Source organism: Vulpes lagopus, chromosome 4 (genome assembly GCF_018345385.1).
Source record: "Vulpes lagopus strain Blue_001 chromosome 4, ASM1834538v1, whole genome shotgun sequence".
Classification (NCBI taxonomy): Eukaryota; Metazoa; Chordata; class Mammalia; order Carnivora; family Canidae; genus Vulpes; species Vulpes lagopus.
This window is the reverse complement of record NC_054827.1, coordinates 135,960,217-136,248,574: the sequence shown is the minus strand read 5'-3', so window position 1 is coordinate 136,248,574 and position 288,358 is coordinate 135,960,217. Positions and strand designations below refer to the sequence as shown.

General features: G+C 36.6%; 1 protein-coding gene and 2 pseudogenes across 5 annotated transcripts; 2 read left to right on the top strand and 1 right to left on the bottom strand.

The window, feature by feature from the left end:
- The first annotated feature begins 14,424 nt into the window (after window positions 1-14,424).
- Window positions 14,425-15,042, top strand: LOC121488948 (annotated as a pseudogene).
- Window positions 15,043-68,700: 53,658 nt separating this feature from the next.
- Window positions 68,701-258,262, bottom strand: ARAP2 (ArfGAP with RhoGAP domain, ankyrin repeat and PH domain 2). Of its 5 annotated transcripts, none has more exons than XM_041753307.1 (33): window positions 258,187-258,262; window positions 242,824-243,890; window positions 233,520-233,578; window positions 232,355-232,431; window positions 231,237-231,328; window positions 228,810-229,163; window positions 211,948-212,017; window positions 207,614-207,734; window positions 199,134-199,312; window positions 187,458-187,573; window positions 184,436-184,635; window positions 181,266-181,351; window positions 179,967-180,149; window positions 175,480-175,654; window positions 174,880-175,014; window positions 162,480-162,624; window positions 160,116-160,218; window positions 159,254-159,452; window positions 159,003-159,066; window positions 140,553-140,716; window positions 135,733-135,945; window positions 132,026-132,131; window positions 127,825-127,972; window positions 126,081-126,149; window positions 123,485-123,559; window positions 119,984-120,101; window positions 111,407-111,535; window positions 98,530-98,669; window positions 89,735-89,817; window positions 88,455-88,490; window positions 85,981-86,044; window positions 78,286-78,420; window positions 68,701-70,871 (listed from the first exon to the last, which is right to left on the bottom strand). In XM_041753307.1, exons 2-33 carry the CDS (start codon window positions 243,729-243,731, stop codon window positions 70,488-70,490), a joined length of 5,130 nt encoding a protein of 1,709 aa, XP_041609241.1. In that variant the 5' UTR covers window positions 243,732-243,890; window positions 258,187-258,262; the 3' UTR covers window positions 68,701-70,487. The 5 variants fall into 5 exon arrangements, with proteins under 5 accessions (XP_041609241.1, XP_041609240.1, XP_041609243.1 ...); XM_041753306.1 differs by lacking the exon at window positions 258,187-258,262 and adding an exon at window positions 257,888-258,089; XM_041753309.1 differs by lacking the exon at window positions 258,187-258,262 and adding an exon at window positions 257,888-258,089 and having other exon boundaries at window positions 231,237-231,325.
- On the top strand, window positions 142,330-143,463 carry LOC121489439 (annotated as a pseudogene).
- Window positions 258,263-288,358: the final 30,096 nt, after the last annotated feature.

Genomic DNA, 288,358 nt, shown 5'->3' with positions numbered 1-288,358 from the left:
TTGCAGGAAAAAAAAAGAAAATTTGAAATACAGAAGATAACCACTCACCACAGCTCAATATTACTTTGTGACTGACAATGAAATAATGTAAAGGTTTTTATAAACTCAGAAAATAATTACCAAAAAAAAGATAACTATATTTATACATATAATGGAGAAATTTTGTTTTGAATGTCAATGATTTTTTTTTTTGCCTAAGAATTTCTTAAATAATGGAACAAATGGTGTCCAGATATATTATCAACAAACTTTCAGAATACAATTTTACTATATGCACCATGTTTTTCTTGAGAGTTCAAATAGTTCGTATTGCAAAACAAAGCCTCCCAAATTTCTGGAAGAAATACATACCCAGGAATGATATTATTGGAAATTTTAAAGTAAAATATAAAACTCAAAAAAATGGTTCTCAATATATTAAGTAGTTGGTGGTCAAAGCTATGAATAAATAAATCAAATCAACTTGAAATTCAGAGATAATGGACTGTGCATGACAAATTAACATTCTTTAATTCAGAAAAAGAATTCTGAACATTTTTTCTAAGAATCGTCCAATGCCTGGTGAATCCCCAGCTGTTAGACACCTTAGAAATTGGCAAAAGGACAATTTATGAGTCACATTTCAGTCATATTGAATAATTCTTAATGGCCTGGAAGAGCTAATGCTATTGACAGGGGTGTCAGACACTACACAAGAGGTACTACGAACTCCCACTGCCTCCTTTGTTGTGGCAGCTTTCTGTAGCCCTGTTCCTGGGCTCTAAGCGCAGTGGGTGCTCAATAAACATTGTTTATGGGCTGCCATTACATCTGCTGTGAATGAAGCATCCAAGGATCCTCTGGCAGCAAGAGCAAATGGTGAGGACATCAACTGGGCATCACGGGACTAGAAGCGTTAAAGCTCTCAGCAGGTTCTAGCTCTGACTCCACAAGCCTGGAGTTGGTTTGGAAGAGATATCATGAGGAGTGGCAATCTAGAGCATATCCTGACTCTTTCTTGGGTGCAGAGTATAAGTGGTATTTAGGATGAGTTACGGATGAGGCTTCACCAGGGTGCCTCCTGGGACAGATGCTGTAGCCAGAAGGCACTTTCTGGAGCTGAGAATTTATCTGCTCAATGCTGACTATTGCTTACACTAGAAATTGAAATTGTCTTTGTCAGATGTCCCAGCAGGGAAAGCAATGGTGACTGGAAGTCAGTTTTTATTCTCTAATTCTATAAATCTCTATAATGCTGTCATAGCAATTTTCCAGAAGACAGGTCAGATCATGTCACAACAGTGCTTAAACACTTTAATTACCTTCCATTACTTTCAACATCACATTTAGGGTCTTTAGCATGGCACACTAATCCTCCAAGCTGGCCCTTACCTACTTCTTTTAAATTTCTTGTCTGATCCAGATTTCCTTGGATAATAATATATTACCCATTAAGCATGTACAATTTGCTAGGTGCTCTGTATGGACTTTGCATACATAAACTCACTCAATTCTCAAAATAACCCCATAAGTACTACATTATCATTACAACTTTTTAAAGATACAGAAATTAAGACACAAAGAGGTGAGGTGATTTGCTCAAGGTGCAGAGAGTGGAGAGGAGATTTTAATGCAAATCCATGCTCCTGGCCACCATGCTACTTCCCATAGATGCCCATATGATTGCAAACTTCCTTACCTTTACATTTGCTCTCCACTCATCTTGAATGGCTTTCTGGACTGCTGATGGGGCTTAGCCTTCAAGACTCAGCTAAATAATTCCTTTCCTTATAAAATAATCACTGATACTTCAAAAAAAAAAACAGTTGCCCACTCTCTCTTTTTAATTAACACTAGATTTGGGAAAGAAAGAAAAAGAAAGAGAAAGAAAAGAAAGAAAGAAAGAAAGAAAGGAAAGAAAGAAAGAAAGAAAGAAAGAAAGAAAGAAAGAGTAAATAAATAAATAAATAAATAAATAAATAAATAAATACAAACTAGCCACTAACAATAGCTACCACCACCATCACAACAACAGCAGTAACAATTACCACGTATCTATCACTTACTATGGCACTTATTATGCACTTATCATTGCCCTATACCAACTTCCATCCCTACCATAGACTCCATAATAGCATGGTATAGCCAAGCAAAGTGACTTGCCCTAGAACAGGGACATAATGGATGACAGAGCCAGGATCCAAATCCAGATCTGCCTATGCCAAATATGGGACCCCTAATGAAGGAGTTGAGAATTTCAAGATGGCCATAGCAGGGCACTAAACCAAGTTGGTCTCTTTTAAGCATGAATACCTGTGTGAATGGACTGGGTGCCTACCCATTAAGTCATCCGTGGCAGGAGCCTCTGGAAACACCACTAATTAATGACACGTCAAATTACTGTATGTTACTGGCTCTAGGACTGAGGTACACAAATGAATATGCTAATCTTGAACTATTCTTACATTTCCAGAAAATTTCACTGGTTTATGATGTACTTATTATTTTTAAGATGAGACTGGATTTTACCTGTTAATGTCTCATTTGTAATTTTACATCTGCATGCCTACATGCTATTATTATCAATATGGATATTAAACTTAATATGCTTCATTAAAAGAATTTTTAAAATGTCTCCCTCTGGAAAACATAAGTAACCTTATGATTATGATTATCTAGATTCCATAAAGTAAGAATTCCTCATGAAAGCATCTAGATGTGGTGCTATTTTGAGTAATGTTTCTTTAAAAAGTGTTCTTTCTTTCATGGGAATAGCTTGGTTTAACTATTTTATTTCTAAATAGATGAATTAGCAAATTTTCTAGTAAAATTTAGTAAATTCTATTTCTATTGTATGTTTTCCCTTCATCTAGGTTTTCAAATATATTTGTATGGATCCATTTAAGCATCTCATAGTTTTTCAAGAATTGCTTCTGTTTCAGTGGCTATGATACTTTACCATTTATCAATTTGTAAATTTGTACTTTCTCCTTTTCTCTTTGTATTAGGTTACCTAGTGTTTTTGTCTATTTTATTTTTCTCTTTCCAGATAATTAGTCCATTGACTTACTTATTCAATTTTTTTCCTGTTTTATCTGTCACTAACCTTGTTCTTATATTTTTTATCTTAAGTTTTTGCATCTACTTTTCTTTTTTCACACTAGCTTTTAAGTTGGGGTGTATTTAATCCTTTATTTTTTCTCCTTGATTTTTTTCATTTTTATTTTTTAAAAGTTTTACAGTTTTGAATTCTATTTTATCTTTCCCACTATAGATGCATAATAGAGACTTTCCCCCAGATGAAGGAACTATTTATTTCTTGTTATTAATTCTAGTTTCATTGTATTATGACCAAAGGACATTATTTGCAACATTTATACTTTAAGGAGCTAATAAGGCATTGTTATTTAATATATGATCAATTGTAAAAAAGTTAAATGAGTGCTTTAATATGATATTATTATCTCATTATTATGGTATAAATATTTTGTATTATAAACATGTAAGGTTTCTCTTTTTTGGCTTTTTAAGTTTGTAATTCTAGTTAGTTAACATATGGTATTATATTAATTTCAAGTGTACAATATAGTGATTCATCAATTCTGTACATTATCTGGTGATTATCTGGTACTCATCATGACAAGTGCTCTCCTTAATCCCCATTACCTGTTTCATCCATGCCCCTATCCACCTCACTTCTGGTAATTATTAATAGTTTGTTCTCTATAATTAAGAGTCTATTTCATGATTTCTCTCTTTCTCTTTCCCTTTATTTTGTTTCTTAAATTCTACATATGGATGAAAACATATGGCATTTGTCTTTCTCTGACTGACTTATTTCGCTCAAATTATACTCTCTAACTCCATCCATGTTGTTGCAAATGGCAAGCTTTCATTTTTTATGGCCAAATAATATTCCATTACATATATATATATATATATAAATTATATATATATAAATCTCACATCTTTATTCATCAATCAAGAGCATTCGGGCTGCTTCTATTTCTTAGCTATTGTAAATAATTTTTAATGAAGTGCTTTTTTATTCTTTGTGTAAATGCTCAGTAGTATGATTGCAGAATCATAGAGTACTTTTTTTAACTTTTTGAGGAAACTCCATACTGTTTTCCAGTGGTTTCATCAGTTTGCATTCCCACTAACAGTACATGAGTGTTACTTTTTTCCACATCCTCTCCAACAAATGTTTTGTTTCTTGTGTTGTTGTTTTAGCCTTTCTGACAGGTGTGAGGTGATATTAAGCATGTAAAGTTTTGCATATAAACACATGCCAACACATATCAATAAAATCTTCTTTAAAAGTTACTTTGATCTACTATATCCTTACTTATTTTTGTTTGCTTGTTCTAATTTGAACTAAATATAATGTTGTAGAGGTCAAAGTCTTTCTTTCTTTTTTTTTTTTTGAGGTCAAAGTCTTTCATGTGTTTCTGTTTATTTGTCTTTGCACCACCTGCAGCTTCTACTTTACGTAATTGCTGTGTTATTTGCTGCATGTCGTTATTTTATATCATCCTACATTTTGCTCTGTAATATTTTGAGATGTTCATCATCTAATGCTTTTTTGGGCTGAATTCCCCATCATCTTGTATTAGGATTAAACCTCTGGTTTCTAGTTAGCTTCACTTTGTTATATATTTGTCCTGTATATATTTGCTCATCCCTCTATTTTTTGTCTTGTTGAACAACTTTATCTTTCTATGTTGATTTTTGGTTAGTAAGACAATGTAAAAGGCTCTGACCTTTAGTAGATGAATTAAAGATGTTTTGTTGATATAGTTGAGATATTTGTTCTCAACTAGGTATAGTGTTTTATATATACTTTCACTTTCTGAATGTCTTTTTATTTTCGCTTTTTCAGTTTCTTCCATTATTTATGAAAGTTTGAGGTCTTCTCCCTGAGATTACCTTTTAAATAACATCCTAAATAATGTCCTTAGTCTACTGTCCCTTACTTAGATCTCTACTGTTTGATTTACCAGCTTATAATGATATCCACTGAGTTCACCTATTATTTGTGGCCAGTGCTGAATCTATTCTAATTCCTTCTTAATCTTCCCTTTCTTCCTTTTATAGTACTATTACTTTTTAATGTCAAGGCAAACAACAATTCTATTCTTTTACCTTTTGCTTTCTTAGATATACAATTAAATATATTCAATGGTCCCTCAAAAATTTTCTTTGCCAAAAATTTCATAATCCACTCCTGGTTGTATGACACTCAATTTTTTTGTGTATTATTTAAAAAAGGCTTTTTGAATACAATATTCCCTGAGTTTTGGTGTATTCAAATCTGTGTTTCTGTAACCATAATACTTGAAAAAACACTTAGCTAGACATACAATTCTTGGATCACCTATTTCTTTCTTTGATATTTTTTTAGCTATTGTAGTGTTTTCTTTATTTGTATGTTACTGTCAAAAATTATAAGGTCAAAATGATTTTTCTATGTAAGTGACTTTTGTATTTCATTGATGTTCTATGGAAATTTGTTATATTTAAAATCAAATACTTTTACTACAATATGTCTTAGAGATGACAAATCTAAATCAATTTTTCCAGATACACCAGGTGTCCTTTTATATGTCACTGAAAGTCTTTTATTTACATGGAGTTTTCTCGGAGAATAGTTTTAAATATGAAGTCTGTTGCATTGTTTTGTTTTTCTTCTGCATAGAATTCAAGTATGCATATGTCAGATGTTCCCTTTCTTCATTAAAAATCACTATTCTCTCTGAACCTTTTTAGCTATTTCTTTTAGGTTTTGTTTTCTTCTTTTTTGTTGCCATAAGTAGATTCATATCTTGCCTAAAGTCCTTTATTATATTTTCAGTTGAATCTGGACTACTTTGACTTCAAATTTAGTCTTAATTGCTAAGATTATTTTGTCCTTTCCTTAAGTTTTTTCTTCTGTCCAGTACAGTCTTATTTGTCATTTCTCACTTTGTCACTTCCCAGGTTTTTTTTTTTTTTAATCTATTCCTATTCTCCAACTATGTCTCCCCTCCCCCAACACACTCTAGATGAGGGCCCTACATTGAACCTTTCATGGGATCTCTGTGCCTGATATTACTGCCTTTCTCTCTGTAAACCTCATCCCCAGTTGCAGTCACCCACCCTCTGTCTCTGACTCAGATCCTAAACTGATGATTTCAACCTGGATCCCAATTCCACTTGAGAAACAAGGGATTTCATGAGTCCTTTTCTTCCCAATACCAACGGAGTAAATAAAAAATGGGAAATTGAACTGGACAATCCCAAGTTCTGCTATTGGCCAGGGGTTAGATGGGATCCAAATATACACAGAGAGGCCAAAAGGCAGGTAAGGAGCTCAGCTTTCTGGGATCTGTCTCCTGTGTCACACCATTTTCCCAAAATTTTTGGTGTCCAGGGGGTCATTAACCACAGGGGAAACTTGTAGAGAAAGGAATCAATCAGTAGAGTGAAATTCTATCAGTATTCTTGGGTTGTGTGAGCAGAGTATCATTATTTAAAGTTCCTGGGCCTCAATTTGCTTTTTGTGAGCTGATGCTTCTTAACCTCAGCACCCACTTTTTGGATGATGTGAAAACATAGTATATGAGGTAAACTATTTTAGATCTGTGTGTCCTTTAGACCTGTTTCTCTCCATTTCCTGAGCCAAGTTTATAGAAAGTTATTTTACTTCTATGTTGTGCAGATCCCAATTTCACAAATATTTCTCATGGACAAACTTTATCATTCACATACACATGTACAACCTTATTTGCACTCTTCTAACAATGACTAAAATAACTAGTAGTGCAGGCCCTTTGACAATATTGCTTACCCATAGAGAATATAAGCTTTGTGAGATCTGAGTTGGCAGATAGATCACTGAAGGGTCCCCGTTATCATTAGCTGGGGTAGAAATAAACACTTGTAGCTGAGGGTAGGGTTGGTTAGGAACCACTACTTTTGTGTTAAATCCCAGACAGAGGTCACAGCTGAGCCCCACAGACGTGGAGGATCCAACCCAACTGCCACTGACAAGCGTGGGTGTAGGCACATCTGACCAGGCCACCACCACAAGGGCTCGGAGGCCCTCCCTCCACCCCTGGAGCAATGCCTCTGTCTAGTAAACCTCTGTAAGGAGATTTGGTCTGAACAGCAAAAGCAATATAAGTGGGGTACCCCTTAGAATGCTCTTGCTATTGTCATGGGAAAGATCCTTAATGAAAGATCTATTTTGATACCAGAGTGAAGAAAACTCAGCTAGTTCCACTGCTTTATAGAGGCTGGGGTTTTGGCACTTCCTGTTTAACCAGCTCTCAGTGAAGTTAAAAAAAATCAGGAGTCAGGAATGTGCATTTACAAAAATGAGGCAATCTTTTATTTAGTTGAGGGTATGGGGCCCAGAATCCTTTGAACTCCTGTGCTAGTTGAATCCAATCACATGCTCTCCCAGTTATCCAAACATTAGTTTGGGTACAACAGAAGGGATTTGGCAGATGGGATCAATGTCCCAGTCCTTGAATTAATCAAAAAGGCTGCTGTCCAGGATTAGTCTGACTCAATCATATGTAAGATTTGTCACCTGCCTGAATTTCCAGGGGAGGAACCAGGACTCAGAGAGAAGATAGGATGTGTTCCAGGATCACAGATCAAGTAGGGATGCTAAGACACAGTACTTATATTAAAAACCAGGGTCTTGATGCCCAGTGCCCACTGTGGATGGTGGCCAGTTCCTAGATATCAGGGCCAGTTTCTGCCCCTGGGGCCTCTAAGTCCCCTCTACTCTGATATATTCACTGCCAGGAAATGTGACAATCACTTCTCTGTTTCCTACTCTCCTATCTTAGCCTCTCCATTAGTCTTTCCTCTCAGTTTGGCCAAGAGTGTCATAAATGGACCCAACATGCCATTCTCTCTACTCCAGACTCATGTTTCCAAAAGCTTTGATCTTCTCCCTAAAAAATTTATTTTGCTACTAAAGAGCAGGTAGTGACTCCCTATTAGCTACAGATATAACTGCACTAGTTCCAGGGCTCAGCAGAAACTCCTCTTGGATCCCACTCATACCCATGAATCCTGACTTCTCTACTTCAAACCTCTTTTCTTTTGATAGCTATTTCTCCCCAGGAACACTGGTGTCATTACATACCCACAGAAACTTTAATCAGAAAGGAAGACAGAACATAAAGACTCCTAACTCTGGGAAGCAAACTGGGGGTGGTGGAAGGGGAGGAGGGCGGGGGGTGGGGGTGAATAGGTGACGGGCACTGAGGGGAGCACTTGACGGGATGAGCACTGGGTGTTATTCTGTATGTTGGCAAATTGAACACCAATAAAAAATAAATTTATTATTAAAAAATAATAAAATAATAAAAAAGAAACCTTAATCACTCTTACAAACAGTCCTCTCCATTCCTTCCAGATGCCCTTTTATTCCAAAATGTTGTTTGTATGCATTTTATTAAGTTATATTTCATGTTGGTAATGAAAAAAAAATCTTTAAAATTGGTGATTTTCTATCAGCTTACAAGTTTCCTTTCATATCCTTGAAAATAGAAGCAGAAGCAGCTCTAAATCACTGCAAAATGCATGTCCCTTTATGAGATAATACTGATCCTTGAAGAGGAAAGTCAGGGGCCAAAGGGAAAGGCATCCTGTTTCCTCCTTGTTTATGGAAAGGTGCCTCTTGAAATTTGATCAATTGAACTCTCTCTCTCTCTATTTCTCTCTCTCTCTCTGATTGTCTTTAGCCTGGGAAGGTGGTTTCTCTTATGGTGTGAATCACTGTATGTGTTTGTTTCCTTGGCCTTGTCTCCTCTGGAGTCTCAGCTTTACATGACACCATTTAGGTAGAAATTGCCATAGTTTCTTGGGGTTCCTGGGTAGCTCTGTTAGTTAAGCCTGTGACTTGGTTTCAGCCCAGGTTATGATCTCAGGTAAGACTGAGCCCCAAGTGGGGCTCCAGGTTCAGCATGGATTCTGCTTGGGATTCTCTCCTGCCCCTCCCTCTATTTGCACACATGTATGCACACATGCATGCACTCTTGCTCCCTCTCAAATAAATAAACCTTTAAGAAAAAAATTCTCCCCTTTCTCAGCCTTATTTCATAATACTTAGTTGTCTTTATTTTTCCTTTTGTCACTTAGAAAGCTAAAAGACTCCATTTCTATCTTGGAAAATAAAATACTTCTTAATCACTTCCTTGGCACATCAGAAGCTACCACCAGCCCTCAGAGTCACCCATACTTTTGACCTGTGACTTCCCTTCACACAGGAACAACTAGTATCACTTTATGCTTTCATTAACTTCAAATACTTTTCCTCCCAAGAGCCTATTCTGTTGCCTTTATCATTTCAAAATTTGTCCAAGAAATTTCATAGATGAATGTTTTACAAAGACACAATAAAAGTTTCTCCTAGGGGTGCCTGGCTGGTTCAGTGGGATGAGCATGCTACTCTTGATCTTGGAGTCCTGAGTTTGAGCCCCACACTGGGGGTAGAGATCACTTAAAAATAAATAACAAGCAAACTTAAAAGAAAAAGTTTCTCCTAAATTAGGTTTTCCCCTAAGGTTTAAAACTTAATACCCAATTTCCTCATCTTTAGAAACACAATTAGCCCTAAAATTGTGTGAAATTATTTCCTTTAAATCCACATGCCCACAGGAATAAGTGTCAAATCTCAGGAAGTCTTTCCTAGACTCACCTGCCTCAGGCCCCAGAGATTCTCTGAGAACTATCAACCTTTTGTCAGGAAGCAAAAGAAAGTCTCCTGCCCATCAGATCCTTTTTAAGACGAATTTCTCCACCTTGATGGTACATTAGAACCACTGAAAACCTTCAGATCTACTGATGCTTAGGTCCCAAACTTCATCACAAGTGAGAATGTCTGAAAAACTATACTCTTCCGGATGGTCATCTTCAGGCAGTTCTAATCAGCCTGGGTGTGACTCACAGTTATTAAAGTCGCCACCCACCTGGTGACTAGTGAGGTAGATACGGACAGAGGAGGCCCCATGCAGCTCATGGCAAAGCACACACTATTCCTCTAAGGCAGCAGATCTCAACCAAGGCTCATGTTAGAATCACCAAGGTAGTTTTTCAAAACACAAATGCCTGGCACCCAGCCCAAAATAACTAAATCTGAATCACTAGAGGTGGCTTTTGAAACACCTTCCAGCTGATCCCATTGTAGAATCAGGGCTGGGAAGCTCTTTTATAGCTGAATTCACTTGTAGGCAGGATCCACGATTTTGCTGAGTTTATAAACTAGTGGGAGAGATTCACTTCACTAGAAGTTATAATGTCAGCCTGTAGAAAGTATTAGTCAAGGGTGAGGACAGAATAACAAGGAAACATCTCTGAGGGATATCGCTGGCTGGGAAGGCTTCTATGAATGTGGTGACTCCCAGAGGAATACCCAGCTTGATGAGAGCGCTAATGGTGGATGGAAGAGGAGCAGTCATATCTGTTACCTTAAATAGTGACTAGACCTCCCATCCTCTTCAAAGACTGCCAGAAACAGAGAAGGGTAAGGACATTTCAACATTCTGGGACCTCCTGACACTCCTGAACTCCAGCAGGGCAGAGAAAGCACCAGCTCTCTGCAGGCCCTTTTGGCTGCAGAGAAAATTCAAGAATGAAAATGGAGGTGAGTTGAGAGGGAGCCTGTTTCCTGGATGTTTGTGGGGAGATAGTTGGGTTATCTTCATTTTATTTCATAAACATTTTCATAGCCATTAAAGTTTGTGCCCTGCAACCTTCTCTATTCTTTACAAATATGAACTATTTTCACCTTCATAGCAAGCCTGATGGAAGGTGTTATTGCTTATTACTATATTTACTTTGCAGAGAAGGAAACTGAGGCATGGCATGGTAATTACCTTGAACAGGGATCCACAGGTGTCATTTCAGAGCTGGGAATAGAAACCTGGCACTGTGGTACTTTAATGGCACTCCTATGCCACTTCTCAGCTGTTTGGTGGTCTGTCCCTTCCCCGATTCTGGATGTTAAGGGAATTTTATGTTTCCTTTAGTATTTTATCTTAGTTATTGTAATTTTCAACTCTGAAAGTTACACTTAGGTTGTGTCTTCCTATTATCTCCCTATGCTCCTATTTCCTTTTATGTTTAGCCACAGAGAGTCCTTTCTCATGCCTGTTTTAAAGTCCTATACCAGTTCAATAATCATCTTGGGGGCAGGGAGAGGACTGTGAGTGTCTACTGGTGATTTCCTTGCTGGTGGTAAAATTGTATTCCCGTTTCATTGCACACCTGGTAACTCTAGGTAAGAGACCAGCATTGTGCATTTTAAATTGTTGAGTGCTGAGTATTTTGTGTTCCTTTAAATAAAGTTGGGCTTTGTTCTTTGATATAATTACTTGGAATATTGATGCTTTGGAGGATTGTTTTGAATATGTGTTATTGGGACTGGAACAGGCCTTGGTCTGTGTATATAATTTGGCCCCACTGCTGAGGCAATTCCCTCAGAGAGCGAGCTCTATTTCAATCCCCTTGCACTTAGGATCTTTGCACTCTGGCTGCTTGGGACACAGATTCTTCCTGGCCTTGAGTGACACCAGAGAATTATTTATATTCTGAATATTTAAATATCTGCTTCAAGGTGTTTTTGTCTGTATGATGGCTGATTTTGAAGATAAATTTTCACCTGAAATAATGTCTCCTCTTACAAATTGTTGTTTCCTTTGTATGGATGTTATCTGCCATTTTCTGTTTATTTTAAAATATCCTATTTTCCTGGTGTATAACCCCTCCTCCAATCAGTAAGTTACCACAGATGAATAAAACTTCACTTTATACCAAGATAAGGCTTTATTGTACTAAAAAGGATAGTAATAAATCCAAATCCCTCACTTCTCCTATAATTTGGGGACAGAAGATTTTTTTTTTCTTTCAAGAGAAATACTCAAAATTTTGAAAATTTGCCCAAGGTCAGTAATTGTACCAAGTTTCTTAACTAATATGTTAATTGAGCTGTCATATTTGGTAAATAGAAAGGAATGTGGCCTACATTAAAGATAACGGATTCTTAGCCTATCTTCATAAATGTAAAACCAAGATTTTATAGGGTTAATTAGTATTTTTTCCTTAAAAGTTAAAAACTATTCTGACAGTTGTTAAAACAGTACAGGATATTTTATTTAAGACAGTAGGGAAATAGAATTCCAAATAAAACAGGTAAAAGTAGGAGGTGAGGATATTAAGGAGGGGATGAGGAACTTGACCATATATTAAGGATGGCTAATTCTCACTAAACTGACTTAGCAGGATTCTTGATAAAGGCAAACCAAAGTCAAGTCTTCCTTAAGAAAAGAGCTCAAAGGAGCCTAAATATGGTTTGGTTAAGAAGACAAACAAGTAGAAAGATATGGATTATAAGAATTGTTAAAATGTCCATATTACCCAAAGCCATTTATATATTCAGTGCAATCTCTATCAAAATTCCAACACTTTTCATAGAAATAGGAAAACAATCCTAAAATTTGTATGGAACCACAAGAGACCTCAAATAGCCAAAGTAATATTGAGAAAGAAGATAAAAGCTGGAGGCATAACATCTCCTGATTTCAAAGTATGCTACAAAGCTGTGGTAATTAAAACAGTATGGTACTGGTATACAAATGGACTCATAGACCAGAGGAACAGAACTGAGAGCCCAGATATAAACCCTTGTATATATGGTTAACTTATCTTTGGCAAGGGAGTCAGGAATACTTAATGAGGAAAGGATAGTCTTTTCAATAAATGATGTTGGGAAAACTGGATAATCACATGCAGAACAATAAAATGGACCGCTAACTTACGTCACTTGCAAAAATTCACTCAAAATGGATTGAAGATTTAAAATTGAAAAACTGCAACTATAAATCTTCTAGAAGACCTAGTGAAAAGCTGTTAGGCCTTGGTGTTGCTAATGATTGTTTATTATGATTCCAAAAGCAAAAATAAATAAGCGGGATTACATCAAACTAAAAAGCTTCTGCACAGCAAAGGAAATCATCTACAAAATGTAAAGGCAACCTACGAAGTTCCAAATCATGTATCTTATAAGGGATTAATATCCAAAATACATAAAGAAGTCCTCCAATTTTAAAAAAGAAATCCAATTAAAAATGGGCAGAGAAATTCAATACACATTTTTCAAAAGACCTGCAAACAGGCAACAGGTACGTGAAAAGGTGCAACATTACTAATCATCAGAGAAATGCAAATCAAAACCACATGGAGATATAACCTCACATCTGTTAGAATTGGATTATCAAAGAGACAAGAGAGAACAAGTGTTGGCAAGAATGTGGAGAAAATGGGCAGCCCGGTGGCTCAGTGGTTTAGCGTCGCCTTCAGCCCAGGACGTGATCCTGAAGACCCAGGATCGAGCCCCACGTCGGGCTCCCTGCATGGAGCCTGCTTCTCCCTCTGCCTGTGTCTCTGCCTCTCTCTCTCTCTCTCTGTGTCTCCCATGAATAAATAAATAAAATCTTTTTAAATTTTTTTTAAAAAAGAATGTGGAGAAAAGAAAACCCTTGTGCACTCTTTGTCATAATATAAATTGGTTCAGTCATGATAGACAACAGTATGGAGTTTCCTCAAAATATTTGAAAATAGAAATTCCATGTTTTAGCAAACCTACTTCTCAATACATATTCAAAGGAAGTGAAAACAGGTTCTTAAAGAGAGATCTGTCCTCCTATGTTCATTGCAGTATTATTCACAGTAGCCAAGATATGGAAATAACCTGAGTATCCATCAACAGATGAATGGATAAAGATGTGGGGAATATGTGTATGTGTGTATATGTGTATATTTATATAAATACACATACACATATACATAAAACATTCCATTGGGGCAGCCTGGGTGGCTCAGTGGTTTAGCGCCTGCCTTCAATCCAGGGCCTGATCCTGGAGATTTGGGATCGAGTCCCATGTCAGGCTCCCCGCATGGAGCCTGCTTCTCCCTCTGCCTGTGACTCTGCTTCTCTGTGTGTGTGTGTTTCTCATGAATAAATAAATAAAATCTTAAAGCATTCCATTGTATATACACCCACATACATACAATGGAGCGTTATTCAGCCATGACAAAAAGGAAATCCCATCATTTGTAACAACATGTTGAAACTTGAGGGCATGATGCTAAGTTAAATGTCAGAGAAAGACCAATACAATGTGATGTAACTTACACATTGAATACAAAAAGACCGGGATCCCTGGGTGGCGCAGCGGTTTGGCGCCTGCCTTTGGCCCAGGGCGCGATCCTGGAGACCCGGGATCGAATCCCACGCCGGGCTCCCGGTGCATGGAGCCTGCTTCTCCCTCTGCCTGTGTCTCTGCCTCTCTCTCTCTCTCTCTCTGTATGACTATCATAAATAAATTAAAAAAAAAAAAAAAAGAATACAAAAAGACCAAATCCCTCTTGCCCAGTGCCACCAACATGGTGTTCAAGCATGTTGTGGAGGTTGGCCAGGTGGCCTACATCTCCTTTGGCCTTCATGCGGCAAAGCTGGTTAAGACTCTAGATGTTATTAATCACAACACACCTTTGGGTGATGGACCTTGCACTCAGGTAAGGAGACAGGCTTTGCCTTTCAAATGCATGTGGCTCACTGACCTCATCTTCAAGTGCCCACAAAGTGCCAGCCAGAAGTGTATCTAACAAATCTGGTAGAAGGCAGGTATCAGGACAAAATAGGTGGCCATAAGATGGGCCGAGAAGATTGAAGCCAGAGAAAGGAAAGCCAAGATGACAGCTTTGATCAATATAAAGTTACTGAAGGCCAAGAAAATGAGGAACAGAATAATCAAACTTGAAGTTAGGAAACTACAGAAAGCAACTATCCTGGAAGCTTCTACCAAAAAAAACACCCACTGCTAAGGGTTCTGTAAAGCTTTGAGCAAAAAAGATAGCCACTGCCGCAAGAAGACCCCAGCCCAGGAGACTCCTGCCCTGAAAGCTGCAGGCCAGAGAGCAGTGCCTCCCAAGGCTCAGAAGGGTCACAGAGATCCAGCCCAGAAATCACCTGCTCCGAAGGCATCTGGCAAGAAAGCTTAAAAGCATAAGAGGCTATTATAAATAAGTAATAAATATTCTTTTTGACACACATTCTCACACACACACTCAAAAGCCAAACCCATAGAAACAGTAAGAGTGGGGGTTACTAGGGGCTGGTAGGTAGGGAAAAATGTGTGATGTTAGTCAGATGGTATAAACCTCCAGTTATAAAATGAGTGAGTTCTGGGGATCTGAAGTACAGCATGATGATTAGAGTTAATAGTACTATATTATGTACTTGAAAGTTGCTAAGGGCATAGATCACAAATATGTGACAAAAAAAGTAGAAATAGTAATTGACATGATGGAGGTGTTAGCTAATGCTATGATGATAGTCATTGCCTAATCTATGTGTATAAAATCAACATGTTGCATACTTTAAAGTTATACAATATTATATGTCAATCATATCTGAAAGCTTGAAAAATAATGTTTGATCGTGGTAGCCTGTCAAGACCATCACAAATTAATTTCTACTCTTCAAGACCATGTTACTTTTTCAGTCACAGTAGTCAAACAAATTGCAGAAAGAAGATGCCATAGGTAAGTGAGATCTTAATGAAGACATATTAAAAGCAAAAATAGAGTTATAATAATCAAGATGGAAAATTGAACTAAAGGTTTAGAGAGTATAAGAATCAATTTATCATTAAGAGGGTTTAATTTCTCTTAAAATTATCATGAAATTATAACATTAGCATTGCTATTTGTCGACATTTTCTTACGTCAGATTTTCATTTTTCTGTGAAAAGTTAATTTCAAAGAGCACATAATTAGCATTCTACTTTAATAAATTCAAATCTAGGTGGTTAGGACTTTTTTTTTTTTAATGAATCTGTAGAAAGATATTACTTAGTTCCACCAGAAACTTGTGCTTTTACAGATTAACAAAGGGAATAAGACTACTTCAAATATGAAAAGTTATAGCCATGTATTTGCTTAGAAGGAGAATATAGGCGCAAAGTATTTAAGTGACTAAAAGAAAAAATCTTTATATTTATACTTTTCCCCCATGAATTTGTACATTTCACTGAAGTTGACCAAAATGTTGGCAAATAGTTTCTAGCAGTTTCCTCTTATGTTTGAAATTCCTTTTTATCTCTTATTACATCTAGTTTTAAAAATTATTATATATCTTTTATTTTTCCTAGCTATACCACCAAAAGTGTGCCTTTTTGATATATATTCATAAGTTTTTTTTATGATTTGTTATTCATCCATATGGTATTTATCTTGTCGTTTGTTTACACTCCTATTTTTAGTATTTATTTCTTGTAATCTCTTTGGATTTATTTTGTTTTTCAAGCTCAGATGGATATTACACATTAGTTTGCATCCTTGTCTCTTTTTCTACATATATATCTGTAAAATAACTTTCTTTAATATATATTTTTCTGGGCAGCCCGGGTGGCTCGGCGGTTTAGCACCATCTTCAGCCCAGGGCCTGATCCTAGAGACCTGGGATCAAGACCCACATCAGGCTCCCTGCATGGAGCCTGCTTCTCCCTCTGCCTGTGTCTCTGCCTCTCTCTCTCTCTCTCTCTCTGCCTCTCTCTTTCTCTCTCATGAATGAATAAGTAAAATCTTGAAATATATATAATATATATATATATATTATATATATTTCTGAAAATATTTAGGGCTATAAATTTCCATTGAAGCATCCCTTTGGTTTAAACCTATGTCTTGATACATAGGTATTATTATTATTATTATTATTACCCTTTAGTTCTAAGTGTTTTTAAATTTCTATTATGATTTTTTCTTTAAACTATGAATTATTTAACAATGTATATTTGAATTTTTAACTCTTAAATGATTTTTCTTAGCTATCTTTAAAAGTAAGTGTGTTTCTTTTTCTTTCATTCTTTTTTTTTTTTTTTTTTTTTTTTTTAGGGGTTAGAGATGAGAGGCGGAAGGAGAGAGAAAGCATTCTAAGCAGGCTCCACACTCAGGACAAAGCCTGTTTGCAGGGAACAATCTCACAACCCTGAGATCATGACCTGAGCTGAAATCAAGAATCAGATGCTTAATGGACTAAGCCACCCAGGTGCCCCCCAAAAAAGCAATTTTTTTTAATTTTTTTATTTTAATTTTTATTTTTAAGCATATTTTTAAATTGTACTATCAAAAAATATGACATGTGATACCTTCACTTTCTAATATGTTGAGGCTAACTTTCAGACTAATGTATGATCCATTTTTAAGTGATCCATGTGTGCATAAGAAAATCTATTTGTTAGCTTTGACATGTGGAATTTAATATGCTTGTACCAAGTAAGACGTATTCTTACACAGAGGTGGAAGTCAAGTGCAGGCTTATACCCCAACAAAAATAATTAGTTACTATTATTTAAAATAGTGTTTTTGTTTTTTGAACTATTGGATTATTATAAACATATAGAAATGTACAGCTGGGTGGGTGGGTGGCTCAATCAGTTAAGCGTCTGCCTTCAGCTCAGATCATGATCCCAGAGTCCTGGTATTGAGCTCTGTATTGGGCTCCCTTCTCTGTGTGGAATCTACTTCTTCCTCTCCCTCTGACTGCTGCTCCCCCTGCCTGTGCTCTCTCTCATTTTCTCTGTCGTGAGACACACAGAGAGGCAGAGACCCAAGCAGAGGGAGAAGCAGGCTCCATGCAAGGAGCCCAAAGTAAGACTCAAACCCGGGAATCCAGGATCACGCCTTGAACCAAAGGCAGACGCTCAACCGCTGAGCCACCCAGGCCTCCCAAAAAATAAATGAAATCTTAAATGTGTGCTTATCATATATGAACAGTTCAAATGTTGAACATTCCTTTAGTACCCAGTTTGAGAAACAAAATCAGTCACCTCTGTTTCTCTTAAACCCCCTTCCAGTCATCAACCCCCACCAAGTATAATCAGTCTCCTGAATTTTAATAGCATAAATAAGCACGATCTATATTTTTTATTGTTTGAATAATATTCTCTAGTACATATTTTGTAAAGCTGTTGTCACTTGACAACAAATAACAAATAACATTATTTGCAAGATTCACACATATTATTGCTTATAATTGTGGAATGTTCCTTCTCATTAATGTATGTTATATCATTGCTTGAATACATTTATCAGTTCTATGATGGATAATAGTATATTTCCAGGTTTTAGCTATTACAGTGATGCTATGAAGGTTCTAATACATCCTTTGCATTTTTGTTGAATACATACCTAGGAGTAAAATTGTTGGGTCCATTTTCCAAAGTACTTGTGGTTATTTACACTTCAACCAGAGTCTATGCAAGTTCTTATTTTTCCATATCTTTACCAATATTTGGTATCATTTACTCCAGGATACTAATGATGTACTGGCTTGTCCTATTGTTTTACCTATCATGTTTGTATTGGAGTCCAGTGTTTTTTTGTTTGTTTGTTTGTTTGTTGTTTTGTTTTGATGGAGTGAGGGTGTGGTATGAGACAGGTGTTAAGATGTTTTCCCATATGGCTCTCCAATTGAACCATTTATTGAAGAGACAGTCCTATTATGTAATATCACTTTTATCACAAATAGAGTGACAAGTCTGTATAAGTCTATTTCTAGAATGTCTATTTCTATTTCCGGAATGTTATTCTTGTTACAAAACCACACTGTCTTAATTACTATTGCTTTAGAATAAGTTTCACTATCTCATAAAGTTTTAATCTTTAACCTAGCTCTAAAATTGCAGCTATTTCTTTTTCTTGTATGTTTCCACGAAAAATTGTAGAATCAACTTGTCAACACACACACACACACACACACACACACACTCACACACACAAAACATACCTTGGGGATACTGAGATTTATATTGGCATTGGAGTGAGTCTACAGATTATTTTGAGGAGAACAGCCATGCTTACTAGTTTGAATATTCCAATCTATGAACATAGCATATTCCTCCATTTATTTGGACTGTCATTAACCTGCCTCAGTAGCATAGTTGTCAGTGTAGAGGTTTTGCATAATTTTCTATAGATTTATTCCTATACATATATATATATATATATATATATATATATATATATATATATATATATATATATATGTTGGCTTTTGATGTTGCGATGGTGGCTTACTTGGATTTACTCCATTATTCAAAATAAAAAAATATTTTTAGTCACTGTGTCATGAAGGAAAGCCAACGATTAATATAATTCTGTGAAAATAAGTTTTAAAATGTCACCTTATAAATAAAACTAATCTCCCACATACCATACTATATAAATATTTCAGTGGTTTAGAATCAAGACTTTCAACTATATCTTTAAAAGCAGAAAATTTCAGAAAATGAGGTCTTATTTTATTTTTTTAATATTTTATTTATTTATTTGACACAGAGAGATCATCATCAGGGGAAGCAGCTGGCAGAGGGAGAGGGAAAAGCAGGCTCCCCACCTGGCAGGGACCCCAATGTGTGCTTGATCCCAGAGCCCTGGGATCATGACCTGAGCTGATGGCAGACACTTACCTGACTGAGTCACCCAGGTGCCCCAGAAAATGAGATTTTAAGGATTTTTTTAAAAATTTATTTATTCATGGACACAAAGAGAGGCATAACATGGGCAGAGGGAGAGGCAGGCTCCTTGCAAGGAGCCTGAAGTGGGACTGGATTCCAGAACCCTGGATCACAATCTGAGCCAAAGGCAGATGCTCAAGCTTGAGCTACCCAGGTGCCTGATAATGAGACTTTAAAGTAATCAGGACATCCCTGTCTTGTTCCTGATCTTAGGGGAAAGGCTCCCAGGGCTTCCCCATTGAGAATATTTGCTGTGGGCTTTTCATAGATGGCTTTTAAGATGGTGAGGAATGTTCCGTCTATCCCTACACTCTGAAGAGTTTTGATCAGGAATGGATGCTGTATTTTGTCAAATGCTTTCACTGCATCTAATGAGAGGATCATATGGTTCTTGGTTTTTCTCTTGCTGATATGATCGATCACATTGATTGTTTTACGAGTGTTGAACCAGCCTTGTGTCCCGGGGATAAATCCTACTTGGTCATGGTGAATAACTTTCTTAATGTACTGTTGGATCCTATTGGCTAGTATCTTGTTGAGAATTTTTGCATCCATGTTCATCAGGGATATTGGTCTGTAATTCTCCTTTTTGGTGGGGTCTTTGTCTGGTTTTGGAATTAAGGTGATTCTGGCCTCATAGAACGAATTTGGAAGTACTCCATCTCTTTCTATCTTTCCAAAAAGCTTTAGTAGAATAGGTATGGTTTCTTTTTTTTTTGTTTGTTTTAATTTTATTTATTTATGATAGGCACACAGTGAGAGAGAGAGAAGCAGAGACATAGGCAGAGGGAGAAGCAGGCTCCATGCACCGGGAGCCCGATGTGGGATTCGATCCCGGGTCTCCAGGATCGCGCCCCGGGCCAAAGACAGGCGCCAAACCGCTGCGCCACCCAGGGATCCCGGTATGGTTTCTTCTTTAAACGTTTGATAGAATTCCCCAGAGAAACCATCTGGCCCTGGACTTTTGTGTCTTGGGAGGTTTTTGATGACTGCTTCAATTTCCTCCCTGGTTATTGGCCTGTTCAGGTTTTCTATTTCTTCCTGCTCCAGTTATGGTAGTTTGTGGCTTTCCAGAAATGCATCCATTTCTTCTAGATTGCCTAATTTATTGGCGTACAATGTTGATAATATGTTTTTAAAATCATTTGTATTTCCTTGGTGTTGGTAGTGATCTCTCCTTTCTCATTCATGATTTTATTAATTTGAGTCTTCTCTCTCTTCTTTTTAATAAGGCTGGCTAATGGTTTATCTATCTTATTAATTCTTTCAAAGAACCGACTCCTGGTTTTGTTGATCTGTTCCACAGTTCTTCTGGTCTCAATTTCATTGAGTTCTGCTCGAATCTTTATTAACTCTCCTCTTCTACTGGGTGTAGGATCTATTTGCTGTTTTTTCTCTAGCTCCTTTATGTGTAAGGTGAGCTTTTGTATTTGAGTTATTTCCAGTTTTTGAATGGGTGCTTGTATTGCGATGTATTTCCCCCTCAGGACTGCTTTTGCGGCATCCCAAAGATTTTGAACAGTTGTATCTTCATTCTCATTAGTTTCCATGAATCTTTTTAATTCTTCCTTAATTTCCTGGTTGACCCTTTCATCTTTTAGTAGGATGGTCCTTAACCTCCACGTGTTTGAGGTCCTTCCAAACTTCTTGTTGTGATTTAGTTCTAATTTCAAGGCATTACCGTCTGAGAATATGCAGGGGACGGTCCCAATCTTGGTATCAGTTCAGGCCCGATTTGTGACCCAGTATGTGGTCTATTCTGGAGAAAGTTCCATGTGCACTTGAAAAGAATGTGTATTCAGTTGAGTTTGGATGTAAAGTTCTGTAGATATCTGTGAAATCCATCTGGTACAGTGTATCATTTAAAGCTCTCGTTTCTTTGGAGATGTTGTGCTTAGAGGACTTATCGAGTATAGAGAGCTAGATTGAAGTCACCAAGTATAAGTGTATTATTATCTAAGTATTTCTTCACTTTGATTATTGATTGACTGATATATTTGGCAGCTCCCACATTCGGGGCATATATATTGAGGATTGTTAAGTCCTCTTGTTGGAAGATCCTTTAAGTATGATATAGTGTCCCTCTTCATCTCTCACTATAGTCTTCGGGGTAAATTTTAGTTTATCTGATATAAGGATGGCTACCCCTGCTTTCCTTTGAGGACCATTTGAATGGTAAATGGTTCTCCAACGTTTTATTTTCAGGCTGTAGGTGTCCTTCTGTCTAAAATGAGTCTCTTGTAGACAGGAAATAGATGGGTCCTGCTTTTTTATCCAGTCTGAAACCCTGCACCTTTTGACGGGGTCATTAAGCCCGTTCACGTTCAGAGTTACTATTGAAATATATGAGTTTAGTGTCATCATGATATCTATTCAGTCCTTGTTTCTGTGGATTGTTCCACTGAACTTCTTCTTAAAGGGGAATTTTAAGAGTCCCCCTTAAAATTTCTTGCAGAGCTGGTTTGGAGGTCACATATTCTTTCAGTTCCTGCCTTTCTTGGAAGCTCTTTATCTCTCCTTCCATTTTGAATGAGAGCCTTGCTGGATAAAGTATTCTTGGTTGCATGTTCTTCTCATTTAGGACCCTGAATATATCCTGCCAGCCCTTTCTGGCCTGCAAGGTCTCTGTGGAGAGGTCTGCTGTTACCCTAATATTCCTCCCCATAAAAGTAGGGATTTCATGTCTCTTGCTGCTTTAAGGATCTTCTCTTTATCTTTGGAATTTGCAAGCTTAACTACTAGATGTCAGGTGTTGAAAGGTTTTTATTGATTTTAGGGGGGGCGGGGATCTCTCTATTTCCTGGATCTGAATGCCTGTTTCCCTTCCCAGATTAGGAAAGTTTTCAGCTATGATTCGTTCAAATACATATTCTGGTCCTCTGGCCCTTTCAGCATCCTCAGGAACCCCAATTAAACGTAGTTTTTTCTTCCTCAGGCTGTCACTTATTTCCCTTAATCTATCCTCATGATCTTTAATTATTTGTCTCTTTTTTCCTCAGTTTCCCTCTTTGCCATCAACTGGTCTTCTATGTCACTCACTCGTTCCTCCACCTAGTTAACCCTCATCGTTAGGACTTCTAATTTGGATTGCATCTCATTCAATTGATTTTTAATTTCTGCCTGATTAGGGATCCCTGGGTGGCGCAGCAGTTTGGCACCTGCCTTTGGCCCAGGGCGTGATCCTGGAGACCCGGGATTGAATCCCATGTCGGGCTCCCGGTGCATGGAGCCTGCTTCTCCCTCTGCCTGTGTCTCTGCCTCTCTCTCTATCTCTCTGTGACTATCATAAATAAATAAAAATTAAAAAATAATAATAATAATTTCTGCCTGATTAGATCTAAATTCTGCAGTCATGAAGTCTCTTGAGTCCTTTATGCTTTTTTTCTAGAGCCACCAGTAGCTGTATAATAGTGCTTCTGATTTGGCTTTCTGACATTGAGTTGTAATCCAGATTTTGTAACTCTGTGGGAGAGAGGACTGTTTCTGATTCTTTCTTTTGAGGTGAGGTTTTCCTTCTAGTCATTTTGCTCAGTGCAGAGTGGCCAAAAACAAGATGTATTGGGAAAAGGAGAAAAAGAGAGAGAAAGAAGGAAAGAAAAGAGAAAAAGAAAAAAGAAAAAAGAAAGAAAGAGAATAAAAAGAGAAAGAAAAAGAAAGGGGAAAAAAGGGTGGGGGAAGCAAACAGAAATCAAAAAGAAAAGAAAAAAAATACAGGGGAGTATCTTCTGATTCTGTATACTTTAAGTCCCTTGACTTCCCCTGGAACTGGTCCCTCTAGGTGGTCTTCTGGGGGAGGGGCCTGCTGTGCTGATTTTCAGGTGTTAGCCCTTGGGGGAGCTGCTGTGCCCCTGCCTGGTGCAGGGCTCAGTGGGGGTTGTTGACCCCGTTAGGCCGCAGGAGGAACACCCCAGTGGCGGCGGCAGCTCTGGAGCCCTGGAGTCAGCCCCTGCAGTAACTCCGGGACTCTCTGTCTGCAGGGCCTGGAGGCTCCAGGTAGGGCCGCGATCTGCTCAGCTCAGGTCAGGAGCGTCCTTGCTCTCCTGGGCCCTCCCGGCCTCTGCCTGTCCCTGGGGGAGGCCGGATCCTGGGCTGTGTCCCAGCCCCTGTGCTCCGGGGCCTGCGCTGTTGGATTCGCGCTCCCGCCCCGCAGACCCCTCCGCGGAGCCGCTGCCCGAGCCCCTCCGAGCTGCTCCGGGAGCCGCACTAAGATCAGGAACAAGACAGGGATGTCCACTCTCACCACTGCTGTTCAACATAGTACTGGAAGTCCTCTCCTCACCAATCAGACAACAAAAAGACATTAAAGACATTCAAATTGGTAAAGAAGAAGTCCAACTCTCCCTCTTCGCGGATGACATGATACTCTACATAGAAAACCCAAAAGCCTCCACCCCCAGATTGCTAGAATTCATACAGCAATTTGGGAGCGTGGCAGGATACAAAGTCAATGCCCAGAAGTCAGTGGCATTTCTATACACTAACAATGAGACTGAAGAAAGAGAAATTAAGGAGTCAATCCCATTTACAATTGCACCCAAAAGCATAAGATACCTAGGAATAAACCTAATCAAAGAGGTAAAGGATCTCTACCCTAAAAACTATAGAACACTTCTGAAAGAAATTGAGGAAGACACAAAGAGATGGAAAACTATTCCATGCTCATGGATTGGCAGAATTAATATTGTGAAAATGTCAATGTTACCCAGGGCAATTTACACGTTTAATGCAATCCCTATCAAAATGCCATGGACTTTCTTCAGAGAGTTAGAACAAATTATTTTAAGATTTGTGTGGAATCAGAAAAGACCCCGAATAGCCAGGGGAATTTTAAAAATTAAACCATATGTGGGGGCATCACAATGCCAGAATTCAGGTTGTACTACAAAGCTGTGATCATCGAGACAGTGTGGTACTGGTACAAAAACAGACACATAGATCAATGGAACAGAATAGAGAACCCAGAAGTGGACCCGGAACTTTATGGTCAACTAATATTCAATAGAGGAAAGACTATCCTTTGGAAGAAAGTCTCTTCAATAAATGGTGCTGGGAAAATTGGACATCCACATGCAGAAGAATGAAACTAGACCACTCTCTTGCACCATACACAAAGATAAACTCAAAATGGATGAAAGATCTAAATGTGAGACAAGATTCCATCAAAATCCTAGAGGAGAACACAGGCAACACCCTTTTTGATCTCAGCCACAGTAACTTCTTGCAAGATACATCCACAAAGGCAAAAGAAACAAAAGCAAAAATGAACTATTGGGACTTCATCAAGATAAGAAGCTTTTGCACAGCAAAGGATACAGTCAACAAAACTAAAAGACAACCTACAGAATGGGAGAAGAAATTTGCAAATGATGTATCAGATAAAGGGCTAGTTTCCAAGATCTATAAAGAACTTACTAAACTCAACACCAAAGAAACAAACCATCCAATCATGAAATGGGCAAAAGACATGAAGAGAAATCTCAGAGAGGAAGACATAGACATGGCCAACATGCACATGAGAAAATGCTCTGCATCACTTGCCATCAGGGAAATACAAATCAAAACCACAATGAGATACCACCTCACACCAGTGAGAATGGGGAAAATTAACAAGGCAAGAAACCACAAATGTTGGAGAGGATGCAGAGAAAAGGGAACCCTCTTGCACTGTTTGTGGGAATGTGAACTGGTGCAGCCACTCTGGAAAACTGTGTGGAGGTTCCTCAAAGAGTTAAAAATAGACCTGCCCTACGACCCAGCAATTGCACTGTTGGGGATTTACCCCAAAGATTCAGATGCAATGAAACGCCGGGACACCTGCACCCCGATGTTTCTAGCAGCAATGTCCACAATAGCCAAACTGTGGAAGGAGCCTCATTGTCCATCGAAAGATGAATGGATAAAGAAGATGTGGTCTATGTATACAATGGAATATTACTCAGCCATTAGAAACGACAAATACCCACCATTTGCTTCAACATGGATGGAACTGGAGGGTATTATGCTGAGTGAAGTAAGTCAATAGGAGAAGGACAAACATTATATGTTCTCATTTATTTGGGAATATAAATTATAGTGAAAGGGAATATAAGGGAAAGGTGAAGAAATGTATGGGAAATATCAGAAATGGAGACAGAACATAAAGACTCCTAACTCTGGGAAACTAACTAGGGGTGGTGGAAGGGGAGGAGGGCAGGGGGTGGGGGTGAATGGGTGATGGGCACTGAGGAGGGCACTTGACGGGATGAGCACTGGGTGTTATTCTGTATGTGGCAAATTGAACACCAATAAAAAATAAATTTATTATAAAAAATAATAAAGTAATGAGGAAAAGTCACTCTTCCACACTTCTTTTTTTAGTAGTTTGCAACTAGTGGATTTCTTTTTTGTTTTTTAAGATTTTATTTATTTATTCATGAGACACAGAGAGAGAGAGAGAGAGAGAGGCAGAGACACAGGCAGAGGGAGAAGCAGGCTCCATGCAGGGAGCCTGACATGGGACTGGATCCCAGGTCTCCAGGATCACACCCTGGGCTGAAGGTGGCACTAACCCACTGAGCCACCAGGGCTGCCCTTCTTCTAGACTTCTGTTCTTCAATATCCTTCTCAAATTGCTATTGTACAGCTTCCATTAGAATAGCTTCAAAATCAGAGAATTCATTTTCTCTTGAGTCCACTCCTTCAGATATTAAAGACTCCTTATAGTGACCCCAAAAATCTCTCTCCATGTAGTTTGCACCCTTTGGTTCTTATTTTAATCCAGAATCAATACAGAACCAGTCTCTATCTTCTTCCATAGATAATTCTTGAGATCATCGGAGCAGTGTCTGTGTCCTTATGCTTCTCCCCGTCCGTTCTCTGGGCTAAGTGTTTTCCTTCATTCAATAAAACATGATTTTCACCTTGATGATTAGCCTTCTCTGAATATACCCCAAGACTTTCATGTACTTTTCACACTTCTCAGTGTGCTGCCCATTATTTAGTTGTGATCTCAAAAAAAGTAGACCAGGGATATCTTTTCATTTTGAATTAGGTGCCCTACTACTATCAACACACTGAAGTTGTGGTGTCATCAGAGAAGCTGCCTGGCAGGACATTCAGAGGCCTTCCAAACGGATATTTACATTGATTTCATCAATGTCATACCTTGGTTTTGCCTAACTTTGGTAGAAGTAGGGACTTCTGCTCTGGGGATGTAATCATACCAACCTTGAAAGGGAAGATTTTCCATCCATGTCATGTATTGTAGCTGGTCTTCTCTCCCTGAAAGAAAAACACTTCCTGCCAAATAAAATTATAATCATAATATTGATTTGTGTGCATAAAATTAGGGCAAGGGGCATTATTAGTTCCAAGTGTAATATTTTTAGAGGGCTGATAGTAAGAAATATCACTCATCAGAATAGAGAGACCCCTCCCACTGAAACCACGCAGGGTGAATCTTTTATCAATGTATTCTCTCTCCATCCCAGGGCTGAGTGGAAGGACTATTGACATTGATTGCTGAATGGTCTTACTTTTCTATATTTTATGCTAATACCTGTTTCTAATAAATCTTTTTAGAATCCTTAGCATCTTTTGCCTTGCTCTATTCTGAAGGCCAAAGGTGACTTTGAATCTCTCTTATCATTTTAGGTGGATGTTATAACGTAATTCTTAGAGACTGTCCTTATTTCTGTTTTCCAAATTCCAAGAAAGCTCCTCACTATCACCCACATGAATTTATTCAACCAAGTAACTAGTCACAAAAATGATGGTCATGTAGCCATATGCATATGTAAGACCTTCTCTGGACCTTTTCCATCTGGTCCCTCTGTGCCATCTATTGGGAGCTACAGTGGATTCTGGATGGTTTGACCACGGGAGTGATGTGATTAACATTTCCCCTTCAGATATCCATCATCCTGGAGTATCTGAGAGGGCCAGTGATATCTCTGATTAGACGTCCCTGTCTGCACAGCTTTATAGTGAAGGAAAGAGATCCGTTCTCTCCAGTGTCCCATTGTTTCCTATTCTAAGGCATCTTCAATTACAGTTAAAAGCACTTGGTTCTCTCAAGACTATGAAGAATCGGGCACTAATAGAGGTATAAAAGCAGTTTTAAAGTCCTCATGTTTACCATAAATATCCAAAGAGAAATTCTTTTGAATATCTTTACATCTGTGTAAGATAATATTGTCTATTTCTGGAGTTCCTCCAGACTCTCTAGAGACCTTAACAATATGCCTTGACCCTACATATTGGCTAAAATGTAACTTTGGTGACTCAGGCAACAGTTCTCTATATTTTAATGTCCTTACAGAATTCCTCAACAGAGCTATATACGTAAATGCTAAAGGGGTAATCTATTTTATACAGCCACTTTGAAGATATGAATACAAATTGGGGAGGAAGGTGAAGATGAGAAGCAATGCTGTAAGGAAAATGTGTATCTCTGTAAAAGTTAATTGTGATGATAATTACTTTCTGCTTTGGAAGCACATAGATGATGTTGGCTCTTACAATGGAATTTGTTCAAAGAAATAAAATAGATTGGGCTATTCAACAGTGACTGGATTGTTCATTATGTTAAGAATGAAAAGCAATCTTGTAAAATGTCATCTTTTGCATTTATTTTAATTTTCCAAGAACATTTATGCCAACTAAATGTAAAATTTCCCCAATATCACTCCTACCTCATTAAAGGGGAAAAATAATATGGCTAAATGCCTTTGACAAGTAGTCATATTATTTAAATAATTATCACTGTCTTTGTCACCAGAGATACAGACAAGGAAAAATCAGGTGAAGGCATAAAAGGGAGATTCAAGATAGTTGTCAATAATGGGAAGCTAAGGAGGAAGAAGTTCAGTGACAAATTCACCTTCTGGGGCAAACAGCAGTTACCTGCAAAGCTCTGCCTCTCCTGGAAGTATTGTGTTCCTTATATCCCTTTGTCACACATGTACTCCCTTTAACAAAGATTCAGAAAAGGGACTAAAACAGTGCAAAAGAATAAGCCATTTTCTGTTTTGGAGACACCAACCCACAAAAGTGCAAATTTCTGTTTCTAGTCATCTGCTTCCAGTATAGACTGAGCACAAATGTGCGGTCATGCCTGTGTTGTTGGATTGTTTCTGCTGAAGTCTTCCCTCCCAAATTGGGACCCTGTGGGTCTGTCTGTGCAATATTGGCCTGTACAACCTTCAGTGACTTCTGTTTGTGAACACTGATTGGTTTGAACTTTTAGAAGTAGTCCCTGGCTTGAATGCTGAGCCTGAAAATCCTTCTTATATTTCCAGGAGGGCTTCATACTCATACTTTTTTCATTGAAATATAATTGGCATAACATTATATTAATTATAGGGTATATAATGTAATGATTGGATATTTGAACATATTACAAAATGGTAACCTCAGTTAAGTCCAGTTAATGTCCATCAACATACATAGTTATAATTTTTTTCTTGTGATGAGAATTTTCAAGATCTACTCTCCTATTGCATATTCAAATATGCAATACATTATTAACAATAGTCACCCTGTTGTACATTACATCCCCATAACTTATCATGAAACTGGAAATATGGGGTCACCTGAGTGGCTCAATGGTTGAGTGTCTGACTTCGGCTCAGGTCATGATCCCAGGGTCATGGGATCAAATCCCACATCAAACTGCCGTCAGGGAGACTGCTTCTTCCTCTGCCTAGGTCTCTGCCTCTCTCTCTCTCTCTCTCTCTGTCTGATGAATAAGAAATAAATAAAATCTTTTAAAACAAAATCTTTTGATTTCCTTTACCCTTTTTTGCCTACTCCTCACCTCAGACAACCACCAGTCTGTTCTCTATATCTAGGATCTTCAGTTTTTTGTTTTTTGTTTTTGTTTTGTAGTAGAGTTGAGACACAAATCCATACATTATGCTATGCTCACCTGAAGTGTAGCTACCATCTACCACCACACATGCTATTATAATACTATTGGCTATATTCCCTATGCTGTACCTTTTATTCTTATGACTTATTTATTCCATAACTGGAAGCCTGTATCTCCCACTCCCCCTCACTCATTTTGTCCATTCCCCACTAACCTTCCTCTCTGGCAAACATCAGTTTCTTATCTATATTTGTGATCTGTTACAGCTTTGTTAGATCATATGTTTTGTTTTTTGATTCCAAAGAGAAACAAAATCATATGGTATTTTATGACTTGCATAATACCCTCTAGGTTCATCCATGCTGTTACAAATGCCAAGATATCCTTTTTTCTAGCTGAGTAATATTCCATTTTATATACATACACCACAACCTCTTTATTCATCCATCATCGGACACTTGGATTGCTTGCATCTCTTGCACATAAACTGCTGCTATAAACATAGTAGTGTACATGACTTTTCAAAATAGTATTTTTATTTATTGGGGGGTGATGCACAGTAGTAGAATTACTGAATCAAATGGTAGTTCTATTATTTTGAGAGGAAACTTCATACTGTTTTCCACAGAGGCTGTACCAATTGTCATCCCCACCAAAAGTGTATGAGGTGTTCTTTTTCTTCACTTCTTACCAACACTTATTTCTTATATTTTTTATTTTAGCCATTCTGACAGGTATAAGATGATAGCAAATGGTTTTGATTTGCATTTCCCTAATGATTGGTGATGTTGAGCATCTATTTCATGTGTCTGTTGGACATCCATATGTCTTCTTTGGAAAATATCTATTCAAGCCCTCTGCCCACTTTTTATTTTTTATTTTTTTTAATTTTTTTTTTTATTTATGATAGTCATACAGAGAGAAAGAGAGAGAGGCAGAGACACAGGCAGAGGGAGAAGCAGGCTCCATGCACCGGGAGCCTGATGTGGAATTCGATCCCGGGTCTCCAGGATCGCGCCCTGGGCCAAAGGCAGGCGCCAAACCGCTGCGCCACCCAGGGATCCCTCTGCCCACTTTTTAATTGGGTTATTTATTAGTACTGAGTTGCTTAAGCTCCTTATATATTTTAGATATTAATCTCTTACAGATATATCATTTGTGGATATCTTCTCCCATTCATTGGATTGCCTTTTTGATTTATCAATGGTATCCTTTGCTGTGCAAAAGTTTCTTATTTTGGTATAGTCCCAATCATTTATTTTGCTTTTGTTTTGCAGCCTCAAACCTAGCTAGAAAAACTATGGCAGATCTCAGATTTGTGTCAGCTTTCTTCTAGGAATTTCATGTGATTTGGGGCCTCACATTTATGTCTTTAATCCATTTTGAGTTTATTTTTGTGTATGGTGTTAGAAAGTGGTCCAGTTTCATTCTTTTGCATGTAGCTGTCCAGTTTTCCTAGCACCATTTATTGAGGAGACTGTCTTTTCCTCTTTGTACATTATACTCTTGTCTCCTTTGTTGTATATTCATCGACCATATAAGCATAGATTTATTTCTGGGCTTTATTCTTCTCCATTGATATGCATGTCTATTTTTGTGCCAGCATGAACTATTTTGATTATTAGAGTTTTGTAGTATATCTTGAAATCTTGGACTGTGTTACCATCAGCTTTGTTCTTTTCCAGGATTTCATTGGCTATTCAAGCTCTTTTGGGGTTCCATTACAAATTTTAGGAATATTTATTCTAGTTCTATAAAAAATGCTGCTTTTTTTAATGCTGTTGGTATTTTGATAGGAATTGCATTTAATCTGTAGATTGCTTTGGATAGTATGAACATTTGAACAATATTCTTCTAATCCATGAGCATGGAAAATCTCTCTATTTGTGTTGTCTTTATGTTATCAGTGTTTTATAGTTTTCAGAGTACAGATCTTGCACCTCCTTGATTAAGTTTTTTCTAGGTATTTTTCCTTTTTTGTGCAATTGTAAGTGGAACTGTTCTCTTAAATTTTCTTTTTTACTATTTCATTATTAGCGTATTGAAATGCAGCCGATTTCTGGGTATCTTGTATCTTGAAACTTTACTCAATTTATTTATTATTTACAAGAATTTTTTGATGGAGTCTTCAGGGTTTCCTATGTATAGTATCATGTCTTCTGGAAACAGTGAGAGTTTGCCTTCTTCCTTACCAATTTAGATGCCTTTTATTTCTTGTCTGATTGCCACAGCTAGAACTTCTGGTACTATGTTGAATAAAGTGGTAAGAGTAGACATCTTTGTTTTATTCCTGACCTTTAAGGAAAAGTTCTCAGTTTTTCACCATTGAGTATGATGTTAGCTGTGGGTCTCTTATATATGGCCTTTTATTATGTTGAGGTATGTTCCTTTTAAGTACACCTTATAGAGATGATTTATCATGAACAAATATTGAATTTTACCAATTTTTTTCTGTATTTATTGAGATAATCATATGATTCTTGTTTTGTTGATGTGGTATGATATTGATTGATTTGCAAATATTGACTATCATTAAATCCCCACAATAAATCCCACTTGACTGTGATGAAAGCTCCTTTTAATGTAATGTTGAATGTGCTTTGCCAATATTTTGCTGAGGAATTTTGCATCTTATTCATCAAGGATATTATCTGTAGTTCTTATTTTTTTTTAGTATTTTTGTCTGGTTTTGGTATCAGGGTAATGCTGGCTAGTCAAATATACCAGTCAAAGATAATGTTTCCTTATTGATACTCTCCCTAGACAATTTATCCATTCGTGTAAGTGGGGTGTTAATATCCCCTACTATTACTATATTGGTCAATTTCTCACTTTATGTCTGTTAACATTTTATTTATGTGTAAAGTGTGCCAATGATGGGTGCAATGTTACTTACAATTGTTGTATCCTTCTGTTGAATTGAGCCCTTAAGCACTATGTAATGTCCTTCTTTGTCTCTTATTAAAGTCTTTGTTTATTTTGAGTGATCTAAGTAATGCTATTCTGGCTTTTTTTTTTTCTTCTATTTACATGGAAAGTCTTTTTCCATCTTTTTACTTTCAGCCTGTATGTGTCTTTAGGACTGAAGTAAGTCTCTTGAAGGGATCATATAAATAGCTCTTGCTTGTTATTTTACCCACTCCACTACCCTATATCTTTTGATTGGAACATTTAGACCATTTACATCTAAAGTGATTATTGATGGGTATGTACTTATTGCCATTTGTTCATTGTTTTGTGGGTGTTGTTCTTTTGGTTTGTTTCAAGCTGGGGTGTTCTGGGGGCTCTCCAAACAGAGAGTCAGCTGAAGCTAAAGTGGTTGCCTGACAGAGTGTCTCAGGGTCTTCAGCACCAGGATTGCCCTGGTGGGTGGCTGGAGCTGAGGTGTGGGGTATGGATTGGGGGAGGTCTCAGGGTACACCATGCAGAGGTTGCCCAGGTGGAGTGGCTAAAGGTGAAGCAGACTTGAGTTAGGAAGTCCTGGAACATTCTGTGATGAAGGTAACCTAGCAAGTTGTCTGAAGTGGAGCATCCAAAGTTGTATGGACCTGGAGTGTATTCTAGGATGCTTTGCATTTATCACTTTGGCATGATGACTGGAGCTGTAATGAGTGCTGACCTGGGGTGTCCTGGGGTGTGCCACTCTGGGGCTACCTTGATGGAGTGGCTGGGGCTGAGGTAGGCTAGGTTGGGGCTTACTGAGGTGCTAGACCAACTAATATGTACAGACTCTGCTGCCATACACACTATTAAGGTAGAAAGAGAACATAAACTGTAGCTCTTGCCCGCCCCTCTGACCGGAAGAGAGTTTCAGCAGCTCCCCACTGATTGGCAAGGTTCTAGGGCTGATTTCTCTATATTCTACCCACCGTTTTAAAGCACTGATTTTTTTTTTTTCCTGTGTCCCAGAGTATCTAAAGCTGATATGGGCTAGGAGCCTGGGGCTTGCTGGGACAGCATGTCAGCTATGGCATCCAGACCCTGCTCTAATCTATGCTATCAGGGTGGAGGAGAGTGTAAACTGAGGTGCTTACCAGCCCCTCTGACCCAAAGAGAGTTCCAGAGCTCTCCCACCATTTGATGGAATTCTAAGCCTGGGCCCATTATAATTAGTTACAGTTAAAACAAAAATATTTTTATTTATTTGAGAGAGAGAGAGAGAGAGAGAGAAAGAGCATATTGAGTGGTGAGGGGTGGGTGGATAGAGTGAGAGGGAGAAGAAGACTCCTTACTGAGCAAGGAGCCTAATGCAGGGCTTGATCGTAACCTAAGTCAAAGACAGACACTTAACCAATCAAGACACCTAGGTGCCCTTTTAGCTGCTCTTTTAAACCACAGCTTTTTTTCCCATGTCTCAGGGCAGACAAATCTGCTTACTGTCCCTCCAACTGCCATCACCTCAGCAATGAGGATGTGAGTTCCCTTTGTTACTGTGTCTCTGTCTCTCTTGCTATTTTCTATGTGGACTAATTTTTGTTGTATAGAAGCTGTATAGCAGGAACAGCTTTATAAATAGATGTAGATTTGGTATGTCCATGGAAGAGATGAGTTCAGGGTCTTTCTATGTTGGCATCTTGGACCAGAACCTTGTTGGGTGGTTTGGTTTTTGTTTACTTTCCTCTCTCTGACTTATTTTCACGTAACATAATGCCCTCAAGGTCCATCCATGCTGTTGCAAATGGCAAGAATTAATTTTTATGACTGAATATTTTATTTATAATGTATACCACATACTTCTCCATTCAGCCATTGATGGACAGTTAGGTTGTTTCTATGTCTTGGCTTGTGTAAATAATGCTGCAATGAACAAGAGGAGGCATAAATCTTTTTAAATTACTGTTTTCGTTTATCAAATAAATACCCAGAAGCAGAAATGCTGGATCATATGCTAATTCTAGTTTCAATATTCTAGGAACTTCCATGTTTCCACAGTGGCTATACCATTCTGACCAACTGTGCACAGCATTCTCTTTTCTTCACATTTCTTACCACCACTTGTTATCTCTTGTGGTTTTGATAATATAGATACTAACAGATAGGAAGTTATACTCCATTATGGTTTTGATTTGCATTTCCCTGATAATTAACTATGTGGACCATCTTTTCATGTGCTTGTTGGTCATCTGTATGTATTCTTTGGCAAAATTTCTACTCAAGTCCTCTGCCCATCTTTTTAATTAGTTTTTGTCTTTGTTTCTTCCTATTGAGTTATATGAATTATTTATATATTGGTCCTAACCCTTCATAAGATAAGTGATTTGCAGATATTTTTTTCCCATTCAGTAGGCTGCCTTTTCATTCTGTTGATGTTTGCTGTCTACTAATTTTTTTTTAGTTAAATATAGTCCTACTTGTTTATTTTTGGTTTTGTTGACTTTGCTTTCAGTGTCAAATTAAAAAAAAAAATCATCACCATTACTGATATCAAGGAGCTTACCACTTATGTTTTTTTCTAGGAATTTTATGGTTTAAGCTCTTATGTTTAAGACTTTAATCCATTTTGAGTTAATTTTTGTATAAAATGGATCCAATTTCATTCTTTTGGATGCAGCTGTTAGGTTTTCCCAACGCCATTTATTGAAGAGCCTATTATTTTCCCAGCATATATTTTTGGCTCTTTTGTAATAAACTCACACAAATATGATCAATTAATTTATTTCTGGGCTCTCATTTTTTTTTCCAGTGATGTATGTGTCTGTTTTTATGCCAATGACATAATGTATTTTTTACTATTGCTTTGCAATATATTTTGAAATCAGAAAGCATGATGCCTCCAGCTTTGTTTATTCTTAAGATTATTTCAGCCCTTTGCAGTCTTTGTGATCCCAGACAAATTTTAGGATTTTGTTTTTCTGTGAAAAATACCAGTAGAATTTTGAGAGGAACTGCGTTGAATCTGTAGAGGGCTTTGGTAGTAGGGAAATCTAAAAAAAAAAAAAAAAAAAAAAAAAAAAAAAAAAAAAAAAAAAAAGATTAATTCTCCCAATCCCCATGAGCATGGAGTATGTTTTAATTCATTTGTTTCATCTTCAATTTCTTTCATCAATATCTTCTAATTTTTTGTTATAGATCTTTTACCTTCTTGGTTAAATTTATTTCTAGAGACTTTATTATTCTTAATATAAATAACACAACAGATTTGTACATTTTGATTTGTGGCTCCTAAAATTTTACCGAATTTATTAGTTCTAACAGTTGTTTTTTTTTTTTTTTTTTTGAGTTCTAACAGTTCTTTAGTGGAGTATTTAGAGTTTCCTATGTATAATACTATATCAATGATGAATAATGAGTTTTAACTTTTCCTCTCCAATGTGGATGTCTTTTATTTCTTTTTCTTGCCTATTTACTCTGGCTAGGACTTCTAGTACTATGCTGAGTAAAAGGCAAGAGGAGGTATCTTTGTCCTGTTCTTTGATCTAATGAAAACCTTTCAGCTTTCACCACTGAATGTGATGTTAGTTGTGTGCCTGTCATAGTTGGCTTTATGTTTAGGTGTGTTCCTTCTAAACTAATTTTGTTGAAATTTTTTATCAGAAATCAATATTGAATTTTGTTACATGCTTTATCTATTGAGATGATTGCAGATTTTTATTCTTTTAGTAAACTTGGTGTGTGATATTGATTGATTTATAGATGTTGAACCATCCTTGCATCCCTGGAATAAATCCCATTTGATCCTGGTGTAGAATTCTTTTAATGTATTGTTAAAATTGGTTTACTAATATTTTTGAGGATTCTTGCTTATATGTTTTTTGGGGATACTGGCCCATGGCTTTCTTGTAATATCTTAGTGTGGTTTTGCTCTCAGGATAATACTGACCTTTTTTTTTTAAGACTTTATTTATTTATTTATTCATGAGAGACACAGAGAGAGAGGCAAAGACATAGGGAGAGGGAGAAGCAGGTTCTATGCAGGAAGCCCAATGCAAGACTCAATCCCAGTACTCCAGGATCATGTGCTGAACCAAAGGCAGACACTTAACCACTGAGCCACCCGGACATCCCTAATACTTACTGGCCTTTTAAAATGAGTTAGGAAATGTTCCTTTCTTGTTGTTTCATTTTTTTGTTTTTTGTTTTTTTCTTTGGAAGAAAGAGACTCAGAGAGGGGGCAAGGGGAGAGGGAGAGAGAGAGAAAATCCTAGGCAGATATCATAATGAGTTGGAGCCTGACACAGAGCTTGATCTCAAGACCCTGAGATTATTACCTGAGCTGAAATCAAGAGTCAGATGTTTAGCCAACTGAGCCACCCAGATGCCCCAGGATTAATATTCTTTTTTGAATATTTAGAAAAATTCACCAAAGAAGCAGTCTGATCCTGGATTTCTGTTTGTTGGAAGGTTTTTGATTACTGATTCAATCTCACTGCTAGTAATTGGTCTATCCAAATTTTTTATTTCATCATCAGTCTTGATAGGCTAGAGATTTCTTGGAATTTATCCATTTATTCTAAATTATCAAATTTACCGGCATATAATTATGCATATTGGTCTCTTATCATTCTTTTTATTTCTGTAATATCATTTTCAATGTCTCCCCTTTCACGATTTTGTGGGGTTTTTTTCTTTTTTTTGTTTATTATATTTAAAGATTTATCAATCTAGTTTACTTCTTGTCATTTATTTCTTGTTTCAAACCACTATTGTTGGGAAAGGTGCTTGATATGTTTTCAGTCTTCTTTAAATTATTAAGACTTGTCTTGAGTCATAACCTATGATCTATCTGGAGAATACTCTGTGAGCACTTGAGGAGAACATGTATTCTGTTTACTTTGAATGGAATATTCTGCTTATATCTTTTAAGTTCATCTGGTTTAATTTGTCATTTAAAGCCGATATTTCCTTATTGATTTTCTATCTCGATGATATATCCATTGAATGTAAGCAGAATATTAAAGTCCCCTACTATTATTATATTGTGATCTCTCCCTTTAGATCGTTAATATTTGTCTTAGAGTTGATCATTGAACAACATGGTGGTTAGGGGCACTGGCTCTGCATGCAGTGAAAAATTTATATGTAACTTTTAGTTCCCCAAAATCTTAACTACAAATAGCCTACTGTTGACTGGAAGCCTTACTGATAACATAAATAGTCTATCAACACTCATTTTGTATATTATACCTATTATATAGTGCATTTTACAATAAAGTCAGCTAGAATAAAGAAGAAATTAAGAAAATCATGAGAAAGAGAAAATACATTTATAGCACTGTACTGTATTTGTCAGGGGAAAAAAATTCACATATTAGTGGACCTGTGCAGTTCAAAGCCATGTTCAAGGGTCAACTGTATATTTAATCACACTTTTGCTGGATGCATAACTCTTCACAAACATTATATCTTCTTGTTGGAGTGACCCACTTATCACTACCTAATGCCCTTTTCATCTCCTTTTACCTATGTATTAAAGATTATTTTGTCTGATATAAGGATAGCTACTCCAGCTTTCTTTTTGTTTCCATTTACATGAGGGAGAAGCAGGCTCCATGCACCAGGAGCCCGACGTGGGATTTAAGCCCGGGTCTTCAGGATCGCGCCCTGGGTCAAAGGCAGGCGCCAAACCACTGCGCCACCCAGGGATCCCATGCGCCACCCAGGGATCCCCCATTTACATGAGATATCTTTTTCCACTCTTCACTTTTAGTCTATATATGTCTTTAGGTCTAAAGTGAGCCTGTTGTAGGCAGCATACTGATGGTTCTTAAGGTTTTTTTTTTTTTTTTTTTTTTTTTTTTTTTTTTTTTTTTTTAGCCATTCAGCTACTCTGCCCTTTGATTAGATAATTTAGTCCATTTATATTTAAAGTAGTTATTCATGGGTATGTACTTATTGCCATTTTGTTCATTGTTTTCTGACTGTTTTGTAGGCCTTTTGTGTTCCTTTTTCCTCTTGCTGACATTTATGGTTTGATGACTTTTTAAATTAATATACTTAGATTTCTTTGTCTTCTGTGTATCTACTACAGGTTACCATGAGGCTTACATATAACAGCTTATATTTATAGCAGTCTATTTTAATTGATAACAATTTAAATTTGAACATTCTAAAGCTCTACATTTTGTTCTCCACCCTCAACATTTTATTTTTGGTGTCCCACTTTATATCTTTTTATATTTTGTATCACTTAAATAATTATTGTAATTATGGTTATGTTTCTTCCTTTTGTATTTGAACCTTTATATTAGGTTTATAAGTGAGTAGTCCATTAAATTCATACTTATCTTTACCAGTGAGATTTATGCTTTCCAATGCTTCTTGTTACTAATTAATGCCATTTTTTTATTTTAGCTTAAAGAAGTTCCTTCAACATTCTTCTAAAGCTGGTTTAATGGTGATAAATTCATTTAGCTTTAGCTTATTTGGAAAGTTCATTATCTCTCCTTCAATTCTGAAATATAATTTTGTTAGGTAATTTTTTTTGGTTGGAAGTTGCTTTGTTTTGTTTTGTTTCAGTACTTTAAATGTATTATGTCACTCTCTTGCAGCCTGCAAAGTTTCTGCTGAAAAACCTGCTGATGGCATTTTAAAGCACTCTTTAAAAAGCACTCTTTGTACATAACAAGTTGTTTTTCTAGAATATTCTCTCATTTTCTTTAACTCTTTTGAGTTAATCTTAGTTGGAACTCTGAGCTCTCTATATCTGGATGTCTGTGTCTTTCCCCAAGTTAGAGTGGTTTTCAGCCATTGTTTCTTCAAATAAGTTTTCTGCCCCACCCCCCCTTCTTCTTTTTTTTCCTTTTGGGATTCCTGTAATGTGAATATTAGTACATTTGATATTGTCCTATATATCCCTTAAGCTATTTTCACTTCTTTTTTCCTTCTTTTTTTTTTTTCTTTTTGCTACTGTGATTTGGTGAGTTCCACTGCCCTGTCTTAAATTTGCTGTTTCTTTTTTCTGCCTCATCTACTCTACCGTTGAAAGCCTCTTGTTTAAGCCTCATAGCTTAGTTGCTATGTTCTTTGGCTCAGGGACTTCTATATGGTCCTATATTACATTTTCTATCCTTTTTTTGAGGTTCTCACTGTATTTACCCATTCCTAGTTCTGAGAACATCTTTATGGCCATTACTTCAAAATCTTTATCAGACGAGGTATCTCCATTTCATTAAATTTTTTTTTTTTAGAGTTTTCTCTTACACTTTTGTTTGTAACATAGTGCTATGTTTCTTCATTTTGCTTGACTCTATGCTAGTTATTTTAATTTAGTTGACACACAATATTACATTAGTTTCAGGTGTACAAATTAGTGATTTGATGAGTTTATACATTATGCAATAATCACAAGTGTAGCCACCATCTGTCCCATTACATTGCTATTACAATATCATTGACAGTATTCCTTATGTTGTGCCTTTTATTTTTGTGCCTTATTATTCCACAACTGGAATCCTCTATCTCCCGTTCACCCATTTTGCCCACTGCTTTGTCCCTCTCCTCTCTGTCAATCATCAGTTTGTTCTCTGTACTTGTGGGTCTGATTTTGCGTTTTGTTTGTTCTTTTTTTCTTTTTAGATTTCACTTATGAGTGGAATTATAATATTTGTCTTCCTTGGTCTGATTTATTTCACTTAGCATTTTACCATCTATGTTCAGCCATAATGTTGCAAATGGCAAGATCTCATCTTTTTTATACTTGCATAATATTCTTGTGTGTGTCTGTGTGTGTGTATTTCATTTTCCCTATCCATTTGCCTGTTGAAGGACACTTAGATTGCTTCCATTTCTTGGCTATTGCAATTAATGTTTCAATAAATATAAGGGTGAATGTATCTTTTTAAATTAGTGTTTTTATTGTCTTTGAGTAAATGCCCAATAATAGAAATATTGGATCATATACTATAAAATTTTGAGGAACTTCCATACTGTTTTGCACAGTGGCTATACGAGTTTACGTTTCCACCAACAGAGGAATGTGCACAAAATATTTTTTTTCTCCACAGTCTCACCAACACTTGTTATTTCATGAATTTTGGATACCAGCCATTCAACTGTTGTAAGGTATTATCTCTTGTGGTTTTGATTGGCATTTCCCTGATGATTAGTAATGTTGATCTTTTCATGTGACTGTTGTCTTCTTTGAAAAGAAGACATGTTCTGCATGTCTTCTTTGAAAAATAGCTATTCAGGTCCTCTGCCCATTTTTAAATCAAATTATTAATTTTTTGGTCTTAAGTTGTATGTGTTGTTCATATATTTTGGATATTTGGCCCTTATCAGAATTATCATTTGAAAGTATCTTCATTCATTCCACAGGTTGCCTTGTTTTATTGATGTTTTCCTTAGCTGTACAAAAGCTTTTTATTTTAATGTAGTTTCAATAATTCATTTCTGGGGATCCCTGGGTGGCGCAGCGGTTTAGTGCCTGCCTTTGACCCAGGGCAGGATCCTGGAGACCCGGGATCGAGTCCCATGTTGGGCTCCCGGTGCATGGAGCCTGTTTCTCCCTCTGCCTATGTCTCTGCCTCTCTCTCTCTCTCTCTCTCTCTCTCTCTGTGTGTGTGTGTGTGTGACTATCATAAATAAATTTTAAAAAATAAAAAAATTAAAAAAATTCATTTCTGCTTTTGTATCCTGTGCCTTAAGAGATTTATCTAGAAAAAAATGTTGTTACAACTGATGTCAGAGAAATTATTGTCTGTTCTCTGTTGTAGGATTTTTATGCTCTCTGGTCTCATATATAGCTCTTTAATCCATTTTGAGTCTATTTCTGTGTATGATGTTAAAAGTTAGTCCAGTTTCATTCTTTTGCATGTTGCTGTCCAATTTTCCCAGCACCATTTATTGAAGCCACTGTCTTTTCCCTGTTGTATATTCTTGACTTCTTTGTTATAGATTAATTAGCCACATAATTGTGGGTATATTTCTGGGTTCTCCATCTTGTTCCATTAATCTCTGTGTCTATTTTTGTGCCATTGCCACACTGCTTTGATTACTATAGATTTGTAGTATATTTTGAAATCTGATGTCTTCAGTTTTGTTCTCTTTTCTTAGGATTGCTTTGGATATTCAGGATCTATTTTTCCATATAAATTTTAGTATTGTTTTTAGTTCTACAAATGCTATTGGTATTGAATCTGTAGGTTGCTTGAGTAGTATGGACATTTAATATTCTTCCAATCCGTGAGTATGACCTATCTTTCTATTTGTGTTCTCTTCAATTTCTTTCATTAGTGTTTCATAATTTTTAGAATATAGGTCTTTCACTTCCTTGGTTAAGTTTATTCCTAGGTATTTTATTTATTTTGGTAGAATTATAATTTTTTTAAAAAATTTCTCTTTCTGCTACTTTGTTTTGGTATATAGAAATGCTAGTGATTTCCAAGTAATAATTTTGCATCCTGCCACTTTACTGAATTTGATTATTACTTCTATTAGTTTTTTGGTGGTCTTTAGGGCTTTCTATGCAACTATCATGTTGTCTGCAATTAGTGACTATTTAACTTCTTTACCTAAACAGATGCATCTTACTTCCTTTTTTTCTGCTTGCTATGGCCAGGACTTACAATATGTTATTGAATAAAAGTGGTGAGAGTGGACATTCTTATCTTCTTCCTGAACTTAGGGGGAAAGCTCTGTTTTTCACCATTGAATCTGATATTAGTTATGGGTTTTTCATGAATAGCCTTTATTATGTTATTATGTTTCACCTACCCCCACTCTGTTGAGAGATTTTACCATGAATGGATGTTGAATATTGTCAAATGTTATTCTGCATCTATTGAGATGATCATGTAATGTTTATTCTTCATTTTGTTGATGTGGTGTATGACATTGACTGGTTTGCAAATATTAAACCATTGTGTGTATGTGCGTGTGTGTGAGACAGAGAAAGAGAGACAGAGAGACAGAGAGACAGAGAGATTTATTTCTAGTTTTATACCATTGTGATTGGAAAAGATACATGGTATAATTTCAATTTTCTCAAATTTATTGAGGCTTATTTTATGGACTAATACGTGATCTACCCTGGAGAATTTTCTATGTGCATTTGAAAATAATGTACATTCTGTTTTTTGAAAATGGAATGATCTGTAATATATTTGCTATGTTCATCTAGTTCAATGTGCCATTCAAATACATTATTTTCTTATTGATTTTTTTGTTTGGATAATCTGTCTGATGATATAAATGGGGTGTGAAAGTCTCCTATTATTGTATTGCCATCAAATTCTCTCTTCGTGTCCATTAATATTTGCTTTGTGTATTTAAGCACTCCAGTGTCAGGTCCATATATCTTTACAACTGTTATATCTTCTTGTTGGATTGATATCTTTATTATTATGTGATGTCTTTTTTTGTCTCTTGTTTTAAAGTCTGTTTTATCTGATAAAAGTACTGCTACCTTGGCTTTTTTTCCCACTTCTATTTGCTTGCTGAAAGTTTCCCCTTCTTTTCACTTTCAGTCTGTATGGGTCTTTAGGTCTCAGAAGAGTCTCTTACAGGCAGCATAAAGATAGGTCTTGTTGGTGGTGGCTTTTTTAATCCTTTCTGCAACCCTATGTCTTTTTATTGGAACATTTAGGCCTTTTATTTTATTTTATTTTACTTTATTTTATTTATTTTAGAGAGAGCACATGGGAGGAAGGGGCAGGGGCAGAGGGAGAGAGAGAGAGACTTAGGCAGGCTTCATGCCCAGGGTGGAGCCAACCACATGGCTCAATCTCATGACCCTGATATCATGATCTGAGCTGAAATCAAGACCCAGACACTTAACTGATTGAGCTACCCAAGTGCCCCAAGTCTATTTGTATTTAAAGTAATTCTTAATAGAGATGTGCTTATTACCCTTTATTTATTTTTATTTTTTGCTTTTTTTGTTGTTGTTGTTCTTCTATGTTCTTTTTTCTTCTCTTACTCTGTTTATGATTAGTGAGTTTCTATAGTGTTAAGTTTAGCTATCTTTTTCTTTATTCTTTGTTTATCTATAAAAGGTTTGGGGTTTGGGGTGACCATAAGGTCCATGTATGACACACCTAAGAAAATAACACATCTATATTACTTTGATGGTCATTTAGGTTCAAACACATTTAAAAAGAAAAAAAAATAATTTTACTTCATTCTCCATCCTCCATATTCTTATTCCTAATTTTCTTATGCCTAATTATGGCCATATTTTCCCTTTAACATTTCTTGTTAAATGTGGTGATAAATTGGTGATTAAATTCCCCTAACTTATTTGTCTGAGAAACTCTTTAACTCTCCTTCACATCTGAATGATAACCTTCCCAGTTAGAGTATAATTGGTTGTAGATGCCTTTTTGTCAGCATTTTGAACATATCATTTCACCCTCTTCTGGCCTGCAAAGTTTCAGCTGAAAACTCATCTCATAGCTTTATAGGCTTTCTTCATATGAAATGTTTTATTTTTCTTTTGCTAACTTTAAGATTCTCTCTTTATCTTTAAACTTTGATAGTTTAATTATGAAATGCCTTTCTATGCACCTCTTTGGGGTTCATCTTATTTAGAACTCTCTGTGATTCTTGGACTTAGATGTCTATTTCCTTCTCTATATTAGGGAAGTTTTCTATTATTATTTCTTCAAATAAGTTTTCTACACCTTTCTCTCTCTTCTTTTTCTTCTTCTGGGACTTCTGTGATGCAAATGTTTATTCACTTGGTGTTGTCCAAGAGATCTTGTAATCTATCCTCATTTTTAAAATTATCTTCTCTTTTGGCTGTTCAGCTTGTGTGTTGTCCATTGCCGTGTTTTCCAGATTCCTGATGAATTGTTCTGCATCCTCTAATCTGCTGTTAATTCCTTCTGAGGTTTTTTTTTTATTTCAGTTATTGTATTCTTCAAATCTTATTGGTTCTTTTTAATATTTTCTATCCTTTTATTGACAGTCACACTGAAATCTTCCACTCTTTTATCCAGCTCAGTGAGTATCTTTATGATAATTATTTTATTTTTTTTTTTGGTCAGGCATATTGTTTATTTCTGTTTCATGTAGTTCTTTTTCTGTTTTTTTTTTTCTTTTTCCTTCTTTTGAAGCATATTCTTCTGTCTTTCCATTTTTCTTGATTTTCTGTGTTTGTTTCTATGGATTAGATGGAACAATTACTTTTCCTAAACTTGAAGCAACTGTCTTCTGTATGTTGTTCCTTATGTAGACTGTGTGTGCTTTGTGACTTTTGCTGGCTGGCTGGAGGTGTGGCTGTTTTTGCTGGATATTTTCTTAAACCATGTCTTTTTACGAAAATAAGAAAATAATAATAAAAAAATTATAAAAGAATAAAAAGAAAAAGAAGGGGGAAAAAGAAGAAACCCAAAAGAACAAAAATTAAGACAAAGTACAAAAACAAAAGATAAATAAAAATAAAATTCAAAAATTAACCCTCCCTCCAAAAAAAAAAAAAATTAAAAATCCTGTGGCTTATTTTCTGTGCCCCAGAATCACTGAGGTTAGTGTGGGTTTGTGGTCCCTGGGCTCAACGAGGTGCCAAGCTCTCTGTGATGATCTGCCCTACCTGGTATGGCATCCAGCCCCTGCTCTGGTCTTTTAAGGTAGAGTAGCAAAGAGCATTCCCACATGCCCTTGACTTTTTTTTTATGTTTATGGCAGTAATTTCTGCAACCAATGTGGGGATCAAACTTATGATCTTTATATCAATAATTACTTGCCCTTCAGACTAAGCCACTCAGGCACCCTTCTGTTAAATCTCAGCTTTTTTTCTATGTCCCAACATAACCAGGACTTGTATGGGCTTTCAGACCTTGGACTCACTGAGGATGCCAGGTTGCTGTGATGATCAGAACTCCCCACTTTGGTGTCCAGACTCTGCTTCAATCTAGGCTGTTAAGATGTGGTAAGAATGTAAATTATGTTGTTCTCCAGTCCCTCTGTCTAGAGAGCAATCCTGTAGTTCCACTGTATCTTGGTAGAGTGCTATTGTTTTTATATGCTAGTTGCTCTTTTAAGCTGTGGCCTTTTTTCTGGTCCCAACGACAGTGGGACCTGTTCTAGCCCCTCAGTACTATCCCTCCCCACTGCCATTTGCAGTGTGGGGTTTGGGGGTTCCCTTTGTTACCCTGTAACCATCTCTCTTGTAGTTCTCTTGCCAACCTCTCTATCTTTGGTTGTTCAGTAGCTGTTCATCAGCCCTCAGTTCTTCTTCAGGAGTAATTATTCTATTACTAGGTCTAATTTAGTGTGTTTTGTGGAGGAGGTGAGTTCAGGGTCTTCTAATATTGCTAATTGGACTGGAACACTCTTCGTGTGTTGGTATTTATTTATTTATTTATTTATTTATTTATTTATTTATGAGCAAGAGAGAGAGAGCACATGAGTGGAGGGGAGGGGCAAAGGGAGTGGGAGAAGCAGGCTCCCCACTGAACTGGAAGCTCAGTGTAGGGCTTGATCCCAGGACCTTGAGATCATGACCTGAGCTGAAGGCAGACACTTAACTGACTGAGTCACCCAGGCACCTCTGTGTGTTGGTTTCTATGTATTAGATAAAGCAACCATCTCTTTCAGTCTTGAATGAGGGGCCTGATGTAGATGAACCTTATTGTTCAACCGTGCTCTAGCTCTTCGTTGTTCTCCCCAAATTTTGTGATTGTCCAAGCAGACTATTTTATTTTTAATGGCTCCTTGTAGTTGAGGATATGCCATGAACTGTCAGTGTCCCAAAGGGAAGGATCTCCATCACCACCTAGGGTCAGAGTCATTGGAATCCAGATCCTCAGGCAAAAGTTTTTAAAGAATGTAAATAGGGACACCTGGATGACTCAGGGGTTGAGCATCTGCTTTTGGCTTAGGTCATGATCCCAGGGTCCTGGGATTGAGTTCCACATCAGGTTTCTCGCAGGGAGCCAGCTTCTCCCTCTGCCTATGTCTCTGCCTCTCTCTCCATGTCTCTCACGAATAAATAAATAAAATCTTAAAAAAAAAAAGAATGTGAATATTTACAGTCCTATGGGGCCACAAGCATAAGCCCTACTGGTCACCAGAGGCAGGTGATCTGGAGGTGTCCGTTGGATAGCAGTCATAGAACTGGAGGCACTAGATAAGAGTATAAGCCCATTTCTGGGAGACATCCATGAACAGAGGAGAAGGAGTGTGCAAAGATTGTGTCTACTGGCCTCTGTTCCCTGAGAATACCTCCGTAGACCCCCTTGCCATAAGTCAAACCAGAAATATGGCCCTCAAGCCAAGGCTCCTTGACAAACAAATAAGCTTCTTTCACAGGAAGACTGGGAGTATGTTTCAGTCTGCTGTCCTTGCAGTGCCCTGGGAAACAGCAGCCTGGCAAGAACACTCTCTCCAATTGTTACAGTCTCATATGACACACAAACACAAGCCTCCTGGCTACCAGATCTAGTTGATCAAAGGGCATACTTCAGGTAATAGGCACAAAAACTGGGACACCAGATATAAAATCTGGGGCATCAGATGTGTGTAAAAGCTCCCTCCCAAGCAATACTGATGTTCTGGAGCATGGCCAGGGAAGAGCTTGAAGATAATGCATGCCCTCTAAGGTCTGTTGAAAGAATTGAAATCAGGCTTTTGATGTGTGTATCACTAGAAGCTGCCCCTTCGGCTTCAGCTATGATGATAAGTTAATAGGCCACTTTCAGAGAAAGATTGAGCTCCTGGGTCTGTTGCGTCTTACTGTGCAAAAGAGATCAGGGGATACATCCCCTGGGCAGCAGCCATAAAAACTCATATACTAGACATGTGTAAAAGATCCCCTCTGGGAAATGCTGGCCCTCTGGAATTGGCAGAAGGAGAGCACAAAGATGATGCCCACTAGCTGCAACAAGGCAGACAGAGACCTCATATATGGCACCCATAGAAAAGAAAAAAAAAAAAAGAAACCTACTGGCTAGAATGAGGCCAAAGGAGGCAAAAAGGGGGGCCAGTAGTTCCCTAAATGTGTGCTAAATTAGATGCCTGACATCAAGCCAGTGCTTTAAACTAGAAAATGGGCTTTATTAACAAACTCAGGCACTTCTCATCAGCTGCTTCTGTGCCGGTCCCTAAGGCAAAAAGTGAATCCAAGAGGGTGAGCCCTTTACGAGCCATTTCTCAGGTTGTGTGAGCCTATGGGTTTCATGAATGTGAACCTACCTCATTGGTTTTCAGAGCTAGAGATGGCTCACATTTCAGGTGGAAGTCTGACAAGTTGGGGTACCCAGTGTGGAGTTCAAACCCTTTACTCCTCAGGGAGAAGCTCTGGGTTTTGAATTCCCTCCTGATTATGGGTCAACCAAGCCTGGGATGCTGTTTAGGGCAAGCCTCTTCTACCTACTTTGATGTGAACTTTTACTTGTTCACCTGATGCTGAGAGGTTGTTCAGACAGTTTTTAGGTTTTTCTTTTTTTCAGAGAAAGATATTCCATAGGTAGTTGTAGATTCAGCATGTCAGTGGGAGCTCGTGAGTGCAGGATCCTCCTGTGTTGCCATTTTGAGCCAGAACCCTCTGAACCCTCTTCTCCATACTCATCCTTAATTTCCACATCTTGTGTCCATTCTTTGCCCTATTTCCCTTAAAACAAGTTCCTTTTACAACGTGAGTTCTATGTTTGAGGCCTTTGGAATGAAATTATTCTGAGTCTCCCAAATACTCCTGACTCAGCAAGTCTCTGTGATAAAGGGGATTAGTATGCCTTGAGAAAGGTGCCTTATGTAATGGCAAGAAGACCATGTAGCAGATAAGGATAAAGCTGCTGTGAGGACAAGCTTTATACCCTAAAACATAGTAACTCAGGAAAAGTTTGTATAGGAAACAAACTAGGCTACTAAAAGATGAATAGCAACAAAGAAAACAGTGAATTGTAAAGGAAGAAAGTAACAGACTTTCTCAGTTCAGAGAAAATTGTGTAAGAATGATATTTCAGCAGAAGATGTAAATTTATATGTAAAGGGATTTGTTAGGAGAAGGCAGATAGGGCAAAATGTACAAATGTGCTCCTATGACCACCCTCAAAGAATTATTTTTTCATTAAAATTAATGAGCAACTTTAGCATTGGTAAATTGAATCATATTATCTACGTAAAATAGATTTAATACTATTTACTTTGCTAATCTTTTTAGTGACAGGTCAAGATGGGTGACCATCAGAGTCAGAGGAGATTAGTGAACAGAAGAATATATTGTATTGTATAAATTTGTCCACATAGATGCAATATCCATACCCTTCCCATATCCATGCAAAGATACTGAGCAAGATCTTGGGATATTCCAAAGGAAGAACCTAGTACTAGGTAGTTTATATTTTTCCAACACGTAGCATATGAAAATAGAAGATTTGCAGGGCTCTTTTACACGTACATTAATTATATAAAATTAGAGGCACTAAGAGTGGGCCATTAAGTGTTGGTTAGACAATGATATTATGAGTTCTGGCAGCATCAGTAATAGGGAGCTAAGTTTACTTCCAAAGGGAGGAGAGATCATTAAAATTTTAATTTGTTTCTCAACCGTTCAATTATAACATGCCTAATGTGCCAGACATGAACCTTTAGGGACCTGACACAATTATGGGACTGTTCCAATGTGCCTTGCTCTTTTGCATTTATTTTCTCAAAAGATTATATATTTGTAAGTGTTTTAGATCATTCTTGACTCTCCAATACCTCATAATGTCTCTCTTCTGCTCCTTCACTCTTTGTATTCCCTAGACAGATCACTTCAAATAAAACGAGAACTGTTTATCTTGCTGGGGACGGGGAGGAGAAAAAGCTCTTAAGTATGCCTTTTAAATATGGTTTAGTAGATATCTCCTTTGTGAATATCATGCTAATGGCTCCCTCTCATCCAGAGTTCATTGGCCATTCATTTATTTAATAATGAATGCATTATCTTCAGTGCATCCCTCTTCCTAAAATATTTTTATGGACTGTCATGTGCCAACATCTTCTCTTTCTGATTTTGCAGTCTTGTCATACTCATAATTAAAACCCATTAAGGGACAGAGAGCCCCTGACATCCAAGTGTTGGGTCTCTGCATTCAATAAAATATTTTACTTACTTATTTATTATTTATTTATTATTTATTATTTATTTATTTATATTTTTATTTATATATGTTTTTATTGGAGTTCGATTTGCCAACATACAGTATAACATTCAATAAAATAATCACAAATGTTATCAACAAATTCTTGACAATATGAAAAAAAAATAAAAGGAACTTTGGAGAATTCCATTTTTCTTTCTATATCTCACTTACATCTTTTATTTTTATCTTTTTAAATTTTTACTTATTTATGATAGTCACAGAGAGAGAGAGAGAGAAGCAGAGGGAGAAGCAGGCTCCATGCACCGGAAGCCCGACGTGGGATTCGATCCCGAATCTCCAGGATCACGCCCTGGGCCAAAGGCAAGCACTAAACCGCTGTGCCACCCAGGGATCCCCTCACTTATGTATTTTAACCAGAGTCTTTTGCCAAAAATAGCCTTGCCTGTATTTTAGCTATAGGAACTTTATTTCAGATAACATTCTCAGAAGGCTAATAAGGCAACTGTATTTGGACTTTGGAGTTACAGGTAACAGAAATCATTTTTTAAATTTATAATAAGAACATATATACATGTCCCAGAACCTTAAAGCATGTAATTCAAAGAGGAAAATAAACTGTCTGAGATACAAATGTATAGTAATTAGTAAATGCATGGTATTTAAGGCCCGGATAGTAGAAAAAATATCTCAGGAAATAAATACCAATATGGAAGAAAAGAAGTCAAAAGACTAAGCCCACCAATACTTTGAGGTTTCTGTGTGTGCTTATATAGAATGTGGTGTCCCCTATACCAAATGAGGAAGGATTTGAAAAGGGAGTGATGAACTGTGTCAAAGGCTGATTAAGTGAGTTATCGGAAGTTTGAGAAACAAGTTATTCAGCAAAGATGGAGGTCATTCATCATCTTGACTAGAAATAGGTTTGGGTTTGTTTTTTTGGTTTTGTTTTGTTTTGTCTTGTCTTGTCAGAAGGTAGAGGGAAGGATTGATGGGGGAGAAAAGCCTGATCAGAGAGAGTTCAAGAGAGAGTGGGAGTAAACAGGACCCTGTAAAGTGGGTCTTTTAAGGTGGTTTGCTATTGGGAAATTGTGAGATAGCAGGAGGAGTACATGGTATAAAGGCAGAGTTTTTCTTTTTCCTCCTTTAAAAAAAAATTAAAATGGAAGCTCTCATAGGATGTTTGTATGCTGGTGACAATAATGCAGAGACAGAAAACTTAGGCATCAAGGAAGAGGAAGACCATTGTCAGAGCCATTTACAAACAAGGAAATTGAGATGGAACATGGCAAAATTTGCCCTGGTTCTACTGCTAGCAAGTGAGAGACCTGGAATAAAATCTCTGTTGCCCCACTCCAAAGAGTCTTCTCTTCAGTTCTACTCTGTGCTGTCTCTTCCTGAGTAGAGGAGAGGAATCATTAATCTGCTCACTGTGAACTGAGTGTATGTCCCTAAATATGTTCATTCTAGCAGCCTAAAGGTAAGAGAATTTCTAATATTCCCTGCTCTAGGTTACCATATAAATCCTAGTGAGTACAGAATTCCTATGTGGACATTAGAAATCATTCTCATGCAGAACACAGAAGGAATCTCTTTTGAAATTTTGTGGAAAAAATATAGACCATAATTGCCAAAGGTAGACCACAGACCTGGCCCACAGGCATGTAAAAACAAGAACAAACACATTCATCTACCACAATAATCATAACAGGGAAACCGAGAAGGTTGTTTATTTCTCTTCTTTCCGGACTGAAGCATAACTAATTAATTTAGATCAGCAAAAATCCAAAAACAGTTAACAGTCAGGCACATAGTTAATGATCTTATTAGGTCAGGAAGATGACTTCACTAACAGAAATATGTGAACAAAAGATATTCTGATATGAATAATTACTAACTACAAACAATTTTTTCACTCTTCACTGAACAGTCAAGGTCATTTAGGAGCTCCCCTCTCTGGGGATCCTGTCCAAGCTGGCAGCAACTTTGAGTTCCATATGACTTCAGAGGTCAGTGCTAGGAATCCACTTAAACAGTCCGGTATGAACTACAGTATAATACAATGAGCATAACTGCTAACTCTTCCACACTGCAAAACTCATTTTTTCTTTAAAAAATTCACCATACTGTATGTGATATATGACTGAAAGACCAAGTGAGCATGTCCTGGTCAGTCCATATACTCAATATGGTTTTTAATAAAAATCAGATAGTTTTATTTACTTTTATGACACTTTCAGTGAATCTAGCCATTTTCTCGACCACTACCCTAGTGCTTTCTATTAGAACAATGCATTCTGGTGGCTCAGTTGGTTGAGGCTTCAACTCTTGATTTTTGGCTCATGGTCTCAGGGTCCTGGGACTGAGCCCTCTATGGGGCTCCATGCTCAGCACACAGTTTGCTTGTCCCTCTCCCTCTGCTCTTGCCCTACCCTCTCTAATAAATGAATAAATGAAATTTTTAAAAAAATTAAATGTTGAACATCCAAATCGAGCCATTAAACTCTTAAATGGAAATAACAAACAATAAAATCTGACATTTATTAGGAAAAATATACATTTTAGTAATGCAATTTGAATATGAATATAAAAATAAAATTGCCAGGAAACAGAAACATTAATAGCTTTTAATTTGAACACATTGGAAAGGAAGTTGGAATGAAAGCAGCAAGTTATTGAACTTATTCATAAAGAGCAAACACTAATTTATTCTAACTTGTTAGTGTTAATATAGTCTGCAGCAGTGGACAAATCAATGTTAATTGAGTTCTAAAAGGAACACATGCAGGAAACAGCTTTCACTATTATGAACTGTGGGTACATATGAAAAGGCAGCTTTGAAATTAAATACAATTTAATTAAGTCCTGAATACTTTTATTAACATCAGAAATGCTAGACAGAGTGAATAAATTATATACACCCTTAATGCTGCATTCTTTTCTTTCCAACACTTTATTATGCAAACATTTGAACATGCAGCAAAGTTGGAAAAACTTTAGTCAACAACCTAAAATCTACCACCTAGATTCCACCATTAACATTTTACTATACTTCTCATTCATACTATCTACCCTTCTCTCTATTCATCCATGAATTCATCTTACTTTCTATTCATTTAAAGTAAATTGCAAACTGTCAACAACTTCCTCAAATATAGGAGCTTGCAGATCTTTAATAAAATTTGTGTAAACTAAAGTGTACATATTTTCAGTGCATATTCTCTGAGTTTTGATAAATACATACTTGTGTAGTTCAAACTTCTATCATTATACAGAGCATAACAATCTATCCACTCCACATTCACCTCCTTATCATCCCACTCAATTTCCATTTCCACCCAAGACAATTATTGTCATATTGCGACTTATAAGAAATATGTATTTGGTTTATCCTTTTATAATAAACCATAATCTAGAGAGTAAAATGTCTTTCTGAATTCTGAGCCACTCTAGCAAGTTAATTGAACTCAAGAAAGAGGGTTGTTGGAACCTCCAACTTACACCCCATAGGTCAAAAGCCCATGGGACAACCTGGCCCTGCTACAACTGGTGTCTGAAAGATGGAGAACAGTCTTGCGGTATTGAAACTTTAACCTGTGGAATCTGATATTATCTCAAAGTAGTTAATGTTGGAATTGAGTTGAATTGTGGGATACCCAGCTGGTACTGGAGCATTGTTTGGTGGTGTGAGGGAACCACCCTGCCCCCAATGCATACATTGAAAATTAATGCTTAAAACCCGGTTAACTACTCCTGAGATTTTCTACTACAATGCTGCACATTTCTAAAAGTGATCAACTAAAAAGAAATTATCATCTATTCAACTATTGGGCTTCTGTTTTCCAAAGACATTGACAATACTTTCTCTCACTGAAAGAATAATGTTTTAAATTATATTTGTGAAATATTTAATGCATCTTTCAAATAGTTGAGTAAAAACTGGAGTTTTAATGTAAATATTTAAAGGGAGGCTATGTGTACTTGAAGATTGGAGCAGTAGGCACCTTCCATCGAATCTCAGAGAGATAGTTATCTTCATTATGATGACGCATGCTCACATTTCCTGTTCTTCACCTACTTCTCTCACAAATTTAGATCTTGTTTTGAAATTCCTGGCTAGCTCAATATCAGCCATACAGTACATACATAATAAATATTTGCTAAGCAGTTTAAACAACAGAAAGATTGAGGAGGGAACTAATATTTACTAAAGGTTTAGAAATGTGACTAGCAGAATGCTACATATTTTTAAAAAACGGTCTTCATTTTCTTTAAAGCAATCCTCCAAGTTAGGTATACTTTGCTAATGCCCTGTGCCTGATAAATCACAATATATCACAATAACCTAACTAAATGGATCACTATAACTGTTGAACTGTGCAGGCTATAATTTACTCCAGGGTTTTAAACCCCCAAGAACATCAGAGCAGCAACTGGATTACTCCAAGTGCAGCAAGCTTAACACTAACTTTTTTATATCCACAAATTTTGCTGGACCAGAAAAGAGTAGCTTTAGGAACTTCTTATGAATATGTAAACCGTTGACATTTGATTATCAGTTATTGCTCCATTCTAAAAACTATAAAAATTAGTAGTTTTATTTCAGGGTCAGAATTTTTCTTACTATAATTGGTAAGTTAAAAATGCTACAGAATTTCTGATAAACAAGATACATAAGTTTCTAGTGTTCCATGCTAAAAGCAATTCATTTTTCATCTACTTCAGAAGTGCAATGGGAATTTATAAGGATATGCATCTTCAAGACCAAGCTGGAAAATGAATTTTAATCAGAATTAAGGGAGACCAGATCTGGACAATGCAATATAAAATGATGTTTTTATAGAACCAATGTAAGAACCTTTCTCAATTTTCTATTTAAAATACCATTCACAAAGAGAGAGAAAAAGCAAATAAAAAGGGCAAAATGAACAAATGAGTAAAAAAGATAACACTAAACAAAAAAATACTACACCATTACTACAAACTGCCAGAGAAACACTTATCAAAATCTGGGAAAAAAATTTCACTGCCTGTAAGGCTGATTTCTGTTCCTATCCTTGCAGTCATCCAAGAAATATTTATTAAGCACCTTGTCCTGTGGCATAATAGAAAATCCCCTAAGGGCCTATCGTCTACTTACAGTACATTTTATAATGCATGCTGATTACAAATGAGGCCAGGAATTTGTTTTGCAGTAATAATTTACAATGTGTATTTCCAGAAATTTATTATTCAAGTTTAATGACTAAATGATTGGCAGATTATATCTTTAAAAATAGGCAACAACTCATGGTGTTGATTTTGTCAGTTGAATAACCAACTTAGAGATAATTTAAATGTTTCTAGTATTTGAATTGTATTGGTTGTATAAGAGCACATCGACAATATTTAAAAAGTGATTCAATCTGTCTATAGATGTGAGTACAACAACTATCACTAAATTAAGTCTCTTATTCTACTAAAATCCTATAAATAAGCCTCAATTACAGTAATTTTATAAGATGATTAAAAATCTTAGATAAGATTTGATTTATCTGTAATGAGTGTATGGAATTCTTTGCAAAGTGCACACACTCTTCTTCATGAGATGTCTTCCACGATGGCTGCACTGTTTTGCATTCCCACCAACAGTGGACAAAACTTCCCTTTCTACATGTCCTCCCCAACATTTTAGTCCTCTCTCTCTTTTTTTTTTTTTTGTCATCTTTTGGATCCAGCCATTCCGATAGGTAAAAGGTGATATCTCATTGTACTTTTGATTTTCATTTTCCTGATGATTAGTGATGTTCAGGATCTCTTCATGTGTCTTCCTGGTAACTGTAGATCTTCTTTGGAAAAATGTCTCTTCAGGTCTCTGCCCATTTTGTAATTGGATCATTTGTTTCTTTGGTATTAAGTTGCAGGAGGTTTTGTTTTGTTATGTTTTGCATTTTGGATATTAACTTCTTATTGGACATATAATTTGTGAACATCTTTTCCCATTCAGTAGGCTGCCTTCTCATTCTATCAGTTTCCTTAACTGTGCAAAAGCGTTTTATTTTGGTGTAGTCCCAATAGTTATTTGGGGACTTTGTTTCCCTTCCCTTAGGAGACACATCTAGAAAAATGCTAAAGCTAACCTCAAAGAAATTGCTATGTTTTCTTCTAGGAGTTGAATGGTTTCAGGTCTTACATTTAGGTCTTTGATGCATTTAATTTTAGTGTATGGTATACGGAAGTCATCCAGTTTCATTCTTTGCATGTAGATGCCCAGTTTTCCCAGCACCATTAGAGGAAACTGCCCTTTCCTCATTGTGTACTCTTGCCTTCTGTGTAATAGATTAATTGACCATGCATGTTTATAAACTGTTTCAATTATAGCTTTGTAGTATACTCTGATATCTGGGATTGTGATACCTTCAGCTTTGTTCTTCTCTCTCAAGATTGCTTTGGATATTCAAACTTTTTTGTAGTTCCTTATAAATTTTAGTATTATTTGTTCCAGTTCTATGAAAACTGCTATCGCTATTGTAATAGAAATTGTATTGAATCTGTAGATTGCTTTTGTGTAGTATGGATATTTTTTGAGCATGGTGTATTTTTCCATTTGTGTCATCCTCATTTTCTTTATCAATGTTTTGTAGTTTTCAGAACACAGGGCTTCCACCTCCTTGGTTTTATTTATTCCTAGGTATTTTATCCCTTTGGTGCAATTATAAATGGTGGTGTTTTCTTAGTTTCTTTTTCTGCAACTTTATTGTTTCTGTATAGAAATGCAACAGATTTCTATGTTACTTTATATCCTGCCACATTACTGAGTTCGTTTATCAATTGTAATCATTTTTTGGAAGACTTTTATTTTTTTTATTTTTTATTTTTATTTTTATTTTTAATTTTGTCTGATTGCTGTGGCTAGTATTTCTAGCACTATATTGGATAAAAGTGATAAGAGTGGACATCTTTGTTCTAATCTTAGGGGAAAAGCTCTTAGTTTTTCACCATTGAGTATCATGGTAGGTGTGGATTTCTTATATATGGTCTTTATTATGTTGAGATAGGTTCCCTCTAAACGTACTTTGTTAAGAGTTTTTATTATGAATGGATTTGTATTTTGTTAAATGATTTTTCTGCATTTATTGAGATGGCCCTATGGTTTTTATTCTTTCTCTTGTGAAAGTGATGGACCACATTATTTGCAAATATTGAACCACTGTGGCATCTCTGGAATGAATCCCACTTGATCATAATGAATTATTTTTTAGTGTACTGTTGAATGTAGTTTGCTGAATATTTTGTTGAGAATTTTGCATCTATGTTCATCAAATATATTGGCTTGCAGTATTCTTTTTTTGTGTATGTGTGGTGTTTTTGTTTGGTTTTGGTATTGGAGATATGCTGGCTTTGTAAACTGAATTTGGAAATTTTCCTCCTCTTCTATTTTTTGGAATAGTTTAAGAAGAATAGTTATCAGGTTTTCCTTAAACATTTATTAGAATTCACCTGTGAAGCCATCTGGTCCTAGACTTCCATTGGGAGTTTTTTGGTTACCTATTTAATTTCACTGCTGTAATCAGTCTGTTCCAGTTTTCTATTTCTTCCTCATTCAGTTTTGGGAAGCTATATGTTTTTAGGAATTTATCCATTTCTTCTACATTGTCCATTTTTTGATATGTAATTTTTCCTGATCTCTTATAATTTTCTGTATTTCTAGAATATCATTATTTAATTTTGAGTCCTTTCTTTTTTATTGATGAAACGTTAAAGGTCGTTTTGTCTCTTTTTCATTTATTTCTGCTCTACTACTTATTACTTTCTTTTTTCTAGTAGTTTTGAGCTTTGTTCTTTTTCTAGCTCATTTAAGTTGTTTTAGATTTTTTTATTTCTTTTTTTTTTTTTTTTAGATTTTTTTATTTCTTGAGGTAGGCCTATATCACTATAAACTTTTCTCTTAGAACTAGTTTTGCCATGTCCCCAAAATTTTCTACTGTTTCTGAATGTTTTTTGTTTGTTTTGTGTTTTAGTTTTCAATTTCTTCATTGAACCATTGATTGATTAGTGCTATGTTTAAATTCCTTGTGTCTGTGTTTTTTCTAGTTTTTTTTTCCATGTAATTGATTTCTAGTTTCATACCATTGTAGTCAGAAAAGATGCTTGATATAATTTCAATTTTCTTAAATTTATTGATATCTGTTTTGTGGCCTAATGTGATCTGTCCTGGAGAATGGTCCATGTACATGTGAAAATAATAGTTACTCTGCTATTTTTAGGTGGAATGTTTGTATATATCTGTTAGGAGTTTCATCTGGTCCAAACCACCATTTCCTTGTTACTTTTTCTCCCTGGATTATCTATTTATTTATGTAAATGGAATTTTAAAGTCCCTTTCTATTACTGTATTACTGTAAATTGCTCCCTACCTGTCTATTAATATTTGCTTTATGCATTTAGGTGCTCTTATTTTCAGTATATATATGTATATACATATATATGCATATATATATGTACAAATATATCCTCTTGTTGAATTGATCCTTTTTATCAGTATGTAGTGCCCTTCTTTGTCTCTTGCCACTGTCTTTATTTTATGTTTTCAAATTTTTTGGGCAGACCCGGTGGCTCAGTGGTGTAGCGCCGCCTTCAGCCCAGGGTTTGATCCTGGAGACCCAGGATGGAGTCCCATGTCAGGCTCCCAGCATGGAACCTGCTTCTCTCTCTCTCTCTCTGTATCTCTAGTAAATAAATTAAAAATCTTAAAAAAAAATTTTTTTTTAATTCTGTAGTTAACATATAGTGTAACATTGGTTTCAGGAGTAGAATTTAGTGATTCTTCACTTACGTGTAATACCCGGTGCTCCACACAAGTGCCCTTCATAATACTCATCACCTGTTTATTTTAAAGTCTAGTATATCTGATAAGAGTATTGCTACCTGGGGCATCTGGGTGGCTGAGTGGTTGAGCATCTGCCTTCGGCTCAGGGTGTGATCCTGGAGTACTGGGGTTGAGTCCTGCATTGGGCTTCTTGCATGCAGCCTGCTTCTCCTCCCTCTGCCTATGTGTCTCCTCTCTTTCTCTTTGTTTCTCATGAATAAATAAAAAAAATAAGTATTGCTACCTTAGCTTTTCTCCCCCAACTTCCATTTGCATTGTATATAATTTTCTATCTCTTCACTTTTAGTCATATGTGTCTTTAGGTCTGAAGTGAGTCTCTTGTAGGCAGGGTTTGTTTTTTTAATCTATCAGTCACATTATATCTTTTGATTGGAGCATTTAGTCCATTTACATTTAAAGTAATTGTTTTTTAAATTAATTTATTTGAGAGAGAGAGAACATATGAACTTGAGCCAAGGGAGGAACAAAGGGAGAAGGAAAGAGAATCCCCAAGCAGATTCCCTGCTGAGCCAGAACCTCATGCTAGGCTCAAGTGAGGATCCCAAGATCATGACCTGAGCCAAAATCAAGAGCCAGATGCTCAATCACTGAGCCACCCAGGTTCCCCTAAAGTAATTCTTGGTAAGTATGTACTTACTGCCATTTTGGGTTTTCCGATTGTTTTGTAGATCTTCTCTATTCCTTCTTCTCTTGATCTCTTTGTAGTTTGATGGCTTGCATTAGTGTTATGCTTAGGTTCCTTTTTAGTTATTGTGCATATATTATAGGTTTTTTTATTTGTGGCTACCACTCGGTTCATATACATCTTATGTGTATAACAGTCTATACTAGGTTGATGGTTGTTTAAGTTCAAACACATTCAAAAGCACAAAATTTTTACTCCCTCTTCCACGTCTGATACATATGGTGTCATATTTTACAACTTTTCATTTTGAGTATCCTTTCGCTAATTTTTGTAGATATTTATTTTACCACTGTTGTGATTTAACCTCCATACTGGTTTTATAAATGATTACTCAACTACCTTTACTATATGTTTGCTTTTACCTATGAAATTTTTTCCTTTCATAATTTTCTTCTACTTGTCACCTTTTCTTTTCACTTAAAAAATTTCCTTTAATATTCCTTGAAATGCTGCTTTTGTGGTGATGAACTGCTTTAACTTTTGTTTGTCTAGGGAACACTTTATATCTCCTATTCTAGATGAAAACCTTGCTGGGTAAAGTATTCTTGTTTGAAGGGTTTTGTTTTGTTTGTTTTTGTTTTTGTTTTTCCTTTCAGGATCCTGAATGTATCATACTACTCTCTTCAAGCCTGCAACATTTCTGCTGAAAATATTGGCTGATAGCCTTATGAGATTTCCCTTCAATGTAACTTTTCTTTTCTTTCCTTGCTTTTAAAATTTTCTATCACTACTTTTTGCCATTTTAATTATTAAATGTCTTGCTGTGGACCTCCTCGGGTTAATCTTGTTAGGGGCTATCTGGGCCCAGATGTTTATTTCCTTCTCCTAATTAATGAAGTTTTCAGCTATTTCTTCAAAAAAGTTTTATGTCTCCTTCTCTCTTTCCTTCTGAGGTCCCTATAATGCAAATGGTATTATGCTTAATGGTATCACAGAGTTCCCTTAACCTATTCTTATTTAGTATTTTTTTTTTCTGTTCATCTTTGTTGCTTTATATCACTCCGTAATCCAGGTCACTGATCTGTTCTTCTGTATCTAATCTGCTGTTGACTCCCTCGATTTTCTTACTTTACTTATTGTATTCTTCATCTCTGACTGGTTCCTTTTTATACTTTCTATCTCTTTTTTGAAGTTCTTACTGTGTTCATCCATTCTTTTCTCACGTCCAGTAAGTATCTTCATTACCATTACTCTAACTTCTTTACCAGGCATATTGCTCATCTCCTTTTCATTTAGCTCTTTTACTGTGATTTTGCCTTGTTTTTTGGGATGTATTCATCTGTTTCATTTTGTCTAACTCTCTGTGTTTCTGTTAATTAGGTAGGTCAGCTATGTTTTCTGGTCTTGAAAGTAGTGGCCTTGTGAAGAGGACCTGTGGTGTCCTGAAGAGCAATCTTCCCTGATCACCACAACCAGGCACTCCAGAGGTGCCCCCTGTCTGGGCTGCAAACACCCTCCTGTTGTAGCTGATCCATGATTTTCCAGCCAGCTGCAATGACTGGCTTTGCCTCCTGTGGATGCACTGGGCAGTGTTTTCTACTTGCAGTACTGGGAGGCCTGTTTGTAGCAGTGGTAGTTCATTGGTGGGCTGGGCAGCAGTCGGCTTGGCTGTCTGCAGTTAACCTCTCTGCCACAGCTGTAGGCACACTGAATAGCAGGTCTCACTCTTTGCACAGCCAACTAAGAAACTAGGCTGCCCGAACTGTGGGTATGGGGGTGTATGAGCTAATCTACCCCTGATCCCCAGGGTAGGAATCTTTTCAGAGCGGTGCTGGTCCTGCTGGGACTTGCCTGCTGGGTATGGCTGGGCAGGAGTTGCTTTGGAGGGATGTCTGTCAGGGCAGATGGGTTAGATGCGGTGGTTGGCAGGGAAAAATTAGGGCAGGACACCTGGTGCTAGCAAGGCAGACAAAGGGTGTTACTTCTGGCTCTCACAAGCATCTAGCTTTATCTAGGCTGGGGGAGGGAAGAGAAAATACCACCTGCCAGTATTTTTGTTCCTGGCAAAATCTCCTGCAGATCCTTGTCCCTCCAGCACATGTTCTAAGATTAGGCAATCTATCGCCTTCACATATACCTCGGGGTTTTTCAAACTGCTGCTGCTTTGCTGTCTTGAGCCAAGTTATTTAGTATGCTCACTTTTTAAGGGCAGGAACTTAGTTTCTTACTGCCCTCTTTCCCAATGTTAAGCCCTGCTGATTTTTCAAGCTCCTGGGATTAAGCTCTGCTGGTTTTCAAAGCCAGCCCTCATGGGGATTCGTCTTTGCAGTACAGTTCCCTAATGCCACGGAGACCTGGTGTAGGGTCTGATCCTCTCACTTCCCCATGTTTGTGACGTCCCTCCCATTCCCATTCACATCTCCACCCTTTCTAGCCTTTTCCATGTAGCCTTCTATCTATGATTCGCTGTGGAATGTCTGTTCTGAGTCTTCAGGTTATTTTCAGCTAGTCACACAGAGGTAGCTGTTATTTTGGTGTGCCCACAGGATGAGATGAGCTCAGGATCTTCCAACTTTGCCATCTTCCCCAAACTTGAGATGCTTTTTTTTAAAAAAATAAAATATTCCATCAATTTATTGCCTTGAAATTAAAGGTTGTTTCAAATATAATTTTAATGAAAACTCCATCTGAATATAATACTGTATCTGAAATTTTTACATAGTTATTCTGTATAATTATCTTTTTAATTTTTAGGTTTTAAATTTTAATTCCAGTATAGTTAACATACAGTGTTGTATTAGTTTCTGGTGTATAATATAGTGATTCAACAATTCTATAGGTTACTGAGTGCTCCTCATGATAAGTGCACCCTTTAATCCCCATCACCTACTTTACCGACTTCCCCCACCCACCTCCCCTCTGGTAGCCATCAGTTTGTTCTCTATAGTTAAGAGTCTGTTTCTTGGTTTATCTCCCCAGCCCCCAACTATTCATTTGTTTTGTGTTTTAAATTCCACGAGTGAAATCATGATATTTGTCTTTCTCTGAATTATTTTGCTTAGCGTTATACTCCTAGCTCCATCCATGGAATGGCAGATGGCAGGATTTCATTCCTTTTTATGGATGAATCCTATTCCATTGTATATATAGAACATCCATTTATCTATCAGTGGACATGTGGACTGCCTCTCTAATTTGGCTTTTGTAAATAATACTGCAATAAATATAGGGGTGCATTTATAGTGTTTGTATTTTGGGGGTAAATACTTGGTAGTGCAAATTATGGATTGTAGGGTAATTCTATTTTTAATATTTTGGGGAACCTCCATACTGTTTTCTTTTTTTTTTTTTTAATTTTTATTTATTTATGACATACTGTTTTCTAGAGTAATTGCACCAGTTTGCAATCCTACCAACAGTGCACAGGGATTTTTTTTTTTCTTCACATCCTTGCCAACACTTGTTGTTTCTTGTGTGTGTGTGTGTTTTGAGATTTTATTTATTTATTCACGAGAGACACAAAGAGAGAAGCAGAGACATAGGCAGAGGGAGAGGCAGGCTCCCTCCGGGGAGCCTGATGTGGGACTCGATCCCAGGATTCCGGGATCTGAGCCAAAGGCAGATGCTCAACCGCTGAGCCACCCAAGTGCCCGTTTCTTGTGTTTTTGATTTTAGACTTTCTGATAGGTTTGAGGTGATGTCTCATTGTGGTTTTGATTTGCGTTTCCCAGACAATGAGTGATGTTGAGCATGTTTTCATGCATCGGTTGGCTTTCTATATGTCTTCTTTGGAGAAATGTCTGTTCATGTCTTCTGCCCATTTTTTCAATGGGGTTATTTGTGTGTTTTGTGTGGTGAGTTACATTAATTCTTTATATATTTTGAACATTAACCTTTTAATGGATATATCATTTGCAAATATCTTCTCCCATTCAGTAGGTTGTCTTTTAGTTTTGTTGTTTCCTTTGCTGTGAAGAAACTTTTTGAGATAGTCTCAATAGTTCATTTTTGCTTTTGTTTCCCTTGCTGGAGGAGACATACCTAGAAAAATGTTATGGCCAATGTCAAGAGAAATTACAGCCTGTGCTCTCTTCAAGGACTTTCATAGCTTCAGGTTTTCAAGTATTTAATACATTTTGAGTTTATTTTTGGAATGGTGTAAGAAAATGGTCGTTTCATTCTTTTGCATGTAGATGTCCATTTTTCCTAGTTCCATTTGTTGAAAAGACTATATTTTTCTCATTGCATATTCTTGCCTCTTTTGTTGAAGATTAATCAACCATATAATTGTGGGTTTTCTTCTGGGCTTTCTATCCTGTTGTATTGATCTATGTTTTTGTGCCAGTACCATATTGTTTTGATTACTATAGATTTATAGTATAACTTGAACTCTAGAATTGTAATATCTCCAGTTTTTTTTTTTCAAGATTGTTTTGGCTGTTCAGCATCTTTTGTAGTTTCATACACATATTAAGATTATTCTAGTTTGAAAAAATGCTGTTGGTATTTTAACAGGGATTGCATTCAGTGTGTAGATTACTATGGGTAGTGTGGACATTTTAATAAGGTTTATTCTTTAAATCTATGAACATGAAATATCTTTCCATTTGTGTTGTCTTTAATTAATATTTTATAGTTTTCACGTACAGGTCTTTGGTTAAGTTTATTGCTAGGTATTTTATATTTTTGGTGCAATTGTAAATGGGATTACTTTCTTAATTTCTCTGTTGGTTTATCAATAGAAATGCAACAAATTTCTGTACATTAATTTTGTATCCTGCTACCTTACTGAATTCATTTTTTAGTTGTAATACTTTTTTGGTGGAATCTTTAGGGTTTTTATATATAGTATCTCATGTCACCTGAAGATAGTGATAGTTTTACTTCCTTACCAATTTAATTCCTAAGGATGCTTTTAATTCCTTTTCCGATCACTGTGGCTCAGTTCCCTCTAACCCTACTTTGTTGAAGGGTTTTATTGTGAATGAATATTGTTCTTTGTCAAATGCTTTTTTTTAAAAAAATCTATTGATCATATGGTTTTCATCCTTTGTTTTGTTGATGTATCATGTTTACTGATTTGTGAATACAGAACCACCCTTGTATCCTCGAAATAAACCCCACTTGATCATGGTAAATGGGTTAATGTATTTTTGGGTGCAGTTTGCTGTTTTGCTGAGGGTTTTTGCAACTATGTTCATCAGGGACATTGGCCTGTAGTTCTTCTTTTTTGTAGTATCTTTATCTGGTTTTGGCACCAGAAGGGGGATGCCTTTTTTCTTTTTCATGCCAGGCAGTGAAAAAAAAAAATTGCAGTTCTACATAATACTATTTTTCCTGTTTCAGCAGAGAAAACTGATCTTGACCCAATTAGGGACTGAGATGAATTGAGGTTGTGAGGCAGTTTTCACAATGTTCTATTAAGATTCCAATTCATACATGCTCTAACCATATGGATCTCCAAGGTTTCTGACTAGAGCTTGTATATTCACAAGGGAACCTCTTCATGATAGTAAATAAACTTGAATGTTTGCCTTCTTAGTACTGTAAGCCTACCAAAAAGTTCACTCTGCTATTGAAGCCTTCCTGCTGAACTTAGTAGCCTACTACTGCCCTATGTGGCACCATTATTCAGCAAATTGCCTTAAGCGGAAAGCCAGCTATAGTTAGTTTCCATGGTTCCCTTATTCCTAGGATTTTTGTCCCTTGAGTCTCCATTTTTGCCTCCTTAGCTACACAAGGGTTCTAAAGCTCTGATTTATCTCACTGCAAAAAGCATCTTGATCAAAGACCAGATTATTTTCAACTTATTACCCTTTGTATAGATTCCCTGAATACCCTCAGGAAAACAGCAGCTGTACAATATCCACTCACATCTTGAATGGTCCTACTTCCTCAGAATGTAGCCACAGTTTTTCCTATTCGTTTCAGTAATAGCCTTTACAGATTTTTTTTTAATCCATTATTCCTAGATTTTGGTGGGACCACTTTCCTTCATCAAACTATTTCCTAATACTGTGACTTCATTTATTTAATATATATTTCAGTAGTGACCATAGGCTATGTATAGGCACTGTTCTAGCTGCTGGGAATATAGTGGTAACCTAAGATTTTACACTGACAGATTCTATTGGAAGTAATTAGACCATTAAAATGTATACTAGTAAGTATATAAACTGTTAGGTGGTGATAAGTCTTATGATTGAAGATAAAGGGGATAGAAAGTGATGATGACATTTTATATGGGATAACAGAGGTCTGTTGAGCCATTTGATGGTGACCTACATGAAGGTTGCAGTGAGATATATGTGTGTCTGGACAGGGAATTAGTTTATGCAAAGCTAAAGCATCTTCAAGTCCGTTGATTCTGAGGAACAAGTATGCTTGTAGCAAAGTGAGGGAGGTGAAGATTGGTGAGATGATGTAAGCAATAGTTGGTACATTGAAACCAATTATTCCAGGGCTTGTATTTATAGATACTTCCCATTTAACAGAAATAGAAAGCTATTCAAGGGTTGTTAGGAGAGTCTATTTTATATTTAAGAAGATTAATTTGGCTTTTTCTTATATTTAAAAATATTAATTTGTAAAAAAAAAAATATTAATTTGTGATTTGTTCCACATAGTACAAGTAAGACAAGTTGAATCTTTTGTAATCATTCAGGTGAGAAAGGACAGCGGTCTGGGAAATCTAATGTGGAGTTTATAAGTGTGGACTTTTGAGCTAGACTGTTTGCATTCAAATGCCAACTCTGCTGATCATTACCTGAATAATCTGCTTCATCTTTCTGTATCCGAATCCTAGAAAGAGCAGAAGAGGGTGGAATGGAAAAGATGAGGAAAAGATAAAGAGCTTTAGATATATTTGAGATGACAGCTGGACACTCAAGTAGAAATGTAAATTACAGTCTGGAGCTCAATGGTAAGTCCAGATTGAAACTATTTAGTTAGAATACATACTGTATTTGAAGCTATGAAATTGAGATCTTCTAGTTCAGTTATATAGAGTTGAGTATCCAGTAGGCGACCCAAGACTGACTAGTGAAGGAGAAAACCATATGATAGAAAGATCTGGAGACCAATGCTAGAATGTATTACACAAAGGTAAGGTAATCAACTGTGTGATTATGCTACAAATGATGATGGGTGGTCAGGTACAACAACGGAGAAGGGACCATTTGAATTAGCAATGTGGTTGTTCTGATCTTGCAGGAGTAGTTACGGTAAATAGCAGGAAACATAAAGATGGAGAATTCAGAGACAAAACAGGAGGGAATATGGGGCTCAGTCAGTTAAACATCTACTTTTAGCTCAGGTCAAGATCCCAGGATCCTGGGATCTGGGATTGAGCCCCGGATTAGGCTCCTTGTTCAGTGGAGAGTCTTCTCCCTCTGCCTCCCCTCCTTCCTGTGCTCTTTCTCTCCCAAATAAAGAAATCTTTAAAAAGAAAAAAAGAAAAGGAAGAAACAAGGAGAGGATTTTAAAAAGGTGGCAAATGAGACAATTTGCTATAGGGCAAGGAAGATGAGATCCCCTCCAATGAGATGCAAATGCCACTTTTATTTGATGAAGGTTAGTGTTGATCCACTCTTAGGCAGTGAGATTACAGTTTGGGTTGACTGAAGTGACTTTGTGTCTCTAGTCTAGTGAAAACTGTTACTGAACTCAAGATCTCTTTGGGCTGTTCGTTGGAAGGATTCACAGTATTCTCTATCGGGTGTGTAAAGGGTCAGTATCTTCACTCTGCTGAAATAGTGTTCTTGAGGTCATAGAACTTGAATCTTTATAGGCAGACACAAACTAAAATTCTGCTGGGCAAATTTTCATTTATATTATTTCAGCATTCAAGTTATCTGGCTAGCGGACTTCCAAGTAGTTACATCTCAACATGCTTTATCCTCCATTAATCTTTATGGTAGCTATAATATTACACTGTATTGATTACACTGATGTAATGTTACCTTCCACTATGTGGAGTAACCAGAGGGTAAGAACCAATACGTACAAATACTAGGGAGTATTCTGTTTGGTATCTGTATTAACACAAAAGTGTGCTAGGGTTTTCATTAAGGGTAGAGCTTAAACAATAGGACTTTTTTATAGGATTGGAGGCTATAAGTCTAAGATCAAGGTATTAGTTTTGTCTGAGGCCTCTCTCCTTGGCTTACAGAGAGCCATTTTCTTGCTATGTCCTCACATGGCCTTTCCTCTGTGCACATATAGCCCCAATGTTTCTTCACGTGTCCAAATTTCCTGTTTTTGTTTCTTTTTTAAGGACACCAGTCAGATTTGATTAGGTCTGACACTAATAACTTCATTTTAACTTGATCACCTCTTTAAAAACCCCTTTCCAAATAGTCCATATTCTAGGGTGCTAGGGACTAGGTCTCCAACATCTGGGGATTGGAAGAACACAATTCAGCCCACAACCTATGGTAATCTATTGTATCAGTGCATATTTTAAAAATGATGGGAAAAAAAACTGATAGAGACAATTTGAAAATGGGTAAGAAGTCTCAGGACTTGAATCAAAGGAGAGCTAGAAAAACTAATACATTAATAAGCAACATTTATTAAAACTCTAAGAGATAGATGTGTGTGTTTATGTATATATACACAAACACATATATAAATATATATATAAAATTAGTCATCACAAGATGTCTATAAGATAGGTGTTATTCCCACTTCTCAGATGAGGACATTTAGATTCTGAACATGAATCCATAATTCATAAAAGGTCTTAAGTCTATAGAGCTATGTTACTAAGTTTACATTCATATGGTAGCCATGGCAGAGAAGGCAGGAATGTACATTATAACCTAGCACATTTGCAATAAAAAATTTTTCAAAATAATAACTGATAAAAAAACAAATTTTAGTAACCTAATATTCATTTCTGTGCTTTGCATTTCCAGATGATTAAACATGATTGTACACATGAAAGACAATTGTTCACATTATAAACAGAATTCTTTTGTTGAGAGAATGATAATTATGAAAGTCTCGGTGCAAATTTTGATAAGATGGTAAAAGTTTTCATCATCTCTTTCCCACAATGATTTTCAAAAGTTTGAGATAACATGAAAATATGTGAATACTACAGTTGCTTCAAATAAATTCGATACATTTTCAAAAATACTTCCTTTTGCAATAGTTTGTGTATTTTAGAATTATAAATTGCCATCTGAATAATGCATATTGACAGCTATTATAGTTATATACACAAGTCATATTTTGCTTCAATTACTTTTGCTTAGTTTTGAATTTTCAGTGCCAGTTTGATAAATCATCAAGTAATGATTTGTTTAGAAGTCAAATACTTAAAAACCATGTCTAGTAATTAACTTTAGGGCTACAGAAATGAAAGAGTACCATCCATATGTTTGTGTCCTATCTCCATATATATTCATCATTTAAAATAGAGTAATATTCATGGTGACCTGTTTGGACAGTATGATATAGCTTTTCTTTGAAGTATATATTCAAATGTTTAAAAAGGGAGAAGAAATGGGTAGGAAATATCAGAAAGGGAGACAGAACATGGAAGACTCCTAACTCTGGGAAACGAACTAGGGGTGGCAGAAGGGAAGGAGGGCGCGGGGTGGAGGTGACTGGGTGGTGGGCACTGATGGGGGCACTTGACGGGATGAGCACTGGGTGTTATTTTGTATGTTGGCAAATTAAACACCAATAAAAAATAAATTTATTATTAAAAAATTTTAAAAAAAGTCTTCTCAAAAAAATAAAAAAATAAAAAGGAAAAAAGGAAAGAAGATTCGATTTCAGAAGTTAAAGATTACTTTGAAATAACAATCACATTCAAATGGACTTGTAAGACAATTTATTCAAAGTATGAGACGTCATCATTAGCCCTTATTTTACTCATGAAAAAGAATGGGGAACAACTACCAGATTTTAAGCTCCAATTTCAAAAATATTCAGACAACGCAGGTAAAAAAAAAAAAAAAAAACCTCCAGATACTTTTCCGGTGTCAAACATTGTCATTGCCTACTTACTTCATAAATATTATCACTTATTAGGAATAATAGCTTAAGATTTTTTTCCTAAATACCATAATTTTTGCTTCAAATGAAGGGTCCTCAGCAGTGCTACTTGTTTTATAAACTGACCTGCAGTTTCTTTAAATCCAAATCGATTGGAATTTTTTTTTAAAGAATAAATATCACACACCCATGGTAGTAAACTATAGTATCACCACCAAATATAAGTAATCGGTATTTTACAATGAAGAAATTTAGAGCATTTGAGGGTACATTACTATACTATGATGGACTGACCAAAGTATGGGCCTTTGCATAACAGATCTTGAAGAAGAAACCTGAAAACTGGGGGAAAATAAGTGGTTGAAATAGAGCTTAGCTATGTAATTTTAATCAAAACTCATTAGACCTAATAAAATTCTTTAATCAATGAAAAGCGCTGTCCCTAACATGAACCGTAATTAGATAGTATTTGTCGGAGGAAAATCACTAGCTCAGTGGCTGACTTTGATGTGGAAGCAGTTAAGAGAGGACTTTGTTATTATTTATTAAGCACAGGGAGGAGTCTACTTCTTTTTAAATAAAGAGACTCGATTAAATGTGAACTGGTAGCCACCAACCATGGGATAAACTATCCTCCACCCTAAAATGGCCATATGTTGTACATTTCCAGTTAATTCTGACCTTGCAGAGAAACACATTACCACCTGACTTAAAATAAGAAATGGAATACAAAATAAGAATATAACAAAAGCATCAAACAAAACAATAACAAAACCCTGGGACAGTGAGTTTGTACGAAAACAAAACGTCTATAGTGACAGTGCAAACGGCGTCATGGTCATGCCAGGTCCCGTGCATACACGGTCTTCAATGCAGCGGACGCTCCTTGTCGGCAGCCACCTGTGTAGTGAGTGTGTTCTGTGGCCCGCTCAGAGCACGGCCAGTGAGCGTGGCCTGTGCCGTCACTGGCGTTTGGTGGTTGAATGTTGTCTTGGGAAACAGTCACTAGGCTTTTCTCTTAACAAGCGGTTCCTTATTAATAAGAGTCCTCCTCGTTCACTACGGATCAGGACTTCACTGACCCCCTTCGTTTCCTTGCCCCTTTTGAAAACCCCCAATGTTTGATAGGCAGCCACTAAAATGATCCTTCTCCTTTCCACTTCCCTTTCTTTTCCGTAAGATGGACCCTATGTAAACCTAAAGACGTATGGTAACTGAATATACAAGGTTTCTCAAAGTGCAAAACGTGTTACATACAGGTTCGGAGGCTTCATTTAAACAAAGCATTTTATACAGTACAGTACAGTTTGAGATTTCTGCTCATAAATTACACCATTCAACAGGCAACTGCTGTGAAAGTCTGGCTGAGTCAAAGTGACCCAATGCCTTCTTAAACATGGCCAACACGTGGAACTGTACAAGCTTTGTTCAGACCTAAAAAAAAGTGTCATCTTCTACTTATCACATTATGTACACAGATATTTTTAAAATGCTATTTAAATGCTTATGTATAGCCAGACAAATCCCACAAACCATGAATTTTACTGTTTGGTTTCTGGTTTGCACATACATACTGTACACAATATATTTTTTTTTAATTGCAAAACTAATTAATCTCCTTCGGCAAGATCTGCTCACCCTGTGAGTCTTTCGGGAAGGTTCTCGTCCGCTGCAGCACCACGCTGAGTTCTTCAATCACCCTCGATGGTAACTTACTATCAGAGTCCAAAGCAGCCCTGCCATTCCTGTCCTCCGTCTTCCTCAATGTCTTGAGGCCTTTATGGCTTTTCTGTGGCCCGGGAAGGACCTCTGCCTCTGTGTCCTCCAGACAGTTGAAACTCCGGTGTTTTCTGGTTCGAGTTCGAAGTTTCTCGTCCTTGTGCTCCAGGCAGTGGGCCACCATGGAGGCTCTCTCCTTGATGCTGCTATCCCCCAACTCCTGATCCCGCTTTTCACTGAGCTGCAGTCTTTCCAGTTCTGCCCTCGCACTCTGAAAACAAAACACAACATCTCACAGGAATGCAAGATTTGCTACAATTTAAGTTTAAAAGGCCCAAATGCCACCTAAACGTTGATGCTTCTTATGTTTGTGCTTATTTCTAGGATTCGGGTTCTAACTTCGACATAACTGGTGTGTTGGGATTGACCAACCAAGAGATCCATATGGGCACCTTAGAGCTACAAAATCAACGGAGAGGCAGATTGTGGAAATCCCTTGTAATATGCATTTAATGTACAGCTTCAAAGAAGTCTCTCGGGTTAGTTTTTCAGCTTGACTCTCATTCCAAACTCGCCTCTTCCAATTCATTTCTGCTTGAATGTGTCATGTTCATGTATCTGTAATTCCTACAGCATCATGCCTATGGCCATGTGATTTGGGGACAGGCCCTATACTTGTACTACAGCCCCCTCCTTGAGACTAACAGTACATATTAGTATGTTAAAAATGCTGAGAAGTTCTATGGCAGAGAGATCTGTTTAACTTCTTTTTGTTTTCTCCCACACACTGCCTTTTAGAATCCCACAGATACATTTCTGAAAACACTGAAATATATACATAAATAGTTATGTATTAAATCCACTTTTGTACCCAGCGATTAGAGTGCACTTTAATTCACTGAGCTATAAAGGTGTGCTTTCCTAACTAGGGTTCAGAAAATCTTGTGACTGGGCAATTTCTGGCATACAGAGCATCAGACTATCAAAGGGTACAACAATTAAATCAAGTGTAAAATACAAGAACAAACAACAGAGAATCGAAAGCATAGAGCAGTATGGAGCCACACAGAAAGGATGCCCAACGAACTGGACGAGGGTGAAGGTGGAGCAGAGAGAGAAGTTATTTTTCTTTTCACAAAAAGCCTTAAAGAAACGTCTTCAAATTTTCCCCAGTAAAAACTGCAAAGCCTACAAGGCAAAAATCTGAAGAAGAATTTAAGAGTATTGGAAGAAGAGGTAATGAAAATGGTAATATAAGTATGAAGCTGAGTAGCATAAACAGAAAAGATCTTCAATATAATAATGTTTGAAAGACAACACCCCAGCTTGCTCTATTTTTCTCTACGGCAGTTACTTAATGTGATTATCTGAATGCCCTGCTAGAAAGACTCCACGCGAGCAGGGTTTTTGTTTGATTTGTTCACTGAAGTGTGAACCTAGTACACAGCCTACTTAGGAAATGACCATTTATTTATTAAATAGTAAATAAAGAAAGGTTTAAAATTTTTCAAATGTATAACACTGTTCTATTTCCCTAACTTCCATCAAATTCAGATGTGGAACTGAAACATACAAATTCAGGCTGAATACAAGTATTTTCACAAATGTATTTTATACATTTCATAACTTGGAATTTTCTGATAGAAATATCTTAGGCCAATACATTTCTTCTACCCTAAAAACTGATGAAATATTTAGTATCTAGCTTAATTCCAAATTTTCATTTGAATATGTTAAAATACTGAGAAATTGGTGATGCTTGTGTAACAATGTGAATGTCATTATTGTATATACACTTAAAAATGGTTACGATGAATAGTTTTATGTTACATTTATTTCACCACAACAAAATAACTCCTGCCTTGTAAACAAATGAAAAATTATTGAGAATGATGGCATAGAGATGACCAGCATGGAGATGTGACTGGGAGTTTATAAATATTAAACACATTATGTTTTACTGGGCATTTCTTACCTAGGGAAAATTAAGGAGCAATAGAGACTTAAAAAAAAAATTATAGTAGACACACAAAATTACATTAGTTTCATGCATACAACATAGTGATCTGATGAGTCTGTGTTATGCTATGCTTACCACAAGGGTAGCTACCCCTGTCATCCTACAGTGCTATTAGAGTATCATTTGACTACTCTATTCTCATAACCTATTTATTCCATAACTGGAAACCTGTATACCTCTCACTCCTTTTCACCCATTTTTGCCCATTCCCTCACTCCTTTTCACCCATTTTTGCCCATTCCCAACCCTCCTCCCATCTGGCATCCTTTCCCATGTTTCGTTTTTAGATTTCACATGTAAGTGAAATCACATGGTATCTTTCTCTGACTGGTCTCATTTAGTGTAGTATCTTAAACCTTTTAAAACTATGTTCTCCCATTCAGCAAGTTGCCTTATGTTGGTTTCCTTTGCTGTGCAAAAGCTTTTTACTTTGGTATAGTTCTAAGTAATTCATTTTTGCTTCATTCATGTTGTTGCAAATGGCAAGATTTTATTCTTTTTTAGGGCTGAGTAATATTCCATTCTATACATATATGCCACTTCTTCATCCATGTGACTACCTATGGACATTTGGGATGCTTCTGTTGCTTTTGTAAATAATGCTACAATAAACATAGGGGTACATGTATCTTTTTGAATTAATGTTTTTCTCTTTTTTTGTTTTTGTTTTGTTTTTCATTTTCTTAGGGTAAATACACAGTAATGGAATTACTGGATAGTATGGTATTTCTATCTTTGAGTAACTGCCATACTGTTTTCCGTAGTGGTTATACCAATTTACATTCCCACCAATAGGGAAATGTGAATGAGGGCTTTTTTTTTTTTTTTTTTTTTGCCTCCACAGCCTCACTGACACTTGTTATTTCCTGTCTGTTGGATACCAGCTTTCTGACTGGCATAAAGTGATACATCATTGTGGGATGGTTGGTTTTTTTTTTTTTTCATTGTGGTTTTGATTGGCATTTCCCTGATGATTAGTGATGTTGAACATCTTTTCATGTCTCTGTTAGCCATCTGTATGTCTTCTTTGGAAAAATGTCTATTCAGGTCCTCTGCCCATTTTAATCATATTATTTGTTATTCTGGTGTTGAGTTGTAAAAGTTCTATATGTATTTTGGATATTAACCCCTTATTGGAGATACCTTTTACAACTATGTTCTCCCATTCAGCAAGTTGCCTTATGTTGGTTTCCTTTGCTGTGCAAAAGCTTTTTACTTTGGTATAGTTCTAAGTAATTCATTTTTGCTTTTGTTTCCCTTGCTCAAGGAGATGTTTCAAAAATATGTTGCTAAGGTCAATGCCAAAAAGATTACTGTTTTATTTAGGAGCTTTATGGCTCAGGTATCACATTTAAAGTCTGTAATCCATTTTAAGTTTACTTTTGTATATGGTGTAAGAAAATGGTCCCATTTCATTTTTCTGTATGTAGCTGTCCAGTTTGCCTGACATGACTTATTGAAGAGATGTCTTTTTGCTGTTGGATATTCTTTTCTGCTTTGTCAAAGATTAGTTGGCCATATAGCTATGGATCCATTTCTGGGTTTTCTATTCTGTTCCACTGATTATGTCTATTTCCCATTGATCTATGTCTATTTTTATGCCAGTACCAAGCTGTTTTGATATTATACCTTTGCGGTAGACCTTGAAACCTGGGATTGTGATACCTTCAGCTTTGTTCTTCTTTCTCAAATTGCCTTGGCTATTCAGAATCTTTCTGTGGTTCCACACAAATTTTAGAATTATTCTAGATCTGTGGCAATGTTATTGGCATTTTGATAGGGATTGTATTAAATCTGCAGATTGCCTTTGGTACTAGGGGCATTTTAACACTATTTGTTCTTCCAAACCATGAGCATGGAAAATCTTTCCATTTGTTTGTGTCGTCTTCAATTTCTTTCATCAATGTTTTATAGTTTTCACAGTAGAGGTCTTTCACTTCTTTAAGTTTTATTCCCAGGTTATTATATTCTTGCAATTGCAAATGCAACTGTTTTCTTAATTTCTTTCTGATATTCTGTTTAGTGTACAGAAGCAGAACGTATTTCTGCATATTAATTTTGTATCCTGCAACTTCACTGAATTCGTTTATCACTTCTAATAGTTTTTTAGTGGAGTCTTTAGGGTCCATAGTAACAGTTCTCATTATCTCTCAACCATTAGCAGATAGACTTTGGATTTTCGTAGATATAGAATTTAGGGGCCAAATATTCACACAGGTAATGCTGAGATTTCAAGTAAACTTTAATGTTAGGCTAAGAGATTCAATCTTGTATGAAGGTGGAGAGGTGGTGGGAATGACCTGCTAAGAGTAGAGAGGATGGGACAGTGTCTGGGTGGCTCACTCAGTTAAGCATCTGACTCTTGATTTTGGCTCATGTAATGATTTCAGGATTTCAGGGTCATGAGATCGAGCCCCAGATTGGGCTCTGTGCTCAACAGGGAGTCTGTCTGCTGTTTTTCTCCCTCTTACCTGCTCACTCACTATCTCTGAAATAAATAAATAAAATCTTTAAAAAGAAAAAAGTTGAGAGGATGGGAGAGAGTGAGGTTTTGAGTACACAACATGGTGTTCTGGGAGTGCTTTTCATGTTCTGGGGAAAGGAGAACATAGTTATGTGCTACACTGTCCTTAAAAGTTAAGGCATTAATAATTTAGAAAGAAGGATAGATAAGGTATGAAATTACAGGAGCGAGACGTAACATGGTCCAGATGATGCCAGTGGGTGTCAGAGTATGTTTAGAGAAAAGTAGTTGTTTGACTGGAAGTGGCAGTGCGAAAAGTAGTCTTTCTCTCTGCAGAGAGTAGTTCCTATATCACAGCCAGAACATGGTGCAGGAACATGTTCTCAGGGCAAACCACTCACATGGCTTTAGTCTGTGCCCACATCCATTTTTCCATGATATCCAGATGTGGGCCACTGGTTATGGAGGCCTCACAATACCAGAACGTACAATGACCAACATGTGGATTATAGCAGAAATGCACTACTAAACTCACTATATTAGTTGATAATCTCTGTGTTGTATATAATCCTATCAAACTACTGCTTTAAGTATATTATCAACAGTAAATAAACATGATTATTTGCACCATAAAGTATATTTTAAGACAAAAATAGAAATGCAAAGAAATGACCATATGCCCAATGTCACATAGTGGAAATTTGGAATGGGATGCCAACATTGGCCTCTCTGGAAGTAATGTGCCTCTTTATGTGTTCCAGGATGGCGAGAAAAATGTGTAATGAGTAAGAGTCTAGGTCACCATTTTGTGCTGGAACTGTATCATTCCTCTTTGCTCATTATTTTTGTTTGGAAATAAATGATCACAAATTGTTTTCCAAGTTCCTTATTAGTATGGTATCATTGAATTATCACAATAGCCCTATAAGGTAGAGCCTTTTATTATCCTTCCATGCTTACAGATAAAAAGGCTGAGCGCAATGAAGTTAGGAGGTACCCAAATCAGAGATAGGATCTAGCATGTGCATTCTTGAGCACTATGTTTGCCTCTTCATGTGTGATTTCCTTTGACAACAACTTACTTTCTCTGGCTTATTCAGCTAGCTTACTACTAATTCACTTAATTAATCTTAGAAGTCACTTTTTCCAGGAAGATTTCCTGCCTGAATGAGGTATCCTCATACAACTTTCAATAGAACCTCATGAAATGGGAAGTCATCATATGGCTAAAGCACCAAATTTACCAATCTCCTGACACCTTGTATGAAAAACAATTATTGAGTATATCCATTGATGTGACTAAACATTTTTCTTATGAATATATCCTACTTTGCAATATATTTATTCAAAGATTTATTTAATTAAAGAGTGAGGGAGAGACAGAGGGAGACAGAACCCAAGCAGACTCCTCCCTGAGCAGAGAGACGAATCTCATGACCCTGGGATTATGACTTGAGCAGAAATCAAGAGTTGGATGATAAACCAACTGCATCACAAGCCCCCTGCCCCCACTTAACAATATTTTTAGCCATTTTTCCTTTTTAAAACAAGGATCAAAAGTGATTAGTCATTTTATTAATATATTTTCTTAAATATTTACATGAATCTAATCCTATAACAAATATTTTAATGGTTCATATGAAATTTTTAATTTCTGTTTTAATGCTTTTTAACTTTCCAATGTTTTTCCAACATTGGAGCATTTAAAATTTTTCTTTGCCAAATTTGATGAATCACCGTGTTTATAAAATTTACAAAAAAGTTAATTTAGCTAAACTACTCATAGATTTTCTAGCAATTTAATATTTTATGAAATTTTTTTAAGAACCTATAACAAGTTCTTTGCAGTTTGGAGGTTATCCGTTTTCTGATCTTAAGTATGCTAAAACAGAAAAAAAAAATTCTCTGAAATTCTGGATTTGATATCAGCTAACAAACTATTATACTATATATTTAGTTATCATCCTATCTATACTGGATTCCAGTTAATGTATTTTGATTTGGTCCTAATAATTTATCCTTTGCTTTGCTCCATAACTGATCCTAAGGCAACATGAGAAAAAGCTGGGGTCCCAGCAGAGCACATCTACTCCTACGTTTGCTTCATTTGTTCAAACTCTGTTTCCTAATCAGGGTTTTTTGGAAATATGACTCTTAGAATTTTAAGATTCTAGATTAGTCGAGGAATCCATTGTTGCACAGACTTTTTTTTTTTTTTTAAACCAAGGATACCTACAAGTGCAGGAGGACCAAATAGGCAACAAAGGAAACAACCATTATTTTCACAGTTTGTATCTTTTAGTGAAGAGGAATATTATACTGGAATAAATGTTCAAAGGAATATATACATGGAAAAAATATTTTTAAAATCTGACCACTAAATTAAAATAGCTTTAGTCTTTTAAAATAAGTTATTTCTGTTTGGAAAGAAAGAGATTCAAACAGTTCACTCCCAAACCCCGAGGAAATAGTACTTTTTAATGCTTTTCTCTTTTTTCTTTGAGGGGGCTCAATTAAGGCCCTGAAACACACATTAATCCCAAAGTATCTAATGAGTTTTGATGAGAACAGCTTTTCTCCTTTCCTGAACAGACTGAACTTCAAGTCAAGACTGATGCTCTGTATGGTCTCCCCTCCCTGCAAGGTGAGAAGGAAAACAAATAGCCACTTTCCTGAAAAATGCCAGGTCTTCTTTATTGATGCTCAGGGGTCATCTTGCAGTTCCTTAAATTAACTGCGACACCCCATCAGTTCCCAAACCACTGGAATTTGATTGTGTTACTAGAAAGTCTAGTTACCATGGCTCCAGACATAATCGGCCCTGGGCTCATTCTAAGGGTGTTAGAAGTGAACTCGTAAGACTAATTTGAGACTGTGATTTTTACCAGGCAGACTTCTGTATACACATTTAAAACTATCTGACTACGTGAGGGGTAAGAAAATAAGTGGTATTATGCATACTGAATTGGACGGTCAGTGACATTACTAAAATTCTATAAGAAAAATTAAAATATAAAACTTAAAGGAGGAGCACAGAGTTCTTCATAATATTTTCTTGCTGGATGTGATTTTTTTACTATGCTTTCCAAAGACTACTGTTGTGCTTTTGAAGCCGAAGAAGTAATTAATGTACTTAATCATATTAAGACATAAGAAAATAAATGCTATCATTAATATAAAACAAATAAAATCCTGACCTACCTCAATATTTCTCCGGGCTAGGGTTGCACTTCTCTCATGCTGGATGGGAATTAGAGGCAAACCTCCAATTTTGGGATTTTTGGTTATAGAACGTTTTCGTTCCTTTCCAGCTGGTGGCCATATATCATTTTCATGCTGTGGAAACACAATTTCTTGTTGTTGGTGTGTTTTATTATGTGGCATATCATGTTATAGAGTCACTTGGCTCCTTTTCCATATATCCAAATCAAATGATCTGTTTTCCATGAGAATGCCATTTGTAATTATGATGTTGACTCTGGCAGCAGCATTGCTTGAGGATATAAGACTCTTAAATGAACAGAGCTTTGAGGTCTCAGTTCAATTTCTAAGTTTCAAATACATGGCTTCTGTATTACTTATCAAATCAAAAGGAGCAAAATATTTGAGGAAACTGGCAAATCTCTTTGTGGGAGAAAAATAATACACTTGTCTGTATTTCTAGGCCCTGTAATCAAAGTCACAATGCATTCATTTTCTACCTCCACCAAAGACAACTTTAATGTAAAAATAATTTGACCTCCTAGACCTCAAATCAACCTAAGGCATGGCTATCAGAAAAATTAGATTCATTTTATGACCTTTCGAAAAATGTTACTTTTTCATCTAATTGTATTCCAAAGAAATTATCTTGCACACAGTCATTTATACTGAAAATCATTGCATAACAGACTATGGCACATTTGTTCTCAAATTATTGACTACATATTCTGGTCAACTGGATAATAGATATGACTGGAGAAAAATTAATTTTGCAATGGGGAGACATTTTTACAGGTAAAAGTACAAGCCCTTGAATGATAAATCCTTCAGATATGCATATAAAAGAAAAATCTTTAAAGAATTTTCTACTCCTCAGGGTAGATTAACTTTTCAGAAGTTGGCAAAACCAAATTGATTTTCAGACAACCATCTATGAAAGAAATATAGAATACCAATTATAAAGTGATAAGCTTTACAGATGTTCTGATGCAATGAGAACTTTTTGGTAAATTATATAGCTAAATGCCTATTCTTATGACAACACATTCCTGTCTTACATTACAATTAGTATTTTAATGTGTTTTATGGCAAATAATTCATTTCAGCTAATATTTACTGTGTACGCATATATAATGGTGAGATTATATTGAGGGACATACTGCCAGACTTTGTGCTTATCAGTGTGCATAATCTTGTTTAATGTATATCATATAAATATATACAATTTTACTTAATATTTATATCTGTATATAAATACAATCTCATTTAATCTTCAGTCCTACAGCGTAGATCTTTGGGTGTATATGCATTAGATGTGCCTTTGAATTTAAGTGAAGCATTTATTTTGGTTCAGCAATCTATAATGGTAGATTGTTAAATATTTCAGAGAGAAAGTTATAAGCTTCATAATGCTTTGTTTATGTCACAGCCCCAAACTTGGTAAAAATAATTTTGATATTATATAATTGGGATGTTCTCAACATGTAAAGCTAATAGAAAACTGGCTAGCAAGGAATTCATTACCCTATGGATTATGCTTACACTTGTACTTACTGATGTATAATACATGTGCCAAATGATATTCAGAGAAATCTAAGAGCAAACAGTCTCAAAAAAGTATGTCTTTTTCTGACATGATGTACGATGTTGTGTATATCTGCTAATGAGTTCTTCCCAGATTGTGATCCAAGAGGTATTTTTCCAGCATACCAACATAGTATCTAGTAATACACTCTGATATTTATGGTTATTAAAAGTGACCTGAAGAGTTCTACTGTATGGATCATATAGCTGAGGATCACACCCCAAAATCTTCAGTTCTATCTCTCACTTTCTATTTTTCTCACGCATCCAGCTTTGAGACATAATTGACAAAATTATAGGAAACTGAAAGTATACCATGTGATGATTTGATCTATGTATAAGCTGTGAAAGGATTCTCCCCCAACAAGTTAAGACATCTACCATCTCATTCATTTTGGTGAGCACGGGGAAGTGCAACTCTTAGCAAATTTCAGTGATAGCAGTATTATCAACTATCTCAACAATGACTATGTTTTACATGAGATCCTGAAACCTTCATCTTATAGCTGAAAGTTTGTACCCTTTTACCAACCTCTCCCTATTTCCCCTACCCACCCAGCAACCACTTTTCTACTCTCTACTTCTAGGAATTCAACTTTTATTTTTAGATTGCGCATATAAACCATACTTGCAGCCTATCTGTGTGGCTTATTTCATTCAGCATAATGCCTTCCAAGTTCATCCACGTTGTCAAAAATGACAAGACTTCTTTCTTATTTAAAGGTGAATAATATTTGTGTGTGTACATGCACACACACACATTTTATCTATTCATCCTTGGACTTAGGTCATTTGATATGACCTGAGGTCATTTACATACCTTTGCAATTGTGAATAATGCTACAAAGAACATGAGTCTGCCTCTTACTCTTTGTGACCTTGACCTCTTACTTTTCTGGCTAACAATTTAGTTTCGTTCACTTCTTTAGACTCTTTGAGACTTCCCATTTATTCTCTTCCATCATTCTACTTTCCACATCTTGCCTCACTTCCTTCTCAGCCCATCTTAGACTTCATAGTCAGTAAGTATAAATATTTTCAAGTCTTCTCCTCTTTCTCCTTTCATCATACTTGCTTGGAAAAGCCCTCAATCTAGCTAAACTCAATTTTACTTACTCTGAGTGCCTACAAATTGATGAAGAAAGAAAAAAAGACAGTCACCCTATAGATTCATCTCCTTTAAATCTGAACTTAAAGTTCAAGTAAGCACTCAGCATTAAGTTGAAGTTCAACTATATATATATATAGGGCAACTAGCTAAAGATGATTTCTCATTTGTTCTCCACCCCTACCATTCCAATAGCTCTCCCTAGCTCACTGATGATGAGCTCACTGATTTAATTTTAAAAATTACTATTAATCACTGAAGAATTTCATTTTTCCCACCATGAAATATACCACTCTCCCTGCATCTTATAGCCATAGAAGTGAGGCTTCTCTTGCCAGTATTTACTGTTAATTTTTTCCAGTCATAAGTGCTCAGTGGGCTACAATATACAGTCAATAATAATGTGTGGCACTCTGTTGTGCAATGACTTTTTTCAGCAATGATGACCAAATGTGCACTTGTTCACACTGCATCATGTCTGCTCAAGGCTTCTTCTGGTTTAATAATTACTTTCCGCTGGTTTAATACTTTCCTCAATAAAATAGATAAAAATGGAGAGGGAGGCAAACTATAAGAAATTCTTAACTATAGGGGCATCTAGGCAGCTCAGTGTTGACTATCTACCTTCGGCTCAGATCGTGATCTGGGGCTCCCAGATCAAGTTCTGCATCAGGCTCACCACAGGGAGCCTGCTTCTCCCTCCGCCTATATCTCTACCTCTCTGCATCTCTCATGAATAAATAAAATCTTTAAAGGAAAAAACCCTCTTACCTATAGAAAACCAGTTGAAAGTTGATGGATGGTGGAGGTGGGGGTGGGGGTGGATAAAACAGGCGATGGGCATTAAGCCGGGCACTTGTGATGAGCATTGGGTGTTGTATGTAAGTGATGAATCACTACATTCTCCTGAAACCAAGGCTATACTATATGTTAACTAACTAAATAAAAAGTTGTGGGATGCCTGGGTGGCTCATCTGCCTTTGGCTGAGGATGTGATCTTGCATTCCCAGGATCGAGTCTCACATTGGGCTCCTTGCACTGAGCCTGCTTTTCCTCTCTCTGCCTGTGTCTCTGCCTCTCCTCTTGTGTCTCTCATAAATAAATAAAATCTTAAAAAAAAAAAAAAAAAAAAAACTTGGAAGAAAAAAAAAAAAAGCCCAGTTCCAATAATCCCACACCAAAAATCACTTTCCTCTGTCATGTTTTTCCAATAACTGAATTTTCTCCATTAGTATATGTGCAAAGTATATGCCCTCCTATCTTAAAGACATATGAATTGAAACCCCAAAACCTACCCTGACCTCCTCTTTCAAAAAATCTTTTTTTTTTATTATTTTTTATTTATTTACTTATGATAGTCACAGAGAGAGAGAGAGGCAGAGACACAGGCAGAGGGAGAAGCAGGCTCACGCACCGGGAGCCCGACGTGGGATTCGATCCCGGGTCTCCAGGATCGCGCCCTGGGCCAAAGGCAGGCGCCAAACCGCTGCGCCACCCAGGGATCCCCTGACCTCCTCTTTCTAGTCACACAGCCTCCTTTATGTGCATAGCAAATTCCTTGCCTGGATTTTCTATACTGGTCATCTGTTTTTCCTCCCTCTCAACCCTTTTTATTTCATTTCCTGTTTTTCTTTTTTTCTATCTCTTCTCCTTGACTTTTACAGTTTGAAATGCCCCAGGGCTTATTCTTCTGTCCTTTTTTCTTTGTCTCCCTACATCATATACTCCTTTCGTTTTATTCTGATATCTCCCCCAAATCCAGGGCTTTCAATGCAAACTGAATGCTGACTTCCCCCAAATTGACACTTCATCCCCAAATCTTCACCTTAGTTTTTTAAAGTTTATTTTTATTTATTTATTTAAATAATCTCTATACCTAACATGGGGCTTGAACTCACAACTCTGTGATCAAAAGTCACATGTCATATTCCCCAAATGAATGAGAACATACACTGTTTGTCCTTCTCCGATTGACCTATATGAATAATAGTGAAAGGGAATATAAAGGAAGGGAAAAGAAATGTTGGGAAATATCAGGAAGGGAGACAGAACATAAAGACTCCTAACTCGGGGAAACGAACTAGGGGTGGTGGAAGGGGAGGAGGGCGGGTGTTGGAGGGGAATGGGTGACGGGCACTGAGGTGGACACTTGACGGGATGAGCACTGGGTGTTTTTCTGTATGTTGGTAAATTAAACACCAATAAAAGTTAAAAAAAAATAAAATAAAATAAAATTGAAAAAAAAAAAAAAAAAAAGTCACATGTCCTTCCAAATGAGCCAGCCAGGAACCCTTTGGATGTATAGATCAAAAACTCAGTCAATCTGCTATTCAACATACTTATTTATATGTCTAATGGCATCTCCAATTTCATATGGCCAAAAGAGAGCTCTCAGTTTTCTTCGCATCTCTGATCTTATCACTTCTATTTGCCAGCTGCCAAGGCTAAAAAAACCCTATGTCTCTTACTTGACTTTTACCCCTTCTCTCAAACTGCTGTAGCCAATCAATTTGTAAGTTTTATTGGCTCCATTTTCAACTGTTCTTGAATCTTAATATCTCACTCTGTCCACTTTACCACCTTGGTTGGAGCTGCCATCTTCCACACAGTTGTTCTTTTTGCCTCAATCTTGGATCTCCAACAGCATGCCCTCAACAAACTAAATTATTATTTCTTCAGTTAATATAAAAGAGGTAAAATCCTTCTTTTGTTTCCCAAACTTCTAAACTGGAAGTGTATTATCTGCCTACTGCCTTCTTGATCTTTTCTATCTTTCCACACACAGCCCTTCATGATGTTCATGGAACAAAGATTAAGACACATCCCAGGACCTTGTACTTGCTGGGCCCTAATGATTTGTTCCCTAAGTTCAGTCAGGTCTCAGCATACCTGACAGCTTTTCAGAAGGCATTTTCCTGAGAACCTTTCCTAATTACTGTTCTTCCTCATTCACACTCACTTTTTCTCTTATTTTTTTTTAAGATTTATTTATTTATTCATGAGAGATACACAGAGAGGCAGAGACATAGGCAGAGGGAGAAGCAGGCTCCATGCAGGGAGCCCGATGCAGGACTCAATCCTGGGATTCTGGGGTCACACCTGGGCCGAAGGTAGACGCTCAACTGCTGAGCCACCCAGGCGTCCCTTTTTCTTACTTTATTATTTTATTAAACTAACATCTATTTGAAATTTTGTCAAATTATTTACGTTCTCTCTCCCCTTTCTTATATTAGAAATACTGAGCATGTACTTTGTAAATGGCACTGGGTTCTCTGGTGCAGGTATACACATAGGTCTTGTAGACAAGACTGAGGGAGCCCTTCTTTTCATGGAGCTTACATTTCAGTAGGAGAAGCAGGCATAAAAAATCTAATTACACAATGCTTTCTAATTAGAAATACAACTGAAGTACAGAATGTTAAGGGTTCCTGGAGCTTGAAGACCTGACTGGTCTGAAGATCAAGGAGAATTTCTCTGAGAATGTGACACATTAGTGGAAATCTAGAGGACTTCTGAATCAGGGGTGAAGCTGGGTTTGGATATTCGAAAAGTATTCTGCATACCCTAAAGAAGCCTAGTAAGGAGCACTTACTGTGTGTGTGTCAACAGGTATATAAGAGCATTTGCCAGTTTCCTGTCTGTCTCCCTATGGAGATGAGCCATTACATCCTTAAATCCAAGAAGACCTTTGTGTTTATCTTAATCCAAAGAAGTGGAATGAGTAGATGAAAAGTAATTGGGCTGAATCTCTAGGGCCAGGACGATGACGGATAGGTGAGACAGGGAGAAGAAATAAGTTGGCCATGAGAGCAACCTCTGCTTTCTGGCTATTTCTATTTAGACCCTGATTTTCAACCACAGAGTCTAGTGACTTCAATTTTAAAAACAAAACAAATCAGTGTAGTTGTACCACAGACACTATGATTTTGGCTCTATAGTTTCAATTTAACTGAAACATTTCAAATCTAGTTTGCTTTCTTTTTAAGGACTTAAATATCTAAATTTCTGAAGTCACAATTAAGAGGAAAAGTCTCTTAAAAAGTTAAGCCTTTCTGCTTATGTGTTTTCAGGTAGTAGCAGGCACATCAGGCTGAGAAGAGCAGTGTTTATTAACCACTGGAAAGGTTAATAAATTAAATGAACAGAGAAAATGGTTTTCAAAACAAGTAAGGGCCAGATTTAGGGGTGAATTAACTTCCCACTTATAAGAAAAACAGGGAAGTACGTCCTCAGTAATAAAGAGTGGCAACTTAATCGTTACCAGTGAATTTCAATGCTCTTGTGGGAAGCATTGCTGGGAATTCAGCCAGACAAGGTGTGTGTGTGGGGGAACAATCCTGTTAATGAGACTCTTTAACCCTTCCCCCAAAGACAACAGTCTTCCTATAGGGAGGAGATGAAATACACATAGGGAATTGAGTATAGGCATTAGCTTCTGTCCCCCCTGGGTTTAAACCACTAACTAAATGCATGGTGCTGGGCAAGTGTCAGAATCTTTGTTACCATTATTCCCTCATCTATGAGCAACATCATGCATGGTCTGTTGTTGCAAAGAATATGAGTTAACTCTTCTGAAGAATCCAGCACACAATGAGTAGTAAAGGAATGTAGGTTCCTGTCCTTGTTTTTGGAAAGGCTAGGGTGGGGGAAGTGTGGGAGTAGGCGGCCATAGGGAGAACAGGAAGGGAAACAGTACACTTTTCTAAATGAAGATGAATGTGGGACTCTAGTAAAACAAGCTCCTCTTTCTTATACTATCATCTTGAAGCAGTACACCGCTCGTAAGGTAAAGAGTTGCTGGAGTGCCAAGAAAGGAGCCTCAAAAAAGAGAGTGAACTCTCTTTCAAAGAGTGATGGATAAATTCGGATTCTCATATATTTAAAAAATATATAAACTGGAAAATAAAAGAACACATATAAAACTCTTATTAAAGATGATTTGTAAATCACACATTTTCTGTAAGTGGTTATACTTTGCTAGAGAGCTGAAACAGAGATCATACCTGGGCAATGAAGACATTGGCCATCCACTCCATCTGAGTTTGTAGACTATCACAACAAATGTGCCTGTAAAACAAGGTTTATAAAATACATAATTCAAAAATACAGAACTGTTCTCCAGTGTATTTGTTGGGTTATTAAGTGATCACAAACTTCTTTGAATATTTCCTGATTCATGACTTAATGCAAACAAAACAGGAGTTATTTCAGTATAAGTTGCTTCAGGTTTCTGTTAAATGTACAAGATCAAAATAATAGTAATATATGATAGTTTAAACACAATATAGCTACAGGTTTTGGTAACTGCTAAAAAAGGACCAGCAATATTTTTGTATAGGCAGAAAGGCCATGGTCATTTACTTTTTTCAGGTACATGGTGTTAAACATCTTTTTCCCCAGAAACTCTGAGCCTAAGAAGAAAAACATGTGCACATTTTCTTAAGAGTAGGCTTAGACAGTCTCCATCATTAGGATTATAAACATTAATACCCACAAGACTTGTGAAAAATGAACTAAATGAAAAACTACTACCTCATGTTCAATAACACGGATTCAGTAACCTTTTATCGAAAACCTACATAAAACAGAGATCTTGCCTTCAAGGTTCACATAGTCTATTAGAGGAGCTAGGCATGTAAACAAATAAATTATAACACAGTGAGAAAAAGAGAAAGTAAAGTTGAACACAAATATAGAAAGAGCACACTTGGGGATGCACTAAAGGAGTCTTATAAAAGGAAAATTCTGTAAGTGATGTTAAAATGACATGGCCACTTCAAGATAATTTTATATATATAAATATTATGCTAATATTTATATATAATATATATATTATATAATACAATATTATATATTGATATATATTATTCCTCTTTGAAAAATAATTTGTAAAAGTACTAAAATGAAATTTGTAAAACATTTTTGCTTCATTCATTAGATTCTCATAAAGACTACCTTTCTTTTTTTTTTTTTTTTTTTTTTTTTTTTTTTTTTTTTTTTAATTTTATTTATTTATGATAGTCATACAGAGAGAGAGAGAGAGAGGCAGAGACACAGGCAGAGGGAGAAGCAGGCTCCATGCACCGGGAGCCCGATGTGGGACTCGATCCCGGGTCTCCAGGATCGCGCCCTGGGCCAAAGGCAGGCGCCAAACCGCTGCGCCACCCAGGGATCCCAAGACTACCTTTCTATTACCATGTCCAAAAAAATCCTCTCTATAATTATGTACTTGTGTGCAAAATACTACCGATGCCAAGAAAAAATAAGTAATGATTAGAGATAAAAGTTATCTGATAAGACTTTTGGGGCATCTGAGCTATAGTTTGAAAGAAGAATGATATTGAGTCTATCACATCAGCAGGAAGAGGATGGCTGCAGCACAGAGTATGGAAGAAGATTCAGTAAAGGGATTACATACATTAGACATGTAGAGATGAAGGAGCAAGGAATCTATGGTGAATTAAAGACAGATTACTATTTTATCATTAGGTTGAAAAAGGGGGGAGGGGGAACTCATGGGACATAAAGCTGATGATGGAGCCTCATATTTAAAGTGCCCTGCATGCTGTGCCAACAATCTTCTATTTTATCCCGTAGAAGAGCTTTAATGCAGGAAAGAAACACAATGCATTTTAGAAAGCCCCTTTGGTGGCTTGGTAGAGAATATTCTAGATAACAAAAGTAAAATTAGAGGCATGAAGAGCACTTAGGATGACTGGAATATTCCACACAGATGAATGAACACATGGCCTCATCAGACAGACAATTAAGAGGCAGATCTAGTATGGTTTAGTGGTTGGTTAGACAGAGCTAGGGTGGGAGAAGGGGACACAGTACAATATCGAGGGAGACTGGCTAAATCTTGTGACATTAATGGGAAAAACTTACATATTTGGAAAGAAAATGTTTGAGGCCAAGATTTTTTTTTATACCAAGTTTTTTTATACCAAGATTTTTTTAAAAATTTTTATTTATTTATGATAGTCACACACACACACACAGAGAGAGAGAGGCAGAGACACAGGCAGAGGGAGAAGCAGGCTCCATGCACCGGGAGCCCGACATGGGATTCGATACCGGGTCTCCAGGATCGCGCCCTGGGCCAAAGACAGGTGCCAAACCGCTGCGCCACCCAGGGATCCCCCAATATTTTTTTTTAATACTGCGTTTTGGTTATTTATTCTTTATATAAAACTGAATTCTGTCTATCCCATAAAAGCTGAGATTCCACACTCACATAACTAAGGAGAAATCAGACATAGTTTCTCTTAAGAAGCACTAGCAACTAGGATTCATGGGATTGAAATGGACATAAACCTTGAAGCAAATTTTTCTTCTTCTCAAAGTATTAAAGAAAAAAAAATTAGCTTCACTTAGGTGAAACATTTCCTGTTGGTAGATATATCTGCCAATAACATTATTTGTTTACTGAGGTTATCAATATATCAAATCCAAAAATGACCAGCTATTAACTTACCAGTGATGTTTTTCAGAATACGCTGTCAATCCCCAACTAAATCACATGGGAAAAAAAACACAGACATATACATATTTTAAAAAAAGGAACTGTTTAAGACTGAAAACAGGATTAGGTATTAAATTGTGATTATCACACAGAACAGATACCCACAAGTAATGAGTCAATGGTTATGACTCATCTAGGGTTGAATGATAAATGAGGGGTTCAGCTACAAATTTAAATATGCTCAAGGGACAGAGGGAAGGGGTCTTATGATGTCATGGGAAAGTGTGGGAAATCTCTCAGAAGATACTCTTGGCTGAGAAAGGATAGATATCTGGGAAAATGACCAAAACAAGATATATACCTTGTTACTGATATTGTGGGAAATAAAGAATGTGTCAACAGCAACACAGGTATATGTGTTGAGTTTACAAATTGTGCGTATAGGGAAAGTGATAAAATTTTCAGTAACAGAAACCCAGAGTATGTTCATTAAAATGTTTTGTAAGTATTCATGCAAATATTAATTGCAAATATTAATTAGCTAATCAAGTTAATTTGTGATAAGAAAGTATGGCATAAACTACCTGCTGGCAAGATTCAAATATTGAAGAGGAAGGCAATGTATAAGAGGAGTCCACTTCCTCCCCGTTATGTTGCAGGTTTACTACCGAATTTGGCAAAATGAAAAGGGCAAATTACACAGCCAGGCATCAAGAGGCTGTTTTCCAGTGTGTAGAATTGCCTAGAACATTCCTTATGTTCCCAGGTTGTGAGACCGATCAAGGAATGGGATGCAGAGAAAAATCCATGCATTTTTTTCAGTAGACAGGGCCTTATGGGGATTTCTTGCTTTACACAGCAGAGACCAAGAAGTTTGATTTTAGTAGAAGTTTGACATCATGCGTTTTTAATCTGCCTACACAAGTTCTTGCAATCTTCAACAGGTCCCCTGCCATGTCTGTGGCAGCTTAAAGATTCTGTCTATAGCTTAATTTATGGGAAACGAACTAGGGGTGGTGGAAGGGGAGGAGGGCGGGTGTTGGAGGGGAATGGGTGACGGGCACTGAGGTGGACACTTGACGGGATGAGCACTGGGTGTTTTTCTGTATGTTGGTAAATTAAACACCAATAAAAGTTAATTTAAAAAAAAAAAAAAAAAGAAAGGTCTAACCTAAAAAAAAAAAATAAAAAAAATAAAAAGCTTGATTAATGCCTCTGACCTCCAAATCCTTAAATAGACACATATTCCTAAAACTTTTACTTTTTCAAAACCTTCCCCTTTCAAACTTTACCTTGTTGGAGGCTTCATTTTCTTTTTCACTCCAAGATAAAACTTCATTGAAGCAAGAGAAAACATTTTGTCATATTTACTACTCTGTAAGGAAAGAAAATAATTTGTAATTAAATAGACTTCATAAATATCTTTATATTTCTCTTAAGTAATAATGACTGGACTTGGAATTGTTTATTTCTTCAATGTTTTATGGATGTTATACCAAGTTTTCAGCACATGAAGATTGTTCTGATTACAATGTTATACATTTAAGTATAAAATTTTGGATATACATGCATACTTATGTATGTGTGTATATGTATACATAAACACAATATTTTTTTATCCAAGACACCTAGGACCAGATATATATCAGAATTGATAATTTTTCATTTTTTTCATAATTTAAAAATAGAATCATATACAATATCATGTAATTCCACCAGCGTTGTCTGAGGCAGCACCCTGTATTCATATAACTAAGGAAACTACTTTCATGTTAATGGTTTTGCTACCAAATGTATTATGATTTTCTGTACTTTTTGGATTTTAGAATGATGGAAAACATACTATGAACCTTTATGAGTACATATTGATCTCAAGTATTCATATTAATATCATTTTTCACAAATAATTCATAAAAGTAGACTATTAAAAATTTACATCTGCTCTGGACCCATTATCTATTCTCCATACACATCCTAACATATTTATCTGTAACTAATATGTGTTTAAAATACTGGAACATAGGTCATGAGGCAAAACCTGAATCATTATACTCTAATTTCACAACTTTCATCAAACCCCACATTTTGTTATTTATCCTTGGATAAACTGAAATAATTTTATAAAGATAATAGCCTTCGAAATGATTATTACATGATTTCTCTCCTAAAAATTCTGAAGGAAATATATATTTCAAAGTGTTAGGAATATAGCATTTATTATTAAGAGCAAGGGGTTTGGGATCATGGAAACCTAAGTGCAAATCTGGCTTGCTACTTAGTTTGTGACTTCACATTACTTTTCTCTGCTCTTCTTGTTATTAAACACGGATAATAAAAATACTGAGTACCTCAGAGGGTTATTATTATATATGTGCTGCCGAAGCGAGCACTCAGAGGGTTATTATTAGGTAAGGGGGCATCTGGGCACTTCAGTTTGTTAAGCATCTGAATTCGGCTCCCAGGTCATGATCACAGGGTCCTTGGATCACGCCCCACGTCAGGCTCACTGATTAACTGGGAGTCTGTATGTCACTCCACCCCTCTACCCTGCTCATTCTCTCTCTCAAAAAAAATAAGTAAATAAATAAAATCTTAAAAAAAAAAAAAGACTGAGTAAGGAAAGGGATACTAATAGGATTATTCTACAGATTAAATGAGAAAAATGTCTATAAAGCATTTAGTCCAGTAATCAGCATGTAGTAAGTGTCCAATAAATTACAACTGTTATTAGGAACTTAAAACACATTGCTTCAGAGACGCAGTAATACAGACACGTTGTTAGAATCCTAGGACAGGATGCAAAAGCTCACTTAGCAAATACTGGCTGAAATTCAGTACTAAGTACATTTAGCTGAAATTAGTACCAGTTCTATATGAGTTAAACTATGACTCTGAAGTCTTTTTTTCATGAAAGCAGTTGTATTTAAAAAGTAAAGGATGGAAATACGTTTATAAAATTAAAAATTGCCTTTCACAGAGAAAAAAGGTTAAGAGAATACAGAGAAAATAAAAAGGTAAAAGTAAGGAAGTAGATGATCAAGAATAATGCTTGTGTGACCAGTGCTCTATGGCATTGATGAAGCCTGGAGTGTACACGGGGAATTTACTCCTGGTCACTATGATCAATGTTTGCTATTATCATCAGGGTAGATAATTTAAAATAGTTTGGATATTTTTTCTCTTATGGCTATATTTCTAGAAATGGAATCACTGGACTAAAGGCTAGGAATGTGTTTCAGATTTTGGGGGGTATCTAGATGGCTTGGTTAGTTGAGCACTGACTCTTGATTTTGGCTCAGGTTCTGATCTTGGGGTCATGGGATCGAGCCCTGCCTTGGGCTCCATCCTCAGCATGGTGTCTGCTTGTTCCATGCCCTCTGCCCCTCCCCCTCACTCACACTCTCATTCCCTCTCAAATAAATAAAAGCATAAAAAATAAATAAGATTTTGGCAAACTGATAGTGTGCATTTACTTACAATTAAACATACACTCATGTATTCATTAGTAATTTTCACTTTTGACTTGGTCAACAATTTGTCTTGTTTGAATTAGTTTTATCTATATCAAGTAACAAACTGCCTTGTCCTTTTAAATGAAATATTCTACACAAATTGCTGTTTGCCTTAATTTTGCTGTTTACTTTTATTATTTTTATGAAGTCATACTGATCTTTTCTTTTGAACTTTATCTCTTAAACTTTAAAGGATTCTCACATAGCTGACAAATACCGAATTGTGTGGCCATGTAATTTGAAGGGTTGCACTTTCTAGAGTTTTACTTCTGTCAATCTGGAGTATATATTTTATTTACAGTAAAGATGAGAATTTAAATTGAAATTTTTAACAATTATTCCAGCCCTAGTTAATAAACAAACTCTTCTTTAGTCATGCATTTATAATGGCATATTTACCAAAAGTAAATCTTAATATACAATTAGGTCTTTTACCTTACTTAAGGGTAGCACAGCTATCTCTGTTCATTTTCATGCCAGGATCATATTATCTTGGCTATTTCAGCTTTATTGTATAGCATGACAGTTGGATGCAAAATACTATGCAATTATTATTTTTTTTAAGAGAGAAAAAGAGAGCACAAGCAGGGGGAGCAGCAGAGGGAGAGGGAGAAGCAGGGTCCCTGCTGACTAGGGAGTCCAATGTAGGACTCAATCCGAGGATCCAGGGATCATGACCCAAGCTAAAGGCAGATGCTTCACTGACTGGGCTACCCAGGAGCCCCTATTTTATTTTTTATGCCCCAAAATGTTTGCACATATTCTTATCTGTTTACACTTGGAGGCACATCATTTTTGCCAAATTCTAAAAATAATTCCTTTGGGATTTTGAAAAGAAATACATCAGACCTATAAATAAATATTAGTAGACGACATAAATTTTATTTCTCTCAGTGAAGTTCTGTAGTTTCCTTCATAAAGCCTCTACTTCTAATGTTAAGGTCATTTTCTGGTAGTTTATGTTTTGTCTTTTATCCCAACTGAGGACTGGTTTGGGGGTACTGTTTTTGTAGTGTGCTACTTTACTGAATGTTAATTAGCACTGAAGTCTACTATATAGAAGAGCAAGCTAGCTTTGTAAGGCAGGACATATTCCACGTAGGAGAGACTCAAAGCAAGGAGAACTTAGGAACGTGTACAGGTGTGGAGCCTCCTGGCCACACCTGTGAGATACTACATGAGACAGCAGCTGAGGTGAATGTCCATCTGCGTAGTTGAGACTGCTATTCCCTTGGACTCAGTCCCGAGTGAGGCAGCCAGGTAAGGTGAGAGGCAGGAGTTCCAGCAGTGTGGGTTAGATGGGATTTGCACGGTTCAGAATGAGAGAAGCACTGCTGAAGTGGGTAGTCTTCAATCTTAACAGGACCTCAGTAAGTCCGGGACTGCCTACGTCGTCAAGTGCTTTTGGCAGTGGATTGTCTGAAGTCCTACAACAGATTCTCAAGCCACTCCTGACATGCAAGCTCATGACTTTATACCATATCCTGTCCAAAAAGAATGCTAATGACAGAATTTGAGAGGAAATCCACAACAGTGGAAAGCAAGCTTTTTTTAGTTTGTCTTTAAATTGAATATGCATGAAGTGGAACTCTAAGGATACTAATGGAAAGTTCTATAAAAAGAAACCTCATTTGGCAAGATAACTTTACTGTTGGTTTATTACAATTCTCTCCTTTGGTATGTATATTTTCTGGAGAATTGCTTCGAAAAGTTCAAAATACTGGACTGTTTGGGAAGTCTCTAACATGTTACTTCAGGCACTATAATTTAAAATAAAGTTTTTCAACTTAGCCAATTAAATTAGCGTGCTTAAAAAATTATTCTTGCTACTAAAAGGAGTTTGCTTATTAGTGCATGCAACTAATGACCCCTCCCTTACTCACTTGGTTTTTTCACATCATTAACAGTATAATGGTAATATTCTTTGAAACTTCTCACCTTTTATGTAAATCAAGTCTGAAAACATTTTAATTAACATTTTCTGTGCAGGGAAAACTCAAAACAAAATATATCTTCCCCTGTGTATTACCCTAATTTGTTGTTAATGAGCATTCATAAATTATCTCTAATTAACACACAGTCTTTTTAAATACACTTTTCAATTTATAATTTCCACTTCCTTCTCAGCAAATCATTTTCTAAGTATAGACAAATATACATATATTAATGGTAACTGTCAAAACCAGAGGCAAATGTTTATTCAAATAAGTTAGGAGATTTTCACTATTGCTTATTTACTGTAAGATAATTGGAAATGTTAACATTACCAATGATTCGACCATCAATATTAAAAGGGACAGAGCAGCAACATGAAAAAATAACCAGCCACATAAAGTCATATGTTGAAAATAATGGTGGTTTAAGGAAAACCATAAGTCGAGACTCCTCTGCTTGCCTAAATGTGCAAATTAAAGTATCAGTTGCATTAATTTATTCTGACAGATGTGCAAATACAGCTTTTAAGCACAATAATTATAACCCCATCCTCTGAAGTCACTGTTACAAAAACAAAATTTGTCCTTAAAGAGCACTGTCTTTTTGACAAATAGTGTATCTCACTTATATGTGGAATTTTTAAAAAAGTCGAAATCAAAGCAGAAAATAGAATGGTTGTTGTCAGGGATGGGGGAAATAGATGCTGGTCAAAGGGTTTAAAATTTCAGTTATGCAGAATACATCTCCTGGAGATCTAATGCACACCATGGTGACTACTATTAATACTGTACAACATACTTGAAATTTGCTAAGAGAGTACATCTTAAATGTTGTCACCACACACCAACACACACACACAGCCAACAGATAACTATGTGAGGTAATGGATATGTTCATTAGCTTGATTGCAATAATCATTTCACAATGTGTACATGCATCAAAATATCACCCTGTACAATGTAAATACATACAATTTTTTGTCAATTATATCTCAGGCTGGGAAAAAGAAGTATTTCAAACTCCAAAAAAAGAAAAAAAAAGACAACCACTCTTTTAGACAAACTCATATACACACTGTCACTATATGAATTATCTTAGATTAAACAGGATGTTGCTTTCAAAAAGATATAAATTCTTAAAACATGTTCTGTTAAAGGGTATGAGATTCTTTATCTCACAAAATCAATCTGTCTGAAAAAAAATCACTTGTCTACGAACAAGCTCCTTGTGGCAGATTTTTAAATTTATATCAGCTTGGGGGAAAACACTATAAGAAACTGAATTTACATGGATTATAATATTTGGTATTGCTTAAAGGAAAAAGACTTAACCACCATGTTAAAATAATGCAAAATTATTATTTGTTTAGTAAGTCCCTGATTGGAGCCTTTGGAGTCCGACACTTGGGAATGAACACTCTGTTGCTTACTGGTTATGGGATATTGGGCAAGTAATGTAACATCTTGGTAAGTTCCATTTCTCCATCGGTAAAGTTGGAGAATTGTATAATACTAATTTCATATAGTTATGATAAAGGTAAAACGAGATAATACAAGTGAAATGTATAGAACTCTACTTTTTATAGAGCAACCAGCTGAATCTTGAATGCTAATTGCTGCCAATGACTCCACTGCCTTTACTATGAGTAACCACTAGTTTCTAGTGACCTTCTGTTGCTACACGATACAAGTGTTGGTTCCTTAATGGGACTAAAAAGTTCAGGTTCATGTTTAAATATGCTAAGCACATATCCAACTACAAAATTGGCCCTTAACCAACATATTATGTATATAGAAGGGCAAGGAAAGAAAGTCAGTCTAAAGAAGACTGAAGAAAACCAAAGAAAATTTAATCAGATTCGGTTCTAGATGGCTAGGATAATCAGCTGTGAAGTCCTGAATTTACTTCATGTACACAAATCTCAAGTTCATGAACCTTAAAATCTGATGTGTTCAGTTCACACAATCCCTAATTCTTCTGTGCCTTACTTCTGCAAACTCCACTCTTCCTCCACTAGAAAAACGGAAGAATGATAACAAATAATAACCATTTGATACCTATACAGACTCCCTGCTGGGTCTTTCAGATGGAATAATAAGATAGGAGTTCCAGTACAGTATTTAATACAGCTCTGAATTGATGAGGGCTGCAGAATCAGTGCTGTTTTGTTAGCCCCCCTGCCTGGACAGTCCACTGTCCTAATCAAAAGAGGAATGCTGCTCAGATTTATTTATGCCCACGTGGAGGCCTCACTGCTGGAGGAACATATAGGGAAAGCGGTCAAAGCATGTGGGGAGCTCAACAGAAGCCATAACAAAATGAGACCACAGAGCTTTGGAAAGCTGCCTAGGAATCCTTTCTTCATAACATATTCACAGATGTTACACGTCTGGTTTGTCTTTATACATCTCGACAACACATCACAGTGAAGCACCACACACTTAAAGTATGCAAGCAATGTTTACCCCAGTGAGTCTTGTAATTCAATATAAAAAACGAACTAGGGGTGGTGGAAGGGGAGGAGGGTGGGGGGTGGGGGGTAATGGGTGACAGGCACTGAGGGGGACACTTGACGGGATGAGAACTGGGTGTTTTTCTGTATGTTGGTAAATTGAACACCAATAAAAATTAATTTATTAAAAAAAAAGGTGCCTTTAGATCCTGCTGTCATTCTTCATTTAAAATAATTATGTAGATGTTATTTGAATCTCAAGGAAGTGGAGATGTTACTGCATACACTCCTGTAATCACCACCCAAAACTGGATAGAGATATTTCTATCATCTACTGACTCCATCATCCTGCTGCTGCAGCAATCTTTCTCTACACACCAGGCAGACACTTCCAGACTTCTTTCATCATAAATGGTTTTGCCTGTTCTTAGACTTCTAATATACGAACTCATATGGTACAATTTTGTATCACTATTTTTGCTCAATAAGGGCTCAAAGACTCATCCATGTTGTTACATTCATCAGTATTCATTTTTGCTGCTGAGTAGTATTCTATTGTATGAATATATCATTCTTTTATTGATGTTGAATCATCTGGAATGTTTCCAGGTTTTAGCTTGTATGAGTAAAGCTGCATATGAACATTCTGGAACAAGTGCTTTGCGGACATAATACCTAGGAATCAAGATGATGGATCATGGGGTAGATATATGAATAACTTCATTTTTAAAAACTACCAAGCAGTTCTACACAGTTAATCAACATCCTTAGTCATATAAGGAGGCATAAAATAGTATTGTGTGGTTTCAATTTGCATGCCCCTGGTGACTATTACATTGAGTGCTTTTAGTTCAATGGTTATATTAGCCATTCTTCCACCTTCTTTCATGTAGTGTCTATTCAATACTGCATCCCGATTTTCATTGTATTGTCTTTTTAGTGTTAATTTATTCTTCATATTCTAGATATGCATTCTTTCTCAGATATATGTACTATGAATATATTTTTCTCTGTCTGGGACTTGCCTATGAATATTCTTTATGAAGTCTTGATGAGCATGCTATTACCAATATATAATACTATACTATTACTATATAGTGTTTCACACTATATATATAATATTACATATGTAATGTTTCATGGTTTAAAAGAACATATATTCTTAACAGCATTAAAATAAACTGGTATGCAGGATTCATACTATCATCACCATATTACAGATTCAGAAATTGAGGTTGAGAGCTTAAGTTATTTATTCATACAACCCACTTAGTGGATTAGAGGTTTTCTGATATTAATCAACATTCTTATGGTTCCAAAATTTATCTATTCCCTTTCTCATCTCTATTTTCCTTCTCCATTCCACAACTCCTTAACAAAAGCTTTTGAAAATTCAAACTTATAGGGATACATCAGTAAAAGGCTTTTGCCTTTTTATCCTACATTCTATTAACTTCCATTAGCTAAACTCAAGCCACTTTTGCCTCAGGGCATGACATTCCCTCTCTCTTTTTTAAATTTAAATTCAATTAGCCAACATATAGTATATCACTAGTTTCAGAGGCAGACTTCAGTAATTCATCGGTTGCAAATAACACCTGGTCCTCATCACATCACATGAACTCCTGAATGCCCATCACCCAGTTACCTCATTCCTCCACCCCCTCAGTTTGTTTCCCAGAGTTAAGATCCTCTCATGGTTTGTCTCCCTCTCTGATATCTTCCCATTCAGTTTTCCCTCCCTCCCTCTGAGATCTTGAGTTTCCTCTATTCCACTAATGAGTGAAACCATATGATAATTGTCTTTCTCTGTTTGACTTATTTCAATCAGCATAGTACCCTCCAGTTCCATCCACATCAATGTAAATGGTAAGATTTCATCCTTTTTGATGGCTCTTAATTTTATTGATAAAGATGCTGATTTACATGCTAGCTTATGTAACACATATTAGCTTTTTCTTTAAGGACTCCTTTGGACTAAAAAATGAGAAGTGCCACATGAAGTTCTTTACTCTGTCACTTGGTGTATTCATGTTCCATCCAGAGGCTGCAAGAAATCACGAGCTTACTGTGTGTTCTATTTACTCCCAGGGCCTGACTGCCAAAAAGATACTGACAGAGGTATAAATGACACTGCTAATACCCACACAAACATGCACACATATTCAAATACTAAATACACAACTACCTTTGAATCCTTGTAGAGAAAGAGATACCCATCTCGTAAAACGAAATACCGATCTTGAAACTTATTTCCAGACAGTATTTTAGATGGTTCTTCTTTAATCTTTAAGACTCCTTCTTTGATACTTTCCAGGGTTCTCCTCTCTGTAATGTACAACATTTTGTAAGTGAGATACATTTTCATTTATTTGGAACAGAATATAAAACATTTCTATATTTTCAGTTTTGATAATGCATAATAACTTGTTTCTTACCAGTAAGAAGCCTATGGTTAATTTCTGGGAACACCATGTGTCAAGATATTCATATCTACTTGTAATATAGGCCTATCCATGCTATCTACCCGGCTGATGGCTAATAAGCACTTGAAATGTGGTTTATCTCAACTGAGATCGGCCCTTAGTATAAAATATATGCCATATTTCAAAGACGTAGTACCAAAAATAAGGTAAAAATATCGTAACTTTGTAATACTGACTACATGATTAAATTATAATATTTTAAATAGAGTTTAAATAAACTATTTTAGTAAAATTAATTTCACGTGTTTATATCTTCTAATGTGGCTACTAGATAATTTAAAATTACATATTCAGCTTGCATTATATTTCTTTGGAACAGCTCTCGAAAAAAACAATACAAATACAGAGGGAAAAAATTCTCTCCCAGAATTCTGATTGAGGAATTCAGGAATTCTCAGAGCACTAAAGAAAATCCTATACATATGAACTAAGTAAGGGTTAAAAATGCAAAACTGCTAAGGTAGAGCACTTATTAACAACTCTACTTTATGTGCAATACTGCCATGCCCCATACTTAGAAACCACCCAACCAATTTTACAAAAATACTTCTTGGTAAGAACACCAAATTTGTACTTGTATAAATTTATCAAGTATAAATTCATCAATACATGTCCAGTCTAAAACTTTCTTCCCAAATTTTAAACAATTTCAATTGCCTACTTGAGAACTGAACAGTGGGGGTGGGGGGAGAACCTTAAGCCAAATAGCTATGACACGGTCATTATGGTGTCAACATCCGTTCTTCCTGGAAAATACTGTGGGCCTCCTACTAGATAATGACCACAAAAAGATGTAAGGTGGGACACTGTATCAGACCAGGATCCTTAGCAATTTTTTGCTAGCCAGTTGATACAATTTTTAAACGTTTATGCATTGTTTCTGAAATTTACAAAATAACCTGAATGGTTTTAGAAAGAACTCTCCGTCTTAAATCTAACATTTCTTTGGTTTGAGGAAAACCTGTACTTACACAACAAATAACACACAGTTTCACAATTATTACTAGCATAAGAAGACAAAAGTTTAAAAAATAGAAACAAAAAAAAACAAAAAAAAATAGAAACAGTTCTTTGTAGTTATAACTCAAATATGAGCATGGTATGAATACCTGGAAGCAAAAACCCCCAAGAGTAATTAAGTCCCTGATGCTAACCACAGACATACAAACAAGTGTAATTAACAAACCCCAATAGTTTTCAAGATACATATACTGGCCACAGACATTATTTTAATCACACATACTAAAAGAAGTTCTTTTTTGGTATTTGGTGACTTTGATATCTGAAAACATTGCCATAATGTCTCTTCTTATATACTTACTAGATATTCACTACCATAGAAAAATATTTCAAATGATATTTTACAACTAAATAACTTATTTTTAAATTAAAAATAATCTTTTCAATGAAGAGTAAGGTGTATTTTAATAGGGTCAAGAAAAAAGTAAACATAAAACTATTCAGTGAAATTCATATTACACCAAATCATTCATTTCTTCATAAAGTATTTAGGGTATAGTGTGCACTTGATTCTAGTAATATACAATCTTGGAGGCAATGAGTTAAATATGGGCTGATAAACAATGTTGTATCTTCTGATAGAAGTGAGCAATTCAAAAAATATTCAGTAGCTTAGTGATTCAGCTGATTTAGAATAGGGAAGTGGAGAAAGGTATTTACAATATGGTTGGTTTAGAGACAGGTAAATCATTTTTTAAAAGTTTAAATTATAATCAAGTTGTGAGATACAGATATTGTATATTGCTTAAGCCAAACAAATTCTATTCAAGCCTTCTAATCGTACTTTTTCACTTAGATTTTTGCCCTAAATAAACCTTTCAAATGTTACCAAAAATCATATGTCCAGTGCCCAAGTAAACCATCTATTTGTAGGTTGTAAGAGAAAATAGGCTTAGGGAAAAAAAATACTGTTGCTGTGTTTGGGTTCATACTTGTTAAAATTTATCATTTTAATCATTATTTAATTGAGTATATTAGCTACATCTTGCAGCATTCATTATTATGGAACTGGAGAGAAGTTCTGAGAGAAATATATGTGAAGAAGGAGGGAAGAATGGAAAGAACTTTGAAATGAAGCTCTATAACTATCAAGGGCTTTAAAGACTTTTGAAAAGCTCTCACAACTAAACTGCTCTCAAAATGTTAAAACATGTGCAATGATTACCCACCACTTAAAGGACAAAATGAAGCTACATACTTTGGGGGACATCATGCGTAACTCAGCATGTAACAAAAACAAGGTTATGAATTAAATGGCTTCCAACAATTCACTTTTCCAGTACTGATCGGTCCCTCAACTGTGGGGTACTTCACTCTTAATATTTTCACTCCCTCCCCTTCATCTCAGGCAGAAAGCTTACTAAGGTCCTCTGTTCCAGAGGAACTTGGTTCAGTAAAAGTTCATGCCAGCTGTGTCCTCTGTATCTGCTATCCAGACCCTATTCAGGTTTGAATTCAACTCTAACTTGTCAGAATATAAGCTTTATGCTCTGCATGTCTCTTCTGAGCAGTTCAAATTTCTGCTCTTTGCAGTGGGATTTCGGCTTCATAACTCTTGAGACTCAGGCCAGAACTGCTGTCTCCCTGCTATGCTTTGGGCTTCTCAATTCCAAGAGATCTTGGTCTTTTCATAGTCCGTCCCAGCACAGTGATCTTTCTAGATGTTTTTTTTCTTTTTTTTTTTTTTTAAGATCTAAACTTCAGAACACTAGTGTTTCTAATGCCATATGTAGTCCTCCTGGTTCCACCCTTTGCTATAGTCATTCAATATACATCGAATCCCTCTGATCTAATAAAAAAGATGGATTTCACATGTGGCAGGGTCCATGCTATCAATCCTTGGCATCTTGTAAGTTAATAAGCATGGAATACTTCTAGGTACTCAGAATGTTAAAAAAAGAAAAAAAGGAAAGAAAGACATAGCACACACTCTGTAAATGTGCTTTTAATTGAAAAAGAAACCAGCTATAGCACATCATTAATGTACTATAAGAAGCCGTTGAGTAACTCGGGAAAATCATCTAATTTTTTTGCAAATGTAACAAATCTGAAGACTTCATGCATTCTCCAAAGCAATTATTTCCTTCAAAGAACGATTCTGGGATGTACCCTAATGGGTACAATTTTCTTTACTACCTTTGTGTTTCATTCCAATAAAACTCCAGCATACTGTCTCTAGAAAAAACATAAATCCCTCTCCCCTTCTTGTTGAATGCTAGGACAAGGAAGGTTACAACTGGAGTTAAGGCATCTTTCAAGTTAACAGTGGAACAGCAAGAAAAAAAAAAAAAAACTATTCTTAGTTGTGCTATAATTTTGTTATTAACTAGAAAAGCCCTTAAAAGTCACACAAATGAAACAAAACAGAATGGCCAAATTTATTTAAACAGAACAGACTATATTACTGGGATAAATTAAAACAACAAAAAACAGTTTTTCCCAAATCATCTGAAAACCTCGAGTTCTTATTCAAAAAGAACAATTCCTAACTAGTGGTCCATAACCCTAATAAGAACTTATCTACAGAGGAGGTGGAAGCATCCTGGGAAGGAGAGGCTGAGACAGAGAGAGGGGGAGAGAGAAACATAAATCCAGGAATGGTACTTCTAAAATATATTCTCCTCCTTTATCCTTCATGTGCAGTCAGTCAGCAGCAATTCAGCCATTATTCTTTGAGAATTTCTCTTTGGGGTTCAATTCTATTTCATTCCTGACGTTACCACTCTAACACCTGACTTTTCTACCCACTACTTGGGGATTCCAGGATTCCATAACTCCATGCCCTCTTTTCTAATGGCTCCAGAAAATGATCCAGATTCATGTCATGCAAACGCCGTTTTAACACCCTAATCCTCTCCTCACAACTCCCGTTCGAAGCCTTACTTTTCCACTATTTTAAGACTTACTTTGGAACCATTAAAAGTCTAAACTCCTTTTCCTGACATTTAAAGGGCTAAATAAGCTGAATTTCTCCCACCCATCTCTATAAAATATTAATTAAAATATATTTATGATTCAGTTGATCATAGATACTGTTTGGAAAACCAATCTTCCTCTTCATGGCATGACTCAAGTTGATCACTTGAATAAATGAGAGAAATTCCCTTCTCCTTGCTTCTGTACAAATTCTATCCCACTTCTGCACCCCACTTACCCAACAGAAATTTTTCTAACTATTCTAGTTCATACTTGTTATTATGTCTCTAAACTTTTTGATCTAATTTAGTTCCTGAATGCATGAACCATAGTTGCTTAATAGTTTAGCTTTTAAGTAACATGATAATGTCATATTTGCTTTTTAAAACAATTTGTGTTTTCCTCCCCAAACTATGTGATAGCTGACACAGCCTAATGACTAAAACAGTTTAGACCAGGTTTAAATGAGAACCACGTCCTTCACTCAATCTCAGGCAGTATTCTCTGAATCTCAGTTTCTTCAACTGCAAAATGGGGATACATACAATCTTCACATGGATGTGGTTTCTGAAGTGCTTAGAACAGTGCCTGGCACAGAGCAAGTAGTACTTAACTGCTTGTTTAATGAACAGATTACAGACATCATTTTTTCTCTGTACTACGGAGTCTGTGGTAAGCAAAATCAGAAAGAACGGTACTTCCAAAGTCCTGATGATTTACAGACTGAGTTTCTCAGAATTTAAAGAACTAACAATCTTACTTATCCTTGATTTCAATATGGGAGGTGGGTTAGAACAGCATATATGGGCTGGATTTGGACACATGTTGATTCAAATGCCTGCTCTGTCACTTATAAGCAGGTCACCTTGAGGGAGTTACATAATATATCTCCATATCCTAATTTCTCCATCTGTAGAAGACCTAGTTAAGTACTAGTAGACTATCTAGGAAGAATAAATGAGATGGTGAATGCAAATAATTCAACTCATCATCTGGCATAGAGTAAATGCAATAATAACTACAATGTATTGTTTTTATATTTCTTATTATATGTTCTGAACAAGACAAGGGAATTTTAAAATGCTCTATTTTTCATGATCTGTATGTGCCCCCCCCCCTTTTTTTTTGGCTGGTAAAGTTTATTTCTTCAGGGTTGTAACATTCTCTGAAAACACTCCTTGTTCCATCTCTGCCTGTGAACAGTAAAGATTACAAATGGGCAGTTTCCAGGAGACGTCTTGAAAACACATCACGGCCAAGTGATATTTGGCAATATTTGTTGCCTAACAGCTAAAAATTTCTTACAAATTGAAAATTAGACACATTTGCCTTTGACATTAATTATATAGATGATGTGTATTTTTTTTCTTGAGTATAGTTGACATACAATGTTACATTAGTTTCAGGTGTACAACTTAATGATTTGCCAAATTTATGCTATGTCCACCACAAGTATAGCTACTATCTGTCCCATTTCAGCACTATTATGATAGCATTAACTGTATTTCCTATGCTATGCCTTTTATTTTTAAAGACTTATTTTAGAGATTGAGAGACAGAGAGACAGAGAAACAGAAAGAGCACATAAGTAGGAGGGGCAGGAGGAGAGGGAGAGAGAATCCCCAAGCAGACCCTGTGCCCAGGACAGAGCCCAACACAGGACTCAATCTCAGAACCCTGAGATCACAACCTGAGCTGAAACCAAGAAAGATCCTTAACTGACTCCATCACCAGGTGACCCCCCCCCACCCCCGTGCCTTTTAGTCCTATGACTATTCACTCCCTAACGGGAAGCCTGCACTTCCCACTCCCTTCTACCATTTTGCTCACCTTTCCCATCCCATCCCCTTCCCTCTAGCAATGACCAGTTCTCTTTATTTATAGGTCTGATTATGCTATTTATTCACTTTTTTTGTGAAGGACCTAGAGGGTATTATTCTAAGAGAAGTCATACCGAGAAAGACAACCATGTGAGACAGAGATCATGTGTATTCTTAATAATTTGAAGGAAGCAGAATTTCAGATATGTTGTACTCACTGGATGACATTCAAAGTGTATTTTAGTAAAATTTAGTTCTACAACTGAGTAGAAACAAAACTGGTAATAGCTGCTGGAAAGTAATCTATTTCTTAGGAAAAGCCAACTATGTCCCCTGGCTCATCCCCAGTCTATTTTCCTTTATGCTACTTGTACTGAAGAAGCAATGCTTAATAGAACTAGTAGCCTGCTGACATTCATCTACAATTAGTGTCTCCATAAATAATAAAATTATAATTGCTATTGAAGGATTGACTAGAAAAGTATCAGAAATTCCATGCTATTTTACTGACAACGCAGCAAATTATGGAAAGTAGAAACTACTTTTCTATTTTGTTTTTACTGTTACCTGAATTATAATAAACTTTAAGAAATAAAATTTATAGTAAATGATATAGTTCTTTTATATTAAATAATGTGTTTTTAGTATACTCTTAATAAACACATAGGTGACACTTTAGACTTTACAAAGTGTTGATATATTTTATCTCACGTGGTTCTTATGCAACTTTTTTTTAAGGTTTTTTTTTTTTTTTTTTTTTTTTTTTTTTTTTTTTTAAGTAATCTCTACACCCAGTGTGAAGCTCGAACTTATAACCCTGATTCACTGATTGAGCCAGCGAGGCATCCCTCATACAACTTTCTGTAGAAGGAAAGACAGGTAATATGATCTCATTTTGTAAATGAGAAAACTGTGACTCACAAAAGCTTTGTGACAAGGTTAGAAAGCAAATGTCCTGTATAATTACAATTCAGATCTCTTAACATGTAACATATAATTCTGTTTTCTATACTGAGACACTTCTAAGTAATGGTCATTATTATCATGATCACCACCCTCCATCATTACCACAATAATAATAAATGTGTGGGCACCTTTCTTGGCCTCATGCACCATTTTACATTGTTAAACACACTTTTCCTAAAACTTACTCCTTTGATGATGCCATGACATTGCTCTGTCCTTGTTTTCTGGCAACTTTTCTGATTGTTCCTTCATACATAGGGCCTCTCTCGATACATCTGTGCTGGTAAATTTTATGCTCACAGTTCTCTCATGTTTTTCCTTCAACGCTACCACTGCAGGATGTTCTATTCTCTAAAGACTAAAACCATGCTCCATATAATGTGTTCGGTAGCAATGGGTACTTAGATCCCTTCCAGACATATAACCACAGACACCTGACAACTAAAACCCAAGACATCCAGAACTAAATTCAGTGACCCCACCTTTCTATCATCCCAACCAGCAACCTGTTCTAGTCTCCCTATCCTAATCTATCACACAGCATTCAAAACAAGAAACCTAGGACCATAAACCACTTTCTCAATAATAACACAGTGCTAATTTCCTCTGGAAAGCATTCCCTAACTACCCAGGTAAGAGCTGAGTTTGCCCCGCTGGGGAACTGTCAGTACCTGTCCACTAACAAGTGTTTTATTCATTTATATTTTTAAATATTTACTAACTGTATACTTTTAGTGAGTAAAAGAATAAGACATAGTCTTGTTACAGAGGACAACCCATATAAGAATTACTAAACAAGAAATGATATTCCAATATCCAGTGTTGGAAGAGAGGTCAACAATCAACTAACTGAACCACTTTTCTGTGCTTGAAAACTCTTCATAAACTTCTTGGCCTATAGCAGTCATGGTCTGCATGGTGTGTTCGTAGCCTTATAATTTAAATAGATTTCATACGTTTAGATTTTCTGTTCCTTGTGAGGGAAAGATAATGCTTAACAATCCTTTAAATTTTCCACAGTAGATGCCTGGTAGATTCCTAATAGAAACTCAGCAGTTGGTTTTCTCACTACAGAATTATAATATTAAAAATAGTCAGAACATTCATTCTTCATAGTGAGTATCAAAGACTTATCGATTTCCAAAAGGATACTTCCTTTTGACATGGACAAGGCTTACCTTCAACGTTTATACACATTTGGATTCAAAAAGATTTGATGGGGAGTGGACAGTAAATTATTTCAGCTAGACTATGATTTATGGACTCACATTATTTTCTTTTATTTTCCTAAGTCAGTTGATAGTGGATGGTTCAGCTTTCCAGGTCTGTATTTGCCAGAAGCAGTTGCATTTTGAACTATCCTATTCTAATGCAAATTTAATTCCAAAGCATCTGTCATATGCAGCAATCTAAATTTAGAAACCCAAAGGGATACACATTTGAGTTACATCTTATATCTTTTTAAAAGTGTTTCTTCCCCATTGAGATCATTAAAACTTGATTCCAATGTATTACATTCTATTGGGGTAATTTTAAAGATCTTTAATGCTTAAAATAAGACTTTAGCAACATAAAATTATTTATTCTGGAGCCTTACAGAAGGTATTCATTTATGGTTTACTCATGATAGAGATACTGAAGCTTAACTCAATACAAGACATAATGATAACAAAAGACAGTCTAATGAGATTAGCTATGACAAAATCTAAATGGCAATTTAAATGAAGTTTTATTCTCCCTATCGTAATGTCTCAGTCATAATCCATGGGGTAGAAAAGAAATTTGAGGACTATTATCTTTCATTTCAAGTTAGTTAACTCCTCATTACAATAATGGCAATGGCATAAGATGCTTCTAAGAAATAAAATGCTGTTTTTGAAGAACACAGAATTGATTTCTAACTAGAGGCAGCACAAAATTTATTTATGCTCATATACTTTTATAAAAGTAAAGTATGCTACCTCATTACCTTAAATCAATGAGCAGAAATTAAGTGTTAGATGATTCTAAAATCCACTCCTACTTCTGATGTCGACATTTTAAATTGTTCAGATAAAGTAAAAAACTAAGGAAATGAAAACTTCTAAACTACCCTAAGCCCTTAAACTTATTTGATAAAATTCCTGATTTAGCAAATAGGCGCCAAAATGTAATATCAAACAAAAATATATGCTTGTAATTTGTTACATAAATCAGAAAAACTAACATACACTTAATAAAATCCAAGTCGTGTATATGTATAAACACACACACATATATTTGTATGTGTAGATATGGGAATAGAGATAGGGATAGGTGGGCAGATGGTAAGACCTGTGGCAACTAGACATCAAGTATGGAAAGAGTGCAAAGGATGTGGTAGGGCTACTTTATATCTTAACAAAATGTTAAAACATTAGCTATTTGTTACTAAGAAAAAAATGTGGTCCCAACCAACTACCCTTGTTTCAAATTCTGCTAATTTCCACTTGATCCCCAGATTAGAAAAAGAAAATCTTAAGAAAAAGAAATCCGTCATACTACTCCTTTTCTGCTGTGCAGAACAATGTATTTCTGAGATGATTCCAGTTTTTCTGCTAACAAATTGACAGAGAAATCACATTTGATTTACTTTCATTACTTTCCTTTTAGATCTCAATTTTAAGGAGCAGTGGGTGTAATAAACAGAGCAATAATTCTGGAGTAGGTGGTCATTGTGATTGATTTAGGAGACATTTGCCAAGACAGAGATAAAGTAGACTGAATATCTAACCGACCTAAAATTTATCACAAAATATACCCCATAAGAAGTATTTATAAACTCCGGGTTACTGCAAGATACAATGATAGGAAAAAAATCATGACTTAAGAAATTGATTTAAAAAATAAACAACAGGCCAGAGTTGCTTTAAAATGGCAATCCTAAATTCACACAGATGCAGAACAAACCATAATGAAAGAGATTATTTTGCTTTGACAATCTGAATATAAATCAAGCTCTAATTAAAAACATTTATAAAAATTTTATTGGGTAGAAGACAAAAAAAAGTTTTTGAAATATTTACTGAATAGGTACTCCTATTTTTGACCAAAAATACATAACTACTAATATAAAATGGTCCAGTAGATCTATTTGCTGATGTGTTCCTCTAAAACCTGACTCTTCTTTTTCATGCAAAGAGAAATAATTTCCTGGTAGAATGAACTACAGATATTATAATAACAAGTTGGATACTGGTTTGGCAAACGGGTAGGGATAGTGCAGGGGATAGGCATGCATTTTATGGCTCTCCCTCCATTAGAGGAATGAACAAGATGTGAGAGTAACACAAAAGTTTGCTGCCATTTTACCCTAGAGAATGTTTTATCCAAATCCCTCAACCTATCGTTTGAGCCTGCTTTCCACTGCTTGAGTTCTCCAGTTTTCTTGCAGATGTTTTGTCTACGCCTTACAGAATCCTGATGCTTTCACACCAGAGAGACACACTCATAACCCCATAAACAGGACACACAGGAACATGTGAGGCATCATTACAACACCGAATCTCTGACCCAGTTGTAAAAGGAGCCAATGCAGTTTGCTCTACTCTACCATTTTTGGGGTCCTTAAACAACTTAAAGATTCTACTTAGATGTGAATGCTCTCAACCAGCTCATTGTACACAATGTATAAGGTATTATGCCTAGGTATGGGTTCAACTATTTTGCATCATGGTAAATTTTAGGAGGAACACTAAAAAAAGGAAAAGGAGAATTCATACCAGGAAAACAAAAATGTACCTGAAAAGATGACTTAGTAAAAGAAAAGAAACCATGAGAACCTATTATATATACTTCATAATGTTGACAGGACTTGGTTCATAAGCTCAATACTTTTTCTTCATCTCAGTGTCAACATGAAAGAATAAGATAATTTAAGAGCTAGGAGAGATTTCATAGATTATCTAAATGGTAGATTCTCAACATGGGCACCCACTGGCATTTTGAGCGAAATAATTCTTTGTGAAGAGCTCTCCTGTGTTTTGTAGGATGATTAGCAGCATCTCCAGTCACTATTCACTAAATACCAGAAACACCACTCCATCTAGTTGGGAGTCAGAAATGTCTGCAGACATTTCCAAATGTCCCTTGGAGAACAAAAGTGCACCAACCTGAGAACCACTGCTCTACAACATCATGTCCCATTTGTATGACTAGAGAAAATTTCTGTTGCAATCCTTAAGAGGTATAGGCATGTTGTCAAACACATATGCAGACATAATAAAGGAATTTAAAACAAGATAATGGTTCCTAAAAGGCTAAATTTCTTCAGCAAGAACAATAATGCTTGTTCTGTTTATTTAGATGCCTAGAAGACCAGAGTGACACAGAAGTTGTTATATTGCTCACCTTTTGAAAAAAAATGCTTTCAGGTAATTATAAGATAAAGGATAGATATATAAAATATAAGGGACACGTGATGGACTGAATGTTTGTGTCCCCCCAAATTCATATGTTGAAACCCTACCTCCTGGTATGATGATAGCAAGAAGTGGGACCTTTAGGAAGGTAATTAGGGTTAGATGAGGCCAGTGGGTGGAGCCCTCATGTAGGACTAGTGTCCTAGTAAGAGTCACAAGAGAGCTTGCTTCCTTTCTTTGCTCTCCACCCTGTAAGGATACAAGAAGAAAGGAAGTCTGCAACCTGAAGAAGGCTCTCACCAGAACTTGACCATGCTGGCATCTTCATCACAGAATTCCAATCTCCAGACCATGAGAAATAAATTTCTTTTGTTTATAAGCCAGCCAGACTATAGTAGTTATAGCCACCAGAACAGATTAGGACATTATCATGAAATCAGAAATTTATCAGATTGGCTATGGTACAATTAAGAGCTTATTGCTCTATGGCTATTAGCTGGAGAGCGTGAAATCCTTCTAAGCAGGTTTACAGCATTTAAGAGCTGTACATACAGATAAAATTAGAAGACAGACCAATCTGTTCTCAAATCCAATATTTAGTAACTGTATGATCTGGGGCAAATTACTTCATTTCTCTGCACTTCTCTTTCCCCATTTGGAAATTTCAAATGACAATATAATCACTGGGAAGTTTAAAAAAGACTTTAATTGAGCTTTGCTAGGTATAGACCTCAGTTAATGCTATGTGATTAATAAATAGTAACAGTTATTATTAATATAAGTTGTAAAAGTTGTAAGTTTTATCTTATAAAACTTAAATCCTTTGCTTTCAGAGTTGGTTTATATAGAGTCCTGGCTCAAAATCTTTTTTCCAATTTGTCAGTTAGTGACAACAGAAGAATCAGTTTTGAGATAAATGGTCTCTGAACCCTTGTGAGGCTGGCATGTTTTCCTTGTGCTAGCTAACTTCTTTAACATTACATGTGTACACGTTTTCTCCCATCTGGGTGGCAAGTATCCTTATTGGAAGTATGCCATGTTGTACTTATTTTTTTTCTAATATCACCCCAAAATAAGTGGAAATAATAACAAGCACTCAGTGTCAGAGCGTGTATAACTTGCACCTCTTAATGCCCAGAGAATTCAGGAAGAAGAATCATTATCTACCTAAAAATTAGAAAAGTACATTAAGTATTACAAAAAGTTCCTTTTAAAAATAAACCATTCATTCCAAAAACCTCAACTTGGGACTGTCAAATTAGCCACTATTAGCTAAGTGCTATTCTCCAAAATCTGAATCTGACACTTGGTACTCCTGTCTATATATTTTTCTTCTTATTCTACAATACTGTATCAAGTAGGTTCTGTATTTAGCTTCCCATTTTTTTACGTTATCAAATAATACTTATGCCATAATAATGAGCCTTTTGTCACTTGAATTTTCAATTGTGGTTGCAACATGAAATAACAACACCTACCATTATAGTGTTTAATTGTGTCAATGGTTAAGAATCTCTTCACCACAAGATATGCAGAGCCAGGTTCAGCTAATGAACTCCACCGAAGAACCTGTTCCAACACATTTTCTGTATAGTGAAGGGGGCGTTCTGCAAAAAAATAAAACCAAATCAAACTGAAAAAAAATTATCACAGTTTTTATAAATTTAAAAAACCCTTTAAAAAAGATCTGTGTGCAATAAAAAAATATAACCATATCTTATGTTATACCATAATAATTCTTAGACTACCTAAAAGAGACCCTAACACCTAGAACACATTAAGAATATGATGAAATTTAGCTTATAAATGAATGTGTTCATGGACATTTGTTATTCAGCTATTAAAAAAAAAACTTCAGAGGTGCTATCCTTTAGATAAAAATCTCAGAAATAATGCTATCCTTTTGTAAAAGAAACCAGTTCCTTATTCTATCTTCTTTTTAATTCATGTAACATTGTGGTTTGCTTATGGAAAGCTATTTGCATAGGCAAGTACTTAATTGCAAAAGGACTAGCAAAGTTAATTTTGTTCAGTAGTAATAACCTTTGTTTATCCCAACATGATTATCATGTTATAATTTTTTATCAATACCAGTGAACAATTTATAGCTGATAATATCATAGTCAATTAATAGAAATTATAAAATGTGCCTTCAACAGAGAATGGATCAAAACAGTCATAAAATACTTCCAAGTCATTTATGTCTGTTAGTGAAAATATCAATCAGAAATGTTATGTGGTTATTAAATGTTATATAATATCATACATTAACTGTTGATATAATAGTCCAAAAGCAAGAAGTTAATGACATCTTACAGACTTCTTCTTAATAAGTACTCATCTGTATGTTTTATTTTAGGTGATCATATTTTTAAATGTATTACAAATTTTTAGCATAGAGTTAAAAAAAATCTGGTTTTTACAATTACAATCAAAGCTTCATAGTTTTTTCCTTATCAAAATATGACAATCAGTTAATAAAATATTACAACAGAAACATGCTCAGAAAGAAGGAAATTCAAACCTTTTCACAGCACCCTGAAAATGGCATAATTGAAATAGCAAGAACATCAGCTTTAACATAAAGATGCTGATGTTGGTCTCTCAAGATCATAGCCATATATAAGTCAGTTCAACTCTTTCGTCTCTTCCTAAATACAAAGAGCACCGCATTCTGGTTTTTCATTTTCAGTTGAAGTAAGAATGTTATTGACAAACAGGAAAGAGCATGTCAAGAGCATCATACTCATTTGCTAACCACGATATTTTCATTGGTGGTAAAATCAAAAGTAAAATGACCAAATATATCACATCCTCAATACGGGTCTTCCCTGCTATGACCACAGCATTCCAGAATATCAATAATCTCAAGTCCACAGAAGAAGAAAACAATTTTTTTTTCTGCTTCCAGTGTAAAGAATCAGATTTCTGCTAACTGTTCAGTATAATGAAATGCAGTTCTGCATTCTGTGCTTATTGGAGCAAGCCTACTCACTATGACAATGGCAATTACAAGAAAAAAAAAAAAACACACACAAACAACAACAAAAAAAAACTCAAGCAACTAGGCCATACATCTTAAAGACAAATCTATTTACAAATACACTTCTTCCACACAGCAGACAGCTACATACATAACAGACATTCAATAAATAAATACTCAAGGAGTGAAGTATCTTGTCAATTTCTACAGATAATATTTGCAAATGAATCAGCAAAGTTTTTTTTTTTTTTAAAGATTTTGTTTATTTGTTCATGAGAGACAGAGACACAGGTGGAGGGAGAAGCAGGCTCCATGGACAGAACTCAATGTGGGACTCGATCCCGGGTCTCCAGGATCACACCCTGAGCCAAAGGCAGGCACTTAACGCTGAGCCACCCAGGCATCCCTAGACAAAATTCTTTGTAAACCAGACAAAATCTTCTGTGCTTTTTATCAATTCCATTTTTCTTGAAGTAATTTTCTAAAACATTTGACAAAAATCATAATTTCCCATAAGTTGCCAAAGTTATAAATTCAATTGTTGACTACTCCATAAATAGTTGTCTTCTATTAATGGAGGTTATACTTAGAATTAACAATTTTTTTGAAAGACTTTATTCATTCATTCATGAGAATACAGAGAGAAGAGAGAGAGAGAGAGGCAGAGACACAGGCAGAGGGAGAAGCAGGCTCCACGCAGGGAGCCCGACATGGGACTTGATCCCAGGTCTCCAGGATCAGGCCCTGGGCGGAAGGTGGTGCTAAAGCGCTGAGCCACCCAGGCTGTCCTAACTGTATTTTTTTTTTTTTTTAATGAAAATAACTAGTAATAGCATGAGTACTCTTCACATTTGACATTATCTAATTCTTGGTTCTACTACTTGCAATCTTCCGGACACCACTGACACCATTAACAGTTGCTATTTCTGGAATAACAATGTATGAGACATTATACATATATCTGATACTTTGCATCCATTGTCACTTTTAATCTACACAGCACTCTTCATTAGGTATCATTCATATTACATGCATAAAACCCAAGAATCAGAGTCGACATCCCTAAAGTCAAACCCTACCTTGTTCAAGGGAAGAACAAAGATTTGAACCTCAAATCTATCTGACTTCCAAGCCCAATGTTTTTAAACGCCACACTTAAGTTTTATTTGGGGTAACTAAGTAAATCCCCAAAATGATTTTCTGACATGAAATTCGGGGGAAAAAAAAGCACCAACTTGCTAAGATTTTTTTTGAGGGCCAAAACAGGTAACAAAAGTGAAAAAACAGTGTCAGTTCGTACTTCTCCCTTAATTTGCTTATCTTTGGTGAGAAGATGGTAGAAAGAACCAAGAAAGTTTCAACATCCTGCACTTAAGGAAATGGACAAGTCCACAATTGGTTTGGAAGTGAGAATTGTATTCCTAACTGGAACACAGTATCTGGATTGAAACAAAATCTCCCTCTTCTTTATTACAAGAAGATTTGTATGAAAAAGAGGGTCACTACAAGTAGATACTACAGTGATAGTTCTAAAGTGTTCTTAGCTATAGTGAAGTCACAGTATAACTGGGACTGTAGATATAGAAGTAAATATAGATTTGCAAAAAAAATTTGTCAAGTATGTTTTTCTCATCAGTATCATAGTATGAAATACTTCAGAAGAATGAAAATCCTGACGGATCCAAGTTTCTTCATTTAAAGCAAGAGCTGAAACATGAGATGAAAACATAGGCATTATTAGACTATCAAATGCCACATTTATAAAATGGCATTAAAATCCACCTTAAGAGATAATAAGGCAGGAAAAATTGAGACATCAAACATTGCTGGAATATAAATTCCTACAAATAAACAAGTTTTTATTTATAGTTCCATTTGCAACCATCTGTCATGATAGATTATATGGTATGCACGTCATCTGGCATTAGGGCATTACTAGAAATAAATAACTCAGTTGCATACTGTGTCTAGTACAAAAATTGCTGAAAATTCACTGCAGTTATTTGAGAAGAAAAGGTAAAGAAGGTGGTTATTTAGCTAGGTAAATCACATTATCAATATCTTAAAATCAGGTTCACAGAATAAACCTGGCCTCCCTTGTTAAAGAGAGAGCTATCCATTTTCCACTCCAAATAATAGCTATTGTCCTTAAATTTCTGGCAATAATGACACAGGACTTCCTGAAACGATGATTCCCTCAATAGTTAAATTCTTAGTGCCAAACTAAGAGCTATGCAATTTTTTCTCTGTCTCGTCCACACAATCAGAGAGTCCTATCTACAATCAGAGGGTGAAAGTACTTTCTGTGTCATCAGGAGAGGGGCTAGAAAGAATCTTGATTAAAAATGTACACATCGGGATCCCTGGGTGGCGCAGCGGTTTAGCGCCTGTCTTTGGCCCAGGGCGCGATCCTGGAGACCCGAGATCAAGTTCCACGTCGGGCTCCCGGTGCATGGAGCCTGCTTCTCCCTCTGCCTATGTCTCTGCCTCTCTCTCTCTCTCTCTGTGACTATCATAAATAAATAAAAATTTAAAGAAATGTACACATCTTCCATATCACAGTAACTATGAGGAAGAAACAAGAAAACGCTGTTATGATATTGCTTCAGAAAAAGTAACTGCTTCACAAACTTGAACCTCTCAGTGAAGAAGCCTACTTAAATGAGTGCCTCCACACACACCCCCCCCCCCCCCACCCGCAGTGGTTATTAGTTTATTTTCTTTTCCAGCATGTGAATGCCCTGAGGATACAGGACTAATCTGCAAAAGACAGTTTTGGTTTTAAGATGAAGTATTAAAATAAAAGCATACTTGAGAAGGTTAGCTCTGGAGAAAGGTGATACCCTCTTCTTGGATGGGTTTCAGCATGTCTTAATGACTGGCAAGCAGTAGGTTAAGGATGCTTGGTATCTTTCAAAGAATCAGACAAAAAATGACTTTTTTTCTATCTAGTACAAATTTCAAAGGTCTTACCAGATATTCACTTAGGGGGAAAACTAATTCATAAATTATCTAAGCCTAGAATCTATCTAACTCAGCTTTATATATAAATTCTCAAAATATAGGTTTTACTAAGACACATTTTTCCATCAATCTGACTACCATATAAGCAAAATAAGATCACTCTTTGTCTGTTGGAACCTAATCCCCAATGTGATGGTATTAGTAGACAGGGCCTTTTGGAGGTCATGAGGACAGAACCCTCATGAATGGGATTTTGTAAAATAAGAGAGACCCCAAAGAGCTCCCTCCACCATGTGAGCGAGCAAAGACAGCCCTCTATGAAGCTGGAAGCAGGCCATCACCAGACACTGAATCTGCTGTCACCTTGATTTTGTGAAATTTCCTAACCTTCAGAACTATACTGTGAAAAATAATTTCTACTATTTATAAGCCCCCATCTACAGATTGGTTATAGTGGTCGGAATGGACTAAGACACCATTTCACCAATGACAATAATGATGTTAATGATACATGAGTCACAAATCAACATGTGTCTGCATTAATAGTTGTCACATCTATGGTAATTCCATTTATAGGTTTACAAATCTATTTTAATTATCCTGAACCACATAGGAGTATCTGAGCATTTATATAATACATATTTTCCTCTTATTTTTATATAATTAGGGAAGCATATTAATTTCTTAAAAAAGTATAATAGCTTATCTCAAAGAGTAAAGGGAACATTACAAAATATTTATTATAAAAAGGGGCAATGGATATGATAAGGTAGAAACTTATTGCTTTAAAGTTTACTCACAGTTAAAATCCAGCACTTCTGGTTCACTTATTTACCTATTTACCTATTGATTTATTTTTGGTTACTTTGTTACTGGGGGATTTATACTCACATTTGAAAAAGCAGCAATTCCTTGCTGACATTCTTCATATCAACTACAATCTTTTTTTTTTTTTATTTTTTATCAACTACAATCTTGTGACTACCAACGCCTTCACTTTTATCTTCTTTTTATATTTCACTTTATCTTCCCTGCATGTTACTAGAAATAAAGCTTTTAACATTTCAGAAGGTCAGGTGGAGTGCACAGGTTCCCATCTGCTTCAGAAGCCAGCAAAATCATAGGCCCCTCTGATACTTTCTTAGCACTGTTCCCTTAGCAGCAGTAAAAATGATCTTAGTTTCCTCTTCTGGAGAATTCTACTTAAAAAGTTGACCAAATATTAAAACCATGCCAAATCTGAATTCTTAACTCCATCAAATGTATTTTCTTGGTGTACATGGGGTGTTCCTTTGGTTATATATTTAGATAGTCACGAATTGAAACAACTTGAGGTCTCCTACGTCTTTTTATATTTTCATCAAGATAACTTTTAATTGGAGAGAAGGAACAACAAGTAAAAACTCAATAGTCTTACCATTTGTGATGAACTGATTGTCATATGCAAATTGATACTCATTTTCAGAGGAAGCAAGAGAGATCTCATTTCCCAAGAAAAGTCTAAGAATGATGTTTCCAGATACACTGCAATCTCTCTTCTAGCTATATATTATACTTCCTTCCTATCCTCCTTCATTCTGCTTGCTCCTTCAGTCAGGAGCACCAATGCCCAAAGGCACAGAGCTCCAATGATGTGACACAGGGAAATGCATTGACTCAATTCCTGAGAGATTAAGGGCAGTAGGGAGAGGCTGGCTACCCCCAAATCCATGATTCATGATTTTGCTGAGGATATCCTAATAAAAACAACAGAAACAGAAGCATTTAGGAAACAATCAGCTATCTAAGAACTAACCAGGGCCTTGAGATCTATCTCCTAGTGATTCCTAATTTGTAAGCAGGAGTCACTTTGCATGTACCTTTCACATTTTGATACAGCTAATCACAGTCCAAGTCACTCAAGTCCAGAATGCATCTATTTTTTGTTCCACCTTAGTTAACAAGATATTTGTAGGAAATGTTCCACACCAATGCACTATATTAGAGATAGTGACAGATATAAAGGTCTAAAAAAATATGGTAAATGTCCTGAAAAACATATGGTCTAGGACAGAATCAGATGTATATACATTACTATTCTACTAGTCTGATAGTATGCAGTATTATAGATCAATAAACAAATAATCAGAAAAAGCTCAGTGAAAACTATGTTTATCTAAACATCAACATGGAAGAAGGGTTATTTGAATTGGGGAAAACTATGTTTATCTAAACATCAACATGGAAGAAGGGTTATTTGAATTGGATCTTGAAGGATGGGCAATTAGAAAATAACGAAAGGATTTTAAACCCTTAAAGGGTGGAACAATATGATCTTATTTGTGATTCAGAAAGATACTTTTGGCAGTAATATTGACAGTTATCTTTTACTCACAATTATGATGAATCTAGTAACCTACCCCCTTTCCTTAAAATGAAACAACAACAAAAATCAAAAGACTATACCACCCATATACCTATAGTAATGCAAAACTGTGCTTCACCAGTAGACTTTAATTGCATGGCAGCTATGTACAAGGCACTATGCCAGACACTAAAGACAAAAGAAAGAAAGCCCCTCTTTCCTTCTAAGGAGTTCTCATCAAGAGACAAACATAAACCCACATGATAGGCACTATAAGAAAAGATAAGACAAAGTGCAATGGAACCTTTAGTATGGGTTTTAAAGGAGGTCAACAGGCAGGCCAGATGGGGGAGAGTAAAGGTACAGTGGAAAAACCCCAGCTCCTCCAGGTTGGGCAAGCACAGAGGAGGAGGGGAGTGTCTATAAAGAACATGTAAAGTGAGAAAAGAAAAGATAGCAAAGGAGATGTAGTCAGCAGAAATCTACCACGTAGGGGATAGACAGAAGAAGTAGTGACAAATAAGATAAAACAGTGAGAGGGCCAGGAGGAGAAACCACACAGCATCGAAAACACTGAAGACCTTCAAGGGAAAGGGAAAGGGAAGGTCATTAACAATAAAGGCTACAGAGAGGACAAAAAACAAAAAACAAAAAACAAAACAAAACAAAAAACCTGAAGCAAAGAAGGTGAGTTTCTAAGCTCATCTGAGCTTAGAAGTAGTGGGCCACAGTGCTCATCTGCTGGAGCACTTCCTGTACATGTGGATGACTGAATATGGGGAGACACAGTGTGAACCAACACTAAAACATGGGAGCCACTGACTCCTCACAATGAATAGTATAAAATTACTTTTTAATACAAATTAGAGTTTTAAAGAACCATGTTTTCATGCTTGATATGAAAACATCAAGATGAACTAACAAAAAGACAAAGTATCTGACATCCCCATTTCCTTCTAACACTGACTGCAACACTCCTGATAATACACGATGGGGTATTCTGACGTTGAATTTCAATTTCTATCTTGAGCTTGCAGGTGGCAAGACTACTTTTGGCGGTTTGACAAGTATATTTGAAAGGGTCCCAAGACCTTAGGAGGTATCAGCTAGACAGATGGTCAAGGTACAAAGATATTCTGCATCTTTTTTTTTTTTTTTTTCCTACAGGTCTTTAACCACCAAATGGTGTCATTAGAATGTAAAGCTTATTCAGCATTTGACTACTGGGGTAGTCAAGGTGTTTTCAAAGCTCCCTTTATCCTTCCACGTCTGAGATAAAAGATGACAAAATATCTGATTCACTCCACTAAAGACAGATGAAAGGGGAAAACCCAAAAAAGAAGCTTCCACTAGGCTTAACACAAATTGTCTTTTAAAATAACAAATCATCTTTTAAATGAACATTCTTTGTTTTTGTTAAAAGGGTAACATATCGGAATGAGGTGGGTGGCCATTTAGAATATTATTACAAACCAAACTGCTTGTCCTTATAAACAAAGGCCTATTTCGTAAAGCAGCAACATAGCACCTAATGCTTTGCACTATATTTTTATAGTCAATTAAATAATCTAACTATTGAGTAAAATCATAGGAGGGCAACCTCAAGGGGCAATAACATACTAACACACGCACCGAGGTAGAAGGGAATTCAAAATGAGTTATTAATCTTTAAAAAAACATAAAATATCTGAAATGACTCGTCACAAAAATAGTACTTCTTCACACTGTAAGGAAGTTAAGAATCTTAGCATGAAAATCACTTACCTAGCTCTTCATTTTCAATGACTTCAAATGTGGCCCAGATATCGCCTTTCGTAGGAATTATATTTTTTATTGCTAATATATCATTAGTTAATTCCTCTGCTTCCATCACTGGAGATATCTACGAGAGATGTAAAGTTTCTTCAGAAGGAATATCAGACACAGAAGTCAACTAATGACAGAGCCAGTAGAGCTCTCACCCCATCTACCAACTTACAATGCTCCAAGTTTCTTACTTAGTATGCTTACCTAGTTTCTCTAAGCACATAGAAAACACAGCCTGTTCAGATCTTCTCCATAAAATATTTTAATATGATTGCAAAAAAAAAAGATATTATAATATAGACATCAGGAAGAATTTTTTTTTTCTTGCTTAGTGATCAATTAGCTCACTCAAGGAGGGAAGACTATACCTGGTCATATGCAGAAAGACCTTTACCAGACAATGAATCCAGGTGTATTCCAGGACTAACAATTCTCATTCATCAGTTCAATAATCAAGAGTTCAAAGTGGTTTGGTTTGTTCAGTCTGAGCCCTGAATTACACACAATCGACTGCTGTCTACTATGCCAAAAAGCCCCAGGGTTTCAGTGGTCTGTGGTGTGCCCTGCCTGCCAAGTGACAGATGGTGGGCTACCAAAGCATGCTGGAGCCAGGACTGCAGGGCAGAGGGCAGAGTGTGCAGTGCCAGCCTTGGGGCCAGCTCCACAAGAGTCCCACAGCCTCAGGCCATGGCATAAGCAACACCATCTTCTTCAGGGAGTTTTGGGATTTTTGACTTGTTTCTTCTTGCTTCTGTTTCTGCCAATCTTAAATGCATACTGGACAAAAGCAAGCTGGCTTTTCTCAGTATGAATTTAGTTATAATGTTAAACAAACAGAAAATGTTTTAAACATTAGGATATTGCAACTGCAACCTAGTTTGTATAATTTCAGTAAAGTATGTTATCTCTTTAAAAGTTTCTTCAAAAAAGAATGTGCTCATTACCATTTCTCCTGTCCATTCTTGACCACAAGCATATTACACACATATAAAAAACAAAACACTTTTTGTTACAGTTAACTCCTACAATCTATCTCCTGGACTTTGCGGAATGTATAGTGGAATATATTAATGATACAATAAAGTACACTGGTTTCTATTTTTAAAAGTCCAATGAAATATAATCTTAAGAAGAATTTTAAAAACCCTCTATCTGGGAAAATCAGAAAACTTTAAGTAATAGAAACATTAGATGAATCATTTCAATGATGTTGCTCATCTGAATAGCTTTAACATTTTTTTTAAATTATTTATTTATTCATGAGAGACACAGAGAGAAAGAGGCAGAGACAGAGGCAGAGGGAGAAGCAGGCTCCATGCAAGGAGCCTGATGTGGGACTTGATCCCAGGACTCCAGGATCATGCCCTGGGCCAAAGGCAGGCACTAAACTGCTGAGCCACCCAGGGATCCCTCACATTTTTTTTTTTAAGAAGCATAACCCTTTCTTTCTTTCTTTTTTAAAAATATTTTATTTATTTATTTATTTATTTATTTATTTATTTATTTATTTATTTGAGAGGGGGGGGGGCAGAGATACAGGCAGAGGAAGAAGCAGGCTCCCTGTGGGGAACCTGATGTGGGACTCCATCAAAGGACCCAGGGATCATGACCTAAGCCAAAGGCAGATGCTCAACCACTGAGCCACCCAGGTGTCCCGAAGCATAACCCTTTCTTAAAATAATAAATTACGGAGAAACCAAACTGTGAAAGAGTCAGCAGGGAGTGACTCAGGTTGACACAGGAATGGAGAAACAGAATTCCATTCCTTGTCCCAGAAGACTCCCAAGGGCAAAAAAAATCCTAGAACTACTAGAACTACAAAAAGCATGCTTTGGGAATTATTACTCTACGGAATATACAAATCAGTATGATGACCATGAGGTTAGAAATGGGATGACCCCGGTTTGTGTTGACCTTAAATACTTTTAATTCCCAGTTTGTTTTCATGTAAACTTGAGACATTACTTGCTTCACCTCCCCCCTGGGGCTGAGATAATGACCAACTGAAATAAATATAACTGAAGAGTTTTCTAAAGTCTTAAGCATGAAGCAAATGTTAATGATTATTTTTATACAGTTTTCGTTGTTTTTAAAGAGAATTTGGGAGTTGTTATAGGTGAAACTAGACAGTCCTTTATGGGCTTACACTTAAAATAAGTAAGAAATTTGTTCAATTGTAATAGCTTGTGTTATGGTCTTTTAAGTAGGACAAAGTTAAAATGAGCTATTAGAGAGTTTGTGTGTAGAGGGAGTTAGGTCATGTGCTCTGAATACCTCTTCTAGTTACTGATGAACCTGTGCTGACTGTATGTACTACTTCCTTGTGTCCCCTATTACCAACATACCACCATCAGCTTAAGAAATTTGATGTGAAAAAAAAAAAAAAAGAAAAAGAAATTTGATGTGGTCAAGGTTCCTGCCCTCTTAGGGACAAAACTTATGATTACAGTAGTTCACTCTATGTTCTCAGTGAGTTAATGACCAGTGCTACACAGACTTAATATGTAATCAATTAAAAAATACAGATTAAAAATTACAATATATTTAACAAAACTAAAGTCCAGAAATACATAAAACTTTGTTTAAATCTTAGACTTTAGACGGCAGAATGTTTTCCTCATCCCAAGAATGTAGTCTTAACTAAGCAGGAATCTGAATTATCACTGTTACTCTCCCTCAGGCAGACTAAGTACAGGATATGACCGCATAAGAAGGATACTTTAATTCAGGAAAAAAAAAAAAAAAGTATCATATTCCTAAAACAGAGAAGAATTGTCCAATATTCAAGTAAATTGAAAGACAGGAAGTCTAAAACACAAGAGTGGAAAGCATGCTTTGGGAATTATTACTCTAAGGAATAGACAAATCAGTATGATGACCATGAGGTTAGAAATGGGATGACCCCAGTATGTGTTGGCCTTAATACTTTTAATTCCCAGTTTTTCATGTAAACTTGAGACATTACTTGCTTCACCTACCCCCTGAGGCTGAGGTAATGACCAACTGAAATAAATAATAAAATAAATAATAAAAATAATACAGGACTAGTGGTATTAATTATTTATTAAACACTTATGTGCCAAGCAACTTACTGTTTTGCAATGCAGTATTTTAGTGAAGACTCGCATCAATGATACAATGTAAATACTCTAATTTTTCCTCATTTTACAGGTGAAACAATTTCAACTCAGAGTAAGAGGAACAAAATTTGAGATCAGGCTATTTTCTAGAACCTACAGAAAGTCCTAGCCATAACCTAGAGCATCTAAGATGTTCTCTTTCCAAATGACTATAACTTGGAATTTCTGGAGGATATTGGAATAAAAAGTCAACCCTATCAATCAGTCCTTTGAACTGGACAGATAAAATACAAAAAAATAATGGAAAATTCAAGATACCTAATTACTGCATCCTAATACTTGCAATTTCCAAAAGTTTACATCCATCTTGAGGACTCACCCGAATTATAATACTGCAGTCAGGTTCCTTCCTTTCTACATAGACTTCAATTAATAAATCTCCAGCCTGGGAAACCTAGAAAGGGGCAGATGTGAAAACAGCAAATGTAAGTATGAGACTTAAGACAGAAAATCCTAGTCCTATTGCTAAATATTTCAAAGTAGTTGAATGAGCCTGTCAATAGCATGATACCCATTATCCAGATGTGGTTGACAAGGAATCTACACAAATGATATAATTACAGTGCAATTTTTTTCATCTCTTTCAACTCTTTTCAAGAGTTTAATATCCTAAAATACTCATTATTCTTAGTAAAATAATGCATCTGGCTACAGTGAGAATATGCTGACTTCAACAACAGAAATTATAAGAGCCATCGCTATGTATATTAATAGGATAGGCAAAATGAAGGGTGAAAATGATCCATATGTAATTGCCCTCTAATCTACAGTGTGGGTATCATATCAATAATTAAAAGGGGAAATAGGTGTTGCTAAATTTTCAAAGAGGTATGTGAAAAATTGAAACTTGAGGATAAATTAGGTTGGAGCTATATTAAAACTAAAAATAGAGAAAGTGTATTTAGCCAAAAAAAAAAAAAAAAGTGAAGTGACAGAATAAAGTAGATGAAGAAGATAAATTTTTATTTTAATTATCTTCAGCCAACCATTTACCGTTCTAATATTTGGGTCACTATGATAACCCAGGAGACATTTAGTGAAGAAGAGAAAATCCAGAAAACAAAAACCATAAACTATCACTATGTAGATCAACAGCATAATGTGGAAAAGATTAACGAAGAATCAAATCTATGAAAAAATTTGGGATAGCTTTTTTTCAGAAATTGCCTCAAGTTATGTAACCACTTAGAAATAATATCTCCCAACTAAAAAAAAAAAATGATCATATTGGAGAAACAATCATTCTGAAATTAAATTTGCCTAAAAATAAAACCTGATGAACAAATTAGTGAGGAAAACATTAAAAATGTACTTTGAGGAAGTGTTCTTAATTATTCTGGCTCTACAGACTTAGAATAGCTTATTTCTAATTTTTCTTCCTCATTTTCGATATGCTACACAAAAATTCAAGGGAAGAAAAGATACAGTTGACATTTCTACTTTTCACTGTGTTTGCATAAACAGCTCTCCAGGAAGGACACATTTTAAAAATTAAAAACGCAAACACAAAGGACTCATAGAAGCCAAAACAAGAATAGCTACGAAATTCAAACAGGGAGAAGACATGGAGGCTGTCAAAAAAATACACCATAGCAGAGTTTTGAATGCATTAGAGAAAAACACAAGCAAAAGAACAGGTTTCTCCGAAGTCCTCTACTTTTCTTGTCCAATTACTCTATTTTATAGACAATTCTTTTCTTCTATTTACTGACTTGTACTTAATTAAAAAGCAGCCAAGACTCATTTCATTGTTGTAGTATGAATACAAAAGATGAAAATGCAGGAGGACACTCATACTTCATCTAATAACAACATAGGTAATGCTGCCAAAGATTATCCTTTGGGCTCACACAACACTTTATTTCATGACTGAAACTCCCCAAAAAGCAGTAATTCAAGAGAACTGGTAAGTCAGATATTTTTTAGTGTTACAGTTAACTCCTCTGGAGGCTGCATTACTTACTTAAGGTCAAAATAGAGGAGAAGCTTTCTTAGGTAAGTAGGATATCACGGTACTAGTACTCAGGGATCTCGGGCACTAGAATGGAAGCCTTTACTCCCTGGCTTCATATGGAATGGTGCCTCCAATGACTTCTCTGATATCAGGAATAAGGTAAATTTAGAGTGTGACTAATAAGTTAGCATTTACCTCATTCCCTGTGTATATCTATAAAAAGAATATATTTGACCCATTGATATTATTTACATTGGTGTCCTGAATCCACAATTCCTAGTGATTAGAAGATTAAATATGAATTTTAAGAATATCCAGTGAATGTTCATCAAACAAGGCAAGGTACACTAGAAAACTGCAGGGCAACCTGAACACACAAATTTAATATATATAATGTGACTCAGGAAAGCAAAAGAAGATTTAGAAAATAGTCAATTTAAGACATAAATCAGCGTATGTGACAAAGATGACATTAGAAACATTCCACTAATATAATCATTTGAGAGCATGCAGAGCAAAAGCATAAAGGAAATAATTTATATTTTCAAAATCATAATGGAAAGAATCATTATAGAGCTGAATTTTCAATTTACTCTGGTATTTCTTTGGCTTTAAATGCTTCCTTTGAAATCCACTGGCATTTTTAATAGCGCATTTGTAACTAAAAATTGATTTTATAAAGGGCACTGATATGATTAATAATGATTTTTCCCTCTGTATTTTGAAAAATTTACATTAACATACTTTGGCATTTTGCATATAAGCAACATGCTGCAGAATTACACAACTATTTTATCTACGTTCTTTTTCCCCCATTACTTTTATTTTGCTTCAAACAGGAACTTGAAAATAAATACAAGAAACATCTTTACTTACAATAGAGGTTTTTTGGTTTTTTTGTTGTTTTAATTTAATTTTTTTTTGTTTTTAATTCTTTAGAGATCTAACTATTTCTACTCACTTGAGTGTCTTTCCACTTGGTAATAAAGCTATTTTCTATGTCCATTTGTTTGACTTGGTCTTCTTTAACCTGTTTAAAATATAATTTGGGACATTCTAATAAAATACAAGGAGTGATGGTACTCGTCCTCACATAACTCTTCAGGAATTTAAAGACCAACAATTTAAAAATAAATGAGAATGGCCATCTTAATCAGCACAGGCCCATATAGTAGGGCAGAAATAAAGTCAACATGACAGAGCTTCATAAAATTCAGAGCATTTTCTGATGATATTACTTCAAGCTGTGGATTCCATCAATGGAAGCTGTATCACTAAGCAACTTAATAAGCAAAGGGGCTGACAAATGATTCGCTACAATATTTATGTAAGTTGAGAGACAGGACTCATGCCTCAAACTGAAATCCTCATTAAGTGCATATGAAATATCCACCACGTAAGGTTAGAGTTAGCAAAACTACAAAGATAACCATTAATTTTTTTTATTCAGGTAACAGTACAAAAAATAGAAAATAAAGAGAGCATGTAAAGCCACATGTTATTTTTGTTCCTAATTCTTTCATTTCTCAGCATCAGAATTATTGCAAAGAAGCTGCTGTTGATCAAAAACAGTGGACACATATAGAAAGAAAAAAGAGATCAAAGAGCAAAGAGAATCCAACAATTTTGGTGTCCATTCCTATATAAAATAAGATACAAAATGCTTGTTTTTATTTTCCTAAAATAGTTTTTTTCCCTTTAGGAATATTGTGATCACTTACTAAAAGAAGGTAAGCCTACATATAATAACCTATTACAGGGCAGCCCGGGTGGCTCAGAGGTTGAGCACCTGCCTTCAGCCCAGGGCGTGATCCTGGAGACCCAGGATCAAGTCCCACGTCGGGCTCCCTGCATGCAGCCTGCTTCTCCCTCTGCCTGTGTCTCTGCCTCTCTCTCTCTCTCTCTCTCTCTCATGAATGAATAAATAAGATCTTTAAAAAATAATAACCTATCACACTAGCCCACTTGATTTCAACTAACATAGCCACAACCCTGGAAAACAAGAAGTCTTATACAACACCATTTAACAGAGGGCCCCAAAGTTAGTACTCTGACAGTGGTAATTAAGATGCCAGTGGTAATCAAATGATGAAACTGGAGCTTTGATCCAGATCCCTTAAATTCTCCCCCACCCCCATATTCAAACCCTGGGCTTATTTCCTCTATTTTTACTTCTTTCAACTAAGAAATCATCCTCATTCTGACAGTTTTCTGATGAAACACGAATATATTGACTTCATAAAATAGCAAACTGAAAGTCAAAAAATTAAAACTGTTAACTTAGTAAAAAACCACAGGATATTATATCAGGATTTTATTCACTTCTAATTCAGACACTATAAAAAGAAAACACTAAAATGCATTCAATTGCAGAATTTATCAGCCTGGTATTTATTACTAAATTTGTGAAAGTCTAGATACACTTAATGCATACATATACTGACAAGGGAAAAAAGCCACAGAATCACCGTAAGTAGAAATATTCTGTACAAAAGACACCACCACATGGCTTTAAAAACAGCCAAAATTAAATGAATGGCTATAGCTTAAAAGGCTAGTTGAACCTAACATATTAAAGATCATATAACTATCCCTTATTTTTAGACATTCATAAAAACTTGATTATAAACATCCTAATATATATATATATTTTTCAACAGTAACATCAAAACTATTTTAACAAGGGCAGGATATAAAATATTTACCTCAAATATCTCAACATAATTGTTAATTAAGTCCTCGATTACATTCACTTCTTCACTAGTTTGTCCCTTAGTTTGAAACAAACAGGATGAAAAGACCAAGGCCAAATTATGTGCATTCATATGATTGATTTCTGAGCACTTCTGAACCCTGTTAGAGAAAAGCAAAACTCATTACAACACACGTTTATATGAAAATTTCACAGAACTTTAGTCACAATACCCATTTGTCATTACTTAGCACACACATACTGAAGGTCTCTAACATAACCAGTATGGTGGTGATTTAAAGAAAAATGCACAGTTCTTTCTTCCAAGTAGTTTACAGTCTAGCTAAGAGCATAAGAAAAAAATAAAAGAAGATATGACTACAGGTTATAAAGCAGTGCCAAGTGATTGGAGGGACTCACCATGTCCAAATAGTCACAGATAATGGTGCAATCTGAGGCTAAGGATTAAGATACGCTTGCACAATGGTGGAAAATGACTAACGGGACTGAACCATAAATGAAAGAGGGGATAAGGGGCAGTAGGTAAGTCGGAAACAAGGCAAGAGAGGTGAACTGGGAGGCGTATAGGAGAGAGCTCCAAATTCAAGATTCAAGGAAGAGCTGAGTTTTCCAGGAAGGGATAAATCAGGTGAGAAAATATTTGGCAGCATGTGTTTGTATAGTTATTCAAAATTGAATATTATCTTTCAAAAAGCAAACAACTTAAAAATACAAGTATACTTTTCTTGGATATAACTAAGAATGACTTTTTACAATGAACAGACACGACCAGAAGAGTTGACTCTCCCCATGAGTAGGCTACAATATTTGTGTCTTATGAAGATCACTTAAAAGGACAACTGACCTTTGAATAACAACACAGTCTGAACTCTGTGGGTCCACTTACATGCGGATTCTTTTCCATAAATACAGTATAGTACAATAAATGTGTTTTCCTTCTGATTTTCTTAATAACATTTTCTTTTATGTAGCTTACTTTACTGTAAGAATACAGTATATAATAATACATATATCATACACAATACGTGTTAATTGGCTGTACATGTTACTGGTTAGGCTTCTGGTCAACAGTAGGCTGTTAGTAGTTAACTTTGAGGGAGTCAAAAGTTATAGATGGGTTTTCAACTGTGTGAGGGAGCAGTGCCCCTAAATCCTGCTTTGTTCAAGGGTCAATTCACACATGTTAAGTGCAAAGTCATTTAAAAAATACTAATAAGATACCCCAAGATATTGGGGTGAAGATTGGCTTCACCCCAATAAAAGGGAATTTACATAGTTACAAATGCACAGATGACACCTATAAGTGACACACATGGATGTATCTGTTGATGCTACTTGCCACTGACTACATATAATAGGACCCTGCTTAATTGCATAATTAGATTTATAAAAGTTAAAATACATACTAAAAAAGGAGACCAAATGTACCAAAGGAATAAAACAAGACTAAGTTAGGTACACCTGTCTATAAAAAGCAGAGATTCTAGTAGTTACAAAAAAGAGTAAAAGGTGATGTAACAAACTCACAATAAAATACCAAATTGCCTAGCAGAGACAGAACAAGTGCAATCATCATATGTGATTTATAAGATGCAAAAGGAATTGCAGGTTAATAGAGGAGGGTGTAATAATTGTGGGCATCCCTCTCAAAACCACTCCTGTACTTTTATCACACTAAATTATAAATATCTAGAAAATTTATCTGCAAGTCTGCCTGTGTTACTAGAAACGAAGCATCTCCCCATCAGGGACTCTTGCTTTAATCACACTGGAGTGTGTAATAAATATCTGGTGAATGGAATTAAGTAAATGTTAGTCATGGAGGAAGCGATCTGTTATCTGAGGCAGGGATGGAATTAAATGCTAAATCAACCTGACCTTATCCAAATCGACCTCTCAAACTTCTGACAACTCTATCAAACGTCCCCACCTTTTGTGAGACTTCCTTCCGCGATAGCATCCTCCTTTGCTACTCTTCATCTCTCTTCTCTTCCATTTCTGCAGCTGCCTTAATTTCTGGCATAAAGTCCACACTACACAGTTTTTTTCCTTCCCTTCCTTTATTTCTATGCCGCACACCCGATCATTCCCAAGGATTCCTACTCAGCCCACTGAGTCCGTTCTCACGCAGGCCTTCTCATTAGAAGCCCAAGGAAACGGTTTCCTGATTACTTTCTCTGCATCTATTCTAATCTCTTTTCAATCAATCCCATTCATGGGTTATTGTCCCAAAACAAATCTGATCACTCTTTATGGCTTAAAGGAATAAAATCTAAATGTTTTTACATGACCATCTGAGCCTTTCACAACCACCTGCCAGCCAACTACAAACTAGCTCATCCCCTAGCACACCTGTTTCCTAGAAAATACCCTCTACTCATTTCTCGTTACTTATGTTTCTTTCACATCCTCCTCTTACACCCCTTTAGATGTGAAGCATCCCCTATATGTCAACACACGACAAATCACTCAATCTTTCCTCCTATGATAAATTTTTTTATATTAAAAGCTGTCCCAATGTTGCTGTGTTTCCTAAAAAAATATAAAATGTCCTGCAGCACTCCTGTGCATTCACTCGGACATCCAGATGCTCAGGTTGGGAATGGTGGTCTTAAGACTTTTCGTCTTCCTGTATGTTTTTTTTTTTTTAAGATTTTATTTATTTATTCACGAGAGACACAAGGAGAGAGGCAGAGGCAGGCAGAGGGAGAAGCAGGTCCCGCCGGAGAGCCTGATGCGGGACTCGATCACAGGACCTGGGATCACAACCTGAGCCAAAGAAGCTCAACCACTGAGTTACCCAGGTGCCCAGGGGATTTCATTTTAAAACCATTTTCTTCACCCATCCTTCCATCCACTTACTCTCTGTCAACTACCAGTTGTTCTCTGTATTTAAGAATCTGGCTTTTTTTTCTTTTTTTTTTGGGGGGGGGGTCTTTCTCCTTGCCTCCCTTCTTTGTTCATTTCTTTCTTCAATTCCATATACACGTGAAATCATATGGTATTTGTCTTTTTCAGTCTGAATTGTTTCACTTACTATAACATCCTCTAAGTCTATTCATATTGCAAATGATGAAAACCTCAATTTTTTTATGGCCGAGTAGTATTTCATTGTGTTTATTTGCTAACTTCTTTATCCACTCATCTATTGATGGACACTAAATGTTGCTTCTATGACTCAGCTATTGTAAATAATACTTCAATAAACATAGGGGTGCATATTTTTTTGAATTAGTGCTTTTACTTTCTTCAAGTAAATACCCAGTAGTGGAATTACTAGACTATATGGTAGTTCTATTTTTAATGTTTTAAGGAACATCCATACTGTTTCTACAGCAGCTACACTATCATATCCCCATCAACAGTGCATGAGGGATCCCTCCTCTCCATATCCTTGCCAACACTTATTATTTTCTGTCTTTTTGATACTAGCCATTCTGACTAGTGTAAGGTGATATCTCATGGTAGCTTTAACTTGCATTTTTCTGATGATAAGTAATGTTGGCCATCCGTATATCTTTGCAGAAATATCTATTCAGGTCCTCTGCCTATTTTTAATCAGATTATTTGTTTTTCTGTCATTGATTTGTAGAAGTTCTTTATATACTTTGAATATTAACTCCTTATCAGATATATCATTTGCAAATACCTTCCCCCAAACAGTAGGCTGCCTGGTTTTGTTGATGGTTTCCTTCGCTGTACAAAAGCATTATATTTTGTGTAGTCCCAATAGTTTAATTTTGCTTTTGTTTCCCTTGCCCAAGAAGACATCTAGAAACATGTTTCTAAGGCAAATGTCAAAGAAATTACTATGTCTTATTCTAGGATTTTTATTGATTCAGGTCTCACATTTATATTTTTTGGAGTATAACTCACCTCATTAAGTTTATTCCTAAATATTTTATTATTTTTGGTGCGATTATGTATGGAATTATTTTCTTAATTTCTCTTTCTGCTACTTTATTATTAGTCTCTAGAAATGCAACAGATTTCTGTATTTTTGTTTTGTATCCTATGACCTTACTGAATACATTTATCAATTCTAGTAGCTTTTTGGTAGATTGATCCATTTTTAAGATATGATGGGAAATTCTCAGTCACAGAAAGTTAGCTATACTACTTTAAATTTAAGTAATAATGACTTATCTAATACCATGTTTGAAATGTCTAAGAAAGTTCATGAAACCACCCACCTGTACAGGTGTTCAATTACAGCTGCCAATGTTGCTCGGTTGACCCCTGGAAGAGTACGTATAAATGCTCCATACTTTTTAATTCTTTCCTTGTCTTCCTGAGTATCTAGAGGTTAAAAACGAAACAAAACAAAACAAAACAATTTTAGGCCTAAACTAATAGTCTGGATTACATATTTGCATTTTAACAGTATTTTAAAACAATATTCATTACTGTATTTCACTAAGTGATCTAATCAAGTTTCAACAGAATAAACATTTGAACTTCTTTAATTCTGGAAAAGCATTTACATCAATATTACATGGTTATAAGCTGTAATTCTAATACTTTCTAATTAAAAACAAAGCACTTTCAAAACCCAGGTTTGCATTTCATTTTCCACTTTATGAACTACTGAACTTCAACTAATAGGAATATATTCAATTTATAACTAAAATTGCAGTGAAAATTGAGAGATAAACCAAAATTACTTTAACTTTGGCTACAGAAAGATTTCACTGTTATTTGAAAATGACATTTCTGATTTTTTTTTCTTGTGAAATCATAAAAGTCTTACCAAAACGATGAACCATCCCAAAGCTATGAATTGCATTACTCCACAGATCCATGTACAAGGCCTTTTACCAACCCTGGCACCTCCAACTCCTTGGGAAAGGGAAGGGGGCAATGGAAGGAGTCATGTGTAGGCCCTGATAACTCTGACACAGACTGAGAGGAGGCTGGACCCTCTGTCTCTGTCACTAACAGAACTTGAGTTAGTTATAGAGAGGAAGATGAGAAGGAATTATACTCCCCTCTCCAAACCGTGGAAGTCAAATATATGGAGAAAATAGACTCAGGAACCCCGAAAGTTCCAGACTCTAGAAAATGTGTAATTAGGGTCTGATCTGACCTGCTAAGTCACAGGGGAAATAAAAGGCCATTCTTCAAATAAATAACTTGTGCTGATTTTGTATCTTAAGGGAATTGCACTTATATATTCCTTTGCAATTCCCAACTACCTTTGGAAACAAGATTTTTTTATTTTCTGCTTAGCCCTACCTATTCTATTCACAGAAAACCAGCAGCACATTAATGATTCTTTAAAAGTACACGGTCACTTATAAAGGGCATTAGGATCCCTGGGGAGGTAGAAACTCTGTGGTACATGTTTGAAGTATACTCCTATTTAAAACTGTAACTGATAGCTCTTTTATACTGATTAAGCCCGCTGATAAGGTCTATAAAAGTAAACATGACCATATAGACTTAAATGTGCTAGCAGGTGACTTTCTAAAAAAGGGGAAAATACCCAAATTATATTCAAAGGACTATAATGGAACTGAATGAAGAATTATCAATACAGTACAATCAATACAATCCAAACACTCTCTTCTCATCCAGTTTCTAACTATACTGGTATGTATTTATTTATTTATTTACTTTTTAAGATTTTATTTATTTATTCATGGGAGACACAGAGAAAGAGGCAGAGACACAGGCAGAGGGAGAAGCAGACTCCATTCAGGGAGCCTGACATGGGACTCGATCCTGGGTCTCCAGGATCATGCCCTGGGCTGAAGGCGGCGCTAAACCGCTGAGGCACCCGGGCTGCCCTAGTGGTATTTATTTAATAAAATATAGTTAGTACTACCACACTTATAACAAGAATTCATGTTAATGCAGTATATTTTCACAAATCTAATAAGGGTAAAATAGATATTTTCAAAGCAAAGCTTAAGTAATTTGAAAGTAAAACTTAAGATAGATTTCAGGTCATATAGAAAATACAATGAACTGTTCAGCTAGCCACAGACTTCAGACAATTTATTGGTGTTCTTAGGAAAAGAGACCATAGATCATATTAATAGGTGGTATGACACCATAAGGCATTCTTTGCCTCAATGCACAGGACCCAAGAGATCTCTCCTAATATGAGGTCATCCAGAAAGTTCCAGGTTATTCTTGTCAGATCCAATACAGAGCACTTCTGATAAGTCAGGGTGAGCTATGCTGGATCTAAAAGCAAACAATTTTAAGACTATCTGACCTAGTATCCAAAACCTTCTCCAAGTAAATTCTCAAAAAATTCACACACAAGTAAAAAGTGAACACGTTCCTCTTTGATACACACTATCTACCAACTACCTCCTCCTGGTAGATTGACAACATGAAAGACATCTTGTCACAGAACCTGATAATTGAACAAAAGTATATTTGCCTCAAATTTTTGATAACTGGTTTTAAAATAAAGACAAATTGGAAGCCTTTATAGAGATGCTATAAATAATTTCATAGTTATAAATTATGATAAAATCTTGAGACAAAAATAAGGGGGGCAAGGTAATTGGGCTTAAAGAGATATATTATCTGATTCCATATTTTATATCCCATATAATTATGCAATCAACTTTCTTTTTGATTAGAGGTGAACCTATTGATTTGAGAAATACCAGGAAGCAAATAAAGGGCTTCTGGATTGGCAAACTGTGAAAAGCTTTATTTTAATAACAATCCCATTCCCCTCTTACTGACACTGATATGGGTCATTCTTGGGATAGTTTTTCACCTGTGGATGTTTTATGACATAATTTCTACATTAAACTCTTAAAATATCATATTTACATTGAGATTAAATAAATACTTTAATTGAAAAAGCCTATTTCTCAACAGAGAAACATCATATAGTTAAATTCAAAGGTGAATTTTGCAAAAAATCATGATATATATTAAACATACAAGTGAGAAATGTATTAGTAAATTATAGTAAAACGTTAAAATTTTTAATTAAAAAATTCAGACTGAAAATCATTTTGAAAGTACTATAGATACATGAGAAATGTTTGTGGTTCATTAATAGGGATTATATATAAATTATAGGTGTGGGACAAATAATACAGAATAATAAAAATGAAAATAGTCCTATTAGAAAGATTAAAAGTATTGTTTAGGGATGCCTGGGTGGCTCAACAGTTGAATATCAGCCTTTGGCCCAGGGCATGATCCTGGAGTCCCAGGATCAAATTCCACATCGGGCTCCCTGCATTGAGTCTGTTTCTCTCTCTATGTCTCTGCCTCTCTCTCTCTGTGTCTCTCATGAATAAATAAAATCTAAAAAACAAAAACAAAAACAAAAATAAAAGTATGTTTAAAAGGCTTCATTTTTGTAATGCTTTTGTAAAAGGAGTTATTTTGAATTAATAGATGTAAATTGAAGTTTTACTGAATCAACCCAGTATTTTAATAAACTACCTCTCGAGGATCATTTTACACTGTAGCAAAGTTGCTTTATTTTTTTAATTAATGAAGGGAAAATGAAGAAGGAAAGAGTTTTAAAAATGTTGTTATGTACTCCTATATTGGTAGAATAAATGATAGAGGCAAAGAGCCAATGGGGAAATGGTATAAAACCAACCCTATTTTACATCTTTCATTTTAATCTTAAAGAGAAGTTAATAGCATACATGGACTTGACTGAAACACTTCCAAAGTTAAAGCAAACACTAAGAAATCTGAAAACTAAGAATTAGTTTAACACACTATTTAGCAATCATTACCATACATTTCTTTTGAGGTAGATATAAACAACTATTGATATATTTGCACAATTTCTGTTCTAAGCCATTATGTACATTATTCCTTTCAATATTCAGATTATCAAAGATTGTAAAAAATAATTATCAAATTAGAAGGCAAGCATTTATTATCTTTGGTATCATATGATTACCTAAAGCAGAGATCCAATATGGATAGAGCTCCTTAGTAAGAAGTGCATCGTCAATGTCAGAGAGGAAATTTTTCAACACCCCTGTCACATCTTCAAGCTGATGCTTTCCAGCTCTCAATTTAAAGCTTCTTGCATCCTTTTTGAAACTCTCCAGGAGTTCACTTATGTGCAAAGGATCACCATTCTTTTGATAGATATATTTGCACCCTAAACCTTTGTTAAGAAAAAGTTAAACAAAAAAAGTCAAAAATTGAAATCCATTTTAATATCTTAGAAAAATTTTGTGTTGGGATATTGAACAAGACAAAATCATTAACCAAGAGTTGATATTAACATCATAAGGAAAAGGCTCCCTCACCCACTAATTTTAGCATTTAAAATGCAAACCTGATAAACAAACTATTTCAACCTCAGCTGTTAGCAAGCCCCTGGTCAGCCCTTCCCCCAGTTTTTCATGGTACCACAGGTCCCCTATCTTCACTCTGTCTCCCAGAATTCAAGCTTGTCTCCAGTTTTACCAATAAAAGTGAAGATCTCTGGTATAATTTTTTTTAATGCTCTTGCACTCATATTTGTATATTAATTTCCATTCCACATTTTCATCTTCAAGATGAAGAGCTGAGTCCTCTCCTTTTTTTTTTTTTTTGGAAGGATCAGGAGGAGAGAGAATCTCAAGATCTCAAGCAGGCTACACCCCGAGCACAGAGCCCAACATGAGGCTTGATCTTTCGACCCTGAGATCATGAGCTGAGCTGAAATCAAGAGTTATATGCTTAACCAACTGAGCCACCCAGGTGCCCCAAGGGTCATCTCCTTTTCAAACTTACTGATTCATCAAGTGCCCCATATAAACTACCAGGAAGAGGAGGAGTGGTTAATAAGAGGAAGAGGAATAAAGAGTAGTGATGGGAATAATGATGATATAAACAACAAAAAAATAATGTTATCTTGCCCCCACCCTCTCCCAAGTCTCTGGTCTCTCCTCCTTCCAAAACCCATTGAGTTTCCTGTACTTATGCTTCCTACCATCTCACGCTCTTGTTCATCCTTGAGTCACAATCTTGCTTCTGTGTCCAATCCTACTTTATTGGGACTATCTTCATCAAATATACCAATGACATCCTATTTTCTAGGTGCTTTTCTGTTTTTACTCAGTGAGTAAACACTGAATAAAACGCTACAGTGTTTGACACTCCAAATAAATCCCCGCTGAAATTATTTTAATTCCATGGCTTCCATAACATCACAATATCACAATCCCCATATCTTTCCTCCCACCTTCTCTAGATGACTCTTCCAGTTCTCTATTTATACTGCCATCTAGTATTTACTAATGATTCCAGAAATCCATCCTCAAGTCTCAACTCTTCCTGACTCTCCCACAAAATTCTCTGGGTGACTGCATCCTATTTTATCACTTCTACTACTACATACATCTAGGTTTTCATTTCTAAGATTTCAAACATACACACATACACTTTAATATATAGATACTTTATAACATACATGCAACACACACACACGTACACTATTGTCATGGAAAAATCAAAATAATCTGAGAAATTAAATCTCCTGCCCCATTCACTATTTTACCTGCCAATCCCAATATGTTATTTATCTTGTTCCTGTATCTTATCACATAGCAGTGCCTTCTCCTCAGTCCTTTATAAGTCAGAACTTTTCTTTCTCGCAATGTTAAAATAAAACACATATCACATATATTTTTCATCATAACCTTGCTCTCAAAACCGTCCCCTTCTTTCCATCCCATATACTGTTATTTTTTACACTCAATTCCTCACTACATTTTCACAACACCCTGACCCTTCTCTTGTGTAGCTCTACAGCTGGCTTCCACATTGATAACAGCTTGTTCTGAGATACACGTCTGCTGGTGTTACCAACATGCTTAAAAATCTGCATACTACCTTCCCACAGCCTCAAGGGCAAGTCTGAGTGTATATTACAATGTTTCAGGCTCTACACAAATAAGCTTAACCCTCTTGCCTCTTATCGCCATTCTTCTTTCATTAGGTTCTGACCACATTTAACTACACAAAGTTCCCTCAACAGACAACTTCCCTCATGACTCTATACATGGGCACACCCTGTTCCTCCTCCTAGAATTTCTATTCCCTTCTTCTCCTAACTAGCTCCTGTTTTGTCTTAATCATGGTAGGCACTATATCTTACCCATGAAAATCTCTATGACCACCCTTACTCTGGGTGAAATTCACCCTGTACCAATTTCTAAACCTCTCTACCATAGAATTTTGTACACTTGAGATGTAACTGCTCAGGGGTTTGTCTCTGACTCAAAAATCTGTAAAAATCCAGAAAGCAAAGATTATGTCTTATTCTCTGTATACAGTTAAGTGCATGGTGACTAGAACTTAGTAAAAGCTCAATAAATTAATGTGAGAATAAGCAACTATAAGCAACTTCTATAAAAACAAACAAAAAAAAAAACTAAGTTTTTGAGATATTATGTTTAGTTGTGTGAATTACTAATGGCTAACTCAAGTTAACTGCATGTGAACATAATTTCTCCCCAAAACTAACTACTATAATTCATTCAAAAAATTAAAACTCTAAAAATTTGTGAACTCAGTCAAGTTCAAACCTTGACACTGTGAGCATAAAAAATGGCCTTCAGATTTTAATACAAACGTCATGAAGTTCAAAATAATTGCAACTGTTTAAGCTCTGAGTCAACCACTTGCATTCTGTTCATCACTAGGCATTTTCTTTCTTTCTTTTTCTTTTTTTATGATTTTATTTATTTAAGAGAAAAGGAGATAGCACAAGCAGGGAGGAGGCGCAGAGGGAGAGGGAGAAGCAGACTCTTCACTGAGCAAGGAGCCCCACTAGGGGCTTGATCCCAGGAACCCAGGATCAGGACCTGAGCGGAAGGCAAACACTTAAGCCACTGAGCCACCCAAGCACCCTCACTAGGCATTTTGTAAGTGCATATGATATCTTCCCTTCTATACATCCTGGTAACATTGAGGTTTTCCCCATGTTCTGCTCATTAAAAACAAAACAAAACAAAACATAAAAAGTCTTTCATTGGCTTTATTACTTTAATATGCAAGTTAATGTACCTTGTGCCAGAGTTACAAAGTAGTTTTAATGTATGAAATTTGGTTGAAAATAATCTAATGCTTAATGATTTTAAATTCAAAGAAACACCACAAAGAAAATTCTGATTTCCCCAGAGAAACATTAAATTGGATACACTAGAGCTAATAAAGTTATTTTAATCATTTCTCAGCTTAAGAAAGACCCTATGCCATTATGAAACTAACATGATGTGAAAATTCCCAATGAGGTTACACTCTTGCTAAAACATAATATGTGTGTAATTCATTTATATACCTATGAAATTCAAGTGTGCTAATACTGAATGACTAATAAATGAAGATGATAACCTCCCTCCTCCTCCATTTTCAAATAAACAAATGATTACCATTGATAAGGATAATAGACCTATTATCACAGGTAGGAACTTCATAGAGTAATAGCCACATAATGTGATAACATACATATTTACAGTAGGTATATAATTCAAACATAGTAAATCTCAGTATCTATGATAACTGTACTTGGAATACATATGAAATAAGCAAAATATTTAAAATGGTACTCTCCCCAGAAGAAAATAAATTAATATACACATATTATAAATTTAATTTCTAAAAATTATTTTCTTCATAGCCTTTGTTATTTCTGATATTTTGCTCATATGAGTTTACTGTCAGTTCTCATACTGAATCCCATGATTCACAGCTTTGTCTTTAACTTTTTACTCCCACTGCTGTATTTCCAGTACTAAGATCAATAGCTGGCACACAACAGACAATAAATAAGTAACAAACTAATAACACATGTTTTACTGCAGCTCTCTCACTGATTACACCTTCTTTTCAAATTAAAAACACCCAAGGACACTTCTAATATTGAGAGAAGAAAAATTAAAGTTAATTGCCTTCCAAAATATAAGATCGATCATTTTACTTTCCCACATCTGTAATCTAAATCAATGGCACTTATCTACAGATTAACAGGTAGAAAACATTCTTATATTAAAAATATAGTTAACAAATTTCTATCTTTTATAGTATTAAGGAAATATATAACAGAAGGGATTTGAGGATTTAAAGGAATTTGAAAATAAACATGAAGCATCAAAGCATACTTCATTTACTTTTCAGGTATATCTAAAATATTATCATAGCATATCAAATTAAAATGAAGCTAGACCATGTGTCAACCAGTTGTTTTTTACTTGCAAGCTATTCATAAAAATGCCTGTTTAAATTATGTCAAACTACCACAATAACCATGATTCTTCATGCAAACAATGTGAACAATAGCATGTTGAATGAAATAAGTGCACACATATTTTGAATATATAGCACCAAAAAAATAAATTCTTTTACATATTGTTCACCACTTCTAAAGACATGCTTATTAGGCAACCATTTGCATTCCCCTAGATGTACTATATGGGCTTGTAACCTCTGAAAAATATAGTCTTCGACCTATTTTTAGTATGCATTTTACAAAATATTCTTTCAATATGGCATTTAAATTTTTATGCATGTAAAAGAAGAAAAAAATAGTAAAAGTACATTATGTGATTTAAATTTTATTGGGAGAAGGAATGACATTTGGCTAAACAGTGGCTACATTTGTATTTTTCATTGATGTACTTACAAATATAAAGAGCTCTAATGCAGTCCAATAGAGGTACCACTTAAAAACTCTAAGAATGATACTATGAGTTCTGGGGGTTGAATAAAAACTCTGATACTTACCATACTGTGTAACAAATGCTATACAGCTGTTCACAATAATGGGAACGTCATTTTTGCTGAGCTGCTGATCCTGTAATGCATTACCATCTGTACCTGCTGCTTTTTCAATTGCAGTATGCCAGACTGTGAAATCCAACTTGGTATGCCCATGGATGTATAATGTTCTGTAAAGTTTAAAAGCATTTCAAATTATAATTTGGGTTTTTTAATTCTTGCTTCTAGACAGATGATCCTTACATCCATATAAATATGATCTTGTCTCAAACATGAGAAGAAAAACCCTCCATCTACCACTAGCTTCCATTCAATCTCTCTTTTGCCTGTGCAGTCACGTCTCTCCAGGAAGTACAGGAAGTTCTCTGAATTCATGCTCTCACCTCCCTTCATTTCCTGACCCCCTTCGATTTTGTTTCTGAATAACTGAACTGAAACTACTCTGGCCAGCATCATGGGTGACTGGATTTTGTGGCTACATTTTTCAAGATTTTAGAACTCAATGATTTCATTCCTTAAGGAAAAAAAAATACATTTTGGCTTTTGTAATACAATTCTTTCTGGCTTTTCCTCCTACCTTTCTGGTCGTTCAATTTCTATACAAGCTCACTTCCTTTTCTGAACTTCAGTGCACTCCTATGAACTCCAAGGATTCTGCAGAGACATGTCACTCAGGCCAGTGATTTCATCCCTCTCTTGGAGGTGGTAACTCCCAAATCCCTACCTCCAGTTACAAATTTGTCTCACAGATCAGATCTCCATATGACTGAAAAGCAAAAGCATAAAGCAGCCAAGAGACTGGAAAATGTAATCATCTCCCAAATTCAAATTTTCACTCTTACTTACTTCCTTTGTGACCTTGGACAAGTTATGAACTTTTTGGGGGCCTCAGTTTCATCAGTGGCAAAATGAGGGTAATAATAGTACCTATGTCAACACTCAGTGAATGTAATATTAATAATTAAGTAGTAAGTCATAATACTAATTAATTTGGGAACACCCTCATCTTAACGTGCCACAATTATCTCAAAACTTTCTCCATTCTCATACCAACTGGTACTAAAATTCTCCACTTAACCCACAGAAATTTAGGATTGATTTAATTGTTTTATTTATCTATTTATTTAGTGACAACATGCATGCAATTAGGCAGGGGAGAGGGAGAGATAATTTAAACAGACTCTACACCCACCACACCTGACTGGGAACTTAATCTCACAACTCTGACCCACCCAGGCACCTCAGGGTTAATTAATCTTAAATTGGTTCCAACCCCCCATTACTGCCATGTGAATTCTGTTGATTCTTATTGCTGGATATATTTACTCTGCTTCCTATTCATTCCAACATTGTTTGATTTCAGATCTTCACACTGCTCCTTAAGGTTGTTAAAATGCCTCCAAATAAACTTCCCTTCCCACTTCTTCACCTCTTTGTTTTCCACTCAGGACTGCCAAAATGATCTAATATGCAAAACTAATCTCCTTCAAGACTGGAAGAACTGATCTACCTCACACACAGAAACAGAGAGAGAGGCAAAATAAGGAGAAAGAAGAATATGTTCTTAATGAAGGAACAAAAAACAAAATCCCAGTAAAAGAACTAAACAAAGCAGAGATAAGCAACCTACCGGATAAAAAAATTCAAAGTAATGGTCATACCCCTAAACCAGCTTCTCAAGAAATATTAAAGGGGTCTCTCTCAGTGGAAACAAAAGACCAAAAGTGACAAAGACAAAAAAGGATCTGAGAAAATCTCCAGGAACAACAAAACAAGTAATAAAATGGCAATACATAACTATCATGGTAATGGTAAATATAACGTAAAGAAAGTGAGTCAACAACCTACATAGCTAAAATACAGTTTTAAAGACAAAAGTAGTAAAATCATCTAGGACTACATAAGTAGCCAAAGGATACACAAGATAATAATGTGTAAAATGCGACGTCAAAAACATAAAAGGTGAGGGGTAGAGTTAAAATATAGTGCTTTCAGAATATACTTGCACATAAATGACAAACTACTATACACTAAGGATATTATATATGAATCTCATGAAAACCACAAACCAAATGTCTATAAAGCTGCACAAAAAAATGAAGAAAAAAGAATATAGACTTAACAACTAGGAGCAAATGTCACCAAATCATAAGGGAAGAGATGAAAAGAAGGAAGGCACAAAAAAATTACAACACCAACAAGAGAAAACAATTCACAAAATGGCCAATAGGTACATATCTATCAATAATACTTCAAATGTAAATGAACTGAATGTTCCAATCAAAAGACAAGGTGGGGTGCAGTGAGTGGATTTTTTTAAAGGATATATATATATATATATATATATATATATATATATATATAAGCTGCAGGTTTTGCCGTTGGGAAAGCCACTGACCGGATGGATGCTTTCAGAAAAGCAAAGAACAGAGCAGTTCACTATTTGCATTATATAGAACGATACGAAGACCATACAATATTCCACGATATTTCTTTAAGATTTAAAAGGACGCATATCAAGATGAAGAAACAACCCAGAGGCTACGGCCTCTGCTGCCATCGGGCCATCATCACCATCTGCCGGCTCACTGGCATCAAAGACATGTATGCCAAGGTCTCTGGGTCTGTCAACATGCTCAACCTCACACAGGGCCTCTTCCATGGGCTCTCCCACCAGGAAACCCATCAACAACTGGCTGATAAGAAGAGTCTACATGTCGTAGAATTACGGGAAGAATGTGGCCCTCTGCCCATCGTGGTTGCCCCCCCAAGGGAGCCTTGAGAAAGGAACCAGAGCTAGAGGATGAGGTTCCAGACATCAAACTGGACTGGGAAGAAGTGAGGGCCGCACAGGGAATGAAGCGCTCAGTGTGGTCAAATTTGAAGAGAGCTGTCACCTGAGCTTCCCCTGGCCCTGTACTGCTGCAGTAGTAGCTGGTGCTGTCCAGCACGTGGAGAGACTCAGCCCCTCACGTTTTGGAATGTCACTCTCTAAAGGAAAGGCTAACCTTCTTTATTTACAAATAACCTTCTTTATTTACAAATAATAAATAACTATACCTTTAAAAAATATATATATATTTTGTATATACATATATATACACATATATGTATATATACATATATACATACATATATATGTATATATATACAAATAATAAATAACTATAGCTTTAAAATATATATAAATAATATATATACACACACACACACACACACACATATATGCTGTTTACAGGAGACTCACTTTAGATCTAAAGACACAAACTGAAAGTGAAAGGATGAAAATGATATCCCATGCAAATGGAAATAAAAAGAAAGCTGGTGCAGTAATACTTATATTACATAAAGCAGATTTTAAAACAACAAAAAAATGTAACAAGCGACAAAAAAGAACATTACATAATGATAAAGGGATCAACCCAACAAGAGAGTAGAAGGCTTATAAATATCTGTGCACCCCCCATATGGACACCTAACTATATAAAGCCAATATTAAGACATAAAGGAATAAATTGACAGTAACACAATAATTGAGGACTTTAACATCCCACATACATCAATGGATATATCATCCAGACAGAAGCTCAATAAGAAAACAACGTGTTAGAGAAGAAGTACTTAATAGATATATACAGAACATTCTACTCAAAAACAGCAGAATAAAGTCTCTTCCAGTGCACATGGAACATTCTCTAGGACAATTCTCATGTTAGACTACAAAACAAGTCTAATTAAATTTAAGAAGACTAAAATCATTTCAGGCATGTCTTCCAACCACAGTGGTATTAAACTGGACATCAATCACAACATGAAAACTGGTGAAAATATAACCACACGGAGGCTAAATAACATGCTACTACACAACCAAGCTGTCAATGAAGAGATCAAAGAGGAAATTAAACATGGAAACAAATGAAAATGGAAACACAACAGTAAAAATTCTATAACATGCAGCAAAACCAGTTCTAAGAAGTTTACAGCAATAAAGAGCTGCCTTAAGAATTTATAAAAAAAATATTGAGTTAGCAATCTAACCTTACACCTACAGGAACTAGAAAAATAAGAACAAAGCCCAAACAATCCAATTAAAAAACTGGCAGAGGACCTGAACAGACATTCTCCAAAGAAGACCTTCAGATGGCCAACTGACACATGAAAAGTTGCTCAACATCACTCATCATAGGGAAATGCAAATCAAAACCACAATGAGCTATCACCTCACACCTGTCAGAAAGGCAAGTATCAAAAAGACAAAAGCAAGTGTTGGTGAGGATGGGAAACAGAGGGAACCCTCATGCACATCTGATAGGAATGCAAAGCAGTGTGGCTACGATAGAAAACAGTATGGAGGCTCCTCGAAATATTAAAAATAGAAATGTTATAAAATACAGCAATTCCACTTCTGGGTATTTATCTGAAAAAAAGATATGAAAACACTAATTCGAAAAGATATATGCACCTCTATGATTCACTGCAACATTGTTGAGAACAGGCCATATCATAGAAGCAACCTAAGTGTCCATCAACAGATGAATGGACACAGGAATGAAATCCTGCCATTTGTGACAACAAGGGTGGATGGAGAAAGACAAATATCATATGATTTCACTTATATGTGGACTCTGAGAAAAACAGAAACTGACCCCTAGATACAGTCAATAATAAGGTGGTTACCAGAGAGTAGGAGGGTGAAGGGATGGAGAGAAAGGGGGAAGGGTACAAACTAAGTAGAAAATACAGGTACAAACTTCCTGTATTTAAAATAATGAGACAGGAGATACAATGAGACAGGACATACAATGCACTGCACAGGGAATTCACTAATATGTAATAATCCTTTAAGGTGACAAATAGCAGGCAGATTTAGTATGGCGATCATTTCACTATATATACATAAATATTGAATTACTATGTGTACACCTGAAACTTAACATTACATGTCAGCAACATTTCAATAAAAAAATTTAAAAACAAATTGATAAATAAATGCAAAGGGAATGGCGTCATTTCCTAATCATTTCTCTCTACAACTCTGGAGTTTTCAAGATTAAAAAGCCTTCATGATCTAGATCATATTTTTCCCTCCAACTCTGCCAGTCTCCTACACTAAAGACACACATTATTTTTATTTTTATTTTTTTTAAAGACACACATTATAAAAAAAAAAAAAAGAAAAAAAATCAGGGATGCCTGGGTGACTCAGGAGTTTAGTGCCACCCCTACAGCCCAGGGTGTGATCCTGGTATCCCAGGATGGAGTCCCACGTCAGGCAAACTGCACGGAGTCTGCTTCTCCCTCTGCCTGTGTCTCTGCCTCTCTCTCTGTGTCTCAAATCAATGAATCAATGAACGAACGAATGAATGAATGAATAAAAATTTAAAAAATCATATTTTACTGCAACAAATATTTCCTGATCTTTGGCTGGCTATTCCAACTCTCCCCCAAGTGTATTCCCGATAATCATCCCTGATGCTCTAACCCTAATGTCCGGATGCTTATTATCCCTTCCTAACTGTGAATCACTGATTTGCCTTTCATTATACCATTTGTTCTATGTATAAATGCTTTTGCTGCTAGAACCCAAACTTTGCGCAGACAAGCAAGGAAGAAAGCATTTTGGTATCTCTAGTCATTAGCATAGTGCATGGTATTTAGTGATATGTCACAATTTTAAAGTCCTATCTCTAGATATAAAATTTGATTTCAGGCAGCCCGAGTGGCTCAGCAGTTTAGCGCCTGCCTTCAGCTCAGGGCATGATCCTGGAGACCCGGGATGGAGTCCCATGTCGGGCTCCCTGCATGGGGCCTGCTTCTCCCTCTGCCTATGTCTCTGCATCTCTCATGAGTAAATAAATAAAATTTTTTAAAACATAAAAATTAAAAAAAAGAAATTTGACTTCAAACACAAGTTTAACATAATGGCTGATGTCTTTATAAATATATTTCTACCAAAGTAAAACTATTTAATCTTGATTGCAAACTCAGAGGGCTACTTAGGATTCAACCTAAAAAGAAAAAAAATGAGCTGTAGAACACTTTTGTTTTGCTTTGTTTTTTTGGGAGGGAGTGGGCGCTCATCTTTTATGTTCCCAATAATTCACTAGCCCTAATTTAAAAAGAAAAGTCCACCTTTCTTTCCTTCAGTTTCTTTTCTATAAACATTTCTCTAAGAAGATAAAGCTACCAGCATCTACTAGCACCCACATTACTAAAATCTTCTGAACTTGCTAGAACTACTTCTTTCCTGACATGCATGCCTCTAATTTTCATCTCTTGCTTTCTGATCTCTGTATCTCTTGTTCTTATTCTCCACAGAACTAAAGCTGCCCTGACCTCCTGTTTCCAAAATTTCCTTTTTGAGGAAATCTGATACTGTAATATTGCTGACCTGCTTTTAGCCTTTTTGTTCATCTCACATCACCTTCAGCTCAAAAGCCTTCTTTTGCTGGGTACATCTGTCTAACTCAAACTACGTAACTCGAGTAACTTCCCTGAGAAATATCAAGCCCCATATTATGTAGACAATCAAAATTATGACCTTCTAAGTTCAGGAGTTCAGGTAAAGAGAAAGTTTTAATTTTCTTTGATTCTTAATTTCTTTTTTTTTAATTTGATACTTTAAATATATACAAAGCATTTGATACTGTTTACTTCTAAACAAACAGGCACAGTGGTATTTTAGCAAGTAGTGAAAGAAATAAAAAATGGAGCAACTCTCCTGCAATACGAGTATACTTCTGCCATCAACTGTGCACATTTCAAACTTTAAATTTTCTTTCTAGTCGGAAGAAATCCCATGATGACAAGTTTAGCTGTCTCCTTGTGAACTAGTGAGGGGTAGAGAACAAGTAATGACAAGTTAACTCCTGAGTCAACTTGTCAAAGACTGAATACTAAAACACAGCATCTGGTGAAGTAGATGTATGACATTTCATAGCCCAGTTCAACAACTCTGTTCTGTGACTCCTATTTAATCTCTGTGCATGAAATAAAATACCAAAAGACATTTTCAACACAAATGCTGGCCGACTTTGTGATTCCAAGCATTAGCAAACAACGATTTTACATTTCTAAATAAGAATTTCAAAATAATACTTCATTTAACGTCTTGAAAATTTGAAAAGTTACTTTGAAGAAGTCTAACTACAGAGAAATAAATTATTCTCATTGTCCATTCCTCAAACATAAATTTTAAAGGGCACTTCAAAGTCATATCAAGAAACATTCTTATATCCTGTAACAAATCAAGACTGTTCAATAACATCTAGAAATGAAGCTCAGGACTTACAAAAACAATTTTCCCAAAATTACATTATAATAACACAAAGTGTAGATAGACTATCATACCCGAGCCTGGTCTACTGCCCAAAATCAGAATATCTTCACAAATAAGATCAATACATTTGGCTGTATAAAAGATAAATACAATCCCATAAAGAACATTTTAAGCACAACTAAAAAGCAGATAGCATGCCCCACGAACATGACTGAAAAAGAGAGTATCTTACCATTTACACAAAAATGAAAACATTGAGTCTTGTAAGTCAGCATTTGGCCAAAACTATTTTGCTTTCATTTCTGAAAAATATTTTTTGCTAAATTTAATATTTAGGTTAACAGCTGCTGGTCTGCTTATTTTGGAGGGTTTTTTATTATTGTTTGCTTTTCTCCAGTACTTAAAAATATTTCAATATACTATCTTCGGGCTTACATTGTTTGTGAGACACTCTCATCTTTATCACCTATATTTAATGTGTCTTTTTTCTCTTGGTATTTAATTTTTTCTCCTCCAATGGTTTTTAGAAATTTGCTTATCATGCTTAAGGCATGATGATCTTAGTACTTATGTGGATTAATAGTTTTTTATCAATTTCATATAATTCTTCAGACTTTACTTCTTTCTCGTCTCTCATTTTGGAATTCTACTTAACATGACACTGCTTGATATTGCTCCAAGCAGTCACTGAGGCTCTGCTGATTTTATTTCATCGTTTCCCTTTCCATGACTGTCTTTTGATAGCTTCTACTGTCATGCTTTCAAGGTCATCAATCTTTTTTATGTGGAATCTTCTATGGCATTAAAGCTGATCCAGTGAAATTTTATTTATTTGTTAATATTTTACTTGAGAGGGGGAGAGAGAGAGAGAGAGAGAGAGAGAGAGAGAGAGAGGACAAGCAAGGAGGAAGAGCAGACACCCCACTGAGCAGAGAGCCAGACACAGTGCTTGCTCCCTGGATCCCAAGATCACCTGAGCAGAAGGCAGATGCTAAACTGACTGAGACAACAAGGCACTCCTGATCCAGTGAAATTTTCTTTACAGATAGTGTATTCCTCAGGTTTAGAAATTCCATTCGGTTCTTTATCCATTTTTTCTCATTATGTTTATGTTTTTACATCTTTGGATGCATTTATAATATTTAATAATCACTATTCCAAGTCTTTGCTAATTCCTTTATCTTTCTCATTTCTGGGTCTGTTCCTGTGAATTGATTTGCAGCTTTCTCATACTAGTAATTTTAACCAAATGCTAGACATTATGAGTGCTGTTTGGGACTGTTGTCTTTTTTTTTTTTTTTTTTTTGAGTTTTGATGTTTATTTTGACATCATTTGCCTGTTTGATCCCGGGAAACTAAATTACTTGTGGAGCACTTGGATCCTTTGGAAGCCTGTTTTTAGGCTTAGCAAAATAAGGTAAAAATAAATCTACCTTTATCCTCAGACTAATTTAGCCTTAAATCTATGATGTTACCTTGTTGGGATCTTTGTCAATCCCCTGTGTGCTCAATGAGGCCTAACTTCCCTGGATGGAATATGAAGATATCCCAATGTCTTCTAAGCTCTGTAAACTGCCTATCTCATAGTACCATGGAAGCTCTTTCTGCCTGGCCTCTGAGAATCTTACCCTACCAATATCCAGATTCATACTGAGCCAGAGGTGAAAGGGAACTTCTATGAAGATTTCCAAAACTCTCTTCTACATATTTACCTCTTTTCTAATATTCTCTCTGGAACATCTTAAGAAAATCTTAACTAAAATCTTAAACTCCTGTCTCTCTCTCTCTACCTTTGCATTATAGTAAAACCACCACAATCTGATCTCACCTTTCTGTGCCATGGACAGACAGAAAAGTGCCTACAGATAGAGACAAGGTGACCTTTTTTTTTTTTAAGACTTATTTATTTATATTTATTTATTCATGAGAGACACAGACTGAGAGAGAGAGGCAGACATACAGGCAGAGAATGAAGCAGGCTTCCTGCAGGGAGCCCGATGTGAGACCCGATCCCAGATCTCAGGATCACGACCTGAGCCGAAGGCAGGCGCCCAACCACTGAGCCACCCAGAAATCCCAAGACAAGGTGATCTTAAATCTTACTTCGTTTGTTTCCCTTCTCTCCACAATCCCAATCCTGTAATGCCAACTGTCCCAAAGTCTGAAAATAGTTTAATATTTTGTCCAGCTTTCTAGCTGTTTGAAATGGGAGGGCATGTTCCATGCCAATTATTTCTTCATGGTCAGAAATAGGAATCTGGCACATTTTTAGTCATTGCATCCATAATCACTCTTATTTTAGTGTACAGAGATACAGGATATTTTTTCCCACACCTTCAGATAAGAGTTTGCTGAATAAAGATGGAATTTTAGCCAGATGCAAGCAAACAATTGTTAAGAAAATCTGCAGATGCAGAGACTGTGTCATAAAAATAATGCAGAAAGAAATACTACCCTAAGTATCTTATTTCTTCTAAAGCCAACAGTTCAGGAAAAATGTCAAAACACCTAATTCCTCAAGAAAGGCAAAAGCTCCAGTTTTACAATCTCATCTCTGCACACTATTAGGCAATCACCTATAGGAATAGGAGAAACAGCCCTGTTTCTAGTCTGCTTAAAACCTTTAATGATGTTCCATTGGCTGCAGAATAAATCCAAATGCACACTTTCAACAATAGTATTTTTTTAAGTTTTAAAATATCTTTAAAAATTATATCTTCTGTATCTTTGTAAAGAACCTGCAATCCTTTCCAGACCAGAACAAGGCAAATTATTAATTAGATTTAACCTGTAATCCTAATATGGTATCGATCTATCTTTCCAGATTTATTGGCTCATGATTCCTCCTCAGGAACTCAAGGTCAAGGTCAATTTGCACTGATATTGTTCCCTAGCTATCTTCTTCCTCTGAACCTATTGTTTCCACCTCCTGGAATACTTTAGTCTCTTAGCCCCTTCATTTTTTCTAACTAAAATCCTACCTAGAATTCCAAATCCTGTTAAATATACTTACATCTCTTAAAAATAAAAAAAATTATCCTGCTCTCATTTATTGAGAAGCAATCTTCTCATTCTTTTGTACTTTTTCAGATAAAATCACATTTACTTATTCATAAGCTTACATTTCAGTATATGAGCAGTGCTTTAAAGTAAGAGAAACTTTTGAAGCAAATAATATATACTTTAAAATCTACCTTGTGTTAAATAGTCATGCATTCCCTTTACTGTAATTCTATTTAACAAAAAATCATTCTACAATATAATTTTGAATAGTCCCTTTCTTTTTGTAAAATCTATGGGGGTGGTGAGAGAAGAGAATCTCTTGTTTGTCTTGGCAACATTCAGATTAAACTATCTCTACGAATTAAATCATCAGAAAGTTACAAAAGCAGTCAAGCTGATGTTGTGGGCAATTGGCTACTATTTAATTTGCAATTACATGCACAATTTAGAAACCACTTTAAGATAATTCACCCTCCAGAGTATTGCTAACATATCAGCTGCTGCAAAATACAATTCAAGAGGGAAAAAAACATCATATGTAATAAACTGATATGAAATAAGAACCTTAAATTCAGAGCGTTAATCTCCCAAAATGAGAAAAGTAGTCTGTTCCATAATTGTGGAATGTATTGATGAAGTGTTTATTCTCCAGTGTGTTAGCTTCTTTATGTCTGGAATTTGCAATCAAAACTGAACGCAGCCAGGCTTGGGCACCATCAAGGGCATTATGCTTTACTATGGGTCAACCAAGGAATCTTAAAAAACAAACACACACCCACTAAAAACAGAAAAAAACATGCCAGTCTTTTGATTTTTTTCTGATAACATATCTGAATTATTCATGTTGTATTCATTATAACCAACAACCTTTCAGTAAAAGCTTAAGAATAGGTGTCTTTGACAAACGGGCATGTAGGTATAGAGAGTGAAGGTTGTGAACAGAGCAGCTTATTCATCAGAAAAAGATAAACAGAGAATGCAAGCTAAAGTGCAAAAAGAGTTTTCAAATTTTAACAAAAGGATGTTTTGAACATTCCAGTTAAAGTGCATATATAACCTACTATCCAGGAAAATGCCTTCTGACCTTATGGTCCAGAACACTCAGTGATGACAGATATTCAGAAACTATTTTTTTTTTTTTCACACATAGAAATCCTAAGACATAAAAGAAAACCAGTCCCAATAATAGTACCAAATAGCATGCCAGAAACCGTTAAGTGTAATCAAGAAATATTTATTTTCCAAAATAATAATTTTTAAAGTATACAAAGAATACACATTAAAGCGACACCATCTGGAACACCTTCTGTTTAGAGCTTTTTAGAGCAAAAATGCTCTGTGTGTGCAAAATATTATTGCAATATTTTTCTGTCTAAGGATACTCATGCTATGCACAGAGAAAATCATCACGAAGATTAAAATCTATTTCTAAATAGTGACTATATTCAGTAGATGATTATCAATATATGAACTTTTCCAGTTCAGGGTGTTCTTTCTCCTCTTTGGCTTTAAAAAATATTAATATATTTTAGTACTTTAATCAAAGGTAGACAAGGACAAGGAAAAGATGTGAAATTAATTTATTAAATTTATTTTTCATTTGCAATTCTGGCTCAAGGTATTACTAGAAAAAAAAAACAAAAGGTTAATTTTATAGCTGGTTAGTTTCTCTCTCTTCCAATTATTCACAATATCTCTACATGCTATCAACATGAATAACTGGAAGTTGTTTTATTTCCTAAAGCCACAATTTTATCTGTTATTGACAAGTCTAACAATCTACATATTAGCTTACAGTCATTTTTTCTCAACAGGCTAAAAGATCAAACAAGAGATGAAAAAGAGAGCGATGCAATGAAATTTTCTTCTTTTGACATGGTAATAAAACAGCTCTTAAGCAATCACATCTATAATTAACTGGCCTTCTTTGAGTAGAGGAGAGTAGCACACATTCCCTAGCTCAGTAAGTAATATGACCATTCCTAAAGTCACCCAGGCCAAGAAAACTTAGGAGTCATCCTTATATTCTAGTTCACAAAGCAATTGAAAACCATAAAATGGGGATCTTTCTCAACATTCCACCCATGAGATCTAGAAAGTTTCCAATATCCAAACCATCCATCAATTCCTCTTTTCTTCTTGTTACAATCAAGGGACCTTATTTTCTTCTTGTCCTCTCTCCTATACCTTCAATATCTCCCTTTTTTGTGTCTCTTTCCATCAGAATTTAAACTTGCACAAATTCAAACCATCTAAAACAAACTGCACACATATTCCCTTCCTGGGAACAAATCCCTTCTACCTCGCTAATCCTATTAACCTCCAGACATCCTCCCAAACTCCTCACCAGCTGTTTCAAGTTACTCAATTCCCAGGCTTAATCTAATCCAGTTTCTGCTTTATCACTTCTACTCACTTTAAAGTCACCAGATGGACTCCACATCAATTATCCAATGAAGTATCTGCCCTCATCAGGCAACACCTACCAGTTTTGACTGTTCCTGTCTTCTTGAAACACTCTCTCTCCCTGGGTTTTGTGACCCCAACTCTTTCTTGGTTTCTTGCTTCACTCTCCGGATAAACTAGCTTAACAAGGCAAGGCAGCTACTCCACCCTGATAATTACTTGGCCTCTAAAAGGTTGTATAGTCATCAAGGCTCCAACACATTAATTCTTCCCTCCTCACTCTATAGACTCTTCCTAAGTGATGTCCTGTTCTCCTTTCTATATATGGGTAACTCCAAAATCTGTAACTCTACCCCATTAACCTTTATATGAACACCAGATCTATAAATATAATGTCATCCCAGCACTTGGTCCTTAGATGTTTGTAAGCAAGCCATGTTCAACATATATAAAATCAAATTTATTATTTCCCAAGCTCCCTCTCGAACCTGCTCTTATTATTCCCTATTTGAAGCCAGTTTATTCACATAACGTATACACATAGAAATACACACAAATATGTATGTACACATGTGTATATACATACACAGATGTATAAATATTAGAGACTACTTTGCCCCACACAAGGTGCCACTGCTGGTACATGTTCATTCTCTTTGTTCTGTCAGGATTTATAACCAGCACACTCCTAATCTCCCAGGCTCAATCTTAACAATTCTCACTTCTGACCCCCTTTCTTTCTGCTATTTAATTAGGTAAGAATTATATGGAGAATGAGATATATACATATTTTTTCTACAAAATCATTTTTTTCTAATAAAAGTTTCCCATAAACTGCTGAAATTTTAAGTTCTGGTAACCTATCGTTTACCCAGGATCCTGGTACATTTGTTTACTTTATTCTTGAGAATAATTTGGTGTTGGTAAGTTAAACTTAATTCTTGTTTTAAAAAGAAAAGAACCTTTTGGTTGTTAAGTTATAAACTGACCACACCTTGATTTCAAAATGGATTTGTGAAAATTAATAAAAGAAAATCTTGTTTAGAATAGAGTCAAGAGGCCATAAAGAGGAGTTCTCATGAAAAACCACTAGTTGGTTAATTGCAGATCCAACAGGACGGGAATCTGGCAAGTCCATACTACCACAAATACTTCTTTACTGCCCAGGCAGGAGGAAGAAAGGTTTTCTCGCCCCAGCAACTGCCCAGCCAATAAGATACCCTAAAAACTATAGAACACTTCTGAAAGAAATTGAGGAAGACACAAAGAGATGGAAAAATATTCCATGCTCATGGACTGGCAGAATTAATATTGTGAAAATGTCAATGTTACCCAGGGCAATTTACATGTTTAATGCAATCCCTATCAAAATACCATGGACTTTCTTCAGAGAGGTAGAACAAATTATTTTAAGATTTGTGTGGAATCAGAAAAGACCCCAAATAGCCAGGGGAATTTTAAAAAAGAAAACCATATCTGGGGGCATCACAATGCCAGATTTCAGGTTGTACTACAAAGCTGTGGTCATCAAGACAGTGTGGTACTGGCACAAAAACACACACATAGATCAATGGAACAGAATAGAGAACCCAGAAGTGGACCCTGAACTTTATGGTCAACTAATATTCGATAAAGGAGGAAAGACTATCCACTGGAAGAAAGACAGTCTCTTCAATAAATGGTGCTGGGAAAATTGGACATCCACATGCAGAAGAATGAAACTAGACCACTCTCTTACACCATACACAAAGATAAACTCAAAATGGATGAAAGATCTAAATGTGAGACAAGATTCCATCAAAATCCTAGAGGAGAGCACAGGCAACACCCTTTTTGAACTTGGCCACAGTAACTTCTTGCAAGATACATCCATGAAGACAAAAGAAACAAAAGCAAAAATGAACTATTGGGACTTCATCAAGATAAGAAGCTTTTGCACAGCAAAGGATACAGTCAACAAAACTTAAAGACAACCTACAGAATGGGAGAAGATATTTGCAAATGACGTATCAGATAAAGGGCTAGTTTCCAAGATCTATAAAGAACTTATTAAACTCAACACCAAAGAAACAAACAATCCAATCATGAAATGGGCAAAAGACATGAACAGAAATCTCACAGAGGAAGACATAGACATGGCCAACATGCACATGAGAAAATGCTCTGCATCACTTGCCATCAGGGAAATACAAATCAAAACCACAATGAGATCCCACCTCACACCAGTGAGAATGGGGAAAATTAACAAGGCAGGAAACCACAAATGTTGGAGAGGATGCGGAGAAAAGGGAACCCTCTTACACTGTTGGTGGGAATGTGAACTGGTGCAGCCACTCTGGAAAACTGTGTGGAGGTTCTTCAAAGAGTTAAAAATAGACCTGCCCTACGACACAGCAATTGCACTGCTGGGGATTTACCCCAAAGATACAGATGCAGTGAAATACCGGGACACCTGCACCCTGACGTTTCTAGCAGCAATGTCCACAATAGCCAAACTGTGGAAGGAGCCTCGGTGTCCATTGAAAGATGAATGGAAAAGAAAGAAAAGAATAGAAAAGAATAGAAAAGAAAAGAAAAGAAAAGAAAAGAAAAGAAAAGAGAAGAGAAGAGAGAAGAGAAAAAAGAAAAAGAAAGAAAGAAAGAAAGAGAAAGAAAGAAAGAGAAAGAAAGAAAGAAAGAAAGAAAGAAAGAAAGAAAGAAAGAAAGAAAGAAGAATGAATAAAGAAGATGTGGTTTATGTATACAATGGAATATTCCTCAGCCATTAGAAATGACAAATACCCACCATTTGCTTCAACGTGGATGGAACTGGAGGGTATTATGCTGAGTGACATAAGTCAGTCGGAGAAGGACAAACATTATATTCTCATTCATTTGGGGAATATAAATAATAGTGAAAGGGAATAGAATGGAAGGGAGAAGAAATGGGTGGGAAATATCAGAAAGGGAGACAGAACATAAAGACTCCTAACTCTGGGAAACGAACTAGGGGTGGTGGAAGGGAAGGTGGGCGGGGGGTGGGGGTGAATGGGTGACAGGCACTGAGGGCGGCACTTGAAGGGATGAGCACTGGGTGTTATTCTGTATGTTGGCAAATTGAACACCAATAAAAAAATAAAGTTATTAAAAAAAAAGAAACCATTACCACTCAGTCAATGAAAAGCCACTATAAATTGCCAGTTTTACTCCACAAGACTCTTTGTTTATAAAAGTCCCCCACTCCCAAGTCCCCCAGAATCACTCCTTTTCTTTTGTTCTCTGGACTTGCTTACGCTTTCACTGTAGCATGCTTGTTCCTAATTTTAATTCTCTGTCCCCAATAAACCCATTTTTGCTGGTGAAATAACTGGCAGCTTTATCTTAGAGGTAACAGATTATGCTCCTCAACATCATACAGGCACTGGAAGGCTATTAAAGTGCTTGAATAGTGCCTGATACATAGCGAGTTCTATACACATTCTCATCGTTGTATTCTTGTTGTTGTCAGAATATTATTGATTTGGAGAAAATAAGAAAAGCAAGTAAAAGCAGGATGTAAGTATGTGATAAATAGAGTTGTTTTCAAATGGTACATTTTGTATGGCAGCTGTTCAAAGAGACTTAAGGGAAATAACTTGGTTATATATTTGCCCCTGTATTTCTCTGACACATTCCTTGTTCTTTAGTAAAAATGCTTGCAACATAACTTGTTAATAACATGTAGATAAACATTTTGAAATTATCATCAAAAACATGATTAAGCAGCTCTGACCATTATTTTGCAATTACATTAGTTTTCAACTATTCTGTGAACTCCGAGTGTAGTGTATCTGAGTTCAACTACTGACTCCTATACTCCCTCTGGAGGAAAGGTCAAGATGTTACAAAAAAAACAAAACATTTGGTTTTCTGGCTTCCCTATTTTGCATCATAAGGGAGGGCACTGTATGCAGTGAGCATTAAATAAAAAGTCATCAAATTGATTAGAATAATTCCAATCCCTGTTTGCTACATTTTAATTCATGTTTGCAACATTTTAATTGAAACCTATATACCACTGGTCAAATCCATCTTAGCCTGAAAATGGTCATGAAAAAAAAAATACCTTGGCTATAATAATCTGATAATATAAATGATAAATACAATAAATTCAACTAACAAGTTGCTATTGGTTTATTTGTTTAAAAAAATAAGTTTTAGGGAGTTCAGACTCCAAATCCAAACTGCTGATAACTTTTTTACCATTAAAGTAGGAGGCAACAGGAATTCTGTAAATATGAATGGATGACTGTAAAAACTGCATTGTGCTAGTTCTTTAATGGTAATACTATCCAAACATAATACTACCTCATTGTGATTTGTGAACACATAATCAAAAGTACTCTGAAATTACAGTGAAACCATCAACTGGTGCCAAAAATCAGAATCTCAACTATCATGAACCATTATAATCCCAGAAATAAGCAAATAAAAACACAGAATACTAATTATGCCTCTAAATTAAAAAACACCCACTGACATAAATAATCAGCAATATGCTTGCTGTCTAAGCTGTTGATGTCTTTCCAGGAAACGGAAGAAAAGACAGGTGTCTTTCATCTAGGTGAATCCAAACAGTTCCTTGGCTAAATATCATCAATGTGCTGATGACTCTCAATCTCCATCTCCAGTCACCACCTCTCCACTTAATTTCAGACTTGTATATTCACTTTCCCGCTCACCAGCCCCACTTTGCTACCAAATAGACATCTCAAAGGTAACATTTTCAATACCAAATTCTCAATCTACTACACTAAACTTACTAACATTTTAACCTTACTCTCCTATATTTGTTATTTGGAGAAAAACAGCATTATCATTCATGTACTTACTCAGGCCAAATGTTGGGGTATCCTTAACTCTTGCACTCATCTAATCCACCAACACACCCTCTGGCTTTTGTCTTCACAGCAACTCCAACCAGTCCTCAACACTATTTCATTATGTCTGCTATCTCTTGCCCAGCCTCTGTAGCAGCATCCTAACTGGACACTCACATTCACTTGTGTACCCCAAAAGCTTATTCACCTGAAGTCAGAGTAGCCCTTTAAACACCTAAGTGAGATCACATTCTGGCTCTCAAAATGAGCAGCTTCCCATTATGCTTAGAATAAAATTCAAATCTATACATATCATGACCTGTCAGGGCCTCTATGATCAGGCCCAGGGAGCTCTCTAAAATAATTTCTTTCCACTCTCAAACTCATCTGAAGATTCAAGCTGCCAATAGCAGCTTGCTTGCAGACTGTGAACATGCTAACTACAGCACACTGTTAGGGTCTTCAAAATATCCTTGACCTTATACCTGGAAAGCTCCATTCAGACTGCTTCGTGTTTTGTTACTTTAGACCTTATACACATCTCCAAAGATACTCTCTCTTACCACCCTCTCTAAAACAGAATACTACTCCATCAGGCTCTCTCTTCACCTTATTTTTCTTCAAGCATTTAAAACTGATGGTCATGATACTATGTATTTTTTGTCTGCTTATATTCTATTTCTGCCACTAGTGCACATGCTTCATGGGGGTATAAATCATCTCCATTTCATTCAGCACTATATCCCCAATACCTACTGTATTGTGTATGTGTGTGTGTGTGTGTGTGTGTATGGACATACATGTACACATACTTCGGAAAATTTCCAACAGGCTATAAAAGAGTGGGCTCTCGCTCAAAGAAAATAACCAAAACAACCTACACTTCCTAGAGTTACTGTAATAAGGAATAAAAAACAAAAATGTACTTACCTCCCTTTTTCTACCAAGAGCAAGACATCCATTTTTTCCCCATTTTGAACCACTGTGCTGATTGCTGGAGGAAGAGGAGAAACACATGAATCTATCATTTAAAGCTTGACATTAAAACCCATAAAAACAATTATTAATACGACTTAATCATGTTTGGAAGTAAGGTGTCCTAATTTTCTCTAAAAGCTACTATTATATGCAATAAAGAATTATATCCAAAATACATGATGAAAGAGGAAAAATCATCTCACTTAGTTCTTGCAGTCTTCTTAAGTGCATTCTATCTTCCTGAACTTCTTGCATTTGGAGACAAAAACGCAAACTAGATTTTTCCATAGAAAACCAGCCTTTTCTCCACTGATCCAGGGCATGGCAGTCTTTGTAGTAGAGTTGACCAATCAAATCATAGTCAGCTTCTGTTAAGTTTTCAGCAACAAAGGGAACAAAATGCTGTTAAGACAAATACAGAAAAGTAATAAAGACAGTGCAAATAGGAAATCCCTTCCCAACTATGTATTTGAGGGAAGGGAGAAAAATAAAAAATAGTTTCTGTACCTTAAAAATTTAGAAGTAACCCAAATTTCACAACAATTATTTAAGCCTATCAATCTTAAAAATGCACAGATATAATGCATTTTCAAATGGCAGGATCTTAAACCACTTTTTTTGATATATACAGAATTGAAGTAGGAAGACATTCTCTATGCTGATTTATGGCATCTTTCAAAATGTCAACCCTCAATGTTTGTCTCTATTTCTAGCTCTTACTGAATCTATCCCTTTCCCCTTTGTGTATACTATGAATAACATAACTTCCTATAAAGAAACATTCATAGAAATGACTTTACAATAGTGAAAAGATCTTAATCATCACAACATGGTCTCAATTCAAAGAATGATTCCTCAAAGGTCCTACATTATTTTTTTCTCTGCTTAAAGCTCTAGGAAGAAAACTCTTAATCTCTTTTGACTATAACCTTTGAACACTTAATGAAGTGTGGACATTTCCCCAGAATCTTGTATAAAATTTTTATGAGTCTCTGAAACTCAATCAGAGACCCCCAAGTTAAGAATATTCTCTGGTTTAGGGTGAATATGCAATTTTTTAAATACCTTGGCTATTGCCTCTGTCCATTTTCTTTGAGCTTGAGATGTTTCAGCTCCAAATAAAAATGCACGTTCTGAGGGTAAATAGATCTCAAAGGTAAAGATGGGCCTATGGCACACATGAATAAAAAGATACCACTGTTTATGTCTGGCTTTTACGGAAACAAATAATACAAAAGTTAAACTTTTAATTAAATTCTCTTTGAAAACTGGATAATGTTTTGAAATCTATCATATTCTTCCACTGATTTATATTTTAATTCATTTGAATAAATGGAATACGCTGGATCAGACAAAAGGAATATTCTTCTAATTACTTAATCATTGGACTACATGACTATGTTAATAATGCCCCAGGTACTCTTCAGTTGACTGATGTGACAAAGCGCTCCCTTTCGACTCCTCCTCCCTCTCAGTCCAGCCCACCTTGACATTCTATTTAAAGCAAACACTATCCAAACCATTCTCTAATCAGCCCTCTTCTTGTCTTCACAAATTTTTCTCCCATTATCTCATATTATCCCAAAATTTTATCTCCTTACTGCAGATCAAAGTAGAGTAACATCTCTGGTCCTAAATTGTTCCCTGGGGCCCTCATCCACAGCTCCAACTCTTTCCTAGAACATGTTAACATTGCTGCTGTTACCTAAAAAAAAAATCTCAAAATACCCTATATCAAAGTCTTCTTCCTTCTTCCTCTTTTTTATCCCACACTGGTTGTATGTGCCTCATGGTTCAATTTAGATGTATCACCATCTATTTTATTACGCTCAAAACCTTGGGACTTATTCATAGCAGCTTTTCAACCAGACAGTCCAGACAGTTAATCTCTTTAGTCCAATCATACAATTAATCTCACTGTTTTGTTTTGTTTTTTCTTTCTTTTCATGATCTTTTCCTCTAGGTAAACTCTAAGTAATTGTGGACTCTCTTCCTCCTATCTCTCACCAGTTGAGCTAGCTTTCTTCCTTAAATACAAATCTATGTAACTTCTCAGTGTCTACATTACTGAGTTCAAACTCTATAAAGTGCTATTTCAGGAAACTCAAAGCTTGGCTGCAATAATTATTTTTTAACCTAATTTCAGTAAAACAAAACAAAAAATTTATTTCACTGTACATGGTTTCTCCTGCATTTCTACTTATATCAAGGACATTCTTTCAAGAATGTTTTATTTTTGAATATGATTATATGCTGACATAACCTAGTAATATTTTAAATTATATTTACTAATTAAGCAATTAAATATTAGAATGTATTTATTTTAATATTTCACAGTAAGCCATATATTAATTATTTTTTTTCAGAATAAAAGCACTATTAAGATTAAAACAAAAACAGAATCAATTAATAATCAGTTTTCTTGGCATAAATGTATCAAGCTAAACTAGAAAACAGTAGTCACTTTAGCTAGTATATACCGGTCAGCATATATTAATGATACTACGATGTAACGCATCATTTTACGTAAATAAAAGTTTTGCAAATCTCTTCCTATTCTCATAAAATTTACATTAAAATACGATGTTCCTATAGAACTGATTTATGCAGGTTTTCATATTTATAGTTTTTAATTAACTACATTACAAAATATAACTTTCACACCAAGTATCTTAGATGATTTGTTTTTAGAAGTCCTCACAAAAAATGTATTAAACCATTCTTTGAGCCAAATATATTAAATAAATAATGCTTACTCTTTTAATTGCAACTTTAAAGAAACCATTAAAATGCTAAAGTAAATCTTTGGGGAATTTAGCTTTTCAATATGGCATTAAATATATTTAGTTTATTTTAATGCAAATAAGTCATTACTGAGTATTTTTCCTTTGAATGATAATGCATTAAATGAATGCATAAATGTTCCTATTACTCCACCATTTTAAACAATGAGTAAATTATAAAAATTTTAGGACATGTTCTAGAATGGAATGTTATAAATTTATTTAAGATTAGATGCGAATACATTAGCATTTCATAGAACCTAGTATGATATTTTAATTTTTCTACTTTTTAGCAAATTCCCTAAGGAATTTTCAGAACTTTCAAATGACTAGGCTTCAAGAAACTATTAAACTCAGGGGCACGTGGGTGGCTCAGTGGTTGAGCATCTGCCTTCGGCTCAGATCAGGATTCTGGAGTTCTGGGATGGAGTAAGGCACCAGGATCCCCACAGGGTGTCTGTTTCTCCCTCTGCCTATGTCTCTACCTCTCATGTCTCTCATAGATAAATAAATAAACCTTAAAAAAATATATTAAACTCTTCTACAACAAGCAAATGAAGAATTAAAGTAATAAAACTCTTATTGTCTGGTATGGTAAATATCAGGAAATATTCTTCATCTCCTACCTGTTTAATAGTAGACCTACCCCGTATTTAAATAGAAGTCTTCTTTGTGTACAGCCAGGCAGATAATTTCACTGATGTTAATGGTGCCATTAGGTGTGGTAGACTTATCATTTTCATAGTAACTCAAGAAACCTCCTTCCAAAACACACCACTTTTTATTTGTCTCTAGAAATTTAAAACAAATAATAAATTGAGTTACATCATAATTCTAATTTTTAAAAAATACATGGTTTAAATAATGACTGGATTCAAATAAATTTATTAATTTCCTATTTTGTGTAAAGAGTATGCTATTACTGCATGGGATATACAGTTGTCACTTCCTCTGCTCTCAAAACATGTGCAATCTAGAAACAAGGAATTTACAAGACAAAAATAACTATGACATCGATGACCAGAAAAGCAAACAGATTTATAAAGAGACTGCTACAAAACAACTCTGAAACAGCAAGGACTGATGTCTACAGAGAGTATTAGAGGAATAAACATAGTGTAAAAAGTAAGATTGTGGTTGATGTTAGGTAGGTATGCAAAAGAAAAAAAGGGGCCATAACCTGCAGTGCTCTTAATGCCCTGGTTAGGGAATTTAAAATTCAAATCATAAGAGATCTTAAACTATGGCCTACAGGCCAAATCCACATCATCACCTGTTTTTATAAATAAAGTTTTATTAAAACACAGCCACATGTATTCACTTATAGATTTTCTGTGGCTGTTTTCCCACTAAAAGGGTAGAACTGAGTTGTGGCAAAGATCATCTGGCTTGCAAGGCTTAAAGAATTTACTATCTGACTCTTTTCAGAAAAAGTTTGCTGAGCTTTGATTGTGTAGTTGATGGCGAGCCACAGGAATGGTTTCAGCAGAGGAATATGATCAGATACGAATTTTACATATTTTGCCTACTGTGGGAAATAGACTTAAGAAGGTAAGGCCAGTTAGGATACTGTCAACAGAGGCCTAAGTGAGAGAGAAGACAGCCAAAAGCAGGACAGTGGTAGCAAGGATGGGAGGAGAGAGTGGGAAGGAGGGAGAAACAGAAAAGTATACCTGCTTGTGTATATTTTGAGGAGATAAACATATAATGATTGGATTCAGAGGGCAAGGGAGAACTCACAAATGGTTGTGTCATTTTTAGCTTTGATTACAAGGTTGGCAATAGGTCCACTTTTATTTAAAAGAAAGGAGAAACAGTTTTAGAGGATATAATGAGTTTTCTTTTAGATTGAATCAGAGATAGCTTTTGGAAATCCAAGTGGGGATACCTATTAGATCACTCTAGAGATTTGCACCTTGGGGCAAGGAAAGGTCTCAATAACTAGGAAGTCTTTACGTTAAAGATAGTAGTTGAAAATATAAATTCACCAAAGATAAAATGTTAGGGAACTTAAAATCATAAGGAGTAATGATTGTAGGAGGGGTGAAAAGCAATGAAGCAAGTGAGAAGAGACAGTGTATAAAACGGAAAGCGCCAAAACATTCCAAAAAGGGATGACTGCCACTATTAAATATAGCAAAGAAATCTAATAAAAGAAGGGCTTAAAAAAATCTGTTGGTCTTCCTAAGAAGAAGGTAACCATCTACTTTACTTTAGTGTGCAATGAAAGAAGCCAGGTTCCAGCATACTGAAGACTAAAGAGGAAGAAATGAAATCAGTCAGGATAGAGCAATAGCCTCTGCCATTAAAAAAAAAAAAAAGGATATCATAAACTCAAATGAAGGAATGAGCTATGGTAAGGCAAATGGCAGAGCATCAAAAAATGTTTCTGGAGCTGAACTGAGGATGAACATTTTCTTTCTCAAAAACAGAGGAGAATAAAGAGGAGAAATGGAAAGATACAGTTAAATCTTGAGCTAAGAAGACTTCTTAAAATGGTATTCCACTCAGCTGACCCAATGTCTCAAAGACTGGGTTGAGGCACAATCTCTCCTAGACCTCTTCTCCAAACTTTTATAGTTGTCAGGCTGAATTAAGTATATTCCTATAGCATCCTCAGCACAATATGGATCATAAGAAGGTGGAATTGGAACTCAAAGACTCTGGAGTCTAATAATGCCTTCATGGTACCTCCAAAAAACAACTTCACCATTCCCTTGGGTTCTTCTCTGTAAAATTAAGATTAAAAAACATCAAATTCATAGGATTGCTGGGTGATCAAAGCATGTAATGCTACACATGAAGCATATCCAAAAGTGACTTTATAAGTGGCTGTTTAAATACATACTAACAATGTAAAATACTTTTTCTAAATATAAGTGGAGTATCTAAACAATGTAACAATTTAATTTTTTTCATTTAACCAGAAATTTTATAAGTTACTTGGTAACAAGGACTGTCTCTTTCTATTCTTAAGAATCAACCACATTGCATAACCTAGGGGAAGTTTGTTGAAATCATTATTTTCATAAATTATGAAATGTTGTTATTAGTTATGGATATGGCTCAGATGAGGTTGCCAACTTTAAGAGAAATACAAAAATAAGAAATGTGTTAAAGAATCAATAAGAAGATCATAAATGGAATTACTTTTAAGCATAGGAGGATGGATCCAAGTATGCATCTCCATTTCCTCCCAAACTACAACAGAACCACACTGAAGAGATAAAAGTAAAAACTCAAAAGAACAAAGAACCAAAGAATCCACAGTACATTGGAAATGACTGACCTGGGATCCCTGAGTGGCTCAGCGGTTTAGCACCTGCCTTCACCCCAGGGCGTGATCCTGGAGTCCCAGGATCGAGTCCCACATCAGGCTCCGTGCATGGAGCCTGCTTCTCCCTCTGCCTGTGTCTCTGCCTCTCTCTCTCTCTCTCTCTCTCTCTCTCTCTCTCTCTCTCTCCCTCTGTCTCTTATGAATAAATAAATATTAAAAAAAAAAAAAGGAAATGACTGACCTGTCTGAGAGGCAAAAGCTGGTAACTTCGGTTATGCAAAGTAGAGGAAACAAATAATGTTCTACAAAGTTCCATAAAATACTTGAAAGGCTAATACCTAAGAAAGCACAGGGTAAGAAGTAGAATTGAATCAAGTTTATTACATAAAGGGAGTAAAGTCCACATATATTCTTCCCTGTGCTAAGCAGCTAAACAATAATCCCCCCTCATCCATGTGAAAGCTGAGTCCTTTTGTAGAAACTGGACCAAACAGATTCTAAAATGAGAGACTCTAGGCATTGTTGAGGCAGAGGAAGTTGCCAGTGATAATCGAGATCCAAATCCCAATATTCTCAGTAAGAGATGGAATCTTCTGAGACTGATCCCAAACATTTAAAAGAAAGCTTCCAATGTAAAAGACAGACACTGAAACCAAATATTTTTTTAAACTCTAAATAATAGCAGACTGTCAAAGGAAGATACTGTAACCATAAAACAAGAACAGCATGTTCTAAGAAGGAAAATCAAGAACACAAAAAAATAAGTATTTATAATTAAAAATGGAATCAGGAATTTTAAAAATTAGGAAAAAGAGAGAAAGCTTAGAAAAGAAACTCTCCAAAAGGCAAAACAAGGGGAAGAAAAAAATGATAGTATAAGATGATGGAGCTGTTAAAGAAGTAATACTATAAGAAGTAATATTACTTCCACGAAAAAAAATTAGAGAAGAAGAATTTTTCAAAGACAAAGAATAATGTCTAAGAATGAAAAAAAAAAGGAATATCTTTTTTGTCCATTAAAATTGTACTGTGCATGTGCATGTACTGCTTTGGTAAAATAAAAATCAGAAAAAAATTGTTTACAAGATCACCAATTTAGTGTGCTTTTGTGGCCAATTTTATAGGGCCTGGTTCCCTAACTGGCAAATCTCAGCAATCTCAAAGGTCTGGAGGCAGAAGCTGGGAAAATAGAAAAGACTGGTCAAGCTATTCTTTAATGGGTAAAAAGAAATAAGCAATTTTGGAGGTTAGCAAGAATGCTTCACGAATCACCATTAGGATCCAAATAAAGGGGGAAGAGGGCTGATGAACCAGAGCTAGAAATGGTTTGGGGTGGATGAACAAGAATAACTGAGAGCCTCAAAGAACTACATATAAAAATAAGGCCTGGCCACAACAGTATAACCATGGAACATTAAATGTATAAAGTGAGCTAAATTCTGCTCCTGCATCAACTATGAGGTTATCAGTTCATAAAGTACAGTAATATATACAGGTTAACAGAACATGTGAGTCAATATAGCCATGAGTATCAACAATCGTCTATACACAGGAAAACAATATTAGAATAAATGGAACTTAAGCTACAGATGATTATTACTGACATGGAAATGATACAGGGGAAAGAGAAGTCATTAACTGCTACAACTGAATGGAGTACTTAATAATGGAAGTCAGAAACTACTTCCTAAAGGCTGTAGATGCTTTATTCCTTTTAATTTTGAAAATAAAATTTTGTGTCCTTACCCTCCATTAGTAGAGTCTAATGGAAGACAGTGGAGCTGGGAAAAAAGTGTCATTTCAGAAACAGGTCTATCCAGGCTTGTTCTGCTCCTACCGAATTCTGGAAATTATGTACAAATATAAAGCATGTATTTGTCTACTTTGCTCTTCTAATGGGTTTTACATTATGATACATTCCAAAAGTACCTATGTCACTCCTTGCATTCAGCTTATTTCCGAATTGAACTTTAGACTTCAAAAATATAAATGCAAAAAAGTTCAAATGAAAGGGATGAGCCCCAACCAGACACAGTGATTTTATATAACCTGTCTTTGCATTGCCAAAATTTATTAGTCTGCATCACTTCTTAATTTCTATTTGAAAAACTAAAACATGAGCTTTGAGAATTGAGGGAAATTAAAAAAAAAAAACACTAATCATCCCACATATTTCCTAGTGAAAGACACTAACATGAAAACTGAATTCCAAAAGATGTTATTTTCTATGGGTTTTAATGATGTAATTCTATAGGTCTGTAGCTTGCCAAATAACCCTCTAAGTGAGGTAAAAATATTAAACTCCAATATTTTTTAAAAAAGGAAAGCTAGGAAGAAAAAAAAATATTTGAAATTTTCAGTCTCTTGAGGTAAAAAGATAATTATTTTTGAATTATCATCTCTCCATCCTATTTCTGGAGTCTAAAGATTGTACAAACTCTCAAATTTTAAGTTATTGCCAAGAATTAAATTATATAATCAACCCATAATGTTGCATTTAAAATATACATTAGATCTACAGATATTAAGGGTAATGAATATGGTTTATACATACAGGTGTAATGAATACAATCTGTACATCAGAAAATTTCCTGATTTTGATCACTATGGTACAGTTATTTGAGGGAATGTCCTCCCTTTTTAGAAATACACACTGAGGTAATTAAGGGTAAAAGGGCATAAAGTCCACAACTTTTAAACAATTCTAAAAATATGTGCATATACACACTTACACGTGTGTGTACATATATGCACACATACACAGGAAGAAAGAGGATAAAGTAAATGTAAGGTATTAACATTTGGGAAGTCTGGGTGAAGGGTATATGAGAAATCTTTGCACCATGCTTGCAACTTTTCTGTAAGCCTGAAATTATGTTAACACAATTAAAAAAAAAAAGTTAAAAGAAACTATAGATCACCCTACTCTTTACGTTTTTCTTTATCATATGTAGGGTGGTAATAAAGAAAGAAAATAAGATGATGTGTTTAGCCTCAAAAAGCATCAAGAGAAGAATCACTTAAAAGGCCGAAATCCTGACAGCTTAGTTAGGATCACTGTATTCTGAGAAACTGCCAAATGAAAAGCTCAATCAGCACTGGTAGAAGAAAACAGCACAAAGAATTTCGTGATGGGCCCTGGAAAAAAAAGTTCACAGAGACCCAATCAATGCCTACTGGAAGATGATATATTGAACATCCAGGACCTGAGATCAAATCCTGAGCCTCAGCGTGTACTCTGCACAGTTATATGAAAATCATGAACGGTGGGATACCTGGGTGGCTCAGTCAATTAAGCGTCTGCCTTTGGCTCAGGTCATTGTCCCAGGGTCCTGGGATCCAGCCCCACATTGGGGTGGGGGTGGGGGTCCCCTGCTCAGCAGGGAGTCTGTTTCTCCTTCTCCCTCTGTCCACCCCACACTCAAGCTTTCTCTCTCAAATAAATAAAATCTTAAAAAAAATCATGAAAGGCCCTAATTTTTTTAATGAATATTTATTGTAGATTTCTGAGATCTAAGATAAGGAAAAGTCAAAATGCTAACCAACTGAAGTTATAAAATTATTTCAAAACAATGGGCTCAGATGAAGAGGATAATCCTCAAAGAATAATGCAAAAAAAAAAAAAAAAAAGCACATTTACTGAGTACAGAGATAATTACTGGCACAGTTTAGGAATCCTACCCCTGTCCTCATGAAGTTTGCAGTCCAATCCAAGAGGAGATACGTTTGGAATAATAACCATGGTGGGGGCAGGTGTGTTTTTAGGGGTTAGAAGCATTCATGGAAGGAAGTCATCCTTAGACTAGAATGATAAACAGAAAAGCATGGCTTTTGAAGTAGTAGTTTATGACTGAAAAGACATTAAAGTAGCGAAAAATACATCTGGAGCTACAACTACTCCATAATTCTGGGAAAAGCACTGAGAAACGTCAAGGAAAGAGGAAACTGCCAAAAATCGGCTTGGCCAGAGAACCAGATTACACATGAAGTTAGCAAATAGGAAAAAAAGCCACAAACCCCCAGCAGAGGCCAGGCCCCAGGAGCCTGATGTGACAGGTGTTCAGGAGCTCCTTCCTTCTCGGCAGACAAGTGCGAGTCACTGGAGGGTCTTAAACAAAAGGCGTCAAATGCACAACGCATAAAATAAATATAAATGCAGAATCTAATTATGTAAATTATAATGGGAAACAAATGACAGATCCTTTTAAAAGGTGAGTACAAACTCATTTTCTTTTTTTCTTTTTTTTTTTACAAACTCATTTTCAGTGAGAAATATGGGCTTGAGGGGATTTAGTCCTAAAGCATTATCATCACTATAACCCCTGATTTGCTTTTTTTTTTTTGGTAAGTGGAAATGGGCCAGAGGTCAGACAAGGGAGGCACAGATATTACCTTTGAGGATTTACAGTAACAAAGCTGTGACAGGAAATCTTGGCATTCCTATTCATTTGGGAAACAAGGAAGAGCTGATGTCCGAGTGCATCGGTCTGCTGAGCCCAATTCATATATGCTCTCCTAACTCTGACTTTAAGAACACACTCTGCTACAGAAGTCTTATGGTTAACCAATTCCCAGAAGATGTTCACCAAAAATACAACCTGAGCCATAGAAAGGGTAACTCTCAGGACACAAGCTGTGTGTGTATGGTGGTTGGACTGGCTGGAGGGGTTTATTTATTCTATGTAATCTTGATATTTAGGGAAGAAAAACAGTACTGGAATTTGCTCAAAAACAAGAAAGGACTCCAGAGCTGACCTAATGAAATACTACTATGAAGTGACATGAATACTACTGTTGGGTACACTAAGTGTCAGCTACCATCTATAGGATATGTCTAAACTCAGAGGGTAACTGAAAATCAGAAACAGCTATTTAGACATACCCTTTGCTGCTTCTGCTGCTCCTTATCCCCTCATCATCATATTTCTGTGCCATGTACACTTCTACACATCGTATATACATTAACTCACTGAATCCTCAGAAAAAACCTATTAGGTCAGTTCTATTATACATCCCTCCTGTACCTTGTCCACAGGGACAAAATGGTTAGTGACTTCTCCATGATCACACAAGTACTTAACATCAGAGCTGAGAGGAGAACCCAGGCAGCCAAGATCTAGGAACCTACCCTCTTGACCACTTAACCATGCTGCTTCTCTGCACCTGTTATACATTTGAAGCATGTATGTCCATTTTCAAAACACATTAGAGAGAGTAGAGGTCATAGCTTCTAATACACATGTGCACAGTAAATTCAAGATAGTAAAGGCAAAGTATTATTTGTTAAAACCATGAAGCTGTTTCCTGATGAAGGATTTCCTTAACTAATGGTATTCGGCATTCACTGAAAATAGGAATACACACTAGGAATTCTTTTCATTTAAAATAAATGTGTTTTAGTCTTGAACATTTTTAGACTATATAAGCTAGGCACTGATAGAACACAAGATATTCGAAATTCCTCAATGCTAATTTATGAAATTAAATATAACCAGATGATATAGAGTTTCTAGCAAACGTATCAACCACTTTCTTTTTAAAAATCAAACACCATGTCAACAAATCACGGTAAGACACCAAGGGGATAAAATAAGGTTGAAGGGAGAAAACAGAAAACAAAACCAGGATGCTATTATTCAGCTCTACACTTAGGTTTAACACGAGCTATCAATCTTTCTTTTCATGAACACTAAATTGAGAAGAAAAAAAAAAAAAAAGAAAAATACAGATCAGTCTTCATAACCTGAGGCTAGAAGAACTTCGAATCCTGAAAACCTGAACTGACAATTTGAAGCCTCTTGTAACTCTCTGAAGGACTACATGCATTTTATTCTTTTTTCTTCCTGTTTAATCATTTTGCTCTATGGCTGTCCTGACAAGCACTGACAGAGTGGTACGGTCCAGGTGCTTGCCATTCAGGGGCAAAGGTGACAACCACACTTTCATCTCTAAATCTTTCCAAATAATTCATTTGTTTCCATAAAGCTGGTACTCGGAGGAGTAACACCATTATAGCATCTTGAGAAAGAAAAGATAAAAACAACAAAACAGAACTTGTTTCCTGGTAGTGTGACTTTTTCTTCATTTTTAAGTAGATAATTTCTGAACAAATATTTTGTTTATGTAATTTTTTAATTAGAGTCTAGTTGGCATACAATGTTATATTGCTTTCAGTTGTACAACACACCTTTCAGGCACACACCAGTGATTTGGTAATTCTATACATTGTGCAGTGCTCACCACTGCCACTCTCTGTCACTATACAATATTATTATCTTCCTTATGCTGTAGCTTTCATTCCTAAGACTTAATTATTTCACAATGGAAGCCTGTACTTCTTGATCCCCTTCACCTATTTTGCCCGTCCTCCCCAACACTCCCTCCACTTCAGCAACCATTGGTTTGTTCTCTGTATTTATGGTTTTGTTTCTGGTTTTTTGGTTTATTTGTCCATTTGTTTTGCTTTTTATATTCCACATGTAAGCGAATTCAGTATTTGTCTCTGACTTATTCCACTTAGTATAATACTCTCTAGGTCCATCCATATTGTCCCAAACAGCAAGATACCACTCATTTTTATAGCTGAGTAATATTCCACTGTATGTATACACACCACATCTTCTTTATCTAATCTTCTGGGGATATTTAGTTTGCTTCCATAACTCAGCTACTATAAATAATGCTGCATATACCTTCTTTGAATTTAATGTGTTTGCTTTCTTTGGGTAAATACCCAATAGTGCAATTACCAGATCATACAGTATTCCTATTTTTAATTTTTTGAGGAAACTCCATATTATGTTCCACAGTGGTTGCACTACTTTATATTCCTACCAACAGCACATGAGGGTTCTCCACATCCTGGTCAATGCCAATTTATTGTCTTTTAGATACTTGCCATACTAACAGGTATAAGATGGCTTTGATTTGCACTTCCCTAATGGTTAGTGATGTTGAGCATCTCTTCATGTGTCTGTTGACCCACAAGTATATCTTTCTAGGTAACAAGTCAAAAACAAAATATTAACAAGTCTCTTACACTTTTATACCAGTAATAACTTGATTATTAGAGAAATAGTTACTTATTCAATAAATATTTACACATGACTACTATGTGTTGACACTATATTAGGCACCAAAGATTTGATAATCTTGAATAAACCACCAAATGCTAATGTCTCATTAAGAGAGAGCAAGTGAGCAAGCGAGTGAGGCGCAAATAAACTAATAAAGGAGGGATCATCTTCATGCAATAAATGCTATGCTGGAGTAAGAGTCCCATGAAAGGAAAGAGCTGCCAGTGACAGCAGACTATAGCAGCACTAAACTGATGCCTGAAAAATGAGAAAACGCCAAACTGGGGAAAGTGCCCTTCTGGGAAAAATGAACAACTGTAAAAGTCCAAAAGGGCAGAAAGGAACATGACATGTTGTAGAAATAGAGAAGAAAACAGTGTGACCAGGCCTATGAAGGTAGGGAGGAATAATATGAGATGAAGAGGGGAAGGCATAGGAGGGTCTCTTATGTGACAATAAGGAACAGGGATATATTCTGTTATGGGAAGATGTTGAATATACTCAAACAATGAAAATACAAAATCTGATTTACATTTTTAATGACTATGGAATCTGCTTTTGGAGAATGCTTTGGAAGGAAGCTAGAGTAGCTACTGAGACACAAATCAAGAGGAGTGTTGCATCCCAGGTAGGATGTAATGGTAGCTGGGCTGGGATTATGTTAGTGAAGAGGAAAGCCAACTGATTTAAGACCTATTTTAAGTTCGAAATGATAGAACTTGGTGACAAACTAGGTGAAAAAATGAAGACTATCAAATATTACATTACCAGGAAATTATTTTCCAATGAAATCATTTCTGCTATGCTACATAGCCAAAGTACAAAAGCATATTCATATTACTTAAAACAGGATTCCAAATGAGATAACATCTTCAATTAAATTACAAAGGATGCACCAGTTTCTAATTTTGGAAATGAAATTTAACAACAAAAAATCCATAGTTAACTTGTAAAAGATAAAAGGAAAGAATTAGTTATGAGTTTAAAAACATCAATTTATTCCTCTACTGATTAAGAAAAGCAATCTATTCCAAGGAAATATTAAAACAAACTGTTAAGTCTATAAATATTATAAGCACAGTGTTTTTATTTTGTATTTTATTGTTGCCAAAAAATAAATGAAAGCTTATTTTAAGCTGCAGAGTACTTATGATACTATGAAGTCTCAGAAAGAAAATCTCATATTTCAAACTCCCTATTTCATCTTTCTATAAGAGATTTAAAGGGTGGGTCTAAGATCTCTTCATATTCTAGAAAACTTGTAAACTTATTAACAAGCACATTAACTGCCTATTATTGAATTATTTTAATAATTACTATAGCCAATGCATAGATTATTCAGTTACTCCCCTTGCCACTTCTGACCAACTTCTACCTAAGGGTTAAATACTAAAGAGCAATGGAAGATTGAGAAAATTCTCTATAAAATTTGCCATTTGTTATCAGTTCAAGTACAGACATTTAATAACCAACTGCCGAAAGAACCAAAAACATCTAAATTCAAAATGTCACCCAGTCGTTAACACTTTGACCAAGACAAAAGTGTTACATTAACAATTATAACACAAATCAGACATAAAATTCTGTTTCATGCTGAGCTCCTCCATTTTTCATTATGAGGATTACAATTAATGTACATAAAGTATCTAAAATAACGCTTTATACATAGTACCTGTTCACTAAAGGGTAGCTACTATTTTCTGGAAAATCTAATAAGGTAGGGCTAATTCCAATATAATTCTACTTAGACATATCATTTCTTTGGACATAAAGCATTTATACCAAAGCAATCACTTTAAATGCACAAAGATCAGGATTAACATCTAAAGTGAGTTTTTCATCCTATTGTTCCTTTGATAGAGTAGTAAGGCTGAATTATACCATGTAGGGAATTAATACTGGGCTCCCGAGCCTCTAAACACCCACCACCAATTGGCCTAAACAGCTTAATATTTCTTAAATCCTCTTTGTTCCAGTAAGACAGATCTCATTATATTTTCCTGCCTATATTTCTCAAATTAGTTCATATGTATTTAACAATGAGCATGAGACCTGTGTCTTATTCATTTTTGTAATTCCTAATGCTCAGGACATGCTTGACACAAGGAGCTAGTTGCAGAGATGGATAAATGCCTACCGTGTCTGTTCAGATAATTCCCCAAACCTAAAATACATTGTTAAATTTAATTAATTTCCATCATTTTTTGAAACCATGCCTAAGCTTTATTCTACTTACACACACATAACTTATAATCAGAATAAACTGAACTACTTCATATCCCTTAGTATGCCAATAGAATATGTACTAAAAACTTGTCAGTTCTGCCTATGTGTTGACATTTATCTATATTATCTCCCCAGTAAAGGTGTCTGTCTCTAAGGGAAACTGTCTGAGTTTCACATTTCTTTGGAATAACCCTTAAATCCTGAAACAAGAGTCGGTTGGCCGTAAAGTAGACATCAGTGAATTCTGTTGAGAATTCACACAGCACTCCAACTCAGTGGTAAATCCCTGCTGCAGTGCATGAAATGGTATGTGCGCCTTGAAGCATTTACAAATCCTCAAAAAATATTTCTGTATTATAAAGATCAAATCTAACATCTTAAAGGGAAAAAATCAAAATATAAACATAATTATTTTGATAATGAAAGTTTTATCAGATAACAAAATCAAAAAGAAGCAGAAAAGATACCTTCAAGCAGTTTTTTCTCCGAAGAGAGTTTAGAAGCAGCAGAAGGAGCCTGATACAAAAAGTCACAGAGGAACGTGGATTGGGAGGACTCCTGACTTAATCCACCTTCAGAGTGAATATCATGTTGAGGGAAATCTGAAAAAATTACAGAAATAACATATTTGAAATCTAAAATGTAAATAATTTCCCTTTGGTTATGAATATGTAGGTGAGTTTTTTTGCTAGAAGAAAAGTTACTTCAAATTTTCCACAGAATAGCTATATATTTATTTCATGTTGCTTAGAATTTGCAAATAATCACTTAAGCCATGTTTATTATTCATATATGAAAATCAGATTTAATTTTGATGAAAATGCTTATGTGGGGTTAACTATTTTAATCTTTAATTTATATGATTAAAGAAATATAAAAGATTTATTCCCTAAACATTTTCCTTGAAGTGAAACAAAATATGGTCCTAAGCACCTTCTATCTTTTTAATGATCACCCTTGTCTTCATTCTGATGGTTTTTCTTATTTAAGAAAGAAACATATTTGTACTTTAGTCCTTTCAGGGATATAGCAGAAGAGACCTGGCTAATGAAGGGACAGAGACCGACCTGAGAATTTGTTATGGTAGAGAAATTCCATCTGTAGACTTTGGCCAGCCTTCTTGGCCAGCAGGTAGGGGGTGCTATACACAGGGTCTCCAGTTGCACACATGACATCTGCTCCACTGAACAGCAAAGCCATTGTTTCCAGAACGTCTGGTTTCACTACAGCAGCACACAGAGCCTGGTCGTTAAAAGAAAATACACTTTTTAAAGGGAAGAAAAATACAATTCTAGCTATTAAAATGTGTGAAAATCAGCCAAGCCATTTATAAAATGAAGTTGTATTCCTTTTTTTTTAACCAAGAAAGTTAGTAAGAAGTATGCCCTGAATTAAGTAATAGGCTCAAAAGACCTGCTTTGTATGAATTTAAGTTACAACCTAAGACCTCCAAATTTTAATTCATTGTTCCATTGTTGTGATACTCCAAACCTTCCAACATACCAGAGTTGCTTAGGAAGACATTTTTTATGTTTATGTACCGTGATAATGGCTGGTGCTAAGAAAATGCAAAACATTTAAAAAGTAATAATGAAGTATATCTGTTAAGTGTTTTGTCATATGAATGTTATATGTATGTATTCTTCAGCCTAATCGGGATCTATATCATATTTTAAACTATTGTTGTGCTTCAGGAATTTGAAAGATGAGTGCAACACAAATACAGTATCTTTCCTTTTCTGTGAGGTATGGGTGGGGAGGAGGAATAGCAAGCAGGAGGTAATAAAACAACACTGACTTATGTTATACATCATTGCACAAACACTAGGAATTGCTGGAACCGAACTGTGTTGTTGCTGCTTTTATTGTTACCGTGAAGTAATAAGCTGCCTTCACATCTCTTCTCATCCTCTCTTTCTGCTTCCTCACTTTACTGGCTTCCCATTTGGTTCTAAATCCTGTGATTTCAGCACTCTGATCCTGTCTGTTTTTGTAGCGCTGGACTCACCATTTCATCTCCTTCTTGACCTGGTGCACTTAGATAGATCACTGGTTAATTTACTCTAATGCAACTTCAGAATAATTGCTCATTAAATGTCCCAATAAGCAGCTCAGAGTATACAACCAAGAAATCCCACAATGCATTCACAGTTCCAGACCTGGATGGTCAACTGTTAAAAAATGTCCTAACATTTCCTACCAAGGTCTAGATGACCTACAGAATTTCCTTTGCATCACAATCAAACAGCCTAACCTATGCCTGACTTTATCCTGTTTTGCTAGGTGATCTTAGGCAATCCCTTCACTTCCCTGAGTCTTAGTTTACCTCATCTACAAGATAAGGGTGCTAGAAAAGATACCAGCTAACATTCCATCCACTGTAATAGCCTTTGACTGCCCTCCCATTTAACCGTATTTGTTCATATTCTTTTATCCCCCCACTGCTGTTTTCCTCCACAACACAATGTATTTGCTATGGTGTATTTACCGGACTCTGGCTATTCATGGTCAGTCTCCCTTACTTGACTACCACGCTCATGAATAAAAGAGGCACATTTACGTTTTACTACAACTGTATCCCCAGAACCTAAAAAAGAACTCAGAACTTGTAAGTGTGCAATAAATATCGATCCACTAAGAACACTAAATGGAAAAAGGTTAGTCTCTTCAACAAATGGTGTTGGGAAACTGGATAACAACATACAGAAAAGTGAAATTGGAGCCCTATCTTATACCATTCACAAAAATGTGCTCAAAAAAAATTAAAGACTTAAATATAAGATTGATACCTTAAAAATCCTAGAAGAAAACACAAGGAAAAGCTCCTTGAAATTGGTCTTGACAGTAACTTTTTGGAGATGACACCAAAAGCATAAGCAACAAAAGAAAAAAAATCAATAAGCTGGACTATATCAAACTAAAAAGCTGCTTCACATCTGAAGAAAAAAAAATCAACAAAATGAAAAGGCAAACCTACAGAATAGGAGTAAATATTTGCAAAACATACATTAGATAAGAAGGAGTTTATAACCAAAATATATAAAGAACTTGGGGAAACTGGGTGGCTCAGTTGGTTAAGCATCTGCCTTCAGCTCAGATCATGATCCCAGGGCCCTGGGATGAAGCCCTGCATTGGGCTCCCCATTCAGCACAGAGTCTGTTTCTCCTTCTACTTTCACCTCTCCCCCACTCATGCTCACTGCCCCTCATTCTCTCTCAAATAAACAAAACCTTAATATATATATATATATATATATATACATATATATATACATATATATATACATATATATATATATACACACATATATATATATCTCACAAGCCCCAAAAGTAGCCAATTAAAAAGTGAGCAGAGAAACTGAAGACACGTTTTTCCAAGAACACATCCAAATGATCAACAGTTACATGAAAAATGTTCAACATTATTAATCAAGGAAATGCAAATCAAATCACAATAAGTTACTATGTCACACCTATTGAAATATTAGATATGCAAATCTCACGTCTATTAGAACATTATTCATAATAGCCAATATATGGAAGCAACCTAAGAATCATCAACAGATGAGTGAATAAGGACAATATGGTATACATACATACACACACACACACACACACACACACACACACAAATATTATTCAGCCATGAGGAAGAAGGAAATCCCGCCATTTGGGACATGGATGGAACCTGAAGGATAATGTTCAATGAGATTAGCCAGACAGAGAAAGACAAATATTATATATCACTTATATGTAAAATCTAAAAAAGCCATACTCATAGGAACACAGATTATAATGTGGTTACCAAGGGGTGTGGGGGGATGGGTGTGAGATGTTGTTTAAGAGTACAAACTTGCAACTAGAAGATAAATACGTTCTGGAGATCTAATGAACACCATATTGGCTATAATCAATAATACTATATTATTTACCTCAATATTGCTACAGGACTAGACCTCAAATGTTCTCACTACAAAACAGAAATGATAATTATGTGATGTAATACAGGTGTCAGCTACAGTGGCAATCATACTGAAATACATAAATCAACAGTACCAAATCAACAGGTTGAATAAACTCATACAACATTGTATGTAAATTGTATCTCAATTAAAAATGTCTAGTCAATAAAACACATTTTTTGTAAGAATTATTTGCTGACATTAAGAGTACTATTTTTAAGAAGCCCACTGCAGAAATAAATTTCAATGGGTAGATTTCTCTATAATATTCTTAGAAGAATTCAATTGCTAGTAATTAATGTAAAACATATCTAATAGAAACTGTGTGGTGTGGCAGACAGGACTTTATTTGGGGACATCAATATACTTACCAGTAAGATACCCATAACTATCAGAAAGAAAGAAACCATTTGAGGAAAATATGCCTTAGTTCTCTAACTTCACCAGTTATTCCCCCAAATCCACAGCTTAGTAATTATATACTTCTTTATTATGGACCTCTAGTGCACAGAAGTAATCATATCCTTGGTTTACAATACCTGTTGTTACTATACCATGTACATCTCATATACTGGTCAATATTAATAATGTAATCAGCACCAATGAAACCGCCACCCAAAACAAAACTAAATGTCTTAGTAATAACCTATATAAATATATAGTTCCCAGGCCCCTCCCCCATACCATCTCCCCTTAGCTGCCCATTCTGAATCCTTCATATTTTGTGTACCATTGCTTTAACATCAACTGGTAACTTTATTAACACCAAAGATGTATAAATACTAAAAACTTAGTTTAGGGGAACTAATCCAATAGAAATGTAAATCAATTGTATGATCTCGTAATTTCTACAGAAGTATGAAAAAGGCCTTTATCTGTTGACGTTCCATAATGTTCAGTATCATGCCACCTACCTGAGGATTTTTAATCATAAGTACTGCCACTAAAAGCATACTAAAAAACCAAGAACCATGAAAGACCATATTCTCTAAGCATAGAAACAACAGGCACATAAAAGTACATGTATTAAATATCTCTACATGGATGAGCCTCATAACACATAAGAAACTGAAGCAGCAATTTCAAAAATGAAAAGGGGCAGGATGCTTAACATATCCTCTGCCAAAAAAGTGAAGAACAAGTGGGCAGCATAAAACAGGTACCAGAAGGTCTGGAATCATTCAGGGAAAGGTAAATAACAGGGTCAACAGCACCAAGCAAACAATTGCTTGTAACAATACACTGAGTAAATGGTGTTTATTTTGGTGACACATGTCAGCAATGTACAAGCTGAAGTTATGTTTAGTGTCCTGTCCCTATAATAAGGAAAGTTGCCACAGTTTCCAGAATATTGGAGTAAGTTAGCCAGAACCTCATGTTATGGACAAATAATTTATTCACTACTGATCATGAATTCTTAAGTGAAACAGTGATAAAATCAATAGTACAATCTCACAAATGGAAATAAAATAACAGTAAACAATACTTATAGCAGATAGTAAAGGACTTTTTAAAATTCTTTCAAAATCCTTGACCCATGTTTTAAAAGACATCAAGACCCATGTCTACTGTTATATATTTTCTGATACCTTGTTTAATTCTTCTTTGGTGAGAGATGCCAATAGGGTCTTTCTGAATCTTCCTTCTTTGTACTTCTGAGTGATGAAGTTTTTTCTCTTCTCTACAGGTGAGTCCATGTGTAATTCTTCGTCTTTTTGAAGATTACCAGCCCAAAAGTCATTTGCTCTTTTGTTTCCAATGACAATAAAGAGCTGAATTGTCAGAAAGTTATAAAACAATATCAATTTATAAAATGTACTTGAATTTGCAAAAACCTGACTCACAAATTAAAATTTAACTTAGAGGGCGTCTGGGTGGCTAATTCAGTTAAGCATCAGACTCACAATGTCAGGGTCATGAGATCAAGCCCTGCATAGGCATCACACTGAGCACAGAATTTGCTTAAGATTCTCTCTCCCTCGGCCCCTCCTATCTCCACGTGCATACTCTCCCCCTGTCCAAAATATAACTTAGTATAAAGTATGCAAAAACACATGAAAAACTCACATCTTTCAGGAAGATGGAGTATGAAAGCAGATATTATTTCTATTTTAAATACAGCCTCATTGCTTTTAGTAACAGTACAAGATTAGCTAGAAAGAAATTGTAAGTAACCCAAATTGCAGCAAAAGCTTTATTTTTTGAGGCTCACAAGTAGGCGGGGTAATGTGGTTACTGAAATCCAAGAAGAAAATGGAATCAGGAGACAGAAAGTCAGATATGAGCACAGTTAATGACAGAGCATGGCCAAGAGAAAGAATAGAAAAATTTGCCCAAATGTTTTCATTCACTTTTCTAATATTTTATCCATACTGGGTTAAAAAGAAAAAAATTCCGACTTTAAAAAAAAGAGACTGCTGTCAACCCTTTTAAAGTAGTTATTGCTATTAAATTCCTTGTACCTTTTATTTTAAAAATAACTCTTTCATTTAAGAAGCATTCTAAAAGTTGAAGTAGAAAGCTACTACTATCAAACAAGCTATAAGCCATTTTTATGGTGTGGTAAGAACTTTATCACAGAGCTTCTTTTTTTTTTTTTTTAAAGATTTTATTTATTTATTCATGAGAGACTCAGAGAGAGAGAGAGAGAGAGAGAGAGAGAGAGAGAGGCAGAAACACAGGCAGAGGGAGAAGCTGACTCCATGCAGGGAGCCTGACGTGGGACTCGATCCTGGGTCTCCAGGATCAGGCCCTGGGCCGAAGGCGGCGCTAAACCACTAAGCCACCTGGGCTGCCCCATCAAAGAGCTTCTAAAGTAATTCATGCCACCCCACTACTAATGACCAACTGATCCCTAGTAACCACACCCACAGTTAGGTTGGGCTTACCTCAATGAGTTCATTGCTCCAAATGCTGGCATCCATTTTTAGACTTCTAACCTTGGAATCTTTTGGTCCTAAAGATCTATGTTGTCCTAAAGTTAAGATACAATTGCATTTATATTTCAGTTTTTATGTAAATGTATTTAATCTTTTTAAAAAAATGTGTATCTATGCATACATGCATGTGTGTATGTATATATCTTTTCAACTTAACACATACCAATGTCTACTTTCCTTAATGCAATAGCATTAAGGGTAGTAGTGATAATTATACAGAAATCCCAACCACAATGAAGATAATAGTAATCATCTTCATCACTGCCCTGTGCTGGTATAAAACTAGTTTTAAAACTATATATGTGTAAAAAAAGGAAAAAACTATATGTGTGTGTGTGTGTGTGTACACATATGTATGTGTGTACATTCATCACTTGCAAATTAACTAGCAATTATAGGTTACTGAAAACCTTTTATAACAGGTATGTTTAAATTACATGTATGTAAACACAGATTTCCTTTACTCCTAAAAAAATCTAGCAACAACTCTAATAAACATGTATCTAAAAATATGTAGTGGATTCTTTATTCTACTCTTATTCCTGAGAGTAAGAGCCCAGCATTCTATTAGCATTGATTCAATTATGCTATATAAATCATTATTCAGTCATTACTGGGCACCCAGGAGTGTGTCTGATGCTCTTTCTAAGCCAGGAAGGGCAAAGGTGTTCAAGACATTGTCCTGATGTAATGAACACTGGGTATTATTACATAAGACTGATGAATCACTGACATCTAGCTCTGAAACCAATAATAATACATTGTGTTAACTGATTTTAAATTTTAAAAGTGGAAGAAAAAAAAGACATTGTCCTTATCTTAAGGACTTTCTGCCTAGAAACATAAAACTTCATTCCTCTCTCTACATTGAGTAAAAAGGGCCGTTCCTCTTTTCTTTAAAATGGCAACTACTCAGAGCACAAAGTCTTAAAGTCCCAATGGCAGAAATATGCATAGGTTTGTATTTATAAAGACCAACTAAGGACAACACTGAAAGAGATCAAACTCATAAAACAGGCAAAAGAACTGGAAAGAACCTCTGGAGTACTGGAGGCAAAAAAACAAAACAAAACAAAACAAAAAGATAGAATCTGAGTTGAGGCAGCAGGAGGAGAAACAAAAGGGAGGGTAGATTTAGAAATCCTGAGATGATAAAAAAGAATGCTGGGACTTGGTGGGCTCTAAGGAAAGGGAGAGAGAGGGTCAAGAGACTCTCCAGTTTTAGGCTTGAATATAAGGTAGACAGTACTGCCTCTGACCAAGATGTGGAATAAATGAAAATGTTCAGTTTTATGTAATGAACTGGGCAGCAATGAGAGCTCCTTTTTTCACATGCTATTTTTGATGTGTCTTAGGCAAATCCAAGAAGGGAGTCCAGTAGGTAGACCTAAGGGTATGGTGCCCTACAGGATGAGAATCATCCACTTACAAGTGAGTACTGAACTTAAATGATAAATAACATCAACCAGGATGGGATGTAACCCAAAAGAACACACATATCTCAGGACCAGGCAACGGAAAAGTAACCTGAAAATGGATGACCAGAATATTAAGAACACACAAAGAGAAAACAGTATCTTGGAAGTTAAGGGAGGATGGGAAGTCAGAGAGAAACACTGGTCAAATGCTGCAGTGCCAAATACTGCAGAGAAAACAATAAAGATAGAACAGACTACACAGAAACAGAGAGGTAAAATACATCGGTATGCATGACAAAAATACTTTCTACCAGACTAAAGAGAAGAGAAAACTGACCACAGGCTGAAGAAAAACTAGGAAGTTAAAGAAATAAAGGAAATCTGTGCAGAATTCTACTCTTGAAAGTACCCTGTCTGTGAAGGCAAAAGAGACAGAAATGATACACATTCAGGGGAATGGAAAGTTTTCAGGAAGCTAGTGTCAACACGACAGACTTACATAAGTATATGTACTGAAATAAAAGAAACCATGGTCGGACAATTACAGAGAGGGAATAAGTGATGGGGGTGAGGATCCTAAGAAGAGAAGAAAGAAGCGTGGACATGAGTAGAAAAAACAGCCTTGGACAACACAAAGGCTCTCTTCCAATGAGACTGAAGAGGAAAAAAGGTTGGGCAAAAATACAAAGTAGAGAGGGATTAGCTGATGCTTTTCCTTGTTGCTACTGATGTTAATTAGCTCCTGAGAAAATCTATCTCAGTGTGGTAAGACCTGTAGAAGCACAGAACTCTTCAAAAGTATTAAGGGCTTGAAGCAACTGTCCTAGTCTCTGCTTTGTTCTAGCTGAAGAAGTAACCCTCCTCCATATTCTCTCAAAGAAACCTGTACTCAACTCTGGTCTTGTCTTTATCATACTCTACTATAATTAGTATTAATTTATTTACCTATGGAGGATATATCAACCTCATACATTTTTTTTTAATTCCCAGGAGCAGCACAGTACCTGGTAGAGCTAGGAAGATGAAGTGAAGTTTAGGATGTAGCTAACTTTCTCCAAGAACTCTATGACCACACACCTAAGCTGGAGTCCATGCCCTCCTCCACTCACTCAAAAAACTGTGAACCCATAAATACACTGAGCTGTCAGATGGTCTGTAAGCCATAAAGTCACAACAAGATAACCAGTCACAGTAGTGGTTACTTTCAGAAACTCCAATACTCTTTGGAAATGCTTCTAGATAAAATTTCTCATTAAGAGATACCAGGACTGGTGCACCAAGTTTGGGCTCACCAAGTTTCATATCTAGGGCTCAGAATGCCCTAGATATGAAATATACATCTTACAAAATATGATTGGGAAAAGTGGGCAAAACATCCAAAGATGCAAGCGTGTTCACGGTGCATTCTGAAACACACTCACCTTAAAATCTAAAAATGTCAACACTGTCTTTTTAAAATCCACACATGGACCAGTAGGCGCACAAAATGATTACGTGCTTAAAAATCAATTTTTACATCTAAGTCATGCATAAGAGAAGCTTAGAACTAGAAGATATTTCTAAATTCAATTTAAATGTAATAAGCCTTCCCTGTTTTTATTTTTCACAATTGTTAGCTGGGACACATTATGTACGACAATAAAGAGCATTCTGTGACAATCTGCCACCAAACAGTGATGAGCATAACTTATCACTAATTACCTGCACACTTCTTACAGATGACAACACAGAGATTGATGGATGCCCAGTCAGGATCCGGGGCTTTACAATCGGCACAGCTCCTGTTGGACTCATTGAACCAAATCTTCTCAGCTACCTCATAATCAGAGAGAGTTTCTGCTATCGATTGCTGCACAGCTTCAATCCACTCTTGTTTCTCTTTTTCAGACTCGGCTGTAAAGCTGAAACAATTAATGTTTCTGCATTATCGATCTCCCTTGTAAAGGCCAATTAAGCAGTATGTTCAGTTTGCATATTCATTTCACTCACAAATTAAACAGCAGCTGAAAAATATGCCTTCCAGGCAGCTGAATAGTCTTTTCTGTTAAAAATCATCTAATTTAAAAATCTATTTTTTCCTTCTACATCTCACATTGCTTATGAATTTGTTTACATATCTTGAATATGTACATGAACAAAATTAACATGCACATTTTTCTGACCTGGATATAGAAAAGTGCCTTGTTAGGTCAAGAGCTTAAATGAGAGGCCATGTTTCCTAAGCAGTGGTTATATAATAATCAATGAGACTGGCTGAGTTTCAGAACTATTGGATTATTTTGCCAAGAAAGTAAGCCATGATAGCCTGAAACTAAATTATCAAAAACACCCACCAGAAATTTTGATTTTTTTTTCAGTCTTAAAAATAGATTTTCTTTTTTAATTAGAAGAATGTCCAGATGGCTTTAAGAAACTGAGAAATCAAAAAAGTTTCAAGTGATTACTATTCTAACGGAATTCTAACTCACTTTTAGCCATGTTCTGATTTATCCTAATTCTTAGTGTTTATTGGATATCTGAGTAAAGGGATAAAACATTAAACATGGGTTCAGTCCAAGAAATGCTTATCAAGTACCTATGATGTGCCAGGAATGTGCTACGGTGCTCCAAACTTGGCCAATGACCCACAAAACGTTTCACATTAAAATTTTCTCTTCTGAAGAGGAAAATGTTTTGAAACATTATGAAAATAACAGATGATTAATATATTCCAAATAATCCATAAGGAAACTGAGTGGCTTACATGGATATTTTTAAGCACTTTATGTTCCATCATCAGTATATAATATTCATAAACTTATTAGTGGTTTCTACTTTTACATAGAGATTGGTCACAGCCAATATGGCGGAATGGCCTTTGGGCATAGGTTACTGGTACACAGAATCTAAAACCCTTGGAGGGCCCTAAGTGATAAGTGTCTTCTGTATGCTTGTGAGATAATTCATGGCTGGTGGCCTAAACAGCTTCAGGATGGCAGCTGGCCACCAGGTAGACCAACATGTGATCAGAGGCTTGGAATGTTCAGCCCCACCCCCTGACCTCTGTGATGGGAGAGGTGCTAGCAATTGAGTTAATCACCAATGACCAAGGGTTTAATACATCATGCCTAAAACATGAAACCCCTCTAATAACCCTTGAACAGTAGGGTTCAGAAAGCTTCTGGGTTGATGAACACACTGAGGTGCTGAGAGGACGATGTATCCAGAGAAGGCAAGGAAGCTCTGTACCCTGCACTGTGCAGCTCTCCCATTTGGATGTTGCTGTGATACATTCTTTGCAATAAGCTGGTAATAATAATTAAACTGTCCTCCTGATTTCTGTGAGCCATTCTCACAAATTACTGAACCTGGGTGAGTAGGGTAAGTCATGGGAGTCCCAATTGGCAGTCAAGTTAGAAAGAAGCAAGATGAGGACCTAACACTTGTGACTGGAGTATAAGGTGAGGGCAGCTTTGTGGCACTGAGCCCTTAAACTTGTGGGGTCTAGTGCGCACTCTGAGTAGCCACTGTCAGAATAGCCAATGGAATTGGGGCTGAATTGCAGGACACCCACGTGGTATCTGGAGACATGGAGATTGGCTGGTGTGAGGAAAAAGCCCACCACATATTGTGTGTCAGAAGTACTGTGAGTAAAAATAGCGCAACCAATGTCTACCTTTTCAGTTGAGGCTTGAATCTGCATATGTAAAAATAAAGTTTGTTATTCTTTTAGGTGATTATTTTTTTCCCCAAAATATGAGCCAGCAGACACATTCTGACAGATAAAATGAGTACCAGACTGGGGAGTATTTTCGAAATTGCCAAGTAATCGTAGTCCTTTAAAGACCTCTGACAATTGCCTCTGACCTGCCTACTACCCCGTGATATGTTGATTGTTTGTAACAAATGAATTAATGTGGTTGAACACACAGATATCAACTTACGCCTCTTCGGTGTACCAAAGCTATGGCGTTATTATAGATTATTAAAACATATTAGGAACTTTAAGTTTTCTTTTTCATTCTCATATGAAGTGATTACTAGATTATCATAAATACAAAATATAAAAAAAAAAAATACAAAATATATAATGAAATGTTAAAATATTTGATCTGCAAGTGCTGAGATCCAACAGCATCATTTTGACCAGGAGTTCCTTCTAGGAAATCATTATGGAGCAATTGTAATCAGGGATTGATTTTAAAGGAGGATTGCATTTGATTAGGCTAAAAGAAGGTAAACAAAAATACAGCTTAAAGACAATGTAGTATTCTTTATTCCTTCAAAATGTGAAAGAATTTTTCACATATTTGTTGATAAAATACCAATATATTTGTCACAGCTACTAAGACAAAAAGGAATTAAGAAAAGAAAGGACTCAAATCTCATGAAATTAGTATCTATAGCAGGTTGTGTGCTAAATTCCCGTCACTTTTACAAGGTGTTTTTACATACTGGCTAATAAATTAAACAATATGGAAAACAAACATGATTTTATTATGTGATCCATAAGAAATAAAATCACCACTAACAATCTAACAGTAGATCACCCCACTTGACGGGATGAGCACTGGGTGTTTTTCTGTATGTTGGTAAATTGAACACCAATAAAAATTAATTAAAAAATAAATAAATAAATAAATAAAAGTAGATCACCCAAGCTCAGAATAACACAAGCACAAATGTTTAACACAAACACAAATGTTCAGAATAACACAAACACAAATGTTTAAATATCGCTTACCTAAAACTCCGATAGGGGGTGATTATTTCAAAAGACTGTTTTACAGTTCGGTCCACTTGCTTTACATTTGCTACATTCATAGGAATTATGGTAATACCAAGTCCACTTTTAAAATCCTAGTTGGAAGAAAAACATAAAAACATTTTAAAGGGGATGCCTGGGTAGCTCAGTCAGTTAAGCATCTGCCTTTGGCTTAGGTCATGATCTCAGGGTCCTGGGATGGAGCTCCACTTTGAATTCCTGCTTAGTAGGGGAGTCTGCTTCTCCCTCTCCCTCTGTCCCTCCCTTTGCTTGTGCTCTTTCTCTCACTATCTTTCTCTCTCTTAAATAAATGAATAAAACTTTTTAAAAAAGATTATAAAGAAACAAAACGATGGATTCAGAAATTACAATGATATCCTCTAAAATCCAAAGTACAATTATATTCTATTAAATTGTACTACACATATACATGTAGAATGAAATAAGTCATTAAAAATGGATTGACAATGGTTTTCTTATTTGGGTAGGGACTCTCAATGCATGCTAACCCAGTGTCATTCTAAGCTGGACAGTTGGGCTAATAATCAAGTATACACTTCTTTCACATGAAATGTTAGGTTGACTAGGACATAGATCATGAACTATATATATACTTGGTTTTCAAAGTTAGGCATTTTTTCATCTTTATCTCTTCAGTAAAGGAAACTAACAGTAACTAGCCCTTACCATGTGCCCAAAATTTCTAAGCAGGGGAGTCAAATGACACTGTTTGGCTGTTATAATTACTCAAAATGAAGAGGGAATTGAGGCCCAAAAAGATTAAAGTCACATGGAAAGCACAACTAGTTGTACGTGGCAGAAAGTGACTGAAACCCAAGCTGACAGTTTTACACTGTGATGTTACCTCTGCTCTGTCACAGTATTTTTTTTCATTTACTCTAAAAAAAAAAAGCAGTACAGATTTTGCCATTTTATCTCATTTCCAGTATTTTCTTACTTTCCTCTTCCTTCAATTAAATTCTTACACTCCTTCAATGCTATTTTGGCATGAAAAATTGCCCCGTGTTCAATACCTACAGCCCCTAGGTTCAGTTTGTCCCACCAAAATTAAAAATTGTTCAAAAGGCTACAAGGTCTGCCTTCTAAAAGCATTAAAGTTTGAAATATTATCTAATCATAAGGGCTTGGGAATTTGACTTATCAAACAATCTCAACACTTAAAAAACATAATTATTCTCCATTTCAAAAGATTAATTTATCCATGTAAACAGGTTCAGATTAAATGTGCTCTGAATTTCTGAATTCAATTTGACTAGAAAAAGTAGTCATATTAAAGACATACTACAAAAAAATACTGGTACATTTTCAATAAGAATACTCCTGGCAGAGGCTGCAGAAGTTCACAGGCCGCCTTCTCTCTACAGGCTAAAAGGAAAAGTGCTATTTTCCTATCTCCCTTGCAAGCCAAGAGGGGTCATATGTCTTAGTTTTGGTCAATAAAATATACAAAATTCCTGGGATGGGGGGGTACAAATCTTGGAAGAAGAAAGACTTTTACCCTCACCATTCCATCTTCTTCGAAAATAACATCTAGAGGCACAGAAGCTGTTAGAATCCTTGAGATGAAAAGCCTAAGGACAAATTCTTGTTCCTAAGGATGCCAGAGCGAGAAAAAAAATAGGAAGAACCTTGTTCCCTAGTGGCATCAGCTCTCTGCTGCCTACACCAAGAGATTTGTTTAAACAAAGAAATCCCTTCTATTTAAGTCATCTTTCAGGTTCTTGTCATTTGATTCTAAAGCATTCCTGACTAATAAGTCAAATAAAATGATATTATAACAAATTTCTCCCACTTGTAAAAGTATGCAGAGTTTTCATTCATAAGTTGCAGAAAAGCCTCTCTTCATTTTTTTAACATACAATGTTTAGTTAGAATAAGGAAATGACACATTTATAAAACATTTCATCAATTTTTTTGATGAAAGTACAAATAGCTTGTTCTGTTAGGAAAAACAAGCCAGAAATTTAGAGCCAATAATATAAAAGAGAAGATGCACAGACATGCTAAGTGTTACAAAATAATTAGAATGTAATATACTTCCACTTTGTATGGCAAACTCATCTAAAAATCAGTACTTAATGTGATCTATATTGACAAAAAGAATCAAATAGGTTCAGTGTTATACTTACTACGATTAAAAACAAAAATTCTCAATTGTCCATACCAGTGTTTTGGCTGGATAACAACTGTTGGAGAAACTTCCAACACAAGAGACTAGAAATTCAAACTCTCTTTTGTAAATGAAGAAATGAAGTAGGAGTAGCAAGGTAAAAAAATTTTTGTGTTTTTTTTTTTTAAAGTATAGTTTCACATACAATGTTACATTAGTTTTAAATGTGCAAGCATGGTGATTCCACAATTCTATAAATTGTGTTATGCTCACAAGTGTAGCTACCATATGTCAGGCAAGGTAGGATATTTTTTTTTAAAGATTTTATTTATTTATTCATGAGAGACACAGAGAGAGAGAGAGGGGGAAAGACACAGGCAGAGGGAGAAGCAGGCTCCATGCAAGGAGGCCACTGTGGGACTCGATCCGGGGTCTCCAGGATCACACCCTGGGCTGCAGGCGGCGCTAAACCGCTGCGCCACCAGGGCTGCCCAAGGTGGGATATTTTGAAAACAGTTTTCTGATGGCCCAACTTGGTACAGGAGTAACTCTAGATAGACTGCATGTCCTTCAAACATTTCTCCATAATAAAGAACTGACAAGAACTGGATGTGCAGCACTGTTATATTTTTTGCCAAGTTATACGTCTTTGATGAGGGCCTGGCTTGCAGGTAGTGTGTGTTAGGAAGGGCAGAGATACATACTCAAACCATCAGACTAGCAGATGGCAAGAGTGACAAGGTTTTTATAGAAGCTGATGAGCCTCATCCAGGCTCCAGCCTGAATTGGTGGCCTCTCATTTCTACAGGCAAGTTGTGAAGTATCTACATGTAAAACTGCAATTTCTGTTTAAAAAAAAAAAATAAGTGAGGGTCAGCTCCAGACCCCAAATTTCTTCCAAGCAAGGCAAAAACAATTTTTTAGCCTGGAAGAAAATTGTAACCCATTTATCAGCTGCTGGCCATGGCCATATGGTTTTGAGTAATTAGAGTATCCACTGAATTCACCGCACAAATGGACTGTAAAATGTACAGCAGAGTAACGAAATAAATGTCAGTGCTCTTGAGTACTATTAAGTATGAAACAACTGCGTTTCTTATTAAAAATATTTGTGATGACATTAAGCCACTTTTTCAGACTGTATTTAGAACATATTAAGAATATATCTAATTCCTCAATGCTCCCTCTGATCCTGAGATTCTTATGCCCTGAATTGGAAAGCAGAGTTTAGGAATCTTCAGTTAAAAAGTAAGACTACAACCTATGATTCTCATATGCAGCCAATGTTGAGAAAAACTTATTTAGACAGCAAAACCAGCTGTAGAATCTAGACAGGATGTGTCTGCAATATTTAAATATCAGGGTATCAACAGTTTCTTCTGCCTTCTGTAGAGCAAAAGGGAAAAAAAAAGCATGCAATGATTATACAGAAATCATTGGAAATCATTAAGACTACTGTTGAAAAATACTCTGGCCAGAACACAGTGACACATTGGATTTTCAAGATCCTATTTCTCCTGGGTTCCCACCCCCGTGTTAACGTTTAGGCTTTAAAAGTATCGGTCTTCATTAACCATATACAGTGCACTCCATAATTGGTTTAATATCTATTTGTGTCATGCTCTGAAGCTTACAGAAAGCCATGAACTCTCATTTGATCTTGTAAATTATTCTGTGAAGAAGGCAGAGCAGATACAGCCATCTGTATTTTAAAATGGGAAAATTCATCCTGGCAAAACAATGTTTATTAAGTACTTAGTGAGTGCCAGAAACAGTGGTAAACTCTGGATCCTTATAAGAGCATACGACAGGGTACCCACCTTTGGGAAGCTTCTAGTCTAAGGAGGAAATGAGAGAGAACTGTAGTAAGTGCATAGCTGTAAGCACTGAATCCAGCCAGTCCCTGAAAAAAGAGAGCTGTGTACCCATGAGACTTTCCAAAGGAGGTGAAACTTGACCAGATCATTGACGAAAGCCAGACCAGCTTGATCAGGTGTATTTCTCCTTCTTCAATTCACCCATTTGCACAATGGGGAGAAGAGTAGTACCTACACTTCCTCAGTGTGGGGAAGATCAAATCAAAACATTGCATACGCTTAGAAGAATGCCAGGGACCCAGCAAGTGCTATATAGTTCTACAGTTAGCTATTGTTATCATTATTATTAGTTTCTACCTCTTGAATTTGAGACCAGCTGAACATATTACCCATGAAAAAGTTAGTTACAAGAAAACACATACCTAAGATAACTAGCAAGCATATATAATTTTTTTTAAATGAGGTGGAAGAAAATGACCCTTTAACAACAATCTGATTTCAATAATATTCTCATTTTGAAAAACAGGCCCAAGTCAGGGACAAGCCACACTTTCAACACTTAAAATACTATAAACTGAGAGAAAAAAAACAGGAGCATGAGAATTCAGTGGGTAGAGTATTACTAAAGAGAGCAAAAAGCTAAGAACAGATTCTGGACTAAACTATATTCTACATTTAATTTGCTGTCATAGAATGTGGGATCTCAAAAAAGCATGAATCGCACCACCAGTACTACTATAACAATGGCAATGCTTGGCGAACTGATCTGGACACCTGCAAAGTGTCCATGAGCCACGACCACGTGGGCACTGGGAGTCAGGGACAATCCTAACTGAGCCATTTACTGGCTGTGTGACTACTGCCAAGTTATTTACTTAATCTAGAACCCAAAAATTCCTCATTTATGAAAACACAGTAATATCTCCCTTATACAGCACTGTTATAAAAATTGAGCGTAATATAAATTAAGGGTATAATACAGATAATTCTTTCATTTGTGAGTTCTAAGCCCAGAATTTGTCTTCAATAAAAGTATCTCCATATTATTTATATAATCATTCAAAGTATTCTCAACCACTGATGCTATATTATATACTCAGTTTAGAATGAATGGTAAATATTTGCCAAGATACTGAAATGGGTTCTTTGTATGAATTTGTAGCAACAGAACCTGATTAAAAACTACATTTTAAAATTACATAGTGAAAAAGGAAAATAAAAGTCGGATTCCTAAATGGAAAAATTAAAGAAGGGTTTGTTAACCCCAAATTTCCTGAAATCTCAAAGCTATTTTTGGAAAATACTGGATGCCAGGTTTCCATGCCAGAAATTTAAGAACTTGGTACTTACACATTTGTTGAAAACAGATGTGGCATTGTATGACATTGGCACCACATTTCCGGGGAAACACCAGATGCAGAGTTTGGCCAGATACAGAACCCAGAGAATTTGAGGCCACCACCTACATCCTGCTGCTTCTTTCTGTGCCTCTCAACCCATAGCCCTATGAGGTCTATTTAAATTCTATTAGAGTTTCATTCCCGTGCCAGACACCGGGAACATTATGTAGGGGGAACGAGGGGGAATGAGTCTCTTGTTATACCCTGATTTGAAAATGTTTAATCAAGTGAATTTATATAGTTAAATCCTCAATGCCACAATTATCATTAAATGGATACACAGAACCACCAAGCAAGACATCTGGTTGTAATGAATTCACTAATACTAACATGATCCTGAAAAAAACTCATCACAAAAAGATGGGAGACTGGCTGTCAGGACAATCTAACAAATGGAAACCAAAGCCAATTATCTTAAATGTGCTTCACAACCATTTGCAGAAACTTCATTCAAATAGCAAAACCATGTATATAACACTACATATACTTCAGTGCATGTTCATATTTTATTATCTCATTTAAAATTTTAAGTATTGGCTTATATACTACTTCTACATCATGTCAAGATAAATATATTTATAAAATAATTATTTTCTAGGATATAGAAAATCCTAAGCTTTGAGATAAAAAGCAGTTTAATTACAATAAAATTTCTACACAAAAAATTAACTGAAGAATGAAAAGTAAGCAATAGCTCAGAGAAGCAGTTACAGAAAATGACCTGATGATTATCTTTACTATATGAAAGGCTAAAAGAAATTGTCAGAAAAGACAATAAAATCCCAATAAGTCAATGGAGAAAGAAAATCAAGAGACAATTCACAAAAAAGAGAATAACTTAAAAACAAAATTTGGGGGGATCCCTGGGTGGCTCAGCGGTTGAGCGCGCCTGCCTTCTGCCCAAGGCATGATCCTGGAGTCCTGGGGATTGAGTCCCACATCGGGCTCCCTATGTGGAGCTCTGCCTGTGTCTCTGCTTCTCTCTATATATCTCTCATGAGTGAATAAATAAAATATTTTTAAAAATTTTTAAAATAATACTCTAGAGTCAAAAAAGCTAGAAATGACCATTCATTCAACAAGCTCATTTTGAAAAACGTTTATGGAGTGTGAGCTACCAGCCATAAACTCCTGAAGACGTGTCAGTGAAAAAAGTAAATAATCACATTGTTAATTTGAGAACATAAAAATTATAACACGTTTCAAGTTAAAATGAAACTGCCACCTAACTCATGTAGCTAACAACATTTAAAATGTAAACAATTCTTTAGAAAAAGGTCATAAAAATCCATGCCAAAAAAAAATCAAAAAGGAAGAAAAGGGTACACACAGAAATCTACCAAAAATCTCATTTATTTATCATGATGTAGCATACCTACACTGGAAGGTGAGATCCTAAAGAGCAGGCATTTTCTGGTTACTGCTGTACCCCTAGAGCCTAGAGCAGGGCCCAGAAATGAGGAGGTATCCAATGAAAATCCATCTTGTATGGATGATTACAGAAACATAGAGAACTGTATGTAGTATAACCTATACAAACTGAAACACAACTAATTTTATACCAACTTGGAAGTAACACTGAAGAAAAACCATTATAATACACTGCAGGCATGTAAAACATAACAATATTTGTAAAAATTAAACACTGTGTTTGTGAAATGGTGTTAAATAAAGAGATGACATATAATTTATGTGATAACAGTGCCACAGTGTTTTCCAACTGAGTAATTAGAGAATTTGTGTCTGTTTCTAGGGCAGACTTTGCCAAACTCCTAACAAACGTTTTTACATATCTCTTCATAGTTCTTTTCTAATTTTTACAACCTATGGCGGAGGGGGGAGACAATTCCTTAAGGCATCTCTCCTATTCAGTGGAGAGCTACTGCAAATTTTAGTTCCTACAATCTACTAATGAATGAATGAAAGGGAAAGACAGAGATGAAAGACAAAAATGAATCTTTCAACAGAGTAACTGGGAAAACGAGAAATCTATGTTAATTCCATAGAGTTCAGATCCATCAGTGAAGTGTCCATGAGGAAATGCAGATTGGCATCCCCCTTGCTATCATCATACCATGCTTCTTAAAAGAGAAGGAATTTCAAAAATGAGCAAAGGCAATAATTATGATAGCCTGTTCTAATAGCTATTTTAGCTTAGAAAATGTAAGTTATTGATTCAGTAATAGGGATAGATCCCCACCCCACCCCCCAAAAGAGTGAAAGAATTACTGAAAATATATTTGTAGGGATGCTTGACATGTAATCTTAGGGCACTTTCTGGAAGTAGAGAAAAAGCTCTGGAAAAAGTTAATAATCCACAAAATTAGAGTATACTTCCAGACAAAGTTGAAGAAATAAATGTATGAGATTGTATAGGAAATAACAGTTTCAAACTGTTTTCTAAACATTGTCCCCTTTATGCTGACTTTGCAAATAGAGTTTAATTTCTCCACCAGATCATACTCTGGCAATAAAAGCCTATGTTAAGAAAAAGGAATTAAATGATATTGTAGGGTTCATAAGCTGACAGTTTTACATTTTATTTAAAAATTGAGATCTCAGCAAAAAAAAAAAAAACAGTAGATATAGTTCAGAACTATGCACAATTAGTGACAGTTCTTCAAAATCTCAAAATTTATTACCACTAATCATGATTATCTTAACTTTCCACTTAACTGTTGGCACATTTCAAAATATTCAATGAGGAAAAAAACACTTCCAAATGGAAGTTAATCACAAAAAGAGGTATAACAATCCCAAGTTGCAGGATGATAAAGTACTCAATGTTACTGAAGGCTATTTTTACTCATTTCTAACTCCAAAAATATCTTGTTCTCTTTACCCAGATGCTTATCATTGTTTTAAATGGGAAAAAAAAAACCTTAGAGCAGTGTTTCACTGTAAGCAGTTTTTTATACATGTGGATGCCCTATATAAATGTAGATTCCAACACTCCATCCCCAGAAATTCCTAGTCTATAGTCCGGAATGAACCCAGATATCTGAAATTTTAACATGCAATTTAAATAATGACCTTAGGAATAGTAAGCCATCTCTATTCTGTACATGATGCCAGTTAAATCTAGACATTAACTAAATTACCTGAGCCAATTACTAGCAGAGAAAGCATGAAAATCTAGAACTGCTACTTCTGTCCAATTGTCTTCGCTCTAAATGAACTTCAGAGCTTTCTTTTAAATAACTCTTCAACATATGCTACCTTTCTACCTTTTTCCATTATCCGTTTACTCTCTCTGGGGTAACCTCCAAAGTAAATTTGTAAAATTTTGTATAAATAGAGGCGAGAAGAATGAAAACTGTTCTAAATATGTTAGGGTAGTGTAGGTAAAATTTCCTTATTTTTTATTCTATCACACCATAAGTTATGTGGACAATAACTCACTATTTTAAATTTTTTAAAACTGAAAATAATTTGGCTTTGATGCATGGCACTCAATTAGATCCAATGCAAATTTAGGTAAGGAAGTTCAAAACTAACATCTCACTTCTTTTTTAAGTTTTAAATTTTTACTATAGAAGTATAACTGACACATTATATTAGCTTCAGATGTAACACCTCTTACATATTTTTATGATAAGTAGATTTGTTTTCCATATTTTTTAAAAAAAACACAAGGTTATTTAATGTGTTAATATATAAAACTTCTAGAAGTTGCATTGAACAATTATGTGTTGGTGCTTTTCCTGAATGCAAGCTTAAGGCCTCCTGCATTCAGGAGAAGGACTCCCCATTTAGCTCATTATCCAAGTCCTTCACACAATCTGCTCAACCACGTGAAGAAACCAATGAGCAACTTTCCTCTGGCGAAAAAGGCATACACCAGGATGTAAACACAGAACTGGAATGGTTAAGTTGGGGTCTAAACACAGAAGGTCTTCCTTAATTTATCCAACCAGTCTTGAGCCAACTAGTTCTTTAAGACTTGATTCAAGATCAAGTCCCTGAAGACCTGGCTCCATACAAAATGATGCAAGTTTTCAAAAATAACACATACACAGGCAATAGTATGTACTTTTTTAAGGGTGTATGTGTTAATATACATGTTAATGAATAGAAAAAGATCTGAAATATACATGCACCGAAAATAGGCATCTCGAGAGAGAGAGAGAGATGAGGACGGGTCCAGCATTAAAATGCTTTAATTTTTAGGGAGAATGTATTCATTACTTGTGAATGTAGAAATGTTTCTAATCTCTAGGCTTCATTAGTTGCCCTTTTTTGCACTTCTCTGCAACTCTTGCACAGGCCTAATAAAGCAGTTGGCTCACAATCTGTCATAAACAGGTCGTGTTGGACTTTTCCTCCTAGAAGACAGTACTTGTGTTCTGCTCAGCTAGCACATCACTTACAGAGTGCCTCACCTGTAGAGTGTATTATTCAATGCACACTCACACTCTGAGCCTCCTAAGCAACTAAGTTATCCAAGGAAAGAAGCTTAGTCTGTTTCTAAAGGTTACAGGCCAGAAATTTTCAACATACACTTTAAAAAGACAGTCTGGTACAGTTGCTAAGATGCTAGACTTAGAGTCATAAAGTTCTGGTTTTGTTATGCATGATGATCTATAATCCTGACTCAATCTTCATTTTCTTCATCTATAGAACAGAGAAGAGAATATCTTTCTCCTACATTTGTGGGTAAGATTAAAAGGAAATGTTTATATTTATAAGTTAATTAGCACAATACCTGGTACTCACCAGATGGTAGTCATTCTCATGCTTATGTTTAGCTGCTAATATTAAAGTAATAACTTCATACAATTTCTTTCTAATCAGAGAATATTAATAAAACTTTAAAAAACATCTACTTTGGGAGAATAACAAAAACTCAGACAATCTAGCTAATGGAAGTGATGAAACTAATAACCTGAAGTCCATCAAATCTGTGAAAGTAAAAAAATGAATTCCTCAATTAATCTGGCAAACTTCCATACCAATAAATGCAAATTATGCATTTTTAAACTCCATTCCAATGAGAAAAGTTTTAATCATCTCACAGACTGAAAATGTTCATATTCAGTTCATACACATTATAAGCTGTACATCACTATTCTTCTTGAAGAATATGCTAACTATCCAAGTTATTAATATGCCAACAGTGCTCAATGATGCCTTCCACAGTTAATTGGCTAAGAAATCTTATCCAAAAAATATAATGAATAAGATCACACTGAAGTTCAGAAGATATCTTAAAGGCCTATAGTTAAATTTTTTTGAAACTGTTTGTTTTTATTTGACATCTGTATTTTTTGTTATAAAAACAGCATTTATATCCCAGCCTATCATAACCCATTGTTATATATCATTAATGAGTTCATCTTATCAGGTATCCAAAGCACACCGTGTAATTCCACAAATTACTAAGCATCTAACATATTCTAGGCTAAAAGATTAAGAATTCATTTCCAAAAAGGGGTATTTTCTTATACATATTAAAAACCAGATGTTTTAGGGGCACCTGAGTGGCTCAGTGGGCTCAGGTCATGATCTTAGGGTCCTGAGATCAAGCCCCACATTTCTGTACTGCTCCCTGCTTAGTAGGGGGTCTGCTTCTCCTTCTCCCTCTGCCCGCTCCCCACCCCCACTCCTGCTCTGTCTCTCTCAAATAAATAAAAATAAAAACCAGATGTGTTAGAGAAAAGTGTACAGAATCAGAGTTAACAGAATTTGTTAGAACTTTAATATCAGTCTCCTCAAAACACTTCCCTATTAAGTCTTTCTCTATATTTACCAAATTCAATAGATCAACAACTCAAGTCAACTTCATTTATATGTGTGGGGTGTGTGCGTGTATGTGCCTATATGAACCACTAGCCTACAGTAAATTATTTCCTCTACAAGCAACATATCTGCTCAAAAAAAAAAAATGCTGGAAACTCAAGAAAACATGTTACATGTGCCTACTCTTATAATTTTCTATTACAAAAGAAACACAACAGGTGAAGAGCTGGGCCTATTTCGTCAACAGCTATAAAGGTTAACAGGTTCTGTTATCTCATGAAGTTTTATAACATTACTCCTGCTGCAGAATATCCTTCAAAAAATCATTTTCAATGATTTTGTCTTCTCAGTCCCTCAAAAAAGGTGCTGTCTAGCCTCAAATTTGATGTAGCTTATTTTCCTGCCACAGAAGGAACTGAGAAAATTCAACAACACAACTCGTTATATTTAGTGCAGTACTCAAGGCAAAAGCAAGACGCTATAAGTAAAACCACTAATAAGTCTAACAAAGCACATTTGTGAACGTAATCAAGGAATCGCAATTTGCAAGTACTGTAACACAGCTCACCTGTTCATTTTTGCAAAGCCACACGCTGTTTCCACTTAACACAGTAAAAATTTTGGCTTTATACCCTCTCAATTCAAGATATCCACATTTCTCAGGTGCAGGGGCTGCTTGAGACTGCGAGGCAGGGGATTGTGATTTCAGTGCATTTAATAGTATGCTGATCCAGTCATTTCTCTCCTCTGAAAATGAAGACAGGAGAAAATGTACATCCATACTCATATAAATTATACAGACACAGAAACATAGGCAAAGGATCTATTCTCTCTGTAACACGTAATTTACAGATTCTTTCCCACAACCACAATCTAAATGCTATTGCAGTCAGAGCCAATGGCCCAATTCTGTAAGAGAAAAGAAATAGTACTACACAGGTGTTCTGTAACCAATACTACTGGCCTCACCTGGGAGCTTATTAGAATGCAAAATCTCAGGCCCCTCTCCAGACCCAATGAATCAAAATCTTCAGTTTAAAAAGATCCCCAGGTAATCTGAATCCATGCTAATATTTAAGAAGTACTCTTACCAGATATTCATGAGATTGGATTTTCTCTTTTAATAGAAGTAATACTGAGACCAGTTAACATATTTTACCAGGTAATTAAATTACTCAAATGCCCAGAAAATCTTACTTCTGTTACTTAGAGCCTACTCTACTTAGGAGTATGCTGACTTGATATTCACTCATCCATTCTAGTCTCATCACAGTAACAATAGTATCTCATTTGGTAAATTAAAATTTGGTTTTCTCCCTCCACAAAAGCTAAAGTGACCTTCAACTATGTATAACACACTGTATTACAGGCACAGGAATCTGATCTATTCCCCAAAGAGCAATCAAAGTTGTAAGATATGAACATAGAACACAGAATACTATAAATGTCATATAAATGACATCAAATAAAATATGAGTCAATTCAATGGAGGTAAGTGATTTGCTGAAGGTCATACAGCAAGTTAGTAAAATTAGGAGAATCAAATGTTTTAACTCAGACAACTGTTCTCAGCACTATGGGAAGAAAAAGTATTTGTGCTCGGTCTTGGAATGAGGAGCCTTTGAAAAGACAAAACTGGGGTATGGTGAGGGAAGAGTAGAACTTTATTGACTCTAAACAGAGGAGAATATAAGAACAAAGGTAGAAAAAAAACAGTATCTGCTCAGAGACTTATAGATGGACATAACTGATAATTTTGAACTCAAGAGGAAAATAGGAAATATGGATAGTTTCTGCAGTACCTGTAAGGAATTTTGCCTCCAAACTTTATTCCAGAGGCAAAAAAAAAAAGAAAAAAAAAGAAAAAAGAAAGAAAGGGAGAGAGAGGAAGGGAGGAAGGGCGGAAAGAGAAAGAAAAAGGTCAACATTCTTAGCAAGGAAATGACATGATTAGTATGATGATAGGTAGACCAAACCGGAAGCTTTGAAATAAGGAATAAGGCAAGAGACGTTTGAAGTACGATAAAAATGGAAACAAAATAATATTTGAAGGGTCAAGACATTAAAGGATGGGGAAAAATAGCTAAGTTTTATGTTTGACAGGTATTCACAAAATATTTAAATTATCAAAATACAATGCAGCTTAGTACCATGACTTGACCAAAGAAGGCAGAAGATTCCATTTTATTAAGAGAACCACCTCCGGTTTTCAGTGCCCTAGCATGCCACCTAAATGGACTAATAGTGAAGTGTGAATGAAGGTAACCTACATAAAATAAGATCCATGGAAGCAGATAAATGTTTAATGTGAAAGGAGAAGAAATGGACAAATCCTGAGGTACAACTGTATCTAGGAAGCAGGAAAATGGGCTAGCAAAAAAAAAAAAAAAAAAAAAAAGGAAGAAGTGATTATCAAGGCAAAAGGAAAAATAACCAAAACCCAGATAAGAAAAATTATCAAAAAAAGCAGAGCCCAAGCTTGAAAAATTGGACAGTATCTCAGATCTAAGGTCTGGAAATGAGTACTCCATTATGGAGTCAAATAAATCTTCAGACTAGACTTGCTCCCTCCCATTCAAACATGAAACCTAAGCTATTTTATAATGAGCCTTATAAAATTATCTTTATTTTTTGTTCACCTTCCAAACTACTGAAACACTTTCGTCTTTAATGACCAAGGCCAAAGTATTTATCAAAACTCATTCAACAACGCTTTACTGCAGATATTACATAATCCCCATGAGAGAGTGCCCATTCATCAGGTGGAGATATATACCTAACTTGCCCAGCATCTTTAGAAACTAAAACACATGAAAATGTTTAGGTAACTAAGTCAATGTCAATATGCAGCATCTGCTCTACATTCTAGAGTCACATGAACAGATCCAGACTACACTAGGATAATTTATATTTTCGGGAATAACAACAAACCTTCCATTGGTTATTACTTGTGATCATTAGTTTCACACAAGATACTCCTCCCAAATAAACAGTTACAGAATGTTTTTTGTTTGTATTAATCTACATAAAGCATTTAGTTTGAAATGCAGGTCATGTTTTGTTTTTTAATTGAAGAGAAACCAAGCTCAGTTCTTTTTTTTTTTAATTCTTTCAATTTTTTTTTATTGAAATGTAGTTAACATATAGTGTTGTGTTAGTTTCAGAAGTACAACATGATTCACTACTTCCTGGCGTTAGTGCTCATCCAGATAAGGGCACTCTTAACCTCCTTTTTACGCCCTCCCACACCTCCCTTCTGGTAACCACCAGTTAGTTCTCAGTACTTAAGAGCCTGTTTTTCTGTTTTTCTTTCTTTCTTCATTTTGTTTTGTTTCTTAAATTCCACATGAGTGAAATCATATGGTATTTATCCTTTTTGACTTGTTTCACTTTGTAGGTCATAACTTTATAAGTAGGCCAAACTGTTTGTGGCTTCTACGTTGCTATTAGCATACATCTCAGTTTCTCAGGAAAATAGTTTGAAACTGGCAATTGCATCTGTTGGACTTAAACATAAGATGGCTGCAATTAACAAATGGTTCTCTTATAGCCTAGAAGTATTATCTAGCTCCTTAGTGCCTTACTTACTAATAGGAAGTAAACAGTCATGAATAAGTACAAGTATTAATAGTAACATTCAGTTTATTCTTAATTACCAATGCTAATGGAGATAAACAGTGATACAGATCATTCAAACACAAAATAGATTACAAGCGTCATTGGTATTTGGCTACGTAATGTGTGTGCCTAAGATATGGGGAATATGCTTTGATAAATCACAACATTCCAAATAAAATACTGATTTTTCCCTTAGGCTAAGTGTCTTGGGTAAAGCTAGATACTACACTAGCTTCTATATACTCTTTACACCAAGGTACTTTTATTCTTTCCAATAACAAATATTTACTATCTTGATCTTACCACTGTGCTAAAGCACTATTCCTTAGAGAATATGCCCTAACCTAGATATGGCTTTGCTCAAAGGAGAGCATTCTGGATCGGAAAAAGGAAAAAAGAAAAAAAAGAAAAGAAAAAAGAAAAAAGAAAAAAGAAAAAAAGAAAAAAGAAAAGAGAAAAAAGAAAAGAAAAAAAAAGAGTAAAGGAAGCAAAATCACCACTTTCTTATAATTATGCTAGAACATAAATAAAAGATACCAGCAATTCCCTCAAACTACTTTTTTTTTTAATTTATTTATTCATGAGAGACATAGAGAGAGAGGCAGAGACACAGGCAGAGGGAGAAGCAAGCTCCATACAGACACCTGATGTGGGACTTGATCTACGAAACTCCAGGATCACGTCCTGAGCTGAAGACAGCAGCTCAACCACTAAGCCACCCAGGCAGCCCCCCTCAAACTAGTTCTTGAGGTTTTCAGGAATGAATGCCAACTACCGTAAAAATCAAAAAATTAAAAAAAAAATGAAAAAGCAAAAACCAAGAAGAGAGACAATATTCTGTGACCACTGGATTTAGCAGTAGGCCTATTCATTAGTAACATAAAGAACTGAGTATACTAGAGATTACTACTACATGAGGGCTATGTAAAAGATTGCTAACAGAATCTAACAAAGTTTAGATGGACCTTTATTTTCGATATGCTAATATAATTGAATTAAAAATTCCTCCATGGGACCCATGATCAATTTCAGAGAAGAAGTACCTGCACACCATGCCTATTCATTCATACAAATATTTACTGAGTGCCTAATGAGTGCCAAGATGTATTCTGAATACTAGGAATGGAGGCATCAACAAGATAGAGCACAACCTTGATCTCCTGGAGTTTGCCCTCTTCTGAAAGGAAGAGGGCAATAAAACATAGATATATAATCTACTACATAGTGACAAGTGCAATGAGACAAAATAAAGCAAGGCATGAGTAACATAAGAAGTGTTATTTTATAGCTGGCACTAGAAAAAGCCTCAGAAAGAACACGATGGTTAAGCAAAAGCCTAAAGGAAATGGAAATGACAGAGCAAGTCAAGAAGATGGCTACAGGAAGAGCATTCCCAGATAAAGAAAGTGGCAAGTGTCAATGCCCTGGGGTTGATATGTTCAAGGAACAAGAAAGCAGCTGAAATGTAGTGAGTGAGAGAGAACACAGATAGAGACAAGGACAAAGAGACCAGAGCCAGATCACATAGGGGTTCCTGGACATAAGTACTTTACTTTCAGGGAGATGGAGAGACAACACAGCATCTGAAGTGAACTGAAATGATCTGACCTCTTTGATGAATGATCACTGACAGCTGTAGAGAAAATAGGACTGTAAGTTGAGCAAAGAAGGTTATTACAATAACCCAGATAGAGGTGGTGGCTCGCATTAGAATAGTAATGACAGAAGTGTTGAGAATCAACCAGAATCCAGACATATTTCCACCGTCAAAAATGATCAGATGTGCTGATGGATGGATGTGAGCTTTGAGGGGGAAAAGATTCAAGAATGACTCCACAGTTTGTGACCCATTACGATTGTCGACCAACGTATACAATGGAGCACTTTTAATTCCCCCTGGCTCTCCCTCCGCTTGTAAATGTTCCATGACTTGTTTCTAAAAACACTGAATATTTTTGGGGCACCTGGGTGGCTAAGTTGGTTAAGCGTCCAAATCTTCATATCAGCTGAGGTCATGAGATCAGGCCCTGTGTCGAGCTCCACGCTCAGTGCAGAGTCTGTTTGATTGTCTCTTTCCCCCTCTGCCTCTGCCCCTCCCCACTGTGCTCTCTCTCTCTCTCTCTCCTTCAAAAACAAAACAAAACAAAAAACAAACAACAACAAAAACAGCACTGAATATTTCAAGACAGGTAAGTCTGCTTGCCCAAAATAACTAAAGGGAAATTTATGTTTCCTACCCAAGTGTTCCTAAGAACAGTAACAAAGCTTTGCAGTACCAAAGCTGCCACTGGAGGGCTGTAACATGCTGTCTGGAAACAAGAGTTGAGAGGAAAAACACCCGCCTGCTTCGCAGGGATCCAGAATCAGCTGAGGTGGACAGGAATGTGAGCCTGCAGTTAAAAGCCAGCACTGAAAAAGGCCCAGGAACCCACATGACCACTCAGAATTCTTAAGCCCTTTTCTCACTATAAGAACTGCCGACTCAAAACATCACCTGCTTTTTTAAGTAATGCATCTACATGTGTGACCGCAGGTGCCAGGGGAATACAGACCGGAGAGATCATTAGCTGTTATGACCCTCTGACCAACTCCAATGGCTCTCCTTGGGGACAGAGGAATCCAACTAAATCTTTTATTTGAGGATGAGTATTTTTAAAATATTATTTCAACATAATTCACTTTCAACTAAGAGCATAACAATACTTCATAGGAAACCTGGGAGGGCTGAAGCCTTTGAAAATTTGTGGGGGAAAAAAAATGCCAAATTGAAATCCTGTCTTAGCAATGCCAGTGGGCAATGCAGCAGTTTGGAGACAGTGACACTGGCTTCAGAGGAGACAAATGACAGGATGTTCAGAACCTTATCACCAAAACTGGAGAATGCATTTCTGCTAGGATGTCAAACCATTTCCCCTTTGTGTTTTATTTTTTTTTAAGATTTTATTTACTTATTCATGAGAGTCACAGAGAGAGAGAGAGAGAGAGAAAAGAGAGGCAGAGACACAGAGGAGAAGCAGGCTCCATCCAGGAAGCCCAATATGGGACTTGATCCCAGGACTCCAGGATCACACCCTGGGCCGAAGGCAGGCGCCAAACCGCTGAGCCACCCAGGGATTCCCGCCCCCCCCCCTTTGTTTTAAACTTTTGTCTTGCTTAAGATTGAAGTAAAGTTTCATTTGGCCTAAAAGTTCATTAAGTCAGACATTTCATAACCCACTATGGTTGTTTTCTCAGTTCCCCCAAAGAAAAAAATAATCATCTATATATATGGAAGGAGAAAAAGAAAAACAATAAAACACACCTAGTATCTTGTGGAAGGTTCCATACTAAATACAGACACACATGTACCATTTACACACACATACACCTCTACATATACCTACGTTTAAAAACGCTCGTTACTACATGAAAATGACTTTCAATGAAACTAACTTGGTAATTCCATGTGGATAGTCTCTATTTTTGCTGAAGCAGTATTTTTATGCTTTTAAAGCTTAAAGACCTAAGACTTATTTAACAAATAGTAACTTATACCAAAGTTTTAATGAAATTCTTATACTGTTCATATCATAATTATGTGATATATGAACTATGAGCTATACATGAACTATGTACCACACCATGTAACTTTTAAACATGTGGATTGATATATTCAACCTAAATGTGTCTGTTTAACTTTTAACTACAGTAAGCAAATATGGCTAAACAGATTTTTCACACAGGTTAGAAACTTTATTTAGTATGTCCATCTTAAAATGCCTGCTATAGGGCATGTGTGAAATTCATTTTGAGAAGCCAAGGCGAAAGTGATAAGCACCTCAAAGAAATGGGCAGTCACCTTCTGGGCAGAGGAAACCAAAGCGTAAGGAAAGATCGTCATGATATCCAGTCAAGAGGAGAATACTTTAGGCTTTCCTGATCACAGAACCTGCAACAACTCAATGATGCCACTGAGGCAGAAAAGCAGCCACAGACAGTATGTAAATAAATGACAGTGACTGATCTAACACAACTTTAGTTACAAAAAACAAGCAGTGGCCAGATTTAGGCTATTGGCCGTGGTTTGCCAACCCCTACTCTAGGCTATAGCTCTCAACAATTTTTTAAATAACAAGTCGAGTAATAAACACTTTTTCCATTACATATGCATGATAAACACAAGTAGTCTCACAATATAATACACTTACTAAAAGCAATGCACTTTGATATTATTCTATTTCATGTTTGGCTTTTTTTGTTGTTTTGGGGGGATTTTTCTTTTTAATACCATCAGAAACCACTAAGTTGACCTCACAAATAGATACTGATTCACAGTTTGAAAAAAGGTACCCCAGTGTGAACAGCAGCTGGAACTTATGCATTTATTGATTATGCCAAGGAATAATGAAAGCTTTCTAGAAATATATAGGATTTATTCAATGTTTCTCATGCCATGCACCGCTGTATGTTCTAGGAATCTATTAGTACAAAAAGGCAAATATTGCCCCATAATATCTAATATTTGTTGTAGTTTATAAAAGGGCAAAATGGGATAAATTTTTCTTTTTAGAAAATGGCATAATTGTAACACCTAGAGCCCTTACAAGACTACTATAAATAATGTAGTACAGTATTTTACTGCACATTTCAAGAATTTGGTAAGTTCTCCAAATCATCATTATTCAATTAAGTACCAGGAAGTATTTTCAAAATCAAATTGAGTTATAACCTATGCTAAAATAGAAGCTTTAAAATAAGTTGAAATCATAATTTTTAATTAATGATGGCCTTACCTACATTATTTAAAAGTAGCAAAAAATATATTAACAACATATTGATAGTCAAAATACACAACAGAAACTCTTAGCTTTCCTTTTTCTCCCTCCCTACCCACTCCAAAAGTTAGAAAGGTTCTAAAGATTTAGTTTCTATCCATAAACTACATGTCATCTAATTTTCACCAAGTGACCTGAATCAGATGATGAAGGTAAAGATTTAAAAAGTATAAAGGATGCTCCAAAATCTATACTAGAATGATTGCTGGGCCTATGTGTTCAGTTGAATCTGGCATAAGTAAACTTCCATAAAACCAACCTTTTAATAGAAAAATTGTTTTTGCTTATTAAATAACCACTTTGCTTTATCAAACATCTGCTAAAAGGGGGACTCCATAAGAGCAAAGATTTTTGTCTTTTTTTTTCACTGCAATATATCCAGAATTTAGAAGAATTCTAAGCACTTAGTAGATTCTAAGTATTTGTTACATGCAGGAATAGTGAACACAACTTGTCAATTTGTTTATGACATTCAAAATAATATAAAATGTAAATCATTTAAAAGTAATATTTCAAGATTTCTTGACATTTGTAGTGTCATTGGTTTATCAATTTTCTGATTGGTTAGAAATTAATGTCTATGAGTGTTGTTACAGGGATAAAGAAATACTCTTACCTTCTTTTTCTACCCTAAAAACAAAAGTTCTTTGTGTTGTAACAACTTCAAATTTGTTGTCTCCTTGAACTCGTACCGTAGATATAGCAGAAAGGGGAATTATTCCTTTTGAATACTTCTCCTGTGTTGGTTTGAGAAAAAGATACACAAATGAGACAGATTAAAATGAAATTCTTATGCCCTTATCAGAAAAATGGTACAATATTTACAAATATTTACAAGTATATTATGCTTCTCTTTCATAATTTTAATCTAAAATTTTTAAATGACAAATAGTATATATTCTTAGACACACTTAACACCCAAGAAAGGAAAATATTAAATGGCTCTTTCATATCAGATTTCTTTTCAATTTTCTCTTCTTCTGGGATTTAAAATTAAAAGGCAAAGAATCAAATACAAACAAGTGTACTAGACCAGCAATATATAGTTCCAAAAACCAAGGGTATGTTTTTTAACAATCTGGTCAAAATGATTTTATGGTGTTTGCAGACATCTGCTGGCCATAATGGGTAATGTAACTAAACTACTTCAATACTACTGCTACTGCATATTGTGAACAAGAATATATCTCAAAACCAGACTGTCGGATTATGTCAGTTAAACATATTACTTAATGATTCTAATGAATATCTTATTATCACAACTGTCTCACTCTACCTTTAATTCCTCAACAAAAAAACAAATGAAAAAAGATGCATGTGGCTGTTTGCAATTGGTATATACCTAATACAATTTTGGCTGTTGGCAAATGGCCTATGTGTTTTACCATTTTGCTCAAGAAGGTCACTCTGAAGACTACTGGTAGTTTTCTCAGTCTTCCATTTTTCTGGATCCACCAAAACCATGAGGCATAAGGACCGCCTGACAATTTCAGCTATTTACTAAAGGTGAAATATTTACCAGGCCTTGTGTTAGAAAGAAAATTCAAATAATATTTATACATTCAAGGAGCCTCAAAGTGAAAAACTAGCTAATGTAATGAGAGAAAAGTTTAAAACAGAGTACAAACCATGGAAAATATGAGTACAAAGATGGGAATTCCTCATTCTGCTTAAAAGAGGTCAGATATTTTCACAGACATAATGACTTTAGAGCCTGACCCAAAGAAACTTAAAGTTTAACCACAGATAACTGGCTGGGATGCCATCCCGGCTGCAAAGCTTTAATAACAGAGGCATAAGTAGAGATATAAGAGCAGCCACAGCGTAAAGTCAAAACAGGTGAAGCTAGAAATATACATCAAGGACACATTATGGAAGGTCTTAAATATCAGAAGAGTTTGGATACATCTTTACAAGGTTTCTTCTACTATTCCCTTCCACAGAATGATTCAGGGAACTATTTCTTGGGGGGGGGGGCGCAGAACTCTCATTTTTTTAGCAGATCCCAAGTATATGAAGCAACTGGTTAGGAATAAACTGTATTAAACCATTCCATGTGGAGAACAAATGCCAAGGTCATATTCTTCCCAGTGGTAAACTCCTACCACACCTATCAGATAGGTTAGGGAGAGTCACTATCAGCAGCACGGTGTTCTACTGGGAGGTTATCCTCTGCCCGTTGAGAAGATATACTATGCTATCATGGCATTCCCTCTTAGTTCTTTGGAGGTTTCTTCTCTTCTAATGCCTCTGGCTCCAATCTCCTATCCCTGACTCTATGTATGTATTAAAATCCTATGCATTCTTCGACATAATTTTTAATGCCAATGCCACAAAGGCTTTCCCACCTCCCCTCACACAGTCAAAACTGAATACAATATTTGAACTGGAACTGAAAAAGAGTGGGCAACCTTATAGAAAAAGAAGGATGTCAGGAAGTAATTTCAAGGTAACTTTTCTTCTTGATTTCCACTTTTTTTTTTTTTTTTTTATCTTTTCTAAGGAAATCTATCCCTACTATTTTAACTACCAATTTTATGAGGAAAACTCTATAAAATCGGTCCCTTCCTTCCTTATACATTTTGGTCAACTCTAGACAATTCCTTACAAAAAAGTAACCCACTCACATGCCTATAATACTATCATATTTAACAAGTAAATACTCTAGGAGAATAATAGAGAAATAAATTTCCCAGGAGTGATCAAAATGTACTCAACAAACTATTATGTCACTTTCACCTCAGGAAGTTATAGTTTCTTTACTGGCTCATTTACAATCTATTATGAGATCTCAATAAATCCTGTAATTTTTAACACTGCAGAGTTGATTTTATATTTCTCTTCAAACAATACATTATAAAGACAATATAGAGGAGGGGGAAAAAAAGACAACAGGCTCAGAATGATTGTGTTTTTCAGAGTGTAAAATTTTCTTAAGGACAGAAATTTCAAAGCACCCCTTGAGTCTGTAACACACAGATATCTAGGTCAAGTCTGCCATTTATCTACTACCACTTTCAGACAATGAAATGACCACAGGGCAATTCTGCCCACAGCTGAGTGAAAACGGGGGTGAGAGAGATTTCCTGGTAGGTGACTAGATATCAAGGCTGGTGGGATGATGCCATTTTCATTAATACAATGAAAAAGTTCCTGCAGAGACATGATGGAGCAGCACTGAGGAAAGTGAGAGAAAACTAAGGAAATACACAGCTCTGCCCAGCCAAGCGCACCTCAGGTGGCCCAACACCAAAAGGCCCAACAACCACCAACACTGCACAGTCACCTGAGACAGTCACTGTGGCCACACCTATGCTTTCTGTACACTGGACCTAAAATTCCTTCTTCCCAGTCCTCCAATACACCCTTGAGCAAGGTGAGTCACAAAAGAATCTGTGTCTTCTTTTAGAAAACATCCATCGCAATGTTTTCAAGTTTTGCCAAGATGAAACCAACCATCTCAATAGTAAAGGGATGGAAATGCCACAGAAAACAATTCGAATTTTTTAATTGTTAAGCTAAAGAATTTATAACCAATTATTTTAATGAACTTATCACAATTTCAAATGAAGGCTGCATCATTTTTATTGCATCATTACCTAAAAATGTGGCAGGCAGTCATCTCACTGCATTTCAGGTGATCTTTCAAAGGACAAACAGAATGAGTCCAGTTGGACACAGATACCAGAAATTCTCTCTCCCAAATGAGGATATTGATGCCACCACCAACAGAGCCTCATGGCACTGAAGCCTGTCTCACTCCTGAATAGTTCAATCAAACCCATCCCTGGCATAGAAACTGTCTCAACATTCAAATACACAAGCAAACTAAAAACATTAGCTAAGACAGAAAAACAGCTTTTAAAAAAATACTCATCCTATCATCTTGCAAACCTCAAAGAAGTGTGTTTAAACTTATTTGATACTTTTATCTGGATCACTGCAAGGTGATACCAAGTAATTAATACTTCTCTAAACTTTCATTGTTCTTAGCATTGTAGCATGTAAATGTATGTTACTTTCTATCTAAAAGCATATTCTCGGGGATCCCTGGGTGGCTCAGCGGTTTAGCGCCTGCCTTCAGCCCAGGGCGTGATCCTGGAGTCCCAGGACCCAGTTCCACGTCAGTCTCCCTTCATGGAGCCTACTTCTCCCTCTGCCTGTGTCTCTGCCTCCTCTCTCCCTCTCTCTCTCTGGGTCTCTCATGAATAAATAAAATCTTTAAAATAAATAAATAAATAAATGCATACATACATACATACATACTTCTGGTTCTCTCATGAATAAATAAAATCTTTAAATAAATTACATAGATAGATAGAGTCACTTGCCTAAAGACAAAATTGTGACCACTTTTACATCAAGATGTTCAATGAGCTCTAACCTCAGAGAACCTTATCAGTTTCATCTCAAGTCTTCTTCATATATCATATTTCCCAATCAGAAAACCGATTTCCCATCTGGCCATCTCATTGTTCTCTATGTTACTACATCCTGTTCTCTCTAGTCTCTATGGACAAACATTCCTCTCTTTTCAACACCTGTGACAAATGAAATCTCATACAAGAAGCCCTCTTTGGTTTTTCTATACCCTCCCAGAGTACAAAGTAACCTCTCCTTGTATTGCCTACCTGTAGTATCCTTTTGTAAATATTCCTTAGTGCTCTCTAGGAGAAAGACAATTGCTTATTCGTTCTTATACCATTCACAACAATTCCTGTAGTTTGCAGAAGACACTCTATAAATAATTGTTGGATATATAATTTTTTAAATCCAAATTTTATGTGTCAAAGAAAAGTTAAGCAATGAACAGAAGGTTTCACCCATGCAAATGTTTTACACGTTGATAACCCAACGCTTGTTCTTAAAAATCGAATTGTTTGCTTAGTTTACTGAAGTATACCCTGAATATATATAAGACAATCTTTGAGAACTATAAAATGTACTTACTTTCTCATTATTGTAATAAGAAATGCTAAGGCCATCAAATTTCACCCATCTCTTCTGAAACATGCGTTTTCTGTAAAACATGAAAATGCTATTTTACATTCAAGTATCGTGAACTTGGATTTTAAATACATTTGTAATGTAACTGTGTCGAGCACACTATTTGTTGTTAAACAGTATATAAAACATTAGGCTATAACAATGTACAGTTTTGGCAATGGCACGTAGGAAAAAAACAAAATGACATTTTCTAATGAATTAACATAGGAATTGAAAACAATGATACTGTTGGGTTCTGGCACAAAAATAGACAAAGGTCAATGGAACAGAATAGAGAGCCCAGAAATAATCCCACACTTATTGCATCTACCACAAAGAAGGCAAGAATATACAATGGGAAGAAGAGTCTCTTCGTCTCTTCAATAAATAGGGCTGGGAAAACTGGACAGCTACATGTAAAACAATGAAATTGGACCACTTTCTAACACCATCCACAAAAATAAACTTAAAATGGATTAAACATCTAAATATGTGATCTGAAACCATAAAAATTCTAGAAGAGAATACAGGCAGTAATTTCTCTAACATCAGCTACAGCAACAGTTTTCTAGATATGTCTCCTAGGGCAAGGGAAACAACAGCAAAAATAAACTACTGGGAAGACATCAAAATAAAGAGATTTGTACAGCAAAGGAAATCAACGACAAAACAAAAAGGCAATCTACTGAATGGGAGAAGATATTTGCAAATTATTTATCTGATTAAGGGCTTACTATTGAAAATATATAAACAACTTACACAACTCAACACCACAAAAAGCAATTCAATTAAAAAAATGGGTCGAGGACCTTAATAGACATTTTTCCAAACAAGACATACAGATGGCCAACAAACAAAAGATGCTCAACATCACTAATCACCAAGGAAGTGCAAATCAAAACTGAAAAGAGGTATGGCATTATGCCTGTCAAAATGGCTAGAATCAAAATGACAAGAAATTAACAAGTACTAAGGAAGATGTGGAGAAAAAGGAACCTTCATGCACCAATTCCTCACTGGTGGAAATGTAAGTTGATACAGCCTCTGTACAAAACAGTCTTGGAGGTTTCTCAAAAAATTAAAAATACAAATAATTCCACCACAGAGTATCCAAAAAAACCCACAAAAATAGGATTTTGTAAAGATATATGCAGCCCATGTTTACTACAGCTTTACTTATAATAGCCAAGATATGGAAACAACCCAAAAGTCTATCCATAGATAAAAGGATAAAAATGTGTGTACATATACACAGATACACATAACAGAATATCACACGGCCATAAAAAAGGATGAGATCCTGCCATTTGTGACAACATAGATGGACCTAGACAATATTATGCGAAGTACAATAAGGCTGAGAAAATATATTATGATTTCACTCCTATGTGGAATCTAAAAAAAATGAATAAACAAAAAAGCAGAATCAAATCTATAAATACAGAGAACTGATGGTTGCCAGAGGGGAAAGGGTTAGGAAGATGGGTAAAATGGGGGAGGGGGGGAATGGGAGATACAAGTTTCCAGTTATGGAATGAACAGGTTATAGGAATAAAGGACATAGCACAGGGACTATAGCCAATGATACTGCAATAGTGTTGTATGGTGACACAGATAGCTACACTTGTCGTGAGCAGAGCATAATTTGCAGAGATGCTGAATCACTGTTTTACATCTAGAACTAATGTAACACTGTATGTCAACTATATTCAAGTAAAAACTTAAATAAATAAAAAATGATATTATTAAGGGTATTAATATGCACATTTACAGGTTAGTGCAAAATGAAGTTTGGTGAGAAACACTATCACTGCCCCCAGTTCCCCTAACAGAAATAATCCCTTAATCAAGATAATATAGGGGTGCCTGGCTAGCTCAGTTGGTAGAGCATGCGACTTTCTATCTCAGGGTCATGAGTTTGTGTCCCACACTGGGAAGAGAGTTTACATAAAATAAATAAAAATTTTTAAAAATTTAAAAAAGATAATATAGGGGGATCCCTGGGTGGCTCAACAGTTTAGTGTCTGCCTTTGGCCCAAGGCGGGATCCTGGAGTCTCAGGTCGAGTCCCACGTCAGGCTCCTGGCATGGAGCCTGCTTCTCCCTCCTCCTGTGTCTCTGCCTCTCTCTCTCTCTCTCTCTCTCTCTCTCTCTCTCTCTCTATCACAAATAAATAAATAAATCTTAAAAAAAAAAAGGTAATATAAACTTTCATCCTTCATCCTTCATTGAGCTTATAGTATGTATCTTATTTTACCTTAACTTTTGCTTTGGAGCATGAATAATATTTTCCCAAAATAACAAAGCTTTGTCAATTGGATTTATAGAGATAAATTACCTAATTTTGATCAAATGAGCTGAAAAAAGCCCCATATAAGAATCCTTTACAATCATCCAAAATTCACTGAAATATTAACATTTTTCAAAAAGAATCAGATGAAAGGCAAATTGCAATATAGATGATTATCTTTTCTGAAAATAAGAAACAAAGCAGAATAATGTAATCATGTTTCCTATTTAGGTTTAATAGAAAAAACTTTTTCTGACTATATAAGGGAAAAGTAAAGAACCAATTCCCACTTGGTCTTGTTTTGTTTTGTTTCAGAGCCCTTCCCGGAAATCAGACAATCCTATTCTCTAAGTGGCTTTCTCTACTTGATGCAATATAGATACTTTCAGCTTTTAACAAAAATCATATATGAAAACTAACTTCCCACTTGAATAAAGTCATTTCTAAGCATATATGTAAATAACAATCATGTCTACCTTTTCCATTTGTAGCTTGCTAACATGTTTAAGATAAGGGATTAGTTTAATATTCTGTGATTTTCATAAGATTTAAAGATAGAAAAAGAACATCTGGAAGTGTGAAGACCTCGTCTTCCCTGCTTTTTTCTGAGCACCAAACACGTATCACTCAAGTGAAATACAGCAGGCCTCCCACATTGATCTATTCAGCTTCACATAAAATTAGAGCAAACCTGATCAAATGGATAAAAGTTTCCAAGTTCATCAGTACAGACATTTCCATATAGAAGCATCTGAATTAATTAAAAAGTAACAATAAAGACCTTGAAATCATAAACATAACTACTCAGCTTTCTATCATCTTTCCGCTTCCTTTTAACTATTCTTGGTCCATGTTTTCTTAACACTGAAACATGCAGTAGTTAGACATCTAGTTTTTAAAACCCAAGGGTTTTTTAAATCCCTTGCATTAAAAACATTAAAAGGTAAAGAAGTATTAAACACACAATAATTGCACACTGAACAAATTAATCACTCTGCACTCATTTAATGTTGATCCATGCCATACTTGAAGGCAGGTAAATATACATCTTCCCACACAATGTCAGCAATAATTCTGTGTATCAAGATTTTATTTTGGACTCTACCCACCTTACTTTGTGAATGGTGGTAAGCTGGAGCTCAATAGTATATATAATCTTCCATTTCAGAATAAAAACAGTCAACACATGTAGGGAGATAATTACCATTACCCTTCTATTCCCTTTGCTAATCACTCCTCCTCTTCCAGAGTTCCACTATACTACCTATACAAATGTTCCTTTCCTGATGAGCCAACCCAAAGCAAAAGACAACTATTCTCTCTCAAAGCACACCTTTTCCTCCTAATACTTAATACAACCGCTAATATTGTGTGTATTTGTTTACTTGCTCAATGTCTGTCTCCCATATCATACCTTATGCTTTATAAGGACAAACTCCAAGAGTGCTTCATCCTTCACTACACAATCAGCAACTAACATAGAAACATATATGACACTAAAAAAAAAAAAAAAAAAAAAAAGAATTTGTTGAATGAATGACATAATTAAGTGTAGTCCCTTTAGCAAGATGACAAATAAACCTCAGTGACCAGAACTCAAATAATTAGCATCTTTAAAAAAAGAAAAGAGGAAAAAAAAAAAAAAAAAGGTTGGCAGAAGACAGGAAAACTTCTGAACACTCAAAATTAAATTCAAACTTTCAAAATCTGCCAAAGCACAGAGTGTAAAAAGTTTCAGAACCTGCTTTAATGTGTTTTACTTATTTACTGCAGGGACTTCTGGGTGGCTCAGCAGTTGAGCTTCTGCCTTTGGCCCAGGGTGTAATCCTGGGGTCCCGGGATCGAGTCCCACATCGGGCTCCCTGCATGGAACCTGCTTCTCCCTCTGCCTGTGTCTCTGCCTCTCTGTGTCTCTCATGAATAAATAAATAGTCTTAAAAAAAAAAAAAAGATTGTTTATAGCAGCCACTTGGACTCAACAAGCTTCCTCGGGACTCCACAGCCAACTGTTTGGGGTCTGAGGCATCACCCAGGAGTATAACATCTGTACCCAACGAAAACTAAGGGAAGAGATAAAGCAGACAGTTTAGGGATCAGTGGTACCACCATCTGACTACATTTCCTCTCGGGCACTGAAGACAAAGGACACACTCTATCCCTAGCTCTGAGCAAAGCCTCACCCAAAACCTCAGCCTCTTTCAAACTCATTTTCCAAGACATTCTCCCAACCATTTAATTTTTGCGACCACCAGGTAACTATTAGATGTGTTCAGCCATTTTAACTCAATATTCTTAAAGATTATTAAATCCTTCTAATAATCTATGGAGGGATGGGTAAATAGGACAAATCCCAACCCACAGCAAAATGGAAGGAGAGGCCACATGGTGTGTAGCACCTGAGGAAACAACCATTTTGCGTTGTTGAGACTACTCTGCAATCCTCTGATTAACTCTCTCCTTCTGCTTTCCATCTTTTATCCAGCCAGCCATCAAATCTGTGGGGACCTACTCCATGAGCAGCATCCTCCTGCCATATTGCTACCTATCTCTAGACTCTTTCTTGCTGCCTGGCTCTCTCAGATGCAATTTTCTCCTCTTGAAATGCTCCCTGCCTGCTCTGGACATGGCCAGTTCCTTAGCCCTGAAACCTCAGCTTGAAAACATTCCCTCCAGGTAGCCATCCTTGGTCAGATCCTAAGATCCCTTTGGTCTCCTGTTCCATTTTTTCACTTAATGACACCTAACAAATTGTACATCTATGTATTTGTTTTGCTTCACCCATCTCTCATGCTAGATATTGAGAGATTGGAGTGGAGAAACCATTTCTATTGCGTTTATCAATATAAAAGCAGAGACTGTCACAGTTCCTAGCAATAAAATGTGCTTAATAAATATTTAATGAACAAAGGAACATATTTTTCACTGAAAAATGCTTACTCAAATTCGCATTATTTATATAGATAATATAAACACCAATAAAATATTTTACCCTTAATTTCACTTTTGCTTTTTTCAAATACTAAAGATATTTATTAATATGACAAAATAAAAGCTTTGGAATCACAGAAAAACTAGAACCTATAGAAAGCTTGGAAAATTCATCATTAATATCTATGTATTTTTTTAAATATATTTTATAACACTTTTAAAATGTGCTTTTTAAAAAATGTATGCATTTGACATGTCCTTATTTAAAAATACAAATCAATCAATACGAAATGTTTCCAAAATTAAAGTTATATAAATATTATTTAATCTATTTTGCTCATTAAATATGTCAACATTCAATTGACTGTTTTCTGTAAGTTCAATACTGAATTCTAATAACTAGTAATTAAAGATAATAACTTACATTTATATCCCTTCTCATATTATACTCCTTTCCAGCAAATGGAAACTCAGATTTAATGTAGATAAACCTTACAAATTAATTAAAATTTCAGTGAAATAATAAAATGGAGAACTTGAGAAGATATTTTGTATTTCTAAAGGTCAATGTACAATTTTAAAATAAATATTGATGAATACTAAAGTTTTAAGAACTATCTTTTCTGTGCAAGGGCTATATATTTCTTTCACATATTTATATAAGGCTATTAGATATTATTAAAAATAATAATTCCACAGGGATTATATAAAATTAATCTACTACACCCAATTAGAGGTTCCAACAGCACTTTAGACATTTACTCTGATGTAAGCTACTGCTTTTCCCCTAAATTTCAGTTAACAGCTCAATTTGCTTATCAGTAAATGTTAAAAATAAAGACATGGTATAAAATACAGTGTCATCCTGGCCTGTAGCACATAAATTAGATCTGAAATAATAATGAATTATTATAAAGAAATGACATTTTAAAGCCTCAATTTATTTGGCATAAGCTTCATAATAAAAACAGCAAACAGTATGTTATGCTTTGTTCTCGGCACTGTTGCAAGCCATAGACAAATATTAATTCACTTAATCTTCCAAGATCATATGAGGTAACATTTTTATTCCCATTTTACAGATGAAGGCACCATAAGCCCTGGCAGGTTACATAATTTGTCACACAACTAGTAAAAAGCATATCCAGGAGTCAGATCTCGGCAACCTGGTCCCAGTCTTTGCTCTGAACCACTACGCCAAACAGACTAGTACGTTCGATAGCAAGGCATCCTGGACATCCCTTTAGGCAGCGATAACATTTGACCCCTACCCATTTTATATGAGTTCAATTTTGCCAAGTGCGTCAGAATTCCTTCAGGAAAAAAGGTAGAGTAGACATGAAACATATTAGCCTAGGTCTTATCCCATTTTGTTTTTAGGGTTCTGAAGGGAAACATTTCCTTAAGAAGCTTTTTTAGAATAATTTATAAGACTTGTGCCACGTTATCGAACGAACTTCTATAAATTCTTCCCTTGAGCTCTGGTATAGGGCAGCTGGTATAAAGTTTCAACTGCTATCATAAATACAGCCTTACCACCTGATGTCAGCATTTGTTGTCTCAAAACTGTATTTTAAAAACTTTTTTTTAACAATAGTGTATATACAATTAAATCTGTATTTATGAAGTGCTCACACGGAGGTACTCCTGTTTCAATTTCATTCTTAAGTGTCAACAGGGTTGGGGGAGGGGTTTTTTGTTTGTTTTTTTAAAAATACTCAGTATTTTAGTTTTAAAAAATTCCCCCAATCAAACAAGTATGGTCACCAGTGATATTAATATAAGGTGGCAGAGGTTACCAAACTATCATTAAAAATGATACAACTCAAATGAACCTCAAAGGCACTAAGTCTAATTTATGGCTTTTTAAAAAAGATTTTATTTATTTGACAGAGCGAGCAAGAGCACAAGCAGGGGGGTGGTGGGGGGAAGCAGTCTCCCCAAAGAGCAGGAAGCCCAACCACATAGAGCCGGATCCCAGGACTCCAGGATCATGACCTGAGCCAAAGGCAGACACTTCACCAACTGAACCATCCAGAGTGCCCCAAATTTATGGCTATTATTAATCATCACAAGCATACTTCTCAATTATTGTAAACAGTATCTACTGAAAAAGTTATTAACATGGTGTTCCATTTGCATCTGCCTTGTTTACATAATCCTGAAGAATTACATGCATATTTCATCTTATTCACTGCTCTAGCTTCAATGTTTTAGAACTACCACAATTTCCAAAAGTGTAGATTTTTATCTAATTACTCATTTTTTTTATTAAGCTAAGTAATTATTTTACCTACTCTTTTAAGTATGAGGCTTTTAAAGGATGCAGTAGTTATGAAGTGTTTTGTAAGTACAGATACAAAAAATTATCATTGTATAACATACCAGTAGATTTTTATCTAATTACTCATTTTTTATTAAGCTAAGTAATTATTTTACCTACTCCTTTAAGTATGAGGCTTTTTTTTTTTTAATTTTTTTTTTTTAATTTTATTTATTTATGATAGGCACACAGTGAGAGAGAGAGAAGCAGAGACATAGGCAGAGGGAGAAGCAGGCTCCATGCACCGGGAGCCCGACGTGGGATTCGATCCCGGGTCTCCAGGATCGCGCCCCGGGCCAAAGGCAGGCGCCAAACCGCTGCGCCACCCAGGGATCCCAAGTATGAGGCTTTTAAATGATGCAGTAGTAGTTATGAAGTGTTTTGTAAGTACAGATACAAAAAACTATCATTGTATAACATACCAGTACTATCTCTTCTTGGCCTTTTGGCTAAGATCAAATGTAAAATGCCAGCATTTTTCTATTCTAAAATGCATGTCCTTACTTTTAAACAAACCAAAATGATAGTTTCCAAGATTCGGTGAACCCAACTAAGTTAAAGCCAAAAAACAAAAACCAAACCTCTCTGAAATCCGAGCTGCTATCTCTGCTATACCTAATTATTTCAATGAGCAAAAACAAATATTATTTTAACGTAAAATTCCAGGTGCCAAAAAAACCTTTCAGAAGTCAATAACAAAGCATTCACTTTAATGCATTACTACCAATTTTCATAATATTCATAAAAAGGGTACATGACATGGTATATGAAAAGCTATGTCGAATGGCACACTATTTCATGCAGTCCTATTCTATAAACACACGCACACACACAAACAGGAAACCAGCTTTAGTTAAGATGATTAGTAGAAAGTTTGCATTTACCTCTACTCTTCCCAAAGGTTCAAAGGATTAAAAGAACAAAAATAAATACCTACAAACCAACAATGACCAGAGAAGTAGACAGCAAGAACAATATTTAGAAACCAAGAAAGTAGAAGGAAGGACAGGAGCCTGACTTAGGAAGTTCCCAAAAGCTGATTGCTAAGCCTGTAACAGATCAGATTGAGAGGAAACCAATTTACCCACAAAATCTCAGAAAGCCTCAGGAGATGGAAGTCATCAAGTAACTCTGGAAGTGACTAAGAAGGAGAGGGGGTGACAAAAATAGGAAGATTTGTTGAAAGGCAACCTAAGAGATAAACTTGTGCCCCTCATTGCTCCATCCCAGAATCCTCCCTCCCTTCACACTGCTGGGAAAAAGCCCCTTTTCTTGCTCAATAGCAGAGCTTCATCCACTGCAGAAAACCAAACAGTCTCTGGACTGGAACACTCAGACATAACTGCAGGCAACAGGGAATATTCAAAACAGAAGAATAAAAAATTTGTGTCATAAATATTTATACTCAAAGTCCATTTTCTCCACTAAGCTCCCAAAAAGCTGTTTTACCATTGTTATCATCCTCAAAAAAAAAAAAAAAAAATTCATATAAGAGATACTGGCATGTGGACTCACCAAGGAAACATATTAAGAAAAGTCCAGCAAGATGATCTTACAAGAAATAAGTAACAGGACTCATCAGAACCTGTTCCAATCAGCTTTGTAGGATCTCACTTTAAAAATAAACAGCTCAGTGGTTTGGCGCCTGCCTTTGGCCCAGGGCGCGATCCTGGAGACCCGGGATCGAATCCCACGTCGGGCTCCCGGTGCATGGAGCCTGCTTCTGTCTCTGCCTCTCTCTCTCTCTCTCTCTCTGTGTGTGTGTGACTATCATAAATAAATAAAAATTAAAAAAAAATAATAATAAAGATTTAAAAAAAATAAACAGCTCAAGGGGCGCCTGGGTGGCTCAGTGGTTGAGCATCTGCCTTTGGCTCAGGTCGTGATCCTGGGGTCCTGGGATCGAGTCCCACATCAGACTCCCTGTGGAGAACATGCTTCTCCCTCTATCTCTCTCTGTGTATATCTCATGAATAAATAAATAAAATCTTAAAAACACTCAAGATTAATAAACCATCTGAGGAAAACACCCCTAAGGTAAAAAATGGGAAATGAACCCTTCCCCCCCACCCAAAGAAAATAAATAAAATTGAAAGAAACACATTCTACAGGGAAAGAAAGCCTCAAAAAAATATATTAAGATCTTCAGAGATAACAGAAAATATTGTGTCCATGAAACAATAACAGTAAGCTATATAAAATAAAGAATCAAAAGAAGGTGCTTTCTATATTAAATATAGGATAACGAAAAACAAAAGTGGAAAGAAGGTGCTTTCTATATTAAATATAAGATAACAAAAACAAAACAAAAAGAAAATACAATTGAAGCAACTTTCCAGAAATAAAAAATAGGACAGCTATACTTTTATCAACATTTCAGTGTGGGAGGTGCAACACCAAACTACCAAGAAAAACAAAGAAATAAAAGAAAAAAATCTCCCAGAATAAAAAACAGGCTACATATAGAGGATCAAGAATCAGATCTCTCAATATCAGCTCTGTAATACCAGAGACCTAGAAGATACAGATTGGTGATCTGAAGACAGTATTCTTTCCCATCAAGATGTCTGAACCATGATAAATTATCAGTAAGCATGCTTAGGAAAAAACTAACACTTTCAAATATTAAAAAGTTCAAAAACTGTCCCTCCTATCCACCATTTCTGAGGAAGCTCTAAGCAACATGGGTAGGCATGTTGGTGGGCAGACAATGACATGAGATTGAGGAAAAGCAAAACTACACAGCACAGAGAATTCCCAAGACAATGATGAAAGGGATCACAGAATGCTAACTGGACCACTGTGCAGCAGGCCTGGAGAACAACCAGCCCAAATTAAAGTTTCCTTAGGAGGCTGTGGGATGATGAAATTGATATGTATTTTGGGTACTTCAGAGATTTACAGCCCTTAGGAAGAATTTGGGGTGAACGAATAATAAGTACACACACACACAAAAAAAAAGCAAAAAAGTCAAGAATTATAAATATCAGGAAAAACTAAAGATTAGCACAAATGAAATAAATATTAATCCTATGTTACAAAGCTCACATATGAACAGCATGCACACAGTCATGAGGGTATAAAACTCAATACAGATAGAACCTAAATATTTTATGCAACTATATGAAAAGGATGATAGACAGGAACTGTGTCTACACCAGAAGGAGAGGTAAGAGACAGTAATAAAAATGAATAAACATTATATTCCATGGTAGTAGCTCAACAGATGATCCCTAACACTGAAAAGTGAGGGGAAAAATACAATCATGATGGGGTGCTTAGCTGGCTCAGTCTTGTAGAGCATGAGACTCTTTTAGGGTCATGAGTTCAAGCCCCAACACAAATGTATGGAGCCTACTTAAAAAAATTATAGAAAACAAATTTTGAAAAATATTATTAATATGTACAAAGTAAAAAACAAAGAAACTACTAACAGGAAGTGGGAGGGGAGGAATGTTGCTACGTGTTTTGTTTTTTTGTAAACAAACCACATACAACTTTATGATACTTTAAACCACATGCTTTTACAATCACCAAAAACTTCACTTTAAAAGTTTAATGTGAAGAAATGCTTTCTTTACTTTGTATTTTCCAAGGTAAGAACTGACTAGAACTCAACATTATCAGAGGTCACCCAAAATAAAGTGATGCTCTTCTGAAGAGAAAGGAAACTGCGGTTTGTTGCGCCCCAATTCAGTGTCAGGCCCAATGTTACCTACTTTTCCAGATGATCCCACAGAGGAAGTCCTGACCCTATACTTTTATGTGGGAAACGAAGGTTCTGGGAAACCTGAGTCACAGCAAACAACCAACAGATGGCTTACAACTCTAATTTCAGGCGGATTCCAACACCCTCCCATTCATTTCTCTGCCACTAAACAGACTGAAAGAAATTAGTCATGTTATTTGCTAAACACTAGAACTCAGAAAGTGTTCCCTCAAACTACAAATAAAATACTGAAGCTTTTTATTTGCTCAGCAAAGTCTTTACCAAGGATGTGTGATTTGAGAAATGGCCAACTAGATACTTTTTATCAAAGATTTAAGATTCAGCTTGAAGTTCAACGCGGTGATTGGTCCCTAACACCAATCAGATAGAGACGTGTCAACTTTGCACTGCATTTGCTTTTCGCTGAAGGGCCAACCAGAGGCCAGCAGTCCCAGGAAACTCGAGGCTCTCCCACAATTGTGTACCAGGGTGAGGAATCGCTCCACACACAAGCAGCCTTGGAGATGTTGTGTATAAGCTGGGAAATCAATCACTGACAAAGGTGATTGTCAACAGGGAAAGCTCTGCTCTCCCACCGGCTCATGGACTACTGGCTTCTGGGTGATCTGACTCCTAACTCCTATCTGGGATTTGATCTTTTCTTGGTATTTGACCATTGGCCTTTTCGTTCTCCTTAGATCTCTGTTCAACCTGAACAGGCAACGCACTGGCAGTTTCTCCCTCCTGGTTCTAGAACCCAACCTTGAGTCTCCAATAAAATAACCCAGCCAACTCCTGTTATCCACCTGACAGACTTCAGTAACTCCAGCCATCACGTCAGTGCCTTTTCACTCCCACCAGCCAGAAAAGTATTTCTCCTAAAAATGCTGGTTAAAATCTTATCTGGGGATCCCTGGGTGGCGCAGCGGTTTAGCGCCTGCCTTTGGCCCAGGGCACGATCCTGGAGACCCGGGATCGAATCCCACGTCGGGCTCCCGGTGCATGGAGCCTGCTTCTCCCTCTGCCTGTGTCTCTGCCTCTCTCTCTCTCTCTCTGTGACTATCATAAATAAATAAAAAAAAAAAAATTAAAAAAAAAATAAATAAAAATAAAAAAAATAAAATCTTATCTGTTTTCCAAAGGCCAACTAAACTGCTACTTCCCCTGCCTAGAAGGTCTTTGAAGGAATGTTTTCTCAACCCCTCTGTAACTTCGCAATTCTGTACTCTACCCTTGAGGACTTTTCAGTTTTATTTTAATTGGCTTCCTTTTCTCTCTCCTAAATGGAAGACACGAAAAAGACAAGGAACACACATATCTTGCATATCTCTGTATCCCTCCACTAATTCTTAAGCATATTATATATTTGAATTGCTGAGGGAGCTTCACATGTTCAGCTTCTGCTGTTCTAGGCTCAGATTATCACACAAGGCCTCTCCACGGTGAAAAGGTTAATTTGTTAGAGGTATTCAGGTAAGTAAGAAATAAAGTCACAAAACATATTCTCAAGTAAAATGTGAATGCCTCAAGATACATGGCAATTTTTATAAAAATGCTGGTGCGTTATACTGAACATACAAACATCTTCACAAAACAGCAAGTTAAAAATGCCAAAAAGGGGGGGGCAGGGGCTGGCTGGCTGAATCAGTTGGGTGTCTGCCTTAGGTTCAGGTCATGATCCCAGGATCCTGGGATCAAGCTTTACATCAGGCTCCCTGCTCAACAGGAAGTCTGCTTCCCCCCCACCCTCCTCCCGTTGCCCCTCATCCTGTTCCTGCTCACGGGCTCTTGCTCTCAATAAATAAATAAAATATTTTTTTAATGTCAAAAAGGTTCTTTTGTTGCATTATGCTTGGATATAATCACTATGTGCCTCTTCCAGAAGGGGTACAGCACATTCACCACATCTGCCTTTCTTTATACCAACTTCTAGGATTCTTCTTCTGAGTTACATAGTTGGGAAATGCTGAAATAAATTCTATCCAGTCTTCCACATTTGCACTCACTCAGATTGAGTGAAGAGCTTCGGCTTATTAGTTACAGACAGGAAAGTGGAGGGAGAAAGACTTGCCTTTTTATCCTCAAAACCCAGTGAGTTTTTAAAACAGGTATCATTTATTAAAGTTTTTCATCTGCTTGACCTGTTTGAAACACTAATAACAGACCCAGGGTCTACATTTTATTAAGTTCCTTCCATACAATATTTGAAATTGATAGAATCAGGCGATGTCATAATTAAATCATTCAAATAGCTAAGTGAAGGTTCATACTTTAAGCACAACCAAAAATGCTTTAGTATTTCTTCAGCCGCATGATGTTACACAATTACACTCTTACTAAATCTTAGGCAGTTTTCAAATACCATGCACTGATTCAGGACTGGCATTTCCATTACAAAAGCAAATAGATAATCTCATGTGAAATAAACTCAGATTATAAGTTTAATTATTTTGTTTAATGGCTCTCATGACTGAAGACAGTTTTAAACACTATTTAGAGAAGGATAACTGAGTGTGGTTCTTTGTTTCTAAACTGTGTTTTGATAAACATGTTTTTAAGAGGGAAACAGAACCATAAAAATAACACTGATAGTCCGTTGCAGTGTTAATGTACACAGTACTCTCAACGCACCTCCAGATTTTCAACCAATATAGTGTTTAGAGCTGTTTTTATTATAAAATCCTTACATATAAAAAAGCTGCCTATTTTTTAAAAATTTAAAGAAAAAATACATCTAATGCTTGTTTTTTTCACTCATCTCATTCAACAACAAATAGTAAGAGCATCTGCCACACACCAGGCTACATTCTAGCTGTTGAGGATATCAGAGCAAACAAAAACCAACACAGATGACTATCCCCATGGAGTGTTCATAAAATAAATCATCTGTCACATGAGACTCACAGAGAAAGACAAAGTAATTAAGGGAGTTGCAGAGTAGTGGGGAGAGGGGTAGTGACAATCTTAACTTTAGTGTTCAGGACCTCAATCCAAAGGAGACATTACAGCAAGAAGAGAGGGAGAGAGGGTACAAGCCATGTTGCTCCATGGGTGAGAGCATTCCAGGCATAAAGAACAAGTGCAAAGGTCCTCAAAGAGGGCTCCTGCTTCTTACGACTTCTATGTTTATTAGAATAATAGAAAGTAGTTTCCCTATTTTGTAATCTATCCTGTTATAATTTTCTACTTGGGGTCCAGGGGTGATAGAAGAAGCTGGTATAAGGTTCTGGCCAACTCTCTAATCTGTTTTATGCCTAAATGGCCCACAGGCCAAATCTCACCCATTATGTGTTTATAAATAAAGCCTTACTGAAACACAGCCTCATTCATAGGTTTACATATTCTCTGTGGCTGCTTTCATGCTATAGCTGCCGAGTTGCTCATTTCCCATAGATATCTCAGAGGCTGTATACAGATTACAATATTTTTTATCTGATCCTTTAGAGAAAAAGTTTGCTGGGCAGCCTGGGTGGCTCAGTGGTTTAGTGCCGCCTTTGGCCCAGGGCGTGATCCTGGAGACCTGGGATCGAGTCCCACGTCAAGCTCCCTGCAGGGAGCCTGCTTCTCCCTCTGCCTGTGTCTCTGCCTCTCTCTCTCTCTGTGTCTCTCATGAATAAATAAATAAAATCTTAAAAAATATATTTAAAAAAAGAGAAAAAGTTTGCTGATACCTTCTCTCTGGAATTCAGAATGCCATCTACTGGAGTGCTACCTGCACCAAACAGACATGTGACCATGAGTTAAATAAAGCTCAGTAACCTCTACTTAAGGAGTAGGCAAGCATCATTTTGTCTAATTAATGAGCATCTTAAACATCCTTACAATAGCATACAGAGTCCAATTAGGAAAGGGAGAAATTAAGATTCTACTTCACTTCTGATCTAATAAACAATACATGCTTCTTGGCCAGTAACAAATACTTCTTTTCAAATCATAACAATAAAATCATAGAGAAGAGTTTAATCTCTTGGTGATATAACAAGTTCCTTTAATTTCACAGTCTTCATTCATCCCGGTATCCAGGGGGAAAACTGTTAAGCCAGAAAACTCAATTATTTCCCCTAAAATGGAAAAACATAAATCTAGACAACTTACAGCATCTAACCCTAGGCAGATTCAGAATCGAAAGGATGGAAAATCTGAGTTCTGATAAAGAGAGAGGAAAAATGTTCTAAATGTCCCGGAGGTAGCCAATGATGGTGAAGTTTTTTCAGTGTGCCTGGAGCATAAACATATCAACCCTGCAGAGAGTGAGGTACCACCAGAGATCATGCAGGAAACCACAGCTGCTGGGGGCTCTATAGCCAGAGTCTGCTGAATCTTCCGGTGGTAAGTGGAGAAAGCACTAGGATCTCCCTAAACACTTCAATTTTACAGAAGTGAAAGATTTGAGAATATTCAAAATAGCTGTTTATGCCACCTGCTTCTACTTTTGAGTGCTTATTCATACCTTTGCTACTAGTCTATGTAGTTACCAATAATACTGATGACTGACTGAAAAGTAGTCATAGTTGACTACTCTGTCATCATAATGTAACCAGAAAAAAAGACAGGATAACTAAGAAATACTCTGTTTCAGTTTATTCAATATCTAATTTGCTAAAAGAATGCAATGGTATAAAGTATTAACCGTATAATTACTAACCATAAAAGTATGAGGCTTTTTCACTTTCTTTAGAAATATAATATCTGTTTCCCACTAGTCAATTAATGCTTCTTCTGGTAATATTCTCCTAATAAAATTTATTTTAGGTCCAACCAAGGCTTTCCAGAAATGATGCACATTTTTGGGAGAAGAGTAAAGAAAACCAGCACATTGTAGGGACTCACCACATCAATTACCTAAACTCAAGAGGTTTAATCCCAAAACAACTTAATAATTCATGAGGAATATTTCAAGTAAGTATTTCAAAATGACATTCAAATATTAGGACACCAGAAAACAATTCTAATTAAATATATCCCTTCCCAAATATTTCTCAGTACTGTAAAACCCCTAGGGACAGAAGTTTCTTTATAAACATCTGAAATGATGAATGTTTTAAAAGTAAAATATTCAAGGGACTCTGACTTCTATGCAAAATACAAAAATCAAAACAATATATCAGTAACAGAGAAGCCCAAAATCTAACAATGATGTACTTTCCCTAACTACAATTAAGACTTGTATTCCCAAACAGAACACTGTTATAATATGAGCAAAAGCCAAACAGCGTGGGCGTAGTAATACCAACTCAATCTGTGTTGTTTTTCTTTGCCACAAATTGGGACACAGTGCATTTTAGTGTAATGTCAGAAACTAACATTAAGAATCTAGATGTGAAATTGCAACTTTCCGTTTCAATTTGCTGTTCAGAACCTTATCCCATCATTCCACATAGTACACTGCACATGTTCCTCCTTATGTCTAAAGAGCAACATTTGCAAAAGTGCACTGAAAGTCCCTAAAAACTGTGTGCATGGTGGTGGGGGGCGGGGGGAGGAGTAGCAGCAACCTAGCAAGTTTAGAAATGCATAAACTTGAACAGTTACAAATATGCTACTTAGAGGAAAAAAAAAAAAAGAGTAACTACATACCCTTGAGGAGAGAGCTTGTCTAGCCATCCCGATTTAACTTTCCTTGCAGAGAATCCATAAAAACAGGCATAGGGAGATATTGCATTTGAAGAAACGACTGTGGACTCAGCATTTCCACTTGTTGAGCTTAATGGATAACTGTGCCTACTGACAGGGTCCACAGTCAATGCTTTCTGAGTCCTAGCTTTAGATGCCTTTGAGTTTTTTCTTCTTAAACTCTGAAAGCATTCTTCTACTGTTGAATATTCTGATTCTGAAGCAGAGTCTCTTGGAAAATTATTTTTGTCTTCTCGAGGTATCCAAATATCTTCCACTTTGTCTTCACTTATATTCTCCTTCTTGTTATCATATATGCTAAATGGAAATAAATGGTGTTAACATTTCAAAGTGTCATATGTCATTTAAACCATTGGTTACATTGTAAATTTATACAAATCACAATTTTTTTTTAAGATTTGTTTGTTCTGAGAGAGAGCTCACAAACTGGGGGAGAGGGAGGGAAAGAAGCAGACTGCCCTCTGAGCACAGGCTCCAGGCAGGGTTCAATCTCACAACACTAAGATCATGAAACCCTGAGATCATGACCTGGGCAGAATCAAGAGACCGATGTTTAACTGACTGAGTACCCAGGTGCCCTGAAATCACAGAAATTTAAGGTCAGAAACCTCTTAGGAGTTCAATTCACCCATCTGATAATTTCTTAAATTCCTTTATAAATATTAAATAGAAATCTCAAATTATACTAAGACATATTTGAACACTGCTAGAAGTATCATTTTTCTTATAGGTCATTAATCTGATCATTAAACCGATCATTTTTCTGGGGGGGTTGGATGCAGATCAGTAAGGGTGGAGATTGACCATATTCTCTGCATCACGATTTCCCATCTTCACCAACACCATTATGTAGCCAGCCCACAGCTAGTCCCTGGGCCACATCATGAACCACTACCTCATCTATTTGGAGATACTACTTCCAAACCTGTTGCCCCTCTCTGGCTCTCTACTATTCAATTCCAAGAATTCTATGTTCTATCATAATATAAAAAAACATTTAATAAATAAATAAATAATAAAATAAAATAAAAAATAAAATTAAAAAATAAAATAAAATAAAATAAAATAAATAAAATAAAATAAAATAAAATAAAATAAAATAAAATAAAATAAAATAAAATAAAAAGTGAGTATATCCAACTGGTTAAAGCTTTTGTACTATTTTACAACATCAATGAGGAAAAACTGCACCACAGTGTTGCCCAGAAAATGAAGAAGAGTCAAGGTACAATTAAAAGGTAAAAGCTGTATAACCTGTAATATTCACTGGAACACATTTCATAATAGCTAAGCATATTGCTATGGACTGAAGAAATGACAAAACAGATTCACTCATTTAGGTATAATAAAACTCATCACAAAGAAGTTTTTGCTAATCAATGAAATAGATACAGAGAGGGGTCAAATTACATCCTACGCTATACAGATACAGCATTCTAAAAACTGTTACTTCATTAAAAGAATGATTTAACCTGGCCCCTTCCACATTTTGCATTAAAATACATTCATATCAAATGCTAACTGAAGGTCCTCAAATTATTTAGTTTCAATTTAAGAAAACCCACAACTGGGGGGCCAGGGTGGATCGGTCAGTTAAGCGTTCAACTCTCAATACAAGCTCGGGTCATGATCTCAGGGTTGTGGAACTGAACCCCACCTCAGGCTCTGTGCTGGATGTGATGCTTGCTTAAGATTCTCTCCCTCCCTCTCTTCCGCCACCTCTTAAAAAACAGAAAACAAAAAACAAAAAAAAAAAACTCACAACAATGTCAGCCTTGGAAAGGAAAGGATAAAAATCAAAACTAAAATGAACATTATGTAATATTGTAGTACAACAAATCCTAATAAAGCTGAGAAAACTAAAATTTAAGCTGGTGCCTCACAAACTCTGTTTAATTTCATGTGTGATCCAAATAACTGGATAATTGTCAAGCCACTTGCCAATGTTGAACTTCCAGTAAAAAGAGTATGTTACATTTATAAAAATTCTGCACCTCAGTCATATTTTTTGTACTGCCCCTTTCATCCTTCATATTAACATAACTTCTCATCTTTAACATGCAGTTGAGGGCACCACGTATCTGCAATTTTGGAACAGGAAGACTGGTTTCAACCAAGAAAACAAACAAACTGCTGCAGAATATCACTGTGCACTCAATTTACAGATTCTAAATTCAATTATTAATTGAATTAATATGAATACTGAATTAATTGAATTGGCATTAATTGAATTAATGCCAATACTGAAACATCTAGAAAGATTTGAACTTACCAATGTCAACTATTTTCTTAGATATATAGTATGAGCAAGAATCAACACTGTATAACATTTATTCAAAAGAATTAATCATCATCAGCCATGACTCGTACCTTGATTTGATGAGAAAAGAGTTTCTTTCAGTAATTCTATCCCCTTTGAGTGTTTCTTCATCGGTCCAAAATTCATTCCTTATAGACCTCTTCTATTAAAAATATACATATACAAAAATTTAAAAAATAAAAATAAATAAAATAAAAATAAAAAATATACATATACACACACACTTTTTTTAGAATAGCAATATTCTATAAACACCCACAATATCTAAGTTTAGTTTTATTACAAAAATGTCTAACTGCTTAGATCAATTTTGGTAAAAGTAACTTAACTAGTGAGACTATATTTAAAAAAGGTCTTTTGATGTCTTTTCCAATATTATATTTAAACCATTAATAATTTATCATTTCAATCAAGAAAAACAGAAGATGCCAACCAAGAACAAAATTTATTTACTGTTACTTTGCCACTTTTTGTCTTCCAACTCCTCTTCTATTGCAACCAGGAAATAAAATACAAAAAAGAGCACAAGCACTTCAGAGGCTAATAAAAAAATAATTAAGATATGTAAATAGAAGTAGATATTTGGGTATAAGGCAAAAGCAAAATCAAGGGGATTTTTGTTTGTTTGCTTTTGCTTTCTCTGGGAGTTTGTCTTTAAACTAACTTATCTTTTGGAAAATTCTGAAAAATGGAAAATTCCGAAAATCCAGCCATCTGTATTCCTGAAATTGAACATGTTTTTATGAAGTATAAAGAAACACATTCACCATGATTTTACTGAACAGAATTTTACTGACTAGAAATGTCTCCCTTCAATGTAACTCATTCTTAAAAAAAAAAAAAAAAAAAAAAGTAACTCATTCTTCAAACACTTTAAAGGAAAATGAAGAGGCAAATATACATATTGTTTTTTTTTTAAATTTTTTTTTTTATTTATTTATGATAGTCACAGAGAGATAGAGAGAGAGGCAGAGACACAGGCAGAGTGAGAAGCAGGCTCCATGCACCGGGAGCCCGACGTGGGATTCGATCCAGGGTCTCCAGGATCGCGCCCTGGGCCAAAGGCAGGCGCCAAACCGCTGCGCCACCCAGGGATCCCTGAAGAGGCAAATATAAACAGAGGTGCAAACACTTGGATATGGAAAAAATGAAAATGTATGGAACTAACCTTGGAATTTTCTAGTCTCTGGAAGAGAAAGGTCTCTCCATAAGGAAAAATGGAAGATGAATTTTCCTCATTTGAATCTTTTGGAGAAATGATAGAATGAGAATGAAAAGATGTGAATTATGTGGAATATTATTTTTAAAGGTAATTGTTTAATTTTTTTATAGCCATATCACAACTTATATAATCTTTCTTCTCTGAGAGTCCAAAATTATGCTTTTAATTTTCACCCCCAAATCAACTCTTCCCATGGTCTTCTTGATGTAGCACTCACTGTGTATACCTCTCATTTCACAACCAAAACATATTACTCACTATTTCTTAAAGTGTGATGTGTCATATATGTCCTTGTTAACCTCTAAAACCCATGTTAATATAACTATGCACATTTTCCACATATGATCCAAACAGTAATGATGCCATTTATAATGTTAATTCCTAAATAAGACAACAGTATTAGTGGCAAAAAATGAGTATTGGTCTACTGTCTGCCAATTATTAAAAGTTCACCAACATAACAGCGAGGTATTATATTCAAAATACCAGAATCCACTTAATATAATCTAACATCACAGCCAATAACACACCCGTAAAAGTTATTTCAAGAGAATTTCTACTGTCTATGAATTATACAGATTTATAAGAAAGAATTTTCAACACTTGCAGTTTGTTACAACAAGAAAATTTTAAAGGGTCAGTAACCCAAGTGTTTGCCATCTTATTGTTAAGAAGAATGTTCCTGAACTTATAGAAACAGAATTTTCAAAAAGAAAAGCCTCTGTCAATGACCAATTTACCTAAGTAATGTCAGCCCTTTCCAGTTACCATGGTAAAATCACTTTCCATAAATCTATGTCCTGTAGCTCAGACTGTCAGAAACCACTTAATTTAGCTAAATGCCTTCAACTGTGGCTAATGATAAATGAAGCCTTGTGCAAAAAAAATCTTTTTACAGTAGTATATGCAGATGTTTAGGAGTCTAAGTATATATTACTATCTTTTATTCACTCATCTTTAAAAGTATCTAAGGTATTATGAACCCTAGTAGAGAGTTATTCTCATTATTCTCTATTCCACAAGTGGGCTTTTTTTTTTAATCACAATTTTCACATATTTAGGATTGTCAAATGAGTGCTAATTTACAAAGACTTTAAATGCAAAGACTCACTTTCCTGTGTCACAGACTTTCCAGTTGAGGTAGCAACATTTCTTCTCTCACGGTAATAGCTTAAAGCAAAGGTGGAAAACAGATAAATTAAAATAGATAAGCAAAAATACTTAAGTTACTATTTCGAGTAAAGGATGAATTATAGAGACAAACATTCTTCTAAGTAGAAAAAAAACTACTATTCAAAAATAAACAGATTTTGACTGATTTTAATTAAATAGAATGGCTGAATTCCATAACTTTTTTTCTAAATAGCCTTGAAAAGACTTCACTAGGTATTACAAGTATTTGCCTCACACATTTATAATTCACAAAAAGTAAACGAATGAAGTTGCCCAATGCTAGTATGTACATTGGAATTCCAAAACTTCTAGCCATACCCCTTGTGAGAAACTAATTTTCTAACTAGATTTCAATATTTATGTAGTCTTTTCATCATTAGCTTTACAATACTGAGTCAAAAATATGTTGACTCCATGGGCACAGTATGAAAGTACACAAGACCTTTTCTCAAAAAAATTGCTGCCTTGGGAGAGAAAGATTTTAGGTAATTAATTAGAATATAACATTATAGCAATGACAGAGAAAAACACTGTGGAAACAGCTATAAGGAATACCCACTACTATACGAAAGAGTTCTATTTTTCCATCTAAACGTAAGGATCAAGACAGGGTCCTTAATGTCTCTTAAATATGTATCTGCCCAAATAACTACAAGCAAGGATATAAAGAAGAGAAACCAATGAAATAAAACATAGACAAAAATTTAAAGTCATTTTAACTAAAGCTGGTTTTTCAGAAAGATTGATAAAACTAATAAAACTCAGGGAAGGAAAATAAAAGCAAGACAGAAGAGAACTACCAATACCAGGAATGAAAAACAGGACATCACTACAAATCCTACAAGCATTAAAGAGATAATTACAGATTATTAAGAAAAAACTTTACGTCAATAAATTCAACAATTTAGATGAAACTGAAAAATCCTCTGAGATATAAATTATCAAATATATAAAGAATAAATACAAAAATCTTAATATCCCTCTGTCAGAAAAACTGAATTTAGTAATTAGTCACCTACCTACAAAAAACTCTAGGCCGAGATACTTCACTGGTTAATTCCATCAAACATTTCAGAACAAAATAATACCAATTCTATGTAAACTTTTTCAGAAAATAGGGAAGGAGGAACTATTTCCCAATTCATTCCATAAGGTCAGTACTAAAGACACAAAGCCAGTCAAAAACAAAACTACAGACAACAGAGAAATATCCCTCACGAACTCAGATGCAAAACTCGTTAACAAAATATTAGCAATTAAATCTAACAATCTATAAAAAAGAATAATATTTTATAATCAGATGAGCTTTAGCCCAAAGAGCAAAGTTGGTTTAACATGAAAAAATTCAATGTAATACACCAAATTAAGAAAATGAAAGAGGAAAGAAATCACATTTTCAATGACAACAGACTCAGAAAAACCAATGAACAAAATTCAACATCCATTTATAATAGACTCTCAGTAAGCTAGGAATGGAAGAAAACTTCCTCAACCTAATAAAGGGCATTTATGAAAAACCTACAACATAATTCATATTAAAGGCTGAATGGTTTTTCTTAAGATTAAGAAAGACAAGGAGGTCTACTCTTACTACTCACATTCACATTATTTCAGAGAGTCTCGGCCACTGCAATGTAAGTGAATGAAGGAAAAGGCATGTACATTGGAAATGAAGATCTTTTATAAGCAGAAGGTATCTATTAAGTAGAAAATCCTAAAGAAGTTACCAAAAAGACTCCCAAATTAATAAGTATAGCAAGGTCCCACAATAAGGGGAAAGTGTTAATAAATTCAATAGTATTTCTAAATACTCACGATGAGCAACTGGGAAAATAGTTTGAAATACAACTTTTATAATAATATCCATAACACGAAATACTAAGGAGTAAATTTATCAAAACATAATCAGCACACTGAAAACCATGTAACATTGAAAAATTAAAAGCCAAAATAAATAGATAGATCGTACTAATGGATTGGAAGACCCAATTATCGATAACATGTCAAGTCTCCACATATTGATATACACAGTCAACATAACCTTGAACAAAATTCAAGCGAGCTTTTATGTAGAAATTGACAAGGTAACTCTAAAATTTATATCCACATATAAATAACCTGGAATGGTAAAAATAAATATTCAGAAGAATAAATTGGAAGATTTATACAATAAATTCAATATTTAATCTAAACCTACTGCAGTCAAATCAGTGTGTTACTGATGAAAGGAAAATCACATAAATTAATGTTACAGAATAAAAGTACCACGTAACTCCCACATGTCTACGGTCTACTGGTTTTTGAGCAAAATGTGAAGGCAATTCACTGGAGAAAGAATAGTCTTTTCAAGACTGGAATTGGTTATCTCAATGCAAAAATGAAGCGAATACCAACCATTACTTCATACCATATACAAAGTTAACTTGAACTGGAGTTTAGACCTACATGTCAATGCTAAAGTTCTAAAACTGGAAATACACACAAGAAAATCTTTGCAACCTTTGAATACATAAATGTGTCTTAAATACAAAAACCAAAACCAAAAAAGAAAATTATATTTTTAATATATAAAATATTGAATAACATTAATGAGAAGTTAACATTTTACATACACTGAAAACATATTTGAAAAGGAATTAGAATTTAAGTATATACTTTATATATAATTTTTTTTTTAATTTTTTATTTATTTATTTATTTATTTATGATAGTCACAGAGAGAGAGAGAGAGAGGCAGAGACACAGGCAGAGGGAGAAGCAGGCTCCATGCACCGGGAGCCCGACATGGGATTCGATCCCGGGTCTCCAGGATCGTGCCCTGGGCCAAAGGCAGGCGCCAAACCGCTGCGCCACCCAGGGATCCCCTATATTTTTTAAGTATAAAATATAAAATACCATTATTGGTGTTTTAAAGCATATTTTGCTGGTTTTACTATACAAATACACTTTACATTTTTTAAATATAAAAAATACGCTTTATATTTTTAAGTATAAAAATATACTTTACATTTTTTAAGTACAAACATATACTTATATACTTTACATTTTTTAGGTATAAAAAATTAACTTTTGAAGTATAAAATATAAAACACCATTAGTGGTGGGGTTTTTTTTGTTTTATTTTTTTTTCATTAGTGCTATTTTAAAGCATTTTGCTGGTTTCACTATTAGCCATATAAAATGTGAAAAAAAAGTTTGTGATTTTAATTCTTATGCTAAATATCCACCTGCAAGCAATTACCAAATCTATCAACCAACTTCATTTGATCTACTGTTAATGAAAGGTTAGCTCAATACAGAAAAATAAGTTGTTTTGAAAATCAGTAATCAATTTATATTCTCATTTATCTATGAATAAATCACCACAAGCTATTTTATATTCTAATACCTATTATGCCCAAAGCATTATGTTAGGAATTTATATATCTGCATCTCATCGTTCATCCTCATAAGATACCTGTGCAATAAGACTTGGTGTCCTAATCCCACCAATAAAGAAGGGAGACTCTCCTAGCCCAAGTCCTACAGCTAATAAGAGCCAAAGCTCACACTCTTTCCTCATTTCTGCCTATTTCTGCCTATTGATTTCCCACCACTTATCCTAAAAACTTTTAAATTTGAAATATAAAGCATGGTTGATTTACAAAAATTAAAAACCCATAAAGAAAAGCAGTAGCTATCATCACCTTCTCTTGTTAATTATGTTTTTGTGACCTCGGTCAAGTTACCTAACAGACTCCTCATTTATTGAAGGGGAATGAAAACCAGCACCTGCTTCTGAGGAATATCATGAGGATTCATGAAAAAATGCTTTTAAAACATTTAAAGTGTGCTCTTCACAATATAAACAAGAATAAACCAATTATAATACATATTAGAGTAAAAAACAGTTGGTCCTCCCAGTAAATCTTCTGTGCACATTTATTTCTTAAAGTCCTTAAAAATATAACTTTTCATTTGTGATAGAGAAAACATATCAACAACCTAGTAAGACTATACAGCAGTTATTGCATAGAATATGTGCATCAATGTGGACAAATCTCAAAAATAATATTAAGTAAAAAAATAATAATATTAAGTAAAACACCAAGTTGCAAAAAAAAAATAACTGATTAGAGTTAATATTAAGCATACATACAGAAGTTATTTTTCCACATGTTTTTTTTTCCACATATGTTTTAATTACTAAAACTACCAAGAAAAGCACTGCTATGAAGGTTAATTAAAGATCTCCCTTTATGATCTATACTTACCTGTTACTTAGACAAGGCAGCCACACCAAAAAATAACTACACACTATAGATGGACCATCATTTCACAGAATGTTTTTTTTAAAAATGCAATTCTTGCAATTCATAACAGACTAACTACAACGGACTAACTAGAGGTCATTACAGAAATGAATTCAAAAGAAAACCACAATCATTAGGCAGCAGTTTAAAATTGCCTTGAGGGCAGCCCTGGTGGCTCAGCAGTTTAGCGCCGTCTTCAGTCCATGGCATGATCCTGGAGTCCCAGGATCGAGTCCCACATCAGGTTCCCTGCATGGAGCCTGCTTCTCCCTCTGCCTGTGTTTCTGCCTCTCTGTGTGTGTGTGTCTCTCTTGTGAATAAATAAATCTTAAAATAAATAAATAGATAAATAAATAAATAAATAAATAAATAAATAAAACTGCCTCGAGGTTACATAATATCTAAAACACACAAATCTGCTTTCAGAAAACTTTAGAGTATATTAACTACAGCACAGATCAAGAATATGAAATTTACAAGGCAGAGATAATTAAGTCTCAATCCAAGAAGTTCCAAAAAAGTCCTTAGGATTAGAATAATTACAAAAGGATTAGAACACAAAAGTCTAGATCATTATTCTCACTTTTTTTAATTAACTAGCAAAAGTTGTAGCTCAAAATTTATTTTTTCATGAGCAGAAGTCATGAACAGACATTTTTCCAAAGAAGACATCCAGACAGCCAATAGACACAGGAAAAGATGCTCAACATCACTCATAATCAGGCAGAGAATATAAATCAAAACCACAATGAGAGATCACCTCTCACCAGTTAGAATGGCTAAAACTGACAACACAAGAAGAGTAAGTATTGGCAAGGATGTGGAGAAAGGGGAACCCCCTCTTGCACTGTTGGTGGGAATGCGAACTGGTGCAGCCCCACTGGAAAACAGTATGGAAGCTGTTCATTAAGTACAAAATAGACCTATCCTATGACCCAGCAACTCTATGTATTTAGCCCAAAGATACTAAAATACTGATTCAAAGGGACACATGCACCCAATATTTATAGCAGCATTATCAACAGCAGCCAAAATATGGAAACAGCCCATGCCCAACAACTGATGAATGGATAAAAAAGATGTGATGTATATAGAAAGATACACACACACACACACACACACACCGCCCACAGGATATTACTCAGCCACAAAAAAAAAAAAAAAAAAGAGAATGAAATCTGACCATTTACAAGGACATGGATAGAGCTAGAGAGTGTAATACTAAACACAATAAGTCAGAAAAAGACAAATACAATATGATTTCACTCATATGTGGAATTTAAGAAACCAAATGAGCAAAGGGGTGGGAGAGAGGGAGTTAATCCAAGAAGCCACTCTTTAACTATAGAGAACAAATTGATGGTTACCAGAGGGGATAGATGATGGGGATTCAGGAAGGGCACCTGCTGTGATAAGCAGCAGGTGTTGTACTGAAGTGCTGAATCACATATTCTACACCTGAAACTAATACTACACCATATATTAACTGGAATCTAAGCAAAAACTAAAAACATGTATATATTAAAAAAAAATAATAAAGTGGTGTTTTTAATTATGAAAAATAAAAAAGTATAAACCTAATGTCTTTTTACTTATAAAAAGTATGGAGCAGACATATATCATCAACCTCTAAGAATAAATCAAACTATTACTTATGTAAATTGATTTATTTAGATGACATCAAAATTTTGCGAATACTGAAATAATCAGCCTATTTTTTCATAGAATTTATAGGAGCGCATTTTAAAAGAATTTGAATTACTAATACACATTTTTTTCATTGTAACATGAAATGTGCAATTTTTCTTGAGCATAAGAAAGATCAGATGAGTTTCTGTATTTTTCTTATTGGATGCACCCAACAACTGCTTAGTACTTTACTGTACACTTTCTGCTCATATAGATTTCAACATTAAAGTCTAAAATAGTGTAAACCATCTCTAATGTCTGCATCATGTCTATCTAGAGAAAAATATCTAAGATTGCTATTTTTAATAAAAAGTTCAAAGAAGCCTGGAGACTTCAGGTTTAGATTTCAAACATTTAAGGGGCCATCAATTAATACGGTATGACAGTCCTAAACTATAACAGATGTTCTCTGACCACAACGCAGTGATGCCCATCATCCTCCTCCCTCCATCTCTGCTCATTTTCCTTCCCTCAAAATATTCAGAGGCACGATACCTAAAAGAGAGGGGCTTTAAGACTGGTCCCAAGGATAAAATAGTTGCGTGAAAAGATGAAAACCTTGAAACTGGCAGGAAGGGTAAGGTGGCTGAAAGATACTTCCTCTTTCCTGCCTTGAGCACTGATGAGAATCCTCCAGGGTCACAGGTCAAACCCAGGGAAAGGGCAAGATGCTGGAACTCAGTTTCTGCAAGACGTCCAGGTGAAGCTGATAAGGGAAGAGCTGACTCTTTAAGCCAAAAAAGAGACCCTGAGATTCATTGTCCAATAGCCCCATCCAGCCCAGTCTTTCCAGGAAAAGGAGCAGGCAAGGAATTCAGGAAAAACTCAAAGCAAGGGCAAAGATAATCCATTTGACCATGAGTCAGTTGTGTCAGATAAATAAAGAGTGGAGAGGCAGAGGGGAGGATTTCAACAAAGGGCCTCACACCAGGAAAACATATATACCTTTAACAGATACATAAAATGCTTAACTAGTAAAAAAAAAAAAAAAAAAAAAAAAAGTTAAAAGCACTGGCCACGAAGAAATTTTATTTGGTACATCGAGAAATGTACTAAAATATCATCTAGATGTTGTCTGATTACAGAGAATCTCAGGTTATATAATCCACAGTTCTATTTTTAAAGTCCCATTATAACATTTTAAAATCTTGCAAAATTACTATCTGCAATTCAGGCCGGGTCCACAAGGAAAAACACTGTGAAGTCTGAAAATAATTGAGTTTACACTCTCACTTTATGATGTGAACACCATAGATACATAGGTACCATTTACTGCCATAATCAAAGCAGCAGGGTTACCAGGGGCAATCTGGCAGGACTATGAAGCAGCCAGTACTCAGTTACTTAAGAATAGTTTTAACGTTATTTCAATTCTCATTTTTCAAAGACTCCTAACTCACAAACAATGTGAATAACAAGACTTTCATAGGAAATAAAGCTTGCTTACAACTGAATAAACATCAAAAGATTTTCAAAACTGTATGAAAAATAGCACATCTTGTTTAAAACTTAAGCCAAAGGTTTCCTATCTGAAGTTATCCTTATGACTCCCAAAAGGATTCCGTTCTGGCCAAGATAGACTTTTGATGTGTGTACTCAGAGCAATCGGTTCCCAGTTGCTTTCTTTTGTTTAAAACTAGCAAAACATTTTAAAACTAAAGTGTCATACGGAATTGGTCATCTTCTACATTTGTAACTAATACTTCAATTCTCATATATCTAATCAACATTTTTTAAGTATAGTTTCTAAATGAGTGATTAAAAAAGTAAGTGGGTTCTAGAGTCTAATGTACCGGAATGAAAGCTCAGTTTACTACACACGTAATGCTAGAAAAATTACCTTATAAGAAAATGGATGAATGGTATCTATATCACAGGGCCACTGTGAGATTAAGATAACCCATGGTAAATTATAAACCAAACTAAGACCTAGCGTGTTTAATTAATGAAACTGTTACCACTACTGACTTCCAAGGAAGTCTACACATTGCTGTTGGCACTAAGGATGCCAAGAAAAAGAGAAGGTAGGACCTCTTCCCCCAAAGAGTTTATGTTCTAATGAGAGGTTCTTAAATCAACAATCCCATAAATTGCCATATTTTCTTTGGCAAATACTAAACTTCCACATTTTCTCCTGCAAACACAACCAGGATCTTGCACTATAACTACCACAGACGATGCCCAAAGGCAAAGTACCAGCAGTAGGGGCAGAGTCGATGCAAGCAGGGAAGGAGGATCTTGCAGAATTGCCAGGCTGGAGCCTGTGCAGGAAATCTGTAATCGCATTTGGTACCACAGCAGTTAACAGTTGAACCACCTCATGACTCCCAGTAGAGAGGCAAGTGTTAGCTTTCAGTGAAAAAAACATCCCACCACAACCCTGGAGAAAACCACAACTATTTTAGGTGTAACTTTGAGAAAGGGATGAAAGCTCTCTCTGCTGTTAAGTCAGCTCTCAGACTCAGCAGTTACTTCAAAGTACTAACAGTCCAACACGCTGGTGGGCCCCTCTTTAGAATTCCGGTTCGAGTGAACCGCACTGTACTATGACCATGTTTTTACATCTGTCTCCTACACTATTCCTCAGGCGCCTTTATCCCTCCCTACCTCCTCTGCACTTAGCACAGTGACTGGTACCAAGCAGGTGCTCCCTAGATGTACCTTGAATTATTAATCCATGCCAACATGTAGTGTCAGGCAGTGGAGATACGAACATTAGAATGGTGGCCCCTGCCAAAGAACAAGAGATCCAGGGGGGAGACAGAATCAGCAATTCCATTATGAGAACTGCACTTGTGGAAGAATGTAATACCAGGTGTGAAAGGAAGGCCTGGGAAGGAACGGCCAGGTAAAAATAAAGGAAGGGAACTTCTCCCAATCACACGGGAGAACACTAAGGAGTCTCAGGCAGTTATAAGTTGGAAACAGATTCTGAGAAATAGTATACAAAAGAAATGGCATTTTCTACTTTTAAAAGGAAAAAAAAAAAAAGGTTGGTTGAGTAGGTAAATTATTACAAGCCGAACTTACAAACATTAAAAATATGTATTAAAAGTAACTAAATCCGCCCCCCCGCCAAATCTAATACTTATGGCTCATCATAAAATTTCTTACCTCCTGGGGCCCCTGTGTGGCTCAGTGATTGAGCGACTGCCTTCAGCTCAGGGCGTGATCCCAGGGTCCTGGGATGGAATCCTGCATCCAGCTGTCTGTGTCTCTCATGAATAAATAAATAAAATCTTTAAAAAAAAAAATTCTTACCTCCCTGAAATTCCTTTTGTTGATGCGGGAATCTCTGGTACAGGCCGATGTCTTAGTAGAAAAGATCGAGATGGTCTTGAAACCAACTTGCTACGGCTTCTCATTGGTGCCAGGATTGGAGATGACGGGACATACAAATCATTTACAACCATTTCTCCTTGAAATTGAAAGAATGGGGATGGTGGTGATCTTTCTATTAGACCATTAGTTTCACTTCCAGAATTTGCCTCCGAGTCTGAACAGCCAAGGGAGGAAAGGCATTCAGGATCTGCATCAGGATGCTTGCTCGCATTTTCTGAGAGCAAATCAAATCTTATGGTTTGTTGTTCTTCACTTGTGCAATCTGTAGTTTTCTCTGTAATCAGAGATTCTATTTTAATATTTTCATTACCAAATAAAGTATGTTGAAAAGAACTCAAATTCAGGTGTGGTTCTTCTTCTGGAACGCGAAAGTTGTGTTTAAGAAGAGACAGCTTATCATCTGATTTAAGAGACTGGCTATTTTCTACACTAACGTCATTTCGATCAAGATTTTTGATAACAGTCTCCCAGTGCGTCGGGCTAGGTGCCTGGACACCACCTGTATCTGAAAGTTCTATGGAGGTATTTTGGCCAGAAGATGGAGCGTGGTGATCCTCTGAAGTCTCATCGTCCTTCTTTGTTTTATGGATATTTGCATATATTGGGATATCTTGCATTTTTGACAAGATTATCTGTAACTGCTTCAGTATCCTCCTCCGGTGTCCTGTAGGTGATATTCCAATTTTGTGTAGCACACCATCATTGATTGCTGCACAGTCTTTCACAGTATTAAAACCAAACTTGCGGAAGTGTAGGAGGTACTGCTCCAAATTAATGCTCATTAGGAAATCTCTGATATCAACATTTACTTCACTGACTGAGGACATAATGGTGGCTTCATTACTAAGCTGATATATCAAAAGCAGTACAATGAGGTACACGCATAGGAGAGTGCACTTCTGTATTGGTTTTTTCTCTATCACTTGCAACAGAAAAATGTCTCAAAATGCTATTTTCTTCACAGTGAATACTTTATGTGCTTAAGCCTGCAAAAAAAAAAAAGTATTAATTTATTAGGACATTTCAGTTAGTAAAACCTAGTTTTACCTTAGAAACTTTCTCTGAAGAAACACAACAGAAATGAGGATACTTACTTCCACTCGGAATTTAGAATCTTTAGCATTACTGTGCATGCCCTAATATAAGTCAATTCCTGGGTAGAGTGTGAAGATACAGGAAGGAAATGTCATGTCAAACCAATAATGATTTTCAAAAAGGTAAAAAAATGACTTTCCCAAAATATAAAACAAACATGTCAAATAATTTATTCAAGCCATTAATTAAAGAGAGGACCAGTAAGATGGTAAATCTAGTTTCCAGGAGCATTTATGGAACAGGTTTAGACAGCCCATCAGAAAAAACTTTTTTTTAAGTGTTAAACTAAGATTGGTAGGTTAGATTACAAAGACTAGTTAATGTCCTACAGGACAATAAAACCATAACTTTTGCAGTTATTGCTCTACCAGACAAAAATCTATAAGCTAACAGATAATTTCCCTGTTCAGGGCTCTAACTAAACAGTAAATAGAAAGTAGAGGGGATCCCTGGGTGGCGCAGCGGTTTGGCGCCTGCCTTTGGCCCAGGGCGCGATCCTGGAGACCCGGGAGCGAATCCCACGTCGGGCTCCCGGTGCATGGAGCCTGCTTCTCCCTCTGCCTGTGTCTCTGCCTCTCTCTATCTCTCTGTGACTATCATAAATAAATAAAAATTAAAAAAAAAAAAAAAAAGAAAGTAGAGCACAAAATGAGAATTAAATACCCCTAGGGTGGGCTTGTTAAATAACACCCCTGCACTAAGCAATGAAAGAACATGCTGTACGTTCTTTTGATTTCCAAATTTTAGATAATTTCTCTTAACAGTAACTAGATATGAACTTTCCCCTTTAATATTTTCTTCAAAGACTCTTAAAAAGCACAATTAAGCATACTTCTCAGGTAAATTATTTTCATTTCAAAAATGCAGTAGCATTTAGGGCACCTGGGGTAGCTCAGTTGGTCAAGTGTCTGCCTTCAAGGTCAGGTCATGATCCCAGAGTCCTGGGTCTGAGCCCTGCATTGGGCTCCCTGCTCAGCAGGGAGTCTGGTTCTCCCTCTCCTTCTACCAGTCTCCTACCATGCTGGAGAGGTACATACACTCTTTCTCTAAGAAAATCTTTTTTAAAAAATGCAGTAACATTTTACGTACAATATTGATATACAAGATAAGACTAGCTGAATAGTTAATTCTTAAATACAATAGATAACATGAAATAAATCAACATGAAAGGAAAAGGAAAAAGTTTAAAGGTCACATTTTCCTTTATATGCAGCAGACTCACATAGGTTCATTTTTCTCCCAACCAACATTATTAAATGTTTTAAAAAGTCAATTCATCTAGGTGCTGTTTATATGACTGTGTGCAGTTTGTGAAAATGTATGCTATGTGCACATTTCTGGGTATCATACTTCAATAAAAAGGAACAAGTATAGAATATGCATAACATACGCTGAAATAATAAAAGGGCACATGCCCCACCCAGGTAAATTGATCTGAACAAGTGTTGAAGCAATGTCTCTGGAAATCACATATTGAAATAGCTCTCCAAAAAGCACAACTCAGACACTGCATGTCTTATCTGCCAGGAACCTAAAAGCTACTGTTTTGACTTTTTAAAAATCTAAGCAAACACTGACACATAGGTACGTGAACTAAGAGAAAGCGCACACTGTACTCAGGCAGCACTGCAGAAGTAGAGAAATAAAAACATAAATAAGAGAACAAGGCAGGAAATGACCCTGACAATAAGGTATCCCTGTTACACTCAAAATGACAAAATGTCAGTACAAAAAAAAAGGTAAAACGCTAAACCTCAACACTACATACGAAACTAATTGTCAGCTATACTGCTCTTGCTCTACACAACTATTTTATAAATATATTATCTAATTTGTTTTTGCACATCACAAATGGGAATAATGATTGCCAAACTGGCTAACACCTTGATCTTGGATTCCCCTGTCTCCTGAAAATAAGTTTGTTTTTTAAGCCAAACAGTGTGCTACCATATTGTTGCAGCAGCCCAAGCTGACTAATACACTCCTCTGTCCTCACCGACCTTGCCATGGTTCAGATGCTCATTAGATTGCTTGCCTGGGTTCTAACAGTCTCCAAATAAATCCCTGAGCCCGGTCTCCATGTATCAGTGAGCTACTGAAAATCCAAATGTAGCACATCCCTCCACATCCTCAACAGGATAAAGTCTAAGCTCGTTGCCGTGTCCTACCACAGTCCGGTCTCAGTCTAATAATAACAACAATAGCAGCTACTGTTGATGTAAACAGCAATTATGTGCCAGATACCATGCCTCCTATTATTTACTGCAAGGTAGGTGTTCCTATGTACTAGCTCCAGACTCAATTTCAACCATGCCAAACATTCTACTAACACCATCACTCACTTGAGCTCATTATTGTTAATTATCATTCTTGAGGCAACAAACTGTTTAATAGCCCCATACCTCTGGCATATGCTCCATCTGCCTGCAAATCTGAACATTTTGGAAAATCCTATGCATGACTTAAAATTCTGAATAAGCAGGCAGGTATTACCTCCTCTGTGAAGGTTCAACCTATTAAAATACAGTGGATCCCTCCATTCTTCTTATACATGTATAATTAGGATCCCAGAACTCTGCAAAGTGCTCGGGAAATGTTTAAGAGACAGAAGAGGACAGTAGTGATAGAAATGGTTGAGAGGCACATGTGTTAGTTTTGTGGTGTGTGTGCCTGTGTGTTATATACACAACACCCCTTCCTTCCCTTGGAGTATACACATATACTTCCTGGGTGGTTGAATCAAGGATGGATACACCAAATACCCAAAACCACCTCTCTGCTCTCATTGAACATGATGAACATGAATTTGATTCCTTTTCAAGGTTTGGAAGAGGCTCCCTCCCACAGGCCCCACCATCCTCTCTGCACTTTGTCACCTCCACTCCCCAGTCACCAGACTTCTGAACTATGTGACCACTCAAGGGTGTTCACAGATCCTGTCCTTTTCTGCAGATGTTTCTAGCCCATATACACATCAGATGCAAAGAGATGGACATGCCTATTCCATCAAAGGCTACTATGTGTACACTCCGTAAAATATCAAAGCCCTCTATAGTCTGACCTCCATCTGGGCACACTGGCATGCATGCTGTGCTCTGGGTCAGTGGCTCTCCAAGATACTGGTCTGTGGATCTTCTGTACAGCAACAATGGCTGATGACAGGCCCAGAAATAGGTACTTGTAGCACACTCCAAAGATGACTGGGATGTGCAACAAAATTTTACAGTTTTAAACCCCTCACGTTCACCAAATATACTTCATACCATCTTACCTGAGCCTAAGCTCATCATTCTCCACCCCTGGGATGGAATGCCCCTCCTAACCTACTGCCCATCAGTCTGCTGTCAGACTCAAAACCCATCTCCTCCACTTCCCTAGCAGTGTAAACACAGGCATATGTCTGTGTGTCTGTTTCCTTACCCGTAAAGTGTAAACACTCAAAGGTACCTCAGTACTGATGAAGATTAAGTGTTAAGAGTGCTTAGTAGACATACACTTCCATCATTATAATTATTTATTTCCATCCCTATCATCATTATCTCTCCACAGCTGAAATCTTTCCCATTCTTTGAAGTCTAACTTAAATGCCATTTCCATTACAAAGTCTCTACTGAGCAAAAAACAAATTCTCTTCTCTGTATCCCGACAGCATTTACTTCATAGAGCATTTAATCATATTCCATTCATTCCACAGTAACCTACAGAAGTGGGGTAGTGTAGTACAAAACCAAGACTTTGGAGCTGGACACCCTGAATCAAATCCCAGTTCCTCTACTTACTAGTTTTGTGAGCCTGGACAAGTTTTTAACTTTTCTGGGCCTATTTCCTATGGCTATTGTGAAGCATTTAGAACACCAACTGCATGCAAGAAATGTTATGTGTTTGTCATTACAATTATTTTTTATTATCCTGTAATAAACTAGTAACTCTGCCAAGATGATGACCAGCCCATATAAGCTGCCCAATAAATGCCAGGCAAATTAGTTATTTATAAACATAGTGCATGATGTATATATAGTACATGTTTAGAGAATGTACAAATAGTTGGCATTACACATGTGGTTATACGCTTGCCCATCTTCTCCTGACCAATTTTCAAGAGGAAGTAAAAGTAAAAGGGAAGTAACATTTAGGACTACCTGTTCCATCCCCGGCTTGGATATCACTTAATAACAAATTATCTTATATTTTGAGCTCAACCTTGAAACTCCATCCTGAACCAACCACTGCTCACCACTGCTGCTCGCAGCCCTCGTCCAGGTCACTGTGTTGTTCATCTCACACCACTACACCAGCTTCCTGACTCGTATTCCTGATTCTGTCCTGCTCCCCTTACCCCCCCGCCCCGATATACACACAGAATGATCTCAATAGAGCTGCTAGCAGGATTTTATAACAAAAGTCACACCACATCACTCCTTGGGACTTTGCAACTTCATTTTTCCCTGGCTGTCCACTCCATCGTTCCACTGCCGCCAGTTGGCCTGTTTTATTCTCACCTTATGAGCTAACTGCTCACCCTTACATCTCCTGTAAATCTGCTTTCCCAACATAACACCCATGGCTCACGGCTCCATCACTTCAGTAGGTCTCTGCTCAAAAGTGGCTACTTCAGAGAGGACGTCTCTACTCCCCCTATGCAGGCCAGCAGCCTTGTGCCTCGCTGTTCCTGGCTTTGGTATGACCTGGTACCTGTGGTCTGTTCCAAGAGGGCAGAGATCTTGTGTATCGTTCACTGCTCTAGTCTTCATGTTTGAACACTCTCAGGTATATAGCAGGTACTCAGTAAATGTTTGCTGAATGACTTCTTCCCAGCTTCCAGATGATTTAAAGTAGAAAGTACAAAATACACATAGTTTTAAAGCTTGTCTATGCAGGTCACCAAATTTGCCAGAAGACAGGATTCACACATAGATTTCTCCAATCAATCTAACCATTAAAAGAAATCTTCAAATTGGGAGTTGGGGGGTTAGCAGGTGGTCAGCTGGCAGCATTCCAACCCACCTGTGGGGCTTCTAAAAACTCATGGGTTGTAATTAATAAATAAAATCTTTAAGTTAATAAAAAAAATAAAATAATATCATGAGTCGGGATAGCTTTCCCCCTCCTAATGCCTCAAGTAAGGTAAACCACCACAGAGTCACTCCAAACACCCATCCCTCCACCCACTACCGGTGGAACTTAGTCATATCTCCTAGCTGAGCTAGAGGAGAAACAACTGAAAACCATGGGTCACTTCATCAAATCGCTAAATCATTAAAGTATTCAGTGCTGACAACTTCTGGAATCCCATTGGCCTAATTCTCATATTTTATGGAAGGGAAAAAAGTAGCACCGTACAATTGAATTCAGTCATAACTAAGCCCATTTTTTTTAAAGCACACCTTTTTAAAATCAGAAACATAACCTCAGAATATTTAGAGTCTGTAAATGTGCCAAAACAGGTTTAACAGTCACAGGATCATAAAACCGAAAGGAACCTTAGAAAATATCTACCAAATAAAAAGAAATTAGGCTGCCACACGAATAATGAAAATTTCAAGGTTATCAATACAAATCTTACTGATTTGAAGAACAATGAGAGTTTACTGTATTCCAGAACAATGGTTCCCAATGGAGTGGAACTATCTCCCAGAGGAAACCCTGAAATGTGTGAAAAAAAAAAAAAAATGCTTTCACTGGTCATAATGATTGAATGGCACGAGTAGATAGGAAAATTGATTTATGACACCTTGCAATGATCTCCAAGGTAGAAACCTCACATACAATTTTCATTCCTCTAACTCCTGACTTCAAGCTGAGAATAAACTTACTGTGGAGAAATAGCTAATTCCTTAAAAAACTAGGGAGCTCCACAAGGATAACATACTGAATTAGTTTAGGCCACAGGTCTTAACAAAATTCCACTTTTGCTTCAGTACTCAATATAGTCACAAGAAATACCTATTATGGTATTTGCATATCAAGCAAACTCCCTGTTTAAGACCAAGATGTTAACTCCAATTATTCATGAAGATGATATATTCTGCTTTGACTCTTCCCCCACAACTATGTAGAAGAGGAAGTGGTTTAGAGAAAATATAGTTGTTGTCACATTACTCTATAGTACAGAATTGATTGCAAGGGTCAAAAGTCAAGAACTGTAACTTAGTTTTCTAGCCTGAGTGCTTAGCTGCCAAAATACTGTAAAACTGGTCGTTTAGCAGCCCTTTCTCCCACTGTCCATTCACATACCTAGCTTGTGGCAACACCACCTCCACTAAAGCCTTTACAGGAAGCCCAGTTTCCTCAACCTGGCCATCTCTCTTAACTGTGGTCACCCACAGGTCCTGACCTTCACTGCCATGTTCTCTACCTTGACTCCTCCTCCTCCCCACCCATGAAAACACAGCCAGCCTCTTTCATTTTCCCTCAGACTTATACTGCTAATAATAATTGACAATATTTGCAGATGCTTGCAAACCATCTGTGTAGAATCTCATCTAATCCTCAAAGCTGCCTTGGGAGGAAAGTGCCATGCCCAAAGCCACACAGAGGATAAAGAGTGGATAAATTCCAGAATTCCAAGCGTCCAACTCCACAACCAAGATGCCCCCTAATAGTTACGAAACTGATTCAACAAGAGAGTGGTACCAAGCATTTTGACTTGGTTTTTCCTCTCCTTTGACTCGCTAGCTATGCATAAGCACTTATAGTCACTGGGGAAGCCCTGTTTCAATAGACCATGTCTTGAAAGCTCAGGTTTTATAAACCTTTTCAGATTGTGGGTATATGTGTCCATGAAAGTGGTTACAAATGGAAGCCTACATTCATTTACCTTTACTTATGATGAAATTTGAGACAAAATGCCAAAACTAAGGGAAAGTATCTTTGAAACTATTGTGTAAAACAATGGTAACTTAAAATTTAGCTTATTAAAACTTATTTTGTATTTATCATTGCAGAAAGGCAGCTACATAGCACTACATAGCACCGAAGTATGAAGTCACAATCAAATAATCAAATATAACCAAAGTAAGAAGTCACTGTCCGTGAGAACAGTCAATGGTGATGGTAAAAACAAAAACAAAAAACCCAGATGAACTAGAAAAGTACTGAAGTATTCTTCCAAAAGGTACTAGGCCAGAGTCCTAAAGGTTTAACTTTAAATCTGAAGAAGTATAAGCAACCCAAATGTTCACTGACAGATAAAAAAAACAAAATATGGTGTACACAGACAATTGAATACGACACAGCCTTAAAAGGAAGTTCTGCAACATGCTTCACCAGGGAGAAACTTTGAGGACATTATTATGCAAAGTGAAATAAGTCACAAAAAGACAGATGCTGCAGGATCCCACTTATGTGAAGTATCCAAAGTAGAACAATTCACAGACAGTAGAATGAGCTGGCCCAGAGGGGCAGTTGTTTCATGGGTGTGGAGTTTCATTTCTACAAGATGAAAAAGTTCTGGAGACCTATTTTACAACAATGTAAACATACTTAGCACCCAACGATACTCTAAGAAATAGTGAAGATAGTAAATTTTATGTTGTGACAGTTTTGGGTTTGTTTGTTTGTTTGTTTGTTTGTTTACCACAAGGAGCCAGGGAGACAGATCAGAAGGTTTGGGTCAGCTTCTAGGCTTTTATTTAAACTGAATTTCCCATACATACTGGGACTTTTTCTTTTCTTTCCTTTAGAGGCTAATTCACATTTTACAGCTATGTACCACCACATCCATGAATTTTCCCCACCTATTCCATCCTTGCTGCCACCCCAGAAGTAGTACAGGGAGCAGAGCACTCTGGAGTCAGGCTACCTAGATTCCAAACAGCCTCCCCACTTGTTAATTGTGTATCTTATTAAGTTATTTAACTTCCCAGAAGCAGTTCCTCATCTGTAAAATGAGGATAATACAACTCATACTAATAGAATTTCTGTTAGGATTAAACAAGTAAAATATGTAAGGTATATGGAACAGTACCTGATACAAGCTGTACAAGTACAGTAAGTGTTGGCTGTTATTATTAACTCATTTGTAGCAGTGTTGCACTTGGTCACATTCATACTATACTTTTGGGCTTGCTTTGACTGGTATTCTTCTGCCTGCCTAGTAAAATTACATGCCTTTACGTTAGCACTGTAAATTATTCTTCTAATAAACCTACAATTCACCTAACACAGCACTAAACAGAGTTCGGTTAATTTAATAATAGATGTGGTTAGGTTAGTTAGAATGAGGACTTTACCTGAAGCCTAGACGTGGGACACAGAGCACAGGGATTGATTATCAGTGATCCCAACTCTGCCAAGCGCTAGCTCCATGACCTTGGGAAAGTTCCTTTATTTTTCTGAGCCTCACCACTGTTATCTGTAAGCAATAATGACAATAGTGCCTGTTTGGGGAATGCAATGAGTAAATATGCATAAAGATCTTGTAACAGTCCCTGGCAATCAATCAGCATTTAATTAGTGTCTGCTGGATGGAAAGGTCTGAGCTGAAAATAGCCAGAGCCTGGGCAAAAGCATTCTGCAGCTTGGATCAACAAGGTAAAAGGATTGTCGTAAGTTATATTTTGATTATTTACTGCAAAATCTGAAAAATTCAACTCCTTCAAAATCTAGAACCTAATATCCATTTCCACATCCAGTGAAGGCTCGGAGTGATACTCCATTTACTTATTACAAGAAGGTACTAGCAGGTTAAGTGGTACCTACGTTTAGGTGTTTTAGATAATAATCTCAATAGTTAAGTGCTTGATAATCTCCTTAGCTTCAGTAAATCTTTCTCTTTCAAGCTGTCCATCTAGATTTTAAGTTAAATGGTTAATGTTTGAAATCTGTTTTCATTTCTAATTCACAGATCTTTAAAGGAGAGCCAAAATTCTTGAGCAGCCAGAGAGGCCTCATGATGCGGAGCCCCTACAAGAGCAAAAGCGGAGACAGTGAAAAGGAATCAAGCCAAAGCCTGCATCATTGTGGAGGACTCCCACCTGTGTCCCCCTAGCAGGGCAGCTGCTTTTGCCCCAGTGCCAGCCCTTCTGACCCTTTCTACAAACTAGCAACAGTTAGCTGAAAGGAGAACTGGACCACATAGATCTCTCTCTCTCTCTCTCTCTTTTTTAAGGTTTTATTTCTTTATTTATTCATGAGACACGCACACACACACACAGAGAGGGAGGGAGAGAGGGAGAGAGGCAGAGAGAGAGAGACAGAGAGAGGCAGAGACACAGGCAGTGAGAGAAGCAGGCTCCATGCAGGGAGCCTAATGTGGGACTCGATCCTGGGTCTCCAGGATCATGCCCTGGGCCCAAAGGCAGGGGCTAAACCATTGAGCCACCCAGGGATCCCCTAGATCTCTTGATATGGACACGGGCATACATTCTCCAGGATTCTGTTCCAGTTCATGTTACACTGAACATAGCTTTAATTTACTCAGGTCAAAACTAGCATGATATTATAGTTCAACAGGAAGATTGTAAAACTTATACTTATGCTACATGCACTTTATTATAAGTTATAATTTTAAAATTTTAGTATAAATGTATACTCCACCATTTCTCTGAATTTGAGTCGCATTTTTAGACTAACAACCAGATGTTTCAAAATAGCCTACTGTGAACGTTTCCTCTCCTTGCATTTATAAATAGCACCCTGACCTCTTTTCCAGCTGAATTTGGGAGCTTACTCCTATTGGTTTCATTACTGTCAAAGTCTCTTTTTTCTTAAGAAAAGAGGATTTCTCAGCAAATGTCTCCCAACTTACTGACTCACTTACATTTATTCATTCAATAAATATTTGAGGAACACTAACTACTCTCTCCAAGAATAATAATAGCGGGAAATATTTGCAGTTCAAGATTATAGCACTTATTACTTCATCTGAGAACAGTGATAAGTGCCTCAAAGAAAGTGAAGATTCAATGTCTTCTCTCAAAGAGTTCAAAAATCTAAAGTTTAGACAGATCTATAAGCAAAGGAAAATAGCACGCATGCAAACAATCACTTCTTTCCTACTCAGTTAAGTGCCAGTAAAGAAAGAACAGCAAAATTGGAACACTCTGACATGTGCCCCCCAAAAGTGCTTAAGTCGTAATAAGAAAAATCTAATTTTGTGACTTTGATTTCACATGGTTTACATTTTAAATATTGCTTTATTGTTAACTATACAGAGAAGTAGAACCATCATCTTTCACAAGTGCCAGGGAACCCTAAAAATCTCAAATTCATTCCATGAAGGTAAGTGCAACCCGCAGCCATTCAGAGCTTTGTGGATGGAGTGATCAGTGGAGGTGAGAGGGAAGGGAATCTCGGCACAAGCAGGAGGTTATGTAGATCCAGGCAGCACTATCTAAAGCAGAAGAAATGCTATAAAGGGGTCTTCTGGTTGGTAATAACAGCAAGGAGATGAGAACAGCTGGAGCAGACTTCCGGTCCAAGAAGTAATGAAAGGTGACACCAGAAAAGGAAGCTGGAATTGCCTATGGAGGGCCTTGAATCCCAGGCTAAGGACTCGGAAGTTCATCAAGATACTGTGAAAGAGACTTGGCAAGGACTGCTACCATCACCACCTCCGTGAACCCAAATCACCTGATAATCAGCATGCAGACCACAGGTCTCTTCTGCTCTTTCCTGATCACCTCTCCAGCCACAAATTGATTAACGATTCTTTCCTTTTCCTAAAGCTATGTAATATAACCTATATAGAGTCCTTTTGTGCCTCCCGTTTTTGTGAGAACCATGAGGGCATCTTATTAGTCCTTCCCTGAGTAGGTGAGGGCATCCTCATCTACCTTACTAGCTTTGTACACAGATGGTGTAAGACAGGAAAATAATTCTTCCCGTCTCTTCGCTAGTACCTTTTGCCCTTTAAGCAGCTCAAAATGACTACTCCAACCTTCATCAGGATTCCTTCATCTCCTCCATGGCATGGGTAAACAAATATGCTATTCTTATACTAAAAAGCTCTTATAAAAAGAATACCATTGACTATTACTTCAACTAAGGAAATAAGCGAACTAAATGGTTCAACAATCATTATATATTTAATCTGACCAATACTATTAAAAAAAAAAAAAAAACCTAAAATGACAAACTCTCAGGGTCCAGGACTTCACAGTAAAGATTAAAAAGACATCTCACAGGTTCTAATCTCTCATCAATTCACATTTGGAAAAAAAAAAAAAATCACATTTGGTCAAAGCTAAGAAATAATTCCAACATTAATAAAAAGTTCTCGGAATCCCTGGGTGGCTCAGTGGTATAGAGCCTGCCTTTGGCCCAGGGCGTGATCCTGGAGTCCTGAGATCGAGTCCCGTATCAGGCTCTGTGCATGGAGCCTGCTTCTCCCTCTGCCTGTGTCTTGGCCTCTCTCTCTCTCTGTCTCTCTCATGAATAAATGAACAAAATCTTTAAAAAATAAAAAAATAAAAATAAAAAGTTCTCTACATATTTAATATTTGGCAGAGAATTCTAAAAATCCCTCAATTTAGTAACTGCCAAGACTGGATTCAATAAATGAGTCTATAAATAAATGAGGAAAAAAATAAACTCTTGTTAAAAGAAAGTTATGAAAGCAAAGACCATCAAAATACTTGGCAATTTCATAACATCTTTCACCAAGCTTTCTTAAAGTTCCAGGAAGGCAGGGTTAAATCTAAATAAATAATAAATAAATAGGCAAAACAGAAACAACAAAAAAACTCCTACACTTCTTGGATATCAAGAGTCCTAGAGTTTTTAAAACTTCATAGTTCCATAGTATTAATGTAAAAGTTTCCAAGAAAACTGCAATTCAGGGGCACCTGGTGGCTCAGTTGGTTGGGCATCTGCCTTAGGCTCTTGGGTTGTGATGTGATCCAGGAATCGTGGGATGAAGCCCCTTATCAAACTTCCAGCTCCCCAGGGAGTCTGCTTCTCCCTCTCCACTCCCTTTGCCCCTCCCCTCTCAGGAACCCCATTCCCCGCCCTGCTAGTGTGTGCTCTCTAGCTCTCATATATATTTATTTTTAAATCTCAAGAAATATATCGCAATTCACTATAATGTGACCCCTACGCTTAACCACAGTAACTAAGACTAGTTGCAGTAAATAGTATTAATTGAATATCTGTGAGTCTTTCCCTGCAAGAAACTTGTATATCAGGCAACTAAGAGTTTATATCATCACATCAGCAAAAGCAAAATAAATAAATATATTTATGTATACACACACACACACAAAATCAACTTTCCTTTCATGGACAACCCCTATAAAATCTGACAGGTTTAGAAAGGACAGAAAAAATACAAACACACGCCCATCTAAATAAGTTTTTAACAGGTCAACTGACTTACCCTCTAGGTACATTTTAATTTTAAATAAATCATTGAGGACTAACAAATCCAATCTATATAAAACACTTTCGGTGTTACGACTCACTTTAAACGAGTATCTGTTAAATACATGTTTAAAAAGCAGCCAGGGAGACATTTCCAGTCTAGGCTCCAGCTCAGTTCTTGACCCATTTTACTCTCTTCTCCTTTTTTAAACACTGTTAAACAGTATCATGTTAATTATCCCACAATATTTCTCTTGTAAATGCATGAAAGTCATGACTAAAACTTCAGAGCATCCCCCCCCCTCCCCTTAAAATAGTTAGCTTCCTTTTAAAAACAGCCATAACTTCATCCTCCAATTACTTATGGGCAATGTTCCACAAGCTCAAGCGGGTGTTGAGTGCTTAAGTGCGGGCGAAATCAATACTGAGCTTGTAAGTACAATACTATTATTGATAATCACAATGACATCCGATTAAATGTCCTTTTAAAAATAGGTTTTTTTCAACTAGCTCTTTTTTTTTTTTTAAGCCCGAAGGATATATTCCACCGAGCAGCCTACTTCAAGGACAACCTTTAAAAAAAAAAAGTTTCTATCACTACACAAACTTGCAAAAGCCTAAAATGTCATGCTGCTGCGCACACTTGCTTCTATCTTTCCTCTAATTATCAAAGGATACAGTTCGGGATATAATCCAGGAAGCCTTCCCTTCAATCAAAGTAACTCCAGATCGCCAAAAGGAGGTGAGACGAGGGTGCTTAGGAAACCAAGCCTGGGCGAATCGAGTTTACTAATGAGATGGACGGACGCCCCTTCCCCCAGAGCCTCGTCTCCAAAACGAAACGGGCCGGATCGATCCAGTGAACTCACTGCCGCCGGGTCCCGTGCACGGTGCTGGGTGCTGGGTTCAGGCAGGCGGAGGCCAGGCGACCGCGGTCCACGCTAGGTGACGAGCCCGTCCTCTCCGAGAGCGCGGGGGGGGGGGGGGGGTGCGGGGTGCTGGAGGGGGAGTGGGAGGTGCGGGTGCTAGAGGGGGCGGGGGTGCGGGTGCTGGAGGGGGTGGGGGGTGCGGGTGCTAGAGGGGGTGGGGGTGTTGCGGGGTGCTGGAGGGGGGTGTTACGGGGTGCTAGAGGGGATGGGGTGCTAGAGGGGGTGGGGGGTGTTGCGGGGTGCTGGAGGGGGTGGAGGTGCCGGGTGCTAGAGAGGGTGGGGGTGCTGGGAGGTGGGGGATGTTGCGGGGTGCTGGAGGGGGTGGGGGTGCGGGTGCTAGAGGGGGTGGGGTGTCGTGGGGTGCTGGAGGGGGTGGGGGTGCGGAGTGCTAGAGGGGGTGGGGGGTGTTGCGGGGTGCTGGAGGGGGTGGGGGTGCGGGTGCTAGAGGGGGTGGGGGTGTTGCGGGGTGCTGGAGGGGGTGGAGGTGCCGGGTGCTAGAGAGGGTGGGGGTGCTGGGGGGTGCGGGGTGCTGGGAGGTGGGGGTGTCGTGGGGTGCAGGAGGGGGTGGGGGTGCGGGTGCCGGAGCGGGGCTGGCGGTCCGTGCGGAGTCTCACCCTCCCGCTCCAATCACGTTAGTGAGGAGTTTGCAGATCACTCACCCGCTTCTGGTTTCCTTTTAGACGCCCACGCGCGGGCGCGCAATCCGGGGGGCAGGAGCCAGAGCCGAGCCCCCGGCGCTCTGGGAACCGACCCGGGAAGTGCCCAGAGGCCCCGGCCGGGCCGGACGCCCCCGCGCCCCCACCTGCCGCGCCGCCCAGCCCACCGCGGCCCCCGGGCTCGCCCGGCGCACGGAGCGGAGCCGCGGAGGCTCGGCGGGGCGGGCGGGGCAGCCCCCCGGCGCCGGCGCCTCCCCCGCCTGCCCGCCTGCCCGCCTCCGCCCGGCCGGCCCCGTGCTCACCCGGCGCTCCCCGGCGCTCCCCGGCGCTCCCCGAGCGGGGCCTCCTCCACGGCCCCGGCTCCGGCCCCGCGGGCGGCCCGCACCGTGTCTGCTGCCGGGCGGCGGCCGCGCGGGCGGCGCTGTCACACGGGCTCGTGGCGCCGCGGCCGCGCACCTGGAGGCGGGGAGCGGGAGCGGGGAGCGCGCAGCTCCGGAAGCGCCGCGCCCGCCGCCGCCGCCGCCGCCGCCGCCGCCGCCCAGGTGCTCCCGCGCCGCGCCTCGGCCGCTTCCTCCCGGGCCGCGGGGGCGGGGAGCCGGCGCCCCGAGCGGGGGCAGCCCGGGCTCGGCGGCGGGAGGGGGCGGGGCGGGGGCGGGGAGCCGGCCGTCCCGGTTCCGCAGCATAGCTGGGCGGCTGACTAAGGCGCCGCGACCTGGCCGCGCCCGGCACCCTCGCCACCTGGCGCACGGCGGCCGCGAGGCTCCGGGGCTCGACCCCGAGGTTCCCGGGCTCCCGGGGCTGCGGGGGCTCATGGGGCTCCCGGGGCTGCAGGGGCTCCCAGGGCTGCAGGGGCTCCCGGGCTCCCGGGGCTGCAGGGGCTCCCGGGGCTGCAGGGGCTCCCGGGGCTGCGGGGGCTCATGGGGCTGCAGGAGCTCCCGGGGTCCCAGGGCTGCAGGGGCTCCCGGGGCTGCAGGGGCTCCCGGGGTCCCAGGGCTGCAGGGGCTCCCGGGGTCCCAGGGCTGCAGGGGCTCCCGGGGTCCCAGGGCTGCAGGGGCTCCCGGGGCTGTAGGGGCTCCCGGGGTCCCAGGGCTGCAGGGGCTCCCAGGGTCCCAGGGCTGCAGGGGCTCCCAGGGCTGCAGGGGGATCCCGAGGTTCCCCAGGCTGGCAGGGGCTCGGGTCCCTAGGGCTGCAGGGGCTCCCGGGGGGTCCCAGGGCTGCAGGGGCTCCCGGGGTCCCAGGGCTGCAGGGGCTCCCGGGGTCCCAGGGCTGTAGGGGCTCCCGGGGTCCCAGGGCTGTAGGGGCTCCCAGGGTCCCAGGGCTGCAGGGGCTCCCAGGGCTGCAGGGGGATCCCGAGGTTCCCCAGGCTCCCGGGGCTGCAGGGGCTCCCGGGGTCCCAGGGCTGCAGGGGCTCCCAGGGTCCCAGGGCTGCAGGGGCTCCCAGGGCTGCAGGGGGATCCCGAGGTTCCCCAGGCTCCCGGGGCTGCAGGGGCTCCCGGGGCTGCAGGGGGATCCCGAGGTTCCCCAGGCTCCCGGGGCTGCAGGGGCTCCCGGGGTTCCCGAGGCTTCCAGGGCTCCCGGGCCGGCGGGGCTGCGGGGGCGCGTGCGGCAGCCCCGGTGGGCGAGGGCATCCCCGTCCCCGTCCCCGTCCCGGGCCCGGCCCGCCCCCGACTGCCGCTGTCGCCCCAGGACCCCGGTGCCCCCCCCCCCCGCCCCCGGCCTTTCCCGAGCCCCGCGAGGCCGCCGGTGGTCCCGGGCTGCGCGTCCTGAAGTGGCGCCCGACGGGCCCGGGACGCTGCCCGGCCGGCCCCGGCGCGTGACCTGCGCTCCTCGGATCCCCTTCAAACGGGGCCGGTGAGCAGGGGGGTCAGTGTCCCCCTCTTTCCAGCCGAGGTGTCGGAGGCCCCGGGGAACCTGGCCAAGCCGACGCCCCCTGAAGGGGTGGGGTTGATTCTCCATGTACGTGGGAACTCCTAAGCCTACTTACTCCCTGATTTTCTGAATCCTCCTTTCTTGTCTTTTGCACCTGGAGGGGCGGGGGGGCCGTGCCCCAGTCTCCCTGGCACCCCAGATTGCTAGATGCTGGGAAGACCTTGCCCGTTGGAGCCGGACCTTGACATCCTGCTCTTGGAAGTCATGATCCCCAGGCAGCAAAACAGGAGGGAATCCCCTGCAAAACAAAACAAAAAAAACAAAAACAAACAAACAAAAACACCCAAGATGACTTGTGCGGGCCCCTCCCCCAAAACCTAAGAGTCAGTAAAAGCTGAATACTTTATTTTTAACTTAAACACGTCTTCACAGACTGTACCTGAAATTCTCTCCCTTGAAAGATGCAATATCCTTATCTCTCCGCTGTACCTGTTGATAGAAGCGAGGCAATTAGGGAAAGTGGTGAGCTTATTATAAAAATTAGGTAATTGGTGAAGTCCAGCTTATAGAAGGCTTCCCAGGAGCCGGTGCCAGTGGTAGGCGTCGTCTTCACCAAAATACCTGCCACCAAAAAGCATCCTCCTGCCTGCAAGCCTGAAGCAGCTCTAACAGGCTCCAGAGACCCCAATCTCCCTTTCTTTTGAACTAAATACTTAACAGCAAGCCCTATTTCCACCGGGAAGATTTTTGTTGTGTTGTTTTGTTTTTTGTTGTGTTGTTTTGTTTTTACGTTTTCTGAACCTCATGCATTGTCTTTCCTTTGGATGCCTGTAGAATTGTATTTATGTGGCTTTCCTGGCTTCGTTTTAGGTTCTTAATCCGGTTTTTGTCTTGTTTGTTTTCTAAGAGTTCTCACATAATTGTCATTTATTTTTTATTTTTTGTAAACCATCATAAAGTCCGTTTCTGAGCAAGGTAGAACTAAGCAAAAATTCTCACATTAGTAATGGTGTGTCTCGGAATGCCAAGCATTGCTTTGCCAAGCTGCTTCTCTTGGTAGACTTTATGAACTAATTGGGACTTTATGTCTCTTTGCATCAATATCTTAGTTCCTTGATTACTATTCAGTCACTGTTTAACGGATTTATTGGAACTTACTGTTTAGATAATTTAAGAATACGGTAGTAGCCAATACAATACAACCACTGGATTTACAGTCCTTTTCTGAGGAGGAATAAAGTTAAGAGCTGAAAGGCACACCAATGATTTAATAATAGCTCTAGGAAGTGAAAGAAAAACAGTGGTCCCCCGTTGAATGTTCAGATGTATTCTGGTTTTAAGAACCTTAATGTAGGGGATCCCTGAGTGGCTCAGGGGTTTGGCACCTGCCTTTGGCCCAGGGTGTGATCCTGGAGTCCAAGGATCCAGTCCCATATCAGGCTTCCTGCATGGAGCCTGCTTCTCCTGTCTATCTGCCTCTCTATCTGTGTCTCCCATGAATAGATAAATAAAATCTTTAAAAAATAAAAAAAAAAGAACCTTAATGTATGGAGGAAAGTAAAAGATATCTGAGGAAATCTGTCAAAGGTATTCTTTTATTAATTCCTCATTAACCGTATCAGATTCCAGCCAAACATCTAATATATATGTTGTAGATATAAAACAGCTCTATGAGCTGGAACCCCTTCTTTAATTTTATAAACATAGGCTTAATTAAGATTTAGGTTAAGTAGTCAGTAGTGTATAAATTGAACACATCTAGGCTGTATTCGTACACTATAAATTACTTAGCAGCCCTCACAATGAGGCAGCAAAGTGTACAAGAAAATTAACATCATAAAAACTGAGGTCTGATATCTGTTTACTGCCAAGGCCATGGAGTATATATTCCCAGGAGTTTCCATCTAGGCTGGATTTATTCCAGAATGATTTAGCCCCACCCTTCTTTCCTAGATTTTTACTCAGGGAGCAGGTATAGCTTGCCCTTTGCCAGATTTTGTGTCTTTGCTCCTCCTATCCCTCCTACCCAGAATGCACTGTGCTTCCAAAAGAGGAAATCTGACAGAGTGGAAATCTTCCTCCTCTCCCTCCTCTCCCTCTTTCCCCTTCTCCTTGCATCATGGAGGCTAACACCCATACAGCATTGAGGTGTCAGTTGCTATTCCCAGCTCTTGTAAAATCTCACTGAATTCTCTCAACAGCTCCTAAAAGAGACAGTGTTATTATCTCCATGATAAAAAAGTTAAGAAAGAGAGATTGAGTAATTTACATCAATTAGGAAAAAAAGAAAGGAGAAGTCCAACCCGGTCTTCTCCAGGATCCGCCCACTGCCCTGGATTGCCTTTTAGGGAAATCAGTGTGCTGGAATTAAAAAGGCCTATCCTGAAAAAATGAAGCCTGACCACGTAGGTTGTAGCATTTTGAAGAGACTCATTAAAATGTTTGAGACTCAATTTCCCCATCTGTAAACTGGGAATTGTAATACCAAGAGAATTTAATGTGATTGCTTGTCTAAGGCACCTAAAGAATTGTAGTCCCTTCCTACATTTATTTTTTTTCCCTTCATACATTTAGTTCTATTCTCTTTACTCCAATTACTCTTCAAAACTAGGTTCGAATCCCATCTCCCTCTTAAGCCTTTCCAGATCTCTGCTACCCACAATCATATACACAACAGAATTTAAAGTATTTTTCTCTAAAAGAAAATCCAATATAATTTTTGCCAAAAATAATACTTCAGGAATATAGATAAAATAGGCATGTCTATTATAATATCTAATTCATTTTAGATAAGCAAATATTTATAAAAATAAAATTATATGCTAATGTATAAACACTGCTTATTCCACTCATATTTTATAAAATAATTTTATTCATATTTTAGCATGCAACTTTGACATCAGTAATTGCATCATGAGAGTCACATTTCGAATCATCAATGTTTTGTTTTTGCCTTTTTCCAGAGCATATTATTTTCACTTGTGTTTAAATTTTTGAAGAGACCTACCTTTCTGAATCCTTTTATGTTTCTTGTCACCACCAGGAATGTTATTATAAACCACAAGTTTCCACCTGCGTTATATTATTTTTTGTCATTCATCTTAAATATGCATATCTGTTATCTCCACCAGTTTTTCTGGGTTTTTTGGATGCTTTTTGAAAGGATGTTTGCACTAACGTAGGACAGTTAAAATTGTGTAGTCACACATCCGTACATAATTAACGGGTTTTAAATATCTTCACCTCCGTGATTTTTAAGCCAAATCCTTCAGATGACCTTTTTATGTATCCTAAACTGCCTGATTGGGGATGTTTCAGGCTACTTGCCCCACGTCTAACTCTAGTAGTTCAAGTAGTTTGTGGTTTGGATTAATGGACAATAATTGCAGAAGGGTCTTGAACCTGGACTATATACATTCTAGGGACCAAGCATTGTTACAGTTTTAACACTTTCAATCCTCACAAGAAGTCTGGAAGGTAGACACTATCATTATGTCCTTTCTTAGCCAGTTCCTTTTCTCATCAAGGAACAATAAGGGAGAAAGGAAGTGAACCCCAGTAATGTGGATTCAAAGCCTAACCTGTCTCAAGTATTCTGCCTCAGAGAAGACTTTTAAAATTTCAACCAGAAGAATATCTTTTCTGATGCCTGATTTTTTGGGCGAAATGATGGCCTATGTTCAGGCATACGTGGTACTCTTCCTTGAATTTTCCCATTGACCCTTGTTTTTATTATTAGCATACTTATGTTAGGGGATTTTGCATTACAGATACTGAGAAGCTTTTCTTCTTACTATTTGTGTTCCCTGGATTTCCATTACCTCTACTAGAGTACTCTTGTCGGTCTACCTTGCCTTATGGGTACTTGGAATCTTTTATTACTATTCAAATTCCCCGAAGTGCCACCATAGAGCCTTGAATAAATGTTTGTTTCATTAAATTGAAATCTTTATATTCATTAGGTTAAATACTTGATACTTTATTATAAGTTTTAAGAGTTGTTTTGAAAGTTTTATTAACTTTCTCACCACAAGGGAACTAACTGCCTAGTGGATGGATGTCTACTATAAGGTAGACAAAGTAGAAATGCCAAGTATTCAATTAAATTTGACCAAAGGTTGATGAGATTGTGGAAATAACTTCTTTTAAAGTATTAGTTTTGGGACACCTGGGTGGCTCAGTCATTTAAACCTCTGACTCTTGATTTTGGCTCAGGTCATGATAGTAGGGTCCTTGGCTAAAGCCCCAAGTGGAGCTCTGTGCTCAGCATGGAGTCTGCTTGTCCCTCTCCCTCTGCTCCTGCACCACCACCACCACCGCCCTCTCTATCTTTCTTAAATAAATAAATAAAATCTTAAATAAATAAAAGTCTTAAAGAAATCATTAAATGTTTTAAACAGTGAACGTAAGTTTTCCTATTAAACTACATGAATTGACAAAAGGATAAAACTAGGCTAGTGGCAGCAGAGGAAAAAAAAAAGATGAGTAAAGGAAGCAAATTTTGGGGCCAGTTTTAAAATCAGCAGGACCCACAAACCTCTGAATTCTTATCTCCTCAGAGCCTTCATCATTCTCTTGTGGTCTGAAAGATTTCATTATCTTTAGGGGTTTGCATCTCACAGGAGATATCCAAATCTAACTAAAGACTTCAACTGTGCAAAGAAGACTTTACTCAAGTAAATTGTAAATATACCATTCAAAGAGAATTTTGTTTCTCCTGCTGCCCTGTTTATAACTTATTTTTTAGCCTGGGAAATTTCAATGTCATAAAATGATAGGATGTAAAAAAAAATAAAATAAAAATAGGGGTGTCTGGGTGGCCCAGTAGGTTAAGCATCCGACTCTTGGTTTTGGTTCAGGTGGTGATCTCAGGGTCATGAGATGGAGCCCCATGTGTGGCTCAGCACTCTTGCGGTAGAATCTGCTTAAGATTATCTGTCTCTCCCTCTGCCCACCCACTGACCCCTACTCATATGCTCTCTCACGTGCTCTCTCTCAAATAAATAAATAAAAATAAAAAGTTTTCCCACAAAACTAATGTTTCATAAACTTATTTAGGAACTAGAGATTACAACATTTCATTGACACTGATACATACTTTACAACTTCTAAAATAGGGATTCATCTTTAGATGAATTGCTGTTGGCCAGGCAGTAGTCATGCTGTAATTTGTCATTGTCTACATGCTCGTGAACTTGCCCCCACGTGTTTATATTGTCATCATTTTGGTTACTTACATTGACAGTGCAACATATGTTGAGCTTAATTGTCATTTACAATGCCCTTTAAAAAGATTACACTATGTTTCTGCAAAAAGTCAAGGAAACAGAGCAGTGTGATATTTGATCAAAATCTACATTGAGGGCAGCCCCAATGGCCCAGCGGTTCACTGCTGCCTTCAGCCCAAGGCCTGATCCTGGAGACCTGGGATCGAGTCCCACGTCGGGCTCTCTGTGTGGGGCCTGCTTCTCCCTCTGCCTGTGTCTCTGCCTCTCTGTCTGTCTGTGTCTCTCAGGAATAAATGAATAAAATCTTTAAAAAAAATCTACATTGAAATAATTCTCAGAGAGCATTTTCACATATATATATAATAAAAATTCTAAGTGATTTGTGTTATGTCATAGTTTAGGTCACAGTGATTTTTTTTTCTCATGGCTTAAAAGGATTTGTGTATCTTAAAATAGATTGTGTTTGAGAGTTGTTGACATCCAGCAGTTTCTACCACTGCTTACATAAATATCTAATTTTATTTTGCTATGGAAAAAAGTTCCTTAAGGAAAAATTATTGTTAAAAAGAATTCCAGAGAACCTAATTATTACCCACTGGATTTGCAGAAGAAATACATTCACTGAGTATAAAATCATTACTTCCACTTTGTTGTATCAATCGTCCTCATATATTTCCAAAACTGAGTTTATGAAACACACCAGAAAATTCTATTTGTGCTATAGTTTGAAAATTCTGTATAGCTCCATTTTTGTTTCCTTTTTGCTAAAAATGCTACACTTATAATAGATCATTGACCTTGACAGCTCTTCTGACACCAAGAAAACCAAGGGGGAGAGGGGATTTAAAGAAGCAAAAGGTAGAGAGGTTAAAAATACAAAAACAACAGATAGAAATAGATTTCTTATAAAGCAATGAAATTAAACTATTAAAAAACTAATTTGAAAAGCACAGACTAATACCCATGCAAAAGATAAACAGAAAACAAGAAAGGGATTGATAAAACCTCAGACCACAAAACAACCACCATAAAAACAAAGGTCACAAACCAGCTGGGCAGCATGCAGTTCAAGCGTCCTTCAGAAGCACATAGGATTTAGCAATTTTTAGTTTCCCAGATCTTTAAGATTTTATATTAAAATATGGATTTATATTAAAATATAGTTTTTCAGCTTCTCTGGAAGAGTCAGAATATCTGATAACACTGAACTCATATTCCCACAAAGCAAGTGTGAACTGACTGGAAACATGGCTGCCCTTTCTGGACGGGATAGACGTTTGCTAATTTGCAACAGTCCCACTCCCCCTGTTCCTCCTTGAGGTTGTAACTTAGGAGCTGTGAAGGTTGCAACTATGGGATCTTGCCTGAAATTACAATGAGTGGGAGACAAGCCATATGAGTGACCCACTGGGCAAGCTTATGGATTTCCAAAATGGAAGTCTTAGAAATAGAGAACCCAGGTCAAAAGTTAGTACCCAATATACTCAGAATGTTTTATCAGCAGAAGCAGCAGCCTGATCTAGGATCTACTGAGTTCTTAAAGTAAGTCGAATAACATGGTAAACACTTTGTAGCCGTTATTCATTCAACTAATTTTTGTAGATATTGTAAGATGTAGTGATTTATAGAGATGCAGAGATAAGCATATACATACTTCACTATCTTTTCAAGCTTGAGTACGAGAGCAGAGGCAGATATTACACAAATTATGACACATATATGTATACGTATGGCACATGCATGTGCTGTTCTACACATATACATAACACATACATATATTACCTATACTACATAGTAGATCTATGCATGCATATATGTGCATTTACCTATTTACATGTGTACACAACACATACCTGTATGTTTAAGCCACATGAATTTGCTGATTTTGTCTATATTTAACCTCAAAAATCGTCTTTATATGGGCTTTATATTAATATATTGTTTTTTTTTATTTTTTTTAAATCTTTTTTTTAATTTTTTTTTATTTATTTATGATAGTCACACACACAGAGAGAGAGAGAGAGAGAGGCAGAGACACAGGCAGAGGGAGAAGCAGGCTCCATGCACCGGGAGCCCAACGTGGGATTCGATCCCGGGTCTCCAGGATCGCGCCCTGGGCCAAAGGCAGGCGCCAAACCGCTGCGCCACCCAGGGATCCCTATATTAATACATTGTAATTGGGAATGGAAGAAATGCTTTCCTATTCTCCATCTTTCCTTCATGCAAAGGGAGCTTCTAACCCTACTGCCCCACTTTGCCCTCATTCCTCATCCCTGCATACTGTCTGTGCTAGTGGAGTATCTTATTGATTGGGTACACTTGGAAGGAGGGCCTGAGGCTCACACCTTCATCCCCTCTTTCTTATAGCGTGGATCACCATCAGGGAGCCAGAATTCTGTGTTGCTCTTCCAAGCTGTAACACCTCTGGGAGATTTAAATATATTCATAGCTGCCAAAGCCTGACATGTTGTCTAAAAGTAAAGTTTGATTCCTTGTCTGCCTGACTCCTGTCTTTCCATTCATTTCAAACAAGGCACCCCAATCTTTGTGGTATTAAGAATGAACAATGCAAGAACAACGAGAGAGAATTCTCTGCAAGAGAATGAAGAGAAGAATGGTTTTTGACCAGTTAGTCAGAAGAGTCCTCTTTAAACAAATGATGTTTAAACTGAGAAGTAAAGGCTGGGGGGCGGGGGGGGGGGGGGAGGGAGTAAGCTATGTGTATTGTGCTTGTGTGTGGGAGGATGGAAATAGAATCCTGGCAAAGAAGAGCATTTGTCAAACCTCAGAGGCAGCAAAAGCAGGAACTTTGGAGGAACTGAAATAAGGACTTTCAGATAGTGAGCAAGGATGTAGATAGAGTAGACAGGATAGAGTTGGAAGGACAGGCACATACATTATGTAGGGCCTTGTAGGCCATGGCTAGGTTTGAGGATTTTACAAGAAGTCATTGGGATGGCAATGGGAAATCACTGAAGGGATGCAAGCAAGAGAGAATGAAATTATTTCCTCATCTCATATAATCTTCAAAACAACCCTTGTTGGAAGGTACTATCATGATGCCAGTACATCAGCTGAACAAAATGAGGTGCAGGGAGGTTGAGGTGCAAATGTAGTATTTGACAGCACATTCATATGATTCTAGGGACCACTCTTTTAATGGATATTCTAGTCTTCCTATCCAAAAGAAGTACTCAGTCTAATCTGCGGAAATTTCAGGGTATATGTGCATTTGTAGATTTTAACTTACAAATAATAGATACGACTAATTCACTAGATTTGTGAGGGATTTATAAAAAATTTTGGCATTTATAATTTGATACCTCTGTATTTTGGGAAATAAAATGGACAATTGAGTCAATTCATCCTTCCAGTTTCTACAGAATTCTAATGTTAGGGAAGATTTAATTTTTTTAGCTGTAAGCTACCTCTTTTATGTTACATAAACAAATTCAATCATTTCCTCAAAACCAGGTAATTAAAAATAGATTGGAGGAACATAGGATAAGAATGCCCCAGCACTTAATGAAAAAGTTTTGACAGATTTGACAATGAAGATGCTAAGTTACTCTTTCGATATCTGAGAGTGCCACAAATGGACTCATGATTTAAAGGTTTATTCGTTATGTATAATTTGCACCTTGGTTACTAGCAACTTCTATGCCATCAATGTCCGTTGTTCTTACTTTAAAGATTTTATTTATTTATTTTGAAAGAAAAGGAGGGAGAGAGAAAGAATGAACAGGGAGGACGGGCAGTAGGAGAGGGAGAAGCAGAGTTCTCGGTGACAGAGAGCCCGATGCAGGACTTGGTCCCAGGACCCTGGCTGGGATCGTGACCCAAGATGAAGGCAGAGGCTTAACTGACTGAGCCACCCAGGCACCTCTGCTGTTCTTACTTCAGAAAAAAAAAAAAAAAAAAATCCATATATCCTGTTTCACTGTCTGAAAAAGTAGTGTTCTCATTTAAAACACATTTTCTAAAAAAGATATCTATCTGCCATTTGATCATTTTCTGTGTGAGAATATGACATACCATCTTAGTTATGCCAAACAGCAGGTGCACAGGCCTTCAAAGACCTCACTCTCAAGTTTGCATTTCCTTCACTCCACATGGCTTCGGTAGCATCCTGTAATGGTTTTGTACTTTTTCCTGTGGAAACTCTCATACCCACACTACCTCAACTTCAATCTGGCTTAGCAATCAGAATACTTGGTGTCTCTGCTCAGAACATTTTTCAAGCATATTAAGGAGACTGTGGCAGTCATGCTTGATTGAACTTTTCTTCTTTCACTTGTAAAGGAACTACTACTCATGCATTCATTCGGCCGTGAATGCTTGGCTTTTTTATTATAGTTACTAGGACACTAAAAAAAGGAGTTTTTTGTTTTTGGTTCTCATTCATCTCCAGAAAACACAGGAAAATAAGACAGCAGTAGAATCAGTCACTTGTCTTTTTGCCCAAGTAGGGATAATTTTTACTGAAGCTATATTTTTTAAGAAGGCACCAATTTAGTTCCTTAGGGTTATCTTCATAAAGTGCAGAGTGCATTTTCAAATAAAAAGCAAAACAGTATCAGATGGGTACATATTTTATTGAACCAGCTGAATTAATAGGCAATAATTAAATATAAGGAGCTTTAGTCTCTCTTTCATTGTCCCTTCCAAATTGTCCTTTTGGATTTACTCTACTCCTGCCCGTGAATGAAATATAGGGTCAGTCCCTTAGATTTTCTGATCTGTGTCAATGAAAAGAAAAGTCTAATTTATCTTACAAAACATGTCCAGTCTGACCTAGCATGACAGACTAACTCCAATATAGTTCATCCCATGTAAAACATACTGCCCTCTGTCACCACCCTTTCCCACAAGCCTGCTTCAGGTCTAGAATGCTTCTTTGGTGTTGTGGGGGTGTGGTTAGAGGACTGACATGTGTTCTCTCAGTTGTTCACCTCTTTCCCCATTTGCTAGCTGCTAGATCTGACCCCTCAAGGATCAGGTCAAAAGGAACAGGAGGTTGAGAGGAGAAGTTGTCTCTGAAGTGGTGAGTGCAGCTATGATTTTTCTGGCTTTTCTTCTCCTACTTCTCCCCAACTCTATCTCCACTCCACCACCACCCCCTCCTAACCACTGCTGGAGTCTGGACTCTACTGGATGCTCCAGAGACACAGGAAATACTTCCTCTCAGCCAGCAGCTTTTGACACCCCATCTCAACACCCTCCTGGTTCATTGTTTCTTTCAATAGACGGAGTCCTTACTTCAAACCTCTCACACAGCCCAGAGTCTTCAGCACGTTTTAAAATACACAACTGGGGGATCCCTGGGTGGCGCAGCGGTTTGGCGCCTGCCTTTGGCCCAGGGCGCGATCCTGGAGACCCGGGATCGAATCCCACGTCGGGCTCCCGGTGCATGGAGCCTGCTTCTGCCTCTGCCTGTGTCTCTGCCTCTCTCTCTCTCTGCGGTGAATAGCATGAATAAATAAAAATTAAAAAAAAAAAATAATTTAGAATTTAAAAAAATAAAATAAAATAAAATAAAATAAAATACACAACTGGATGGGGGATACCTGGGTGGCTCAGCAGTTTGGTGCCTGCCTTCAGCCCAGGATGTGATCCTGGAGTCCTGGGATCGAGTCCTGGGATCCCTGCATGGAGCCTGCTTCTCCCTCTGCTTGTGTCTCTACCTCTCTCTCTCTCTCTGTTCTCTCATGAATGAATAAATGAAATCTTTAAAAATAATAATAAAATAAAATAAAATACACAGCTGTCATTTACCATAGATGTATCAACCGTTGTCTTATCTTTTTCAAAGCTGAACTTCAAACTGCTGCCCATACTACACTGAACATGACTGAGAATAATGGATAAATAAGAGTCAGTGGACAAATATATCATTCAATAGAGACAAGTTATAAGAAGAACACGCTACTAGTACCTCCACAAGGCTGGAAGCTTTCACTTTTGCAGGAGTGCCAGCAAGTGTGGGTGATCATAGCTATTAAATACTACCCATATTTATTAATGCTGGGGTCATCTTTATTAACCACCCACATGAAGGCTTAGTACATAAACCATCTCTCATAATCCTCATACCAGCTCTGTGAATTGGATTCTATTATTAGCTTCACTTTATAGATGAGGTTACTTAGAGGTTTAAGAGTTAACTAACTTACCCAAGGTCACATACCTTATTTTTTTTTTAATTTTTATTTATTTATGATAGTCACACAGAGAGAGAGAGAGGGGGGCAGAGACATAGGCAGAGGGAGAAGCAGGCTCCATGCACCGGGAGCCGGACGTCGGATTGGATCCTGGGTCTCCAGGATCGCGCCGTGGGCCAAAGGCAGGCGCCAAACCGCTGCACCACCCAGGGATACCCGGTCACATACCTTATAAATGGTAGAGCTGGAATTCAAGCTTATGTCAGATGCATAGGTCTTGCTCACCGCAATTATTGCAACAGGCTACCTCCCTTTGGGACCGGACTGTTAGTGTAAATAGTAACTGGAGCTGATCCATTTAAATGGATTCTTACAAGCATAGCCAAAGGTTTGCCCAGATAACAGATTTGATTTAACAGCAGCTTTCATCTGTGTGTTATTGATAGAAATCTTTCACGGAGTGAGGTGTTTCCTGGGTACAGGCCTACACACGACTATAAACTTCCAACTAACAATACAAAAGAATAACAAGACCCAAGTCTTCCAAGTCATCCATCCACCCCCTCGCACATCTTCTGGCTAATTGCATCAGTAATATAGTCAACAGTGTTCTGAATCACATTTCTTCTGATAGTTAATGAAATTTATAGTTTTAGTTATGATTTCTAGGAGTCTTGTTATGCATTTTAAATTCCAGTTCACAGGTTCCTTGTGCTATCTTTGCACATAGGAGATAATCACATTACTCACAGTAGCTTGTGAGAAAAAAAAATGGGTTCGGTCAATAACATTATCAGGCAGGTCTTGCAGAAGAACATTAGCAACATGGTGAGTTCAAAACAAATAGATTTGCTTTATAGGCAAAACAGCATATTAAAAGCTTTGAAAAAATTAATAGGCCTATAGGGAGCAGTGGCAAGGTTCAATGGAAAAAGAGAAAGCCAGAATCAGGCCTGAGGACAGACACCGGAAATGGTCATTATCTTAATTCATAGTATAAAGGGGTTAAAGGCGCAAAGATAGATTCCAGAAAGCATTTGACTAATGACCTAATCTGATGGGATGGCTATGCCCACAGAGAAACCATGCAGCTCTCCAATGACCCTGCTTAAGCCAGTCATAAAATTAGCAATTCCAAATTAGGTCTATGTAATGTTTTATGAAAATGAAAGCTACTTGAACAAGTTTGAAAATACTTTCCTCAATACTCTCTCCTAGAGATTTATGACATACATTATCATATTAAAGTCTTTATGGAAGTCCTGTAAACAAACAACACCCCCCCCCCCAAAAAAAAACCCAACAACCTGTTTACTCTTGCTTAACTTAGCATTTCTTAAGTCTATTGGATCAGGAAACCATTTTTTTGTGTAACACCTTTAGCTTGCTGAACCACTCTTTTGGAAAAGCTGAAAGTTTAATTAGGGAATCTCACATCCTATAGGAAATGCTTGAAGTAGATTATTGACTATTGTTTCTCATCACAAAGTTATTGAGAATTGTTGGTCATTATGAGTTAAAGGAAATCGTCTTTAAAATGCTTCCAATGTGTAGCTATTCCAGATGTCTGGTCAAGGTCCAAAGACTTTAACCTGGAAACAGAGGTAACAAACTCAAATGAAAATTATAGAGACTCTAGGTAGGATATGGGCCTCAATTGAAAGTCTTTACACCTCTTCATGGAAATGAAATAGGGTGTTCCTATGGGTAAAGTTAAGGTTTTTGCTTAAAAATCCATTTTAGAATCCAACTCAACTCATACTGGAAAATAAAGATCACAAAATTTATACTCTAGAAAAAATTGAACCTAGAAAATTTGTGAGTGGATGTTAACAAATGCTGTTATCAAACCTAAGGAGCTCAATAAAGTATATTTATGATATATAACTAATTTAACTAGTTTAATTAGTAACATAGCTTCCAAAGAAACTCTTGAAATAGTTATTTGCTAAAACTTACCAATATAACTGAATGGGTTGACATACTGGTCTAATAAAGACTAGATAATATCTTTGGAAACTTAATTTGTCAGTTACAGAGGTGAGCACCTCCATGGATTATGTATGTTGATCCCATCCATAAAAACTCACATTTCACTGAAGGGAAGGGAACCTGAGGATAACAGACTTTAAGTAATTTACTAAAATTCATATTGGTAATTAGTTGAGTCAGAATTACCCACTCTATTCTATAGCCCAATATAGGATTTCCATGTATTTGGATTTTATGCTGCTTCTTTGGGTGTGGTAACAAAGGCCAGAATAACAGTTCCCTAAATAATACAGAAGCTTATTCCTCTCTTAGTTCACATAAAAGTACTTCAGAACTGGATCAAGCTCTTTATCAACCTATGGAATTTATCTCATGGCCCAAGATAGTTGCTCTAGCTCTCACTATCACATCCACATCCCAGCTGGTGAGAAGGAGAGAATAAAATGCACAGTGTACTGTTTTATAGGCCAGACCTAGAAATTGCTCAGTATTTTTACCCATGACCCATGGCCTAAAACTTAATCAAATGGCTATACCTAGCACTAAGGGAGGCTGAGAAATGAAATCCTCAGCATCCTTGTGCTCAGTTAAAATGCCAGGGTTCTTTTACTAAATAAGGGAGGAATTACTGTTTGGGAAAAACTTGCAATTTTTGTCACAGAGTCATTAGCTACAAGCTACTTAACTACAGGTGACTACCAAAAATTGTTTTACCTTTAGAATAGATTACGCTAGGCAATCTTTTCTGCTAGAAATTGAATAGCAAAGCCAATTCGCTGGTGTGAAGTGTGAGTCAATAAAACATTCATTCTTCAGAAGGATGGGAGACGATGGATCTTTCTATCCTGATGGAAGATACATCTGACATCTTCAAAAATATTATAAAGTTGTTAGAAATTATTGTTGAATCAATCTAGAGATCAAAGATACTTTGCTATGTCTCTATGGTGCTATTAAGATATAAGTTGTGCTAAACCATAAATGATCAACCTTAAGCTTATGGAAATGAGTCTATGAATGATACATGTCTCTAAGTGTTAAAGAATATTCATTTAAACTACTAAGTCTACTTTATTTCAACTGGATTAAATGGATCATAAATAAGAAAACTAAACATAAAGTGTTACTCCCTAAATAAAAGTCATATCATAGCAATAAAGGTGGTACTTTCATATCATATTTCATATCATATTTCAACTAAACACATGTATGAAAATAACAGGCTATGTGTGAGATTACCTTGGATAACGTACAAGAGAAAAATCTGCATTAGAGCAATTCATTCTAAAATCTGTGAAGAGAGAGCACATCAAAAAAATCTTATGGAAATTTCTATAAAGAACCATCTTCATGGGGCACCTGGGTGGCTCAGTTGGTTAAGTGTTTGTCTTTGGCTCAGGTCATGATTTTAGGGTCCTGGGATCAGCCCCACATGGAGCTTCCTGCTCAGAGGGGAGTCTGCTTCTCCTTCTCCCCGTCCTTCCCCCTCCACTCATATTCTCCTGAAATAGATGAATAAAATCTTTTTAAAAGAGAGAGAGAACCATTTTCCTTTGAAAAAAAATATTAAAAAATCTTTGGAACCACATAGAAATTATTCCAACAATCACAAATAAATGGCTCAATGTTTAAAGACTAAAATTTTCCCACGTTTTGCATATTTTAACTAATAGACATTAATGTACAGTAAATTTATGACTTTGAAAGAAATATGTTATTTTTTTTTAAAGTAGGCTCCACATCAGCGTGGAGCACAACATGGGGCCCAAACTCATGACCCTGAGCTCAAGACCCGAGCTGAGATCAAGACCTGAGCTGAGATCAAGTATCAGATGCTTCCCTAACTGAGCCACCCAGATGCCCCCAAATAAGTCAGTTTTAAAAATCCTGTCTTTATATAGCTCCCACCTACACAGAGTTCTGATTTATCTTAAATTTCTGTATTTTCATTTACCTTTCTTTTCTATCTTCTCAAATATTTTCTCAGGTATTCAATTTTACTGAGAGGAGCACCGCAAATATCTACATGTCATTTTTATCAGAAATTCACAGCTTTCGGGATCCCTGGGTGGCGCAGCGGTTTGGCGCCTGCCTTTGGCCCAGGGCGCGATCCTGGAGACCCGGGATCGAATCCCACATCAGGCTCCCGGTGCATGGAGCCTGCTTCTCCCTCTGCCTGTGTCTCGGCCTCTCTCTCTATCTCTGTGACTATCATAAAAAAAAAAAAAAAAAATTATAAAACCAGAAATTCACAGCTTTCAAATTCCTTTCATATGCAATTTTCATGTACTTTTTGGAACTAATGCATATTAATGCAGAGTACAATGTCTTATTAGAGATATCTGAAGCTCAATACATTTCTTAATTTTCTCTTGTTTAACTAGTGAAACCTAAGGTTCTGATTAACGATCATTTTAATTGATGGAGGTTTTCCTTGTACTCTGGAGCCTTCAAAATTTTAATGTCACTCCACACCTTTTTCAAGTTCTTTGGACCCACAACTACCATTTCAAGGAATGTAGGCCTTGTGTTTCCTAGGAAACCATGTGCACACAGCAATATTCTTCGACAAATAAAGAGCACACTTATTCTTTTTTCAATATTATAAAGCTTGGGAGAAATTTTTCTATTCAATCCTAAGAATCCTGGACCATGTAAATATTATTTTTACATTTATCGTGGTGGCCTCAGCTTGAAATCCAGGTATTTTTATCTTTGTATTTGGATAAGTGTGGGTACATCTGGAGATTCCCTGCACATAGCTCTGAAAATATTTTTGTAACAGAAGACTCCCTTGTTCAAATGAAATCCTCAGAGGAAATGAGAATGAAACAAATAAAATTGATGATAATCTTGTTGAAGGAGGGAAGGCATGGGGGTGGGACCTCTTTCCTTCTGTAAAACTGTAGGTAATTCTAAGTAGTCCATTCTATCAGTGAAACTGATTGCCTTTCAGCTCAGCCCAATGACTCAGACCTCTGCCATAAGGTAGCACTTGTAACAAAATAGCAGTAAAAGTGAAAGCTGTGCCCTTCAAGTCTAAAAGATTCTGAGAACCCACACAAAAATATGTAAAGGACGTCAAAGAAACCAGCTCTGGAGAATAAAGGTTATATTATTCTGGAAATTTTTAGAGCAAGGTGTGGGCCCTCCATTGAGCAGCAGAATAAGTAGAATGGATCACACTTTAGATCATTAAGGAAGAGCTCATCTTGGATGCCTATCTGTAGGATCAAAGTTTCATAGCTTTCAAGGCTTTGGCAATAGACATCATAAAAAAAAAAAAAAAACAGAAGTAAAGGAAAACAAAACTGCAGGTGCTCCCTAGTAGTTGACCTGATATTTCTTGAAGATATCGAAGACAAACTTGAAAAATAACCCTTAAATAGTGGAGAAGAAGAAGGAGGCAGGGAAGGAGACCTAAATCCCTTTTATTGGCTAGAAGCCATGCAATAATGAATGTTATCAGACAGGGTCCAATCAGGAGGACAGAATTCACATTCAGTGCTTCGACCAGACAGATTGAACATAATGAATGATCACAGGTGTTGGAGGCCTGCAAAGCAAGAGGGAAGCACGGAGGGAGGATCAGAGCTAATAAGAAGCAACTTCTGCCCCAAGGGATCTGGGAACAAAAGGCAAAAGATGGAGATTACCAGAGTAGCAGTTTAGAGGAGGGAAGGGCCTCCTAAATCTCAGGTTTAGACCTCTGGTCAGGGAGGAGGGGGCACCTGGCTGGCGCTGGTTTCTTTAGGGCAAACGAGGAGTTTTGCTCTGCAAGTGCCAAAACGAGTGAGAATAAACAGTCACTTTTGGAGTAGACAGCCCCTGCCAGGCACAGGCCCCGCTGAGAGAAAAAAATAAGGAGGGTGGTACTTTCTACCCCTTCCCCTTCCTTCACTTCCAAACTCCCCCTAGCACCTCCTGTTGGCAGAACGTAATAGGACATCAGCTAGGAAAGCTGTACCAATCATGCTCAGGTTGGCACAAAGATACATTTCGGGCTGACCTGATAGATAAATAGAACAAGCACAGAAAAGAGCTGTGTGCAGCTATCATCACAGCCCTATATCTTCTTTTTTCCTCCCAATGTGGTGTGATAGCACCATTCGTGATATATATATATATATATATATATATATATATATATATTATTTTGATTCTGTATTGTTCAAAAATTGAGGTTGAAAAGCATAAGACAGAGACGTGTACTGTAAAACTACTCCCAGGAAAAAAAAAAAGCCAGCTTGATATGAATTATGGCAAAGCCCTTATTCCTGAAAGATATTTTTCAACACTTAATTTGATATATTGACATAGTAATATTAAATTAACTCCATTCAGTATCTTAGAGATACATTTTGCAGGCGATTGTAGACACATTAGGCATTTTTAACATTAGAGGCTTGACTGGTAATGCCGGCTCTTAAAATTTTCTTGACTAAAAAGTTATCCGCTGCTTCTTAGGACACCAAAATTTGGAGTCTCAACCAGGTACATTTGTAGGTTTTCATACCCATCTAATTCTGAGAGGCAAAAGTTTGGCCCTGAGCCTCATACATTGTGAGGTAGTTAGATGAATGCCTATATGGGAAACTGCCAGTAAGGGACTTTAACCTCAATAATTTATGGCCACATTTTCTTCTTGAGGGTTTGGTATTTGAAACAAATGAATTGTGCTCATTTTAATGCACAACAAAAGATATTGGATTCTGAAGACTGACTGTATACAACTTAATCCATAGGCTAGGCCTAAATTGCCCATTTCATTCAACAGATGTTTGCACTGTTATTCTATCAATCAGAGTTCAGGCAGGGGAGGATAGCCATTCTGTTCTGGGAAAAAAAGATTTATTATAGGAATTAGACTTTACAATTGTTGGAGGAGCTGGATAAGTGAAAGTCTAGAAGGCAGAATTTACATGATCAGAGTAGTTATCACGTAGCCAATCTGAGAAGCCAAGTACAGCCAATTGCTAAAGTAGAACCATAAAAGGAGAATCCCATGAGGAACTTAAGGAGAGTTCTTTCTGTGAAGACCAACCTTCTGGGTCTACATCAAGTGTTTGGAGGTATACGTGAGGTCGCTATGATCATGAGGACCAGTAGGCTGCAGAAAGATGTAATCAGAGCATAGGAGAACTAAAAAACATGCTTGGAACCCACCAATCAGAGCTACATCTGTCCATCACCTCATCTGGCTGCCAAACAACTTTCAGGGAATAATGTTTACTGCATCACTTCCAATTTTCAAATAGCTTTCGAGTTCTTCTTTTGGCTAGCTATAGGTGGGGGGCCATATAGATGAGGGGATTCTGGGAAACATAGTTCTCCAATTAATGAAGATGACATAATAGTCCATCTCAGCCTGTCCGTGCAAGAGACTTATTAAGTAATCTTCTGTAAAATGGGACTAATAACAGGGTGTGTGTGAAGATGAAATGACATAATGCATGTAAAGGCTTTAATGTATTTGTCTATCATTTGGTGAACACTCAAAAAGTGATTATTATTGTATATTAAAATAAACAAAAATGGAAAGTAGTATAAATAACTCTGCTCAAGGTAAATTAAGGCTATTAGATACATACCACTGTGGTGGCCCTCAGAATGTGTCTCCTGGATCTCTGACTGCTGAAAGTAAAAGTAATGCTGGCCCTGGCTGCTACGTACTGGCCATGCCTTACCACTGGCCTCCAGCCAAGGACTGGGTGTGGCAGTGATCCTAAGGCAGGTCTGATCCTGGGAGACTTGGGATTCCTCTGGCAGCAGAGCCTTCGGCTCATAACCTCCCAGATTGCTATTGCAGTGCTGAACTCTCCTTAAAAGTGCAAGGCCCTGCCACCTGGGTGGCTCAGTGGTTAAGCATCTACCTTTGGCTCAGGTCCTGATCCCGGGGTCCTAGGATCAAGTCCCTCATCGGGCTCCCTGAAGGGAGCCTGCCTCTCCCTCTGCCTGTGTTTCTGCCTCTTTGTGTCTCTCATGAATAAATAAATAAAATCTTAGAAAAAAAAATTGCAAGGCCCATCTAGAATCCTTCCTTCCCTCCTTCCTTCCTTCCTTCCTTCCTTCCTTCCTTCCTTCCCTCCTTCCCTCCCTCCTTCCTTCTCTCTCCTTTACCCAAGATCAGAGCAAGTAGTCTCCAAGCTCCTTACCCTTGTCTCTCACTGGAAGTTCCCCTAATAAATTTCTAGCATGTTTAATCTGATACTAGTATTTGCTTCTTTGAGGACATGGACTAACATGAGTGCAAAAGAAAAATGTCAGTACCCTAAGAAAGTAAGGTCTAGCACCAAAAAGTGAAAAAAGGTAAAATTAATAAACTGATGATTAATTTAGAAAAACTGACCTTCATAATTTGATTATATCACCAACAAAAAATGCCTGGGTATTGATTCTAGATTTTCTTCCTTCCTTTTTTCCTTCCTTTCTTCCTCCCTTCCTTCCATCCAAGGGGTGTGTGTGTGTGTGTGTGTGTGTGTGTGTGTGTGTATGTAATATATGTGTATATAATTACATACATATATATATATATGCGTAATTTTATGTAGAGTTTATGTGGTTTACATAACCTGCTCTCCCTCACAGAAGCCAAGCTATTACTAGAGAGTCCTATAGTTAGAAGGAGCCTGTTTTCTCAGTCCATACCGATGAAAAGCCTTGAAAGCCGTTCCCATTTCATGTCTCCTTACAGGGACTTTGGCTGGAATGATAGCATCACTAGAAGAATATCCTGGGAAGAGTATCAATTTTTCCCACACAGTCCCAGGTAATCCAAGTAGGTGGAGATATACTTCATTCTGCTGTTTACAATGTAATATTGAATGAGCTGGCATCCATTCTAGCCCAAAGCATGGTTGATACAATATTTGAATAAGACTGTAAAGGGTGTTAAAAGATAAACTGAAGCAAATTAAAAGTTTTTAAGGATTTATTTGAGCAAAAATATATTCAAATCAGGCAGCACCTAACCCTCAGAGGTGGGGATCACTCCCTGAGCAGGAGCCAGGGAAAAATCTTATATGAAGTACAGAAGCAAAGAAAGGAAATTATTTGACTGGCTAGAGCTTAAAGCCTGGTTGGCTATTTGTGATTGGTTGTCCTTGACATTTCGATTGCATCATCTTGAGGCATGTAGAAGCTTAGATTTTGGTTTGTTTACATAGGCCACCACAGCACCAGAGCCACATCAATCTAATGGCCTACTTGTTTAATTAATTTAATAGGGTAAGCTAATCTTCATGTTTTTCAATTGCTTCAAATTCTATTCCTACTTCAATTGAGGTTATTAGTAAAACACATATCTAAGTTAATACTCTTTTGCCCTAAAGAAAAATCATTTTCCAATAATTCAATTTCATGTTCAAATGGCCTTCACTGGACTCAATATAAGAACCATGAAGAAATTTTGATGCTTTTTTAAAAGCTTCTTGTGGAGACCTTGTTCATTATTTTAGTACTCTTTACATAAAGATTTTATGCTGAAATGATTTAGAATTCAGTACAAGAAATGCTTCCTACCTCTTTGCATCTAAAACTAAGACCAAAAAGACTTCACCCTGTCGTTGCCTTGATGGCTGGTAAGGGAAGCTCAATGTAAAGTTCAATGTTTGTGATTTCACTAATATGTGGGATTTAAGAAACAAAACAAATTAACAAAGGAAAAAAAAAAAGAGAGCAATAGAGAGAGAGAAACCAAGAAACAGACTCCTAATCATAAGAGAACAAACTGCTGGTTACCAGAGGGGAGGTTGGTGGGGGGATGGGTGAAATAGATGATGGGGATTAAGAAGGGCACTTGTGTTGAGCACCAGGTGATGTATGGAACTGTTGGATCACTGTATTATATACCTGAAGCTAATATAACACTGTATGTTAAATATACTGGAGTTAAACAAAAACAAACAAAAAAAATAATGAACTTACCTCTTTTCTGGTAATTTTTCCCCCCCTTTCCTTGTGTGATTTTTGACCCTTCTGGTTTTATTTATAACAATCATATTGCTTATGAATTTATTTTAAGAACTCTGAAATATTTGGATTTGTTTTGGAAGGGAGAGGAATAAGAAATCTATAAAATTTTAAATAAATTATGTATATGATTATAATATAGAAATAACATATATTACAATATATATATGATTATGTATATCTAAATGTTCACTCAAACCACAATTACAAATTACTGGCCAAATTTTAGAAATACTAAAATACTTAAAAGAGTTATGAACAGTTCTAATTCAAGGAAGTACATGAAGTTTTCAATTCCTGTTTTTATTTTTTATTATTTTTATTATTTAAAAGAACAAATCTTTCCTTTTCACCTGAGCCAGATAGCAAGAAAATGGAACTAACAGATAGTAGATGAGCTCTATAGTAAAACCTCATACACTGTAGCTGGTTCTTCCCTCGTCCTCATCATAAAGTAAGAAGGTGGGACCAGGGGGACCTCAGAGATATTTCCAGCACTGGAATCATATGATTCTTTTTATGTTTAAGCTTATTGGATTTCAATGTTTGAATATCTAATTATAAGAGAACATATATAGGAATGTCAAAAAGAGGTGACATTAGAAAGAGGAAGTGTCCAAACTTGCATCTGTTTACAAGACACGCTCAGGAAATGGACCCTAGTGAAGCATTTCCTTTCAAATTAGATTTGAATGTTATATTACATAATGAGCCTTTTGAAGTTCCAAGAACTCAAAATTCCATTCAGTGATCTGACATCATGAAAATGGACCTTTAACCAGCCAAAAGAACAAATTCATTATAGGGAAAACAATGAGACTAAATATATCTGCAATTTCTTAGTCATCATAGTGTTTTGTAAAACTATAGCCAGTTTAAAAACACACATTTTGGTATATATCATGTAAAACAGATACTATGCTTGACAAGGGAGACTAGACTTCATAATTATTTTGAAATGGCGTGATTTGTTTCAAGTATAACTTAACAATTACTTTATTCTAACACTCAAAATAAACAAAACAATCAGCTCTGAAAGAATTTGGTATTAACTTTGTTGTGAAATATCAGATAATCTTTTACGTGCTGCAGCAGGTTCAGAACTGTCTTTTCCCCTGTAGCACTAAGATAAACTCTAAACAAAAATACATAATAAAGGCAGATACACAGCATTAGAAATTGTTTATTTAAATCTTTCTTAAATAGTGAGTTAGCCTCTCTTGTAGGCTGAACTACACAAACAGGATGCAAGTCTTCCACTTTAGCATCAGCTCCAGTGCCTAAGAGTATTTGACACATAGTAGATGCTTAGTAAACATTTGTAATGAGTGAACATATTTGCAGGTTATCATGCTCAATTTAGGATTTAAAACGGAAAGTTATTGGTACTCAACAAAATGGATGGATTTTCTCTACAACACATGGAACACATTTTAGAATGTGTGTGTAAATATGCATGTGTATTTAGATTCCAGTTGTATTTCTGACATAGTATACAGTTGTTTGAAAGTGGTTGCTCTCGTTTTCTTATAAATATTGAAAAGGAATTCCCTATTTGTGGCAAATCCCTTGAGTCTACATTTGCAAAGTGTTATAAAACTCTTATTTTATCTTGGTTTTGAGGCTCTCTAAAGAATATATCATTCAAAACCTCAAAGGAAGCTATATTTTATGTAGCTCATGCAATCAGCCACAGGACAAAAACAGTACTTTTCTGAAGGCTTCTGAGAGATCCAATTGCTTTGAATCTCAAGATTCAACTGAAAGAGGCCTGAAGGAATTATATGGTTTACTTCCATTGGTTTACCATTTTTGTATCGTAGAAAACCATTTGAGAGTAAACATAGGGGGAAAAAAAAGTCATGTTGGCAATTAACATAGAGGAATAGTAGAAATCCCAGGAATCCTCTAGAGAAGTAGCAGGTGTAAAACTGTTTCTCCCAATGCCTTCCACATTGTAGGTCAGAAAAAAAAACAAACACAAAAACCAACCTTGCCCCCCAAAACCAAAAACCTACCATGCTTACATTTTTATTCAAACTCAAACCCACGGAGTTTTCTTTGGCCCAACCAAAGAAAAGATTTGAGGATTGAGCCGAAGAAACTCTTCATTAAAAAAAAAAAAAAAAGTAGTATATAGCCTAGAGGATTTTTTTTTTTTCTTAGGTTCAAGATGTCAGCTGTGGCGCAGTTCTTGTTCCCACAGAAACAGGATGTACTTGGTCTACCTAGATGATGAGTGGAACAACATCGTGGTTGCTCGGCTACATCCCTGGGGATTGGTTTCACCATGAGGTTCTCCTGCTTGCTGCAGTCTTGCTTCACGAGTGGTTCCACTGCTCATTCTCAAAGTCACGGACATCGCCACAGGTTTGTAGCTGCATCTGAGGTTGTCTAAATTGATTTATATTCAGCAACTCCCACCTCACTTGCCTGCCTGTGCTCTTTGCCGTTTCTTCCCCTTTACTTTCCTTGTCTAGTCCGTAGCATTCATTCTTCTAAAACCCCGTGTAATACAAGGCTGATTTGCCCTCTTGATATACATTTTTGGTTTCCTTTGATTCTTATTAAACACAACGTTTGGCCATTTCTACTAGATTTTTTTTAAGATCCAAAAGGACAAGAACTATTTCTTTTCAGCCATGTATAGAATCAGGAGAGTGCTCTGCACACAATAAGTATTGACTGGCAGGCAAATATCTCACTTCAGGGCTCCTGTTGTGTATAATATGTCTGTAATAATGTACAGGTCACTTGTCCTCACTTTTATCCAGCAGAGATTTGGTGATAAACACCTAGCTTCTCTCAAGTGGATTATTGCTCATGATCTCGTCTTGCTGTTTGTGCTAGTCATGGCTCATGGGTAATGATTAAAATTGTCCCCAAATAGGTTGCGATGTCTATTATTGGCCCAAATCTCACAGCTAAACTGTGGAGAGGATGTCACCACTATCACATTGGAACAGTTAACATTCTATGGAAGCCGAAGCTGTATGCACAAAGCTGACTTGCTCAAGGATTCATTTGCCTTATTATATTCTGCTTCTTTGTTTATTTTGTAACACACAAAAGGGCATTAGCCACAGCTGCTGGATTAAGTAATGGCTCAAAATATCAGTCTACAAGGTCATGCAAACACACTGCTGTTTCTTCCTTTGAGCAAGGATAAGGATGTCAACTGCTACAAAAATCCTCGAAACACACGTATACACTCACATGAATAGCCCTCCCAAGGATCATACTGAAAGTATTTTTGCACGTGTGTGTGTGTGTGTTCGTGTGTTTAATTCCTAACATGTTCCCTGCTATCTGCCCTTGAAGTGCTCTCATTTTTGGGTTCTTAAGAATGTTGAGATTGTTTCGCAGTTATTAAGCTTAGAGCTTGTTACTGAAGTGAGAACGTATGAAGTACAATAAAATATTTGGGAGTCTGGTACTTTTAAAAAATGTAGACTTTCTTTTTTTTTTATATTTTTATTTATTTATGATAGTCACACACACAGAGAGAGAGAGAGAGAGAGAGAGAGGCAGAGACACAGGCAGAGGGAGAAGCAGGCTCCATGCACCGGGAGCCCGATGTGGGATTCGATCCCAGGTCTCCAGGATCGCGCCCTGGGCCAAAGACAGGCGCTAAACCGCTGCGCCACCCAGGGATCCCCAAAATGTAGACTTTCTTAATGAGAATATTTTGAATGTGTTAAGATGCATATTTAAAATCTTATAGGGGTGCCTGTGTGGCTCAGTGGTTGAACGTCTGCCTTTGGCTCAGGTCCTGATCCCGGGGTCCTGGGATTGAGTCCTGCATCGGGCTCTTTGCGGGGAACCTGCTTCTCCCTCTGCCTATGTCTCTTCCTCTCTCTGTCTCTCATGAATGAACGAATGAATGAATCAATGAATGAATAAATAAATAAATAAATAAATAAATAAATCTTTTAAAAAATCATATTGCTTATCCTACAAGGTAAAGCTGAAAACTCCTTTTACTTCCACTTATTGAATTAATAATGATCAATTCTTTAGAAATTGTTCCCTTTTACTCTTCTAAGCTATCATTAGAATTATGAAGATTAATTAACGAACTTGTGGTTTTCACAAGTACCCGAACAGAGGATCTGCTCTTCCCACAGACAAACACATTATTTCTCTTGTACTTTTGAAATAAGGAAAGTCTGATAGTGTTGAACATACTGGCATATTTCTCCTCTTATCATCAGTCCCATCTAGGACATAAGTGAGGCACAGAGGAGCTAACTCTTTCAGAACGTAAGGAAGCTTCTCGTACAGAGGCGTTCACTTACTATACTGTCCTGTGTAATCAAATGAATTCATATGGTACCTTTACTTAAATGCAGTTAAATAATTAATCCCTAAGCACCTAGTTTATTCTTTTCCAAGAATGATATTAGACTTTGGGAAAATACAAACCAGTTTAAGGTTAAGGAGGGATTAAAACCATGCATTTGCAGCAAAGGGAAGGTGAAGGGATGGTGGAGAAGACAAATTGGACTACACTATTTAAACTAGAATCTTCTTACTCCCACCCCCACCTGAACAAGGATGGCTTATAGCAATCACCGTCTATTGCTTTTAAAACAAAATTTATATTCTTAAGCAATAACAGCATATTTAGAAAAGCATAGACCTGATTTTCAGACCTGATTTTCAAAAAGCGGTTTCTGTTCCTTTGTAGGTAACAGCCAAGAGTTAAAAACGCCCCTCATCTTGTGTTAGATAATACCACAGAGAGTACTTCTAACTTCAGCTTTAGCTGCTGTCTACTGGCTAGACCTATTTAAATTTCCTTAACCTGTTTAATGAGGTCCAAAAATAAATGTATATTATAGAGAAAACTGAAGCATACTCACTATTTACAGAGAAATGACACAGAGAGGGCATTTATACAGTATGTGACCTAAATAACCCAAAGCAGATTTAATTCACTATGGGAACCTGGGATTACAGTGGAGCCGTTATCTGGGTCTATCAGGAACTGTAGCACAATCTTGGATCGTCTGTGTCCTAACAAAGATGAGTCCTTCACGAGAACAGGAACTAATTTACTCTTGTTCTTAGTTTGTAAAAACAAATAAAGTTCCCTTATTCTATAGCTTAATTCTGAATCAAGACCTGAAACAATTAAAAAAAAAAATCATACATTGTTAACAGTGCTCAAAATGACAGAAAAAAAAAATGTTCCTGATGATATCACTTCATGATGCAGACCTAACACATGGGCTGAGAGGTACTACTACAGATTCATTCTATAAATAAATAAATAAATAAATAAATAAATAAATAAATAAATAAAGCAAGTAAGGAAACTCACAGACCTGCCAAGACTCTAGTCTGAATTGGTTTAACCAACTGGTTCTTGGCATTTGATTCAAGGCAGCAAGATAGAAAGGAGGAAGATATGCTGAAAGGGCGAGGCAAGAGGGAATAGTTCCATAAAGGAGATGCCGGTGATAATTTCATAATATAAATGGTTGCCTAGGGCCAGTCATGGCTGTCTTCTTCACCTGTGTTGCCACTCACTGGGATCCTAGCATGGCCCAGAACCTGAAGATCAGAGCAATGAGAAGGGAAGTGATAGGGAAAAAAACTGATACTGTGTTATTTTCTGATATTGGATGTGGTTAATATCGGTAGTGAATGTACATAATTTAAGACAGCAGTTGAATGCATTGGATCAGAATGTTAAGATAACAGTGGTCTAAGAAGGGAGAAAGTTGTAGTTCTGAGGAATTTAATACTTTCTCTGTATAATGAATTTTATTTCTGAGCAACAAAGATACTTGAGGATTCAATGTGTATCATATCGTTCTCCTGGTAATGATGATACCGTGGGGTACTGAGGCAGTGTTAGCCCAACCATATTTCACTGGAAGAGTTCTATTATTTCTGAAAACAGCAAATCACACATCCCTCAGCATCCTGTCCTTGCTTCAAAAACGAGTTTCCATCATGTTCAGAGCACAGTTCATGCTGAAGAATTTGTTTTTTGCAAATGTATTTTTACGGTGTGAGGAATAAGATGGCAATTCCACTTCCAAAGAAGTGAGTCCTTGTATGACATGTCTAGGAATAAGGTCTGTAAGAGATGCCATAGAGTATAGGTGAAGGGTCACTTTGTGGAGTTGAGATCTAGAATACTACAGTCATATCCCATTGGTAGATTATGACTGTCCAGAGGAAAGGAGGGGACCTGGAGGTGAACTTGGAGGAATATATAGTTTATATTACGCCCTTCTTTTTTCTCCTTTCTAGACTTCTCCTTCTTTCAATTATTTTTTTCCTTTCTCTTTGCCAAAACTACCTTCAAAACTCTAATCACACCTTGGAAGGAGTCAAGCCGTGAGGAAGATACAGAAATACATTCTAAATACTGGGATGCCACAAACTACACAGTGGCAACGCATCTGGCAGACTCTTATTTGAAAATCTGTCTCGGGAAACTCTGGCAGAGAAGAAACTATACAGTTTATTTCACATAAAAATTTATTTCATTGGTGTCATGTCATCGGCCCGTGAATATATAGAGTCAGAATCCTTACAAAGACATCAATGACTCAACAGAGAGGTGTTGCAAAACTGTAATCCAGACCTTGGTATTAATTTTGGAGGCCATTAATGCTGTTAAAAAAAAAAAAAGGAGATTTTGCTAACCAAATAATGGAATACCCTAAATTACTTTTCAATTCAAATATAGTCCCTTACAGCCTGAACAGACCATTTTCTTTACATAGTGATTATAGAACTTGCCAACAGAGGACTGTCAGTATTAAACTTCCAGGTAGGACAAGGCATCTCAAATTCAATAATTACTGTAATTGAATGGTAAAGATTGAGCATTTACATATAAAGGATTGCAACTATCTCTGCAAATATGTCTGCTGTAGTTTAGCAAATCTGGTGATTTCATTTAAATCAACTCCTACTTCACATCACACATAAAAATGTCAAAAATGAAAGATAAGCTTCAAACTTATAATTAAATTGCTCGATCACTATTTTATTGGCATATTTTTAATGAGTTTCCCAGTTTTAAACATTCATATGAAAATCATTAACAAGGAGTTAATTGTCTATTTGGACCTCATGTGGAGTCCAGTCTTTAAAACTTGTGTGAAAAATAAATTGGTTTTGACTTTTATGAGACAATTGGAAGCTTGAACCCTGAGGAAGTATTTGATAATATTAAGGGATTTTTTAAAATTACTTTTTAAGGAGAATGGTATGATGGTTTTTTAAAG

Excerpts from the sequence above, each read along its gene's own strand:
- ARAP2 (XM_041753307.1), bottom strand. The coding sequence starts at position 243,731 with ATGTCCTCAGTCAGTGAAGTAAATGTTGATATCAGAGATTTCCTAATG. Across the intron at positions 181,352-184,435 it reads CATCTGTAAGAAGTGTGCAG|GACAACATAGATCTTTAGGA; the intron begins GTAATTAGTGAT and ends TCTTAACTTTAG. Across the intron at positions 159,453-160,115 it reads GGACAGAGGCAATAGCCAAG|CATTTTGTTCCCTTTGTTGC; the intron begins GTATTTAAAAAA and ends TTGTCTTAACAG.